The following is a 288,358-nucleotide window of genomic DNA, read 5'->3' as shown; positions in this document are numbered from 1 at the left end:
AGAAATGCCAAAAAAACCTCAGGCACCTAAAGTAGCTTTTAGGAAGAATGCACTCAGGAAAGTCCTAAATGGAAATCCTGAAAGCTTCTGGCTAAGCTCCTGTGTAGATCGGAAGCCACAATCTTTGCAGCAATATCTCTTCGAGCCTAAAGTGTCTCTTTCTGCCTGAGAAAATCTTCACGTAAATCTGTCAATTTAATTCAAGGACTGAATGTTCTCAAAATTGAAGGGTGTTTGGATCTAGATTTTAGTTCATATTTATCTGTAAAGCTAGAGAAACATTTTACACTTTGTCTATGTTTTCAGTCAGGAAGTGTCTGTATTTCTTAAACTCTCACCTATAGGAGCTCCATCACTTCAGACCTGGCAAGCTAGAAATGGTAGATTAGGGCAGAGGTGGGTGGGGACAACCCCTTCCAATTTGGCAGAATTCATTGTGTGATATTTTCAGCAGAGTACAATTTAAGGCAACAGAGCAGGAGAAAATATAAAAATATGTAAGAATTCCTCTGTGTGTGTGTATATATATATATATATGTATATCTATGAAAATATATGTGAAAAGACAAATAAAACAAAAATAACAGTGATGCCCACACAAGTGAAATAAAGGAAAAACAACCACCAAACAGGTACCTATTACGTTACTCTAGACCCCTCATAATTGCAGGTAGTGCTGCCCACCCTGTGTGAACCCACTCTGATTAAATGTTTTGCTTAATCCCAGATCAAGTAACATGTTATTCCTCAAACTTATTCCTCAAGCTTTTACTTTCCAAATGTTCTTGGAAAGCCATGTCCTGCCAGACTAGAACTGCCAGATTACATTCAGCTAGAGCTAAAATTCGGTTGCTTTAAAAAGGCAGGCATTATGCGGCAGTTCCTCCTTGCAATTTGGACTTCCCTTGTTACTTTTAATTTACTCACTTTTCTCCCTGTGTCACTGTGATTATACTCTCTTGGTGTTTTCTCATCCTTTTTCCAATCTGGATCTTACTTCCCCTTCAGTCCATGCTGACTTGTCTGCAATTGATAGTTTAGTAGTACCATGTATAAAGTGCCTCCTGAGCTGTGTTTAATCATTGAAGTAATTTACCTTGGATAGAGAAGTTAAAGTAAGTTTAACTCATTTGGGCTTTTTGGAAGAGATAGTTTGGAAGAGATAGTTTGCATCTAAAGGATTTATACAATACTTCCAAGGGTTGCTTTTCTACAACAACATAATTTTTATCATAAGGCACACAGTGAAATCACATGTTTCCATTGCACTAAGTACCCACAAGATTCTGCATTCACGCTGGTGTTGAGCATGAAACAGGATTTAAGCATGGGATTTCCACACGGGACCACATCTGAGTCCTGTGAAAGTGCCACAGAAGAACTGATGGCAACTGAATTTAGATAAATATGTGTTGCAGAAATCACAGCTATGGAGATATCTTGGAACTGGAATCTGTTGGGCTGCACAATACAGAACTGTGTGCTGGGCTGCCCCTGTCCATCCTGCAGCTTGGGTTAGGCAGGATGAGAGCTGGAGACATGGATTTGTACAACAACATCTGCTGAAAATGATCCCAAAGCATGAGCATCAAAGGCAGTATCACTGTTTCAGAGCTGTGCTGGAGGGGAGTTCAGCATCTCCTGCGCGGATTATTTCTGTGCAAAGAGAGAGCAACGTTCAAAGAGGGTTTACCCCAGAGTGCGCAGCAGAAAACACATTCATCCTCAAGCATTTTTTACTCTAGCTTGCTGACTATCTGAGCCAAACTGCAGTGTCCTTATTAAACCTCTGATTGAAAGGAGAAAGGTTACACAGTGAACTCTCCCTTAATTTTTGTTAGACTTATTCATAGATGGAGAAAACAGATATCTGTATGTGGTATCGAGTCTTGCATGCCTAGAAGCTTATCTGTATTTCTAGATGCATCTAGTAGGTCTGATAACAGCTCTAACCACTCCCACCAGATCTTGCACTGTTTCCATCCTTAGACCTTCATGGCTACAATACTGCTGCTACATTAACAACGTTATTATTGTCGTTGCCAGATCACAGTTGAGGTAGCTGGAAAATAAGTTCCACATGAATCTCAAGTGCCATGAAGACTGTCACTGCTCCTAATCTATTTATATATGAAACAACTGGAAAGGGCAAGAAATTTTACTCATCTCATGACTTGTGTGCCACTTTTGATTACTGAAGATGTCATTGGAAGTGGATCAGCTATGTAGGTAGGTGAACAAAGAATTTGCAATGCTAAAGAGATTGGCTCTTTCTTCCTCTCCTGACAGGGAGAGATGTCTAATGGAAAATGCCTGCATCATTCAGTGGCTCCATGTGAGTTGTTTCTGAGTCCCCCTTAGTACTGGGGGAGTGGGGATGGTGGCATGAGGAGGGGTATATTGCTGTTTGCCTCTGCCCCTATCTGTGCTGCCTACCCTGCACTTACCCAGCTAATGGCACCACAGAGTTTCCTCTGGCCTCACTTGATCCACCCTCTCCAGTGGTAGGTATCAAAAGTAGGATGAAGAAGTGAAGTCAGGACACGAGTTGTAGCCCCCTTTGTTACTACCCACACCTCCTTCTGTGGGTCAGCCTGTAATGTGGATGCTGAAATACTTGCCTTTGTCAGCAAATGCTTATTTTGAAGATGTGCCGGTCACTGCAAAGCATTGCTTAATTCATCGTTTTTGAAAGGGAAAAGTATTTAGAGCAAAGTTGAAATACAATAAAAAGTCTGTGCAGATGGAAACTGCCTCTTTTTTCAGCTGTCCTCAGCTCAGCTTAACTCTGCCTCAGGGCTTGTCAGCAGCTCCCAGAAACATAATGCTGTAACTCAGGGGAAGTCCAAGGGAAGCTGACTTACACAGAAGATGATGCAGGGGATTTTCTCATGAAGCAAGACTTGTCCTCTTCAATAAACACTCGCTGATGCAGCATGAGGATGCAGATTGAAGGGCCACCTCGCAGCTTAGCATGCAGACCCTGGGCAAGCGTGGAGAAGATCTGCAAGGGCTCTGCCACCTTTGTCTCTCTCAGTTCAGGAAACATTTGGCCCTTGAAACAATGACCTTGATGTGAGCTTTTTGCAACTCATGTGCACCTATATGTCCCACTATCTTTTGAGCAATCTAGGAATTTCACCTTTGTGTTGCTTCCCAGATATTTTGTAGAGGAAAGAGAAGTCCTTGCTGTGACACAGAAGCTAGGCAGCAAGCATGGGGAATGTGACCAGTGCCTCATTTTTGCCTGAAGTGTTCTCAAATAACAAATATTTTTACAGATTAATCACTTTCACCGTTTCTTAACATACACGAACAGAATTGCCCAGACAAATGTTTTGACACATGCACTAGCACCTAATTTGTCTCCCTTAAATGTCACTAACATTTTGGGAAGATGCTGAAGGTGAGCACATGAACTTCTATCCATTTTGCTGGTACATAACTTCCTGGACAGGTACATTACCTTACTTATTTTCCATTTTTCCCCTCCATTCCTGTCTGAGTGGAAAATTATGCCCTATTTCACCTTAGTGCTGCCCATGGTGAAACTGTAACTTCAACAGATTGCTGAGGAATCTCGCAGAGTGCTTCCAGTTTACAAAAAAGAATTCCCGCACCTCCAAACAACACAGAGCCAGGAAGCATGAGGGATTTGTGTAAGCCTAAATCCTCCCCAAAATACTTGCATTTTAGCATATCTTGGAGCATGGACCTCCATTCTTGCCCACTCCTCTCCTTTTCCCAGCATACTTTCCCTGAATTTTTACTAAGAATGGGTCACAGGTGCATATCTCTGTAGTATTACAGAGCTATAGCAGCCACATTTAGATTTACTGATTAAGAAATTCTGACATTTAGAGCTTCTTTGGAAGTATATGAGCCTGAGGAAATTAAAAACAACAACAAACAATCAAAACAGAGAGACTAGCCTAAAACCCAGTATTGTCCAGTAATCTACATTCATCCTTCCTCTTATATTGCGTCACTAGCTAATACCATGTATTTTGTCTGCTTGGCACCTATATCCTCCATTCTAGAGAATAAGTACAGAGAGCAGCACCTCCAGTACCCTTATTTCTATAGCTCAATGAAATCTCTAGAGGCAAAATGAAACATGAATGCAACATGATTATTAAAAAATATTATCTGGATTTCTTGCTTATAGAGCATTCATAAAGACTTGTCCAACTTCTGGGAAACATCTGTCTACAAGGACATAGGAAAACTGATCCTGTACACTTCACGAAGGCAGATGCCCTACTGACCAAATGGACTTACTCATTTGAAATACAGGTTTATATCAGGTCATTATGAGCTTACATCATGTAGGCCCCCCATTACTCTCTGGGAAAACAGAGTGGAAAAGAATTTATTTAACTAAACTGGAACAGCTCCTGTAAACAACTGTTTTCCTTGTTTAAATTAGAACCACTTGCATTTTTATATACAAGACTGAAAATTAATCCAAATTCCAACAAATCGCCCCACTCTCTTGTATTCATAGATGAATTATTTGGAATTAGCCAGTCTGGGTGCTTCCAAAGAAAAAAGTGTACATATTCATGTGCTACATTACAGCAGCAAGTGAGTCTTTATGACTGAAAACAGAGGTTTTTAATGGAAACTGCAACTCATTCTTAACTATGCCTGTGTGAGCATGCTGTTCTAATATGCACAGTAAAACCTTATAAAATAACAAGACTGCAAAGTTTACTGCAGCAACTGTGCATTAACAGGCAATAAAACACACATCATTTATAGCAAATTCAGTCAGCTGTAAATTTCAGCACTTACTGTTATTTTATAGTACCTATAATGAACACAGAGCTGTGATTTGCATTCAGATTATGCATGTAAGGAGCAATTCAGGAAGCCATGCAGTGCTTTCATGAACACAAAGTGTGGTTCTCTGTCGACTGCTGTGTAGAAATAGTACAAAGGGATGAGGCAGAGTTCCTCCAACACTTCCAGTAAAATATAATTCCTCTCTCTGTTAACAGAATAAATTGTACAACCCCACATTCATAACAGTTATGTCGCAGTTGCTGCAGGAACAGCTCATACTTCTTGAAATGGAAGTCAGTGCAAGTGAATACAGATCTGCAGAACTGCTAATGAAAGACAGGGCTGGCTCAAGCTATAGAGAAGACATTAAACAAGATCTAAGAACACTTACATTGATTCTTCAAGTCTGTGAATTTCCTTTACCTTTTACTATTTGCAAACTTAGAATTACACTTCAGCCAGATGCTAGTGTTAATACCTGACTTTAGGTCACTGTAAGTATTTGGGTGGTTAAATGCCCTGTGGATGAAGGCATCCCATTCAAGTTCAGCTGTGAATAAGACTATCCTCCAGCTCCGAGTCCTCCATAGGATGTTGATTCACTGCCAGTCTTACAGGAGATGAAAGGTTGTTTTGGACTACATCTGTGCCACAAAATATAGCAATGTTTTCTAGTTCCTGAAACCAAGTGCACAACACAACTGTCTCCTAACCTCACCACATGTGCAGACTTGAGCATGAACAAACTCCTGCTGTTTCTCTTCGACTCTCCGGGACACACAAGCTATTCTCCACATGTGAGGAGCCTGCCAGGTGGTGCCAAGCACTCTGAGCAGCTATCAGTCTACATAATTAACAGAAAGATAGCAAACTATAGTCATGGTCTCCAAGAAATGAGCTGCACCTCCTTTTGTAAGATTAAGTTCTGCAGTCCTTTCACCAGCTGAATTTATGTCTATTTCCAAAAGATTAGACACTAAGCACTCTGCTTACTTCTACTAGATTTGTCTGGGATAGAGTTAATTTTCTTTACAGCAGCCCATATGCGGCTGTGTTTTTGATCTGTGACTAAAACAGTGTTGATAACACATAAATGTTTTATTTGTTGCTGAACTGTACTTACACAGCATTGAGGCCTTCTCTGTTTGTCATTTTACCCCCACCAACATTAAGTTTGGAGGTGGGCAAGAATTTGAAAGAGGACACAGGCAGGACAGCTAACTGTATGATATTCCATACCATAAAATGTCATAGTCAGCAATACAAAAAAAGGTGTGAGGGGGTTGTCTTCCATGGCAGCTACTGTTCAGAGTGATTACCTTTGCATCAGTTATTGGTTTGTTGCTATGTTTTTCTAGTTCCTTTACTTTTACACTGCCTTTATCTTGATCTACAGGTATTCTCACTCTTGCTCTTCCTACTCTCTCCCCCATCCCATGGAGGGGTGGGCAGTCAGTGAGCAACTCTGGAGATACTTAGCTGCCAGCCAGCACCAACCCATCACATTACTGTATCCTGCATGTCAGTAAAGCTAGTTCTGAATTGATAGGCTGTGTTGGAGCTACAGCTGATCACTAACGACTGCAGAATTTGCTGTAATGTTGTCATCCATCTGCCAATGGCTCATTTGAAAGACTGTGGTATTGAGGACCCATGCTGCTTTAACTCCTCTTACCACAAGTAATCAACAGAAACAGAAGAGCAGACAAAAGATGAATCCAGTTTGAAAACAAGTACTGACAATTGTTGAACAAACCAGACTACTATGTCATACCATCCTTGATTTCACCTGTATTCTGTAGTTTGGTTGTCTTTTAGCCGAATCATATTAGATGATGCAAAGCTTTTATGAAAAACATATGCTTGTGTGTAACTAAACATGTGCCAGTTCCCAGTGCTGTAAGAAATCTTAGTGTATTACCTAGGTAGAGTAGGACCAATGACAATCACCAACACACACTCCTTATTCCTTCTTCTCAGTACTCAAATAACTTAACATGAACCTGGGACATGTTGTTGAAGATAATGAATGCATCAGGGATGTGGAAATGTAACATTACGATATATAAAGCAAAGTTTCCTCCCTGAGCTGGTGTTCGTTTCAACAGGAAAGGGGAAAATATGGTAGGAGAAAGAAAATAGTTTAGAAATAGTGCAGAAAAAGAACTCATCTAAGCTTGACGGGTTTCTGGCCAACTCAGAACCGCTGTTTTTATCACCGCCAAATCTGAGAGAGAGTCAGAGGTTTTCGACTCTGACGCATCACTCACAAATACTTCTCAAAGGCTTAACAAGTTATCACCTGTCAAGTGAGTTTCTGCAACTGAGCATGTGCACACTGCAAGGCAGAATGTGCTTTCTTAATTTCTGTGTAAAAGAGAATATATATGTGATGTCTGAAATGTATGCAAATAATTATTTCAGTGATTTTTATTTGCAAGACAGCTTGCTAAAAAAATAATATATATATATATAGAGAGAGAAAGATTAAGCTCTTGAGGAAAGTTGTGTACAACTCGAGAAATTGATGGCAATAATCAGAACTTAAGTAGATGAAATTTATAATAAATACGTGTGCACATAAGTCTCTCCCTGTTTTACTAGAAAGTATAACTACAATTTTTGAGTTTAACAAAGCTTTAACATGGATAAGATAAAGCATAAACGGCATGGGTTAGTGGAGAAAAATACTAGTGAAATTGTCTTTCATTTTGAAATATAAATGTGTTTTGTCTAGTGTTTCACTCCCCTTAATAGCTGTAATAAACTAGGTTATTTTGGACTTGTTCTAATAAGCACATCCTAATAAAAATAACAAAATTTGCTGAACTGAAGGGATGAAATAAACTCAAATAATGAATTCTTGACTATTTTTTTTTCCCTCTTAGAACAGCCCAACAGATAACCTTGCTGACCAACTGCAGTCCTGTAAACAGCCACTCCTCTTGTTGTTAGAATTAAAATTATTTCCCCAATGATTTAACGTTTTTCCTGCGGAGCAGGGTCACAGAGACATCACACATCATTTTCTGGCTGTGATCTGTCATCATTTGCAACAATTTCAACGTTTTAAATAAACATTACCAACTGTTCAATTTGTGTGTATAACTAATCCCCGGCTGTTGGTATGTTTAAACAGCAGCATTGCCAGCTCAGCCACACAGAGGACATGTGTGAGAATACTCAGAGGTCTCTGCTGTGGATCAGGCTGCCCCGCATCATTTAAACCGGGGCAGTGTGATGAGAGTCATGACAGCCCTGATCATTCCTGACCAGGCACTGGGCCTAGGTTAAATGCAAAAAGTGCTGGCAAAGCTATCGAAGAGTGGTAAAACTCTCACTTAGCATCCAGCAACTGTACTTTATTACAGTCATTTGGTTGGAAGGACAGAATTTGACTCACCATCAGGGATTTGACTTCTCAGCCACTTGTGCATAGTAAGCAACTCTTTGCAATCAGCCTGCTTCTCTTAGCTTGTATGAGTAGTCTGGAAGCACTTACAAGGAGCAATCCATAATATTTTCAGTTTTCTGAGATCATCAGAAGACCAATGAATTTCCAAACCTGGAAAGGAAAAGTGGCTTTGCAATCTAATGCCAAAGAGAAATGCTGCTCATTGAAGACATGCAGAAAAGATAGACACTGCTATACTTGGTGGGATCAGTGGCACATGCAGTTTACAGGATAATACATATTGCTAAGTGTAAGAACTAGTCAGAGCTGCTGTTAGTAAGCTAACCTTAATTCAGGTTGATGAAATGCCCAGCTAGCAGTACAGATGCAGGAAGCACTGGTTAAAAGCACAGGCACATGTATCAAAGATTATAAGGTGGAGGTGATTTGAATAGATTATGTCTACTGGTCATGGACCTTTATATATTTTATGGACTTCTAGTTTTAGTTCCTTCAACAACATTTTGTGTTTAGGCCCATGTCATAGGCATGTGACTAACCCAGCTTTAGTACCAGCTGCTGGAATGACTCATTGCAGATTTTTCCTTTGGGAGAAAATAAACATCTCGAACTAAAAATACGTGTTTCATTTCGAAGTTGTTTTTGTTTATTTTTTCTCTTGGAGCTGAAAAATTTTATTTTTCTCTATAAACACACTTTTAAGAAACTGTGTAAGACTAAAGATTACAAGATTCCTGCTAAATCACTTAGTTCCTTCGGGCACATACCATCTAACTTCACTACAGCAGTCTCACTTCATACCATTAAACATTATCTCAAGGTTTTCACTATAAAAGTATTTGGCAAGTTGATACTCAGCATAATAAGTTTCAGTCTGAACTGAACATCAATATTCAGAATTTTGGGAAAACTTATGAAGCATATGAGCCTTTAAAAGATGCTGTTAAAGAAAACAGCACAAGCATTTTATGTGCACATTTTCACTCTCTGTGGATCTAAAAACTTCATGCAAAGAAAGAAAAAACAGTATGGTCATTATAAGCAGGTCAGCCTTGGGTAATAGTTGAATCTTGTTCTAATTACTCTGATTGTTTACTCTGAGTTAGATTTGTAGGGTTGTTACAATGAGATTAGGTTATATTCCATGCTTGAGATCTGCAGCCAGAGTTTGTCTCCAGAAATATTAATAGTAACACAGGTGTAAAGCAAACTGCACACCTTTTTATATTTTGTAGGAAATAGCAACTTTTCCCTCCATATGTAATGTTCAACCCATTATTAATATGTAATGAAACTGTAACATATAAATGAAATCTGGAAATAGTCTTGAAGTCTCATGTATTTTTCAATGTATTGAAGTGTATCTCTGCATATTTTACTAGCACATGGCATTGTCATTTTCCATCAGGTGAAGAACAAGAAGCAAGGGAGGGAGAATTACATTCCTCCTATGAGCGCTGTAGTGACAACAGCTAAAATTATAATGAGACGCATTAATTGCATTGAGACTAGTCCCTTTTATTAATGCCTGATTTGCTGCTGAATTGCACCACCTGTTTCCCCAAAATGCATATATCCATCTTAAAATACCATTTAATATCTAGTCATGGTCAGAATTCTAATTTCAGTGTGACAAAGTGAGAATTGCAACAAGGTACTCAGCACAACTTTTTGTTACATGCTACTGCATGCCTTGTGTTGATTTTTTTTCCCCCAAACACAGAAACATGAGATGTCAGCTCGTGTTTAATATTAATAGATAATTATAAAAAGCTGTTTCCTATCACCAGTGAAGGCTGACTCAGGTCAATTGATCTAAGCCATCCTTTTAATCAGAGTTTGCCCCTTCAGCATAACCTTTAAAATATATTTATTTGCCATCTAGTGTAATTTTAATGGCATAATTGGTAGTTTTCTTCTGAGGAAAATGGTATATTGCCTTCATATATATTTATTTGAGAGACTGTGTGAGTTGGTGTACATTGTTAGAAACTTGATTTTTCTGTTGATATTGTAGAGCCTGAAGAATGGCACATGCATTGTGCACAATTCAAGAGTTGTCTTTAACTGTATTATACAGAAAACTGCAACTGAACTGAAAACAGCCAAGACAGAATTGTTGTTTTTTTATTATGTTTTTTTTTTTCCTGGCATACCCATCACATGTGAAAACACATTAAGAATATCACATATATCTGCTCTTGAATAACAGTTACCAGAATTAACATAATTTGATAAGTTTTGGCCAAAGTCATCGTTGGCCAAAATTTCAAGGTAGTTAGATGCTCAGGTATGCATACATATATTCCTGTAGTCATACTGGGCAGCTAACTATATATTTGGATGTCTAATCAAGTTTGAAAACATAAATCTATGATTTTTTCAATTTTTATATTGAGAATAAGGTAGGAAAAAAAGTAAACTTTGAATTTTCGGTTATTGCTTGGTCTTTTTACTTCAAATGAACAGCTCTAAATTAATGACATACTTCCATTATAGCAGACAGCTAGACTGAAATAACTTGTAAATAAACAAAGATCTTGCCTTCACAGTGCAAACATCATACTGAACTTTGGAAATAATTCATACTAGCAGCATGATGCTAAAAATTTGTGCAAGGGTCAGATCACCTTTAGAAGATCAAGGTGTTTTCCAGTTCTTCACAAAAAATAGAAGCAGGAATATTCTTGAATTGATTAAATTTCGAGGTTGCCATGATATGGCATTTAAAAAACAAAGAAACAAACACAACTATTCAAGTCAGTAAGAAAATGCAAGTCTTAGTATAGTTTAGTGCCAAGTTTCATTTTAGAGACCTGTAGTTCTGCAAACTATATTAAATAAGGAGATGGCTTTGTTTTCTTATTGAGCTAGGACACATCTGAAAACTTCAGTGAAAAATTCTGGTGTTGTCCTAGAAATTTGACATTCCCTTAAAAGGGTAGGATTAAAAATATAGATTTTCCTCAAATTACTGAATTTAGAAACACATTTCTCAGAGTAAATAAGAGGTTGAAGTGATAATTTATTTTCGAAATATAGCTCAGCCGAACTATTGTTTATCATATTGTTGGGCACGTATGAGCAAGTGGGGAAAAGAACACAGACAGATCAAACAAGCATCTGCTGTGTGATTTAATACTTACGTGATAGTGAAGTGTTTAACTCATCTGTTAGCGGGAAGGTTTTAACACAACATTCCCCTGAACTGACAGATGACTCCAACTGCTGCTGAGAAAAATTGTGTCATTCTTCCATGTTTCATTCCTAGAACTCTTACAGAACCATGTGTAGGATTGACATTCTTTGTTTATGTTAGCTGGATTTACTACACACCTAGAGTACAAAGCTAATATGTTACAACTTATGTTAAACAAGGCCATCCATTGTTTTTACTATATAAATAAATGATTTAACACTTTCTCAGAGCCATCAGGCAAGTTGAAGCACTTACTAGAAGGGTAATGCGAAATTGAATTTCTAAGGCATTTTTTTCGTTTCTTTTTTTTTTTTTTTCTTGGAGACAAGCAGGGTAATGTTGAAATGAAATTTTGGGTGAAGGAAAAAAAAAGAATAATAGCAAGTCCCTTTCATTTCATGACAAAAGTAAGTTTGCTTTTATTACTAGAATTCAGAACATTTCTCACATAGGCATGTCATTTAATTATTATGTTGTTACTATATTTTTATTTCATTTTGTACAGTTTCTTTGCTCTCTTTTTATCTCTAGAATTTTCCTTCAGTTCTTTTATAGCAAAACATTAGAGTATTAAGGAGAAGCAGTAACATGTATAAGTCAAGTGTGCGTAGCTCTGCAGGTCATCAAATGGAAGGGATGTTAATTATTCATTAAAATTTATCCCACCAACACAAGGCATATTGACATAAAAACTTTAAAGCAGCATCAGAGACAAAACACTTCATCTGTGCTTGGTACAAGCTGATCCGTAAGTGATTTTATTGTACTACAAATCTCTAGTTTTGAAAACTTTCAAGAATCTGCTCTATCGTATCTCATTAAATGCAACTGAGATATTTAAAAAAAAATGTTGAAATAAGTAGCATCATGAATCTCCTCTGGTTTTGTGCCTCCTCCCTACCAAAGAACAGTCAAGCAATTATTCCTGAAGTGGTCAACCAGCCAGTCTCAGAACAGCATTTTTACAAGCCTAACATTTATCACCAACTTTCCTCAGTAAAGTTTCTCACATTGTATAAAACTATTGGTGCTGGATACTTGATGGTCTCTTAAAACAATTCATAAAAGCTTAAGGACAATTACGTTCTGAAGGAGTGTTCCCAGAGGTCTCCTACAAACAAAAGAACTGGAACAACACAGATCCATTAAAATGTAATTTCCTGACACCCTTTCAAGCAACAGTGGCTCGTTTACATACAGACACTTACTATAGGGCTCCTGAGAACTCAGAGAATGTTAACTCTATCGATATTTTTATAAGCGTATCAAAACCAAACCCACTTGCAAACCTGACAATTCAGAATCTTGTGGCTGCAAGGTGAACTCTGGATGCCAAATTAATTGCTTATGGCAGCTCGATGGGCAGTTCAGTCCTAACCACACATCATGGGCCAGGTGGCCCTGTGTGCGAACTCATTCTGGCTTCAGCAGCATCAAACTGGCAATACTTCCTCAAGTTAAGGCACAATAGTTTAGATAATCAATGACTCTAGCAGACCATTTAATGTTTTATGGTTTTCACACTAATGGGTACAAATACTAAGCAGTGCTTAGTACCTCAGAAATCCAAATTCTACGAGACTAGAGACTCAAAGGCTGCTGCTAGCAAAAAGAGCATAAAATGTACATGGAGCACGCTAAAGAGGGTGTGGAAATGCTAATACACATAGACTTTTTATAAAAGGCTGCCAAAGTTACAATAAACTGCCAAAGTTATGTCTTAGCACCTCCTCAAAACAAAAGAAAAAAAAAGATACCAAGAGAAGAAGAATCAAAGGGAAAGGCCATATGTGGTAAAGGATTGAATTTACGATCACACATCTAGAACAAACCACAAAAAAAAAAATAAGATGAAATGGGTTAGAGAATCACTGAAGATAAAATTTAGGTTAAAGGTTAAATTTAGTGTGTCAAGAGACAGATTATTAGTAAATTGTAAATTCACTTATCACATTTATAATCATGACGTTTTCTGTCGATGGTTAGAGCATAAAGATTCCAACCTGCAGGTGTAATGAGATACTCACTTTCTTATGGCTTAACATCTGAAGCTTGAACAAGATTAAGCCTTCGTAAGCAGACCACCCATAAGTGCTAGTTAATATTTAAGGTTTATAGGAATAACTTTATTAAAACTCTGTGTATTTACAGAATTTCAAGCTTTATAGTTTTCTTTTGTGAAGTATTTGTATGACTTATGCGACTCATTTCATGTTTCCGTAAATAATACCTTCAGAAAATCCTTGGCTTTCAGAAAACCTTCACATGAACTTCCTTTCCAAAATTTGAGCCCTATAGCTCAAATTGAGTTTGCAATTACTGGTAAGAGGCCACAGGCTTTGTATTAACCCACCAATACAGCTCCTCCAGACTTGTCCGCAATTCTCTTGGCTTGAGCTGAGTTTAGCGTGTCACAGCTGTGACACCAATTGTCTACAGGTCAGATAGCTATATCCCAAATTGTTTTAGCTTTAGTTTAGCTGTGTGCAATTGTGCAGTGCAATGCCAACTGATAGGTAACAATAACAACTGGTTATTCTGTGTATGGCAAACTGCCTGTGATCCCAAAATAAAAATGTAGCATAGTATAGCAACAGAAAGACAACAAAACCCCAGGGCTGTAAACACAAATGGCAGCGATCAATTACTGGGCACTGCAGGAGTATAACCATGTGTGTCTGGTAAAACAGATTTTGAAGACAATAAAGGAGAACAGAAAAGCAAGCAAAAGATGGAATTAGGAATCACTGGAGATAAAGGAAGTAAGCATATTACTTTAGAAAGTATATGGGAACAATTCAAGTATATCCCAGGTTGAGGAATGCCTGTGTCACGCTCCTCCCTGCAAAGAGATCAGGACACTGATGACTGATTGAAAATATCCACCATCCTCTTGAGGGGGCTGTGGCCAGAGGGGCTAGAGGATGGCTGGGTAGAACAGCAGGGAAAAAGTGTAGGTATAAGAAAGTCTTCATATATCACCCCTAACTGCATTGTTAAGGTTGTATGTTAACATTATTTTAACTGAACAAATAATTATTTCAGTTAAACTGTTCATATTTTAATTAGACCAATGACAGGTTCCTGACTCCACCTAGGAAACTTAGTCCTGATCAAGATTTTCTGTGTAACAGGTTTCATTTTGGACAATTTACTTTTTCTCTGAAATTCAGATTTCATCATCTCCTTCTTGTTTTCAGTCTTTCACTTCAAAATGTACCATATTGAAACAGGAAGAAAACCAGACACATTTCAGAGTATTTTTAATGTTTGCAAGTTATACAATACTGAAAAATGTTATGAATACAGTAAAACAGTTTTTAATGGTTGTTATAAAAATAACCCACAATTCCCCGACTACCTGAAAACTTAAATTTCTTGTAGCATTTGAGGGAAAATGTGTACCAACCTGACCATTTCCAAAGCATTTCCATAGAGTGTTGCATGACAAAAAGAGGTTACCAATATTTTAATTTAATCAGTTAAACATTTTATAGAAGCTGGTGCGATATGGCTCTGTTTACCAACAAGCAAGTATTTTGTCTTCGTGAGGAAGGCAATCAACTCACTGAAACGTCTGACATATTGTTCTATTAAAGTCTGTGAAGTCAGAAGAAGGAATCCAGTAAAATATCTCCACTTGTCCCATGGAGAATACATTGACACAAAGGCTGTCTCACCATGCCAAGAGAACAAAACAGCTCTCTGCTGGTGGGCAGCCAAGAGCAGAGGGACTTCTCCCATGGCTTGCTGCCAGCTCGGCGTCTCCCACATTGTGCTCTGGCTGTTAATATCAGACAGAAAGTCAAGGCCAGGGCAGCCCTGTGTCAGAAAGCACTCACGTCACTGTGTCTGCTGGCAGCGGCGAAGGAGGACAGAAGAAAGTCAGGCTGTGCAGACCTGTGCTAAGGGCCAGCCTGGAGAGCAGCTAAACCAGAAACCATATGTTGCAAAGGGAGCCTGCCGCCAGCTCTGCAATCCTCCACAAAGTCTTACCATGGTCCCCAGAGGTGCCGTCAAGAACTGAAACCAAAGTCCATTGATGCAAAGTATTTCCTTGCTCAGGATATCGGCCCTTTCGGCTTGCGTAGTACCCTTTCTTTCCCAAAACTACAAACAAAGATTCCCTTAGGAGTCATGCTCAATAGGCTCTCTTGTTTGTATTATACCGCACAGGTCCTAGGACAGGAAGCCACAGCACTTTCAATGCATTGATAACAAAAAATAATAAAAAGATACATTCTGCGCATGAGGTGTGACTACGTACGTCAATAAGGGATTGTTAACAGATAAAAGCTTCACTTGACTCAAAATTTGCACCATTCTTTTTCTTTATGGAAAATAAATGTCATTTCCCTTACTTAAAGCGTGTCCGTAAACAGTGGGGGAGTGTTTCTAATGGATAAACTTAGGCTCAAACACCATCTGAGTTGCTCTAATGTACTGTGTTCTCCAGGTGCTGCCTGTTTGCCCTACATTATGCCCACAGCACACCTGCCAGGCCTGTGAAGAGATCTCAGACATCCTAGAGCGCCTCAACTGGAAAGCTATGGGTTTCCGTAGTTGGGAACACCATCCTGTCCCAGAGTCTGCTAACACCATTCTCAAAGTACATGGAGTTCTCTGCTACACAGAGCAAATAGTAGATATACATCTCTCTGCTGTACTGTGATTTTCACGTGTATAAAATCTCTCTTGAACAAACATAAGGTAGCATTCCAGTTTAGCATGAGAAATACATTGCCGTGTTCGTCATGTTCGCTACACTCTATTGTACAGAAATACTGACCAGATGAGACCTGAGAAAAAGCTGGCACTCTTTATGTGGTATTTGCTATTGATTGCTCCATGAGAAATTATCATTATCTGGGAAAAAATTGTAATTTGGAGGTCCCTCTGCGTCGGGTCTGGCTGGGATGGAGTTAACATTCCCCATAGCAGCCCTCATGGTGCTGTGTTTTGTAGCTGGAAAGGTGTTGACAATACACCAATGTTTTGGCTACCGCTGAGCAGCACTCCCACAGCATCAAGGCTGTCTCCCCAACATCCACCCCACCGAAGGCCAGAGGACTGGAGGTGAGTAAGAGGTTGGCAGGGAACATGGCGGGGACAGCAGACCCAAACTGACCAAAGGGATATTCCATACCATAGGACATCAAGCTTGACATTAAAAGATAAGAGAAAGGGAGGGGGAGCGTTCATTATTAAGGCGTTTGTCTCCTGAAACAACTGCTACACATACAGAGGCCCTGCTTCCCAGAAAGCAGCTGAACTTTACCTGCTGACGGGCAGTACATAATAAATATTTTCCTTTTCCTTTGCTTCTACATACAGCCTTTGCTTTTCTTTTTAAACTGCCTTTATCTTGACCCACGAGTTTTTCATCTGATTTTCTCCCCAATCCTGCTGAGAAGGGAGAGAGGGAGAGCAGTTTGGTGGGAACCTGGTGGCCAGACAGAATCAACCCACCACACCATTTTTGTATGAAACTGATTTCCATAAGAAAACTTCAGTAATAGCAATTTCTTTCCCTGTATAGTTATATTTTGTTGTGTGGCTGGGGTTACTGAAAGAAACTGAATTGAAAACTTTCTGTGCCATAGGTTAAGCACAAACTGAAAACATGGCAAAGTGAGTGAAGACAGATTGTTAAATGGACCATGGACTATGCAGATCAGCAATCTGGGACACAGATGACAAAGGTGCCATGTAGCCAGGTTTTGCGCAGTGGGAAGCATGACTGACACAGGAGCTCACTTCTTCAGATATGCCTGTGATCTGTAGCAGAGAAAAAAAAAAGTCCAAGCAAAAAAACCCTAAAAGTTTGTCAGTGGTTACTGACAAAGATAGTAAGGTTGGTGGTGTTATACTGGTGGGAGCAGGGTAAGAAGCAAAACCTTACTCTCATCAATTATCCTGTTCATTCTCTCACTCTTGACACTTTCTTTGGCCAAAGATCAGTCTTAACCAAACAAGTCCACTGGGAAGGACCACAAAAACAGCTGTTCATAGACCAATTTCTGCAGTAAATCTATGCGATACGATAGAGAGTACCCTATTTGCCTCTCTGTTTGCAAAACCATGTTCTGCTAAATGGTCTTTGCTGTTTGCCTCAGGCTTTATTGTTGCAACAATCATTCAAAAATGAGGCTGTTTGGTTACAAGTAGAGCATGACAACATGCATGGCTTGGCTAAGGCCAAGCAGAAAAATAAAAGCTCTTCTTTTATGTATGTGTCCAATTGCACAACTGTGTAAGAGCCACAAGGATCCATGTGGGTTATGTGCCCCAGTGAAGTCCTGTGTGGAGGTAAGTGCTCCTTACCTCCCCATTGGAGGTGTCCTCCCATCCCATTACTTCACACTAGACCAGTGGAAAGGAAAGAAGTTGCCAAAAGATCTGTGTCAGATTAATTCCTTTGCTAATAACAGGAAGGATGAGGACTTGAGCCAGGTACAGCTGAGTCAGAGTTCATCCCACCCTGCTCCACACTGTGCTCCGTTCTGAGAAAACTCAGGTCTTATGAAGCCAGAAGGGAATGAACACGAGGAATCAGAAAATAAGCAAAATCTTATTAGAAGTGGGAATAGAGAGAAACTCTATTCTGAGCAGTAAAAACACAGAGGAACAGAGAGCTAGGCAGTGAGGAACAGGACAGCTATTGCAAGGGTAAGAGGTTGTCCATAAAAAGGTCTGGAAACTTTGAATGAAATGGCACAAGAGAAGACAGAAAAACATAGAAGGAGGGAGGAGTAAAGTGGGAGAAGAGGGGGAAAAAAGAATCTGTCCAGAGATGTTAAACTACTTAAAGGTGACACCAAATATGCCCACCTGAAGGTTTTCTCATCAAAGTTCCTCTCTGAATTTATGTTGTTGAAGCTAACACTCCATACTGGTACCACTCAGATACCTTAAACAGAGAAGGCAGTGTCTGCTGAACAATGTGGTTGTTTGTTGTTCATAGAGAAAGATTATCTCTAGAAAATGAAGTGGCTGAGTCCTTTCCTCTCCATGTGTATCTGCACAGGACTGTAGAAGTGTTGGATTGCCTTTCATTTTCCAGAATTTTTTTAAATTTGGTATACTTGAAGATCCAAAGGCTTTATCTATAACTCGACAAAACTTTCAACAAAACATTGTTCAACCAAACTTCCCAGTATTTAACTCTGATCAGACTTTTAGAAATCATCATCCTTATGTTTAAACAAAAAAAAGTCAGGAACATTGTTTCAAACGCAGGGTTGTAATTTCCCAAAATGAGTTGTATAGGAGAGGTTTCATTCCCCAAAGCAAAACTACTTGCAGTTGGGAAAGCTAGCTCATAACTGCTAACAGAGAAGACACCGGGGACTGTTAATTTATATAATTAATGTCTAATTAATTTCAAAATAATAATATATGAAACCTGCAATCCACACACAACTCCCATCCTTTCCATCTACCCCTCAGCTGTAACTTTTTTAGGACAAGATTTGTCTCTGTATATCACTAATAACTAATTTGGGCAGCTGCTGTCATATAATGAATCATTACACAGCGGAATGTATAGAAAAATGGGCAAGAAGACAAGGGAAAAAATAGTCTGGTATTGAATTAAGATTGGACATTGTGGTTGATGGGGAATTCATCTCACCAAATATTCAGTACATGCAATGGAGATATCTGAATTTGACCCTGTCACTCAGTACTGTCTCTGCAGCAAAAAGAAAAGAAAAGACGCCCCAAGACAGGTTCATCTCACCCTAAGTGAATCATTTAATGCAGGCAAACCTGAAAAGTGGTTAATCTGACCTACTTCTCTCCGTTGACTACAAAATGAGCCACCGCTGCACTTGACTTTGAATTCAGAGGGCTCTGGTTTAGGCACCTGAAGAAGATTTCAGCCACAGCGACAATGCTCAAGCAGTTTTATGGCTAAATTTAGGTTAAAATTCTCATTAGTCTTCACTCACTCTTCTCCATAGACTAATATCCCACATTAAAAATCCAGTGGTATTCTCATCTATTAGTTCATATTCATTCACACCTGTTCCTATGCAGATTATCGTTATCAAACCACTGTAATTAGCATGCAGGAAACAAAATGTTTGATGAGTGGTGTACACATCAGCTTGTTTTCACATTTTTTTGCTTTGCCAGAGTAAAATAGACATGCTTCTAGCTTCTGAAGGAGTTCCCACAATAACAGCTGATGCATTAATGGAACGTCATATGACCTGTGTTTCCAGTGAACATCAAAGCGAAAGCAGAAAGGGACATACTCCCAAGGTCACATGGAGACACAAGGAGCCAAAGTCAACAGGATGGTCCCCACTTCTTAGGAAACCACATCTGCCTGTCCCATTGTGCAACAAACCAGCATGTGACATGTTTATTACATTAGGATTTTTTTACCCTTCCCTGACATCTTTAGAAAGTAGTCAGACTTAGGAAAAAGTTATCCATCCCTTGATTTCATACCCGCTCCTTATGTGATGGAATGACCTAGTACTTCACAGAGAAGCCACATGTTTTCTGCTGTGACAGTTTAATTATCCCTTTCAAAACAGAATGCTCTGCTTATTACCACCCTGTGTGCTTAGTCTGACTAAACCCAGCAGTGGATTTTTGACTCTCTGAGGGGAGCTCTGTGGGACAGTTGCATTCAGTTCCGTAGGAAGGAGCACTATGCCACCAAAACAGAGACTGCCTGTTACCTGATAAGCATTTACCACTAAACTAAAGTCAAATTCTTTCTGCGTTAGTCTTTAAACTAACATCACTGCCAGAAGAAAAGTACTAAAGTGGGAGGAATCTTCCTTCTTTGTGTGCTCAGCTACTCCAGTTCAAATGGGAAGTTCTTCCCTGAACATTAACACCCATTTACCACTTAATAGAACTGAAAGTAAATAAGTAAACAGTGAAGATACTATACATTTATGTGATTATATCATTTAGTCTCATCTTGGACTTCAACTGCCCTGTTGTAAGCATGATACAGGTATGTATAAAAGACAAGGCAGAGAAAGTCTGGCTTACAGGTTGGGTGTTGTCTGTGATGCTGGCTTATCTGGCCCTTGGCCTACCTCTGCCAGATTTTCTTCCAAGCTGCACATGTAGTTTAGTCACAAAAGTAGGTTGCGTCACATGATATATTATTTCACTGGAGCAGAAACAGTTAAGGAGGCATGCTATCTATACAAAACTTCAAGTGAACCCAAACTCAAGCTTTTTGCCAGGTTACCACAGAAAACCAACCTGAGACACTGCATAGCTGCATGTGCGGAGGACCATGCTGCAGCAGCGCTTCCTTCCAGAGCAGACCTGCAACTGCCTTGGCAGCTGGTAGAGTGGTCCTCATCATCCTCTGACTGCCTTGTCTGGCTAAATCTAACTTTGTGTCCATTTTGGGGATTCTGAAGAGAACCAAACTTGTTCTTCTCTTAGTTAGCTTTCTCTTCTACCTCCTTTTCCCTTACTTCCATTTAACAGGAATCCAACTTGAGGAATGGCATTGACTCCAGCTGTGATAGTGATTCACACTTCCCAACTTCCTAGTTCTGCTTTCCCTTTCCCTTGCATGGGAGATCCTCAGGTTTACATCCCCATCATAGTCCTTGTAGTGGACTTACAAATCCTTCTGGCTTGACTGGCTTTTTTGCAGATTACAACTTATCCAGGACTGTTCTAGTAATTTATTGGCAACATATTTGAAGAAATACCAGTATGCTTACATTTTATTCAGTTTATAATTTCCATATTGATAAAGGCTTCTCAAATAGGCTACCCATTGCATATATAATAACACAAATGGCAGACTTTGCCCTTGAAGTGCTTTCCTAAACTATTTTTCGGTTCTCTCTTCCCTCTTAGGCAAGCACTTTGGTGAATCCAGCCATTTCAGGCAGATCTACTGCAGGATACACTTTTTTTTAGCCAGGCACAGGCACAACAGATTGTTTCACATTTTAATGTTTTCACCTGTTTATAGCTTTATCAGGCTTTAAATATTCAGATTTATATATCCTGTTTCAGAGTTACTGGTTCTGTCAGTGTCCACATAGCTTTGCCGTAAAGTCTTGTTCTGACCAATGCAGTTTCACTGCAAGATTTTGCCATTTTTTCATTTTGTACTAGACCTTTTGAACCGACAATGTTAGGTAGGATAGGATGAGTTGCCTCATTTTTGAGAGTGTATATTTTACCAATTTGGACACATAAAGGAAGGTATAAAAACCCATATATAGGTCGGTGAAGAAAAATATCAGAGTCAGTGCAGCATTATTCTTTCTCTAAAGACACTGCCCTGAATGTACTTCATTCCTCCACCTTGCCTTTGCTCACCGGGTTGTGGCGTTTTTCTGAATGCTGGGTGACTGAGTGTGCTTCAGCCTGAGGACACTTCGGCTCAGGGACAGTCCCTCAGCATTTGTCTGTACCTGATAATACATTTGGGGGAGGCGGAGCCCCTGCCTGTTCTCCACTGCCCCTCTTCAGCTAAATTCCAATCCTTCCACTTCGCCCAAGGAGATGATGGAGACACTCAACTCATTAAAGAAAAAGCCCTTAAGGAGAAAATTGAGCTAAAAATTCAGACAGGAACCAAAAGTGTAGATGGGAAGAAGAATAAGAACCTCTAGGTAGGAACCAAGAAGGTAGAGGAAAATCTAGACAGAAGCAGGGAAAAAAGATGGAAAAGTATTTAACTACTGCAAAACCATCAATTAAACTTGTAATTTTCAAATATCCACAATCTCTTCTGTGCTAGAAGATTGTCAGCAGTTTTGCAGTTAATATGTCTTTGTGGCAGACAGCCAAAAAACCAGGAAATCACAGGAGGTTATTCTGACCTGCCAAAGTCAATCTTGTTGATACCTCATTTATGGTCAGCATTGTCCTGCATGAAAATGTATTTTTATCTCTTTTCTCTTTTATTCAGTTTTTTCTTTTTTTTTCTTTTTTTCTTTTTTTTTTTAATAAAGGTAATTGCATTTTTAAAACAAACAAACATTAAAACATTAAAACAAAACAAAATTGCATAGGGAGCCATTCAAATGCAAAAATGAGTCCTCATGCAAACGTTCAGACAGAAGACAGACTAGAGTTGCAGGTGCCATAATCCTTATAGTTACCCCTTCAATATCCCTAACTGACTCAGTGCTTAGAATGTACAGTGCTGCCTGAATAGCAACCATTCATAATTTATCACATGCTTCCTCAGGAAGTGGAGCACTGAATTCTTTACCGTGGTATTCCCCCAAAACATATCGACAGTGGATTCTTTCTACAGCATTTTAAACTGGAGCACTTTGTGTATCTTTGTCTTTGTAGGAAGTTGCGTATGAGATTAGAGCTGAGTGAAGCAAGAGAAAGAAATGGGGTGAAGGAAGAGCACTTTTCTTGCAGCAACTGAGTGTACAATTTGTGAGCACAAAGCTTCCTTCAGGAGCACTATTTTACAAATTACAAAGGTTACAAGGAGATTAATCTCTCACAATCAAACAATCACCAGCTCATGACAAGAGTAGAAATTAACAGTAAAGTCTCAACACGTTGAAGTTTTTTGATTTACCTAGGCAGATACCAGAATATAACTCAGCTGTAAAGGATGTATAGAGGAATTCCACGTTCCTATGACAGCACTAGATGTGAAGATGATGATCTAGTTGACTGCTGTCTTCCTTCTGAAGATTTTATGAGCAGAAGTTATAATAAAAAAATTTGCAGTGTATCTGAAACAAGAATGACATAAAACAGATGTAATTGAATGAATGAATCAACAAAACTAGGATGTAAAAATGTTTAACTTGAATGGCTATAAAAGTTTTAAGGACAATCAACACACAATCAACCTTGGGTGGTTTATCCAAGCTGCTGAGGGCTAGGAAAAATACTTAGGCCAGCTCTCTGGAGAATACTGTAGACAGGGAACTGCAAGGACTTATTGCCTTTTATTCGTTTGTTCATTGAGCTGTGTAAAGATGTGTAAAATGCTGCTTCCATAGGTAACAAATTGTACTTCATTCCACACAAAATAAACTACAGACAATAAACCCTGCCAACTGGAACAAGCTCCACGTAGACCTGGTAGAGGCAACTCAGCACTATGCTGGCGGGAAATGCCAGGAGGGCTCTGCAGAGAGTCAGCGTGGGGCTGGTGCAGCCTGTGAAAGCCAGACCTGTGTGGTGATAGAGCCTCTGTGCCTGAGCAACTTAATGCACTTGAGCACCTCACTCACTGAAATCATAGAATCATTTTGGCTGCAAGAGACCCTTAAGATCATTGGGTCCAACTGTAAACCTAACACTGCACTAAACCATAACCCTAAGTGCCACATCTACACGTCTTTTAAACACCCCCAGGGTCGGTGACTCAAACACTTCCCTGGGCAGCCTGTTCCAATGCCTGACAACCCCTTCCATGAATTTTTTTTCCTAATATCCAATCTAAACCTTTCCTCATGTAACTTGAAGCCATTTCCTCTTCTCCTGTCACTTGCTACTTGGGTGAAGAGACTGACCCCCATCTCATTACAATCTTCTTTCAAGTAGTTTTAAGAGTGAGAAGGTCTCCCCTCAGCCTCTTTTTCTTTAAGAAATGCTGATGTTTGTAACACAGAGTGGATGTTTAACAGCTGAAGGTAGTGGCTGAGAAATTGGGCAGAATTCAAGGTTAAATAAGGTAAATGAAAATCTAATTAAGCATATGTAAAATTAGAGCAGTGGTTATTACCTTCTATTAAAAATATAAGTGGAGCAACATGTGTTGTCCTGAGGTCCTGACTTCTACACTAGAGGGCCAGCAGAGAGGTTTTGCTTTGGACTGGCTGTGGTCTGGTCCTGTGGACTGGAAGCCCTCACAGACGAGTGCCCCAGCTGCAGCTTGGTCATGAACAGACTCGTCCTGCCTCATCTCGGGATATTACAGTTCATCCCTCCATGACCGGTCTGACCTGAGTGCCAAAGCATTGATAACAGGGACAATCAGGAGGTTTTTACTGCAAAACAGCACTCCTGATCCCAGCCTCCATGGCAATACAATCATCCCCTTAAGTCCTGAAGGATTTCCTTAGTGCTGCAGAAAAGAAGAAACCCCCAAACAGTGATTGTTTATCAGAAGCCTCTGCTGCACATTTTGGTCTCCTTACAAGAGACCGTAAAGTACTACAGATACTATGTGTGTATCACTTCTTTCTCTTGGTAGAATTGTTTTGGTTAAGCTCAGTAATAACAATTATTAGCAAACATTTACTACTGTAATAGGATTGCTAATTTATTTGCTAACTCAAAATATTCCATCAACAACTTTTCTGCTAAGGAATTTTATCTGGATACCAAATCCTGCTCAATTACACCATCTCGAACTCCAAAAAACTGATTAATTACAATAATTAAAGGAATTGCAGGTTAAGCAATAGCCATCTGTCAGCTTCTGTCCTCACTCCCATTCTTTGTAAGCATGTTAGGGATGCAGATATCAGGCAGGGTAAACAACTGCTTAAGCTAAAGGCCATGCTGACACAAGAACAAATGGGTATAAATTTTCTATGAATAAATTTAGGCTGGAAATAAGGAAAAAAAAAAAAGGCATTACAATACCAAGGATCTAAATCAGAATTTTTTATAGGAGCAATGCAGGACTAAAAAAAAAAAAAAAAATCCTACTTGTAAGGCAGAAAAAGGTAAGTTTAAGGAAAGTATGAAATAACATGGAACTTGTTAGAGAATGGAAATAAAGTCGTCCCTCCAGAGAGGTTCTTCTGCAGCTATGTATGTGACAGCACAGCTACAGTCTGATCTCCATATGGCCCAGGAGAAGGGAGAGATCAACCTTCAGGTGACATTGAAGCTTTCTTGGATCAGATGCCATTAATCGTTTCACTTTACCTGGCCTAGTTAAGATTGCACAGAATATACCTCCACAATATTTTGTTTGAAGTTCAAAATATGTAAGTTTTGCTTGCAGCAACAGAGCATATTTTAGCACTTTGAAAGAAACGTTTGTGCAGACAGAATATTTGTAAGGTAGGTAAATCATAGCTAACTACTGCAGCTTTTGATGTTGAAATACCTCTTTTCAGTTGTTACCACTTTGGGCTTTCACTTTTTATCAGATTATTTATACTATATATAGGCTAATATTATACTGTGCAATCCTCCTCATAACTTTAAGGTATATACAGAGATCTAAGGAGAAATTCAGTACACAAGGCATCAAGAAAAAGAAATCTGTCATCGACCAACTACAGTCTAAAATATATACCCAAGTCTGGAAAGCAAAAATTTCATTACATAGTTTAATTTAGGCAATGAGTAGTGAAACAACGTCAGTTTTAAATACATTTCTGAAATTATTTCTTACTCTTTTCACAGCCTTTATACATATTACAAATTTGTAATAAAGATTATGTGGTTTATGGAGCATACATATTAAATTATCTCCAATTCCAACCACTCCTGCAATTTTTCAGCCCTCATTTTTTTTAATCTGTTTGTATAATATACCTGTAGTCTCCTAATTGCATTGCAATTTACTATTCAGCATACGTAAAGGGATTGGACTTTCGCCTTAAAAATATTTAAATTAATTACCCTAAAACAATTTTTTATTTGTATTTATATTTATGTTATTATTTATATTTTTTTAGCTGCTGGCAGCTTATAAAAAATAAATAAAATATTTTTTTCTATTAAAAAATGCATGATGTATCTTTGTCCTAGGGGACACACCAGCAGTAAAGAAACTAAAGGATCATTTATCTTCACTAGAGCTGGAGGAGACCAACTTTATTCAAATAAAGCCTACCTTGGATGGTTGCAATTTCATGTTTGTCTAGTCTGCACCTGTTCAGGAGAATTTCAAGTTACTCAGTCCAGTGTCCAATGCCTGCAAAACAGAATATTATTCAGCTGATGAAAAAGAGGGAACATACCCGAAAGCACCAAACAAGGGCGAAGTGCAGAAACTCAGATGATACCTTCATTACTCTGTTAGCTTGGAAACGTTGAGGGCAAGAATATGACTTTGTGAATCTACATCAGCAGTCAGACTCAAAGACCCTGGACAGTTACGCATCATAGTTTGGCTAAGAAATGTCATCAGCTTTAATAAAAACAAGAACAGCAAAAGTTAGAACTGTGGGGTTTTTTTCCAACTGATAGTCATCCATTGAAAATGCTGAAACCTCTGTGCTGAGCAGGCCTGAGCCATACACCTCCTCCCCACTCAGACACCGACTCTCTGAGGCTGACCTTGTGCTCCAGCTCCCCAGGAAACCAAGGGAGCTGCTGTGCATGTCTGGGTCAGATGTCTTTTCTGGTGCATTCGCATGTGAAATCTCCTGTTAGCCAGCTCCAGACTGCTCCCTGCTCAACCTGACAGAGTGCCGAGTTGCTGTACCAAAGTATGAAGGCTTCCAGCACAGTCAGCAGAGGCAAGTAACTGTTCCACTCTTCATCATTATCAAGAGACCTTGGCAGGTGACTGTATCCCTCTGTTGACTATGGAGGGCATCTGGACACATACCTACGTGCTTTAAGTTGCACTGGCACACTGTGGACTTACATGTAAGACATGGTAATGCCTGACTTACAAACTTTACTAACATGGTATCCAGCAGTTTTGTGTCAGGACTTCAGGATTCTGACTTGCAGGTCCATTGGAGGATGACTGAGACAGACAAGAGTCTGGAGCACATGGTCTATGAGAAAATGTTGAGAGACGTGGGCTTGTTCAGTCTGGTGAAGAGGTGGTCTACACCAGTCTGCAATTATGAGGACGGGTATTATGAATGCGACAGAGTCAAACTCTTCTTGGCCATGGTATATGTTATACAAATACAAGGAGCAACAGCCACTTGTTGTGGTTTTCAAGGTTCATCTCCTATTTTAAGGAAAACTTTTTCACTGGTCAGTGATGCAGCACTGAAGCATGTTATCCAGGGCAGTGGTGGATCCTCGTTACAGGCTCAACTAACTTGGTCTAGTGTTGGTGACAGTCTCACTTCAAGTGGGATGAGGGGTGAGTTGACTACTGAAGTTGTTTCCAATTACACCAGAATATTTCTGTCTCCATCTGCAGCTCTGAATTTGACCTGTAAAAGTAACCCCTAAGGTTCACCTCAGTAGCCATGAGCAAAATGTAGGGCTCCAGTCTTAAGAAGTAAGTTCCCAAAAAAAATTGGTAGATCCTATATCTTGTTATTTCCATCAGCCATCGTATTTTCAAAGTTCTTCCCATACCCTGTCTGAAACACGCAGAGCTGACAAGATGTGTAGAAGACCTCAAGATTTGTGCTATGTGTTGTTGCAGTAACCACAATGCTGAGGACAGCCCACAGTACGGAGTACACAGGAGCTAATTTCTGGGAAGCAGAGAGCATCAGAGTCTGTGAAGTAATTAACCTGTTAAGGAACTCAGTCTGGATATAATTTGCGAACAGATATTTCTTACAGCACTGATTTTCTTACAGCAAGAGTTTTCGTGTTGCTCTGAAACAATTACAGAGTTACAGTTCATAGTCAAAAGCAAGAGTAAGTAGATTTTCTTTTACTTTGGAGAAACCAAAGGAGACATTGCTAACAGGACAGCAGTGCTGTAAGAGAGTAAGAACATCCAGAGTGGTAGTAGCAAGCAGAAGATCTTTCTTTGCACAAACACACACACACACAAAAAAAAATAAAGTCAGCTCTGAACGGGCTTTTCCATTTTGTTGAAAGATGGAAGGGTTTTGAAACATTCATAAATTGAAATACATTAAAACTTTGCAGAGGAGAAAAGGCAATTCTTGGATTTTTTTTGTCAGACTGATGAAGGGGGAAAAGTGATTAAGATAACTCAGAAGGCCATTAAATCACTAATTGGAGTCCAAACTTATTTTTCTTGCCTTAAATGCACAGTTTTTAAGAGTACTAAGAACTCAAAGAACTTAAAAAACTGTCTAAAATCTCTCCAGTTAATAGAGATGAGAAGCAATCGTGGAGATGTGTGTTTTAAAGCCAACTTGAACACAAGGGTACTCAAACCACTAGAGATGTGACTGTCACTGCTGATTTAGGCTTGAGTCTGGAGGAAGTCTAGCCATGTTAGTTCTATTATTGCTGTGTTAATGCACACCCTTGCATTTGGTCTGGCTCACATCCTTCACAGTTCTCCCTGTATGATGTGACATTACTTCTGGGATCATGAAAGTACACCAAGCTCAAAATGTCTGGGCTGCATGGTATAGATATGTCCAGTATTTTCAAGAAATCAAATTAACACTATCATCCTTAGTGGATATTGTCTTGCAAATGTATGAAGAAAGGTACATGGGTAGAAATTATTCAACTCAAATGTTTTTTGTTCACAGAAGAAAAGAGGTAGATTCCAACTCTGATCTGAGCCACTAATTATGAAATAGACCTATGTTATTATGAAAAAACCTGCTATGTTTGAAGGTATTTATTAACAACAAAAGGATTCTAACTTACATCTCTTTTCACTGAGGTTTAGTGCAACAAATTAATGTAATTATAAATTATGTAAACATAAAAATAAAAAATGATCCAGATGTTACCACACTGAAAAGTTAAAGATTAATTTGATTTAGTGCTAACATTAAATTAAGATAAAAGGAGTCAGTCCTAATAAGTTGTAATTGCATTACGTATATTAGGATGCTTTGAGGTCACAACAAAGAGGACTTGGCTACTGCTGCCAGTAGTTGCTACATAAGCAAAATGACTTTTTATTAATTTTCCAAAGTTGTTTTCAGAAAAACGTAGACTAGAGTTCTGTAATGTCCTAAAAAGACACGAGTATAATATTGCATTTTGCTATTGTGTAAAAGAAAGTGATTAGGAGTAAATAAGAGGGGAATAATTTTTTGTTCGGAATTACGTGCATAAGAAGTGATGATGGTCCAAATTCCACACTTAAGCAATGGTAAGCCTGGATCCAGCCTCTTGGAGTGGCTTACAGGGAATAAAGAGCTATTAAATGAGAAAGAGGAAGGTAATTAATGGACCTCACCGGCAATCAACAGTATATTTCTGTTTCTTCCAAATTTTAGATGTCATCATTCAATATTTAGATTACAGACCACTAGAGGCTTCTCAAAGTTTCTGAAAATGTAGCAAAAAATATAGGCTATGAGATAACTGCATAAACCACCAATGTGAATTAAGATGACTTCAGGCTGTGATAGACTGTCAGCTCATTCATTATCCCAATATTTAGTCAATATCAAGTTTGAACCATAAAGCAAGGTCAGTTTTGTTAAGATGGAGTAATGGAAATGGATTATTTACATCAGCCCTCAGTTTTTACCAAAATTTTAAACTCTTGTAAAGTCTATGCACTCAGCCTCTCTAGAAGACCTCATTGAACTGCTTTTAAACTCCACTGCCTACCTTAAAAACCTGCTGGTGAAGGTTCTCACAAGTGGTTTCTGCACCTTTAGCCCTTTAAGAGATTGTGTCCGTCGGTGCCAATGGCCTCTTCACGGGTATGTTCTGCACTGGCGAGTGGTCTGTATTACTTGGGACTGTCAAGGAAGGTGTTGTCTGTTGTGCTGTCAATGGCAGGAAAGCCACAGTGATCTTCAAGAAACCTAAATGCTGCCCCATTGAAGTCCTGTTCAACATTTCACCTCACTAACAGCGCATCATGAAAAGATGAGTCCTACCGCAGAAGACCACATTACATGGAGCAGCAGGTCTGTGGGTGGCCTGGTTGAATGCAGTCCCTAGTACCCAGACACCAACACATCATTTCCAAAGAGATGAAGAGGAACTTCTGGGTTTTTTTCTTGATGAGCATAAAGTGAGGGAAGACTTCAGGTCCTCTTAGATTAGAACAGGTAGGAGTTTCCATGAAAGTGATAGAAATACCCAACTATTTAAATTTTGACTACATAGTACACTACAGCACCTAATTCTACAGCAAGGAGTTATGACTAAATGGGTCTTCATTGTGTAATAAAATACTGTGTGTGGTAACAGGTGCTGAACAAGGAGAAATAAAAACAGAACTTCAACATCTGCTGCTGTCGGAGAAGGGGCAAATTCTTACCAAATGCAAATTGTTTCATTCTTTCATGCATTTATCTGACTATAATATTTATTCCAGCGAGGATCTATCCAGTGGAGTCTGGTGGAGAAGAAATTACAAATGAACCAGAAAGAGATTCCCAAGGGAGGATCTCCTTTAAGAGCAACACAATGCAAATTCAGCCAAAACTGCCATCCAGGACCCAGATGAACATTTCAGTAACAAGTATGAGGAATAAGGCAGGGTTGTGTATAACAGCACACCAGGGACTAGTTTAAGGTCTGTGACAGAGAGAAAGAAGTCATCACCATATCACAGATGGTTTTTATTACATGCTTCTTGTTGTTCATCAGAAGACACTTAATAAAACATATCAGCAAATAAAACAACAGCAGAGTTTACAGCTCCAGCATAAAACCAAATAAGCAGTAAAAAGTTAATGTTAAAAGATATATTTTTCATCCCTGGCTTTGCAAATGCAACAGGCGGAGCTCTGCATGTTTCAGGTAGAAGAATTTTTAGAGGAAGCCTGAAACAACCTGCTGTCTGCGAGCCCTTCTGCCATTTTCAAGGATGAGACCAGGAACAGCTAGCTACACGTCTTAACAAATATTTGCTGCTGTGAATGTAACAGACCAAATTCTCTTTTAGCCGTATTCCCTGTGACCCCACTGGCTACAGTAAACAAGCTTGGTGTGTTAATGAGAGTAAATTTTAGTCAACGGGACAATAATTTCTTCTAAAAGGCAAAACAAAAAGCAAGCTGCAATTGCATTTCTGTTATCCTTTCACCCCGGCTACCTAGAGGCAAAATTGTGCCTGAGACCTTATCACTCAAATCAACTGATTAAGAATAACTTTAGTCTAAGCTGATGTAACCATGTATGGGTAATGACTGCGTTTGAAAATATCACTAAGAGGAAAATAAAGGCAGAGACAAAATTGTAGACGTGATGTGTGTAGAAGTGTGTTCTCACTACATTACCTTAGTTCTGTGTCAAAACAGAGGACGTTTAGAGCAAGCCAAATAATCATTTCTCAAGGTCCTTTCTAGTTCTACTTATTTCTCTCTCTTTGAAACTGAGAGCAAGCAAGGTCCATGAAGTGAAGCACTTCATGATCTTCAGATGAAAATAATTTGAACAATATATTATTATTTTAGACAAACAAATTCCGTATTTTACTCTAAGGAAAGGATAATTTGACTGCTGTTGGAAGGAATGAAGAGTAGCAAGTAAGAGACTACAAGATGATTTAGGAAGGCAAAGGCTCATGCCCTCTGATTTAACAGATTTATATTTGTCAAATATAATCATGCTAACAGATTATGGTCCATATGCTTTAATAGCAAAGGGTAACGTTCCCCTTGTTGACAATGATTGCCCTATGGTTTATTTAATGCAGGGATGTAGCTGATTTAATGAAGTGCAACAAAAGATAAGGAAAGCCTAAGAGACATTTCAGGAAAAATGAAGCAGAATAATTTTTTGCATGGCTACAATGTCATACAAATAGGCAAGTCTCTTACAGTAAAACCATCAGTTTAGCTGGAACAATGAATATGACATGTATTAATGATTATCCAGCTTCTTGCTACCCTTGAAATTAAAAGGGAGATGAAGTGCTATAGACAAATATGTTGAATTCAGACACAGGTCTGCTGAATCTAGGGACAGGCTTTAATGTAATTTACATTAACTTCCAGGTCATTTACCAAAAAAATTATACTAATACATTCTGACTCTGTGACCAAATAGAATCATAAGTATCTGTATTACTGGATTATCTTATCTGCATCTAAAAAATGTTTGCTCTCTACTTCTAAAATAGTTTGTTAGTTTAACAAATAAATCTGCATCGAGAACAAGTTTTCCAGTTCACTGAAAATTTCAGTCTTTCAGAATTTGGTTTCAGTGAAATTCAGATAACATTTTTTTCCAATTTTTTTCAAGAAAGGAATAATCTAAAGTGGGAGCATACTGCACAAGGTATTATTAGTTGGCAGGAAAGGTGGAAGGAGTACTGTCACCCCTGAATCTCCTTCAGTCCATCACCCATTTTCAAAATAAGGATGTTCCTCCTGTTTTGTCAAATGGCCTGTCCCAATGTCCCAAGTCCTGGATGTGGTTCACAGGACCAGCAGGTCCCTAAGCCATGTGTCTGGGCAGAGCTCATCGCCATGGCACCACTCACTCACTGCCTGCTAAAGAGATGGGTCTTAGAGACATATAGAGACAGCTCAGAGAACAGCAAGGCTCTGCTTCCACAGCTGAGGGATCAGAAGCCTGTAGACTCATGGTGTCCACTCAGATCCTTGGCAGAGAAACATGGGTCTCGAAATCTCATGTTAGGGACAAGGAAAATGGAGAAAAATGCCTTAAGAGCATTGTCATGGATTTGGTTAACCTGTTTTCCAACAAGGAAGTCTGCAAAGGTCACGTCAGGCAAAAGATATCCTGTTCTATCAGCACCCTGTGAAATTCTGCCCTGTGCAACCAAGGGGATCTTCTTTCAGGCAAAAATGACATCGTTTGAATAAAATTTTTATTTTTTACTTCTGGTAGCAAATGCCAGGAAAATATTCCAAAACAGAAAAATAATTTCACATTAATAGGCAACTTACTGACATATATTGCTGGTCCAAGGAAGAGAGGTTTCACACACTAACTTGAGAAGACTTCCGTGAGCAACAGGAGTTAATATAGGTGCCTTCAAGAGGTAAACAGAGATTCATGGACTCGGCTAATCTTTGTTGTAAGTCCTGGCCCCACTGAACATGTGTACTACTCGTGAAGATTTTGAACACATCTGCCCAGAAACACGTGTACATCCAACTTCCATACCCACACAGCACAGACACTGTGGGCACAATCCATTGTGCCAGACATTAGGGGCTTGATCCAGTTGCCCATAAAAGGTGTTTTGTGACATTGGGATGAACTAACATACTCTACCTGGTCTTCAGCTGCTGATCTTGAAGACATGGACATTGGTGTACATGGCAAATACCTGTGGGCACCTCAAAACCACAAGGTATGTATAAATATCCACATCATAGGTTTCTCGGGTTAATAAAAATGAATCCCAATAAGACACAGGTCAGCAGTGAGCCACAAGAGCTGCTTTGATTGATGTATCCACAACTATAAAAGTTATGTCTGTGTTGTCTCACTGAGCTGAGGAGTCAGAACAGCACTGAGTGGAGGTGTGTACCAAAAAAATAAAATGGTAGAGAGGCTACTGGGAAACCCTTGTCACTGTAATTTTAAAGCCACCTTTCAGTAAATGTTCTTTCATTTTAACTCATCTATTTAACCATATAGTCAATTAATATCTAATACCAATCATTTGCTAAGAAAACATTCAGGGTGATAGATTTAGGAACAAGTCCATCTTCTCAGTGACATAATTCTAACACCCTCCTGTGATTTTTTTTTTCCCTTGTCAGTAAAGAGCAGCAAACTAATAGCTGTATTAAAACAGTAGCTGCGTGTTTCTTACAAAGTTCATGGCCCAGCAGGAACAATGGCAACACCTGTCTCAGGTCCTCTACCTTAACAAAGCATCCAAGCTGCATACATTGCTCCAGTCATTGTTGCTGTGTTCATTACAAATGAACAGGGGCAGGGGGATCGTTTCAAGATCACTCAGACCCTGCCATGCAGAGGACACCCCCACCAGGCAGTTCTTCCCAAGGCAGCCCAGGTGGCAGACACAGTGTCACCAGCTGCTCAGAGCAGCCATGTCAGATGTCCAACCTCCTCCATGATGTCTCCTGCATCCCTCATCAGGTATGTAACCCCCAGGTTCTATCCCACATTTCATGCCCAGCTCAGTGTGTCACAAATAGCAAGGCAAGGGCTGGGGCTGGATTCAGGCTGCCTGTTTTCAGCACCCCTGTGCTCTGCCTAAGGCAAAGCCAGCCAGGAAGACTGAAGTGCCCCGTGTCAGTGTCAGACAGGTCTACAGAGATGGAACATGTGGAGCCAGCAGAGACACAAAGACATGGGGAAATCCTTTGTGGAAGGAATTATTATGAAAAGCAAGGAAAAAATAAAGAGATAGGAGGACAAGGAGCAGTCCTTTCCTTATTCCAGTGTTTTCCCTGTTTTCCTCCCATGCTGATTCTCACTGCCTTCCTCTGATTACTTCCATCTCTCCACAGGGCATAATTACAGGTGAGCACCCATCCCAGTGCAGCATGTGTCAGCAATACACGGACACTTATCATTCCTTTCTTTCACCAGAGCCGCTTTGACATTCAGGTACTGGCCTAAACCTGCCTGGAGACCTTAGAAAAAACTGTAGTTTCATAAGGCAGGCAATATTAGTCCATCGGCATCCTGCTTAAGCTGGATCTCAATGCTAGAGGAATAGCCTTGATGACAGACGAGCTTCTCAGCAGCATGCCATTTCCATGCTTTCCACTTTCAGCAGATTTTATAGATGTTCCGGTGGTCTGCATTTCATTCATGGCAAAGGAACTCCAGGACTGTGACTGAAACCCAGTTAATAAATTATTTTCCATAACAAGATGCAGTTCATTTCAGGAAAAGGCAAATGTAATTTGTAAAGTTTGGATCAACTCAGTAAGGGATAAAACCAAAACCCTGAGACCAGAAAGGACCTTAGAAGGAAATTGGCTTTGAATTAACTATTTGGGGTCTGAGGAAAACTCAGAGTACTTTGAAAGCAGAAAACAGACTGAAATCTTGCTATAATTTTAGTGATTTAATTGAAATATCAGCAACTATTCTTATACAGTTATTATATTGGTAGCTGTGGACATCTCAAATGTGATCACCCAGCATCACTTTTATCCATTGACAAAGATGAAGCTTTTACAGATTCTTGTACCTCCTGCATCATTACTGCCAGAGGCTCACATGCTTCTGCACTGGTAAGGGCTTCCTATCCAAGCTTGGTTGGTGGTGACCCTGGGACAAGCCCTGACACTCCAGTTCCTGGTTACGTGATGTAATGGGAAAGTCAGAAAGCAGGATGCAGCACTCAGAAATACCTGGAGGCAGCCCATATATCCCATCATCTGGGAAAAAGTGTAACATCCAGTAAAGACAAAAGACTTGCAGAAAAAGTTCTAGAGCCCCAGGCACCCACTTTTTAAATCTTTTCAAATATTTTTGAAAAGCACCTAAAAAATTCCCCATATTCTGGAAATGTGAGACAATCCAGCTTTCTGGAATCTGGAGCACTGTGGGATGCCTCCAGGGGAGCCCAGACACAAAGTTTTGCTGCATATTTTCATGAACATACATACACATGGTTGATTTTAGGAAAGAAACAGTGCAGAGGTGCAATGCAACACCTCATTATGTAGTCAGCAAATGATCAACTCTGAAATGTCCTATGCTAATGTACTTCTACACATTGCATCTACTGAACTCATATGTATCAGAGACAGCAGAACTGAGAGTAAATATCATGGACTGAGAACATGTCCTCCTATATGAGAACTGACATTGTCACCAGAGTCTGTTCATGGGATCACAGTGGGGCAACAATTTATTCCTTTTTTTAATTTTTATTTTTACTTATAGACTTGCTTGTATTTTTTTGTTTTAGTTTTAGTTTAATTAAATGTAGGAAAGAAGTAGACAAGACATTTTAACCTGTGACACTGTAAACAAAAAGTCAGTGCAGAAGATTTATAGAGAAATATCAATAGCAATGTACACAATAATGAAATTAACTAATGTACAGCAATTAAAGTTCATCAAGTTGAATTGTTGCCAGTGACTGATTTTATTAATGACAGAAAGATCTGAAAAAGTAAATACTCTGGGCAAAATCCAGTCTGCCTCATCTCCCTGAAAATTTCAGGAGGAATGACAGAGCATGGTGCCAGTTTTCTTAATCAGGCTGATCTCACTGCAATGATACCTTCAATCAAAGTGTTCAGATGGAAACCCAACGGCTTTAAAAATATAGATTACCTATTTTTCAATGACAGTTACTAATCACCCATAGGATATGTCACTGTAACAGAGAAAATCCAGTCCTGTCTTAATTAAAGGTCATTTCAGGGTTAATCTTATATTCTAAGCCTTCTATGCAGTAGCAAGGCCAGAGGGAAACAGATTATGAACCTTTATGCATATGGCAAAGTCTTATGAGAGACTCTATTTATGTTTTATGCATAGTTTTTATATCATTAGCTCTCTAATCGGTTTACAAACAAATGTTCCTAACACAATTCACTCTCACAAAACAGAAGCTTTTAATAATACAGGCTATTTCTACCCTGTTCCCACACCTGGGGTAATAACTCTAAATTATGTCATTTCCTATACTGGAATAGTTTAAGTAGTACAAGTGTGGGCACACTCCCTTTGAAATGCAGCCTACTCTTCTCTCAGAGCTTGAGCAGGACTATCATGGCAGTTGTACAGCATGATGCCTACAATGTATATAAAGTAAAAGTATTGCAGAATACACTCTAAATATGTGTGTTTGAAATCCTGACAGTACATCAAAGGATGTGGAAAAGACTGGACTAGTTATTTCTAACACTATTTGTACTTGCAAGAGGTACTATAAAAATGTACTGCCTCTTAAATCACAGCAAAGTCCATATAGAAACGGCTGACCAGCCTGGCACTGTGCCTTAGAGATAGACCAACAGCGTGCACAATGGGATCATCAGAGCAGGATAAACAAGAAGTTATCCTTCCCCCAGTACATCCCCTGACTTTCAGTAAACTCCAGTTTAGGGACTTCCTGAGCCAGAGGTTTCCTCTGGTCCTTTGTGCTTCAGAGCAGCGAAGGGATCCTTCTTTCATTCCTGGGGATGGTTCCATCTGAATCCAAATAACTTCTTGCTCTTTTTATGCCATTTATATTTCTATGTATCTACACCAGACGCCTCTTTTCCAAACCAAAAACTCTTCAAAAATTCAATCTCTCCTTATAGCCATGCTGGTTTAAAACCCTGATCATACTTGCAATCGTTCTCTGATAAGCTTACCCTGGCATATGTGGAAGCAAATTATGCTTTCAATTGCCTTGTAGTGAGTACACTCTGCTAAAGATGTCCACAACTGAGAAATCAACTCCTCTCCACACCTCACGGACCACACATGCCTTCCCAGGCAGAGATTTACAGAGACTCGTATGAGAAAAATGGGAACACAAGAGTACTTAGTTTCATTCTTGCTAAGTCCTTCCCTTCCAAAAAGAGACATCTAAAATCCATAGTCCTGTCAAGTTCTTGACCCTTCCACCCATCCAATATGTCCAGTTATGGAAAGTTCTACTCCTAATGGTCAGGATCACCAAAATTATAAGTCTTGGGAAACAATCTTATAAGATCAGTAGCATGAGCAAAAGGCACTGCTGTGAGCTCTGCCTGGTGTCAGTTTTGGTAACTAGTACAGTGTCCTGCTGGCAAGGTGCACTTCCCATTAGTAAGCAGAGGTCAGTACTAATTTGTTGAATTTCAAATGCTCAGTGCTATTTCCATTCTTGTCAAAGTCTACATTTTTGTGCTTGACCAGTCTACTCATGGCTTATGTTACATAAACAATGGGCAAATCTTGAAGTTCCCTCTTTGTGCAATTGCCTCAATCCATTGTCTCATCCATGTGTTATGGCTTTGGAAAAAGAGACATGCTGGGCAAGCGTGGCAGCATCCAACTCCTGAGGGCACAGAAAATGGCAACAATGATTATTGGTTTAAATAAATATAGCATAAGTGTTGACAATGCAATCTATTCCTACAGTGAATATAATTTAACATCCATGTTCAGACGCTTCCTGTTATCCATCAATTACGGGATCAGCAAGAAATAGCACACTCAGATGGAGCCACCTGGGTAATTGCACTGCAGACAGCAGTTATGGCTGTTCAAGGAGTAGACAAGTCAGATAGTTAAAAATCTAAAAGAAAGTAAAGAATTTCTATTTGAAACCCTCAGATATTAACCTTTCACAGTAAGGACTAAATGAGTAAAATTTTTAAAAAGTCTTTTCTGCTTCACAATCAGAATTTTTATGGCATATGCCTGGCAGGTGCATGGAAACAGGAAGCACAAAGATCAGATGGGTCTGGTTTTTTAGTGCCAATGTCAGACCCTTTTCTACAGGCCTTTTAATGAAGCTCAACACTGAGGCACTGACAGCAAGGTGATGAGATTCCCATCATTTCCCTTTTGCAGCTATCTCTCAAGTGATTCCTGATATTAAGTTTTGTCCTGTTACTTTTTGAAATTTTTTAATCGCTTATTTTAACCATCTCAAATATTCTTTCAGATTCCTATTGCATGAGAAGAATAAATACATATTTCAATGAAAGCCTGAGACTAGGTCTTTGCTGGCCTTGCACAGAATATAGTACAATTCCATAGTGTATTTACTGACATCCACTAGATGACATTTTTAGCCAGATAAAGTTCCCAGTGGATATTGAACTTGTAAGCCTTTTATTGAGCAGATACATTCTTCTCATTCAATATAAAGGAAAAAAAAATCTAACAGAGACAGAGACCAATATGAATTTGGGAAAGCAAAACTACAAGACAAGTATCAAACTCTTTTTCAATAAAATTATTATTATTGCAGCTAGAAAAAGAAGACATGAAGGGTTCTTGCTGCTCAGGTTGCACAAGCTAATACCTAGAGAAACTGGTATCATATCTGGACATCAAATGTCTTGCTGCCTCCTAGGCAGTCTCTATGTGTGCCAATAATGCTGTTATTGCCAAAGATGTCAAAGAATGGCTACAAGACCCCGTTTTCTAGAACATGTCCTCCTCTGCCAAGCCCTACATGACTTCAACTCTGACTTGGTGAATTTAATTTTGACTTAATTTGTATCAAACTGCAGTTTCAAAGTAAGTTCTGTACTCATGGTTCTTATAACACTGCAGAAGGGAGTCCTTCTCACCTTGGGTCAAACAAGTAGTGGAGAGAAAAAGAGACTAAATGGAAATGTTTAGACCAAAATTCAAATAATAGGCAACAAAAGGCATGACCTTTGCCCCCAGCACATTCCTTGACCAATATCTGCTGTTCATTACAAAAAATCAGTTATGAAAACTTGTTACAAAATTTCTTATGGACATTCCTTACATTTGAGTAATGATAATAACTCTTTACTGATTATAACTTACGTATGTGTTTACTCTTGTCATTCCTATTGATTGTTCTCTAGGATGATAGATTTCCATAAGTTACTCACTTTGATGTTTCCTTTTCTGATGTTTCCTTCTCTGGTTTCACTTGAGTTTTAAAAGCTATGTAGTCTATCAACTTCTGGCTGTACACAGAATCAAAAACCTTAATTAGTCTTTATAGCCAGGTAATATATTCTGTACTTTTAAATCATATTTTTCATATTAGCAATGTCACTATATATGTGTTTTGCTATAGAGCTGTCTTTTTCCTTCACAGATGTTAAATGAATGCTCAGAACTTCCCATTGCTTGGTAGGTCTGGGGAATCCATTAATCCCACTTAAAAGCCATATCACAGAATATGTACAGAGCACACGACAGAGAAAGGAACCTAAGACTCTGGCATTAGCACTCTGTTAGGTACCTTCCCTGAGGCTGCGTAGTATGGCTTCACTAACCAAAGCTCCAGAAGCTACATTAGTGTTCAAGATAGCGCCCTGTATTGCTTAAGTACAGAGCACTTTTGCAATATTTAAAGCTTTTAAATAGCGAAAAAAAGTGAGCAGATCTTGTTTGACCTTGTTGAATCTCCCCACGTTGAAGTACACATTGTGATTGCTTGTTCCAACCAGGAGCCCTCCCTGTTACTCAGCAGACTCTCTAAGTCTAATGCATCAGTCCTGTCATACACAATGCATCTGGCAATAGCAGGTGTCAGCATCAGACAACAGTCACCATTTTGTGGGCATGAAAGTGTAAGTCAAATACAGACTTTGTCTTTTTAAAAATAAAGCATGTTTCCTTCTGCATTCCAGACAGCAGGTGAGTGATTGTGATGGCTTGGGAGACACCACAATGCATACTGCTAAGTGCAGAGCTCAGCTTCAGGAACACTCAGACGCAATTACTGAGGTGCTTTTCAAACTCATGTAGACCTACAGGGTAACCACAGAAGCACGGGTTCCAGCATAGTCTCTCTGTATACAGTTTCCTACCTGAGGAAATTCAATCCTTTCTTGGAAATGTGTCCAAACACCACGTGGTTAAGGCCACGATGCTGTAGACACTAACAATTCATGTGGCAGAGAGAGCTGCTTTTCTGGACTGGCTTTCAGTTAAACTTTACTTTTGCAATTTTGAGAGAGGCTTAGCTGAATGGAAGAATTTTAGCTTTGCCTTATCCTCAAATAAGAAAGTATCCTCCAGAGTCTGGCAAGAAAATAGAGAACAATGGCAGATTAGAAGGCCTTCACAAGAGGGATACAAAAAAACCCCTAGTTTGGGATTCCTGCCCTTGATGAATCACAGTTAACCCAGCTTTTAACAGAATCTCAGAATGTTAGGGATTGGAAGGGGTCTCAGAAGATCATCCAGTCCAATCCCCCTGCCAGAGCAGGAACACCCAGATGAGGCTACACAGGAAGGTGTCCAGGCGGGTTTTGAATGTCTCCAGAGAAGGAGACTCCACAACCTCCCTGGGCAGCCTGTTCCAGTGCTCTGTCACCCTCACTGAGAAGAAGTTTCTTCTCAAATTTAAGTGGAACCTCTTGTGTTCCAGTTTGAACCCATTACCCCTTGTCCTATCATTGGTTGTCACCGAAAAGAGCCTGGCTCCATCCTCATGACACTCATCCTTTATATATTTGCAAACATTAATTAGATCACCCCTCAGTATCCTCCAAGCTAAAGAGACCCAGCTCCCTCAGCCTTTCCTCATAAGGGAGATGCTCCACTGCCTTAATCATCCTTGTTGCCCTGTGCTGGACTCTCTCCAGCAGTTCCCTGTCCTTGAACGGAGGAGCCCAGAACTGGACACAATATTCCAGATGTGGTTCACCAGGGCAGAGTAGAGGGGAAAGAGAACCTCTCGACCTGCTAACCACCCTTCCTGGCCACAAGGGCACAGTGCTGGCTCCTGGTCATCCTGCTGTCCACCAGGACTCCCAGGTCCCTTTCCCCTATGCAGCTCTCTAATTGTGACCTTTACGTTCTAGACCCTGAGTTTTGCTACCATTCATGAAGAAAAGAGACAGGGAGTGTTACTAGTGTGAAACCCAGAATGGCTCCATGAAGTCAGTCCAAGAGGGAACCTGAGATTCTCAGTTTGCTCAGGAAGAGGGAGCCATTTTTAGAAGCTTAAATGGGGAAATATGTGATGGGGAAGAGATCAGATGGTAGGAAACCAAGGGCTTTGCCAGGGGTAGGTTATGAGGCATTGTCTCTGGGAATCCCAGCAGCACATCCCTTACCAGCCAAGGTTTGGAGGTCAAGCCCACAGCACATGTTGGATGTGCCATAGCATGTGGCTGAAAGTGATTAATGACAAAATCACAAACCAGCAAATGTAAAACTTCTAAGCAGGGCTATAAGTGCCAGGAGGAAGGAGTCTCAAAGCCCTTAAATTGTTCTGCTTGAATATATTTCAGATACTTTTATAATTGTAAATTAACCAATGCCAGGGAAGGTGCCAGGGAAGTGCCAGGAAGGCTCTGGCACTTGATAAGTCACACTATTGAGCTATACTATGGCACATAGCACAGTTTGGTCCAGGCTGATTAGTGCTCTCCTGAAGAATTCATACACACAGTTCAGGTGTTAGCACAGGCCAAGGATCGTTCTCTACAGGCAATTTAGAAACCCCCTTGGTGCTGGAAGGTGTGAAAGGTTAATAGTGTGGACTCAGACTATTCCACACCACTTGGCCCTAGTGTCAAGGAACAATAACACACAAGCTACATTTGTCAGTGTAGACGTCCTTTTTGTTCCTTTTTTTCAGATCTCTGCCCTACCTCAAGCCCACAGGTGAGTTCATGCAGTTTGTGACGTCTGTTCAGTATTTGGCTTCCCAACAGAAAAGATTTGAAAACTTCATCATTTCACACTCAGTGTTTCTAACCCTCACAAGGGATTTGTTGTTCAAAATGCTTCTTTTCTAATTATGTTATGTGCTTATAAACAAAGTGCTCTTGTTCCCATGGTGTAACAAAATGTGACAATCCTTATCCTTAAAAGAATGCATATTAATCAAATTTTATTCTTAAAAGACAGATAGAAGCATGAGTTAAAGTTTTGCCTGGGGCAACGGTAGTTAAGAACTGAATATTTACATTTGATTTTTTCCAGTAGTGATACTACTTTTTGGAAGAATAAAGAAAGCAGAACTGCCTGTTGCCATCCTGAAGATAGCCCCAGCGCTCCTCACTCGCTGGGGGGACATGAAGAGACAGATGAAGCAGGTAGGAGAGTAATTTAATTTTACCTTTTTGTACTGTTGAAATCCACTATTTGTTTGCTCTGAACTACTGACCTTCCCTTTCCGTGTTTCAAGCATCAAGTATCAAGCATCAAGGTGCTGTTTGTTCAATTTAATTGCCTACAGGCAAGTGAGTCCAATGTGTTCCTCTTCACTTTGATGACGCAAGTGCTTTCAATTGAGAGTAGCTCATTACAACACCAGATAGGTTGCTGTGGGAGCTGGAAAAGACAGGCCAATATGTACAAACCTAGGGGATGATGAGCACCTTTAAGTTCTTAAAAAACTGATGCCAGTTGGAAAGCTGAAAGTCATGGCTATGGTTACGAAATGATCATGTCCATACAATGGTGACATTCCTGCAGGGTGGCAAGGAGATGTCCTTCATGTCCAGCTGAATACATCCTTCATGTCTTTCCCCGAAGACATGTCTTTTCCGCATGATACCCTTATTAAGGAGTGAAGAGGTAGTGTTGTTTTTCCCAGATGAATGTTTGCATTCATCAGCATACTCCCGAATTTCTCAGTTTTATCAGGTTACAAGTAATTACCATGCGTCACATCACCTGGAGTGCTATTATGCAAATTTGCATATGGCTTGAACACTCTGCTTAGACAAATATTTGTCATCCTGTAAAGCTTCTCCTGGAAAATATATCATACCTTCTGTTCTCCCTTATCACTTCACATGTACCATGATTTAAACAGAAGCCACATCTGAAAGGAAGGTCTGTGGAGGAAAGGCCTGGTGTTTGCATAGAAATTCCTTTCAGAATTCTGCAAGAATAAGACAAAGGGATAATTGTACATAAGTATCATATAAAAAGAAACATATAGCTTAATGGTTCACCTTGTTCAGAAAGAATTTAACTCTCTTCTCCCAGCTTCCAGTCTGTGTACTCTTGTGCTCCTCCTGAGCCTGATGAAGAAGGCTTGGTAATCACTGCAGGAATGTTATTACAGGGAAGAGTTTCTCCCATCAAGGTTGCTGGAATATTCCATACTATCCAAAAACACCTGCTATGCATTATCCTCACCCCTACCAGTTCATAAACTCTCTCACTGAATATTGATAGGCAGAATAAATATCTGTAAGAATAAAAATTAAGAAGGATACAGTCTTAATTATGTTTCCTTTAGAGATATTAATGATTATCTGTCTGGGAAGTGAATGAGGACTAGCAATGATAGTTCTACGCCAAGACTAAGCAGCTAGTACACAGTTAGCATCTTTAAGTTTCTAGAGCACAACTCATTTAGACATCCAGGTAAGCCACACACTGACTAACACAAACATGCACTTGTTTTTCATAGAAAGAGAAAGAGCAAAGAGAGTTTTCTTTTATTAAAACTTTGAATTTAGGCACAGATCAAATCTCACTTAAGATCCAGGCATGACTTAAAAGTGCAGTCATTTATAAATTCCCAGTCCTGGCTTCTTCTTCATGATCAGGCTGAGGAAGAGGCTGCACAGGGAGACAGCAGAGGTGGCAGACACAGGGTCTACCTGCTTGGCATGCCCTGTCCATGCGTGGTGCTTGTGAGTTCTGCAGGGCGGACAGCAAAGCTCTCCATGCTGCAGTGATGAGCTGCTACACCTGGAACTGGAGTCTGGCACACATTTCTGCTAATTGAGTAGGGAAGTACCAAATTAAGCACCACCACTGATTAACTGAGCTAGAATTCATTTCACCCATCTAGAATAACAAAATTGCTGTGAGCCTTACCTAGTGTTCTTCTTGCTGGTGTTGGTATTTCCCATGAGGTCTCAGAAGAAGGCAGCACAGCACCCTCACATCAGTTGAGCATCAGACCTCCCCCTGTCATTGGAGGATCTCACATTTCAGAGCTCAAATCCCAGCTGTTTATCTGCACAAAGTGAATGTAAGTCAGAGTAGCAGACTTTTTCTTCCCCTCAGTTCCTGTTTGCTCTTTCCTACACCGCACTGCAAAAGATATATGGTGCCTTCCCAAAGACACCACATAATGAGCTTCTGATTAATGCACAACCAGCATCCAAGAAATTAGAGGAAGGAAAAGCAACTTTTTCTGAATTATAACAAGAAACTAGATCAATTTTATGCAAGTCAGGCTGATCTGGCACAGGAATAAGTAGATAAACCAGGGAGGATATTTTGTGTAAGAAGGGAACTTAAAATCACTTCCAGAGACTACTGATCTTGATTTTATCAGCTGAAGCAAGAGATATGAAGACATACACATTCAGATAGCAATTTGAGATGCCTTGAAAGAGTCATTAGTCAAAAAGGTGATGGTGAAATCTTTGCTAAGTAGAAATTAGTAAAATAACGATTTATTCATTTTCTTACCTGTTTTTCCTTAATTGTCTTCTTTGTCATGTGAAATTTACAACCCAAGTTGAACCAGAACACAGTAGTATATTGTTAATGACTCACATAAATCAGGTAAATTAGCTATTTTTATCGTTTTTCTTCTTGAAAGCTTTAAGATCAATTTACATTGTCTGCCCAGTTGGAAGAAAAATGTCTGTGGCCTTGTGTGTTGATGATGTGAGAGCTGCAGAAACTGTTGCACTAACCCAGCTGTTTCCTAACACATGATTTTACTAAAACTGTCAGGTTCACCTGCTACAGAGTGAGCTGACCCTGCTTCCTCTTAGTCCTGGGATAAGCTTAGAGCTATGCACTGAATATTAAAAGAATGTTTAGACACTCTAATTTTCATAAGTCTCTAACTCTAATTTCTGAGGAAATGTTGCACAAGACAAACATAGCAAATTATTCTTATTTCCTTCATTTTGGAGGTGCCTTTTATCAGAAACTTTAAAAATACTTGGATTTTCAGAGGGAATATGTTGACCTTGCTATCACCTTGGACACTAAGGTCCATTGTGTTTAGTTGCTAGGTGATCTGACCACATTCATATGAAGTAAATTCATATTCTGTTTCCGACTAGTGAATGTCTATGATCAAATGAAGAACTGAACTCCGATTAGGAAATTACAAGTAACTATGATAATCATTGAGCACCCTTTCTTTTTACACAATGGAATTGAACTGTTCCACCTTTGTTAAACCAAGTCCTGCTCTGTGTTTTGTACTGCATGCACTTCATGCATTTTGTGTACTTTATGTACTTTAGCTGGCTTAAATCTCTAGTTGGTAAGCAATGGTCTGAGGAACAGTGTGTCCATCTCTACAACCTCCATCACCAGTGTTGAAGAGTATGTCATGATTTTTGGACAAATACCATTGATTTCCTCAAATCCATAATGTGTGTGGCATCTTAGCCCAAGTTTCTCCATTAACAGAAGCTACCTGGTCCAGCCCATAATTAATTAACAACTAATAAGTAGCGTGGATCATCAGGACATAGGATACTGGTGCATCTAGACAGTGCATTTGCATTTGCAGAGACAGATTGACTGTCCATACAAGCAAACCTGACATGTAGATTATCCCACTTATTGTTTCAAGGCAGTGATATTTTTACTTTACTAAACACTTCTGAAAGATCACAATAACATTAAAAGGACCTGAGAAACAAGGAGGAAATTTTAACAATCCAGCCAGCAGAAACTTCTGCTTTCCCAGTAGAGAAAGTAGTGGTGTTTTGTGATACAGCTGAAAAACAAATGCTGTTCAGAGGATTGGTGGACACTATGAGGAAGTAAAACCTCAGCCAGATCAATTGCATTCCCTGCAGCTGAAGAAAACAGAGCTCATGCTGTGGAGTCCCATCATCCTGTTCATCCATTGACAGGCTAGCCCTCCCCACCGTGAACTGCATGAATCACAGATGAACAACTAGAATGGATACCTATGAACTTACTGCAGGAGGTTTAATACATCATATACAGAAAAAAAGACCTAATCTCTGCAGGCCACCAAGGTTGCTATTCACATGTCACTCGTTCCTCAGTAACATAAAGGCAATCATTCCCCAAAGATAAGAACTGAAAGGCAGTTATTGTACTGTCACACTGCATGCTGGCCAGCAAAACTACTATATGTTTCCTGTTTTGGTACCAATTTATTGTGTTAGCATTCTTAGAACACCGGATGCTATTTTAGGTGCCAAGTGTGATGCCTGACAGAAGGAAAACCAGGTATAAAACACCAACCACCCCCACTATGCACAGATGTTAAAGAGAAGAGTATTTGGGGGCAGTAGTAATGCTGAAATTATTTTAAAACTTTGTTTGACTCTGGACAATATTCTTTTCTGCTCTTCTTTTGTTTTTCATGAAAATGTGGATTTTTACTTTAAAATTAACAGAATAAAGAACATAGTCTTTGTTGTATAATCAATTTCATGGGATAAACCTTCATTGTTATTTGGTCCTTTTGATTGTTCTATTGTGACCATGTTTGCATTTCTACATTTTGCAGAATGCCAGTGGCCATTTCTATCGGGACTGGATTACATAGCATAGACTTAATAACTAAATTTCCATTAATCTAAATTCCTTGTTTTGTTCCACCTTCTAACTTCTTTTCTCCTGAATAACTTAACTCTTGTTTATACAAGTAAAAATGTTTAAAAAGCCTGCAGCATGTTTACAAGACCATGGAGAAAATAGTCAACGCTCCTCCTTCTCTGTCTCCTTCTTTCCCTTCACACACATTTTTCAGGAAGGGAAAACAATGTTCCACCTCAGAAGCCGCTGGAAGGACAGAAACTTTAAAAGGAAAATCTGTATGTACATGCAAGTACAGGATAAAATCTGTTTTAAACTCACCATCAAGTTGCAATCTAGGACTATCTCACTTTGCCATATAAGCCACAATTTACAATGCCATCTCTCTAGACTCTGGAGAAGATTTCAGCATCTCCAAAGGTCTGATATATAAAAATAAGATACCAATACCAGTGTTTATTTCCATTCATTGACTGACAATGACATCTTGAACATCTGCTAGGTAGTTCAGGAGTTAGAAAAATGTAGCTTCCTTAACTATGAAAAGTGGTCATTAATCATTAATTATAATATTTAATATGAATGCATGTAAAAATAGTACAATTAATGTTTTCAGAAGACAATAAAAATTCACGTCGATCTCTGACTGTCAAAATGGTCTCCAGCCTTACCCATGGGCAAAACACTGGATTAGGACTGTGCTTCTGACAGCTCTATCTTTGCATAATGCCAGCCTGTAGAAACACACTCTGAGAGGCAAAACACAGGATCAGGACCAATTTCAGAGGGTCTCAGACGCGGAGGTGTTTGGGGATTACAGGTGTGCTACACAGGATCCTGTTGGCCTATTTTGAAAACAGCAGCAGATAGCACAGGCATTTCTTGCCAAGCATTTCTGTTTGATTTGCCAGCTATTTGTCTGCTTACTGGAAGGTGTGCACCATTACGCATGTCCTCATATCTTTTATATTCCCACCTACCTTTCCTGTATTGCAAGTTGCCCAAAGCTTTGTCTCAGCCAGGCCCATCTCTCTTTCCTCCTTAACCTGGGACACCTTCCAGGCTGGTACAGGGCAACTGGATGAAATTTTTCCTTGGTGTAGGAGAACTGAAAAAGGGCCACAGAAAACACTTTAATGCAAACAGCAGGGAAGGTGTTATGGGGTTTTTTAAACTCAATTTATACCTTGTAGGAAATTCAGGTTCCTGTTATCTTCAGTAAATCAACAGGAAATTCCAAAGAACAGTGATAAGTGGTTCTAGGGACTCTTCTTACGAAGGAGACTTAAGGCTTGCACTGAACAAGGTACCTCTGACCTACCACCACAGGAAAATACTTCTCATCCTAGAAAACCAGGGGAAAATACTTGTCACTGGGGATGGCTCAGAAAAATAAGATTTTTCATTGTGTGGGGCAGCATTTCAAAATACATTTTTTCTCAGAATTGGACATGAAGAGTTTTAAAATCTATGGGAAGAAGAACGCCTCAGTTAAAAACAGAATATGTCAAGACTGAAAATGTTGGCATTTTCAATACAAATTAAAGTATCTCATTTGATGAAAGAAAATCAATTTGAACCTGACAAATGAATGGTGTGTTCCTGTGACTTACTCATTTTTTAAATGTTGGCTCCAATTTTTCCCATTCTATTTTCATCATCGCCTTTTTTCCTTTATAAATAAAGGAAATAAAGATTTGGCCAGAGAAATTATTTACCTATGTTACAAAATTATGTTTTCTGAAGGGAATTGTACTGTGTCAGTAACTTCGAGATGCCTTGACCACAGCATGTGACACGTGTTTGGAGCGTACATGCACACATCCACACAGACGCAACCCTTTCTTTCCTGGAGAACCCATATAGAATCTCTGATCCTCAGAAATACACGATTTAGCTTCTGTTGTGCCAGGCTCCCAGTAGGATCTCTCCACCTCACTGCAGATTTACTGCTTGTATTAAGCTTTGCTGCTCTGCAGTATGTATGCACTTGCAGTTAATGCTGGCTGCTAGAGATACTATTGGAGCCCCGATTTAAGCATGGGAAATATAGCTGGAATTGGAAATGCTTCTGCAACCACAGTGAACTCCTGAAGTGTGCCTACTGTTTCTGTAAATTACATCTGCCTGGGAGACGTAATGCTATATGCTTTGGGATTTGTTTTATTTGGCTTGTTTGTGTAAGGCTAAGAGCATAAGCAAAATCAAATAAAAGTAACTGTGAAGTCTGACGATGAAATAAAAAGCAAAGGAGAAACATTTTTTTTCTTTTAGTCTCCAGGTGGAGGGTCATTATCAAGATAATTATTTCCCTGACTTCTTTATTGCTCTTTGGAAAAAGCTAGCTAGCACAACCTTCCCGATATACAAACTCTCTTCTGCCCCATTAAAAAAAGAAAAAAAGGAAAAACCCCTTTCCTCTGAACCCAAAAGCTACTGGAAGCACCTGAGATTCAGATTTGTCTTCATCTTTTTCATATATTTTGTCAGTTTAAATTCCCTTCACACTTGTCAACCGTTAGCTTCCTCCTGTTTGCACAAGCTACCTACGTGCCATTAGAATGATGTGAATATTTTTCAGACATCAGCCTTTACCCTGAGTCATCGTGCTGCTAAAGCACCTTGACTGTGGCATTGGATGCAGAATATAGAGTGATTTGATTAGATTCCCTTTTAAAAATCTGATATGGGCAACAGTTTTTATATTATCTTATAATGTGAAAACAAAATGAAAGCCCGAAATTAATAGGCTATGGAGAATTGCATCAGTTGCACAAGAGACAGGCTACAGACACTGCAGTGTGCTATGTGTAACCTTCAGACTCTGGAAGCATAGGAGCAAGCTGACTGCACACCAGGACAAATGGTCATTTTCAGGCTGGTGTTTATCAACAAGGCTCACAGTGTTTAAGTACAATGGTTCATAATGCATCAAAGGTTTAAGTTGGGTGAGTGGATTAGAGAACCAGGAAACAGGTGAGAATAGCCTGGAGTCCTACAGCAAGACAGCAAAAATGCTTATTGGATGCCCATTCTCCCCCTCCAGACTGAGCAGCTGTGCTGCTGAGCAGTGTCAGCTCCGGGATACAGCATGTCTCAAACGCGCATCCCAGGGGTGACAGAGGAACACTTCCCTTATTTCAACTGCAGTGTCTGAGCAGAAAGCAATGGAGACTTGTCGAGAGCCACAAGAAGGCAGAACACCATAGGTGAGATTGTATTGATTATTGTCAATACTGTCCCAAGCGTATAAAGTGCTACTTACCGCTGAACAGACATCACGTTACGAAGTTGTAAGAAAAAATAACGGAGCCATCTCAGACCCAGAGAAATCATTCAGTGCTCTTACATACATATGATGGGGCTTGAAGGGGCAAGAACAGCATGAATAATATTACTACCAAAACAAAACTAACTTAAGTTGTACTAAAAATAGACTTTTTTAGGTCACATCAGCATGAAAGAACATGTCAAAGGTCACTGATGAAGCATATCTCTTCATACAAGATAAAAGCAAAAGTTCATGGAATTAGCTTTGGCACAAGATACAGGATGGAACCCATGGAGTATGTCCCTTGTCAAAGCTAGGGACCTAAGTATGATTAATAAAGACTATTTACTCCTGCTTCATATTGCTTAAATTTTCAGATCAAACCATCTTTCTAGGGAATATACTGCTAAATATATTGATTAATTCAAGTTTTCTCGACTCAACCTCTTGACATGATAAATAAGGTTCATCAGTTTCAAAAATATTTTAAGGAAAAACAAAACACTCTGCTTACAAATTCCTCAGTACCTGGAGCCTCACATTGATGACTGACCTCACAGAGTCCTAAAGTCACAGAGGCTGGAAAGAAAACTGGATTCATGTGGTCCAAGCCTCCTGTGCAAAGCACAGCTATCTCTACTACAGATGAGGCTGCCTGGGGTCTTGGCCAGACAAGGTCTGAGTAGCTCCAAGGATGGAAATTCACAACCCCTCTGCACAACATGCGCAAGGGCTTTACCACTGTTGTTGTAAAGTTTTTATTTTTTCCTTAATGCAAGACAACTCCATTCTCTTCTTCAGGTTAAGCTGTTCCAGCTCTCACAGCCTTTCCTCATGCGTAAGATGCTCCAGCCCCTTCAACATATTCACAGCCCAGCCCCAGACTCTCTCCAGTACACCCACGTCTCTCTGTACTGGGCAGCCCAGCACTGGGCACAGCACTCCAGATGTCCCTGAGCAGGGCTGAGTGGAGGGGGAGGATCACCGTCCTCAACCTGCTGACCATGCTCTTGCTGACACAGCTCAGTACCTGAAAGCTACCAAGGTACATTGCTGACTCTTGTTCTGTTTGCAGTCCCTCAGGTCCTTCTCTGCAGAGCTGTTTCCCAGCTGGTCAGGCCCAGCCTGTCCTGGTGCATGAGGTTGTTCCTCCCCAGGGGCAGGATTTGACATTTGCTCCTGCTGAGCTTCATAGAGTTCCTTTCAACTATTTTTCCAACCTCAACAGAATGACAGACCTGCCCCGCAAGCTTATCAACTGCTCTGCCACTCGGGCAAACCATGTATTTACACTCATTCCCAGAAAAAAAATCCTAATTTGAGACCAGATCCTGAGGAAAAAAAAAAAAAAAAGAAAAAAAAAGTGCAAACAAACAACAACAAAAAAAAAAATCACACATCTTTTACACTCCCACACATCTCCCACACTCCCATCACTCCATCACCTGGAAAGACATTCCTGGAAGAAAAGTCTCTATATGAAAAGGATACATCCAGAAATTACTCAGTGTGCATGATGCGTCAAATCCAATGTCATCACCTGAAGATTTCTCATGACCTTCAGTCATCGCCACTAGCTAAGAGTGGGAAGACGTACTGGAATAACACTAAGCGCTGAGCACCGACTTCACCCATGCCATTCCCTGGTCTCCTGAGCATTGATTTTGGTGGGACATGGAGCAGCCTGCCCCACATGTGTACCCGGTGTCCCCACCTTCCTGCCTACCAGTGTTTCTCAATAGGTCAGTGCTAAGATCCCATTGTAGGTTGTGGTGTAAAAGGGAACTACTGAACACTATTCTATACATCCAGAACAGCACTACTTTTGTGAATATTGATGTCTTTCTCATTGCATTTCTCTTTTCCTAAGGTGTATCTGAGCAAATTCACTTTCTTGACAAATTGCCACCAGCCACTCAGCATTAAAAGTGGTAGCTTTTAGGCGACAAACAGCATGTTTTTTCCAAATGAATTGAACAATCAAGATAATATAAAAAGAAAGTCATTTTTACTTACAGTACATTTGCAGGCAAAGTGGGGGGTAGACATTAGAAATATTGAAGAGCATGAAGGTTAACAATACATGATTTTGCACTGCTGGTAGAATATTTGTGCTTAGGGGAAAAAATGAACATTTTTCAGCATAACCATAGCGCGATTGTGACTCAATGAAACCAGGAAAGCCATGGAACAGGGAGATAATGGTGGTTTAATCTATGACTAGCAGAGACTGATTTCCATTGAGAGTAAAGGCAGGAAAAATGCTAATGTAATTACTTTCCTTTGGAACAATACATTCTAAGTAAAATAGCATATCTTTATTTTCTGTGGTAGTCTTTTGTACAACTGTTAATAATGTAGGAAAGCAAAATATTTGGATGGTAGGAATAGGCAGATTATATTTTATGATATAAGATAAACTCCTGCATAATTCAGGAACCTCTTTTCTATATACTGTACTTCTGAAGCTAAGATCTGACCACCTGCAAAATATTATTTTCTTGTCCCTTACGATTTAAACACTGACATGTGTAATGTCTATTATAATTCTCAGGCTGCTAATGGTGTGCCCATTTCCTACAGAGGACACAGAAATAAAGGAAGAACGTACATTTTAAGAAGCAACAGCCTTAAAACAGTTAATTTAACTAATTTTAAATTGTTGTCATTTCTGTATAGTTTAGAGGTCACAAGAGACATCTGACTAGCCAGGATGATTTGCCTCAGCTCACAACTTAAAGCTAACTTACACCCCACAGCCAGTTACATACCAAAATAAAAATTGTCCTGAATTTTCACTGGTGGTGCTCAGTGTCTGTTGAAGAGACAGAGTTTGCAGGATTGCTTAGCAAAAAGGTCTGAAAAAATACATCAGAATTTGGGAATTTGTTGAGATCAGGTGCTCCCTGTCAGTGATGTGATAGTAACTGAGAAGTGCTGAGGCTGCCAGGGCCACCTGGCTCCCTGTCTCACCACCATCTTTGAGGCCTTCCAAAATTTTCAGATATTTTCTCAGCCTAACGGGGCCGTTCTCTGAAGCCCTGCCAGCAATCGGCACTGGGACTGCAATGGCACTGGCAATAATCAGGCCCATTTCAGGCCTAGCCTTCTGCAATATAAAAATTTCAAGCTCCCCTGCAGCCCTCCAAGCGAACCAGAGATCCTAGTCGTGGTTTTAACAATAACTGGAGCCAAAGTGAAATCAATTGGACTTTGTAGTCCATAGTTTTTTATGTTTATAGTTTTGAGCAAACAAGATGAATGCACATGGGAATGTGAACAGACTAAAACAAATCATTTACATTTGAAAACATCTTTTCAGCAGAAAAAATTCAAAACACAGGTATTTTATCTTGGTGAGATCTTCATGAAAGCAAACATCATAAGTCACCTGTAAGACTGCTGGGCTTGCAAGAAAATATTAAGTGACTTTTCTAGCAGAGCACAGTTTTCTGATACTAATAAGTTTCATGTAATTTGTTGGCGTAGAAGGATGCTTCACTTCACAAATTTAAGCATCTACAGTCACAGGCTTTTTTGTTCCAACACAGTGAGAATAATGCTGTACTGCACATCAAAGGCTCATTTGCATTCACTGCCTCATTATTTTACACCTGCTGAGGCCTCCAACATCTTGCTTACTGTATCAAAGAAAAATTCAGTCCTTGAAAAGGCTTTTACTAGGTCTGTAAAAAGAAATATCCTCAGGAATGCACCTTTTTGAAATAACGGGAGAAACGTGCCACATGATCTGCCTTGGATAAAGGCAGATGAAGGTCTTAGTTAAATTTTCCAAGTGTTGATAGCAAAAAACTTTTAGGAAAGAAAAAAACCTTGTTTAAAGCACTGCAGGAAACAGATTAAGTAATGAAGCACATGTTCTGTCTGTCTTATTGGTAAATGATTCTATATCTCAAAACAATGTTTTGGTCAAAAAAAAAATGAACGTAGGATATCACTGGCAATTAACCTTCAAATTATGTATTTGCATCAGTCAATCTTGTAAGAAGAGGTAAATCGGAACAGTTAAAACATCTCTTCTGTTGCAGACTGTTATTTAAGTAACTCCTCCCAAGTTTTACAGTGTAATGAATTCAGACTGGTAACAGCTCTGTCCGGATCAACACTCAAAGCTAAATTATGCAACTGTTTGATTTACGTGTGGTTATTGAGCGATTGACAAAGCGGATGCATTGAGGGCTAGGCAAGAGGACAACACTGTGATCCTAGGAACAATGTCCTTCATGAGGACACGTGATCCTCGGAGAAAGGTAACTGAGTTGTGTTCCCTCTCCCTTTCCTTTAGTTTCCTTGCTTTCTATATATTCCCTCTGACTGGAGAAAAAAATCCGCTTCCCTCACAAAGGCTTTCAAAACACAAATGGCATCTCTATAGAAAACAGACGCCACAGTTGTCCTTGTCTAAGGCTTTTAAACCCTTGGAGCAAAGGGGAGTGGTGCTTACCTCCTACACAAATCTTTCTCTAGATTGATGTTTTCAATACATTTGAGCCATAATTGAAATGCAGTAAGGCTTATTGCACGTTTTAAGGTAAGAGGCAATATTGAACTGTAAAGAAAATAACAATTACCCACTCAAAAATATTGGTTTCCAATGTATTTAGATGATTGTGGGTTTTGTTTGCCAAAGTTCAAATTTTAGCAGAGGTGTTTGAGAGTTTGCATAATTTCTTGTGTAATGAAAGTCCTTCACTGTTCTAGTCTTTCCTCAAGACAGGTCAATTCTGAGAGAACAATGTCAACATCAGACCTGAATTCTGACGGGCTATGAGACAATTAAGCATTTAAATAAAATGTACACATTTATAAGAACATAAAATCATATAATTATATTCTAAAGCCAGCAGAAAGAAAATCAGAAAAAAGAGACACAGCTTGTTGGTATAATCTAACACCAAAAAGGAAGTAGGACTACAGACCATCTATGTTATCTTTTGACCTGTATGATTTGTTATTCTAATTGGTAAAAAGATTAAAAAAAAAAAAAAAACCAAAAAAAAAACCACCACCACACACATTGACCAGGAGCTCAATTTTACATTGTGCAGGTCAAGCTTAAAGTTTATCCATGCAATGTTTAGGGAGAGATGAGGAAGGCTTCGCTGTGGCAGACCAGATACCCTGATGCACTGGGCTGTGCTAAGGCTTCAACTTTTCCAGACAGAAGCCCTGGAGCTCTCCTAACCCTACCATGGAGCACACAAAAGCAGTGTGGATAGTCCAGCCTTAAGAAGAGTTTCAGAGCCACATTTAAATGGCCAAGTAAGGATGGACAGGGATCCAGATAGCTCCTCCTGTACTGCCGCTGTGATTTGGTTCCAGGATGATTCCTGATTTGGGGCATAAGTGGCATGGGCAAGCTTGTGTCCGCACTGCCATCAAAAGCAGATGGGCTGCACCATCCTACAGTGCATCCAAGACATGCTCAGCATGTCACACAACACGGTGTCGCATGTCTGTGACACCATGAAAAGCATGTTGCTGTACCTGAGTAGAGCAGTTTTCCACAGGAATGGTCCATTTTACGTGTCAAACAGCATAGTGTGGGGTTATGCTTGAACCTCCCAGCATGAGGCCACCTGCCTGTGTCCTGAGGTGGTCTTGGGAGTCCCAGCCACCAGAAACCCCTTCCCTCATCAGCAATAAATGAGGTCACATTTGATCCCTTTTGAGGTCTGTCTTTGAGTCACAGACAGACATTTAAAATGCTTTTAGAGTTCATATATGAAACAATGAGAGGACTGACTCTGTGGCATCTTGCTGTGTTTGTTAACCTTGTAACACAACACGTGGGTGAAATGCCACCACAGCACGAGGTCATTTGGAAATGAAAAAGAAAGACTTGCTGGGACACTCTTAAAGGACCAGTCTGAGCTAAGGCACCAGCATGTGATGAAGTCCCACCATATTGCCAGCTAGAGATGTCTCTGGACAAGCCCAGCTCTTCACAGAATCACAGAATCACAGACTCACAGAATATAAGGGATTGGAAGAGACCTCAAAAGATCATCTAGTCCAATCCCCCTGCTGGAGCAGGAACACCTAGAAGTATTAATACCAAACCAACCACTGCTCTTAGCTTTCTATATTTTCTGTTCTCAAATAAATGTTTTTGGAGTAATACAGCACACAGGCCATGGCCAGTCAGGAGAACAGGGTCCTGGAGTGAACTGAGGAGCAGTCCATATCAACAGTCTAAACACAGCCAGTGGTTGCAACGCAGATACACGTTTTGCATTGAATGAAGTAATTAATTTTAAAATTCTGAAATATCTTTCTGAATATGAACTGTAGCAAGGTTGCTGATGATCCACATATACCTGTTTCAGGCATGATCTGAAGGCTTTCTGGTTTCTGTCTTGTTGCTCAGACCAACTCTCCCATGAAGTATCCTGAATCATGCCCCAGTCCATGGCTAACTGGACAGATCATTCATTATAAAATGGTAAATACATATTCCATCAAAATTCTAGCAGAGTCTGGATAGTAATAGATTCTCTCCTTCTCCCCTTTCCTCAATTGAAGCTTTAACCTGAGGCCAAACAAATCTGCAAAATTACTCTGGAGGAATTTAATTTCCCCGTTCACTAGTTTTACTTGTATTAATTAAAAGTAAATTGTCAGTCACATCTTATTTGGCTGGGAGAAAATACCTTAGCATACAAACCTTTTTGATTAAAATATCCTTTCTACTTCAAATAAGTTCCTCCTTCAAGAACTCCAGTTAAATTATCTAGCTATGCATATTAGATGAGCCCGTCCCATTAGTATACAGGCATCAGTCAAAAACCTAAAACCCAGAACAAACTCATCCTGAGTTTAGCAAGATTCATATATGTTCCACAGAAATTTGACCATTCCTTCCTGAAATTTGTCTGCATGGGAATATTTTTTTTTAAGTGGATCCTTTGTCTCTTGTCTTATAGGCACCTTTGAAATGCATTTTGATTTCTGATTGCAGAGTACAACAATGCTGTGGGGCATCTGGTAAAGATGCCCTTCCTCCTGGTCAGTCTCAGGAGTCCTAAAAGGCAAAGGGAAGATCTTGCAGGGAATTTAGACCTGGAAGGGAAATCAGTGCATAATTGTGATAAATCCCAATATTATATGTTCATTTATGGGTCTCCATTTCATGAAGAATTCTAATTCATGAGAAAGAACAGGCCATTTTAACATGCTCTTCTCTTAAAACAAACACTGTAATATCGCAGGCAGGGACAATCAAAACTATTCTTTTTTACTAAGAAAGAGTTCTTACTAAATTTGGTAGTAGGAGAGTACGTTTGTGAAGTCACAAGTTGAATCTCTTATTCTAAACAAAAGACAACACCTGAGAAGAAAAAAGCTCCGCAGAGTTCATTCAGACTTTGCTGAAGAGCCACTGAATTTGCAAGTGTTACAGAAGTACTTTCAGATGCAGGCTGGAAGTCAATCAGAAGGTATATACCCCAGGGAGCTTCTTATCATTAATATGCTCATGGTGTTCACTGTATATTTTTTAGGTCATCTTTCAAACACAACAATATGCATTCACATATCTGGGCTCATGGTATGGCCACATTAATTGCCCTGGCTAGGTTCTCACTGTTACAACTTGCTCTCAAGTTTGCAAAAATCATTACGTTTCATAATGTGTTCTTTCATTCCTCTTTGTCTCTTGCTAAAATTGTTTAGTTTCCACAACTGGTAACACTTCTTAACTTTTCCTGGAGACCCTTCTGGTCAGCTAACCTCTGGTGGTAAATATCATGGATTTATTCCTCTTTGCTCCCTGTAGGGGTACTTATTGGGTGTTCAGCGGTATTTTAAATTCAGTCCCAAACTGTGTGTTCGTGGTGACAATGCCCTGAGCAGAAGGGACACCATTCCACACTGTGCAGATTGTGGTTGCTATCAGATTCCGTGGATTCACAAATCCTGCCAACAACTGTTACCACAGGCAACTCGACATGGTTGGTGAACTTTTATTATGGCAGCATGTTCAACTCATAGAGAGGCTGCTTTTGTAGTTAAATGTCTGAGGTACTTGTTAAAGACATCTGTCTTACTGTGAATGCCTTTCTTCCCTCTAGGACAACACTGCCAGAGTTTTGAGTCTTTATTACCCAATGAGTAAGTTATAGTCATAAACTTTCATGGAAACAATTGAAGAAAACGAAAACTTTTTTAACATATTATAGAGATCAGTACAGAAAAAATAATGTAAAAATTCTGAATTGACAGATGAGATAATGTACATTATATCCATTATCCAGTAGATACTGATCACAAAGGTTATCAGACTGAAATTTTTTTGTGTGTATGATAGACCATGGTTTCAGCAGTCTCTGAGACAAGTACAGCTGAATAATCCAAGCTGACATCTGTCTGGGTGCACTATCACAATTCGTTCCTTAAATTCCTAGATGCTGGTCTAAGATGTTTATTCACATCCATGAGCACTGAATGAACAAATCCCTCACAGGACAGGTGTCCATTAGCAAAATGGCATGCCTCATTTGGCCTTAAGCACGGGTGACAGCTAATAAAAGCATATGAACATGTGTTATGCATATATGCCATAAGGCATAATCCTCTTTGCTCCATGCAGAAATATTTCCTATTACCTCAATGTTGTGAGTGCTAGGAAGTATTTCAGTATGGACAATTATGTCCATAACATCTGTGCCCAGGCTGGAAACAAGCAAATATTGCAGAATACTATTTACAAATACCCATTTAGAGGTTACTCTGTTCCTGCCATCTATTGACAACATGAGCCATATAAAGACACTTCGCCGACACATGTTGCTTTCCTACCAGCTGTCACAGTAGCTGCTGTTGGTCCCTGGCACTGAGTGAGGACCAACAAATGGCACAGACTAAAGCTGATGTCCCTTCCTGGTGCAAAGCTACAGTCCAGGAAGGAGAAATTGTTTCTCTGAGCTACTTTCTGAAGTGAATCAAAAGTGGAGATTCTACCTAGTAAACCACCAAGTAGATTTCAGCATTTGTGTTCAATTCCTTTCCCAATGTGATAAAGAGATATGTGCAAACATCTTCTGATATGCTCCCTTATAGGAAAGATACATCTAATTTTAAATCTTTTATATGACACTATGCTTCACCAAACAGATCATAAAAATTTGAATTATTTAAGAGGGAGAAAACACGCAAGTGCTACAAATTTTACAGAGCGCTTGTACAAATGTGACCCTGCAGCAGCCTTTTCACAGAGATAATTGTTTTCTGTTTCCCAAAGAAGAGCTCTCATACTTCAGAAAAGCTCCAGCAGTAGACATTGTTTTCAGCTGCAATTCTGCAATACAGCTAACTGTGATGAACGTGTCAAAGTTGATATCCCCATTGTATCTGAAAGCAAACTGTCTCAAAACAGTAACCGCGGAGCTCCTGCTAGGTGAGTTTTCCATTACAAAGCAAAGAACTCTGTTTATATGGAGCAATATAGTATTTTCTTCCAAGCTGGCCAAATTAACAGGGCTATGGGATCGTCTATCTTAGATATTCTGACAACAAAGAATTACTATTACCATAGGATACAAGCTCAGTAAGAAAAGCATAAGAAAACATCCTTCATACCATGAAGTTGGTTTCTATATCTGACTGCCCAAGTTAACAACCACTGTCTCTCAGATGTTAGGTTTTCTAACAATCAATCACCTTCAAGCTTTCTCCAAACATGTCCTCAAAATTATGAAAAAGTCCCCTTAACCAGTCACAAACACTCCATGGTATTGACTTCTCAGAAGATCTCCATAAATGAATGACAACAGAGAATAGATACGTTGGCCTTGCCTATGCAGTGTTCATTATGATCAATATTCTTTCACAACTTCATAATGCTTCTTCTCTGTGCAACACTATCACACATTACACTTCAATTGTTCACACAGATCATCATTGTCTTCTGTGTTTGAGGATTCAGCAGCAGTGTGCTGCAGCTTGTATGGCTGTTGGAAACACAAAAAGGGAGCTGATGACCGGCGCCTCCAATAGGGCTTGACAAGCAGGTAAAGGTCAGTGTCACACAGTTTAGTGGCTGGAAAGCTGCCTGGTGGAAAAGGACCTGGGGTTATTGATCAACAGCTGGCTGAACATGAGCCAGCAGTCTGCCCAGCTGGCAAAAAAGGCCAACAGCATCCTGGCTTGTAACAAAAATGATGCAGCCAGCAGGACTAGGGCAGTGATCATCCCCTTGCACTCGGTGCTGGTGAGGCCCCACCTCAAACACTGTTTTCAGTTTTGGGCCTCTGACTGAAAGCAAGACATTGAGGTTCCGGAGAAGGGCAAAGAAGGCAATAAAGTGTCTGAAGTACAAGTCTGATGAGGAGCAGCTGAGTGAGCTTGGGGATGTTTAGCCTGAAGAAAAGAAGGGTGAGGGGAGACCTTATTGCTGTCTACAACTAGCTGAAAGGAGGTTGTAGCATGGAGGGTGTTGGTCACTTCTCCCAAGTAGCAAGTGACAGGATGAGAGGAAATGGCCTCAGTTTGTGCCAGGGGAGGTTTAGATTGGATAGCAGGAAATTTTTTTGACCTACAACATTGGATAATAAAGGAAAAGGGAGAACTGAGAAGTTATTTGCATTCACTTAGTAGAAGTTTAAGAGGAAAAGCTGAGAAGAGGGTCACAAGTGAGTATTCACAGAGATATCAGGACTAGGCATTAGTTTGGGACTAGAGGCCACTGTGGTCACGGTGACAATAAGGTCGCTGACAAGGAAGGACCAAGAGGTGCTCTCAGGAAACTCCTGTGTCTGCAGCCAGAATGTGCACAGGAGGATGAGCGGTGATGCCTGGAGCAGATCATGTGTGGCACAAGGAGCTGGTGGTTCTGGTCTCCCAGGTCTTCACCAGAACTGAGCATGGATCTGGACCCAGCCATGTGGAGAGCCTAGTGCATGAAAACTGCTGAGTGGACTACCTCTTTCCAAGAGACTGTGAAGATATATGCATACATTTCCCTGAAACTGAGGCAGAGACCAGGCCAGAAGTGTGTTTGTTCAGAGCACAGAAAATATAACTACCTGAATTGTGATTTGGAAGGCTTTCAAAATCATTCTCCTAGCTGGAGGCAGATGCCGCAAGCCACAGGGCTTAATAAAACACTCCTGACCCAAGTTTCACAGCACTAAACTGCACACTTGAGGCCAGATTAGTAAAAACAGATGGGCAAAATATAAAGCTGCGTAAATTAATTGGGCACCCTGTTGGTGGACATTTTCTGTAATCAGGGGAGTTTTGAATGACATATGTTTATCTTTCCCCCTTCCTTGGGATTCCATTTCATTATACATAGTAATGAGACACCTGGCCTGGTGATTACTGGGCTGAAAATCCTTATAAGGATTTACACTCGCTGTGTGGAAGCTTTTCTACTGGTAAAGCATAGATGTTCTACCCTGACCACTCCATGGGGCTCGACAGACGACTGGCTGTCTGGAAATCACAGTGATTAGAGTTATTAGCATTTGGGAGGCATCTCTAGCTTGGCTAAGGCAGATGGGGGTCACTTTTTAGCCAGGAGGAGTGGGGAAAGGGAGAAATGAAGGGGAAATAACTTCAGGGATGTCACAGACAGTCTAGATAGAGGCACAGCAGCAGTGAGCGATGGGGTTCACAAGACTTCAGCTGTCATCCTTGTTCAGAGATAAGAATCGAGCCTGGTGTCCTACAGTCATTCAAGTGGCCCACCACTGCTCAGGTCAGCCACAGTACTGTGGCAAAACCCCACAGAAATCCATGTGCAAACAGCACATTGGAGGAGTAGGTTTTTGGTTTCTCAGTGATTCCCAGACCTTTCTCTTTGTAGCCCCTATTCAAGTAATGGACCCTGTGATGGACATTTGCAAAACTGAGTGGTCATTTTCAACACTTCAAAGGGCATTTCTCTCTTCCTGTGGCACAATCTCCATCTCATCACGTATCTGATGGTTTTGCATGGTCGGAAGTACAAGACAATTGTGTTTATGCCCCTGGCCAGGTCCTTCTGCCTTTACATTCCTGTTCATTGTACCTGATGGACACAAGATCCTGCTACCTGCCCTGGGATGTGTGTCAAAGCTAGAGCGGGACAGGTCTATATTGGCTCTCACCCCCAAACACCAGTGGGGCTGCAGACATAAAGCTCTGGAGAGGAGGTGGCTCTGGCCACAAAGGCTAAACAAGGCTCAACACTAGCTGACTTATTGGAGACAGGCACTGAGTAATCATGTTCCTACCTGTATAAACTGGAATCAAAACTGAGTTATTCAGTCAGTGGAAATAAATGGATTTTTCCAGCTGGTGTGGCTGACGTGTACTGTGTATATCACATTTATATATCTTCCTTTCACCAACAAGCTCCCCTTTCAATAATCAAGCTCTATAGCTATAACAATTCTACTGACTGGAAAGAAATGTGTGTTCACAACATGCACCAAGAGATAAATCCTGATACAGCACCGGGAACACATTCCGTGCATTACATGTGCCAAAGGAGTAGGATTTATTCAGGTCATTTATGCTCCACTGGAGTGGAAAAGGGAAAAAAAATAGGCCTTGCTATAATGAATTGGACTCTTTGAGTTCTGCAGAGAATAATCCCTATGTATCGGCTAACCGGGTTTGCTATCCATCAAGGCAGCAAGGGGATGGCTTTGTAGGACAGCTCTCTTCTGGACCCACAGTCATGTGCAGACGTTACCTCCTTCAGACCCCAACAGGTACATACACAGAGCCCATCTCCTGTGCTGCTCATCCCTGCAGCAGCCCTCACACCACCACGGCCAGGACTCTTCCCATCCTTCCCAGGAGCACAGGAGCACCTCCTGCATCTTGCCATACCCTGCCCCACATGAAAACCCTTATTTCAGCTCTTTGCTTTTTCTGGATGGGCCACTCTGAGAGAGTTCACTTTTGTACAAGTTGTTGCTCATCCTGCAAAAATCTCCAAAACCTGCAGCGTGACCATTGTGCCATTCAGCTGTGCAGCCTCAGAGCCACAAACTCTTGTGATCTAAATAGAGCAACAGGGAGAGAAAAGGACAGAGGAAGGGGAGCCCAGCAGGCCAGAGCTGCAGCTGAGACCAGAGCTGGCTTCAAAAACACCACCATCCCGTTCTACGAAGGAAGAGAGACTAAACTGTAAACTTCTGGGAGCTGCTGCCTCCTCCTCTGTCTATGCTGTGGGCTGTGGGCTCTCAGAGCAGAAAACACCCCTTCCTTGCTGTTAAGAAAACACCCCTTCCTGGGTGTTAAGAAAACAGCTAGCACATTGCAGCTAGTGCTACAACTACAAGGTGACCCAATATACATTTACAGGCACCTGTTTGGTATTTCACAGCTACTTTAAACAAACAGCCAGACTATCCATACGCTTACACATCAGCAGGTTTTGTTTCTTCATCACACTTAAATTTTATTGGCATTGGAGAGAGAGGTTGAGGAAGAAGAACAGAGCAGGAAAAAAAGGGGCAAAAGTTGTGTATTTGTGCTTCACCATCAAACAGAATAAACCCATTAGGACATCACAAATGGCTTGTCCTCACACCAGCAGAAGAGACAACAAGCCTCTGATGGGCATAGCATCAATGGTGTTTTTATCCCTTACAAGCTTGTACTTTCCTCAGGAAACGCTGAGTGAAGACAATACAGCAACAAATTATCGTGGGACGTAAAAATGCAGGTGGGGAATTCTGTTCATGGAAATTTCAAACAGCTCTGTAGTGTTTGAAAGTGAAAATTAAATGTATTTTTCTGGATTGCTGGCAACGTAGTAATGTATGTACAGAGCCAAAAGGACATGCTGTTTAGACTTTCATTGTGAAGGTATTTTAGATAGGAAACACCACACTAGAATGTAGATGTTTCCAGTTTTTGAGTAAAAACCAGCAGACTTCCAGGACCATGCATTTCAAAACACTTCAAGCTACACAGGAAGGCATCAATTATGTATTTGCCATTCCAGCTAGCTACTGTACATGTGTATCAAAACAGGGAAGAAGAAACAAGAGCCATCACACTGTGATTAAAATAGTGCTCTCCTGGGAAAGGACAGTAACTTGAAAGAGTAAGGGAAATGGTTATAAGAAATATCAGTCCTAAATTTTTTTTTCGGAGCATGCTCTATAACTGCAAATTTCATTTTATACTGTTTTGTCCTTACTTCCATGTTTTCAGTATTTTGCACATTGAAAAGTGGATTTGTTGTTTGGTTCATTTATTTATTTTGCTGATGTGTAATTGATGGGGTATGCATGTTTAGGCCATACTTTCCCTTTTCTTTAAATGGAAGTACTGTGGGCTTCTACTTTCTGGGAAGATATTTGAAAACAAAATGTTGTAGGAGGAAGTGAGATGAACACAATGTGATACACAGCTTCAGGCTGGGAAATGCAGTCGTATCTTTCACATGGAGGCACTTCAGGTTCAAAAGTGTACAACACATGTATCTTTACATATATATGCACTCCACAACCAACAGTTCTAGAGACACGATTAGGTAAACTGTTCAGAAACACAGGGGATCTGAAATGCTGTCTTTTCTTTCTAAAGAGCATTGGAACTCAGCCTTCACATGGAATCTGCAAAACCACACCAAAGGCAAACAGATTTTTGTGATTGCATGTTTATCCCTAAGACAGTAAACATATTATCCAAAACAATAAGTGGTAAAAATAATTAAAGCAAATATTCTGAATATTTGTGAATGTCCTGGTACTTCTGTCCTGCTGAAATCAATAGAAAAAGTAGAGCATGAACCTAGAGCTGGGGTACAGCAGTAGCTCCAGTACCATTGGCAGAATCCAGCTGCACTGATGAAGCAGATGGCCTAAAATAAACACAAAGAATTGTCAGCATCAGTCACTGATTTTTTTTTTTTTTTTTTTTTTTTACCAAGCCCCCCCCAAAACTTATAAACATGCCTCTGGTGAAGTAACTATCCTGTTCTTTACTCAGTCCCAGGCACAATTGCTGTTATAGCAATTCAGATCTCTTCTCCAGGACATTATGATGAATATAAAGACCCAAGAACATGCACAGGTTAGGAGGAGATTGCCCAAGTTTACCGTGGACAACTTTTGTCTAGGTCTATATCCCACCATGCTGTCTAAGGTCTGCTCTTAGGATGTGTGTCTCCACATGTTGGGAGCATCAAAGTCATTAAGCAGAGCCCAAAAAAGAGTGATTAGGATACCATTACTCTTGCTTTGAGATCTTCCCAACAGAAAAGCAGGGCTTTCTCAGGTGAATTTGATAACAGGATTAATAGGATCAACAGTGAAACACTGTAGTTTCTCTTGTGTCATATTCTCCATGCATATGTTACCTAGGAAAATTACCCCAGAAACAGGAGGCTAACACTGTTAATCAGAATAGCACGTTAAATATTCTTGATGCTTCTGTGGGGGTGGGGGAAAAGACAAGTGTAATTGTCCTGAGAATAATATATTTTCATAACAATGAAATCTCAACATCGGTCTCCTGTTCATTTCAGTAAAGGAAAAATTAGCATACCTCCAGATATTTTGAGTCAGTGGGGATACTATTATAACCTTCTGCAAGAGCCATTTCAAGCTATATTGTTTTATGATGACTCTGTCATTGCAATGTGACAAAATGGAACGGTTTTCAGTTTAGACCAGTAGATGGGGATTAATCAAGCTGTTATTCTTGCTGTTACATGCCACCAGTGGAGGCTTTTAACTAACCAGCTGAGAGACTTGTGAATGTGGAAATTGTTCTTTGCATATTCATTAAGAAGGAGAATTGTTCTCCCTTAGCAGAGCAATCTGCATGAGAGCAGAGGACCAAAACATCCAGTGGAGTCAGGCGAACAGCCTGGTTACAACTGAGTCACATCTCTGGCAGTGGGAATGAGAATTTGAGTGCCCTGGGAATTTGGACTAGTCTGTAAATAAGAGAGAATTTTCCTTGCAGACAAAATCTCTGCAGGGTTCAAAGTGACAGTAGGAAGTATGACCTTTTCTCCTGAACCCATATAAAAATTAGGTAAAAATAATAGGATCTGTTCTGTGGTCCTCTCATCTGTGATGTGAGAGACCATTGTCTCTGAATCTGGAGAAGATAAATTTGAAAGAGACACAAAATCTCCTATCATCTCAATCAATCTCCATTAAGTTGCTGCTGGGAATTTGTGGTTGATTTTGGGGGCAGAAGAAGGGGAGTCATGTCTCTAAAGGAGACAGCCTGGTAGACAGGAAGTCTGGACATCTGAACCAGTTGCCTGAGCTAGTTACCTTCATCATGAGCCAAGGAACAGCCATCATCAAAGCACAGGTCAAGCCACCATGTCTGAAACCTCAGACAAGCTGTGTGAGTCTGTGTCTCTCCACCACCCTTAGCTCCCCGCCCTGGCATGGGGGCTTGTTTTGTAGATATCTAAAACTAGGTGAGATAATCGCCATTTTATCCTTAAGTCCAAAAATTACCCTTGAGATCCTCAGACAAATGGACTTCTTGTGGTCTTTCTGCAGCCTCCTCTGATACACTAGAAAGCCATGTGTTACAGGAGCCTGCAAGACACAGTGTTCCAGGGGTGAGGTGGGGACAGAAATAGATGCCTTGGACCAAACTCTGCATAGTATGTAGAAAATCATTGAATTCAAAGATAATTGATGATGGAGAAAGGTTTAGTGCATTTGGTAGGCTTACATTTTTGTAAGCCATGGCTCAGGCTGTGCCTTGAGAGTCTATTCTTCAATGTCAAATCCCCTAGGAGTGTAATTTCCAGAAATGTTTAATGACTATTTAATAACAGCTGCATAAAAGATCTCCAATCATATTTTAATATTCCTAATGACAGAATTGTTCAGCACTGAAGTATTTTATGGTTATAAAAAATATATCACTCCTTTTGCAGAGAGCTGCCGTTAAAGCAAACTGGCCATGCATTGCAGGCCTCTCCTGCCTGAAAGGGCAGCCCAGGTACGAGCTACACGAAGCAGAGGGAAGAGTTGTGGTGTCTCTTCACAGCCATAGGAGCTCACTGAGGCAAATCCTGTGACTGGCTTTTTAGACGGGCTGAAAAAATCTTACCACTTAAACATATGCAAGTGGGCAGGTGAAGACAAGATACGGGTAATCAAATTCCTTGCTTGAGGGCACTAGCTGATCACCTCTGGGGTGCAAGGCAAGAATTTACCTCCCCAACAGCTGCCTGAAGAGCCCAGAGCAGATGCTGACACATGTTACTGGAGTGTTTGGTCTTTCCTTTAAACAGAAATTGCTGTTCAAAGGTGGGATACAAGCTCTGCAGAAGGTTTCCACCCCCCAGCTGCATCTAACCTCTCTCTCGTGAGCAGCCAAAGCAAAGCAGTGCCACCAACACATCCTGTTTGGTTTATCTGAGGCTGACAGAGGTACATGGGGCTCCCCTTTAGGTCTGACAGGTTGCTCCTCTCCTCCCAGCTCAACCTGGCTGCCCTTTGCTTTGGTTTGCCACTAACACTCCCTCCTGTGAGTTAACTTGCCTTGCGAGAGACGTCCACTAAGTTCACGTGAACCAAATTACGCGCTCATGGAGATGTGAGAATGCAGTTACTTCTTCAGGAAAAGAACTGCCTAAATTAGGAAGTCCCATTTTGCTTTAGCCAGATATCACCTGGAGGCAGCTAATGGCAGGTCCCTGCTTCCGGGCTCAGAAAGGCTTGAGTATCACTACTGGCCATGTACCCCACTTTGTGCAGTGGCTGCTGGGATCCACACTTGCTCATAGGGACATCTGTATCCCAAATAGCTTCCAGTTCTAAACAGGGCTGCTGGCAGGTTCAGCATGCTGGGATGTTTGCAGCCTTCAGTTGGATGAAGGAAATTAATTACAGCAATTTGCTTGTGAGTTAAATGTGTGTGTGTGTCTGTATGTATGAAATAAATGTGTGTATGAAATAAAACATACAGGAAGAGAAAATTTACATGAGTTTTCAGACACTAAAAGCCAGTTTCTGGTAATCGGATTATCAGTGCCATTGACTCAGGTTCTCAGCTTTTGTAATTTATTTCTAGTTTTAACAGCTGCCACTCTTGTTAAGATCAGGTTCCTGTGAGCTGGGGAAGCAAAATATGTTCTTAAAGCACTTTGCATTCCCAAAGGGGATTGAAATAATCCTAGCTGTTGTTACATTTCCATTTTTAACTGAATTAGTGAGTCTGTTAATAGGTACAGCAATTACACTTTTCCTTGCAAATAGAGATGGTTGAGAAGAAATATTTTTTAATATATCTATCCTCATCACTATCAGGAAACCATTTTCTCCATGTTAATTGCATATGCACTTAAATTTCGTTTGGAATGGTCTTCACTAGTTTGAGATCCTTGAATCACAGCTACCTCTAAGGAGAAAACAATCATAAAAACTATCAGTCCATGAAGAGTATTGATAGGGAGGAAAATTCTGTTGAGAGTCTTGAGGGTTTACACCTGTTCCTGCAAGAATTTTTATAGGATATTTATGTCTATTTGGAACTGACATTTTCAAAAGCTGTCCATAAAAGACCATTCCATGACAACCTGGGTGTTTCAGTTTATCTATTCTGGCTGCTTTTTAAAATGGAACCACATCTCTTTATAATTCTAGCATTTACAGTCAATCTGAGTTTATGTAAAAAAGCATTGTTAAGTTCATTGATCATTTTATTTTTACCAAAGGAAAATGCAGAACTTCCTGTATCTGAAGTATTTATTTGTGCACTGTGGTTATAGTACAAGCTGTATATTAATTCCAAAGAATTTACTCGTGCCATTCTTTTAAGCGCATTAAGTGATTGATGTGACTGATGCAACTCATGTAACCCTGACTTCTTTCTTGCTGAGTTGTGGGAAGCAACAGGGCATAGAAACGTCTCCTTGCTGCATGTGGAGATGCTTGGTCAGTCACCTGCACAGGAAAGTCATTGTTTTATAGATTCTTATAGTACCTTGATCGATCATCCTTTTCTAATAGCTGTCTGGCAGCTTACACTTAATGAGCTTTACAAGGCAATACCAAAATGGGTACGGCTACAGTCTCAACCTTTGAACAGCATCCAGACCACTATGCCCAGGATGTAGATAAACCCCAAACAGTTGTTCATTCACTTTTCCTCTTCCAGTAGTATGGGGGAGAGAATTAGAAGGGTTAAAGTGGGAAAACTCCTCAGATGGAATAAAGACAGTTTAATAGGTAAAGCAAAAGCTGCTCACGCAAGCAAAGCAAAATAAGGAATTCATTCGCTATTTGCCATTAATGTGCAGATGTTCATCTCCAGGAAAGCAGAGTGCCATCATCCATAATGCCATAACTCCAGACATCCCTTTCTTGGTCCTTCTTACCCCAGCTTTTATTGCTGAGCATGATGTCCTATGGTATGGGACATCCCTTTGGTTAGTTGGGATCAGTTGTCCCAGCTGTGTCCCCTCCCAACTTCTCATGGAGCACCAGCCTATGATCTGGAGGGGCAATGTGAGAAAAAAAGGCCATGATGCCATGTAAGCACTGCTCAGTAAAACTAAAACATCCCTATATCATCAACACTGTTTTCATCACAAATCCAAAACCTAGTCCCTTAGAAGCTACTATGAAGGCAATAAACTCTATCCTAGTCCAAACCAGTACAACAAGAAAATTCAAACACAATCACAAAGGAGAATTGTAACTGTCTGAATGGGTGAAAGCTGGTTCTTCTGTTGTAACTGAAGAGCAAAGCCTGTCTAAGCTGACCTGGCTATCGTATCTGGCAATGAGAGGTAAGATCAGATAAGACCAAGAGTATGAGTACATCACTTACTTAATAAAAGTCCCTGAAGAAAAATGTTTATCTTTTTGGGAAACCAGTTAAGTAGAATTATGTGCTCCGAAAAGTGGAAATACAAAGTGGAAGATATCCTGTGACCCTCAGGAAGTCACAGTGGTAGAATTAAAAACTCAGGGGATCTGTACAGGTATGGAGAAAAAAGAAATTCTGAAGGAAGTTTAACACAGTGTTCAGGATGTATGACCAGCCACTTGACTTGTGGAGAGTTAGAGACCAGAAAAGCAAGGAGATGAAACAGTCTTTAGCACTTTGATATATCCACCATCAGACACAGAAATGTTACGTTCTCCATTCAAAAAACAATCTCCAATTAATTTCAAAATCCTGAACACTTCCTGTGATGGGGCATCCACAACTGCTCTGGACAACCTGTTCCAGTGTCTCACCACTCTCATAGTAAAAAATTACTTACTTATGTCCAATCTAAATCTACCTTTTTTCAGTTTAAAGCTGTTGCAACTTGTTCTGCAACTACAGGCCCTGGTCACAAGTCTCTTTCCATCTTCCTTATAAGCCCCCTTTATATACTGAAAGATCACAATAAGGTCTCCCTCCAGCCTTCTCTTCTCCAGACTGAACAACACCAGAGATGGTGGCTCTGTGCCCACGGTGCAGAGAAATGAGGCATGATGGTGTCTTTTGTAAATGGAGACATTAGAGTTTTGTCTAGCAAAACAAAATGAATGGGCTGGGAGTTTCCTCATTCTGAGCAAAACTGGTGTACTTTCTCCTGCCCAAAACCTGGTCCTGAGATTCTTATGTGGGAATGGCCCCTTCTTTCAACCCAGACCATGGTCTTATGCTAAAAAGGCTGCCTGACTTCCTATGTAGGTAGACTGTGGGACTGTCCCAGGCAATATGTCCCTTAATGTCTGCTACAAACCCAAATCAAAAGACCTGCATCCATTCAAAACATGCCCAGCATCAGCTACACAAGACACACAAACATGTGGGGAGATGATTGCTCTGCTTTTGCTTCCCTGTGGCACTCAGAACTGCACAGTATTTTTCTCCAGGATATCCTGTTAGGACAGAAAGAGCATTTTTGAATGGTTATTTGTGAGCCAGTCCTCCTTTGGTCTGTTTGCACGGATGACATATCTCTATTTTGAAAGGATGCTGGACAGGATTTATTTATTCATGTGGTCTCTGAAAGGATCGCTAGGTATCTCCTGCATCAAGCCACTGAGGACTTGTCCTGTCACATTGCCTAAATCAAAACACAGCTGCTAAACCTGCGTGACTTCTGTAACCCTAGTGGAGCCTTGTTGGCTTTGATGGAACAAGTGGACATGACATCAGATGCCAAGGATTTGCTTGTCATCTCCATTGTAGCTTCACTTTGGAATGCTTGCTGGGCTACAGAAATCTGTCATGGACTAATCTGCTTGGGATGTCAGGGAAGCCGGAGCTGAAGCCTTGATGTATGAATCTTCTGTGCTGATAACTCTCTGCTGAGCTTTGATGAATGCATAAAGAGTTGGCAGACGAGTGGAGTTTTTGATTAACTGTGCTAGTCTATGCACACTCAGGCTTCAGTGAGATTGTATATTGTCAGCCTGCTGTCTCCTGTGTGCTGAATTCTCATTTAAGCTTTTGTATTTAACTGGAAATTCTGATTTCTTTTTCACTATGAGTTTAAAATGAAGTTCAAATCAGACATAATTTACAGGAAAGATTGTGTAATACTTTCTGTCTCTGTAAGTAGCTTTGAGATGGAATTATCGTTAATGTTTATAACTTCTTGTATTCACATTTGCATTAATGCATTTTCTTTAACAGGATAAAAACATTTCTGCAGCACACGTTTTCATATGGAGTTGTGCTCATGAATATTTTCGTCCCAGGTATCTAGTTCCTCAATTTCTGCAAAAAAAAAGTAGTTAACTTCTGCTACTTAAAGGGCAACTTGAATGTAATCATCCAGACACAGATGAAGACTTAACAATTGCAAGGAAGATCAGAATTTAGATTACAACATGCAAAGATGAATAGATGCATCCTGGGCAAGTTGAATAAATATACAACAAATTATGTATTCCCAAACCTATAAAAGAAGAGAAACAGTGCAACCTGCTCTTCTTGTAAAATTGCTCTTTCCTAAAGCAGTGCCTAGACAGCCACCAAGATGGGGAACTATTATCCTAGTAATGGATGAACATGATAGCTAATACAATCTCTGTTCTGCTTTGCTTGTGTACTAAAAGAAAAGTGAGGCTGTAGGAATGAGGACAGACATATAACATAAAAAGAGTCAACATTGCAGGGTGCAAATATGGTTCCAAGGTACCTTGCTGGGTTTTATGTTTTCATTTTGTGGTTTTCAGTTTTGTTATCCTAAATACTGGACCTGTTCTTACAGTCCTTAGTTTTCATCAAGTTTCCATCCAGTCAATAGGTCAGACCATCTGCTGCTACTGTTTTCCTCATTCTTATTAGCTGGAGTACAGCTAAACACATTGTACAGAAACTTTTCAGAACCAATGTCAGACCTCATTTTTGTGGTATAACTGTGTGGATTGTAGGAGTTAACCCAGTTTACCCCCATGCAGGTGAGATCGTAGCCTGTCTCCTACTCATAAACTTGTACCTCTTGATACTTGATCTCAGCTTGTCCCTAAGATTGCAGTAAAGCATTTGCCTGATGAAGGACTACATGGCCTTATCTGCTGTGTTCTTACGTACAGTCACCCTTGCTACTATCCATTTTCTCCAATAAAATCACTATGGAGCATTAGCCCAGAGGTATATGTTATTTAATAATTACTGTATGTTACAATTATTCAATAATTGTAATAATTATATCATTGTTCCATTTTGAAACCTCTCTGTCTTAGTACCAGAGATGATAGTCTATTAGTAGGAATGCCATCTCTTTCAATTATTATTTGTGTACAGGAATCCTCTAATCTATTATTTTAGTTCAGTTAAACAGAGCATAAAACCTAACTCAATACAACACGAAACATCACAATAGAAAAACTTGTTAAGGGAAGTCATCTTCACAGTATGATACTCCTGGAAAAGAAGGGACAAGGGCGGAATAGAGTGCGCTGGGTTTACCTGCCTTTCCTCACATTTCAGAGAAGCCAGTCAGCCTCTTCTCATATTTTTTCATTATGATGGGCAATGGTATCACTTATTGCCTCCACCCTTTACTGTTTCTAAACCATGCAGGCAGGACTCCAGCCAAAATCTGTGGTCTGGGTTCACTGCTAGTGTGGTTCTGCAGCCTGATGCAGTGACAATGTTTAAATGTGAGTGGCTGCAGCCTTTTTTACATCCCTTCAGCAGTTCTTTCTGCAGAAACCCCCAAGAGACCTTTAGGAAAAATTGATCACAACTGAGGGTTTTGAAAACACAATTTCCACTGTTCTTTATAGGGACAGTGCCATTTACAACTATTTCTGGCAGAATGCCCCTCTGTGACCAACATAACCAGGAGAAACCACTGAAGTGTGGCTGAAATCTTTCTTTTATTGCAATGGGGATCTCCCAAGTTTTGAGTTAGATGTGAAAGATTAAAGAAAGTACATTCCAAAGCCAGTTCATTTCATCTGTCTTGAGATCATAGACATTAGAAGGTCTATGTCTCTTACTTTCAAAGCTTGATGTGCATGATCCATCTGTTTTTAACAGTCAGCCCGTCTCTACTGAAAGGTATGTGAACCATTAAAAGGTACAGAAAAGAGAGTGAAAAAGGAAAAAGGAAAAATCCCACACACTTTGAGCTAACAAAGCTCTAGTTCACTGCTTTTGAATATAATCTAACATTCCCAGTACACCAGTTTTCAGTGATTTTTATGTTGTATTTAAAAGTGACTGAGCATATTTCGGGGTGCACCCTTGCATGCTTGGGGAACCTGAGCTCTGGTAACATCTTTTTTAGCTGGTGAGCATCCTCCTCTACCTTACTCATTTTCAGTTATACCACCTACTTGGAACTTCATCCCTTTTTCAATAATCTGAGTATTTGCCTACTGAAACTCTCTCTCCAAATTCTGTGATTTTATACACTGATTATGCATTTTAAAAAAGAAAAAAAAATTAGAAGGCTACCATTTTTACATTTCCCAGTACTTCAGCTACTCTGCTCAACATGCTTTTAAGAGGTTACTTCCCATAAACACTCATTTTCTTGGAGCAGCAGTCCACTCAAAAGTGTCTCAGATGAATTAGAAAATGACATTGATCACCATGAATATGATGCATCTTACAAAAATTATTGCTCTGAAAGTAAGGTGTCAAGACATCGTAGCTGGCCATTTAGACTTAAAAGCACCTGGAGAGAGACATCTCTTTTCAGATTGTAAAAAAGGTCTTTTACTGAAAACTTCGTGGAGTAAAATATTTATAAGTTCAAGAGGTGGCTCATTCCACCTATCTCACATAATATTTTTACCATGGGATAAAAAGACTGCTACATCTTCACTTAGAAAAAAAAAAAAAATAGGGCTGAAAAATAAAGGTAAGCAGAACCTAATCACAGGGAGTTTCATGATACCTGGGGGCAGAGCAAGCTGCCCGGCCACTGCTCCCAGGAGGCATGGGGAACTGGGACAAGCGTCTCAGGACCAACGCCTACACCAGGATTTTAGGTCACAGATTGACAGCTGAGGATGACTTGCCAGGCCAGGTGAAAGTCATATCTGGTCCCAGCTTGGACCAGCTAACTTGGTTGGAAAACACTCAAATCCAGATGAGAGTAATTTTGTGTAGAGAAAAACACCCTGCTATGACTTCCAAGTAAAAGTCTGTGTCAGCACTGTAGCAGAAACACAGGAGATCTGGGGTTCGCTGAATACCAAATCCTCACAAAATCCTTAAAAGCACAAAACAAGATTTTTCGTAAGGTTCGTAGCTCTAAAGGATTAGTGAGCCTGAGGCATTTCTGAAGCCACATTCATAATTATCAAAGTATCACATCCCATATTCTGAATTCATAAGCAAAATATTAGTATCTGTGGTTTCAGGATTGTTTTGTGTACTTTCAGCAGTGGGACACAGCCATTTTACTAATTTAATTTGAAATGTTTAATAGTTTCGTTTGTCTGAAAAAGAAAAAAAAAAAAAAGGGTTTTTTATAGATTTGTGTTCCAGCACCCAGAACAGACCCAAAATATTTCAGTTATCGGTAGGAACTAAATAGTATGAAAAACCAGGACACACGCTCTTAACAAATACAGTGAACACACCTTATCTCCTATCATAAGCCTGTTTTACTGTCCATGCTTGTATAGTCTAGGGAAAAAGTTTTAAGTACCGCATGCTTTGGAGTCAGAAGCAGACAGACAACTTATCCAGTAGAGATCTCAAATTGTAGTCACATTTTGGAGGAAAGGCTATGGTATGTACATTCAAAGTGTCCAAACTCTTGAGACCAAATTCTCTAATGGCAGAAATGGGTCCCTCAAGTCCACAAAAAAAATGTGCTCTTGTCTCTTGGGTTAAATCAAAGCAAATGTTTAATATTTGTCTGTTTACAAAGCAAATTAATTTTCTTGGCATATAATTTGAGAGTTAACTGCTTGAAGACACTTTATTTTGTGATTGGCCAATATGTAAAATAAATTGAATTAGTCTCATCCTAGACATTTCTTTTAATTTGTTTTGGTATCCTTTTAGATGTGAAGAAATATATTTAGATTACAAAACAGAAAATTCCTTTGAACTGAGGAATAAAATCTTTTGTGTTGCAGCTATCTCAGAGGGACACTCTAAAGTGTTAAAAACATTTCAAAACCTTTAATTTAGGACTGGTTTCAATGTACTTTCCTTCTCAGGAGCATTTCAGTTTAATGAATCATCATTTTCCAAAGGAAAAAAAAAGATCAGCATAAATTTATAAATCGGCCCCATGAAAAAAAAAACAAAAAACCAAACAAAGCAGTAAGTTCTGCTGTTCACCACAGCCATGGCCTCACTGCACAGAGTTGTTTAAGGTCAACTCAATTCAGTGAGGTGTTTTGTCAGCTGGTGTGATACAGCACAGTTTCCCTGAAGACAACAGAGACACGTTGATTTACAGTTGCTGTGAGCGTCCATGTAAATTTTCCAAGTTTTCCATGGTATCTTACTAGATGCACCCCTTCTGATGATTTATGTGAATGCTCCCCTAGACAGGTCTTCAAGGTGGTCACAATGGAATACAGTTAACAAACAATTTCTATGGTAAGAGATCTATGGTAAAAATCTCACATGGATTAAACAACCCACATAATTTGTCAGGCCAAAGATCCAACTCCCAGTCCTCCCCTGTCTCCAGTAACAACCAGCAGCAGATGCTTAGAGCTGAGAGTGAAGATGGTCTTTTAACAGATCTACTACTTCCTTCATGGTCTTCCAAGTAAATCACCACAAGACTCTTCCTAAGCTTTGGAAACCTCTTCCATAATGGTAAAATCAAATAATGCATAATATGCTAAGAAACAGATAAAATATTTTTGCAGTTCTGACAGAAAGTGTATCTCCCACCTGTCCGTATTCTCTGTTAATCTGTTTCTGTTCTTTTAGAAGGTTGGAGCCTGACAGCAGTGAGAAAAGTGCCTGCTTGCTCTGCGCAGCTGGAACCCCTGGGGAACAAAGGGAACCTTCCACCTTGGAAACAATCAGACCTTTGTAGCTGAAGGGACCTTCTGGAGAATGGGGCAAAGAGGCAAAGGGCAGGGACCTTGCTACACCACCAGAAACTGGGAGGCCTCTGTAAAGAGCAAGGAGCCAAGCTCAGGCATCCAGATTTGAAGGAAAGACAGTTTTCTTGAGTGATGCGGAGAGGACTGTGCAGTGCTATTGCAAAATAATTAATAATTTAAAATTTCTTTTATCCTGAGTATTTTTGCAGAAAAAATACGAATTTCTCTGCAAAACACCTACTCCTGAAGTAGTTCCATCTGTAGGTGGGAATAAAATATGATGTTTTTAAAAATAACTTTAAAATTAAAAAGTATTTTAAAGGTAACTATAAAATCAGTGTTGCTTTATGGTAAAATAGCAAAAACCACATAGTATTGGCTTAATGGAACTTGGCTAACTTCCCTCACCTATGGAAAGGTGATGGGTAACCTCTAATGTTATGATATTTGGCTTATCTTGTCAATGAAGGATCACTGAGTTAGTGCTATTCAAAAAAAAAAAAAAAGAAAAAAGTGAAGAATGAAATAGTTCAGAATTCAGAAAAATGACAAAATAAGTTGAAGATGGTTAGATAGTAAATAACATTCTTTTCTATCTGAAAAACTGTGATTGCTTTGTGCAGGTGGAAATTGTTAAAAGGAGGTATCATAAAAGTGTATAAAGTAAAGCGTCTAGAAATAAAAATACAGTTTCTCACAACTATCTTGCAGGCTCAGCATTTCAGACATCTCAAAGAAGGTTTGTTTATACATAGATACACAGGAACGTTCAGGCATATACTAGTTAAAACATGGTCCTCTGGAAAGGGAATGAAATCTGCCCTTTGGCAAAACTAAGACAATCTTTAGTTTGTAGGAAAGAAAAGGAAATTTAAACAGCTTTACTGTACTGCTTTTGCCTATTGCTGCGTACATAATGGTTTTTGGCTTGTTTTTTTTTTCTTCTGTAATATTTGATAGAGTCAATTGGCCAACAGTGGTGGCATACTGGATCAGTTGGCACATAATCCTGATCTAAACCAGCAATTTTCACCTTCCATTAAAGACCCGATAGGGTGCTTCGTAAATTTGACTCATCTTTGCATCATTACACCGCACAATATTTTTCTGTATTGGAAGGCATACAATTCTTCTTCAAGCTGATATTTTTATACTGTGGATTAAATTCTGGTCCTCAGGGCAGCCGGCATGGTGCCAGGGGCTGACTGGATCTTCAGACTCCAGTTACATCAGAATCATGTAGTGAAGCACTCTTTGCCATTCCTCAACAAGCATGACAGATCCATCATTTGGGACTCTTTAATTTTTTTTTTCCATTTCATTTTAGTTTTCTTTTTATTTAATTTTATTCTGTTTTACCATCAGCTTTCTATTGGTTTGTTAATTGCCCTGCTTCACTTGTCTTTTTGAGGTCTATATCAGCTTCTTTGTACTTCAGTTAAGACAGGTTTCCAGTTTCACCAGTTTGGACCTTTTCATTTGCATTCAATGAAAGAGAATGAATTCAACAAACAGTGAAATAAAATATATTTCAAACACTGAGTTTAGGCTATTCAAAAGTGAGCTTTACAGGGATTAATTACATTGGCATCATAGACACATGACAGGGTAATTTTGACTTGCCAGTGGCAATAAAAATTTCACATCTCATCACCTCACTCCCAGGAGCAGCTTTGTGCTAGGAAGTGATCAGCCTGAAACCTTCAAGTCTGTTCCTTCTTCCTTCAGGAGTCCATCAGGAGGTGCAGTCAGGGTACTTTTATTCATATTAATTCCTATGATTACATTGTTGCTGCTCCAGGCAATCCCTAGAAGCAGGTGTGATGCAGTCTATTCTTTTTTATGAACTGGTTTGTGACTGCAAAAATAAAAGATTCCTCCTTCTCTAATACTTATTTCAGTTACGTTTTCCTTCATTTTAACTTACTGTAAATGGCCAACTGGATATCGGATGAGTTAGAGGAAGGAAGGAAGGAAGGAAGGAAGGAAGGAAGGAAGGAAGGAAGGAAGGAAGGAAGGAAGGAAGGAAGGAAGGAAGGAAGGAAGGAAGGAAGGAAGGAAGGAAGGAAGGAAGGAAGGAAGGAAGGAAGGAAGGAAGGAAGGAAGGAAGGAAGGAAGGAATTAACACATTGATGTCCCTTCTTATTGTTGTGTCTTTGCACCAATTATTTGACAAAGCAGTAATATCTGCTAAGTAAAAATTGGTTGTTTACCTCTTTGCCACCTTTCAGGATGATGAATTATTCAGCATCTGAGAGAGAAGCACAGAGGGTGCACAGCTTAAGAGATAACCTACCCTTGGGGGCAGCACGCCTGAACATAGCAAAAGCAGTGACATTAATACAGATTTTAAAATAGTTGAGTATCAGATTTTATTGGTTTACAATTTCAATACATTTGGCAAACATAGAAAAAGGGCTTTATGGAGGACTGGCAAAAGGAAAGGGAAACTTTTGTTCTTCTAGAACCAAAGTCCACTTAAATGATGGGTTAGACATCATACTGAAGAGCGACTACGCTTGAGCTTCTTCTGTTCCTTTAGGACTCTTGGCTGAGGACAATCTGGCCCTGACAACTTGGCATTTACTAGTGATTTTCTCAATTTCTTCTAAAACCTCTTATTTTGACAGGTCAGTTTAAGATGATACATAAGTGTCACCTCTTATTAAAAAAAAAAAAAAGAGAGAGAGAGAAAGGAAAATCCATGTGGGAACATTCCTCAGCTTTTCTGAAATGAATAATGACATAAAGAATTTAGGTTTGTGTTATGGTCTCAACTTCCTTGAATACTCCATTTACACTTCAGGAGTCTAATAACCCAATACTCTCCTTGGCAGTCATCCTGTTTCTGATGTGTTCAGAACATTTATTTTTGGTTTTATGCCTTAAGTGAGTTTCCCCTGAATTGTTTTTGGCCTGCCCTATTATGGTTTTACCTTTCATTCATCCTTTTATTCTGTGAACTGCTTCATTTTCCATTGACTTACCTCTGAACTTGTTGATAGCTTCTGAGGCAGCAGTAAAACTGAAGGACTTGAAGGTCATTTCTATATAAAGCACAAGGTAGAAAGAGCAGAGTGACATTATTTTCTTACTGTAATTTATACCATTTTCTCAGAACAATGAATATGTAACTAATCCACTGTTGTTTTGTTCAGAGGTAGAAGCATAATATAATTCAGGTTGGATAGGACCCTGGGAGGTCCCTAATAGCAAGGTTGGCTCTGAGGACAGAACAGATTACTCAGGGTTTTATCCAGTCAAGTTCTCAAAACCTCTAAGCACGGTGACTGCACAACCTCTCTGGGTAACTCATACCACTTCCTTATTGTCCTCATGGTGAAAATATTTTTCCCCATGTACAGTTATAACATCCCCCAACCCTTGTCCCTCCTGCCATGGAACTTGATGACCTCCTCGTAGGCAATGACAAACTGCTAATAAGTCCCTCCCAGTAAAGCTGTCTCTTCTCCAGGCTTAAATCCAGTTACTTAAGCCTCTTCCCATAATGAATGTGTCCCAACCCTTTGAGCATCTTGGTGGTCTCCACTGAACTGCCTCAAGTTTTCCAATGTCTTTCTTGTATTTGGGGAGTCAGAACTGTCCAGTCGTTCTTGAGCTGAACATTCTCCTCTTACCTCTGCAAACTGCTGACTTGTGTCACTCTCAACAGTCAACCACAATTTTTGGTGTCTGAATGCTGTTCCCTTTCTCTCAATGCAACTTCTAAGTATTCTACACTCTTAGGCAAAAACAGCCATGGAATCTATGGTTACGTTTAAACAAGGGAGCTAGGAGTGAGCCCAAGTTACCTTGCCAACACTCCCTTGCAAAGAGAGAGACGGGTTGTGCATCAGGTACTATTCTGCATCCTGATTTCTACAGAAAAGAGCAAGCAACCTGGACAGTGGGTTGCCATATGATGTAACTTAGTGGGTAAGTGTAGGTACTACCCATAGGATGTGAAAATGAGTGGGGATTGTTAAGCCTCCATGTGCAGCTACTCAAAGTACAACTCCAAAAGTTCCAATGAAGAAGACAAAACAGGACGTTAGCTGCTTACTAATATCCTTGTGACATTATGACAGGCAGTCACAGCATAGTTTCCTGGCTTTATTTCGAAATTTTCATCATAGTTTTAAGGTATGACTACTAAAAGTGAAGTGCCTTCTCTAGACAATCCTACTGATGAGTTTGTTTCCCTTTTATTATGGAGGGCACGAAAGCAATGATCACATTTACTTAGGGGATCACTTGTTCCTGCTGCTGATTCTTCATGGAACTCTAACTACAAGAGGAATTATCTGTGCAAGAAGATCTTTCTTTAGTGCAAATGTAATTTTCATCAAGAGCAGATTATGACATTTAACCTCTCCTCGTGGAGAGACTGTGAGGATAGTGCTTCAGGAAGTCTGGTGAAGTTACTCCTAGAGAAGGGGCTTGAGGGAAAAGTTTCTTGACTCTCTACAAAGAGGAGAAAGGGAAGCAAAAGGTCAAGAAAAGAACAAGGGGTGGTTTCATGTAGATGATACCAGAACACAAGTGACCACTGTTTTCATTTAAACCCCATTGAAACAGTAACAGACCACAGTGCTCTTTATGATAGATACGACTTCTACTCCTTCACATCTCTTTGCATCTCATCCCCTCTTGACTCATCAGGAAAATTCCTCCCAGCACTGATGTAGCCATTAATGAAACTTCTCTTTCCGGCGACATGGGCTAGATGTTTCTATGTGTTACTCTGTGTTCAAAGTGACGAACAAACCATTTCTGGATAGATGAAAATCAAGCATGCTCTTACAAGGGACATTCTGTGTTTTCCCAATGAAGAAAGTTCACACTGAAAAAAAAACTAAACTACAAACATTTTTTTCTTCAGTTTACTTTGAAAATGCTGAAATTAAAGTAAATATAGGCTGATTCTTGACTTAAAGTTTTCTGGTTTTTTCTCTGACATACAGTCTTCTCGTGATTTGCGGAAGTTATTTTTATAGATGCTAACTATTAGAGAAAGTTACACAGACTGTAAATATAACTGAAGTGCTGTCTTCACAGTATCAGTGAGGTATTTGCTGTGACTTTATTATGTTGCAAATGCACTGGAGTCCAAAATCCTTTTAAATTCCAACTTACTAAGCTTTCTTCTCATGTTTGAAATGCAATTTTCTTACAAAAATCATATGGAAAATATTTCAAAGCCAACTAAGAACAAGATGGAGTAGGCAGGGCAGCATCAGTAAATGATCATTCATTTCATCCTTATTGGAACTCGAAGGATAGGAATGTCACTTCAGAGACCTACCTACAATGAACTGGAAGGCTCAGTATTTACTGGACACTTGTCTTCCCTAAAATGAGTATCCTGTTTTCACAGCACAGTGTTCATGATACTGATAGCTTAAATGTCTGCTCTTCATTTTCAGCCTTTTCATAGGATTATACAATCACAGAACAGTGGAGGTTGGAAAACATCTCTGGAGATCATCTAGTCCTACCCTACTCCTCGAGGTATGGTCAGCCAGAGCTAGGTGCTGAGGACTGTGTCCACTTGGGTTTGAATATCTCCAAGGATGAGTCTCCATAACCTCTCTGGGAAACCTGTGTCAGTGTTTCTTCACTCTTAAGAGTGAAGAAAATATTTAAATGAAGTTTCATGTTTTTCAGTTTGTGCCCATTGCCTCTTTTTCTTTCACTAGGCACCAATGAGAAGAGTCTGGCTCCACCTTCTTTACTCTCAGATATTCACCCCCATCAGATATTTATTGTCCCAGTTTTGGCTCAGTTAGAGTTTGTTTTCTTCCTAGTAGCTACTATAGTGCTGTGTTTTGGATTTAGTATGAGAATAACAATGATAATACACTCACGTTTTAGTTGTTGCTAAGTAGTCAAGGACTTTTCAGCTTCTCATGCCATGACAGGTGGACAAGGAGCTGGGAAGGGGCACAGCCAAGACAGCTGACCCAAACTGGCCAAAGGGATATTTGATATCATTATTATTGTTATCATCACTATTATTATGGTCATTATTATAATTATTGTTATTTTTATTATTATTTCTCTTTCTGTCCTATTGAACTGTTGTTGTCTTACCTTCCTTTTCCTATTCTCTCCAAGCAGGACAGTGAAACGCTGTGTGTGGTGTTCAGCTGCCTGACGGGTTAAATCTCAACATTAATACACACCAATACAAGCCCTTAAACCTTCTCTTCCCCAGATTGAACAGTCCCGGCCCTCGCAGCCTCTCCTTGTACAGCAGATGCTCCAGTTCCTTAGTCACCTCCATAGCCCTTCTCTGAAATCACTCCAGTATATCCATGTCTCTCTTGTACTGGGCAGCCCAGCACTGGACTCAGTCCTCCAGATGTGCCTCACCAGGGCTGAGCAGAGCAGGGTCACCTCCCTCAACCGTCTGGCCATGCTCTGCCTGATGCAGCCCAGGAACCTGTTGGCCTTCCATGCTGCAAGGGCATACTTGTCCTCACTGTCCCTTCTTCCCATGCAGATACTGAAGATGTACAGAAATAGCTGCAAACAGGCCAGAGCGGTCAGTCAGTGCCCTACCCACTTCCAAAACCAAGCTGAAATTCACTTGGTGAATCACTTATTTCTAAAAACAACTACATCACAACTAACTATAAGCATTTCTTAAGACCCAGCTGCTTATTCAGCACTGCTGATAAGAAAGTTTCCTTCGGAACAGACTGTTGATGCAATGTTATATATACTATCAATTGTCTTTACGTTCCAACTTCTCTGTGCCAGTCCCTCACAAGGGTCTAGTCCACAGTACCATCTAGTGGCAACCGGTGAGATGACCATGTGCATCACAAAAACGCTCTCAACCATTGACATTTCTTAGCAACCTCAGTAGAGCAATGAAGTGTATGAAACACCCTCTTATGCCTGGAAATAGCACCATGTGTGACAGCGTGAGAAGAACTCACCTTGTCAGGAACTGAGTTAGACAACTGCAACAATGAAATTGCCTATCCGGCACGCTTTGGAAGTATGATTACTAATCACTTTTCCCAAAGATGACCTGCTAAGATCCTTGTTTGCTGCTCTCAAAAAATAAGTGAAACTAACATTGGATGAAGGTATGAAGAATATCTCTGAAACTTCTTTTGAAGACAACGAAGGAGCTTGCTTTCTCCTGAAATGCAAAGCCAGTAGTAATTCCAACACATTCTTCTTTAGAAAGTACTTCCAGTTATACATACCTGATATTCATCTCGGGCGTTTGGTTATTGCTGTTTAGTTAACTTCCTTTACAGAATCATCAAACTAGAATGAACGCTGGACAGTATATTTACACTATACTTAATTATTTATGCTCTCAGTCGATTTATGCATTGAAGAAGACCACAGTAATGTGGATGGTCTTGATAAAAAAGTAGAATAGCAATGTATTGTAACACAGCGCAAGTACCCAAATTCTTGCCTCTCATACCTATGCCATTCTAGAATCAGCCTGTGTAAAGCCTTCTGGATATAGTATTGTGATTCCTTATGAGTTATAGTGTTCTTTTTTTTTTTTTTAAAGGAAAAAACACCCCAATTTCCACAAAGATCATACCCTAAGAACCATTCCTCAGGCAAACTGCAGCCCATAATAACACGAATCGTTGTAGTGGAGCTGTTCAAATAAGTAACACCAACTTAATTCTTCTATTTTTCTAAATCATATTAATGAAAATTCTTCCTGTTTGCACCAAATCGCCTGAAAGTGGGAAAAAAAAAAAATCAGTTCTGTTGTTTTCTAGGTATCTTATGTAAAGGTCACGAGAATGAGAAATAAGAAATCTAGACCTTAAAGAGAGACATATCTTGGAACACATCAATTTAGTGAGCTCTGCTATAAGTGGCTTCAGTGGCTGAAATGAAGATAGAGGAAACGGAGCTGAGTGATGCAGCCTCACCCACTGGAGAAGAGAAGGAGGAGGAGGAAGAGAGACAGAGGAGAAGGAGAAGGGGAAGGGGAAGGGGAAGGGGAAGGGGAAGGGGAAGGAGAAGGAGAAGGAGAAGGAGAAGGAGAAGGAGAAGGAGAAGGAGAAGGAGAAGGAGAAGGAGAAGGAGAAGGAGAAGGAGAAGGAGGAAGAGGAGAAAGAGGAGAAGAAGGAGAAGAAGGATGAGGATGGTCTTTCAAACAGCTGAGGTTCCAAAGAAGCTTTTGATATGTGAAGAACTCAAGTGCACTAACAAGGTTGTACACCTTCAGAGAAGAATGTAGCATAAGTACTCACAGTAGGCAAGCTTCTTTTCTCAGGTGTGTCCCACTCTTTGTCTTCAGACTCTTCTATATCTAGTTTCTTTCACCTTCCAATTGCAAATAATTTTTCAAAGGATTTTTCAAAGGATTGGATAACACTCTCAGACACATGATGTGAATTTTGGGGTTGTCCTGTGCAGGGACAGGAGTTGGACTTGTGGGTGCCTTCCAACTCAGGACATTCTATGACTAAAAATGTGAAAATTAAAAGGATTAAAAATATATATGTAAAACTTAATATAATAATTTCTAGCCCTGGTCAAGACTGCACATTTTTCATATGGTGACCAATATTAAGTACAATTTATGTAAAACCATTTTTGTCAATGAAAAACAGTCTTATCAGTTTAAGAAGTCATATAATGATTTCTATTTGATGCTTTTGATCATGGAGTTCAGGTTTTTTTTCCTTTTTAAGCTCTAACAATTATGTAGCTGTTTTGGGAGAAATTACTGCTCTTCTGAATATTGTTCTCTGAAAGCTGAAATCAAGAAATGGAGGGGGAAAGACTAATTTGCACAACCATTTCTATTTGTGCTCAGCACAACTTGCATCATTTCCCTTCCACTGCAACATTTGGATTTTAGTGAAATTCTAAAAATAATCTCAGAAAAAAAATCTTAAATCAACTCTGCAGATTTCTCCCTTATGACTACAACAATTTGAAGAATTTTGTAATAATTACAGGTCACTCAGTTGATAAAATTTGTGTGAATGCCTTTAGCCAGGCAATCCCCTTATCTGATTTTTTTTTCTGTTCTGGAACATTTTAACTGGAAATTCAACACCCAATGTGAAGACTTAGAGGCTAAGAAAAAAATTAGAAAGAACAAGTATTTTTCTTCTTTTACAATCAACAGAGCAGTTGACAACAACTAAAATGTACTTCTTGTTTCTGAAAGGCAGTTTATCTCAAATAACAACCAAGCGTGAGTCCAACTCTTCATCAAACGTGTATTCTTCTGTTCAGGAACACAGAATGATCGGTGACAGTAGACTCACTGTAAACTTGCTAAATACATCAAACAACACATCTTCTGATGAATGACAGCACCAATAACCAATGGATACTTGATTGCTGTAAAGTGTAAAGGAAGAAACTGTTCCTTAAAAAAAAAATAAAAATAAAAAAATTGCATTTTAAACATACTGAGACATTGCTGCACAATCTTCATTATTTTCAAAGGGTTTGTTATTCTTTAAAGGTTTTTTTCACTTTACATTTTGTAACTTTGATTTCTATTGGTAACAATTTGCACTTGCCCAAGATATGCCTTTTTATGATCATCAAAAGAGCATGTTCACAGAGGGTTATGTGTGCTTTCTAAGCTCTCTTTATATATTTTAGCCTCACAAGTTCCTATACCCTTGAAACTCAATAGCAGAACAGACTCATCGAAACGCTAGTGAGACCATTAAGGCATTTCTGATGTTTTTATTTCTTATGTTTCCTGATTCATTCTTCTGAATAGTCTATGCTTGTGATACAGTTGCACTTTGGTGGTAATAAACACTCCACAGTTCTGTCTTTTACTACCAAAAATATCATTCCTATGATGTACAGTAGTAGTTACCTAGAGTATCTTTCATTTAGATTACAACATTGTGTAGAAAGAAAGCACATCATACAACGCATACAGCCAATAAATATCAAGGAACACATGAGAAGTAATCTCTTTTTCCTCTTTAGGTCACCTGGGAGCCTTCCAAAACATCAGGGTTATGGCTAGAATAATGAGAAGGAAAGATTAGTGAATCTGTCAGAAGAAGCAGCAAACATACTACTTAATACACTATGAACATAGCATACAGCTCTCAATTTTTTTTATGAGGGTAGTATCACATCATTAAAATTCTACTAGATTTCAAGCTGCCTAACTAGCTTGAGATTTACTTAAATCAGTTTTTTGTCCTGTGCTAAAAAACATAAACAGATCAAAGCACCCAGGAAGAGAGTGCCTTTTACATCTGTAACGTAGATCAGTCTAGATTAGCTCCCAAAGGACTTCTGCCCAAATAAAAACATAATTCAATGTTCTAGTTATAGTTAAACATTAAGAGGGTTTTTTCATATCACTCATTCAGAAAGAGCAGAAGCAAGCAGTGTTGGTAATGTGTATAAGGGCTCTAAATGGAGAGGTGAACCAAACAAAAGGAGATTTAATGAAGCTGGCTGACCATACTTTCTGCTTTCAGAAAGAAGGTTCTCGGACAGAAATGCATGAATGCATGTCCTGAAAACAAAACTCTTGACAGCGTGAGCTGAAAAACATTCTGTAGTTCTGAATCCGAGGCAGTAAGAGACGGTAAAGAGATAACGAAGCTCTGCAGCAGAGAAACGCCAGTTCTGAGGGGTTAGGATACAGGATACAGTTGCTGTTCAAAAATTGGATCAGTTCCTGACCCTGAAACAGAAATAAAGGTAATGTGGTAGGTCTGGAGGAGTCTCTTTTATATATTTTTCTTTTTTTTTTTTTTAATAGAATCAGTAAAGACTTCCTGACTAAGTATATAAAAAAGAGGAGACTTGAAACCAGAGGCACTAAATGATATTTGTATTTACACCTGGCAGGATGGAAGGCATCTTCGAAGCTTACAGTTAGGAGAGAAAAACAACTGACCAACCAAACCAAACTACAACATGAAAATTGCCACAATATTCTACTAATATTTTATTTCAGGAATGCTACAACCCATTACAGTAGATTTTTACTTCACATAATGAGGAAGACTCATCATGAAAACCACCTACTACATTTCTGGTCTCTGCTTTCTGTGCAAGGTACATTAAAACGTGATGTCTATTTTCCAGACATCTTTGCCCTATTATAGACACTTATCTGAATATCTGCGTTTCTCTGCTTGTCCACAAAAGAGAAGCTGGAGCTAGTAGGAGCCAGTTTTCAGAGCCCTCAGTTTTAAGAAATATGAAAGCAAAAGTCCAGTCTGTTTTATGGAAACATGTCGGATCCAAAAGTGAATGTTGTAACATGATCTTTACATGTGCCTAAGGGAACTGGAAGCACAGTTGTCCTCAGTAAAACTTCTTTCCTCTCCCAGTGATGTTTTACCAAGGAAGTCTAGTAGGACAGAATGCTTTCTCCAGACAAGTCACCTTCTAAATCCTCACAGAGCTTGTATATGCCTTTATACAAGTGCTTTCTGTTCTGTTGGAAATTTTGTCATTTTCTTCCAAAATATTCTCCACAAACAACTATTTTTCAAATTTGCTACATTTTTATTCTTCAGTGAATCAGAGTCAAATGTGTAAAGGAAGATGAGACAGTTATCTGAAAAGTATGAGGTAAATCAATTCCGGTTTTAAACAGAATTAAATTTTAAAAACATACGTGCATTTGTATCAAATTATTTTAGGACATAATTTTATTAGAAGCAGAACGAAAATCGGAACCTTTCCAAATAGAAGACAAAGGACCAAGTTTAAGGGATGAACAATTGAGTAGAACAGAGAAAAAGACTTTCTTCAGGAAGCTAACCTGGAGATGTAGCCAATCTTTTACCTGCTTTCCTTCGCCCTCCCTCAAACCCCCCATGAAAAATACCAGCAAGTGACATATAGTCTTAATTTAAATACTACTTTAAAATAAACACAAACTCCATCAGAGATATTGGAGCCAAGTTATCTGTTTTGGTTTCTAAGCAAACTAAGAAAGCCTTCTTATGCTTTTGGCCTTTAAAAATATCTTCAAGAGGTGACTCTAATTGCAATTAAAATTAGACACTTTCAATTCTTGAGACTTCATCGTCCTTCAGTAATGCTGTTTTCTGCTGGACTTTGTTTTTTCTGCTTCTTCTGGGACTTTGTTGAACTGCACACCAAAACTACAACAGCAGCCCAATATGATGCATATGAATCAGCGAAATCAAACTGGAGTATCCTGCACGAAGAACAAGACTGCAGGGTCTCTCACATCACAGAAGAAAAGCATTATTATATCCCTCTGTTAATCTCATAAAAACTGGGTGAAAACCCCTTTCATTTGTCTAAAGAATTGTCTATCTTGGGCATTTATGTGCACATTCTTACTGGAATTTAGTACCGTTTCATAAAATGTTTTTTTAGTGACTTCCAGATAACAACCATGATGGTAGTCTAACTGAATTTGTAACTCCACAGAAGTTTATGAAGCTCCTATTTTTTCTCCTATTATTTACTACCTGTCACGGAGGCACCCTGAGGCTAATTTAAGGGACAACAGGGTCCGAAACTTTTATTAAACCGGTGAGAAACAGGGTTTTAGCACTCCAAAAGTGACTTAAATATAGGTTCGGGTATCAGTTGAGGAAAATTATTAAGGGGCAGCAACTGGTACAACAGGTGGTCCACAGAGTGCATGCACGTGGCTTCACGCAAAACAATGCCGGAACCACCCCCGAGTCCCAGAGGAGTACACGCTTGCCTGAACACGGTGTGGGATTATTCTTAAAGAGATAAAGGTAAAGCGTACACTCGTGATTCCGCGAGGGTAAATTTATAATACACTCGCAATTCTGCGAGGGTTAATTTACTTACACGTGCGAATGTGCACGGAATACTACACGTGCTTATGTGGAAGCACGGGAGGAAAACACACTCGCGATTGTGCGAGGATAAATTTATAATACACTCGCAATTGTGCGAGGAAATAAAGTTACACTCGCGATTGTGCGAGGAAATAATTTAAAGTACGCGTGCAAATGTGCACAGAATATAAATACACTCGCGATTGTGCGAGGAAATAATTTTATACGTGCTTGTATTAAGCACGGGAAGGATAAATATACTCGCAATCCTGCGAGGAGTTTTACTCACACCCGTGGCGGCCAGGCAAGTGGGGTCTCCATCCTGGGGAGGGGGGCTCTCGGCAGCAGCATCTTCAGCTCGTGCTCCGAGAGACTGGCGACAATGGGCCCAGTCTCAACGAGAGAGTCCTGTTTTTATACTGGCTGATCAGACCTGACTGTAGGCATTCTAGAAGCTTCTCTGCACCCCCACACCGCGTGTGGGGTGCCCTTGAAGCCTCCAAACATCCCCCACACTGGTCACAGGTGCCCAGCGGCTCACTGGCGCCTTGGCACTCCCTCCTCCTAATGGCCCTGGCCAGGGTGCTCTGGGCCAAACAAAAGAAGCTGTTAGCTTCAAGTAGCAGAGAGAGGGAGATGTGCCTACTCCCTCCATACTGAAGGAGCCGGGGGGAGAGAGGGGGGTTTGCATTCTGCCACACTACCAATTCAAAGAAACATGATTACAAGTAAAACATCTTTAAAAGAGGCTGAAACATCTATCCTAAATTTATATTCAACTAAAACATCCAATTCCATTAACAACAGGTAAGTTATATCATTTTCTTTTATTAAATAATGGAGGCATACAAGCAACAGTTCAAAAAGGATAATGAAAAAAAACTGATCAAAGAAAAAATGCTGACTTTGAATTCATATTCAATATTTATGGGCAAAACGTAAGAGATTTCAGCAAGTTTGAGAAAGAAATAGAGCACATTACGATCTACAGAAATAACCCAAATTAACAGTTTGCTGAATAGTGCCATCTCAACTTTTACAATATCCCACAAACATACAAAGAAGTCCTAATCAAGTAGAATTAATTTTACATATCTTAAAAAAATAAATGAGAATTTATAAATCATTGCTTTAAAATGTATAAGTAATGAATCTACAGTTTTCTTTTAATAAGAAACAACTGAGATGTTTCAATGATTCTTAACTTCAAGAGCTAATTTAATGCAGTTTCAGATTACTGATTTTTTAAAAACAAAGCAGCACCACATTGAATCCACTGGTCTTGGTTTCCTCCACAAGGTACATCAATATTTGTCACCACGCGATCTCTTTCCATGCTGGCGTAGACTGGTAAAGATATGCATTCCTCTGGAGAATATGGCCCATATGCATCCTGTCAACAAACAAGCACTTAGGTATCATTTAAACAGACCATAAAATTACTACAGAGCTGAGCTCAAAGACTCAGTCTAGGTTTCCTGCAGCATGTAGTTTGGTTTTCAACCCAGGATGTATCTATTTAGTGTAACTAATTCAGGATTTGATTCAATTGATATCTATTAATTATGTTTTCCATCACACTCAAAATCTCCCTTCCTGACAACAGGAAAATGTCAAGATCTTCAAGAATCAAACATCAAACAGGCTGGAGAGTTGGGCAGGGAAAAATTTCATTAAATATAACAAGGGAAAGTGTAGAGTCTTACATCTGGGTAGGAACAACCCCAGGTTCCAGTATAAGTTGGGGAATGACCTGTTGGAGAGCAGCACAGGGGAAAGGGACCTGGAGGTCCTGGTGGACAGCAGGATGACCATGAGCCAGCACTGTGCCCTTGTGGCCAAGAGGGTCAATGGCATCCTGGGGTGTATTAGAAGGGAGTGGTTAGTAGGTCGAGAAAGGTTCTCCTTCCCCTCTACTCTGCCCTGGTGAGACCACACCTGGAATATTGTGTCCAGTTCTGGGCCCTTCAGTTCAAGGACGGGAAACTGCTGGAGAGGGTCCAGTGCAGGGCAACAAAGATGATAAAGGAAGTGGAGCATCTCCCTTATGAGGAAAGGCAGAGGGAGCTGGGTCTCTTTAGCTTGGAGGAGACTGAGGGATGACCTCATTAATGTTTACAAATATATAAAGGGTGAGTGTCATGAGGATGGAGCCAGGCTCTTCTTGGTGACAACCAACAATAGGACAAGGGGTAATGGGTGCAAATTGGAACACAAGAGGTTCCACTTAAATTTGAGAAGAAACTTCTTCGCAGTGAGGGTGACAGACACTGGAACAGGCTGCCAAGGGGGGTTGTGGAGTCTCCTACTCTGGAGACATTCAAACCCGCCTGGACACCTTCCTGTGTAACCTCATCTGGGTGTTCCTGCTCCGGCAGGGGGATTGGACTGGATGATCTTTTGAGACCCCTTCCAATCCCTAACATTCTGTGATTCTGTATGATTCTGTGATCAAAGTAGCACATTTGTCAGAAAGGAATTTGAAACAAAAAATGAGGGTTTTTTTTAATGCAAATCACATCAAATGTGAGTTAGTGAAGCACGAATATTAGAAAATAACTAAAAACAGGAAAAAGGAAACATGCAAACAGTAACAGTACTTTGCCTTGCATTCAAGCATAAGCCATTTCTCAAGAATTTTGTTGCTCTCTCTGTAATTAACTTTCCATGTCTTTCGAACATCAGTATTTAAATCCTTACAGAAGGTCTGTACACTGTAAGAGTTGCAAAGAACAACTTAATAATCAGAAATTTGTCAAAAGAACTCAGCTGTTCTCAGAAGGATTGTACTTCATGCCTTGGTTGACACTACCAAGGAAGCCGAAATTCTGGCCCGTGTGAGAGTAAAATGTTAGTCAGAGCCTTTAAGTTTTGCCAAACCTGAGAGGCCAAAAGTTGGCCAGTTTGCCTTCAAAGTCCTCTTTTTTATACCTTTTTGGGTCAAAATAACTGTTCTTGCACTTTTCTCAATCTCACTGATGTTTAAAGAAATCACATTATTTGAGGGTTAAAACCATTCTGTGAAAGTCTTTTTGAACCACAAATCCTATGTCCTTGGTTTATACACAGTCCAAAAATTCTCTTTGTCTAGGCTGCCTCACACACAGGTCCATCCCCCTTAGCGACACCCTTCACAGCTTGGGATCTGCCAGTGAATTAAAACTGGAAAAGACCTTCACAGTTTAATGTCAATAAGCATCATGTTAGTAGCTCAAAATCCTCTATTTATTTTAGTTTGGTTGAAAACGACTGTGATTCTATCAGTCTGTGTGACCTCCAAGCACTGAATTATAAATATAGGGATTTTTGTGCACTAGATTTCATAAGAGATATTTATGGGGAAAAGAAAACCATTTCAAACTTAAGATAATATGTTCCACTTCATGCACTCATCTCTTAAGAAGAGGATAATGAGACAAGGAGAAGCACATAATGTCCCGATTCTGCCATGGTTTCTGAGCACAGTGTTTGATTGTGGTCAATTTTTACAGAGAAGCCCATAGCAAAACAACTTAAGGGCAAAGCAATTCAGAAATGCTCTCCTTAGAGATATTATATCTAAAATCTGGGCAGTTGACAAGTTTTGACCTGTGTTTTAAAATAATAGTATTTTTTTTTCTAATACAAATACTTCATTTGCTATTCATTTCAAATATGTAGTACATTGGAAGAAGTTTAATTTGCTGATTATTGAACTATCTCACTTCTATGTTTCATAGATAATGCTCTCTGCTGAGGTCACATATAACTTCTGGATCTTTGAAGTTTAAAGGATATAGACTGTTATCCAGAAAAACACTTAATAATCTGTTTTTATAATAAGACAAATGTTTTCCAGAATAAAGTGAAGGTTACTTACAATTCTCATTTTCAGTCTGTGCAATAGAAACACTTGGTGTTACCAGGTAAAACTGTGTATGTTACTTTCCTCCCGCCCCACCACTGAGTCTGTCTCTTAAGATATCTGGCAATTCCACATTTATTCTATGCATCACCTTTCAAGTAAATTAGAAATCTGTTTATTTCTCTGAACAAAACAAACATTTTAAACTACTAAAGAACTGTAAAACTTTTCAATGGTCAACTTTATAAGAGGTTTTGTGGCGTTTTATTTGTTGGTTTTTAATTTTCAGTATTTTTTTTCCCATCAAAGATGGGAGCGGTAGTGGAGATAGTGGCTAGTATTTACATGTGTGTTCAAAGTCTAAATCTTGACCATTATGTTTCTGATGCTGTACTATAATATAAAGCTATACTTTCAGTGCTGGAAATAGCAATAAGGGAGGAAAAAAAAAAGTTGAGAAACAGTAGTGTGTTAGCAATGGAGCTCCTTGCACAATATCTATCATAGTATATCACAAATCTCATCTACTTGGGTACAGTGAACTTTCTTCTTTAACATTGCTCTAACCAAATCCAGTCTTCTCAGGAGAGAACTCTGCAGAGTTCCCTACATTGCTAAATAACAAATTCGTCCAGTTAATAAATTCATTTGCTTGAGTTAATGTCTACAGGACAGGATAAAAGGTGACATTATTTTTCATTTTTTTTATATACTGTTAATTTTATTTATCGTGATAAAAAAGTGGAAAAAAAACTGCACCCGCCCCTATTTCTCACTTTTTACATTTACATTTGATTTTTGGTGTAAAAGTTTAAATATTTTAGATCTGTATGTGGGATTCTTCCCACCTACCTGTCCCAGAGTAGCAGACTAGGCTGTCCCTAGAGCCACATCTAGACAGAGATATATCCCAGTTAGTTACCTTGTGATGGGATCGTCTGACAATCTTTTACCGAGACCAAAGAAGAAGCTAAGGCAACTAAGTCATACTGGGCAATTAACTTTTAGGCAGATAAATTTAGATGAGATGAATTCTACAATAAGCGTTTTTTAGTTATAAGAGTCTAAGTATATGAATTTGTAATTCCTACACATCCTTGAAAAAGGTCTGTGTAAGTTTTTGCTTTATTTATCAGATACTGCTATTATAATTGGAGAGCAGAAGCAGTAACAGCTTTTACTGTCTGGATTACTTCACTTTCATCTTACATAGTTCTCCAAGCATTGGCATTTCTTAAAATTAGTGTAAGCAGAAGAAAGGCTTTCTTTGCTTACAGATCACATCATGTTCTATATCTTTTTATTGCTGTTACATTTTAATGTTTAAAATACAAAGAAATATATTCTAGGAATGAACTCCCAAACTCATGTATACATTTCTGAAATACACTTCAGAAAATATGCTAATGTTTTTTAAACGAGAAGGAAAAAAGGTATGACAGAAATAAAGCCCTTGTCTTAATCTAAACAATAAACGCTAAAAAAATATTGACAAAATGATAAGTTCTTGTTTTATGTAAGAGAAGTGACTTCTTTTCCTATTAAAAAGACAGGGATTTTTATTTTGAAATAAGGGGGAAAACAGGTCAGCAACATCATACTGAGAAGCTACTACACAGAAAAAAGCGAATTATGGGTCTTGAAAGTTTAGGGCTTTTAATAATTTAGTACCTGTGGAATCCAGGCCATGTAACAAGGGAGAATAGATGACACACTGGGAGAATCATGCAGATTTTCTGAAAGTCGATTTCCATCAAAACTGCAGCCTTCCAGTTGTAAGCCACTGATCTGTCATGGAAATATAAAATATTCAAACATATATAACAGACTTGAATTGTCAGTAATGATTACACTGTGCTTTAATAAATGACAATCCTTTTTACTGAGATCAAATTTTTAAATAACAGGAAACTAATCATTGTAATGTTTTGTGTGAGAATAGGAAACACACTTTAAAAGCAAAATCTGGACCATGCTTTGGCGTGAACTTCCTCTGACTTGGATTCACACTATTTGAAATGTTAGAGAAAAATACCTGTGAATCATTTATGAAACTACAGTTGCCTGGCATTAGATTAACGAAAATATGATAGCAACAGCCAAGTAGACAATCATTACAATGTCAAGAAGAAGAGCAGAACAGCCACTGAAATATGCAGGACTTCCTGCTTGGAAGTCTGAGCACAGCTTTCCAAGAATGGAATGTGTGATTACAGCTTCTGCAGAGGCAAACAAAAGGTATTGAAATAACATGATAGAAAATGTTATTTAATATCATTCAAGATTTCTTAGATAAAGTATTGTTTGGAAAAATAAATGAGAACCATATACAATTCTGTAAGTAACTATGAAATGCTTTATATGTAACATGTTCTAAGTGCTTTCTTTTAATTAATAAGTACTTTCAGCTTCTGAACTAAACATTCTATTTTTTTCTTCACTGAAGTCCTGAATAAATTAATGACAATGATACCTATTCTGGATTTCTTCCAAATAAAATTTCAATATCTGTTGGTCATTTTATTTTCCCAGTACAAATAACAGTTGCCAGTATAAATAATAATAGTCAGTTTGGCCTGCTGAAATCAGAACTTCAATTTCAGCAATAACAAAACTTAAATCAGTAATAACTTCCATTGAGGTTTTCAAAAGGGCAAATCTTAAACTAGAGCAGATGTCTAACGGAACCTACAGTCTGAAAATCATCTGTCTCTGAATTAAATACATAAAACTGAGGTAGGCTTTCACCAAATACAAGGTTCATAAAGCAGTGCTGGAACTGGGAAATACAGTGGGTGTTGGAAACTGGATGGGTGACTACAAAAACAAAATGGAAAATGGTATCCTTTTCTAATGGCAACATTTTCGCTTGCAAGAAAATGGTAAAAGTGCAATAAATTATAAAAAGTCTTTAAAATATGACATTACAATGAAAATCTGTATCATAGAAGATGTAACAAAAACAATTTTCTCAGGTAATAACAGTATTCTAAAATTGTTTGACACAAAAAAGTTGCAATTAAACAGTGACACAATTGGCGTTATTCTCATGCTTGAAAACCCCAAGTGCTGGGGTTTTTTTTGTGAATATTAACTGTATACTAGCTAAGATTATGTTTTGCATTTGTAATAACTAATTCTTTTAATTGTAGAGAGGCATTGCAGTCTTCCCAGAAACTGCTTCTTTAAAGTCATATTTCTGTTCTAACTCAGAGCTGAGGACCCTTCCTTACAATACGCAAGATGCATATACACATATTCTAATGTCAAAAAAATGATATAAATGATTTCATTTAAAAAAGGTATAAAAAAGGCTGTGTTTCACTTTGGACAGACAGTGACCAGAGAAGTGGCAACATTCTTTGAAGAAATCTGTTCTCCATACGGAACAGAACTGACAGTAAAGCCTGCAAAACTGTGGATAATCTGAACCAAAACTACCCCAAATGGAAAACTCAGAATAGTATGATCTTTTATCTAAATTTAACTTCAAAAAATTACTATAAGAAGGCTTCTGTGCAATGATTTTAAAACACCTGGTCTAGTGGAAGTTGTTCTTGCCCATGGCAGAGTGGTTGAAACTACATGATCTTTAAGTTCCCTTCCAACCCAAACCATTCTATGACTCTCCGATATCTTGTACCATTTCTTTTCAAACTCAAAGTCTCTCCACACAGAGAGATTTTGCAAAAAGCTTGCATTGCCTAGTAAAAGAGAAGTTTGAGTGTCAATAGTCTTCAATGATAGCCCATATAGATTCCAGTGCCACTTCTTCTGTCTTGCAAGAAAAAAGAATATGAAGAAAAATATCTTATATGGCAAAACCAGGTCTTACTAATGATTATTTTGAGGTTTTCCCACAGACTCCTTCCTACTGCTCTCTGTTGTTAACATTGATACTTAACGCCTCACTTTATTATATGCACAGGTCGTAGATTACACTTTATCTCATTACACTTCTGACTGAAAGCTTTGAAAGCTCTTATTTATCTCTATCACACAAATATTAGAAATATTCGTCTCATACGTTCTTCTTTCTGTCCTTCCTGAATTCTGCAAGGAATTATGTTATGGAGTTTAGTTTGATAAATATGCGAGTTTGACGAAGCTATTGAGAGAAGACTGGTCTGATGAAGAGGTCTTAAAATTCACTGCTAGGGTGCTGAAAGGTCTGGCCACCCTGAACATCTCTAAAAGAAGTTTGTATAGAAGTGGGTCACCTATTGAAAAATCTCCTTCTACTGTACACACATTTCTTCTTTTGATATTGGCCATTCCTTTGACATTATAGTTAACGTAAAATAACACCATTTGATCTCCTGGACAACTTCAACCAATCATTGAAATTGCTTTGAAGATGAAGACCAAAATTTTGACTTTGATTCAATACTGAAAGACACTGAAAAAAATAAAACACCAGAACAATGTGCTTTCAGGTACTGTTTGTGTGAGTACTCCAATTGCCATGTTCTCATTTCTGTTGTAAATAGTGCAAAGAAATTACAACTACTATGAAGGACACGGATTTCACAGTATCTGTAATTAGCATGCACAGTATTTTTGCAGCTCAGCTCAGTGTAATGGCTGGAGTTGACCGTAATTTTAAAAACTTTAATTCTTTGATATTAATGCTAATATGTATTTGAATATTATAGTTTTGCAATAAATTTTGGGGTTTCACTATGTATTATTAAGCTCTACCCAAGCTCATACCATTTACTACCTCAAAAGACTCTCACCATGTTTCTACAATCACAGAAAACGGAATGCCAAAAGGAATGACCATCTGCTTTTGTCTGACAGCACAATCAGTGCACAAAGTAAACAGATGTATTTGCATATCAATATGCGATTATATTGCAATAGCCACACATTTTCAGTACCTAAAAGCTACTGCAGGTTAAAGCAATCTGAAGGGATATTCGAGAAGGTGTAATTTTATGCAGATTGACTCTAAATCATATATTCATCAAATCTTACTAGGAGATATCTACTCCACATCATACGTCTAAACTAGCACCTGAATTAACACTGCTAGTTTAAGATTAGATTTGATAATTTACCCAGATCCAGGTGTATTCTTGGCCTGACTGAGTGTTCCTCCGCCTACTTCGTAGTTACACTGACAGTTCCAGTGTTTGGTACTTCTGACTTACGGACCATCACAGGGTATATTATTTGAAATTTTTGGCACACAAGACCATTGCAAATGTCTACAATTGCTGATATTTTTATACAATGATGCTCTCATCTTTAATCAAGAAGATAAATGGTGTTCCTCATAACAGCAGTGTATAAACTTAACACATATTTTGCATAGAGTCTGGAAAATCTTTAAATAACTCCTTCCTGAGGCCTACGTCTCCATAATACCTGCTTATTTAAACTTCAAAAATGTGACAGATTTTTTAAGAAAAAAACTTTTACTTCCAGGCAATTGAACAAAACTACTATGGCAGGGCTGTAGCAATTCTGGTTTTCTCCTGTCAGCAGAGAAATACAGGTATGTCCTGAAGGTTATTTAACTCATTTAAGATCTGAATTGGCACCTTTCTTCATTGACAAAATGAAGCTGGTAAACTCCATTTTCCTAGTTAGATATCTAAAGACAAGTGGGATAAAATAGAGCCCCAGTTACCTCACCACAGCCATGTGTTTAAGGACTTACCTGTTCTGCTAACTGAATTTTTTCTGAACTCCCTGTTCTATTAGGTCAGCCTGAATTCTTGAAACTGCAGATACAACATTAACTGTACCAGTATTAAAATTCATATTGCTCATGTGAACCAAGCTTAACGTGCAATCCATAGGATCTTTATCAAACAAGACACATTTAGAGGATGATTTTTCTGAATCACTGACATTTTTATGCCTTGGTTACAGTTCATGTGGTATTTAGCTTTACTAATGTAGAAGTTTCACCCCAGTTCTCCACGAGCACAAGGAAGGACGTATGGAAAGGGATCTAAATATTCATCATGGCAAAGGGTTCCAAAGACTTTCTGTACATAAAAGATTGAAGTGAAAATATTGATGAACACTTACTAATATTGCTCTTCCTGAGGAAAGGATAATATTCAAATCAAGTAAGTAAACTTGACAGGATTCTTACCTCTTGTTAAAAAATAACCACTCACCTAACTGCTTTTACTATTCCCATGGCAGAGAATTGCCTCTTAAACAAAATGCTCTTTTCCTTTTTGATTTCTCTTGGCACATAAGACTCGTTGTAAAATGATTGAGAATATATATTGATCTGTTTACCTACATATAACAGTTACTGCTAACAGTGTATCCTAACTAATATTACCAAAAACTACCACATAAATTTGCACATAACTAAAAATTATAAGCTTCAATACACCTAATGGGAGTGTTGTTATAAAACTCTTTCCTCTAATTAAGTTTTAATTCTTGAGTTTTCAAGCAGCTATTTCAATCCAGCGATTTAAAATATTGTAATATTTTTTAGCATATGAAAATACATAGATAATATTCTTCATGTATGGAGTTGAGGCATTTGACATTGACTTCTGACATTTTTCAAAAATGGTAAGATGATTTTGAAGAATTGCAGACTTCTTGGATCTGCAGCTTATAGTCAGTCTACTAGAATGAGTGGTTTGGGATGCGAAACTCAGTTTTAGCTCAGTTCTATGGACTTAGAAGCCTTGGCTGAATCTGGAGCCTCAGAACATGTGATTTGCAGGATGCCAGGTTTATCATATCCCACATTTATCACAGGGAACCAGATTGCCCTGAAAGTCCCTCGGTTTATTTATCTCCAGGTTCTAGACTCACATCTCCTTCTCATTAAATGAACTAGGCAACCATTACTCTTATTAAAATACTAGCACTGAGTAATTTTCTAAATTATATTATCTAGTTCCAACAGAAATTAATTCAACAAAGTTCAAATTACTGTATTGTATAAAGGTCAGATCAGATGATTACAGTTCTGGTCTTACAAATCTATTAATAGTTTAGGAATATAAATCCTTATACATCCTGTATTAACAATTTTAGATAGCATCAGGAGCCAACACAGAACCCTAACACCTCCTACAGCCTTGTGTTTGCCTGCGTCTTCACAGAATCACAGAATGGTTGGGGTTGGAAGAGACCTCTGGAGATCACCTAGTCCAACCCAGCTGGTAAAGCAGGTTCACCCAGAGCAGATCACACAGGAATGCATCCAGGCTGGTTTTGAACATCTCCAGAGGAGATTCCACAACCTCTCTGGGCAGCCTGGGCTAGAGGAGATGCCCTGCTGCTTGCTTTCCCTCTCCTTGTCTCATGATCTCTCTGCTGTAGCTGCACACGGGTACAGAGCCGCATGGTGAGTGCCCAGTGTTATTCACCTGGGTTTCTGCAGGAGCACAGCTTGAGGTGCTGAGCTCTGTGCTGAACACAGCACCTGGAGATGTGCAGCACTGCCATGGGATCAACACACCTGTTGGAAGATGTAGCAGAGAAATCTTATTTTGTGAATTTGCTACAAAATTAAGTATAAAACAGGTGCAGAGAGATCTGGATTCAACCAAAGCAACAGTGCCACCTGAAATGTTAAGAAGCTAAACTAAATCAATTGAGGACTCATCACTACTTTGCTGTCTGAGTAATCAGTTGTGACTTTATGGTTGCTGGATGTAGCCCTATATGTCCATTAAAAAGTTGTTAGGACTTTATCATATCAAAAGCTAGTCATATTATAGTTTACTTTGTTTACTTCATTTCAAGTCTCTTTTCAGTGATTTGACAAATGTGAATACATGGCCTTAGACTTACAGATTTGCATGTGTATTTCCTCTTGCTACATGCCACAAGTCTTTCTGGATAGCTACTTTCAGGACAACACTTAGATATTAACTAATGGAATTGCAGCTTCATTTTTTATCTCAGAGGTGGATGAAGAGAATGGAGCAAGGATAAATTTAAATTTTAAACTTTAATTTTTAAATAAGCACTGTGACTAGAGGTAAAAAGGTAACTGCTTTCCTTCTCCCATTTCTGTGGAATTTTTGCTCTACCATTTTTGTAGCTCTATACATTAACTAGCCTTTGAATCTCAGGTACACCAACATATTTATAGCTCAATTTTCCAGGAAATGTATGGACAGATGACTTGGACTATGCTAATAAAACATCCTCGTAAAATTCTAGTAAAACATCCTAGTAAAATACCTTAACTTGGAGTTTGCCTTCATGTATTCGTCCCTTCCATGATGCTGTAAATTTAAGGTTGTCCACTGAACAGCTCATTACTCTGCAAGGGAAATATATATCCAGTAAATCTTAGAGACATATAACAACAAGAAATGAAATACAAAAGCAAAACCAGTGTATTTTCAGTGTACCACACTGTCTTACTTTAAAGAAAATACATTTTAATTTCATCTAAAATAAAAAAAAAACCCTCAGCATTTTAACAAGTAACTCACAGCTCTTCTACTTCAATGCAAGTAATAAAATTGAAATGACTAATGACAGCAACTGCCATAATTTGTTGCATCTGTGTCTTCAAAATGAAATAATCATCTCCACGCATAGGAAACAAGGACATTAGCACACATAAACAGGTAGATTATTTTTCCCTCACCTTGCAGTCTCCTGCCGTAAGGCATTGAGAAATGTGTCTGGATGAAATAGCTCTGAAAGGTCAAGGGTGTCTGACAGTAGTTGCTGTTTCTCTGCTTTTTCTACCCAATTCTAGAAAAAGAGAAAAAAAGTTCAGGGAAATAACTGCATTCCTTCCAAGCATACTTTAAGATCATTCTTTTGTGTTAACTGAGTATTAAAATCAAGAAACATTTGATTTTCAATCCGCAGTTGGAGTTTTTATAAGCACTTACTAACATTTTTTTTTTTAATCTCTCTCAGTACAGGTTGATACCGCCTTTTTTAGTGTGTGGAGTTTCAAAAGATGTTGAGATGTTGCAGTTGTATTATTTCGAGACGTGAATTCACAGAATAGGTGATAAAAACTGGCCTCTGTTGGTAATAAATTAAACTAATAGCAGTGGGTGGAATAACTGGCCTCAATTATCCTTATAGAGCATATGTCCCAATCTACTTCCTTCACCCTGTGTCAAATGCTGCTATGAAGCCTGCTACTAGGAGCAGCAAGCTTGGAATTTCCCATCAACGCAATGAATTGTGTACCAACATGAGAAAAGAGACACACATTGCACCTTGCAATCTTGATAAACCATGTGTCTTAAGTAATGAAATCTGAGTTCCGTCCTCAAAACACTAACAATCTCAGAATAAGTAATTTGTTATTTTCAGATGAGTTATTTAGGTACCTGAGTGGTTATGCAACAGTCCACACTCAGAATCCTATGTTTTGAAACTTTTACACTGTACGATTTCTTACACACAGTCACAGTCCTGACTATGGTGCTGCAGTATAAATGTTAAGCTGCTGTATAGTATGCTCTATAAGTAGCTGCAAACCATATGCTACTGCACAGAAAGATTAATGTTTAATATGAAGCCAGAAAATAATCAGAAACTCAGATTCCACGTGTTTTCACTAAACAGAGAAACACAAACCACGTTCCTTTCTCAGTACTAACCTCTGGAAGATGATGCAATTACTCTTGTCACTGAATATAAAAATTTTGGAAGGTACACTGTCATTACACAATGCACCTGCCAGGCACCCATATCTTGTTTTAAAAGTACTTCATTGTATTCTTTGAAGTACTGACAGACAAATAATTCCATAGAAACATCTTGGAAATGACAAAATCTTATAAAATACCACTCAGTGAATTTTATTTTGTGTGTCAGACACATCTCCATAATGTTTCCCCCATGTTCAAACATTTAATCAGCGATCTTTTTATCTGTCACATCACCCATTATGAGCCCTCAACCCAAATGATTATGAATCAGTTAGGAGATTTTTGCTTTCCATTTTCATTAGCTAAATGTACACAGTTAATGACTCTTGTCTGCATGATTCTTTTAATGACTTTATATAATGATCTCTTCTATCAGATAGCAGTAACTCTACATTCTGGCTAGGACAGATTTGGTATATTGTTTTATTGTATAATAAAAATAGACAATCATTTCAACTTGTATTTAATATAATCAGTCTATTGCTGTCAACAAATAAACTTTTAAAGTAACTGCTAAAGAGAAACATTGTCAGGAACATAGATGTTCATAATCCACCCAATTAAAAGAACAGTATGGGTGATATTAATTCTGAACTCATATAATTAAGTAGCACTAGGAAATAACACAATAACAAAAACTTTCATTAAATCACAAAAGTAAAGTTTGTAATTGCTTGTGCTGCTCTACATAAAGCTGAAGACAGCTCATTCACAGATGTTTCATAAGTAATTTAAGATTTCAATCAAAGATTTTACAACACAAGCGTAAAAAAATATCCTTATGTTTATTGTACTTTTTGTCTTACATGACCACACGGCAGTATGTTAGTGAAGCGCTAAGTCTCAAAAGTCAAAACTCTATTAAATGGATCATTTATCAGTAGTACATCCACTGCCACTGCCGTAATGCTTGGAAGAGATCAGGTCTTTGAGGGAAGGAAGTCTAAGCTGAGCTGTAGAAAGAATGAAGTGCTGTTTGTTGAAAACGAGAAATCCTGTAACAGATTAGCTGTAAGATCTTCATTTCCCTGTCCTATTCTGCCTCTAATAAAAACGTACATTGACTTCATTTGTCAAAAAGTTATGCAAAGTTGTTTGACTTCTCACTGATCTTGGATGGTGTCCTGGTTTTGGTTGGGATAGTTAATTTTCTTCCCAGTAGCTGGTACAGTGCTGTGTTTTGGATTGAGTATAAGAAGTATGATGATAACACACTGATGTTTTTGTTGTTGCTGAGCTGTCAAGGACACTTCAGCTTCTCATACTGGCCTGTCAGCAAGAATGCTGGAAGTGCACAAAAGGTTGGGAGGGGACACAGCCGGGACAGCTGACCCCAACTGACCAGAGGAATATTCCATACCATGGGAAGTCATGCTCAGCATGTAAAGATCAGGGGAAAAGAAAGAGGCAATGATGGTATTTGTCTTTCTAAGTAACCATTAAAAGCGATGGAGCCCTGCTCTCTTGGAGATGGCTGAACACCTGTCTCCTGATGGGAAGTAGGTAATTAATCCCTTGTTTTGCTTTGCTTGCATGCACAGCTTTTGCTTTACCTATTAAACCATCTTTATTTCAACCCATGAGTTTTCTTACTTTTATTCTTCTGATTCTCTCTCTCCCCCACCCCTCCAGGGGGAGTGACCAAGCACTTGGGTGGGTGTTAGTTGCTGGCTGGGGTTAAACCACGCCACATGGCCATGAAGCATTTCAGTCTGAAGGTCCTTCTTCCACCACCAGCTCAGTAGAAAACTTCACCTCTCCTGCCAGGTAGGCCAAAACAACCCATGCATTTGTCACCTGACAGTCAGATTACAGTGAGAAGATTCCCACCCACTCCAGGATGGTGCCAAATGTAGCTACTTGTCTTTTTGAGGCTCAGGTCAATATCCATGGCCTCCCAACCACCCACTCGCTTCTACCTCCCATAATATGGGCTTTAACAGGTTTGCTGCATTCAGAATTTGTTTTCCTACTTCAAAACAGTTAACAGTCAAAATCTAAATTCACTAAAAGCAGTTTTTGTTGTATGAACTGAGATATAACTTTGGTTAGATATGGTACCTATAATATCTGGGAAAAGGCATATAAAAGCTGAAATGGTGTATAACTTATTTTTTAAAATAAATTCACATCATATCAATAATTTACACTATACCAATAATGAGCCTACAAGTCCAAATATCCCAGCCCTGAAAAGATTTATATTACAAAATAAAATATAAAAAAAGCTATCATGCACACTACTTTGTAACTGTTTATTTCACTATTTCTGTATTTCATTATTTAAGTATTTCCTGAATCTTTCTGGTTACAATGAAACTAGAAATTTAAGTTTGAATTGTCCGTGATAGATTAATTTAGCATACAATCATTATAAATATAATATCAAAACTTAACAGCAAGACCCAAAATGCTTGCAAAGCAATTCCTAGCAGGATTTAAAAACTTCAATTAATATGAGGTTCTGTTTGGTATAGTAAAAGGATTATTTTTTTTTCTTTACAAAAATAAATCTCTAAGTGTGGTCTCAGGTGGTTCAAGTAATATTTCTTCATTTATCTTAACATCCAAGAAGCATCTATTCCATTTTCAGAGAGAAGCCTTCCTTATCTTCTATAATCCCAAAGCAAACTGAGCACCTCACACTGAACAGTGGAAGGAATAAAGAGGCAGCCAGATTTTCACATTACCATTTATACAACTTCAGGCCCATAGAACTCCTCTACAAAGAATGAGGTACTTTTCCTTCATCTGTTTTAATTCATTCAAAATTTATTCTTTTCTACACTGTTTTTCCCTTGGTGTGGTCCCAGAAGAGAACTTTTATTGGAAGAGAAAATTATATACATCACTACAGAAGTGATTTCATTTCTGTGCCTAGGTGGAAAATTGTATTCAATGTTACATGAATATGCATAGCCAGAAACCATAGAGTACAAGTCTAGTTTTTCACTAGTTACAGAGGTATTTAAACATACTAGGGACAAAAAAAGCAAGACCTTGGATAAGTCTGAGAGTAACTAATGGAGAGTAGCTCTGCTAGAGGAGTAAGTGTTCAGCTAACCAGAGTTTAGATTAAGCAAAGGTCAATCAAGCAGTTATGCTAGAGTGGTAAATACCATTCAGTGGTAAATGCCAGCAGAAGTAGTTGTATTACACTGCTAAGAAATGAAAGAGGTGTTTTTTTCTGGCATCAAGCACAGAGGGGACAATGCGTAGTTTCTCAGGACCAACTGGCTTACAATCATTTGCTCCCTGGTAACTTTTTTGGTATGTGAAATCCTTGAGCTATTACTCTTGAGCTAGATATCCTTTACTAAATGAACATGTGAATACTGTGGTATTTCAGGCACATGATAAGGTGTTGGCACACACTAACTTTGAAATGGTAAATCACAGAGGAATTTAATTTGAAGGGGTTTTTTTGTTTGTTTTAAAATAGTTTTATTTAATTACAGAGCATGCAGACCAAAACTGCTGGTTAGTGCTTTAAATAAAATATTATTATTTCTTTATTTCAATTTGACATGCTTCAGAATCCCTGTTTGTTCAGAAAGTCTAAAAACTAAAACAATAGCACAGTGTTAGAACTAACAATTCTGAGCCCGTTAGCATCAACACACTAGCTAACACTGTGCCAGAAGCAGATGTGCAGTAAGGTGTAACTGACAGAAGCATTAGCAAATGTGGTCTCATTCTGGTTACTTCACTAATTTATTTTTTCACAAAACAGGAACTTAAATTTCCATAAATTGCTGTTCCTATATTTAATAAGGATAACAGACTGATGATGCTGAATGAGAACTATAATATCATACTGACAAGGTCTTGACTGATGTATGCCAAAAATATCTACTTTTATATATTTCTTATATGATTACTAAACACAGAATCCAGTTAGACAATACTCTTATGCTTCATGCCTTCTAGTATTTTCTTTCTCCACAACTAAATACATCTAGGAGCTAGATGGCATTTCCAGCTACATAGAGTATAACTGGGTAAGGAATTATAAGGGCTGGAACTATTCCTTTGTAGAACCAGAAACTACAAAATGTGCAGAGCAAAGGGGACAAATATTCAAAGAAATTTCACTGTTCCCACCTCTACTGCTAAGAAGTGGCAGGGCGAGGAAAACAGTGGCACATAATATTCATTTGCAGATAACAGACAAGACTGCCTACCATAATCCATAATCCTTGGACAAAGTCAGGATGACATAAAACATAACTCCTTTGCTGAGCTCTGGAGCAAGGATGCTGAAATCTATATTGTGATGGTGCTTGTGTGACTAAACAAGGGTACTGAATACTCAATATATTAGGCACTAGGAACGATGGAATGCACTGCAGTAATTTGTTTTATAGCACCAGCTTGAAGGCTATGTTACAATAAGGAGAGCTGCTTACTTTGCTATGGCTCATTTTCTCTGGTCAAAATCCCATGAGATGCAGATTGTCCATTAAGCATCTCCCTCACAGTCCTTGTTCCTCTTCTGAAACAATGACCCTTGGACTTCAGCCATCAGTCTCTTTTTTTTTTCTCCCTACTGTTTACCAGTCATTTATTTTCTGTTAACACCCTCTCTTGAGGCTGTCAAAATTCAGAGAAAATCTCTCAGCCATGCCAGTGTCACAGAACTCTATTAGCAACTATTAAGGCTTAACCTAACTCTGTGATATGTATGCAGTATTTATCAAGCACATTAAAGCAATCTGATCAGAAATTGTTTAACTCTGCGGGGTACCTATCCCAAAACACTCCACGATGAAATGGCGAAGAAGGAAATCTATTTTTCTACAAGGAAAAAGAGATCACAGAAGGGAAAGAGTGGCTGATGCAACCCCAGTCCAAAGGAATGTCATGACTGCATGGCCATGCCTGTGACACGGCATCCTGGGACGTGCCTGTGACAAGTTATCCTGGGACGTGCCTGTGACTCAGTGTCCTGGGACACACCACGCTGGCTCATGCTGAAGCTACTGACAATCCATTGAACAGAACACTGCAACACGGAATTACTGCTCGGGCTACCAATTGCTTTGTTCAACCAAGCATAACTTCATGTAATCAAAGAAATTAATTATTTTTTTTTTTAAATTGGTGTAATAAGCTGGTATGGATTGTTGTTTGTTCCTACAGGGTAAAGCCAAGGCTTTTAGAGTAAAGGTACCTCCAGTACAGTATATGAGTTATTTGTAGCCCATGAAGCTTTTCTTTATACCAGAAGGTACATTTTTTTATTGTGGCCAGCCTCAACAGAACAGCCCATCATCAAAGCTGGAGGTCTCTTTCAGATGTTCTATCACAGCTGAGATGTCAAAAAGCCTCCTAATTAGGCACAATACTTGCTTGTGGAATGGCAATGTGTTTCTATTAGAAAATGGTCTTTTTAATATGTATCTGCAAATGCTATTTGAGGATAATTATACCATATTACCATGATCTGGACCAATTAAAATCTCAAATCAAGAGAGGAAATATTTGGTAAACTATTTCACCAAGCCAGTCTCCACTCAAACATCTCCTGTTCCAAACAGAACCAGGATCCGATCTAGCTTCTTTTTAGTTACAAAGCTGTCTTATTACTGCAAGAAATTTATTTCTATGTATGCATGTATGACTATGAAATCACAATTATAAATTAAATTATATAGGATTCTAAATAGATTGCTTATTATTAGTAGACACAATATTTGTGTCAATACAGTGGTGATCAGAGAACAAGTTGCTACAGCCAAGTTGTCTAGAAGAAAACAAAGCATATTGATGGAGTGTACCTGCAAATCAGTGTATTAGTATTTGTTGCAGGCTTCTCTTTACTAATGGCTGGAATTTAGACTATCAAAGTGTTTGACAGCATAACATAAGGAGACTCATTTTCATATGCAAATGATGATAACATCCTTTTCTGCCACTTCTACTATAATTACCCTTTTTTCGCTTGAGCTTTTGTCAGACAAGACTATCCATTTTACTCTGCTTTCTCTATTGCAGACAGCTTTGTCCATGATAACGGAAACAGATAAAACGAAAAACAACTTATTAGAAAAGAAGCAATATACACTTTAGATTTTAGCAATTTAAATGCATACAGTTTATGAATGGTTTATCATTGTATCTTTTCACATTTCTTCCTGTATAGTGAAAACGTATCTTGCAGCTTGAAGAGAAAAATCAATGAATCGTGTTTATTTTATTAAATTAAATAAAGTATATCAGCTAGAGCTTTAAATTTTATATAGTATATGGTACAGTTTCTTGTAACTTATGGAATATATAAATATTAACTTGAACCCACAGAAAAATAGAGAACATTAAATCTAGTTCTTTTAAATTTAAAACAAGGTTAGAAAAAAAAAGACCATTTTCTTTAAAATAAGGTAATTTCTCAGGAACTGCACAGAGACAATGACCTTGGTTTTTTCTTCTTTTTTATAGAACACTTATAGAAATCCTTTTATGAGTGACTATGTTCTGCAATCAATATTCTACAATCAGAGAGCTGAACAACTGGTTACTTGTATGACAGAGAATGTTGCTCAAACTTCTGCTTACAAGGTAGTACGTAATAATTTAAAAAGAATAGATGTTCTCACAAAACATGCTTAGAATTCTGAGAGTTTAATCTACAGAGGTTGATTTCTGTTGAAGCAGATTACTTTTCAAAAGATTTAAGCCTGACATTTATGGAAAAGCCCATGGATGCATGAATTTAAAAGATAATCTAAACCTCATTGGGATTAAGTTTCAACAACTCACAATGAAACCAAACAAAATGTGAGCAGAGCTATCTTTCATTTTCCAATGGTGGTTTTTAAAAACTGTTTCAATCCATAAAGAATTTTTTTTTCTAAAACTTGAGATAATCCTTGCTCATTGACAACCAAAAAAATATTTTCATTTAAAACAGCAAAGTCTGCGGATTTAGAGTGAAAACCCACTGCATTCTGCAGGAAAATAATCATTTCACTATGAGAAATAGTGATTTCAGTACCTCTGGAAGGTAAAAGTCTTGAACTGGTGCACAAAACAAACCAGAAAACTTAAGGAACCCTTCCACCTCAGTTACCCAGGCCTGAACACAACTTTCTGTATCATGAGAGTACATGAACTCTCTGAGCATAAAAAAGCTTCTGCTTATGCTTTAGCTTCCCTGGAAGCCAGACCTTATTTCAGTAGACAGCCCCTACAACCTGCACGAGCCAAAGACTTTCGTCTTAAATTCTGCGTGGCTGCCTGTTTGGACAATGTATCTTTATAAATCACTGCTACTTTATACTGGCCACTACTTAATTAATATAATCTAACTGAAACAGTGATTAAAAAGGGACATGCTATGACAGTTGGATCTATCAGAGCTTCAAATTTGCCCAATACACGAGAGACAAAGAAAACATCTAAAATTTTATAGTAGTTCTGGCAAATTTCCAATTTTTACCAAGCAGTTATCACTTAGATAAAAGGTTGTGAAAGATATATCCTGCCTGACAAATTCTGAACAAAGTGAAATCATGCTGCAACATGATGAGAGCTGTGGGAGCCGATTAAGGCTCAGTTTCTTAGCCAATGTTAGTCTGCAGTTGTGTTTTTGTTTTGATATTCATGACAGCTGAAGAGGAGAAGCCAAGAAAAGCAACAGAAAAATGCTAATTCTTCAGAATAAGGTGGATTCTTCGCAGTATTCTGAACTTTGAATTATAATAATACGCAGATTTAAAACATAATATTTTGGTTAATTTTTGTGCTTTAACATTGGAATACTAAATCTGAAGTATTCTGCACTGTACAGATACCTAAATAACAGCTGTTCAAATAGAGAGAGAGTGATGAGAGGAACAACGATAAGTTGGGGAACACAGCCAACCTAATCCATCTGAATCAGCTACCCCTGAGACCATAAAGGACACACCATTAATCTACGGTCCCTGCTGCAAAGTCTGCTAAGGCAATCTATCAGAAAAAACTCTGAAATGCTATGCAAACTAAGGAGGATTACTACTTAAAGGGGTGTAGGACTTATTTAGGAGTGCTCAAGTGGGTGAATTTGATGACTGAATGTGACAATTCTGGGATTGTACAATATTTGTTATGGGATATTCAGGGGAAGGACCAAAGGTGGGGGAAGGTGAATGGTGGACGAATAAGAATGGAAGGTATAAAAGGGCAGAGGTATAAAAGGGTAGGTCACATGCAGGGAGGCTGCTGGTCAGTACACTCTGGTCAGCCTTGTACCTGATCACCAGAGTCCATTCTATCCTCCTCTTAAGCTCTTCTTTCGTTTGTTGTTTCTTGTTTAGGTTTTTTGTGGGTGTTTGTTTTATTTCTATGTTAAAGTGTGTTCTCTGTGTGGTGGACGAGAATCCACTAACGAACTCTCTCAGTACTTGCCAGCAGGAGGACGAGAGATCCAGGAGCTGCATGCTGCAGACTGAGGGACTGGAAGCAAGACAGTGGAGAGACCAAAAATCCATGAGATTCGTGTAGGGTGTTCTCCTTGAGCAGTGAACCACAGGAACAGAGCAGGGCTGCTCGTGCTGCCTGGAAAGGTACCGTCCCCCTGTGCCAGACAGTGTGCCTGTCCAGGCTAAGTCTGTGCCTACTTTGGGATTCACTCTCAGCCTCTACTGCTCAGATTTTATGTGCATATACTGTTGCATTGAAACTGATTTATAGGCTGGTCTTCAGCATTCTTTAACTCGATAAAAATTGAGGGGACTTGACTTCCTTGGCTTTCTAAAAGCAGACTTTCTGCCTGTTAGCAGTGAATGAAAATGGAACCTCTTTGCCTAGATGCCTCGGGTGTGAAGGAAGAATTCTGTGTCTCCTGTTCCCAGGAGGTTTTCTAGGAGCTTCAGCATGTGATTTCCAAGAGTTCAAACCTCATATATAATACCTCGCATGTCCAGTCTACCTTTCTGGGGACCTAATTGTTGAAACAGCAGAAAGAGTTCCAAAACAGAAGCAAATTCATTGTACCTCATATATTAAACCTGTAGTAAAACAGTAAAAATCTTACACTAAGGGGTCAAACTGGTATTGAAATTAAATATTGCTACCCTAGATTTCACTCAGGAGGAGACAAAAGATAACAGCATCCCAGAGAGATACATACAAGTGTCTTGATAAAATACGAAATACAAATTGTTATATACTATATTAGGAGTACTTTATAGATATATGCACATTTTCAACAAAAACTTTCATAACTTGTGCAAATAAAAACTTTCATTGTTCATAAACATTTCCTTGATTGGAACTCTGAAAGTTGTGTTTATGATTCTGAGGTCGAACAGCCTTCATTATCAGTGTGTGCTGTGAGCCTTTTCGCAGCTGCCTGACCAAACAGCCATCCAAGGGAAGAACTGTTTTTACAGATTTACTTAAAAGCAGCTCAGTCCAAAAGAATGGAAGAAAATATTTTCATTTAAAACACAAGGTCTTTTTAGAATAAAAGGAGTTGGTTTTTGAAGAAATTAAATTAAGCACTTAGTCCTTGTGGAAACAAAAAGTAAGTTCCAGTTTGTGGACCTTTTTTCAATGTTGACATTCATCTGACATTTGCTTGGGCTGCTGTTTTGCCTCTTAGTAGCTGTAGTTCTGGGTCTCTTCTCTCCCTTCTGATGTTATCCACAGCCATGAGAAGATACTTACCTACAGACTAGGATGGACCTAAATTCCATTATAAACTGATTTATATTATTGCTGAGCTATAACAATATACCACAGGAGAAGGAAACTGCAGAACACATTTAAGATGTCACCATGAGGCAACTGGGAGTATAAGGATGAAAAATTATAACCAACACAAAGACCCATGATGATTCATAAGCTTCATATCTTAATGTTGATACAATAGCAAATAAATCAGTCTAGACTAACAAGCTGAAACACAATATTGTAAAGTTAAATGTCAGTATTGCTAGCTGAAAATATTCAGAACTGTTCATCTCAGAGAATTGTTCAATACAGAGAATTTTTGTTTTAATTCGAAGAAAAAGCTAACATCCAAATATCAGAACTTCTACCTAGGAAGAAATAACATATTTCTATCAGCTCTATCACCACAACATAATACAGAGCAAAACACAGCTCTATTGCATTTTGCATATACTGATTTGTTCACACTTAAAGTAGGCAGATTTCCTTTTTTTAATTTTGCTTTTACTGATTGGACCTCAGAAAATGTAACACCTGTTGTTTTTCTTTCTGTCATTGTGTAATGCTCTCAGAACATCTTTACACTTCTATAAATTCTGCTATAATTATTCTACCATCTGGCCTATATTTTGGGCTCCTCCCTGTCCCCATTAAATGGTCATAACAAAGCAGTTGCGTTTATTATTTTCTGCACTGGCAGCAAACATCATCCCTGGAAGGTTCTTGCAGTTTCCTCTCTATGTATCCAACATGATGAAATCTGTTTCCTTAAATACTAATTAATTTACATAAATGACTTATTCATTTTTCCACCTATTACCTTAAATATACCTCTTCTCTTAACCAAAGTATAGATAGATCTACCTTAACTGAAAATTTTCTTCGTCTCTTTTGCACTGTATTGACAGAGCTGTTGTCAGACTCTGCACCTTCTATTTTAGCTCCTTGTAAGCCCGGAGAATACAGATGTTTTCCTTAATTGCTTCAAAGACCAGTCTTCTATTAATTTCTACATTACCCCTACGAGAACTGCTTCACTTTATCTCTTTATACCTGCCTCTCTACCAGATTAAAAAAGTGTGTCTTAAATGTAAAGATTCATCTGAGTAAATAAATCTAACTTTTCCCCCACAGTTCATCAGAAAGACTGACTAAAATCTAAGATGTAAACGTTACTGTATTTAAAGTTACTAACTTCAAATTGCTCAGTCTGCTGTATTCACATTTCTCATCTATCTTTAATTTTTTTACAGGCCTTTTCATGCATCTAAAACTCTTTGGGATTTGAGTTTGGAAAGGCCTACTGTAGTGTAATTCACCTAATATACAATGGCACTAAACACCAGCATAGTGAGGTAAAATTACTCTTCAAAATTACCTGTATAGCAAGTGCTCGGGCTACAAGACTTCTAAGATATTGTAATGGATCTTCTGGACCTTCCCACTTCATTTGCCATGTGAGGGGACACTGAAATATAAATATATTTACTGAAAGTATCCATTTCAAAACCATCATCATTATATTTTAAGCTAGCAATTTCAATGGAATTTTAAAAATCTGGAGATCAACTATATCTACAAAGAAAAAGAAGGCAATACAAGTAATATAATGATCAAAGCATACAACCACTAATAGGAAGGTCATATTCCTGCAAATTCTTCTGTGGCGCACACAGATACAAGTATTGATGAAGAACTTAAAAGAACCTCTGCCATGCAATAAGGAAACATCAGTAGGTTCCACAAACACTTCAAAAATGCCTAAGTTGATTCTTTCTTGGAAAGCCGCAGGTTTCCACTTCTTTGCTGCTGCCTCCTCAGACTTGAATATGCAGTTGTGTGGCTCTGTGGTAAAGTGAATCTGGTACAATTCTCTGCATGGTTACCTTCTCATCGTCTTAAAATATTCGTAGAACACCACCTGAGAATAAAATCCTGCAAGACCTCCCCATACAAATTTCTCATTGACTTCAAAAACAAAGGCTTAAAAGATCATAGAATCATAGGATCACAGGATCATCTTTGGTTGGAAGAAACCCTCAAGATCATCGAGTCCAGTCTTAACCTAACTCTAGCACAAAACCATGTCCCTAAGAACCTTGTCTGTGCAACACTTCCAGGGATGGTGACTCAACCACTTCTCTGGCCAGTCTGTTCCAGTGTCTGACAACCATTTCTGTCAAAAAAAGTTTCCTACTATCCAATCTAAACCTCCCCTGGCTCAACTTGAGGCCATTTCCTCTCATCCTATCACTTGCTGCTTGGGAGAAGAGACCAACACCCTTCATGCTACAGCCTCCTTTCAGGTGGTTGTAGACAGTGATAAGGTCTCCCCTCAGCCTCCTTTTCTCCAGGCTAAAAAGTCCCAGTTCTCTCAACTACTCCTCATAAGACTTGATAGATTTCATCCTTATAAGGATAAATGCATTAATTGTACCCACTCCACAAGAATTTGTAAAGCACACTAAAATTGCATCTGCCAGATTCTTGTACTTAAGTGAAAGGGAATAGATGTAAATTACCTGGGGAATATTGCACAATACTGAAGATGCTGAACAGAATACACAGTTTATACTGTTTAACATTTAGAGTTGCATTTTCAGGAAGGTTCACAATCTCACAGCATATGTGGAGAACAGATTTTCAAAAACTGATGACAGAAGTTTGTAAAAAAAATAACTTTCAAAGTAAATACTCCATGTGAACCTTTTATAGATAAAAACTGGAAAATATCTGAATCTGTGGACACTAATTAAGAGTCAGTCGAATAAACTAGAAAATATTCAAGAACAATAATAAGCACAGTTAGCTGATTGCTTTTTACATAATGATGATTTTTTGAAAACCTCTTGTATTCAAAAATATTATCCTTGAATTTTTGCAGAATCTTTTGCTACAGATGCATTTACAGGCAGCTCACCAATCTATCATTTAGAAGGCATTCACCTAATGTTGCTAATAGATCACTCTAAATTACTCTACATTTAAAGTAATAGCTTAGCTAATTGTTAGTGTGGAAGCATTGTTCAGATGTACACTAACATCAATTTTGCACAAATAAGGCAAATTGCTGAAACCATTAGAAATCGTACGTTTATTGAGTTTCACATTTCTGTTGGTAACCTACCAGCATCTTCAGGTGCTATAATCTTAAAAGAACTACAGTCTGGGTGCTTTCAAAATATAAGTTTTTTAAATAGTCCTTTGTTATGTAATGCATGGCCACACTGAGCTAAACAAGAACAGTGTATAGAAAATACATGAAACAAATCACTTTAAGATGATAAACATGGTGAGGTGTAGCTGCTGCAAATATTGCTTCATGGTCACAATCCAATAAAGTGGTGTGTCAAGGCAGTGGGTAAGTAAGCAGATGAAATGCCAGAAATACTTTGTTCAATATATCAGGAAGCACTGAACTGATGTTTGTGAGAGATAAAAATGCACAGAATCTTTAAATACATTTTTGTGACAGTGACCAGCTTCACAGCTCCTGCTGCTTACAATTTAAGAGCGCAGCTAAAGCCCACAAACAAGCTACACTCGCTCGCTCAGTAACAAGAAATAACTATAAATACTAAAAAATGGCCATTACATCTATAATTTGTATTCACCATGACTTTTACTTAGCACCAATTTCTACCAGACAGTCAAAAAGTGTTTAAAACGGCAATGAAATTGCTAACATGAAAATGTTAATTTATTCTAATTATACTGCAATTTTGCTAACAAATGCTGTCTCGTGAATCTGAAGAGAGAAATAATTTAATTATCATTTTAATTAAAAATTTGATAGATCAATACATGCCCATCAATCTTTTTAACAGTACTTGATCCTCACATGAAGATAAACAAGATATTAATAGGAATTTTAACTCATTGTAGGGCCAATCTCAATTAGTATCAACACAATTTATCAATTGCTGCAGGTGAATCAAAACCATAGAGTTTCATGTCAATGTTTGACTGTCTTTGGAATACAATTATTGAGCTATTAATGACAGAGCATGTAAATTTGCAGTCACTAACGATACCAATTTAATAACATGCCCAGTTTGATACCAGCAAACATCGAAAAGGCACATGTAAAAATTTTGTTTGCTTTTTTTGTATAGAGTGCGATGATAGGTCAGCATGACAGGCACAGCTTGTCTGGTGTGATATGGTAATAATCCATGATGAATAAATGCAGAGAGTGGATTGTGATTACAATTGCAATAAAAACTTAAAGAAACTGAAAAAATGAGGAAAAGGGACAGATTTACGTGTTCTACTGGCTAATATATTTGACTTATCTAGCATGATATGGTGTTTGAAATGGAAATGCTATTCAACAACTTCTAATCTTATTGGATTTGTCTTTAAGAGAAAGTTTGATGAAAGTATAATATACTCAGAAGCTTCTGCAAGTACTTGAAGCAATATTTTTCTGGGTTTTCATTCCAGAAAAACTATGGTTCTGTTTTAAAGTCACTATTAATAAAAGAACTTCATTTTAGAGTCTCTATCAATAAAAGAACTTAGAGAAAATGGTGACATGAAAATATGTTACAGAACTTTGTTCAGTTTCCCTGAGTTTTTTCATTGCATGTAATATAATGCCACAACAAAATGACTTACCTTCTGATTCAGCAGAGCACTTGCTAGTCTCTGTACTTCAGAACTCAGTAATGAGGTACCTCTGATAACTTTACTTAATGAAGCAAGTGACTGATGGACACTTTGCACAAGACGGATGGCATTGAATTGTTCCAGTGTAATGAATGATAAGATTGGAGATCCTTGTTGCTCCACAGGAGGAGACACCTTCTGATGAATCAGGTTAGAATTCTAAAAAGGAACATGTGATGTCCAGTTAATAAACTCACGGGAACTATTATGTTTTATAAAGCACTCTCTGTTTAATTTGTAATACTTCACATGACCTTGTTACCTTTGAAGTAATTCAGATATTCCTCCTTTTTTGACAATGGATTAAAACTGTAATAATGCTTTCAGTATTGTCTGTGAGATGTTCAATAAAGTCACCACTCTTCTGATTTGACTCTGACCACCGAATTACTTCAAAAGTGCTGGAATTTCTGAAAAATCTCCATTTAGCTGAATCACTGCTTTTAGTGTTAATGTGTCAATATAAAAAGCAGTAGTGTCCCCAGCACAACAAGCCTGTATTGGGCACTATAAACCATGCTGCTAGATATAGCTCGTTTTGATAAAACTAGCTCAACCTCAAAGCAAATTAAATATAAATAAATAATAAATACAAAATAAATATAATATGTGTAAATCCTGAGTAACTCAGGCTCTGAGGTGTACTGCTGCTTTCACATTGACATTTTTATTACTTACTTCCATTCCATTACAGCCACTGAAACTCCAAATTTATTCAATAATTTCAAGAGATGCTGCACTGAATTCCAGCTACAGAACTTAAATCTTTATTGGAAAATTATACAACGCACAAATGCAAAAAGAAAACCCTAGACTTTGGGAGAAAAATGTTTTCCTATTTCAATTTCTAGTATTTTATTTAAGGTAAAATCAGATTTTACTTTTACTGAAGTATCTCCTAAAATAAAAAATAGGTTTGACTTTTTTCAGATTAAATAAACTTCTGAATTGTCACATGGCATCTTGCTCTCCAGAACACACAGGATCTCTGCCTCCATGGTCATTCACGGGCACTGCAATTTTGTCAGAACTTTCACTTGTTTTTCATTGCAAGCCCATATTGCACTCAGCTACCAAGCAAATACATGAGAAAATCTAAGTGAAAGAGTAATACAGATATTTTGGTTTATGACTAACTGAAAAATGAAGGACGAAGTCTTCTCTGCATTATTATAAACCTATACAACAAGGTTACTTACTGTTCAAAGTGTAAGAAACGTACAGAGTTTAGAAATGTTATGTTTCGTATTTTTGTCTTTGTATGCATCCTGACATCACAGTACCAGTTTAAATTCAATTCTTCTGAGACCATAGTTTGTTGAGTATATATAAATTGTAATGTAAAATACCACAAGCTATTAGATAATTTCTTATTGGAGTATGTAATTGCACACAAAATGAAGAACAACAACATTGCAACTTGCAGGCTTTGCTCAGTCTTTCAGATATAACTTACTAAAAGAGAAAGCCTCTAAGTTCCTCATTACTGAGGAACTCCTATGAACTGCATACTCATTTCATCACTGTTTTTAATGCTTTCTCCTGATAATTTGTTAAAACAACCCAACAGTCATTTTTATAGAAAAATTAAATATGAATACTGATATCAGCGTATACATTTCAAAGAATCATCACAGAATGGGCTGGGTTGGAAGGGACCTTAAAGATCATCCAGTTCCATCCCCCCTGCCACTGGCAGGGACACCTTCCACTTGACCAGGTTGCTCAGTGGCCTTGAACAGCTCCAGGAACTGGGCATCCCCAGCTTCTCTGAGCAACCTGTTTCAGTGCTTCAGCACCCTCAGGGTAAAGAATTCCTTATATGTAATCTAAATCTACCCTCTTTCAGTTTAAAGCCATTACCCCTTGTCTTATCACTGCATGCCCTTGTAAAAAGTCCCTCTTCAGCTTTCTTGTAGGTCCCCTTTAGGTACTGGAAGGCTGCTGTAAGGTCTCCCTGGAGCCTTCTCCAGGCTGAACAATCCCAACTCTCTCAGCCTGTCTTCATAGGGGACATGTTCCTGCCTTCTGATCATCTTCATAGCGTTCCTCTAAACTTGTTCCAACAGGTCCATGTCCTTCATATGTTGGGGGCCCCAAAGCTGGATGTGGTACTCCAGGTGGGTTCTCACCAGAGCAGTGTAGAGGGGGAGAATCACCTCCCTTGACCCTCTTGTTATGCTTCTTTTTGATGCAGCCCAGGATATGGTTGGCTTTCTGGGCTGCAAGGGGATATTGCCAAGTCATGTTGAGCTTCTCATCAACCAATACTCCCAGGTCCTCCTTCTCAGGGCTGTCCTCAATCCATTATCTGCCTAGTCTGTATTTGTGCTTGGGATTGCCCCAACACATATGCAGAACTTTGCACTTGACCTCATTGAACTTCATGAGGTTTGCACGGATCAACTCTCAAGGCTGTCAAGGTCCTTTGGATGGCATCCGTTCCCTCCATTGTATTGACCACATCACACAGCTTGGTGTCAGGAGCAAACGTGCTGAGGGTGCACTCAATACCACTGTCCATGTTGTCAAAGATGTTAAACAGTGCCAGTCTCAATACCAATGCCTGAGGAACACCACTTATCACTGGTCTCCACCTGAACATCGAGCCTTTGACTGCAACTGTTTGAGTGTGACCATTCAGCCAATTCCTCATGAACTGAATTGTCCATCCATCAAATCCATGTCTCACCAATTTAAAGAAAAGGATGTCATGTGGGACAGGGATAAATGCTTTGCACAAGTCCAGGTAGGTGACGTTAGTTGCTCTTCCCTTATCAATCAATGCTGTAACCCCATCACAGAAAGCCACCAAATTTGTCAGGCACAATTTGCCCTTAATAAAGCCATGCTGGCTGTCACCAATCACCTCCTTATATTCTGTGTGCCTTAGCATAGTTTCCAGGAGGATCTGCTCAATGACCCTGCCAGGCACAGAGGTGAGACTGACTGGCCTGTAGATCCCCAGGTCTTCTTTTTTTTTTCTTTTCTAAAAATGGGTGTTATGCTTCCCCTTTTCCAGTCAGTGGCAACTTCACTGGACTGCCACTTCTTCTCAAATATGATGGGTAGTGGCTTAGCAATTTAATCTGCCAGTTTCTTCAGGACCCACAAATGCATCGCATCTGGTCCACAGACTTCTGTACCTTCAGGTATCTTAGATGACTTAGAACCTGATCTTCTCCTCCAGTGAGTGGTTCTTCGTTCTCCCAGTCCCTGCCTTTGCCTTCTGCAACTTCGGTGGTATGGCTACAGCACTTGCCAGGGAAGACTGAGGTAAAAAAGTCATAAAGTACCTCAGCCTTCTCCATATCTCGGGTAACCAGGTCTCCTGTTTCCTTTCGGAGAGGGCCTACATTTTCCCTAATCTTCCTTCTATCACAGATGTACCTATAGAAGCTTTTCTTGTTGCCCTTGATGTTCCCAGCCAGATTTAATTCTATTAGAGCCTTAGTTTTCCTAATCTGATCCCTGGCTGCTCAGACAGTTTCTCTGTGTTCCTCCCAGCCTACTTGTCCTTGCTGCCGCTCTCTGTAGGCTTCCTTTTTGTGTTTGAGTTTGTCCAGGAGATCCTTGTTCACGCTTGCAGGCCTCCTGGCTTTTTTACCTGACTTTGCTGGGATTCATTGTTCCTGAGCTTGGAGAAGGTGATCCTTTAATATTAACCAGCTATTTTGGGCCCCTCTTCTCTCCAGGGCTTTATCCCATGGTTCTCAACCAAGCAGATGCCCAAAGAGACCAAAGTCTGCTGTCCCGAAGTCCAGGGTAATGAGTTTGCTGTGTGCCCTCCCTGCCCTAAGATCATGAACATTTGACGGCCACTGCAGTCAAGGCTGCCCTTGAGCTCCACATTGCTCAACAAGCCCTTGTTGTTGGCAACAACAAGGTCCAACAGTCAATGCTCTATTACCTTCCCCTAAAATCCATCATGTATATAACTCACATCAGCTTTAAAAATATCCTCATGACCTGCTTGGGGAATTAAGAAGAAGAACTGATTAAGTACTGAGTGCTTTTCTTAATAATGAGAAACTGAAGGTTCTAATCTTTAGCATTAAATACTATATTATGCTATCAATCTTAAATGAGGTGTATTTTGAGACTTTGATAATTTTCTCTCTTTCACTTCTGTACTTGTTACTATCACAGTACGTTACAAGACTTCATATAGTCTCACTAAAGCTGCTCCAGAGCTTTTCTTCATTAACTTCCTAAACTCAAGCTTTTTCAAACTCTAATATGTTCTGAAAATTACCCCCTCAAAATGTATCAAATATAATGAAAATAAACTCATATACCTCCACTAGTTCTGCATTTGATTCAGAATTCAATTTTGGTGGTCATGGTGGGTTTTGGAAACCTCCATTGACCTTTTGATCTACCCATTCTGCCTTCTCACTTGAGTCTCTCTGCCTGTTCTTTTAGATATTAGACTCTCACTGTTTATTACACAAATTTTTCATTGTGGAAAATAGAATGACCCTATATTTCTGTTTCATTGATTTTTGTTGGTGAATAAAAAACATGGTTCTTTTGTTAAAGCTGAGGTTCCTGATGCTTTAGATAAACAACCTATTAATTTTCAGAACTACTTTTGCAATTGTCTTGCAGCACTATGCAACTTTATAAACATAAGAAAAGGCAAACCACAGCACGACATCTTAAGACCACACATTCAGCAAAACTCATTTTGAAGCAGTTGCTTCCAAATCTTTATTGTGGGTAGGCCTTCTAACTTACATGGAGATACTAAAGGGTTTCCCTAGAACAAGGCAGAAAACGCATCCATTTTACAACAAAAATATAGCACTGGATCCTGTCTCTCTACTCATGACAGATAGTTATTTGGACATGATGTAACACTTATGCAGCCCCATTGTGCACGCATATTTTTGTGCTTCTCTGAAAACTGTTATATGATGGGAATCGCCTGAGTTCCACTGGACAGTGATTTCCAACTGATCCAGTGATGTGACAATGAAGTGCTTGTATAGGTCCTGACCTACCCTCTGCCCTGGCAGAAGTCAATGTGGGAAGAGGACGGACACCAGGACACAGGCTGGCTGAATTATAATACTCTGATGGCCCAGCCCCAGCCAACAGGCTGTAGTGGGCCACCCTTCTGCATAAAGGAAGATTTATTTCTTTTTTAATTAGTGTAACATTTGTTTGACAAGCTATTCAGTGATGGTTTCATTTTTTTCAGTAAAACAGTCTTTCGTGCAAACTTATACTGAGCATCTGAGTACTTCTGTGGGTTTTCTTTACTCAATGGCTGGTTCATGAGAGTATAATTTGATTAGTGTTAAGCTGTTATTAAATCACACTGTTATTAAATCACACTGTTATTAAATCAAACTGCAGAAGCAGTTTTAGGACAGTATTCATTACAAGGGTTTTTTCCAAAGGCAATAATTAAAATGCATGTTTTCAAATGAAGGTAATATCAGTGAAAATGTCAAGATATTCTGTATTAGTCCAGAAAGCTAAATAAAAAGAGGAAGTTTGCTTTTGTAACTTTCAATACAGGAGTGCACTGATTTGAACCACATTTTAAGTATTTTATTTAAAGTAAAATTCAATGAAAAATTTCAAAGTCTGCATTCTGCTTGAACTAATAAACACTGGATGAAAGGCAAGGAGTTTCCATGGTTCTGCTATTATGGATAGACAGAGAATAATAAACTCCACAGCTACACAATTTCAGAATGTCTGAATAATTGAGAGTAACATTTAACAGGGCTTTGCAAAATGTATGCCACTAAGAGGAAAAATGAGTCCTGCAAATTTATAGAAATATTTCTGAAAAAGTAACAACATAGAAGTCCTCAGTACTGTAGTCATATATAAGAATTATTTCCCATTTCAAAATGTCTAAGCCAAAAAAACCTAAAATTTCCAGTGTCACTGTTTGGCCACAAAGGCTGTGATAGCTTTGAAAACTGAGTACAAAGAACTACAATTCACAGAATCACAGAACAGTTGAGGTTGGGAGGAATTTCTGGAGATTGTCTAGTCCAACCCTCTGCTCAAAGCCACAGCAGGTTGACCAGGACTGTATCCAGTCGGGTTTTCAATATCTCCAAGGATGGAGACTCCACCGCCCCTCTGGGCAACCTGTGCCAGTGTCTGACCATATTCACAGCAAGAAAAAGTTTTGTCTTCTGTTTGAATGGCATTTTCTATGCTTCAATTTGTGCCCATGGCCTCTTGTCCTGTCATGGGACACCACTGAGAGGGGTCTGGCTCCGTCTCATTTATTGCTTCCCATGAGCCAAGACACACTGACAATATGCCCCTAAACCTTCTTTTCCCCAGGCTGAACAGCTTGTGTTCTCTCATCCTCTCCTCATATGACAAGTGCTCTTGTCTCCTAATGACCTTAATGACCTTCAAAATCCTTGGAAATTGTTTCAAGGATTATTTGCTCAATAACCTTCCCAGGTGAGGTTAACCGACCTGTCATTCTCTGGATCTTCCTTTTTGCTCTTTTTAAAGAAAGAAGTGACACTTGTTTTCTTGTAGTCCTTGGGAATCATCCCCCAATGACACCGATCTTTCAAAGATAACTGAGAGTGGTCTCACAGAGGCAGCAGCCAGCTCCCTCAGCACACATGGGTGCATCCAATGAGGGCCTGTGGATTTGTTCGTATTCAGTTCGTTGAAACACTCCCTAACCTGATTCTCTTTCATGGAGGATAAGTCTCCCTTGCTCTGTACTCTCTCACTGCTTTTAGGGACCCGGGACTGGTGAAGGCCAGACTTACCAGTAAACAGAGGCAAAGAAGTCTTTTAGTACTTCACTCTTCTCCTTGTTCTTTGTGGCCAAGTCCTCACTTCCATTCAGTAGAAGACCTAAACTTTTCCTAATCTTCATTTTGTTGCTGATGTACCTGTACAAAACTTTCCTATTGCTCTTGTGATTGGTTAACAGCACCATACCTGCTGCTAAGCTACAGGCTGGAAAGTTGACTCCATGCCAGCAATACTCAGTTGTGATGGGCTGACCTTGGCTGGCTGTCAAGTGTCCACCAAGCCACTCTCTCATTCCCCTCCTCAGCAGGAAATCTTATTGATCAAGATAAAGGCAGTTTAATTTTTTTTTTTTTTTAAAAAAAAAAGGCTGCATGCAGAAGCAAATCAAAACCAAAGGAGACTTGTTTTACACTTCCTACCAGCAGGCCATGCCCAGCCACTTCCTGGGCTTCAGTACGTACAAAAGTTCCTTTCGAAGACAAGTGCCTTAATATCAAATGGTCCCGCTCATCCTCCTTTCCCTTTGCTTTTACTGCTGGGCATGATGTCACCAGGTATGGAATATCCCTTCAGTCAGTTTGGGACAGCTGTCCCAGCCATGTCCCCTCCCAGCCTCTCAGCCACCCCAGCCTACCAGCTTTAGGTGGAATGGAAAGTTGGGAAGACAACAGTACTGCCCAGTAACAGCCAAAACTTTAGTGCCTCACCAACATGGTTCTAGCCACAAGTGCAGAGCACAGCACTGTATCGGCTGCTATGAGGAACGTCAACCAGCCAGACCCAGTACACCAGTACAGCCTTTCACGTTCCTCACCAGAATCAACTCTAGATATGCTCTGGCTTCCCTAAACCCACCCCTGTGTGGTCAGGGTCTCTATGCTCGATTTTTCCCCCAGACATCCCTGTTCCCTTCTCTTTGACATTTTTTTTTTTCCATTTGAGTTTTGCCAGGAGCTCCTTGCCCATTCATGAAGGACTCCTGTTGCCATTACTTGGCTTCCTGCATTTTGAGACTTACCACTGGGTAGGGGCAATTCCCAATATCAACACAGACTGAAAGATTAATGGATTGAGAGCAGCCCTGCAGAGAACTTGGGGATATTGGTGGATGAAAGACTGGACATGAGCCAGCAATGTATGCTTGCAGACCAGAAAGCCAATCACACCCTGGACAGCATTAAAAGAATCATGGCCAGCAGGTTGAGGACATAATTCTCCCCCTCTACTCCACTCTCCTAAGTCCCCATCTGGAGTACTACACCTCAGAGGGTCCAGAGGACAGCCATGAAAACAATCAGGGGGCTGGAACATCTCTCCTGTGACAACAATGAGAGAGTTGGCGGTGTTCCTGGCGAAGAGAAGGCTTTGGGGAGACCTTATTGTGGCTTTTAAATATTTAAAGAGGGCTTATAAGAAAGCTGGATAAATACTTTATACCAGGGCCTGTACTGACAGGACAAGGAGCAACAGTTTTAAATGGAAAGAGGGTAGATTTGTACTGGATATTAGCAAGAATTTTTTTTATGATGAGGGTTTAGAGACACTGGAACAGTTTGTCCAGAGCAGTTGCAGATACCCCATCCCTGGAAGTGTTCAAGGCCAGGCTGGACGGGGCTTTGAGTAACCTGGTCTAGCAGATGTCCCTGCTCATGGCAGGGGGTTGAACTAGATGAACTTTTAGGTCCCTTCCAAACCAAACCATTCTATGACACCATGATTCTTTACTAAAGAGTCTGCAGCTAAACATAAATGCTTCCAAAACTGAGAGGAAAAAAAAGCTTTTACAGACTTTAGGAACAGACAGGTTTTGTGATTTTACTTCTTCATAACTAGCTCACATTTTAGCTCACATTCTGTGATCATTGATGCATAATTAAAATAATGTATGATTGTTAACTTTAGCAGATATTCAACTATTTTCTGTATTCCAGTTCCCAGGTCTTTATTTAAAACTTCTGAAAACAAACATGATGCCTTCATTGAGCTATCTAATAAAGAGTTATAATGTAGAACTGTAAAATATATGTAGAATTTTTAAAGATGCCTACACTTTTCCAAAGCTTAAAGCAAGTACTCATGGAACAGACTATGAAAACTAATTTTGATAAAGGCATTATTATTTACATTTTTTGAAACTTACTCAAGCAAATGTTCTCCAAAAAACCCTACACGGGATCAGAGGCCATCCTACTCTACAGAAGAACTTAAAAATGTAAATAAATTGATCTGCTAACAGCATAAAAACGTTAGAAAATCAAAGTCCAAGATAATATAGGAATCTTTTTTAAGATATGATGAGCAGTAAAAATATGTCAAATACAGATGCATATGGTAACTCTACAAATAATGGAGAGAACACAGAAATATTGCATAATTCATTTTCCTGTATTTAAGCGGAAAAACAGATTGAGGAGAAAGACAAGGCCTGCATCAGGTCCAGCTTCCCTTGTCAAAGAGCTCTCAGGCTTGATTATCTCCACCTGGGTGACTAAGACCATCAAGCACCACAGGCACCACCACTGACTATGCGGCTTCAGCTTCATACTCACAGCTAATTTAGGACATGAGCTTTAAAGAATGAATGCTTTGAATTTACCAAGCTAATGTTTAGTAATTATAAAGAACTAACCATTAGCAATGTGTGTTGTTAATGAGCATTAATGTAGTGTGGTTTTGGTTTACTGTTTAAAATTGGCCTCATCAGTCTTCCAAACGCTACAATCAAAATCTCTAATTTTCTCATTGTGTATGTATACATATATGCAACACTTTTGCCCGAGGTCTTGCAAGGAAGGTTTGCAGGCCTAAAGGTATATTGAACTCTAGTCAGGAAGATATAATGGGAGCTGTCACACTGAAATATACCGCTATCTCATATACAGACTTCAACTAATTACATACATGTAACATTGTACTTACCACCTCAAATGCATTTAATTTCCTTTTTCACTTCTTACGTTTCAGTATTCAGGATAATTCCTCAGACTTTAATTTTAATGTAGTTATTGGGAAAAAAATAAGTTCTCTTTTCAAATTACCTACTTTCCTACCTGATTAAGTTTCTTCCATAGGTTGAGAACAGGAGAAAGTTCAGTAGACCATATTTCTCTGTCAAATTTGCAGCCAGCAGTTACTGACCTGCCCAGGATCCGAAGCTGTGAAATGACCTGAGTGATGAGAATACAAATGCAAATCTTTAAGAAAGATAGACAAACTTCTTTTAGTACAAAAATAGAATAGAAAATACTCTCTGATTTATCTATGGACTATACTTTTCTGCATATTTAATTACTAATTGTGATCTATTCAAAACACAAACAATACTCATATCAAGAAATATTACATATTTGAGTTTCATTCATATTAAGCCCAAAACAAACAAAAAAATCCATATTTTTCTTATCACAGTCATTGCCTTTGTTCAACTATAATTGAAAAACTAATGAGGTGTGTAATTAATTAAAAAGCCACTTTTCCACAGAATCTACAGACAAAACTCAAGCTCTGCCTTCAACTGGGCTCCATCTGTAATTTAAAAAAATCCCAGTTCATCAGGTCCAACTGCCTTTCATTGTTAGTAAATACGGGAACTCCACACATAAACTGATCAAATATATATATATGCATATATATATATATATATATATATATATACATTTATACAGAAAAAATACTGAAATTGAACTACTTCAGTGATATTGCAATCTGTCCCTTAAACTGTATATAAAACCCCTGGTATGTGTAGGTATTCTAGCTAAATTTTAGTTATTTTTCAGTGTGTTTTTTGCAAGACATATTAGAGAACTTACTAATTCTCTTCTGTCTTGCTTGACTTCAAAGAATTAAACTTGATAATAAAAAAATTATTAATTGTTCAGAAGGACTGGACTATTTAGTTGTGAGACAGAATAAGGCAGGAAGCAAAGTTCCCTCTGCTGGGGTTTGACTTATTTTGTATTCTCAAAGATGTGCAGTGATGTAGTGGGCTTTTTTGTTTTTCATTTTCTTTCACTGAAGCAAACAGCAGCTTCCTATTTATCCGCTTTGATAGGGACTATGAAGCACTACAACAAGATAGTACACTGAACCATTACTTTAACTTTTATAACATTTACTAGAATTTTATTCTGATATGAAATGTCTTACAAGACACAGAACAAAAGATAAATATATATCGTGTATAAATATATAAAATCTATCTCTACAACATATAAACCTACATTAAGAGAAACAAGTTTAAAAATACTTTTAATAAAGCAAAAATAGTATTCTTTTCCATGAAAAGCTCATGTCTTAATACGTTAATTCTGAGAAAAATATTTTTGTTCCCTCAGAAATGACAACATAATCTGTTGTCCTAGCGAATTATATATACTCTGTAATTCCAGATCTCAGAAATGATGAAAATAGGATTTTTATTTCTCCATTATATTTAAGGAACTAAAGTGAAATTAATTGCACATCCTAAAAAATACTATTAGTTGACAAAAGCCAGTGTCAAAGTACTTTAAGTCACAATCCTGCAACTTGGTTTTGAAGACGAACTACATGTATACCTAATAAATATCTGGAGGAAGCATCTTACTGTACCACAACCTCAGTTTTGCCTAGTCTGAAACTGCCAGAAAGGAAGGGAAGAAGTAGCTGCAGTCAAGGGAAAGAAGTAGGTGGAGTGAACAGAGCTTTGCCGGGAACAGGTGACAAACCAGCTGGGAGCTCACAGGCAGAGACCAGAGGACAGACCAACACAGGTGGTGCTTTAGTACGTGTGCGCCACAGACTCCTTGATTGAGCAAGAAGATAAAGTCTTCTTCTGACAGCTCGAGGAAGCCCAACAATCACAGGCCCTCATACCCATGGGACACTTCAACCAACTCAGTGTCTGCCATTAGGGCAATATGATAGGGTTCAAGGAATGCAGGAGCTATCGGGAATTTGTAGAAGACAATTTCTTTATACAGACAATCAATTAAGCAACCAGGGGAAATGCTCTATTGAATCTATTGAGAACGAATAATGAAGAACTGGTATAAGATGTGAAGGCCAAGGACAACCTTGGCTGTACCAACCATGAGATTGTGGAGTTTAAACTCCTGAGAGGAGAGCAAAGCAAGTAGCAGAATCATAACACTAGCCTCAAGAGACCAGACTGTAGCTTAGTCAGGGATCTTCTTCACAGGATCGAATGGGCCACTGCACTGGAGGGCAAAGGAGACCAGGAGAGTTGGTGCATCTTCAAGAACTAATTCCTCAAAGCACAAGAACAGTCCTTTCCAACAAGCATGAAAAGCAAACCAAAGAACAAGCCTGGCAGAAGATGGATCTGGATGAAGAGGAAGATCCTAGTGATCTCAAATGCAAAAAAGTATTCCACATTAGATGAGAGCAGAGGTGGACTACCCAGAAAAGCTATAAAGACATTGCTCAATTGTTTTAAGATGGAGTGAGGAAAGCCAAATCTCAGCTGGGTTTGAAACTAGCACTGGATATGAAGGCCACAAGAAGGGAGCTAAAGGGAGGAAAATAAGAGTCACTGCTCAGTATAGCTTGGTATGTAAAATACCATTTCATCCTTTCATTCTCAAAAGTTAACTTTAAATGTTTATAATTATTTGTGTGCTCCAGCTATTGTCTATAGCAGAAAAGATTCTTGTTTAATTTAGAAAAAAATTATTTTCTCTGATAAATGTTTTGGTCATAGTATCTTTATCATTCTGGTTCTTCTTCCCCTTTTCACTCTGTACTCATGCAAATGTTCTGAGAAGCAATAGAGATAATAAACACACATTTGTGCCTTCCAGATATCATTCTTTTAGCTGTAGCTCTGGCTCTTATAATTTGTTTTTGGATAGCTGCCTGACATCATTTGCAAAGAAATAAAACATTTATATCAAGTATACTTTACTGGCAATTCAGTATCTAGTACTTCATATAAACTTGTACATTTATACTATAGAGCTGCAGGAAGTTTATGTGATTGCTTTGTGAATATGGAGGATGGAAAATATTAAGTATTGTATTCTTTTTTTAAGTGACCTCATAAACACTTAACTCCCTATAGCTGAAAAGATTTTGAAAAGTAGTGACTGCAAGGTCAAGTAATTAAAGTATTTTCAAATGCTAGTGTGTAGAGCTAGCTAACAACTACATCTGTTTCTGCTTTGTATTTTTAATCAAGGTTGTCCAAAAATACTGGGATCTGGTTATCAAAAGTTAAGCACATAAATGAAACATAATCATAGAACCATTAAATCATTTTGGTTGGAAGAGACTGTCAAGATCATCGAGTCCAACAATAACCTAACTCTAAACCATGTCCCTAAGAACCTCGTCTAAAAGCCTTTTAAACACTTCCAGGAATGGTGACTCCACCACTTTCCCGGGTAGCCTGTTCCAATGCCTGACAACCCTTCCCATGAAGAAATTTTCCTAATGTCCAATCTAAACCTCTCCTGGTGCAACTATCTCCTCTTGTCCTTTCACTTGCTACTTGGGAGAAAAGACCGATACCCTCCATGCTACAACCTCCTTTCAGGTAGTTGTAGAGAGTGAGAATCAAAAGAAATCAAGTTTTAACTCTCAGTGCTCTAGAGTACTGTGTCATACTATGATCTTTATCAAATGTTTAACTCTTTCCAGTTCATTCCACTTCTTCTCCCATGTGTAACAGGTATGATGATACCACGACAGCACACTGTTTTCAATTTACTGTAATTTTTGAGAAAATAATGGTTTGGATTGAAAGTTTGTGTACTGGTGGCTCTTTCAGCCTGAATACTTTTGGAAAATTTTAGCCTAAAACAGTCATTCACCTTCAAGAAACCGAGGAAAGTACATTTTAGTCATGTCAAAATACTAAGGCTGACCTCATCTTTGAACTGCTTCAGCATCCCAAGCTTCTGTTAATGCACTGAAAATTTGATGGACATTTTCAAATGTGTCATTTTTACATCCATGAAATCTCTCAAAATTTAGTAAAGCATTAGAGATTGTAAAATAATAACTCACATTATTGCTTAAGTATCATGACAAGTTTAATTTTAGAACTTAAATGATATTGTATTCTCACAAATCACAGTGAAGTTTCTTACACTGCTGACCAGTCTGTGCTACTTCAAATCAGCTGAAGCCTGAGAAAAGGTTTATTCGGTACTCTCAAATCAGTCACTTTCTGAATGTTATGCAAATGAAAAGGGAAATGGATTTTTTAAATAAGATCATAGAATATTTCAGGTTGGAAAGGACCTCAGGAAATCTCTTGTCTAAACTCCTGCCTCCCTGGATGACTCGTTCCATAGATTTGCTGTCCTAATGATGTAAAGGTTTCCTCTAATATCCAGTCTGGACCCTTCTTGTTTCAGCTTATGATGTCCTGTAAAAACAAGAGAGCCATATGCACAGAATGGGACAAAGAACGTATTAAGATTATGAATGATCTGAATACAATAGGAGTGGGATGTATTTAGCTATTAGAATGACCGGGGGTACCATGAAAGTGATATCACCTCCAGGGAAGAAAAACAAGTTTGGAGTTAGAAGGGAAACTGGATTTATAAAATAATAAAAAAAAAACACAAACAAAAAAAACCAAAAAGGAGGCATATAGGGAATACATTCCTGGAGGCCACATGAAAGATAAAAATGGCTTTGTAAGGTGTCAGGATGGGAATGAGAACACAGACTGGATAAGTGCCTAAAAGGAGACCTTGATTTAGCTGACAAAGGGAATATGATTAGGAATCTGTATTTAAGGAGATAAAGTAACTTTTTGGTTGAGAGCACCGTCCATAGTCACTGAAATAGTATTTAAAACAGACAAGCACAAATGTACCTCACCTACCTTCAGATACTTACTTAAAGATTACTTAAAGTACAAAGATTGTCACCTTAGCCTCCCTACATAATCAACAGACAGATCTTAAGAGGGCTAAATGGTCATTCTGAAGTCCCTCCTACTGAGTACACAGGAAACCTAAGTTCTTCACACAAGCACCTCAGATGGGTCTATGTTGTGGAAATGAGGATGAGAATGAGGATTTTTGTTTCCTGGAAATCTAACTTAAAAAGTCAAAAAAGAATTCATTTCCTCTCAGTACACTATAGATGTCTTACCATCAGGTCAACTTATTATCAACCTCAGATACTTATTCTAGGATGAGATTAATCACGCCTCAAACACGACACTTCTGTGACCACAAAGAGATACCAAATATGACCAGCAAAGATGCAAACTTTGAGGTTTGCTGAATCATATCCTTTGCACCCTATTTTGGAAATGTACCAAGCAGCTATGTATGTACTTGTAACACTAAGAAACTGAAAATCTAATGATAGTTGTATAAAATGGGGTATTCATGATACTTTTAAAATACCTAACCTCTGAATGCCCACCTTTGTTACCTCAACAGTCTTTTTAATATATTATACACTAAAAGCTCTTACATGTTGTGCTATTCCAGTCCAAATACACATCTAAATATTTTGAGAAAATTATAAGAGTGAAAAAATCTATCACAAAGCAGTGAAACAGTATTATCACTGAAAATGTGAGAAGGATGGAAAGAAAGGTAATCAAAACAGAAAAAAAATCACCAATAATGGTCCATTTAAAGAGGGGTGAGAAGATCATTCAGAACTTGTACATTTCAGTCTTTGCAGAACCTGCCTCTTTTAAGCAAGGTAAACTAATCAAAACAGTATTTATATAAAAATTCAATAGAGTAATTTATTTGTGAACACTGCATCTAATAAATATGAACAGCATACAGAAACTGCAACTGAATATTTTTTCCATTCTTAGTGGAAAATTCATACACTATGGCTTTTTGCACTGTCAGCACTGAAAAACGTAAGTTACATATACTAATAAAGGTGGGGTAGTCAAACTTAAAATGTCAATATTTATTTACCTAGTTATTAAACTAATTGAATATCTCAGCTATTTCATATGTTGCATACTTTATGCATTTCTGTGGATAGACACTGTTATGATACTGACCAACACATTACAAAAAAAAAAAAAAATCATGCATTTAGAAAAATTAAGAGAGATAATGAACAGAATGGAAAGCAATAAAGATAATGAATGAGCCAATGTGGTCTCATATGGAACTATCAGAAAATCATGTTAGATCTGAAAATTAGAATAAATTAGAATAAAAATTCACAGAAAAATAAAAATCAGGAAATGTGAAGATTTTAACTTTTCATTCCCTGGACCTTTGTAAAAACAGATTTCTAGGAAGACAAAGCCTATTTCTGATCTTTACTCATGCATAAGATCAGGAAAAAGTCTTGCCTTCTACCGCAGAAACTGCTACTTCACAAATACAATATATAACAAACACAGGCTTATATCTAAGTCTTGTATTTATTTCATAAGCAATCTATCCTAAAAATTATACAACAAAATCAAATTTTACACATAGCATTACAATTTGAAAAAGAGGACTGCAAGAAAGCCAAAAATCATGTTGTGAAATTCTGTCAGTGAATTAAAAAAATAATATAGGATAAATAATTTCTGAGCTAAATATGATAACTCTTCTAGGAATACAAAATAGAAAAGATTTGCTAGTCAGATAACTGCTATATTTTCAAGATGATGTAACAGATAAAAGGATTTTTGTTTTTGTAGAAAAAGCTAACAAACTCCTCTCAGTAATTCTACAGACAACGTCAAAGGAGATACTCTACTGCCATCTGCCAGTTTTAAAAGGATGCAGTCTTAGCACAGAAACCACTTCTATGCTGCATTTCTCTAAATGGAACGATATATCCCTTTACACAGTTGTTCACTGAGATATTTCTGGTTTTATAAGACTTTACAGCTCAAACTAAAATATGAAGTTATAACATGGTCACTTTGGTAAATATTGGGAAAGCGGTAACGCAGCACAATGCAACTATGTCTTCATCATGTCACAAGAGGGGACAGGTCTCAGTCTGATGTGCCTTCTGACAGAACTACATGTTTCCATACTGCTCCCTGTAGTGTGGCTGCAGTAGTTCACGTTGCTGTGAAAGCTGCCCAAGGCCAAGCTTTCAATGGAACCTCTCTGACTGTCAGTCTCCCCACGTCCCTTACCCTCTTTGCAAGACCAGGGTCCATGGAGGCTGTTAGGATGAGGGTACTTCAATGGCATTCCCAATAAAACCATTCACACTGCATGTGGGTGAGAAACAGTGCAGGTCTACACTCGCTCTTTTGTTGTTCCCTCTAGGTCACCTCAAAGCTGCTCATTCACTCAATGAATAGGACTGGACTCGTTACAGAGATACATGCCTTCTTAACCAAAATACAAAGCAAATGAGGGAAGATATTGCCACCACATGTATCTTATTATATACAGAGGAGGATCGTACACCTTTGATGCCAGAAGATCCTCTGTAGAGTAGGGGTTCAGTGGAGGAGGAAAGAAAATCAGCAGGATGCTGCCAATGGACAGCACAAGCCCACGACTGACCCAGCCAGTGTTCATGTCGCACATTCTCACGAAGAACAACTAAGGGCTTTACTTTGCAGAGGGCTCCAGAACATGTACCACCTGGAGAACACGATGCTGAAAGGAAGGCTAGACGGGGTTGTTGACCTTTGCTAATTACACGCCCTGACAAAACTTAAGAAAACTGAAAAATCATAGGCTAGAAACAGAAAACATGCAGAGTACCAATATGCTCTCATATGGATAGCACCGATCCTATGGCAGTTAATAAAGGCACTTGAAGTCCTGCACCGACTCCCTGCAGTGGTAAGGGCTGTGCTTTGCAGCAGAGCACAGTACTGCGGCTCCCACTCTACTATGTGGCACAGCATATTTCTTTTGTACGACACCATAGGTATATACACAGCCCTCCCCATACTTTAAAAACTCATAAGTACTCAAATTGTTCAATTGCAGGGTAATAATAAATGCAATTTGGCATTACTCATCGATTTCTGCTAGAGCCTATTAGTCATGCATTTGTGATGTGGGATGTATTTCGTAAATGTCAGCAATTACATGCTCTGCACAGCTGATACAAGGGTTATAAAAACGCTAAATTATTTTAAGAAAATAGATTTATGTTCATCCTGACATCTACAGCAACAACATAACAAGTTCAAGAATAATTTCAATTGCATGCCTTTCAATACTTATATTGCTCTATGTGGCATGATCAGAATTACGGGGGAGCAGTAGATCAAAAATTAGGAACCAGTGCTCCCATTAAGGAGCTAGACTTCGAGACTGAAAATTCTGTCTGTTGATGAACGCACAAGAAGCTACAGCTATCATTATACTACAATTGAACCTTGAAAAATAACCACACACCACATTTTATGCACAGTAGAACCACTGCAGTTAGCTGTAGACTGTAATATTGGGTGGACATACTCAGATTAACTTTACTTTAGCTGACTTGGGTAATAACAGCAGTGCAGGCCTGCGGTGTTATCTCAAGCATGATCCAGCAATCCAAGAGTTCCACCCTCCCCTACACATGGTGTCTCTGCTGCTGTCGTTAAAAAGGTAAAAACCAGCATTGGAACTGTACCAGAATCAAACATCTGACTACTTGCTGAAAAGACCAGCAGGTCAGCAACGAAGTTGAAAAAAAAGAACCCAAGGCTAAAATGCTATTACTGAAGTCAATGAAATCATTGCAATTATATTCAATGAGGCAAGATTCACTTCTTGTTTCCTTGACCCTGGTTCATACCTTGCTTGCCTTACTAGATTGCCCTACTCTGTTTTCCATTATTAGTTTACTATGCATTTTAACTCAGCAAGTATTCATCACAAAATTAAAAACCAAAATGGTTATAAAAAAAGATAACTGTTTTTTCTACAAAATTTCTAAGTTTCAAGCACAGACAGAACAGCAAAAGTAATTATTTTAAATGAGTACTATATTTAGCAGCTACCCTAAGGTGTGATGAGCAATTCCTTTTGACTTCTAATGGATTTCATTAAAGACTTTTTTTCTCTTTAAGCAATTACATCTATAAAAAGAGCACATTCAGTGCGAGTTTTCTGAGCTAGTGTAATTCATATGGAGTACACAGTTAGGCAACATACTTTTTGCCTAGTTTTGTAAACCTGACTGTTCAGATATAACAATATTTTTGAGTCATCCAGACATAATGTGTGAATACTATTTCTATATGTTAAGTCTCTGATAAGGCTTCAAACTATTCAGCTGCCATTCATGACAAGCATGAAATTTCATGGTTTGAATACAAGAAAATTAGTATGAAATATAGACATGGGTCATTTCCACACACTTCTAAATACTGCCTGTAACAATGTGCATTCTAGTCCTCTAGACATCTGAATTGATTTACATAGCAATGATCTGCAAGATGAGATTTTACTGAGTATGAGAAATAAAACATGCAAGCTTTATAATACGTCAAAGAAATGCATCAACAAATTTTTCATGGGAATTGTGTCTTAAAAGATTGAATAAATTTCATGAGCGACTTGCTAGCTTATAAAATTTTAACTTGAATTATGATAAGAGTAACCTTTCAGTCACAGAAGACCTTTTAATACCATTATTTGTAACTGCAAAACTTTATATTCAAAAATGTATGTGAAAAAGCTGTATTATTAATGATGACATTACTGAAAGAAATTTCTGAAGTGCTGGTAAACAGTCAACATTGCGAATGCAGGCAGGAATTATTATTTATATTTTTACATATGTTGAGGACAGGAATGAAGTAAACTGCAGAGTTAATATTTTGGACTTCAGGAAGGCAGACACTGGGTTATTCAGGGAACTGTTTGCAGAATCCCATGAGAAGTGGGCATAAGGGAGAGGGAAAATTTGAGACAGTACAGCAGGCAGCACATTATTTCCAGCTGACTAAAAAGGGGCATAAAGGAATATTTTTGAGTGAGCTTCAGAACAAATCATCTTATTGTGCGAAAAGACCAGTATTTTCAGGACAATGACTGTTTGGGTAAGCAGGGAGTGTCTCAATGGATTGGAAGATCAAAAAAAAAAATTAATAAGGGAAGGAAGGGAGGAATAAAGGGAGGGAAGGGAGGGAAGGCAGGAAGGAAGGCAGGAAGGAAGGCAGGAAGGCAGGCAGGAAGGCAGGAAGGCAGGAAGGCAGGAAGGAAGGGCTACTCTCACTACTTGAGAACTACTTCAGGATGAAATTAGAAAAGTCAAAGCCCAGCTGGAAATAAGACTAGCAAGGAACATTATAGGTGAGACGGATTTCAACAAAAGCAAAAGTTCAAAGAAAACATGGGGCATTTGACAAATATGAGACAACATAAGTTAAAGATGGTACATAAATGCCTGAAGTATTCAATGGTCTCTGTGCATGGTTCAGGAGGGAAAAGCAAAGCTAATAATGGAAGAGAAACAGTCTACTTAGAGAACATGAACATACTTGAAGTAAACATCCCCCTGTACTCTGTGCTGGTGAGGCTGCACCTCAAATCTTGTGTTCCGTTTTGGGCCCCTCACTACAGGAAAGACATTGAGGTGCTGAAGAGAGTTCAGAGAAGGGCAACGAAGCTGGTGAGGGGTCTGGAGCACAAGTCTGATGAGGAGCAGCTGAGGGAGCTGGGGTTGTTCAGCCTGGAGAAAAGGAGGCTGAGGGGAGACCTTATCACGGTCTACAACTACCTGAAAGGAGGTTGTAGCATGGAGGGTGTTGGTCCCTTCTCTCAAGTAACAAGTGACAGGACATGAGGAAATGGCCTCAAGTCGCACCAGGAGAGGTTTAGATTGGATATTAGGAAAAATGTCTTCACCAGAAGGGTTGTCAGGCACTGGAACAGGCTGCCCAGGGAAGTGGTGGAGTCACCATCCCTGGAAGTACTTAAAAAACACATAGATGTGCTTTTTAAGGACGTGGTTTAGTGGTGGACTTGGCAGTGTCAGGTGTACAGTCGGACTCCATCCTATGGGGTTTTTTTCAACCTAAATGATCCTAGGATTCTATTCAAATCAATGAAATCCAAATAAGGTTCACTCACAGCTGTTGGTCAATATGATGGCTAGACTGCTCTGTACTGCATATGAAAAATCAAGGCAATCGGGGAAATCCTTACTGAGGTTAAGGGTAACATTATGACTGCCTTAAGAAATGGAATGGAAAATCAATGGAATGACAGACTATTCCACCTAATCTGTCCCTGGAGAGATCACGGAACACATCAACATGGAATCCACTTCCAAACACTGGAGGGGAAAAAAAGGCAAACAGAAACAGTCAACATAGCTTTACCAAGAGAAAAGAATGCATGACCAACCTGATTGCCTTCTGTGATGAAATGACTACATAAATGAGGGAAGAGCAGGGACACTCCTAATGAGGCTTTTGATATCATCTTCAAACACATTCCTGTTTTGGAAGCTGAGAAAGTATGGACTTGAATCATGATGTCAAAGAATAGGACGGATGGTATCCTGGTTTCAGCTGGGTTAAAGCTAATTTTCTTCCTAGTAGCTGGTATAGTGCTGTGTTTTGGATTTAGTATAGGAATGATGATAACACGCCGATGTTTTTCTTGTTGCTGAACTGTCAAGGACTTTTCAGCTTCTCATACTGGCCTGCCAGCAAGAAGGTGGGGAGTGCACAAAAGGCTGGGAAAAGACACAGTCAGGACAGCTGACTCCAACTGACCGGAGGGATATTCTGCACCATATGTGACAATGCAACCAGGTCACAATACTTGGTTGAAGAGCTGGGATGTTGCAGACTTGACTTCAACTCGTATGGCTGTGACACCTTGTTTGAGAGAAATTGACAGCTAGAGGCAGACAGAATCCATACGACAAAGTGTAACAAGAGGATCTGCCAGCAGGCTTGCTGCTAGCAAGCAGAGCTTTGAACTCAGTTTGGCAGGCACTCATGACTGAAATTCAAAAGGAAATGGAGGGGCAGAAGGTTGGAAGAAATTACCTAGAGTATAACATGATGGGAAAGGCATTCCTTTAAATATGTCAAACAGCAAGTCAGTTCTCTTGTTCACAATACAGAGAAGCACATTAAAGTTAGAAGAATTGTTCGACTCTTTATGGTGCCTTCATGAATACCAGATGGATTCCATAAAGACAGTTTGAGATTAGTTAGATGGGACAGAAAAGCAGAATCAATTATTACCAAAAGAGCTGAGATAAATATCTAGGATTAAAAGAAAAAGGAGCATCTCAAAGAACCATCCTTCCCCAATTACTTTCAGATAATAAAAATAACAGAGTTGCTAACAAGAAGTGAGAGCGATTCCCATCACTTTGAGACAAAACAGGCAAAGACAAGAAAATGCAGCTGGGTTTGAGTGAAATGTATCTGAGAAAACTAAATTACTTTATATCCTCTACCCTACCACAGAAAATACTTTTCAGATTTCGATTATATTTGAGAATATACAATTTGTCTGAAACATATTTTCTAAACAAAATATTTTCCTGCAAAATCTGAACCATCAGAACTGCAGAGTATGACCAGCCTGGTTGAGAAGCAAATAAACTTACAAAGGGCAAAATATAGGAAGAGAAATACTCCCAGCAACTTCAGTTGAAGTGAATTGGAACCCACTTATTTAAAGTTATAAGTATTAACAGGTCAAGATTATTAGCTGGTATATAAAATCTACAATTAAATCATTTTATAGTATTTGATTTAAAAATTGGTAAGAAGCTACAGTCTGTGGAGGCTTCAACAATCTGAAGCCCAAAGGATTATTTCACACTTGTGATGCCCTTAGGCACTTTGAAGATGTGGTGGGCTGACCTCAGCTGTCCACCCAGTGCCCACCAAAGCCGCTCCATCACTCCCATCTTCAGCAGGACAGGGGAGAGATCATAGGAAAAAAGGCTCGTGGGTTGAGATAGGCAGAGGGAGAGATCACTCAGCAATTACTGTCATGGACAAAACAGAATGGACTTGGAAAAATTAATTGAATTTATTACTAATCAAATTAGAGTAGGACAATGAGAAATAAAACCAAATCTTTAAAACACTTTCCCCTCACCCCTCCCTTCCTCCCAGGCTCAGCTTCACTCCTGACTTCTCTAGCTCCTCCCCCCAGGTGGTGAAGGGGGATGGGGAATGGGGGTTGTGGTCAGTTCATCATATGTTGTCTCTGCTGCTCCTTCCTCCTCACGCTCCTTCCCTGCTCCAGCATGGGGTCCCCCACACATGAGACAGTCCTCCATGAACTTTAAAAGGTAATTTTAATTAGGCACGCACAATCACCCCCAGGAGGTCCTAAAAAGAGAGCTGCAGGTTTACAGGCTTGCCTTCCACTTGCCATTTCTGGGACAGTGGACACAGAAGAATCAAGATGTTATACTAGTATACAGAGAAACTGTAACTATCCTTCATCCTTGCATGACAATTGTCCATGAAAATGTTGAAAACAACCTATTCTTCAACCTTACTGAGACTTAGCTGTCTCACATGATAGTCTGTGAAGTATTATGAATCTCTAAGTGTAAAAGAATGCTGAACTCCCAATGCAAGATATTAAAAGTGTTATACACCATGTTCTATGCAGAAATTAGCAGTAAGTAAACTATATGGTAGCCATATTGATTATCATCGATGGTCATATTTGATGAGTCTTGGATAACCTGCCATTTACTGAATGGCTTTTTTTGCAATATGCTTTACTATATTATTGGAGAATATTTAGATTAATAGGTCAACTGATCATACATAGCTACGAGTTACTGGCTGTAGTCACTTGCAGGTATGGCCGTTCAACAAGATTTGATGGCATCACACAACACTAAGAGAAGGCTTTCAATGCTACACTCTCTAAGGAGTGACTATAATGACCAAACAGTTGTGCAAAGAAAGGAGGGAAACAAAACAATGGCTCTGCATTTTCATTTCATCTTCCTAGGGTGGTTACTGGCAATAAGTCATATGAGTTGCAGGCATGCTAAATCCTGCAACACTATAGTTCTTAGTGCTTTTCTAAGGTGTAAAAATACATATGCAGGCCTCTCTGTTTCAGTCCATAAAAAAATCTGTTTCTCACATATGATAAATGTTATTTTGACTAAGACACTTTACGTATGGTTCTATTAAAAATTATCATAAAGGATTAAATTGATTCAGAGGAGTTCATAAAAGAACAGAAATACGGTCCCAAGAATAAGAGTCAAGTACACTGGAGCAAAAAGCCCACCTTGCAAGAAGGTGAGTGGAGACAGATCTAAATTACAGACCTTTCTCATCTATAGGAAGCCTAAAGCAAAACTCTCATATTCTGACAGCGAGATTAAACCACTCGAATACCGGCCAATATGCGGGCAAAAATACAGTGTTTATCAGAAGAAAGGACTATGACTGTAACCTAGTGGTGAGGACTTTTGTTGAGTGTAAGGAAAGGAGTTGCAGCTGTACAGAAAATCTCTACTTGGTATAAAACAGCTAGGATGAGCTGTGCTGCCTCCTGCAGCTGCACTGCCAGCTGAGCTCTTTTCTAACGTAACTGCACCATTCTGCAGAGGGAACATAGCAAGAGATGTGACATTATTCATGACCATATTCAACCTAAGGGATGTTGTGTCAAGGGCTTGTTGTAACAGAACGTAAGGCAGAACTGAAGGCGTGCAGTGTACTCCAGAAATCCAGCCTCTAAAAATTTACCTACATACCTACATTTACCTACATTCCTACATTTACCTACATACCTACCTACATAAAGCAGCTAAAGATAAAATACAGAAAAAAAAAAAAAAGTAAGCCATGTTGCCAAAAAGATCACATCTATTTAAGTCAAATATTTTCTTAAAAACAAAATGGCTTTTACCGGTATGCATGCAGTTTTAATCCTCTCAGAATTACACCACCAAACATCATGAGACATAATTTCTAACCATTCAATTAGTAATTACCAATATTACAATAAAACAGGTAGTGTCTGCTGAAAAAAAGGAACAGTTTTTGATATAATCAATATTTGCAAGGTTACCAAAAAAGTCCAGTTCTTTTTAGTGCTATTTCAGGTTTACCCAAACGTTAACAATCCAGGAGGTTACAGAAGAGATTTCTGCATAACTGCAAAATGCTGCACTGTGCTGCAGCAAATTTCTGCTACAGCTAAGTGTTGCTGCAGCAAGAGAAACTATCATTCCTATACATGAAAAAAGATATATTCATAGAAAATCTATATAAAATCTACACTTCTATTATCTAAGTATTCCATCCTGTGTGTTGAAATGATGTCATAAAATGGTATCAGATTTCTTGTAATAGAATTACATTAGTTTAACTGCATGGTTAACTGAATAGACTATAGTGTTACCTGTTTTAATACTTATTTTATTAAATAAGATTTTTAACTGATAACTTGCTAATAACAATTTACTTAATATCAGCGTATATCTCGATGATTATTTTAAATCTCTGAGCCTAAACACATGCCTGAAGTCAAAATTCCTGTCAGCTGGTTTAAACAAGTAACTTCAAAGTATATATGTCTAATAGATGAGAAACTATATGGGACAGTAGACATAAATTATGAGAGAATATACCACATACTTAGCACAGAATCAGTGACTGTTCTGGTGCTAGTGACATGGCGACTGAGCTGGTAGCAACTTATTTCTTACTACCTTATTCATTCAGCTTTTCTCTGCTGTAGCTTGGTAAAGGATTTATGAGAAACGCTCCTGTTAGAAGGCAATTTTAGATTGTGAACCATGGGATCATCTATGGATCTAAGACAGCTGCCAAACTGTCAGAAATGGAATGGGAATAGGATTCGTAGTTAGGTAGAAACACAATTTAAGAAAAATCTCCCATTTCTGTTACTTAAATAGCCTAAGACTTAAAGAAGTACCACAAACTACTACTGGAAGGATGAGGAAATCTCTCACATGACAAAGAAGCATCTCACACAACTGTAACTACAGCAGGCTCATATTTTCATGATTATAATCCATAGGTTTTAGATTATAATCAGTGCTATGACAGACCAGTTCAGCAGAGCACAAGGTCTGAATGTAAATACATTCATTACCTACTTCCCTTCACACAGGAGCTCTGAATCTCTTCCAATTTTGTGGAGGTTAACTAAGGACTTATTTTCCAATAACAGCATTTTCTAACAACTGTGGCTCATAACAAATTATGTAAGCATAGCTGAAATAAATTAAATCATCAGCAATCTACAGTGTATCTGACAGAAATAAAAGTGATTAAAGTTGATGTTTATGTAAAAGATTTTAAGACAAAACCAAACAGAGCTACATTGAGTCTGGGCACATTTTTTGGCTTTGTAATAGAGGACTTCTTGCACTCAGTGGATTACCCTGTTCACCCTCATCCTACTGATTTGCCTTTATACAGCTTTATAGTTTAATGTGCTAATAAGAAAACAAATAATTTGATCAGACAGCTATGGATTTAAGTGAACAGACAGGCAAATTTGCCAGTACTATATCTGATATTCAACAAATGCAAGACTCAAAAGCTTTTTTTATTTTTTTTAACAGATCAAAGGTCTTATACCTATGATACATTTCTGCATGGAGCCCTTTCTAGGTGAGTGTGAACAATTAGATACTTTTTTTAAAGAAACATAATTCAAAGTCTTGAGATAATAGGGAATTCCAATTATAGGAAATTTCCAATTGATTTTGCCAAGAAAGGTTGGACCAGATAATCCGTGAGATCACTTACAACCTGGTATTCTGTGATTCCATAATTTTTTTATTTTCTCCCCCTCCATAACTTATCCTTATATAAGACAGCATGCTAAGGCTATGGATAAAATTAAAGCACGCTTTGATATACAGACCAGTTCACTTCATCGCACTGACATAAGATTCTTAACTCAATCAACTTCCATGTTATCTGTTGCAATTAATTTACCTGTCAAATAAATTATGCTAAAAGCTAGTTAGATTTGTCCTGTTTAACTGTACTTATGCAGCAACAGTGTGCTCTTATTCAGACTTAGCTAAAAATCAAAGGAAAAAAATATAAAGAATTAAAGCTTTACCTCAAAATCCTAAACTTGCTCCATATTTGCACTAAATGGTTTGAATACCCAGCAAACCTGAATAAAATTGAAGGTGGACTTTTATCTGCCTATGAGCATTACCAAATTTCATCTCAGGCTGACGTAAAGCCTCTTCTTATTCAAACTCCTCCCTAGACTCTAGGCATGAGCGGCTCAATTCAGTTGTTACACATAATGTCATTTGAGACTCTATTATCCAAGATACTGTTCTGGACAGGCAGATAAGACACAGGACTTCCAGGTCCATGCTCTGCTGGATCAGGGTACACAAGCAGTGGGAATCAGTTGCTTAACATTGGATTCTGGTGCCATTTTTGCCCCTTACTTCCAGCTGTTAGCCCAACAAGATAATGTATTCATTTGGGTCTTGTGTCATATTTGGCTGTTCCCAGTAGATGTCTTAAATACACTAGGGCATCTCCAGATGATACAAGATACCAATTTTTAGGCAACTGAATTGACACCTAAGAGAAGTGATAAAATATTAGCAGTGAAAAGTTTTGTCCAACAAACCAAACAACGTGTTGATGATGAAGACATCCAGAGTTCAAATCACTCGAACATTTCCCTTCTCAGACTGACAAAATAGAAGTTATAAGGCGAACAAGCGAGACACTCAGTTTTCTGTCTCCACAAAGGGTGGGAAGAACAGCTGCCCCAGCTGTGCCATTAATAGTGCCCAGCATAATGGGTGACCCAGGTCACTCACCCAACACAACTCTAAAGCAAATAGGTAAAAAATCTTTGATCATTGCCTATTATTCCAGCAGTGAGATCACTGCATTTTCACATACGAAACATATATTCAAATCTGGACTAGAATGCAATTAAATGACAGCTGAGAACTCTTGACTATGATACAGCCATCTGCCATATCTTACAGCCAAAGCAATAATGGAAATATTTAGAATTAGTTATTTTTTAAACCGAGACCTACAAAACCCCTGCAACTTACTTTTCATTATGTTGAGAATTTCATTATGACATTCCTAAGTAGTTGTACGGTATTCTCCAGTGAGACCAACACTTTTTTTCAAAATATCACATTTCTAATAGTAAAGATAGAATTCTGACTATTGGGAGAATTATTCAGAATTTCTCATTGAGAAAAAGCACTAAATGTTACCCTTATTCTGTATATCAAACTATTGTATTAAAATTCGGTGACCAAACCTAAAACCTTAACTTGCAGTGAACAGCAACTCTAAGTACTATCCTATTGATAGTACAGATACAACTGGCAAAACTACTTACATAAGTGGATACTCTTCAGCATGAACCGAATTACGTTATCACAGACTTTCTCAATAATTCTTTGTTTATTTAAGTCCTAAATTAATATCTAACTAAAGATACCTATTATTATATTAAAATATTCTACAGACAAAAGTCAACATATTTTTAAAAATCCCTCAATTTATTGTGACTTTATCATAGAAATTCATATTTATGAACAGGTGGTTGCATTCTCCAGCTTATACTGGATGTAGAAAACATTCAGAGAACAATGAAAAATGTAACTTTACCTGGGAACTGATCATACGTTGTGATGAACGAGCAATATTAGCGGGCAGGCCAAAAAAGTCAGGTTTGTCATCTTCTGGAAGGCTTTCGATAATATGACGATAATCCTGCATTAGAAGAAAAGACTAAACATAACTGATGGAAATTTTTCAGCTCATGAAATTAACACTGTATGCTGAAGAGTTTTTCATTAAGTGAACTGCATAAAATGAAGATTAAAATAAGTATATAACACATGACATATTTTGGTAATCTTACTTATAAATTTCTTAATTTTATTTAGAAAAGCTTTTATACAGTGTTTCTACTCTAAAAGAGCAAAAAGCAATTCTCATTATTGTGATGCTACCAACTGAAAATAAAAATATGCTACAACTGTCTCTGCAAAGTAGTTACAATATTTTTGTTGAAAACTTAAAAGATTAATGACAATATATTAAAAAAATGAAAAATATTTTGGCATTTGGAATTAAAATAATAGAGTATAATACATAGTTATAAAATGAAGAGCTCTCACTTCCACTAAAATCTATAAAGATATTATCACTCAAAGAAGGTGAAATCATTTAGGTAAAAAGTTTTGAATGATCACTGGGGATGCAGAACAGCACCTCACTTCAGAGATAACAACAGTACCGGATCTCTACACCAAACACAGAGGGAACATTATTTAGTTAGAGATATTATTCCATTTTTTTTAAATAATCAAATTCAGCTTTACTATTAGTGTTCTACTAATCAAAACTACTTGCAGAAAAATATTTAAGACAGAAAAGTATAAACTCTCACATAAATAATCAGATAACTATAAGAAATTGAGAGATAGTAAATGCAGCGCAGGCAAGAAGAAAGGTTAATCTATTTCATTATATGATCTACAAGAACAGAGACCACCTGGTTTGTTTATTCCTTCCCTCTTTATTAACTCGGCACATCTATAGAAAATAACAGTCATATTTAAAGTAAAAAAAATAAACAACTCCCAAACCTTAACAGTGAGAATCCAGGTGAAGAATGCCAAACAACAGCAATTAATTTTAACTGGCATAATTCCATTTACATCAAGTCATATTAGAGGTCTAGCATGGAGTCCTACATTAAAATGCAAATGAATCTTAATAACAGTAACAACGATAGTATGTGAAAGGATAGGGAGAGATCAGTTTTTTAGGCTCTGTTGAATTCTCTCTTGTTTACATTAAAGGAACAGTACCGAAGAATCAGAATCCATATTTATCTCCAAATAAAATGTCCTATAATCTCCACAGCATGTTAGCAGATTATGTCAGAATATTGATATATCTTGTAAATAAGGAGATCTATTTAGATTCATATTTCATCCAGAACTTATAAGAATGTTTAGCAGTCTGTACAAGAGTGCTATTATGTTAATATACTGTCATATAAAAATGTAATGATATCCTCCTTTGTCATAAATCGACTTTTACTCAATTCTTCATAGCTGTGCTGCTCTGCACCACAGTCCAATCAGATATCATCGAAAAAGAAGGTCACCGAACAGACTGGCAGAAAAGTTCTGAAACTTAAGAATTAGTGCTCCATACAAAAGAGTCATAAATAAATGGAGGTAACCTTTGGATTGTAAGTCTGGTTTTCTTTGTGGAATTATTTCCAAGAATAATTCTTGAATAGAACTTATTTTAGTTTCTATATTGGTGATAGAAGATGTATACCTACCAAAATACTGCAGGAATTTGGTAAAGAAATGGAGTATGGGAAACCAGTCATCTTCTTGCCTCTGGTATTTAAACTGCCAATGACTCGTGAATTGAAAAGCTGCTCCAAGTAGGACCGAAGAACCCTCATATCAAAGTAGTTATCTACACGGCCTCCATAAATTGCATTTTCAAACAAGCCATGCACAAATTCCCACTGAAAATCTTTGGAGCCTATAAATTAATAAATATTAGTTTTGTATTAATGGGTAGCATTGCATTATAAGCCTTTCTTAATGTCTTCATAGTTCTTCAGAGAAATTTAAAAAATGTGTATATGTATATATAAAATAATTAATTTCTAATTGTTTTTCTTCTATATTACCAAATAATAAAAGCTGCAGAAATATCAGAGTTTGTAAATATTTTTCATCTATAAACTTACTGTGCTTTAAAATGAGTTATTTGAAATATTACTTAAGTCTTGAAGTGCTTTTTATTGTAGATAAACCAACTGGCTCTATGCATTTCAGAAATTATACTATTAAAATTTTAATTATGTGCTCCTTTGTCATAAATAAACAGAATTTCCCCTGTTCAAAATTTTATACATTGTTTTGCAACACAGTACCATCTGGTCTCATAAAATAAACTGATTGATTGAACCAAAACCAGACAACACTCCAAATAGATAACATTACTGGAAACGTCATATTTCAAACACAAAGAGGTATAGGTTAGGTACTTTGTAAAACACTGTAACTCATACAAGACAGCACATAAAACTAAGCATGTTACTATTAGCTTCCTGGTGAGGATGATGTTGCAATTAGATTATTCTGGCTTAGTTGTATCCCACAAGTTCAAAATAAGTTATGTTCCCTCCCTTCCATCACAGTTGTCCAAAATCACTACATTGGACAATGATCTACTTATACTCTATAGCAGGGGTGTCAAACTCATTGTCACTGGGGGCCACATCAGCCTCGCGGTTGCCTTCAAAGGGCTAAATGTAACTACTCCAACATTTATCCTGTCCTAAAATTACACTAGGCCCTTTGAAGGCAACCGCGAGGCTGATGTGGTCCCCGGTGACAATGAGTTTGACACCCCTGCTCTATAGCTTTCATGTGCAAGTGTAAGCTTGTACAGAAAGGTATTCCTTAAAGTCCTTTGAAAAAAGGAACGAGCAATTGCTTTAAGGGGGTTTATTGGTGGTAACTGTTTTTTCCAAACACTTCAATCATTCCTTAGTAGGAAAAGTTTTCTTCACAGCAACAGTTAATAATTAGCAGTGACAGTTAGTGATTCAACCTCTTTCAAGTCTATATAACTAAGGTCCAATTCCAGACACACTAATAATCCATAAATCTCATTTAAATCAATTATCATAAACTATCTCTAATGATCAGTTCCTAGCTTATTCTTAAGTCTTGGCATTTTATATAATTTCAAAATAACTTTTCATATTGACCAATATTAAGAATTTATAATGCTACTTAACAGAACAATGAAGTTGGCTCTGTCTAACAGTGAGTTTCGATATGAAGAATTTGTTCTTATTCAATTCACATTAAATTCATTTATTCAATACATGAGGGAGATCACACTGGGAAGGAATGGAGACAGAAGACTTCATCTTTCAGGCATTCCTGTAATTCCTTTTTAGTCCTCTGAACTCAAGAAGCTAAGCAGAATAGTTCTTGGCAGAAGGAAATTATTGGTTTACCCAACCACCCAAAAATGGAATTATGATTCCCCCTATGTTTCTAGCTTTGCTTACTGGTGATGAGCCTTATCTCAGTGTTGTAGAAGATTAAGCTCTCCATACAACATCTCTCCTAATGTTAAGTGGGGCAGGTCCTGCTTGAACCCAAGGTCAGATGGCACAAGGTGGCTTGAATCCATGCAGCTAAACTCTCTTTTGCCCTAAAAGAAGGTAACCTCTTACCTGCTGTGTACTGGAAAGAGTCTCCAGGCTCTGCTGTCTGACAAACCCTGCCTTGGCACTGCCTATGAGAATGCCAGTTTGCATAAGGCAAATATGGGAAAAAATAAACCTGGTCATGAAATAGTTTTGAGCCTTTATCCAGCCCATATCAGTTTACTGATACGCACACATCCTCAAGAGTCTGGATCTACACCCAGAAAAGCCCAAGCACAGCTGATTCAGGGTCAGACTGCTTCTGTACTGCTGGAGTTACCTAGCTACCCAGTCATAGTATCATAGGATAGTTTCATTTGTAAGGGACCTTCAAAGGTACCTAGTCCAAGCCCCCTGCAATAAGCAGGGACATCTTCAACTAGATCAGGTTGCTCAGAGCCCTTTCATGTGTTGATATTTGGAAAAATGTTCCAATGAAGATAGAAGTAAAAAATTTAAATACCTTTAAAGCAACCTTTAAACAAAATGGCCCCACTCTAAACAAAACAATAATGCAAAGTAACCAATCTATAAAAATTACCGTGAAAGGTTTTAATATTGTAAAGATTTTAAATGAGAGACATTCAGAAAGGTTATACTACAGAGGTAAGGAGTCTTTCCTTAAGAAGTGACTTACCCTCAAACAGTGTATCAATAATGTCAAAACCAGCACGGAGATCAGATAATGAAAATTCGTAAAACTTGGTCCAACCCTACCATTAAAAGAAATCCAAACAATTTAATTAAACACACAATGATGATCATGAAGTAAAATACAAATATTAGGTGGTTACAGAATACTGTATAATACTTAATACTGAACAAAAGAAGAGACAACCTATGTTCCTTGAAGTGCATATTTGGAAAAACTCAGTGGAGGCAGTATAAAAAAATCAGTTATACAAGAGTATTTAATTTTACATATTTATACAAACTAGAATCCATTGAGTAAGAGGAATGCAAACTTAAGATTCTTTTCTCTCCTAACAGTATTTACTTCAACTAAAGCTTGCTGACATCTGTGACTAGATCACGCATTGAATTATGATTTTATTTCTGAGGGCTTTTTGCATTTCAGTTTCTTTTGGATTTCCATAAATAGTTCTGATTCTTCAGACACAGTCTACACTACACTTTCGTCATCTTACTCCTTAATTCATATCACTTCTCTGCTGACAGAAATCAATTTAATGAGTAAAGCGATTATTGCTATTATTACAGTAAAAATGCTGATTGCCACATGCATATTTTAATCGTTGCCCATTCATACCTCTTTTCTGTTCCTGGTGGCATTATGCTTTATGTAGTATTATTGTATAATGTGTAATAATTCTCACAAAAACCTTTTGATGTAAATGGATGGAGTATAAACAAATACTGATATATGATACAGAACTTAGGAGATCCAGATCTCAAAGGTGTCTCCTGTTGCCCTATCTTCTTGTGGCTGTACCTTTGCATATGGATCATTTAATAAGAACAGGAGCATATGAAACATAATGAGAACCATGCAAATGTGTCAGATAACACACACATATCCAGTGAGGTGGATACAGCCTCAGGCTAAGCCCACAGCTGAAGCTTCAGGGTGGAAAGATGCTGCAGTCTGTCAACAGTTTTAATGACTTTTTTTGACAGATCTGTACATGGACTCCTAACAACCTGAAATTTATTACAAAATACAAGAACTTCTCGCTGAGATTGCCATCCAGCAATGTTAGAAACTGGTAAACTTACGCAAAATATAAAATCATCTGTACATGAGATGAACACAGAGTGGAATCAAGGAGAATTAGTAATCCTATCTCGTGCTACTTGGAAAGTTGGTGGTAAATGAAGATGAATTTGAACAAAGCCAAATGAGAGTTCAGGTATCAGATCAGTATATATATTTTCACCTATTCTGCTTCTTGAACACCATGTACAAAGTCTGTTTGTAAAAGAGTGAGACAACCTTCTAAACAAATGAGTAAATTCCCTTGTTCTTCCTTCTCCTTGAACAGGGTTTGTGTGCACAAAGAGGAGACAATGTCATCCCTCCTTCCCACCAAAACCTCTCTTCTGTCACATCTTCCATTCAGCCATGTATGTTTCCAAAACATTTTTCCTGTCCCAAGCGAAAAGGATTCACAGAATCTTTTCCATGGGACCTCACTCCTGCATCAGTACCAGTTAGTACATAAATCACAAAACAACCCCATCCAGGCAGTCACAACTTCCAGAGGGACAGAAATTTATGCTACCAAGATCTTATTTTGCAATTAATTCAGAGACAATAATGAAGGCAGGCACCAGAGGTATCCAAGTTTTGCTCATCTCTGAACATGATCCAACATGATCCTGATGAAGAATACTTCCAAATATAAAAGATAATAAATGGGGTAAAAATATTACCTGAGGAATATAATTTCTTCTTTCTTGGCATACAGCATGAAACCATGCTAAACAAAAGAGAGAATGCGCTCGAGACAAATTTCCCTTTTTGCTAATTTGCTCTGGTGTCCAAGTTTCATAGGTTCGCAAAAGATTCTTTTTGAGGCCCGGAGGTGCCTGCATTGGAAGGAAAAACACTGTTGTTGACAGAAAACCTGATACTTTATGCACTGTTTTCTTAAATTCTAGCTTACAACTTATAACTTAATGAAATGACAAACAGTACTTAATTAAAAATATCTGGTTGTACTAAACGGCCTAACAACAGAAAGATCTTATATTGAAAACAGCTTAAACAACTTAAACTTACTGTAATCATAACCAGAAAGACCTGACTGGAGGATTAAACTACACTAAAAGAACTTAGTGAAGGAATATACTCTAGCGAAACATGTAAGCTTAAAAGTAAATTCTATCTTTTCAAGAACAAGAACTTCCTTCTAAATTTACAGGTTTACTAATTATTATTTCTGTGATCAGACCTAACTTGTCTTATGCCATCAGTGCACTGTATTAATCAGCATACAGATATGGTGTATATGTGTGATAAAATGCCAGTTCTGTTATTGTTAGGTGTAGTGTTCACAACCAATAGAAATAACTGAAGTTAAAATGTATATAATAACAAAGATTAAAGTGCATAAATGTAAAAACAACTGATTAAATACCCAGCCATTTTCAAATTATTTGCAAGTGTGAAGTTGAACATAAATTTAAAGAGATTTAAATCCCATATTCATATTTATAAGAATGTCCCTTCTTTCTTTTGAAAAATAATGTTTGTTAATGCTTCTGTAAGATTACCAACAGCTGTATATGTTGCATTGCATACTTGTGGCAAATAATTGCAAAATATTTCGGTGAATTGATGATTTTTCTTTTAAACTATCTACATTTTGATTGGTAACAGTTAAAGGACATTCCACAACCATATAATAATGAATTATTATTAGTCAAGTCATTGGTGATCACTGCCCTTTTGTGGTAGCAAAATATTTACTATTAAAGCAGAAAAAGAGGTAACAAAAGGAATTAGAACATTGCACCAGTGTGAAGTTCCAAAGATAGTGGGATCAGTAACTTCAAGAACCCAGACAAAAAGAAATCTGACAACACTATACAGTCCTGTAGTGTCTGTAGCACTGAATACTTCAATATAAACAAGAAAGTGCCTCAGAATTTAAAAAATACCTGCAGTCCATACAAATACATAACAATTTTGGCTTCCTGAAAGGCAGCAACATTGGACCTAAAAAGTCAGAGCTTCTTAGTTTAGCTGTAGACAAAATCTCCACACTCATTAACCAATGGGTGAGTTAATGGCACCGCTATCCCAGATTTCGATAAAAGACTTTAATGCATAGGTGCATAAATGATTAGAGCACTTTCCAAGAAGCTGGAGAGGCATGGTCCCAGTTATTTGTTAGATCGACCCACTCTGAAAGCAAAGCTCTCAAATTTTAGTGAAGGCCTTTAGCAGTATATTCTGCTGTATACAAGGAGAGCCATTTCTGTTTAAAGGGAGTAGTAAATATAAAGCTATGGGGCCAAAAAGAAAAATAAGGAAGAGAAAGTATGATTCTGTGATCTTCAGATGAGTACATTTGCCAAGAAGGAGGAATTTCCTGTTTTTCATCCATGTACCAGCAACTGTGAAGTTTTTTTGCTTTTAAGAAACAACGATTAAATGCTTAAAATAATTTGGGGCTCAAAACAAAACAAAAATAGCGTGGTCAGCAGGACAAGAGAAGTGATCCTTCCCCTGCACTCTGCATTGGTGAGGCCACACCTGGAGTATTGTGTTCAGTTCTGGGCCCCTCAGTTCAGGGAAGATATTGAGGTGCTGGAGCGGGTCCAGAGAAGAGCAACAAGACTGGTGAAGGGACTTGAGCACAAGACCTATGGGGAGAGGCTGAGGGAGCTGGGGTTGTTTAGTCTGGAGAAGAGGAGGCTTAGAGGTGGCCTCATCACTCTCTATAACTACCTGAAGGGAAGTTATAGCCAGGTGGGGATTGGTCTCTTCTCCCAGGCAGTCAGCAATAGGACAAGGGGGCATGGGCTTAAACTCTGCCAGGGGAAATTTAGGCTGGATATTAGAAATAAATTATTTACAGAGAGAGTGGTCAGGCATTGGAATGGCTGCCCAGGGAGGTGGTGGACTCACTGTCCCTGGAGGTTTTTAAACTGAGATTGGACATGACACTTAGTGCCATGATCTAGTAAATGGACTGAAGTTGGATCAAGGGTTGGACTTGATGATCTCTGAGGTCTTTTCCAACCCAGTCGATTCTGTGATTCTGTGAAATACCTCCAGTTCACACTTCCAATTGGAAAAAATATCAGGAAAGAAATTTTACAAACCTTCCCTTTAAAAAACAGCTTCTGTAAATTTCCACATACACATTATAAATTATCATTAAAATCTTTCAAGGTAAATTCATAGCATTTTTTGTATTCCATCTAACTGAAATATAAGGCAAAACCAGTTATGAAAATAGTCCATATTATCCAGGCTTTAGCCTATCTAAAGCTTTAGTTTACTAAAGATCAAAGTTAGCTCTTTGAAAACATGCAATGAAAGCTTTCCTAACAGGCCTTACTTACTTCATAAGTTATTTTCAGACTTGATTGAAGCAAAATCGGAGTAAATTTTGGATGAACTTCAGTAGTAAGCCAGAGGCGGAAGTCTGGTTGAGGTTGCAATGTATTCAGCTCCTGTTAAAGAGATATTATATTTTGAAGTAGGTTTTGCAGGGATTTCTTTAATATACAGAACAGTATTTACAAATTCATAAAAACTTAAATTAGAAAGTTAGGCTTGTGTAAAAATTCTTTATCTGTTTGCACAAGTAATGTTATTTAAACAACTATTGTTCAAGATGTCTCCTCTCCACACATTCTATATATCCGCTGTGCTTAAGTTCAAAGTTACTGTCATATTTGGACTAGATGACACATCTCAGTGTTACCTTACTTGGTCTTTCCCTTTCTCAAAAAACATTATATGAATGTTAAAAAGGCACACACATGCCACATGGTCATTGCTTGACAGATAGAAGATACACCCCAAAATCATGTGCATTGAATACACTTTACAGACAATAATTAGAAACTAGAAAATTAGGATTGTAGTAGCTGTTGATTGGAATTCTCCATCTTTCTTTTTTAGTTTGGTTTCCAGATTTCACAGTGACATACAAGTAAAGTCACTTTGATCTAGTTAGCAAGTTAGTGATTTTACATGCCACAAGTGTGTGTTTCTGTAAAACATTAGGCATTTTAATTTCAAAGTATCAAAAGCCTCTTGGAGACTCAGACACAAGCTTAACATAAAAGAACCAATAAAAAGAAAGTCCCAGAGCTGAAAAAAAAAAATCCCAAAGAACAAATTTAAGCATACATAGATTTGGAGTTCAGCAAACATGGGCAGTATCCCATGAAGTACCAGACGTCCTAAAGGGATCATTTTTGTGCAGTCATTGTGACAGAAATACTCTACATTGTATGAAAATTAAAGCTCTCACACGAAGGAGCTGCTTAGACCTGAAGCATTTCACCTCATTCATGACTGAGAAAACTGCAAAGGCTTATTTTTAAATTGTTGTAATTTTAAGCATCACCATGGAAATGCCTGAAATGCCTCAGATATGTTGCATATTAATTTTGCCTAGTTTCCAATACATTCTTGTCACCTTTTCCAATGCAGGAAGCCAAGATGTAACAAGATGCAGGTTCTTTAAACACAGCCATTCTCCATTGCGTGCACAATCTTTTAAAGTTTGGATAGCCAGGTCAGCTTGGCCTTGGCCCATTGCAATCTGAAATGAAAGACATAGTTGTATCAGGCATTCATCATACCTCATTTAACAGCTAAACACAAAATTGTGTTTTCAAACTAGACTGCATAAGTAATAAAGGAGGTGTGCTAAAGATAACCAGAATTTTCTCAAATGTCATAGGTTACTAAAGTAAAGATTAACTAAAATGTACTTTTTTTCTTTGTAACCTATCTAACCTGATTTTGTTAAGAAACACCTTTACGTAGTCTCTTTATGGAAAAAAAAAATATCATTTGGTGACAGTGACGGTATTCCCTAGGAACTCATTTAAATATCTGTGACTGAACTGTATTTTTGCAGAACTGCTGATAAAATAAAAACAAGAGATAGATGAGAACAAATTCTCTTTTGTCTGTAAGTTAGGATTTGAGTTAAGTTAGGATATTGAAATTGCTGAAAAACTAAGGCCGCTCCCTTTCTAACTGGGAAATATTAATAGCTAAACAAACAGTCTTCATTTTTTATAGTGTCATACTGCTGCTACAATAAGTTTGAATATTCAAATGGAAATAAAAAGATCCCAAATTTAATTTTCAGATAAACTAGTGAAAACTGGAAACAAAGAAAGGACTTGTTGTGTAGCCCAATTACTACGACAATTGATGTTGATGACTGTCTGCAGAGTTACATTCACCTTAGTTCTCCCTAACTGGAAGCTCTATACAACAAAAACCCTTGAACCAAACTGGTTGAAAATAAAGTGGTTTTAGCCAATCTAAAAAGTCTTGTCTTGGTGTGACTGCTATAGCAAAATATAACTATTCTGAGTATTAGCACTTCATCAAATATCCCTGAAGAGGAAATCCACCCTGGCTTTTTATCCTAAAACTGTACTGAATCAAAGAAACTTGGGGCCTTGCCTTTTATAATAAAACAGGCATATCCTCTGCACAAATAAAATTGAGTCTAATATCTTGAAATAATTTTAAATAGCCTAAAGAAGATAACTGAAAGACACCAGACAACATGGTAGTACACCACACAAATTTAGTGGTCTGTTCTTTATCCCATATAAGAAATGATTCAACAGAGAAGAAAAATCTAATCTTCTGTGTTCTATTGAAATTGCATGAGAAAGTGCAGGAAAAAAATAACACAAAATATTCTCATTAGTGGGAGAACTTTCAGATGACTTGGTTTGAGTACTGCTTCTTAATCAAATACCACAAAGTTACATTTTAAAAGTCCAACATGTAAAGGTTGTTTAGAAAAATAGAAAAAGCTATGTGGCAGAGTAAGAAATATGCATTTTGAAACATTTACAGATAGACAAGCTGGCAGTAAGATCTAAATCTTTACAATTTGATGGGAAAAACATATTACATCAGTGCACATTTCAGGGAAGAAACAATTTCAAGGACTATTTAAAAGCAACATTAATCTTGACATTTTCTATTTCTATGCTAACCAGTGATCAAGTAGATAACAACACCTCTTCCCTGAATATTTCAAATGGCAGGAGGAAATAACATTTTACAGAAAGGTATAAAGCGTATTGGTAATGTGTATTAGGAATACTAGGAAACTCCCTAGGTGACAGAATCATTTAAGTCGGAATGGATCCTGGAAGGTCTCCAGTCCAACCTCCTGCTCAAAGTAGGGCCAGCTATGAAAGATCAGACCAGGAGCTGAGAGGTTTTTCCAGTGGACTCTTGGGAACCTCCAAGGATGGAGAATGCACCAGAAAATCTTTCTGACTGGTCTCATGGTGCAAAAGTTTCTCCTTACATTCAGTGGTAACCTGTCTTGTTACCATTTATACCCATTGCTTATTTCCATCATGCCTGATTGCAGAGTCTGGGTCCATTTTCTCAGTGACCTTCTTGTAGGTATTGAAAGGCTGTTATTAGGTCATCAGAGACTTCTCTGCTGCTAGAGCACAGCGCTGGCTCATGTCTGGCTTGTTGTCTACAAACCAGCTCCAGTCCTTTTCAGCAGAGGTCCTCCACAGCCAGTCAGTTCATTGTCTGTGTCATGGCAAGGGTATCCCTCAGGGATCAATACTGGGACAAGTACAGTTTAAGGTCTTCATTAGTGACCCAGATGATGTGACTGGGTGCACTCTCAGCCAGCTAACAGTAACACCAAAGGTGAAGGGGGTGGAGGGTGAGGAACCAGTATGCAGGAAGGCAAGGTTGCTACTCAGATGGACCTGAACAAGCTGGAGAACTAGGCTGTCAGTTCATGAAGAAGGCAAATGCAAAGTCCTACATGTGAAACGGAATTACCCCATGCACCAGTAGAGGCTGGGGTCTGCTGAGGAAGCAGCTTTGGAGAAAAGGAGGCCCCAGTGGACAACAAGTTTAATATGAGTAAACAATGGGCCCTTGCAACAAAAGCCAATCCCATAATGGGCTGAATTAGAAAAGCCAGTCTAGGTAAGTGACCCTTCCCCTCCCTTGGGAACTTGTGAGATGACATCTGGAGTACTGTGTCCAGTTTGGGGCTTCCCAGTACAAGACAGACATGGTCATACTGAAGTGACTCTAAAGCAAACCACCAACATAGTCAGGGTACACTGAGCAGAGTTTGTTTAACCACACAATCAGGAGACCATCTTGCCGTCTAAAACTATCTGACTGATGAATGCAGAGAAGATAGAACCAGAGTCTTTCAAAGACACACGGAAATAGGACGAGTCAATGCACACAAATTGGAACATGGGAAATTCTGATTCGATATTAGGAAAAACACTCTCCTGTGATACTGGTCAAATACTGGAACAAGTTGCCCAGAGATATGGTGGGATTTCCATCCTCGGAGGCGGGACCTTCCCTCTCTGAGCAGGAGGTTGAAGTAGATGACCTCCAGGAGCCCCTTCCAACCTAGATTATTCTATGAATTTAAAAGCTACAGTAAATTTCTTAAAAAAAGTTGTTTTCAACACCTCTGCATTGACCCAGTTTTGAAACAGACATAGAAAATATAGAGCAAGTTCTTAACAGTAGAATTCCTGATTAAAGTCTACTCAAGAGGAATTCTCTCCCACCAGCTCACTTTTGTGTCTAATGAAAACTGGGGTAGAAGCTGTATATCACAACAAAAAAACACAACTGTTATACTGGCTGGGCAAATAATTATGGGGTTGTATGACTATTCCTGAAATTGAAAGCTTTCCCACATGGTTGATCTTAAACACATTTTTCAAAAGACTTGAAATGTAACAGTTCTGTTTAAGAACTCCCATAAAAAATTGGTTAACATTTTGTAAAATTTCTCAAAATATTTTACAGAATTTCACAAAATACCAAAATATTCACAAACACTGAACACCTGATCTGTGTTACAGTTGTGGAAGTGTTCAAGGCCAGATTGGACAGGGTTTTGAGAACCTGGTCTAGTGGAAGGTGTCCCTGCCCATGGCAGAGGGCTGGAACTGGATGATCTTTAAGGTCCCTTCTAACTCAAACCATTCTATTGTTTTGTTTTCTGTTGAAGAAATATTAAAGTTCTATAAGTAGAGGAAATTATTAAGTCTAGTTCTCATTGAGTTTTGTTCATATTTCAATTATTCCACACTAAAAAAAGATAATATTTCAGCATGTACAACAATTTTCAGTCTCCTGCGTTCTCTTCATCTATCTTCTAATTTTTCCCTTTTCCAAGTTGAAGCAGGATTCTGCTGCTACGAGGATCACTAATTGTGTCTTTCTTTTCCACCCCGTTTTTCCAATGGAATCAGAAGTTAGTGGTGAGATAGGTGGGAATAACAAACACAGAGGTAACAAACCATGCTTTTACATGCCAGCTTCCTTAAAAACCAAGGTAAAGCAGATATTACTACCGTAAAATTTTACATATTCTAGTTTTAATCATTGCACTTATCTAAGACTGACCTGATGGTAGCACTCAGTATTTCTTTCAACACTGGCAAGTTCTTGCAACTCTTGAGAAGGATCAGCACCAGGAGAAATAATTATCAAGATGGGCTCAATTTCCAGAGTTTCTCTATACAGACGTTTCAAATTCAGAGGTGATGGAGATAATTCTTTTATTCCTATAATTAAAATTATTATGGAAATAAAGTGACTACACAGGATTAAGTGCTTCATTAACCACTTTAGAGGTCATCTGGCTTTCAAAGTTCTATTCAATGCAGACCATAAAACTGGTCCTACAATGAGAAAAAAAGTCCTTACAATATGCAGTCAGAAGGCACCCTATATTGATCAAAAAAGTCACAAGCACCAAAAAGGTGCCTGGACTTCCATCTTGACAAATATAAATGGCAGTCTTTATTTAGAGTGTAGTCTTCAAGAAAACATACAAAAAGAGCTGGAGCATAAAAAATATAAGCAGCTCTGCTGTTTCCTAAAACTAACTGAAGCGTGTATGTCCGTATGAAGAACTTCTCTCCTGTATTGTCCCAAGACCCTTAATTATTAGACTTTGACACAGTTCTTGGTACTACAATTGCTTTAGTTATTGTTTGTTTTAATATACAACTTAAATGTTTAGAATGTTGACCTAGTCTAGGCAACGTATTTATACATGAACCTAAAGCTATATGTCTAAGTGTATAAGCTTCAACAGTGTTAACTGAAAGTTTTAAATGCATCTTTAGACTCATCCTTAAATAATGAAGTGTTAGGTGCAATGGGAAATCACAACGTAAAGCAAAACAGAAGAGCCCAAATCAGTGACATCTATGCTACACCTATTAAAAGATGGAATACACATTTCCTTGAGGGCACAGTCTGCTTTCAGACTTGAGTTATTATCTCCACATAGAATACTACATAATTTGAATGTAACTGGTTAGGCTGGCAAAGGTTAGTATGAGGTCTGGGTTCTCTGCATGTATCTGCACAGAGACTCTAACAGGTGCAGCTAAACAGAAAAAAACAATATAATTCAAAAAGCTTTAAAAAATTGAACTAAACAAGCCTAGTGTTGGAAAATGTTTTCATTTCACATTCATCGCATGTAGAGGTAACGTGAGCAGAGATAAACACATAAACCAAGGCAAAAGGCAACTGATATGGGCTGGTCCTTTGACAAGTTCTGCTGCTCACTGCCAATAAGCCCTAAACACTGGAAGATCCATAAAACACTACTGAAGTTAAAGGGCCGTTCAGGGCTGGACTGAAGCCTGCTCAGCGAGTAAGACTCTTCAGGGACACTTCACTGCCAGTATCTCAAAAATGTCCGACAATCATCTGCAGGTTGTTTCTCAATTAATCCTATATTGGTCAAATCTGGCTGCATTTTCAGAAGGCCTGAAAAAAGCTTATGCTTAGAATGACAGCTGCCCAGCACACTAACTTACATGTCATTCCTCCAAACTGAACTTATAGTAATGTTTTTCACAAATGCAAACTACTCCAGGTTTAATATTTCCTTCACTAACATAATAAATGGAAATAACTAAGTTATCGGCAGAGAAGGGAGAAAGAAAATAGACAAATTAGTTAAGAAAAAAAAAAAAGAAATGTTATGTATATTTACAGATTGTTGATTTTTTTTTTCAACTACAGTCATAATTCAAGATACTTTATTCACTCTAAGCAATAAAAGAAAAATATCAGGAAGTAGAACATGATCACATTCTCTAGGGTAGAAATGTTTATTTTATTTAGTTTTTATGAAGGAGTTCTTACAATACTGAAAATGGAAGACAGTATTATGCCTGTAATTAGAAAATCCAACATCAAATGTTTCCTTTTGTGGATGAGGACCACAAGGAAGAAGTACTTGTGATATGTTCTTATTTGTGGGGTATATATATGTTAACTGGGGACTACTGCTTGGCTTTGCATTAACTGGGGAGCACAGCCAAACGTGTGTGTACCTGCAACTTCTTAAATAACATTTATGGCAACAACGCTGATTTAAAAGAAGTGCAGTTGTGAGTAAGTGTCTAGTCAAATATATTGCAGCATTCTTGAGATGCACCATTTAGAGAACTAATACATTGTTTCTTCTATAAAACAGTTTGGTTTTTCAGAAATTTGGACACAATGTTTAGAAAAAGCAGAGCTATGTTGGATGTGCTTTTTGTTTTAAGAAAGCTCAGTTGGAGTGAAATACAGAAAAACTACATTACAGTCTTGTCTGTTCCTGGCCATTAGAATTAAAGCTACAGCCAGCATTACATTTAGAGAACTGCAAAAAAAGGACTCCAGTGTTTTCAGGGTAAATCAATAAGCACTCATATTCCAGATAATAACTGTGCAGACAAACTGGGAATTCCTGACATACTTTTCTGCCTCCATGTTCGATTCTGAAAAAATTTCTTAAATCTTACAATCTGAACTGATGTCCTGACATTAGAAGAAAAAGCATATGAGAGAGGAAATAACTTTTCAGAAAATGTCTAAAGCGGGGGAGAGGGAAATCTATGGGGAAAAAAGAAAGATCTGACATATAAGTACAAAGTTTGGTACAGGTTGCAGACTTCACATTTTTGTATAAACTGATGAAGCTCTCATAAAATCAATGAACAACTTTTCATAAAATGTCTCTACTAAAGTCAGTGCAATTAAACCAATTTATAGCAGCTGGAACTTGAACTCAAAGTGCTTGTTAAAATTCCTTCTGTTGGTGACCTGTACACAGAGAAACAATGTACAAAAATATTACTAAATGTATTATTACTATTCACAATTCCAACAAAGAAAGCGGGAAATGGGTTTTTTTTATTTTATTTTGGCCCATAATTTTATTTTGGTCTAGGCACAATGTGACCAGAAGAGCTCCGGTCTACTTTATAGAAAGTGGTCTCTGAGAGCAAAATAAAGACCTCTTTAGCCTGCAATGATTTTCTTCATACCTCTACTGCTTTTTTGAATAATATGAAAATGTAGGTAATTATAAACAAGCCTCTTTATATACTATTTTTGTCATAGCCAAACTCAAAAAACTAAGTTAAAGCAGAGAAGAAAAAAACCTCAACTCAAAGAATGATATCAAATTATTTGGGAATATACTGTCAATATGATTTTTGTCAACAGGGTGCGTTTCAGTACAGCATGTAAAATAAGGAAATTAGCATACTTTGAGTGCCCAGAAAATACATTTATAGAAAATTCTTATGAACTTTATCTTCAAAAAAAAATTATTTTAATCCTCCTTCAACCATAAATTTAAAAATATGTGTGAAAGATGAAAAAAGGAAAAAAAGATCTGGATAAAACAGAAGTGGAAGGCTTTCTGGTAGGCTATTGCAGCTCTTGTGGAACTCATTTTCCTCACAAGAAATCAGTCAAATGAGATTGGAAACGTAACGGTTCCTTTTTGAACTGAATGAAACAGTTTGTTTAAGAAGTTTCAGGGAGAGGACCCTGAAAAAGACATGGTAGGAAAAAATATGAAAAAATAGTCATACAAACCTGACCCCTTTTATCAGTTGGAAAGCACTAGTCATGATTTATGACATGATCTCAAAATAGAATCTTGCTGATATGCATGAAATATCTGTGGATGAAGCCCTGCCTACAAATAGAGTTAGTGGTGTTCTGCCTTCCTCAGTGAGGCTGTAGTTTCGCCTAAAACCATTCCTTGTAAAATGCCTCCAAGGAACCAGCACCAAGACAGACCTAAACAATTTATTTAACACATTACGATTTGGAAAACAGTGAGCGGGTGAATAAACTTACTCTGAACTCAGTTCTCTGCTGGGCTTTGTGAAGCACATACTACAGATCGCACTTGTCATTTGAGTCCAACAGGCAGGGACACTGTCAGCGTGGAACCTGCACACTCACCATGATAAAAGTACTTGCTCTATCTACTAATAATGTTTGACAAAGCAGGTTAATCTTACTCCTGGAACTATTGGCCTTGGTGGCAGACATGGAACCCATTCTGACCAACAAATAATGTCCACAGACAGATCATCAAGAGGGCGTAAGATAAACTGTCATAAAAATGCCATTAAAATGTAAGAAGCAGAGACCTAAACTTGTACCTCATCTTATAAGAAATTAAATGCACATCAATAACTTAAAATTACCAGAGTCATTGTTTTTCATATATCACTCATCTATTGCATTATCAGGCAAAATCATCCATCCTGATATCATTCAAACTGCCGATCTTTACAAATACTGGAGCTGTAAGTCGACACTTATTACCTCAGCAGTCTACAAGTCAATTTTCCAGGTTCACTTTCTACCACATTAAAAACAACCTTTGCCACTTATATTTAATATCTTTTCAATCTAGACCCTTTCCTTTCTTTTAATCCCACGCCTGTCCTGACACTGTACCGCATTAAAAACAACAAATTATGCCTTGTCCCTACATAATGCAGAGGATGACTTTTAAAACTATAGTGTCCACCTCAATGACACACTCATAAGTATCTTCTATACGCACATTGTCATTAAATACTAAAACTACAGGATGGCTTTGGTGCGCTGTATTGCAATATTACAATTTGGAATATAAGTCCCAAACTTTGGATACCATAGACAGAGTAGAAACAGAGTAGAACAAATAGACATATTGTTTCACTCTCAATCATAAGTACCTGTAGACAGTAAAAAAGAGACTGACAAAAATGACTGAAAATATGAAACGATCTGTTGAGATCCAACTTACAAAATTCCAAACCTAATGGTTTTTAAATGGTAAATTACATTAAATAAAAGAACCTTTTTGGAACATTTATGTCTTAAGGAAAATGCTGCAGTGTAAAACTTAGAGAGAACCAGCTACTCTCTTAATTACTTCAGTGTTCAAGAATTCATAGAAGAATCAGACTGAACTTTTATTTTAAATTACTACGCAACATAAAACTATTTTAAAAGCAGTTTTTAACAATACATTACAAGAATAAAATCAGCAAATACAGCATCTTTTCAAATCCTAAAATTTAGGGATTCCATAAGAACTTGTCCTGGTTTTGTTAAAAAACAAGTTTCTCTTTTAGTGAATTCTGCCTATCAGCTAAAGCCTTCATGTTAGCTGCATTTTCCTGGAGAACCAGATACATGTTTTGGTAAACCTAGCAATGGAATGCAAACTTATTGATAAGTACGGATGGACATCTCGCGAGAGGGGCAATGAGAAACCAGTGACCAAGAGACTGACCAACGGTGTATAACATTCCATTCACGTGAATACTTCATAGAAAAGTGGGAGATCACGAGGATCCCCTCCCTTTTCCTTTTCCCTTTTGCTTATGGCCGACATTAGGAGAGGACCTTGCTGGTTGTCCCTGCGAACTGAGGCCTAGTGAGAGACTGAATCCAGCTCCGGTTGGCTGCAGAGTCTAATCCAGGACTTCGGGTGCTGGTTCTGCAATTGCTGAGACTTTCAAGATTGGTTTTGTATATTTTGTATTATTTTCTCTATTCTTATCAGTAGCATTAGTAAAACATCTTTAATTTTTCCAACTCTCTTCTCTCTGTCTTTCTTTCCCTCCTGATCACCCGTCCTTAGTGGGAAGCGGGGAGAGGGAGGGGCAAAAGGGGGAAGTGGGGGGGAGAGGAGGTTAACAATACATCTGACAGGGTTTGATTGTCACCCCACAATCTAAACCCTCGACCGAACTACAAAATAAAAGAGAAATATAGGACAAAAAACTATTTAATTGTTGTATAGAAAGACCCTGGTGAAAAATTAACTTACCTAGAGTTTTACATGCAAACTGAGCCATGGCGCTCTGTAGCCTGTCTGGTCGCACAGCCTGGACCACAAGTACCTTCAGATAAAATACATTCGGGGAGATGAGTTTATTAATATTGTGACAATTTAAAAAGCAAGACTCTTCTAAGAAAGCTGAATTCTTTAAACTTCTCTTTATTTTTCTGAATATACAGAGCTATCTGATCATTCTTTTCCAAGATAATTAAATGTAATTGTTCTTTTGTAAGCAGCTTGTCCTATTGGTAGAATCAGAAGATAGATCTACATCTAATGTCTCTTTGCAAGCTGGAAGTTCTTCTACAAAGCTTTAGAAAAAAAAGGTAGCTATGTGGATAGCGAGAATGCAGAAAGCAAACTCAGCTTTATAGTGGTAATCTAAATTCTATACACGTATTTAGGCAGTAACTTCCTAACTGGAATACTAATATTTCTGATTTCAGTGCAGTAATACAGCAAAAAAATCAGTTTTGAAAGAATTTCATTTGTTTGAGCACAGCTTTAAGGTTTTATATCTAAATTTTTCCGAGACATTCTGCAGATGCTTTTACTGTTCTTCAAAGACTACAGAACATGAACAGCTAATCATTTCAGATACAAATTAAATTAGCAGTTTCCCTACCAGCTACCTCCTTTTCAGTAAACTTCCTGCAAATGTTCAGTGCAGGCAACTGATGCAACTTCAGTAGAAATGACTTGTTAAAATCATCACCCCTTCTCCTACCCTCTTACTTGTAGACCTGTAAACCACAATTCAGAACCTACCATCACATTCCAGTTTCCAAGTCTGCAATATCTGTTGTTAGTTTTGGAGGAAAAATTTAACTTCATTATTTTTTTAAGAAAGTACTACTTTTTAAGCTTGAGATTCCACTACTTGCTACCACACTATTTTTAAGTTTAACGTACAGTTTGAAAGAAACTAACTTACAAGTGGCATATAAATCTAATCAGGTAGTTTCTGTATATTTCTTCAACAGAAACATTCTTTATATTTTCTGTGCAAAGAGCTAGATATGTAAAATGTTGATCATTCCAAATTTGTTTTCCTATTAATGCAGAATTTTTATGACAACACCTTGCATACACAAGAACCGCTCTTCTGTATTTCATCAAATCAAACATGACTCAGACAAATTCCGTTGTGAAATAGTTTGTTCCTAAATTTCATGCACAGTATTTTGGAAATTCTCCTCCTCCACAAAAACTCTGAACAGAGAGCCCTTATAAGCCAACCAAAACTGAACTGCATTATCTTAAACCACATCCCTTCTTTGGACAGGCCTTTGTTTTATATGAAATGACTTCAAATGAAAAATCACACCATCATTTGAAAGTAAGTACTGGCACCCTTTCTTCCATAAATACAAGTGAGATGACATTTTTCTCTTCCAGAGGAGAAGGATCCCCAGGTCAAAGAAGGAACCTGCCTCTCCAAAAGCCTTGGTGAGTTCTTTAATCACTAAGCTTTCAGAAAGAGTAATATTTCATGATTACGGTTCTAAAAAGCAGTGGCTGCTACTGTGGTTTTCAGTCAGATGTGTGAGTTTGCACATTTAATGATGAACTAAATTCATGAGGCTCAAAAAGCTGACAAATTCTGCACTAACAAATCAGTCACGGAAGAATTTTAATGCCTATTAATGAAATTAATTCTGTGACTATTAAAAAAGAGCTCGTTAGCTTACAGGGTATGGTCAGTTGCTTATAAATCAACCAGGCCTGAAGCCTAAATCCCCAAGATGTAAAACTTACTTTCAATGCTGAACTCATAATTATTTTTAATATATTTATTTGAAAATATTACCTGCTGAAATAAGGAAATTCTTTTTGCAATAGTAGATGGAAAGTCTTGTTCACATACAGAGCTCTGAGAAAAAGTGTGCCATAGACCTTCATCTTCAAAACAAAGTGTCTGATAGAGACCTGGGAGAGCAATCTACAAAACAAACAATGCATATTTAACAATAAAGAAGAATAGCCATTGTCTATTTTAATTAATTTCCATATACCATTATGACCCTAAACCTGTAAATACTTGTGCATATCACATAATTCAATTTTACCCTCGAAGATAAGAAAAGGGTAGCTTGTAAAATCAACCTTTTTGTTTACCTATTCCTTGGAAATGCTGTCTGTATTTGCTCTATATTTTTGCTTTTAAATTTCTGGGTTCTTTGTTTTTAAACTTTGGGTTTTACCCAGTTGTAGTCCTTTCCTTTAATCAAAACCAGGTTCTTTTTCTCTCAGTACATGTGACTGAGTCACCCAGTTACTCACTTTCTATTTGACTGTTTTTTTCAACCTCTAACACTCATGCTTGCCACACTATCATTGCAATTATTCCTGATCCTTGGTGAAGAGAAATGAAAAAATAATGAACTCTGAATTTAGTAGAAAAAGTCTTTGCCAAAGCCCAGTCAAGGTTTTCCTTCTTGCCACTGAGCTGCATACAGGAGAAGAGCCCAGAACAGAATTTCAGGGTCTAGTATTTTCAGTTAGTTCCCTTCAGGATCAGAGGATTTCAACACTGACTGCTGCAGGATGAATCAAAGCAAGAAAGTGCATTTTGTTCTAGTTTGAAATTACTTGATCTGAACATAACAAACTCTGAAATACTGTTAAAGATGTGCATGGAAGTAGATGTGCATCTACTTACCGATAAGTAGAAAACTAGTTTCCCAATTAACAGTTTATCATTTTTAATACAATATGAAGTTGTTTGTGAAAGCCATTACATAAGAGCCACTACATAAATCTGCAACTTAAATGTTCTCTGCAATTTTTCCTCTGTAGATTTTTCTATCTATAGGAATTGTAGTACTTCAGGTAGGTTTACCATATTTTCTAATCTAATTAAGAGGATAGGTTCATTCACATGTATTGAAATTCATTGTCAAATGCTGTAGAGATATACATGAAAAGTTTCAGAAAAATGAGAAGAATTTTTTAAAATACAGGTTTTTTTTCCAAATGGGTATGTATTAAGCCATGGTTTCTAGACGACGTAATAAATACTTTAAAATAACAAAATATTTCCATCTGACAAATAGATATTTGAATATTCCAGTCAAAATTATTATTTTCGAAAACTAAAGGCGTTTTAAGCTAAATTCAACCCACCATCTGACATGTACCTTCAAAGATGCTACTGCCCAGGTTCGGTCCTGTTCTATCCACGAGGGAATCTGGTCACGAATGCTTTTTTGTGAATCCTTATTGAAGCAAGTTACATGTTACACATTACATACAGAAGTTCCATAAATTTTTGTGAAACATTACATTAAGTAAGAATATTGCAAACCCCAGGTTGTTAATAAAAATAGCATTCATAACAGGAATATGTGGTTTTTTTGCTGAGGTCATGAATGGCTAACAATAATTAAAATTTGAGATACACTGTTTACATTACTGCATACTTAACAACTTGAGTCCGAAAATATTTTATCATTTGGAGTATCTGTATGACAAGTTCAACTTTAAGCAGTTTCTTTTCCATTAAAAACAAGTGATCCAAGTGCATATGTATAATATCCTGACTTCAAAAAATAACTCCATTGGACATATTCACAGTCATGAAGAGGATGGCTCTTCACACAAAGGGCAATTCTGAGATAATTCACTAGGCAAAGCATCAGTTCTGAACATCTCTGCACTTGTAAAGTGTGGCCACAGCTCTATTTTTCTGCTCCTTAGATGCTGGGGATGAAGGAAATTCCAAGGATGAACAACAGAGCTTAAGCTCCAGTGGAATTACTGTATTCACCATATCATTTTTTTATAAAAAAAATCTTACAGTGCCCATTAACCAGTCTGACAGTTACTGTATGGAAATGTATCTCTCAACCACTGAGCAACTTCAAGAGTAATCTTAAGGTTCAGCAGTAAAAATGAAAGCTTGAGTTAATAAATCTGGGAAGGAAATAAGTCTGTTAATAAGTCTGAGAAGGAACAAAAGTAGGAAACTCAAAAGCAATTCCAGGAATAAACTTGAGATGGGTCTGCAATATATATTCCAGTTAGAATTGGGGTTGAATCATGTATGTCCACAATCTCTCCAAAACCTATGTGTTAGGTGGGGTAGAGGTAGGATTAGTATTAAATTCCATCATAGAATCAGATCTCACATAGCTTGAAAATGACCTGCTGTCAGAAAATACTTGACAGTCATCAAATTCACTGACATTTCACTGAATTATAAAGACTACACAGATGAAGAGGGACTTCTAGTTCACACTGAAATGCAAAACCTGTAGAATCGTCTGAGGGCTACAGAAGCTGAGAATTTAACAACTTTCTAGCAACCAGCAGCCTAAGTAAGAAAATCTGAGTAACACACTGTGTTTTATGTGACTTGCCACTTAATTGGGAATAATGAAAACTGCAGCTAAGCCTGATTGAAATGAACTACGCTGACCCTGAATGAAAGAAGAGATTTGCAAAAGAAGAGGGAAAGACTGAGATCATGATTCCTGACTGGGCTCATGTCTCCTGAAAAACACCTTTCAAAACTTCTGTCAAAATAATTGGTTCAAAGAAGGGCTATAATAGATCAGACTAGGGAAAGTTTAACTTCTTTCTCTACTGGAAGGTTATTTTAAGAGTATACGGATCCAATAGAATTGAGGGACAAATAGCAAAATACAGTATGACTGGTCAGACATGGAACAGAAGCTTCTTAAGCTAGCCCTTGTCACCTGGGAATATGCATAAATACATCTCCAGGTGAGGAGAAAAAAGCATGCAAAGCTGAGGAAAAAAAGCATGTAAAATTAGCAAAGTGTGTACACAATCCCATCAATCCATACAAGAAGTATCACTCATATGATTCTGGGAGAAAGAAAGATTCAGAAACACTGATTTTAGTTACAGAAGTGAGCTTAAAACCTTCTCAAAAAACCAAAAAAAAAAAAAAAAACACCAATTTGCGATACTGGTAACAGAAGGGAAAAAAAAAAGGCAAGAAAGAAATAATGTTATGCAAATTAGAAAACGAGTTGCCATGTTCAAAATGTTTTATAATATTTATATTTCTATGTGAGAAGTTATTTGTTCCTTCCATGTATGAATACAATAATCAAACAACAGAGTAAAAATACAACCTTTACATTTCACAGTTCAAGTAAATGTTTCTTATTTCAAAATACACAAATTCATGTATCTTACTGATTTTCTTATGGTATCTCCAATGATCACACCTGTAAATGTCTCCCATTCCTAGAGGAAATAAATAATTCAAATAAGTCACAAGTCATCTTTAAGAATAACATGTAGGCAAAACAGGAAGATGAACAAAGCCTAAATTCTGAAAGAGTTGGAAGGTATTTTTAAATCTCCAGGTTATACTACCACGATGTCATTCCTTTTGTGGAACCCAAGCCAAGTGCCCACAGTGCTTTACACGCCCTGTCTTCTCTCAGCACCCACAGCTCACACCCAGGGCATCAAACTACAGAGAGGCAAGAAGTAACACACTTGGCTGGCAGAGACACACTCGCTGCCTGGCAGGGAATCAGCAGTGCACACAGAGCAGATAACCACAGGATCCATGTTTCAATATGGGTTCATGATACAGTATCCAAAAGATGCAGTTCTTAGAACAAGAGGAATAATTAATATAATAGATTGGCGTTGTGAATACTTTTGTTGCCTTAAGAAAGGGGAAATGTAACTTGAATTTATCTATGATTAAAACTTTTAGACTTGGTATTTGTATCGAAGATTTGTATTTGTATCCAAGCTTTTAATAATTTTAAGACAGATTAGATAAGTACTTAAAAACATATTAGAAATGACATAACCCTGTATTTGGAGGTGGTAGAAATATACTAAAACAACAGAGTATTTAAATTTTACATAATCAGTATCTATAATTACATGATAAAGAAATTTTTTTTAATTGTTAAAGAAAATAGTAACATTCCAAATGAAAAAGTCAAACAATTAATACTCCTCTGATACAGACCACAACATAGCTTTTTGCATTCATCAGTGTAGCTGAGCCTTGAAACAACTCTCTCTTTCAATTATAAACTGATGGATGATCCTCTCTCAATTACAAGGAAAATGCTTGTGCACAGAAAATTACATGAAAGCTCTGTAGTTTTAAAACCAGAAATCATGTAATATTTTTATGAAGAAAAGCAGAAGTATATTATGTAGAGACTTGAAAAACTACCTCTGAAATGTCTACACATATTGATTCAGAAAGACCTTGTCTCTACTAAAAGCCATGGCATCTATATTATAACATTGAAGTTGTAGCATAACGTTTCTCATCAGTATGCAAAAAATTCAGAAGTGCAGAAGGCTGAACTCTTTTGCGATAGGAACTTAGAATACCACATTCTCTAGCAGCATAATAAGTGACTTCTAGCCTGATCACATTAAAATCTTTCAAGGAAATATCTTTAAAATAATAACCACTTCAGCTTCATTTTCCTCAATTTTGCACAAGTGCTCTTAACAATTTAGTTAAAACAACTTCTACTTCTCAGAGAAGTAAAAGAATTATTGAAATTATTTGCTTGTTTGAATTCTTGAGTATTCAAATACTGTAGTAATGTGCATTCTATATAACCTAGATTCAGCTGGTTAAGAGCTCTAGTAGCTGACGGAAATGCATGCTAAACAATAGCAACCAACACATAAAGCAGTACTTACAAATAGTATGTCAGAAACCTAGGCAGCCAGGCTTTAACTTAGAAAACTATCTGCAAGTTGCTGCTTTTGTGACTTTATAGACTCAAGGACTAGAAAGATAAAGCAAGATATTTTGAGAAGTTGAAAATAAATATTAAAGATGTATTAGGGATGTTCTGCTAATTAAGAGTAGCCAGGGTATATCTCTACCAACAAGATTAATTTGAGTTATTTTTATCAGGCAACTCCATTGCTGAAAGACGGTGGGATTTCAGTTGGTCAATCCATGTCTGCAATGAAACTACATGGTATTCATAACATCAAGAATTTTGAACCATCCTTTCTTAAACCTTGTACCTTAAACCCATACCTGTCATATAATTAAGCTCCCGTACTTCCTTCAAATGGATTATTTTTACCTTTCACCCTACAATGGAGTCTCCTATAGCAAACTGACATCTACTACCATTTCATACTCCTACTGGTCTCCAGCTTCTAGTACAGAAAATTGTCTCTCCATTCCATGTAGGTATTTTAGAAAATTAAATGTGTCTTGGCTCATGGTAATCACTCATGTTTAAGCAACTGTATTGAGTCAATTTTACATACTGTTTTACTGCAGGCAGACTTTACAGGATTAATTTCACTACACTTTAGACAACTATAACTTTGGCATCTACATTTCAGCCGGCTAGTCTAGTCTGCCTGTAAGGGCAATGGAGAGAAGTAAACAATTTTAGCAGTAATCCATCTGACCTATTTTACAAAATTTATTTATGGTTAAACTAATCACTTCTTTGACGAGTCATTTTTTACCATTTCCTACAAAGACAGTCTAGGTTAACCTGCTCAGATGAATTTTAACAGGTGTTTAAATTTTAGTTAGCAATTCTATCACCACTAAAAGCACCATTTTACCAGAAACATGTAAGTTCACTATGAACATCCACGTTAGGCAAAAGCATTACCTAACACCCAAAGAGGAAAACATGCTCTTACAGAGATGTGCTGCCCTATGGAAATAAGGGTTAGCAGTACATCAGTTCTGCTGCAGTTTTGTTGGGCAATGGATAGTCTCTAAACAACAGGTAAATTCCCCACAAATAAGGCATGTCCATATTAGGCCTCATTCATCAATGTCAAAAATGTCACAAGACATCTATCAATTTTTTGTGAATATGCTAATAATGCAGGACTTGCCTGAAAACTGAATGGATAGCCATTTTTTATTAAATGTGGTTTGAACCTATATCAACTGCATCCCACTATTCTATCAAAAATATAAACCATTCCAGGATGAGTCCTGGAATGCACCAGTATGGTGCAAAGAATCCAATACTTATGTAGCCAGAGAGCAACATACAAGAAGAACACTCTTTGTACAGTGCACTCTCGAAGACACTGTTGCAAATGAGGACATTAATGATCACTACTCCAGAGATTTCTTGGGCACTGAAGAATCAATGGTTGAAATGCACAAAAGAGATAACATCATAACTTCATTACTTCACCTTCTGTTTAGTCTTCAACTGCAGGTTGCAGAAACAGATTTTCACTTCATTTCTGCCTCGGTCTTGCACTCTTTTTCTGCATTTCAATACCAAGGCACAATGCGCAAGCAACCCTTGGTCACAGTGAAACAGTTGTGTATCCATCTCTTTACTTACAAAGGAATGTCTGTACTTAACTGGAAGGATGGATCAATGTCTAGCCACATGGTGGTGGGAAACACTGATAGAGCGCCTGAAAAAAAACAGCAAGAACCCTCCACAAACCTCTTTTTCAGACCCCTATTTAAAAGGCCACCATTTACCTGCCCTTCTCATGGTAATCTTCACTTTGAACCTAAAAAATATAATGTTGGCATCCAAAAGTAACTATAGAAAAATAGTAGCATATAAACATAAAATCCGAAGTCTGACACTGACAGATCTTTTTAACTATTCATTTACTCTTCATATTAAGTTTAAGTTGGGGATTTTCTCCCCTAGCACTTACATTCTCTTGAAAAAGTTCAGGGTGCATTCCTCGTACAAAATGTAAAGCAAACATTAGCTGATCTGCCTGAAATGAAAGCAGTAAAAATGTATTTATATGATCATCAGAAGTCACCTTTCTGCTTTTTTTTTATAAGTAACAAAATTTCATTAATAAAACACCTCTAATTCCACAGCAGTGACTTAATAGCACATATCTTAATTCAAAATAATACATACCTCTGCAACTTAGAAACACTAACCCCAACACTGTATTTAAGTACATCTAAATTCAAGGGGAGAAGAAAAAATAACAGGTACTTGTAATAAAGCGATCACATTAAACAGAATCCATTTTTTAAACAGTGCATAGGAAATGCTTGCGCTCTTACAGCAAACTTTTGAAAAATATTTTTAATTAAAAAAAAAAAAAAGACGAACAACTGTAACCTTCTGACTTGTTTCCTAGGTCTGTTGCATCACTTGAATTTGAACCAGTCTCTGAGCAATGGAGCAATAAACCATGAATAACCATTTACTGAAGCCATAGAATAAACCATGCAAACATTCAAGTCAATATTTTTGAAAATAATATTGGCTTGTTTAAATTGGGATTCCTATGTCCATACACAGAAATATTCATAGATGTGTTTTACTAAAGCTGTGCTAGAAAGGTAACGAAGTCAATGTGAAAAATTAGAAGCTGGTACTCTGGAAAAATCAGGGGAACTCTGACCTCAGATTGAGGCCTCTAATTTTCAAAGTATGGCTGTAATATGGAAGATGGATCTTACCAGACAATACAAGATATACACATATTTTCTTTCATTAGAATTCTAAGTAAGCATAAGGACGCTGGTACCTCTTCCACTCAAGAAGGTGAAACCGCTAAAAGTGAAAGTACAAGTGAAAGGGAATAGAAGAAAAACCAATGATGTGTTGGATCTAGTTAAGCCTGCAAAGCACAGACGTCTCAACCAGCTGATAAACACAACACACGTGCACTCCTACAGAAATCTGTTCTATTCCTGACTTCTAAAGAGTGCTGTTTGAAATTTCCATGCTGTGGTTTCCCACACCCATGACTTATGTGTACCTCAAAATGACAGCCTGATTGTTTTCACCTTCAGAGAATTACCATTCTGAAGAACATTAAATTACCAAGAACACTACTGGAAAATTAATTGCCTAGGACTTTTCAGAAGAGAGAGGACTGCATATGAGGAAGCATATTTTAGGAAATATGTACACATTATAAGGTACACAATGAACTGTTTGAATAATAATGGCTTTCTTATCTCCAATGTCCATGTTTTTGAGAAAAAAATTACATGAAGGCCAAATTATTTTTGTTTTCTTTTTATTACTACTGTTTTCTCATACAGATGCCTTTTTACACGCCTGACACATTAGCTCAGAAACAGACACATATAAGAACAACCTAGAACAAAAACATGGAGTAAGGATGTTCAAGATGTTCATCACCTTTGGGAAGTTTTCTCATGTTCAGTAAAAATAACTTCAACTGCATCTGCATCAGTATTTTGAATAATAGAAATTATTATTTAATAATCTACCTAGGGATTAGGTTCCAAAATTAGAGTTGACTGACTAAAGTTGACTGACATATGTGACTCAGAGATCATAACCTTACTGGTTTTAAATGCCATTGGAATGACTGACCTTAGAAACAATCAAGAGGCTTTATATAATTTGATTCGTATGAGCCACAGCAGCTTTAAACTTGATTTGAGAAACTGCAGAAACACACAATGGTAGCCACACAAGTTCTTGGCATAATCTGTATCTCTATGGATACTGATACATAAAGTTCTTCTTTGCTGTTTTAAATAGTTCCACTTTATTAATTATTTCAATTAGAAAACCATATGGTACAAAGTATCCCCAAGGATACAATTAAAGCAAATCAAGGACATTATATTTTATTTTTGCACATATTTACTACTGGTGTTGTTACAGTGGTACTAGTGGAGGGCAAACAGGCCCCAAATAGGAATCAGGATCAAACTGTGCAAAGCATTAAAGTTCTGTTTGTATTGATAAATAAAATACATCCATGAACATCATACGACACTTACAAAAACTGCCATGGAATGGTTGAAATCCACAGCATTCAACTATTGCATTCTCTCAGACAAGATCTGATAGCAAATCCAAAGGCAAATTGCCTACTACAATGGTCCCTGGATGATTCAGTATCCAAAACTTGAATGGGAATTGTTTGGAAGAATCCTACCTGGCTCAGGTAAAGCCTATGACAGCAACTATTTTGACAAATTAACAGTACAGGTGGGCCGGTTCCAGAGCTCAGGAGAATTTCTTGGCACCACTTCACTTACTAGTATAGATGAAGTCTACGTACACACAAACATAAATATTAAGCACAGCTAGACAAACAAAACTATCCTTCCCAATTCCAACATGCTCAAAAAGGTATAAACTTATAATAGAAACAGAGAATAATTTAGGCTGGAAAAGACCTTTAAGATCATCAAGTCCAACCATTAACCTAACACTGACCAAGTCCCACTAAACCCTGTCCCTAAGAGGCACATCTACACGTCTTTTAGATTATTTTCTTGTATCAGCTATACCATTTATGAAGACACTAGTAAAGTCTCAGTGCTCCAGTAGTCCATTTCCATGGACAAAAGGTAGAATTAGTGGTGGAGTACTGATGGTGTGAGGAGCTTATTTGTCCTCTCCACTACAAGAACACAGTACTGTAAGTCGGATGGAACACTAATCTGAAGCTGCACAGTAACACTTCCACTTTCAGTATTTTTTAAACCCCAGTCTGCTCAGTCACAGTGAAAAACCTTCCTACTAGAAATCTCATATCTGTGCCTTGCTTTTGAAATCTTACTTCTTTTCTGATATATATTAGGTAAGAATAGTTGTTTTCCAATATTCAAAAGATGTGATGACTTATTGGAAGGCTTCACAGACTCATGACTTCAAACACAGATATCAAATCTTATGAGATTCTCTTTCAGGAGAATCTACCTGTACTTCAATAAGCCAAAATCCTTAGAAATAACTGGTACCTCTGTGCCCTCAACACAGGGTTGCCAGATTGGGGGCTGGGAGCGGAGGTGTAAAATTTTCCAAGATCTCTCCTTTTTCAGAGGTCACACTCCAGACTTTCATGATTCTTACTACTGCTCAAATCATCTATGCAGACGTACTATGCATTCTTCAGCCTGGTACTGCGAGACAATCACCTCCCGTTATGACCATTCCATGTGAAAATAAAAATATAAGTTGAAAGTGAAAAGCATATCTATGCCAGGTTTTCATCATGAAAGCAAGAAGAGAAAAGCCACCTGATTCAAATACAGAGTAAACAAGAAATGCATTAAAAACATTATAGGGAGGAACAGGGGAACAGACAGAAACAAACAAGCAGGCAGGTAGAGATTTGGGGCAGAAAGTGAAATGAGAAAGGAGAATATTACAATATGGTTTTTGTTTCCTTTTAAAAAAACAAAGCAAAAAATTAATCACACAAAACTTTGTTATCAAAGCCAGGTTAAACACTCATCATCAACAAGTGCTAGATGTAAGAATGAACAGCATAAGAGTCCTCAGGAGACTGTGAAGCTTGGGACTGGCTTTGAAGCCAGAGTGACGCAGAGATGATGGGCCAAAAAATGAATATGAGAGAACAGAAAGCAAACTACACTGAGAAAAGTCTTGTCCATTAGAAACCTGCTTTGTGGAGAAATGTACATAAGCAATCTTTATTCTGCCATATCCTAATTTTTAGTCCTCATTTTGCATGTTTAATATAGCAGGTGTATTCTTTGCATGTTTTACATATGTACTGACACAATACTGCTTATTTGAAGTAAATCAAGTGTTGTTGCAGCAAGAATACTTACAAACTCAGTGCATTGTATAAAAGCCATAAAAAATACAATCTTACCTTAAACAAGCAACGACAAACATATTCATACACTGTATGTTTCAATGAACCAATAAGCAGCTTGATTCTTTCCTCAGTATTACTTGAATCCTAAAAAGAAAGTCTGGATTTCAAAAATTCATGTGGAAGTAAAAATCTTTTTATGTATCCTATAAATTTCACCAGATTGACACAAATAATCTGAACTCCATGTGACTCTTACTAGTTCCAAAAACATATTATTGAACTCAGCTCCAGCTATCAACGAGTAGATGATGTAATGAGAATTTCATACTGAAGCATTAAGAAATTAATATTCTGGCCTTGAATATTTTGACTGTGAACATTATACAACATTCTACACAAGGTAATTACATACAGAATGAGATAACAGTTTCTCCTTCTAACATTAATATCCTTGATATCTTATAGTTTTCACTTGGTAAAAAATTACTTATGTGTTGACTTACTCTATATAATGTTATTAAATAGGGATGCTGATGTTAAGTGCAGTTACTAAACTTCCAGCCAAATTTGTCCCAACCGACGTAAACATTGTAGAAAATTATAAACATATCCTATCCTCCAAAGCTTGAAGAGTAAAAGAATAATTATAACAGGAGGAGAAAACTGAAAGATAAAGTAAGAGGTGGAAAAAAAAAAAAAAAGAAGAAAGCAAAAGGTAGGGAAGGTAACAGGTAGTATGAGATTCATCAGGAACAAGTTCCTTTCTACCATGCTGGAATTTGAAGAGATAAGTTTATAAAGAAGGGTAACTTCAATTCACAAGCTGATTTGATGAATACCTTTCCCATGTCTAAAAGGTAGCTTGGGAAAAAAAGAAGAAAGCAAGGAAAGCAAAAACAGAACTTGAGCTTTAAACAGGTTAATGTAATAGACAGAAAGAGAAGAAATCATGAAAGATTGTGAAAGTAAGAACAAGAAGTTAGAAGCTCACATTGTGGAAAAAGGGGAACAGGTAAAGAACTTTAAAGCAGGCGAGTTCGTATAGTCAAAACCATGCTCTTGGTAATGACTGGAGCTGAAGGAAAGTTGTAAGCAGAGATGCTAGAATAAAGGGGAATCTAAAAGTGACATGATGAAAGGCTGCTGAATGTCTTTTTAAAGTGGAAACAAAAAGAGATGAATTTTGGAGATGCTGAATAAAAAGAAAATGCATCATTACTCATTGTGGGTTTTTAGATCTAAAGAGTGAGGTGACAAGAGATATGTCTACAATACCATGCTTCAGTAAAAAGAATGTACTGGCCATTAGAATACAGAAAAGTGAAAACCACATTTTCAACAAGACAGGCTGCACACATGCTTACAAACTGCATAGAAGCAGATAAAGATCTGATCTTTCTTCAGGTAACTGAACCTTGTAGAAATATAGGTCTTTTCTTATTCTACTCTTTGTTGACAGAATTAGCATTATTTGCAGATTAGATCATTAATTTATTTAAATAAAGCCTTCAGGAAAGTTATAATCAACCTTGTTTTTCCTAATTCACCTTAGAAAAAGAACCAGCCTGAAATCAGAAATAAGAGTTACTTTCTTTGCAGATCGCACAGCAATTCTATAATTTATATGTAACTTCATTAAAATTCCATGTGCATGTATTCTGAATATCTAAAGCACAACTGTTCAGCATCACTACTTCTTATATATTGCATCATCAGTTATTACACATTAAACGTCCAGAGCAACTAACAAATTCTAAGGATCAAAGCAGATTGATTCTTCTGCAGCATTCACAGTTTCAGGAGAAGAGAAGATACCTGCTCGCTTTGCAGAGCCCTTTGGAATAGCCGTAGGAAAGCTGCCAGGCTAAATCGGTACATATTATTAATTTTGGACAAGTCAGAGATAATGAAGTACATCTTGCTGGCACTCTCGGCTAAAGGGAGATAGGCGTCCCTCTCCTGGGGATTAAAAGAAAAAAAAGAGGTACACGTATAGAAAACTAGCACATTACTGCCATCTCCTGGTCACTGCACATTTACTCATCCCACCGAAAAAACATTCAGATGACTCCATCTGCTGCAGAAAACCGAATCCTTTCTGAAAAGGCTGCACAGGGAGGCTGTGGAGTCTCCTACTCTGGAGACATTTAAAACCCGCCTGGACACCTTCCTGTGTAACCTCATCTGGGTGTTCCTGCTCCGGCAGGGGGATTGGACTGGATGAGCTTTCCAGGTCCCTTCCAATCCCTGACATTCTGTGATTCTGTGATTCCGTGATTCTTCAGATTGAGGGACATGTACTCAAGACCTGAGCACTATCTTTAGATTTAAAACTTGGCAAAAAACATCTCTAGCAAAAAACTCTAGAAATTATGAAGAACATTTTGAAAATTAATCCCTGGGGCACTGAGGCCTCTTCCTGCCACAGAACATATCCCAGAATTCAAGAGAAAATTTTAAATTAAACAAATAAAAACAGAGAGGAAAACTCCGTAGTGTGTTAGAAAAACAACATGCCAGGTGAATAACATCACCAATCATCTACATTTTTGCAATAGCAGGGATATATTGAGTAGGAATATCCATATGAGCCATCCTGTTTACAATAGCAGCCTGCAAAAATATAAAGTCAAAATCTTTGACTTGCCAATAAGTCCTTGAGGAAAATTCCTTGAATGTAAACTGGCAGACTTTAAATTGCAGAGCTATTCACTGCATGTAAAACAAATGAATCTGATTACTGAAAATGCTTCCTGTACTTGCATATCCCAAAGATATTTTACTCCAAAAAAATTATTTTAGTAAGTTACTGATCTTATACTCCTGTGGATGTATATATCCTTTCCATATAGAAGATGACTATAGCAGAAAAAAAACAGTAATGAAATATTAGAATATTCTTCTACCTTATCAAGGAAACTCTGAAGCCTGTGAGATTCAGCAAGTGATTCTTGGATGAGTGCACTACTTGCTTTAGTCTGATTCAAAGATTCAATTAGATCCTTATTTTCTAGTATATTGCCTTGTGATGTTGCAAGTGTCTGTAAAAGAAAAAAAAAGTCACCTATGTTACATTAAAAAAAGCCTGTAAAGTAACCATTTTGGGAGCTGTTATTCTTTCTGACCTATACATAATTCTGAATCACTGAACACATCAAGAGTACTAGAAAGCAGGTGGTTATTCCAAAAACTGAGATTTTTTTTAAAGAAGTGTAAAAAATAAAACCCAAGAACAAACTCCAAAAATCCAGATTGTCAGGTTCTGAAACTTAAGTCATCAGCAGGCTTTTGAGAATGATTTATAAGATGAGTCTTATGCACTAACATCCCCATGGTAAATACAAAATAGGATATTTTTTCTCCTATTTAGCTAACAATTTAATCTGAAATTGGCTACTCGTAATGACTTCCTATACCAGTAACTCATCAATTAATTTTTCTTCAAAAACATTCCAATATCCCCTATACAATTTACTTCTAATTTCTGAGATGAATATTCACAATTAGAACAATTTCAGTTTTGCAATCAGAGATTCCTTCAAAATCCTTGAGATTACCCCACATTTCCCCTGAGTTCTCCAGTGCAAACAATTACACTTCTAATAAGAGGTGAATGGTTCACTATTATTTAAGGGTTTTTAGTAATCTTCAGTAAATATACTTCAATAACAATTTTTTAGTCAGACAACAAAACAAAATTGATTTCTTTTCAGTTAATTTTTACTCTCAGGCTTCAGCTGAAAGGGGAACCTAAATAGGTTTGATATACATTTGACAGTCAATTTAAAGATTTATCTGGTTTTTTTTAATACTCAGTATGCCATGAAAATATCTCAATATCCAAGATTCGTAAGGACAGCCAAGGGAAAAAAGAGCCATGAGCTTTCCTCATCTTCATACAGCTCAAAGCCAACATCGTTGAAGATCAACCAGAAGGAATAATGTAGTTGGTTTGGGGATCCATATTAAGCACATTTTAAAATTAACATAGTTACTATATAGTAAAAAACCATTCTTTTTTCTTCGAGCATTTGTCTCATCTATGAGCAAATGACCCAGAATGCAACCAGAAAATATGTTTTTTGAGCTGTGCGTCAAAGATTTAGATCCGCTCAACTGAATGGAGACTATTATACTACTCTTCTGAATGTGTTCTGTATTTTAAGTAAAATCCACAGTATTTAGCAAAATGCAATGGACTGTTTCACACTGGTCATTTACAAGACTTACAAACTGGTGCGTTGGAAAAGCTGAGCAACTACCTGCGGGATATTTGGAGGCAGAGATTCACCAGAACAGTAGAGTGCACTTAGTTCTCTAGTTGAAGAGTTTAGGACAAGATCATCTACTTTTGCAAGGAGTCTGATTTTGCTATAAGAAATCACGGTGTGGGTTATGAGAAAGTCACAGCATGGATGTCTTTACTCCAAGGCTTTTGGAAGAAACCCAGTACAGTATTTCAGATGGAATGCAATTCTTGCTTTAGTATTAACTTGAATTTAGCTAAAACACCTCCAGCACTGACTTCTTTGTTGACAAAGTCCATGTAGCATCTGTCGGTATCCACTGAGCTTTAGGTTTCTTTATTCAGGGTCTTTCCCTTTATTCAGGGATACTCTTTGTATCCTGATTTCAGTGCTAGCAAGAATGCTGAAGTTGAAACCAACCTCAGCGTTTGCCACTTTTTGTTGCAGATATCTTAGGCATCAATTACTTGAAATTTTGCAACAGACAATTCAGACTGGACAAATGTGAAAGACTTTGGAGTTCCAAGATCACGCAAAAAGTCTGTTCTAAAAAGTGGACATTTTTTTATTACATCTCTTAACTCTCATTTTCTGGTACGCATTAAGACGCTAAACAATGATCAACTTTGAATACAGAATTTTTCTAGAGAACAAGTTTCCCTCTAGCTGTAAAAGAAATCGGCCCCATCACAGTTTTAGAAAAGGTTTGAGCTTAGTATTTGAGACTTAATAGGGAGTTTAATAAGCACAGTAAATGGGGAAATTCAAATCACAGTAGATAATTATGTGCCAAATTCTAGAATTGAGCTATTAATGGCTATTCTAATAAAATTCACTTTATTACATTTTGAGGAATCTGTAAAACCCATTAGCTAATGCTCAAGGCCATTGCGTTGGATACTGTAAAGTTCTCTGACACAGCTACAGCCTGAGGGTTTTCAGGCAGCAGGTGAATTTCCTTCATCTGTGACATTTTAGAAGGAAGAAGGATTTGAGGATCCATTCCTATGGGCATGAAATACAGCTTCTGTGAAATCCATGACAAGATGCAAACAAAAAAAGAAAACAGTCCTCTTCCTTGGAAGCTACTTTTATAGAGGTGTGCAACTGTTTCTGAGCATCATTACTTTCACTAAAATAAAAAGGTAAACTGAAAATTGGGAATATTAATTTTAAATATCAGAAAGGAAAATGTTAACTATAAAGAATATTGAAGTTTGTTGCTAACAAGAAACAATTGTGGAGGTTTAAAGTTTGAAACGTCTCTCACAACAAATCTTTGTGTTTTCTACTTGGAATTTTTCTTTAGATTTTTTTCCTTTCACAATAGAGAATCACCTCTCAATTTGAGAAAGTATCATTTGACATGATTCACAAGGTTAAAAATGTGGGGTTTTTTTAAACTCAATTTGAAAAAGAAATAGCATAATTTTTAACAAACTTTTTTCTTTTTTAATGCATTGAAATTAATGAAATTCTTAATCAATCTAAGCCAGCCTGTATCTTGCCCAACAATTCATGCATTTTACTTTGACAGTGTGTAATGTATTGAAATAGTACAGTTCCGTGACAGACGTATATTGTATCTACTCCACACTCCCAAGAGTCCCAGGCAAATAATGCTTTTCTTTTCTCAAATCAAAAGTTCTGAGGACTCATTATTCCAATACTTTCACCATATTCATTCAAACATATAACAATATTAACACTACCTTATTGATCTAAGAGATATAAAAGAGGTAAAGTTATTTCACCTCCAAAAGAGATTCCTCAAGCTTAGCTAACTGTATTTTCTTTTCTTCTTCTTGTTTTAACAGTTTTGTCTTCTGCTCTTCCAAATCAGGCTTTTCATGCTGAATTGTTAAAGCCAAAAGCTAAAAAGAAAGGAGATTATTCAACAGGATTAAAAAAAAAACCCTCTAATATTTCATAATATATGTTCATTAATTATACTGGATATTAATCATATAGCAGTGTATAGTCTATATATTTGAAAGTAAATTTCTGGGCTTTACTCATTTGTACCAGACATCCAACAGCTTTAAATCTGTGTAGACATCACTATGCCGTTGTGCATAACCGCAGAGGCAAGCAAGGTGAGATACTCAAGAACATCTCAAAAGGCACTGGAGCATTTTATTAAGGACACTGATTCATACACTTTTATGTTGAGACCTAAACCTTTGCACCTCAGTCAGAATCACACATGTGTTTAAATGACTGGTAGTCTTCATTAGTGTATATACCGGTATCAGATATAAAAAGAAGAAGGTGATAGAAAGCACAAACTGGACAGGATGACAGCGAATTTCTTTCCAGCAAGCTTAAGAGAAGTCAAACACCTCTCCTGGCAACCAAGAGAGAAAACAAAAACACAAAGATTTCATATTTTTTTTTCTGTAGTTCCACTTAAAAAGGGGGTCGCTTCACTTGGTTACATTGTGTGATGTCAGCTCCCTATCTCTAGTAGAGGGAGGAAATCCACATGGTCACCCGTTTCAATTATATCTTATTTATCCACGTCTTATTTGCAACCCATTCTAAGCCTCTTGTTACTTTGGAATAACTTGTTTCATACCAAATAGACAGGGTTTTTTCTTCCCTTAATTTATGTCTTTTTTTTTTCTCTTTTCCATCTGTAGGCTACATTTTGCTTCCTAAGCATCACAGAAAAACAAAAACAAAAAATCCCCACAAAACTCAAAAGCTACTAGCAGTTTGGAGGAAGCAAAATATGCAGCTTTTTGATTTAATTACATTTTTCCTGTACACAAAGTGTCTTGATGCCAGTATTACTTCCTAGCTAGGACACTGGAGAGCAATAACAGAAATGTTTCAACAGAACCATAAATGCATCTTGAACAGAAAACAGAAGCTCAGCAATTAATCTATTGCATCTGAAGTCAATGAAATTGTTTCCATTTGGTCTATTGGACTCATTACTTGGTTCCAAAGTGAATAAAAACAAGACATTAGAATTTAAACTTAATTTCAGGATCAATTTTACCATTTATATTTGTGTGCTAGAAAACATCTCCATGACCACTAATGCAAACTGCACCACAGGGCTTCTTCCAGCAGCTGATGTAGCCATAAATTTCTGCTATACATACACTGGTTTTATTCTAAATGCCTACCTGTCCTCTTAAGCCACTTCCAGTTGTGGTAAAGTTGACTTCTGTAACAATAGAAGCAGCATCCGGTGGAATGAATGGATTTGGGTTCCTTGTCGACAGAAAAAGGCGGAACTCTTCATTATAATCTATCATTTTTTCTCCTATTTGTATAGCATAGCGAGGTCCTGTAAATAATAAATAGATGTTATACTCACTCTGATTGGAACATTCTAGAATTATCTGAGAATAATGGTATTTGTGTCATACTTTATGACCAACAGATACAAATATATTTTATAAAATTTATTTATAAATTCTTCAGAAAGAAAAACAAATATAAAAAATTTAAGGGTAACAACCTATCCTGCATTGTTAGGCAAAAAAAATGCAATAACATAGCACTAGTGCAAGAAAGTTACATCATGAGAATATTTACTACACCAGGGCAGTTTAATTACCCTTGACCAGTACAAAAAGCATAAATAGCAAAAAATGCACTTGAAGTAAAAGTAATACTAATGAAACTTTGAACTTAAAACAATGAATAGGAGCCAAAACACCACAGAAGGTGCACTGGAGAATCCTCCTGTTGTGCAAGAACCCTGCCATAATTTAAACATATTCATTTACATTTCCAGATAGGTATACCACTCTATCAAAACACACTAGCCATAATGGCATATTGGCTAACTAAGATGGTTCAGCATTTTCTGAATGGGATCCAAAAACATTAGATTTCATCTCTGGATCTGTTACATTTGTTTGTAGAAGGTTGGCATTGCTGTACAATAATAATTCTACTAAAATACTACTTTCTATGTCAACTGTTAGAGAGAATGTCTATGAAATGAAAGATGTTGGAGTATCTAGTCCTTAAAGAAAAATATTCCATTAAGAAATACCCCAAAAAATGTATATTAGAAATACATTTAATTCAATCACAGTATGAAAGTAAAAAAATATTAAATTTCTGATGTCATGGTTTCAATCTCTGTCTATACTCCTAATATTCTGACATCTTTCAGTATGCCTGTCCCAGAATGAAAATATATGTATGCCCTCTCACTGCCCTGCTTCCACCACAGGTTTCCATTCTAGTGGGGTCAGAAAAGAATAGACTCAAATAATCACTTGACTAGAGTAAGATTTTTTCCTTCTAACACTAAAAAAGAAGGAAGAACAGAATTATAAGATGAAAAGTTTCAAAGCAAAAATGTCCTTTCCAGAGAAATTTCTGAGGTGGCATGGTTGGATGCTTCTCTATTTTTAGCACTAGGAGCAGATCAGAAATGCTCTAAGTATAAATCTCTTGCTAAAACACTGGTAGAGATGAAAATCTCGTACCAATTTTGCTTCTGTGCCAAGGATCAGAATAAATTTTAGGCCTATGCTGTAAAAATGTCAAACAGAAAATGGAAGCTGTACAAGGAAAAATTTATTGCAGTATATATATTCACATTCTACTTAACGTTTCATTCCAAGTAATGAAAAACTGTACAGTAATCACAAGCAAAATAACGCAGAGAGGCCCCCACCTCCACGTTTTGACAAAGAGGAGTGAGGGCTTGTGAAGTGAAGTGAAGTGACTGAAAGGACTCCACTAATGACCCATTCTCGCTTTGCAAGAAACAGGTCCCTAGTTCGGACTTGCACAGACCTGGCATTAACATAGCTCATTAACATGCAGAAGAGGATGCCTGACTGTTAGGAGCAATTTCCATGAATAAACTAGTATATTTTAATTTAATCTTTCTCCACAGTTCTGCAGACACATTCATCTCTTAATTCCTTGAGTAAAATCAGCTAAGATGTCTGTAATACTCTACTTTCCAAAGTTCAGAAGAAGCTAGTGAGAAAAAAAAGTTGTAAAGATGTTCCACCCAGCCTCCTACAGATCCCTGAAGTCACCACTTTGGTGGTGTTCTCAGCTTTTACTGAGGCTAAAGAAGCAAGTACATCTGTAATGGAAGAATGATTAAAACTAACATTTTCTTTTTACTAAACAGACCTTTCTGATAGAGGAGATAAACACATCTAAGAACTCAACAGCATTTGCATTTATCACTATTACCATTTATCTTTGCTAAAATGTCAATACAATTTTTTCATATAATCCTTTTTAAAGCAAGTAGATACACAGCCATTAAATACAGAGTTACATAGAGTACATTATCTCTCCAAAGCAGAGGTGCTGTAAAATGTTGGGGTTTTGTTGTTGTTGGTCGGTTGGTTTTTTCATTTCATTAGTTGGGGAGGCTCCTTTTCATTGAATTCCACCATTTTATTAATATCTAAGACCCCTCCCCCATTCCAAAGTCACATCAGGCACAGATATGTGTGCCTTTTCAGTTTCAGACAAATAAAAGAGAAGCAGCAACATCAACATTATAAAACTCTGATTTCTAACTGCAAGACCAGTTGTGTAATTTCTGGCCTATTTAAGGCCTAAGTAAAACTATGTGTTTGGAATTATCACTAGAAATCAAGTTAAAATTTAAATTGTGAAGTGTTGATAAAAACATTTTATTCTAATTCCAGTCAAAAAAAATTTTAAATACTTTTCAATATTTTTCCACATACTAAACAATGACATATTTCTAATGTGTTTCGTGCCCTGAAGCGGTAGCAGCATGTTAAATAGGAAAAAACTACACAATATTCATGTTTTCAGAAAAATCAAGTTTTATATGATATAAAGAGATCTAATCTACAAAAGCTTTGAGCAAGCATTTGTAAAGATCTTGGTCATTTACCTTGAGCAACAAGATCTTTTCTTAGCAAGGGGTAAAGTACGGGCTCCACTCCATCCATTTCCTGTATAATGAGAGTTTTGCCAAATCTCACTGCCAGCTCAAGAGCGGTTAGAAAGTTGGTGTCCTGGGCAAAGAAGAAAAACAATTTAAAAAAACCGTGAATCAAAGGCATTTAAGTATTAACATTTTTAAACGAGCAGCAAGGAATTATACCAGGAGTCTAAATCTAAAACTCAGTAGTATGGCTGAAAAATTCTATTACAAGCATCATAGGATGTTTCAGGGTTTAGCCATTAAGTGTTGAATTTAAGTAAATTTGATCTATTCAGCTACTGACAAACAGGCAACCTGTGTAACATGCCTGGCTCTCCAAGCGCTGCACCAGAAGAGAAAACAGTCTGCTCCAGCAGGGGGATTGGACTAGATGATCTTTTGAGGTCCCTTCCAATCCCAAACATACTGTGATACTGTGATACCACAGGCCTGTCAGGTGCAGTTGGAAGTCCTGGTTTGTCAACACATCTCAAATATTATTAGGCAGCTATATCGCAACACTGAATCAAGACCTAAGGACAGTATTCACATTGATACTGAGACATCTATATGCAGCCTTTTGAGTGTAGGTGTCTATGCACGTGGTGTTGAAGATTCCACTACAATCAATGGAGATTCTAGATAATGCAGCAGCAGAACCTAAAAGGTAATTAAGCCAGTCAGCTGGCAGGGGAAGCATTAAATTACCCAAAGATATGTATCTAGTACCATCAGAGAGTATCTAAAAGGCCTGCACAGAGCTGGCGGGCATGTCTGGAACACCTACATCAAGGGTGTCAAATTCATTTTCACCAGAGGCCACATGAGCATCACGGTTGCCTTCTAAGGGCCGAATGTAATTTTAGGACTGGATAAATGTAACTACTGCTACATTTATGAGGACCTGACCTACATTCTGTTGAAGCAATATCTTGAGCCCAGGAGGGGCTCAATAAGGGACTTTTGGTTGGCACTAGATGCCACCCGTGTGTGTGTACCTTAGCCAAGACTCACCACCTATCTAAACAGTGACATGTAGACAATTAATCTTGGGTACCTCAATCTCAAACTCAAATCCAGCCCACTATTGCCAATGTAGATAATGCAACACAAAAATCATAGGGAAGGAGTGTACATACACTCCTGAAATCCAAGAATACAAAAGACCTCTCTGTTCACAAATCTTTCACTGTCTCCCCCTCAGCAGGAAATAGTGATATTCTTGGAGAGGGTAGAAGAAAGAGGTAAACTTGTAAAAATAATACCAGATGTTGACCCTCCACTTTTAAATACTCTGATCTCCGCCTTGAGTAAACAGATTTTCAGTACCAGGTAAAAACCCTTGTAACCTAGAACTCTGTGAGAAATTATATGCTTCATGGAATCTAACCCCATTTTTGGTGATTGCTATCATAGCACTTTAATAACTGTTCTCTAAAGTCTGGAATAGAGTGAGCTTGAGCAGAACAGAATTGTAAGACCAAGAGTAAATACTGCACCTGTTGGTTAATAACTTCCAAACGTGATTCCTTCAAATGTGTCTTCAGCCATTCAGTAGCCCGGAAAGAAGGGTCTATCAAAAATGGGCAAACTTTACTCTAGGGGGTAAAAAAAAATAAATATATATATATATATTTTTACTGAAATTGATTTTTTTGAAGAATAAAATTGAACGAAGTCCTTTTTTATTTCCTCAAATTAATAGTACAGTCATTTTAAAGTCTTTTTCATTAATAAATTGTTTAAAGAAAGAATAACATCCTAATAGTAAACTGAGTAACTACACAGACCTCAAACTGAAAGACAAGGCTACATGGACAATATCTGAGCAACAAAAGATAATGAACACAAAAGCTTGAGAACTGTACTGTAGATGACTTTGGTAAAATACCATGTCCAATCCCAGTTTTAGAAGGATGCTGAAAAAATCTGTACACAAAGAAAATTATTTGAGCTGAGGGATGGCTTGAAAAAGCTCTTCACACACTGTGAGATTTTTAAGAGCCCAATCTATTCAACTAAGGAAGAAGATGAAAATAAGATTTGATTACAGCATGTAAGTAGCTTTAAGAGTACAAAATTTTATCTATTGGAAGAGCTTTTTAATCATACTGAGAAAGGAATAACTAGATCAAATATCAAGAAGATAAAGCAAGATAAATTTAAATTGGAGAAAAGGCTGTAACTGATTTGAGAGAATCATCAGTCATCCAAGCAAACTACCTATGAAAAATGTAGATTATCCTCATGGCATTAAATCTTTACTTTCTAGCAGGTCTAATAACTGTCTATATTATAACTACAATATTAAGTACACAATTGTGCCATTGCATGTGTACATTTAGTATATATCTATATGATAAAACTGAATAACAAGCATAGCATTACCATTCTTTTCTCAGGTATTATTAGCTACTTAGCTACTGGCCTTAAGCAAACAGTTTTTTGTATCCTGAGCTAACGTAATGAAATATGAAGGTTTCAAATCTATATGTTTTGGAAAGTATCTGCATATAGCCTTTTCCTTTTTCTGAGAAAAGTCAGAGTGAACATATATAGAACATAAGCTTCCACTGATTGTATTAGTGTTAATAATTATTCACACTCTAAGCCTGAATAGACTCATCCCAGGTTTTGTCTGTTTGACACCTGGAAGAAAATTTTAAAAGCAAATATGATTTTCTTTAGCTGTTTTTTTTTTTTTCCTTTTGCTACAGCATACCCAGAGTTACATAAGTATTTTTCTTTGTGTGTGTTCTGTGGTGCTAATTAAATAACACAGATGAAATAGTTTAAAATTCCAGAAAGATGCCCTGTTACTGAAATTTGCAGAAATTGAAATACTTCCAGGACAAGACAAAGAAACAAATTTACCTGCAAGATGACAAGAGCATTTTCTATTGAAAGGTCATCTGAAGGTAAACCTTCACTTTTCCAAACTAACTCCTCACTTTCTGCACACAGGAACCGCCGTAAATCAAACTCTGATAAATGAAAGAGTGTGAGTTTGTGCTGGTATTTAGCATCTACCCAATTTTTAAGCATTTACCACTCTGTATATATAGTGAAGTCTCTAACACAATGCAAGTCTGTAGATTTCTCTTGTATTTATCATTTTATAGCTTGAACTTATTACTAGCTGATGTTATTAAAAATATTTCATGGTGTTATTAACCCACACAGATAAAAATGACTACTGAAAAAGCAGAAGCATTCAGAATGCATTGGCAAATTTACAACAGTCAATGTGAACACATCCATTCATGTAAACCTTTCTTTTTAAGCAAGGACTCTGGAGCTAAATCTTAAGAATTATAAATACTTATAATCTCAGTAACAGTAGAATAATCCTAAGAAATAGTCTGTCTGTATATATAAGCATTTATTAAGAAAATGTTGACACTTTGCGTTTGGGAACATCAAGACAATTGAGACTGTTCATTGAACTCCCTGGCATTTCTCATTTCCTTACACACAGACACACACACAGAAACAAAATTACTTTCAAGGCCTGCTGACTTGGTCCATTCATCCAAGCTGGTTTTCCTCTGATCCTCAGGAGCAGCAGAAAGATAGGTAATAAATGCAGCCGCTAACTGAGCTCTTTTAGGCAATGTAGCCAGTTCATCTGTTATCTCTGATACCTTAAAAAAAAAAAAAAGTACAGAATACATAGGTCTTTTGCAAACGAAAAGTCTTTATGTATTTCTCCTCAGTTACTAAAAAGTTGGAATGAAATTCTTGCATTTCAGGTATCTATACTGAGCCAACTCACAGCAATACATACATCAAAGTATAAGAAAAGTTTTTTTTAGCTCAGGCTACAGCATGGACAGATGTTTCTGAGAATTTAGCTACTAAAAATCTATGAATCTGATGAACAGTTACTTTGTCACTTACAAGCAACTGGGTAAATACTGTTAGAGTAAGAAAAACAAGAAAAAATCTGTGACCCTAATCACAGTGACAGTCAATTAGTGAGTACCATTTACAATATGTATACACGTACTGTATACTATCTAGGTGCCTATTACACTTAAAAAATGATTCACTGCAGACTTACATGATGAAATACATTTATCATATATCTTCAGATAATTTATCTGCACTACTTCACCTCTGTTTTGAAATGTTCCAGTATTTTGGAGACAGTGTACCAAAATAATATATAAGACTGCCATAATTGGTTTGAAGGTCACGTTTTTACTTTAATCAAATTGACATTTAAAAAAAAAAAAAGGTGCTACACAAACAAAATAGCAACGTTTTATTACTTCCTCCTTACTTTAAATGGCCATAAATACTGCTTTTTCACCATCTTCAACATGAGTTCTTAACTAACATATCTGCCAGTTTGGTCTATAGCATACCATAAATGCTCTGGACTTCCCAAAGATGCAGGTAATGCACCAGAGTGAAAAACTCTGAAGAATCACTTTCAAAACTGTTTAAAATCTGGGTTTCAAATATACTCAATTTTATAGCAATGAAAAAGCTGTAAAGCTACTTTCAGAGGAAATCTTCCATTTCTTTCCATTATGCTGGTCAACCTATAAGAAGGATTCATCTAACCCTAACTTTCCCTTTTCAAAGTGCAGGAATTTAGCCTAACATTGTGTAGGCCTTTTTCACTGTCAATGGAGAGACAGGACCATGTCTCTCAGCAGGGAGATTTTTTCCATTTTAAGATACCCAAGAAAGCTTGGTATTGCTTTCTGGAGGTGACAGCTATTTTCAGCTTGTATATATCTTGAAATTTTCCTTTCTGTTTCAGACTGAAGAGGGCCTGTGTGTCCACAGGCTTGCCAGTTTCTCCCAAATGTATCACTTGAGTAAAGAAGATATGCTCACTTTCCCTACTTTAGAAGCAGGAAAGTTTCAAACACATAAGTGAAGACTTAAAAAGTAACCCAATATTTTGGGTAGGTCTAATGCTTTCCCAAAATCTGTCTCTTTTGACTGTACCTCAACTAGGAGGGTCCAACTGCTGACATATTAATCCATAGTAACAATTACGTTATTGTTGTGATTAAGAACACGAAAGAATGTTAGATGTTCTATATCAAATACTGGTTTTGGGGTTTTTTTTTTTACACATTCTGTAGCTATATAATATAGGTAAGGTAACTTGTATAATGAAGTAAAAGGAAGTTTCAGGAGGAAGAAAAGCTTTTATTTCTAATGAGAAATCAAATAAATGTACACTTAGGAGACATGCAGACAGGCAATAACACACATTTTCCAAGCTGCAAAAATTGTATTTTCAAATTATCAGCTATAAGATGTATGTTATTAGCATATTCACTAACCTGGGTGCTCCATCTTTGGTGTTCCCTATCAAGTTGATTTATCAGCATCTCTGCAGCTTTCAATGTTTTTTGAGCTTTATTTAGTTCTGCTTCAAGTTGCGCTGCTTCTGTTGTTCTACTCTGGAACCTGTAACACAACTACTGTTTGTAATCACTATCATGAACTACTAAACTTCTAGACAGTTACTTTCAAGGTGGTTGAATTGACTGAATTTGTCATTAATTCCTCCCATGAAGAACATAACTATGATTCTTTTTAATACTTTCTGCTTCTAATTGGCAGATGAGCTTGTTACACTTTTAACTAACAAATGGAAGCACAGTGAGATTTAAAACTACATGTGCAATAGACTATTATGTCTGAAAATAATTTCTTCTTCTACTTAAACTGCCTGACTTTATTTTAGTGATTGTGTTAAGTTTTGTTCTGCACCCAGTTGGGATAGCAGGCTCAATGCCATACTATACATTTTTAACTTTTTGGGAAATTTAATCTACAAAACCTTTGAAGAAGTATATTGCTAATTCACACTGATGACCCCAGTTCAATGAGCAGTACTCTATTTTGTAAACTACTATAAAATAAGAACGTGCCCCAAACATCAGGCAAGGTTTCAGTATTATTTTCTAGGCAAGAATGACAAGAAAAATTCTCCTTGTTTTTTTTTTTGCAACATGACTTTTAGTAATATGCACATATGTCAGGTTGTAAAGTATCCAAGTATCTCCTATACTATGTAATAGAAACATTAAACTAAAAGACTCAGATTACACTGAATTTGGAGAAAGTAGAATGGTTCACCACAGCAATATTTATGCCACTGTGAGTCACGTACTCGATAAGATGCTAAGAAAAAAGGAGATAGCTAACTAGCTAACTGTCAGAAAAACAGGCTCTCCTAAAAGAAACAGAGCTGCCTTTATTCAAGCTGTAGAAGATTTTCTTTCAGTAGAAGTCTTGTATGGGAAAGCTTCCCAAGTCCTAAGGAGATATTAAAGTCCTCTTAGATTTAATAGGCAAGAGACACACTGCTTATCTTTGACATCTACAATGTCCACACTGAAGAATTCCAACACAGTCGGCAGGGTGAAGCAGGTAATTTTAAGGAGCATTTCATCTTATTGATGAGATTAACTATATTCTAACAGCATTTATTTTTTTATCTCCACTGAGTGTAGAGATAGCCTAATGATTGCTACTTGTGATGTAAACACCTTGCAGAGCAGGGAGTTATATTTGGTTAGATAAATTTCATTTACTCATACTATATAAGCATCAATGTTTTTATTTACATCCTGAAATAAACAAACCCAACATACTTATCTTTCAGTTCCGATACTTTTTGACCAACAGAGCTCAGAAGACCTTCTAACTTCCGTTTTCTGTCTTCAGTTTTCTTGAGATTACTACAAAAATGTAACATTTATTTTAAGATTATGGATCCAAAGGAAAAAAAATAAGCAAATGTAACAGGAAAGTCTTTACATAGAGATAGTTCAGAGATAGCTCTTTCTTGTGATTTATATTAGCAAAAATCTGGTTTTACCCATAAAAGTTTTAACTGCTTCTCATCACGTAGCTTTAAAAATGGAAACCAAAGACCTCATTCAAATGTTTTCTTAATGATCAGAACAAATTCTTCCAATACAGACTTAGTAAAACAATCAGCATAGTTTTCTCAGGTTATGGATGGTCATAAGACCACTTCATATCTTTTTGATCCTAAGGAGAAATTGATTATGCTTGATACATGACTGAAAAAAGAGGAACTATACAGCTCATAAAATAGCATGGATTTCACTGACAGAATCCATTTTAAGCATATCTGCAATGTGCATTTCTCCCTGACATGCTTCAGTTGAGACAGGTAACTTATGACTGGTCAAAAAATATCCAAGGCACAGCTTCCCGGAAAAACAAAATATTGCACACTTACCCTTTCTATCTCAGCACAAACATTTTATTACCTATGGATAAGGTACAGTTTCTCATTGCCTTCCTTTTTAATAAACTTCAATTCCTCCTTGGTGGCTTTAGTTTCACCCACCATCATTGGAATCAAGAACACCTATTTTGTAACAGTGTCTAACTTACGCTTCCAAGCCAGCTTTTTCTTTTTCCAAGGGCTGGATTCGTTCCAGGACATGGGAGTACTGGACATTGGCGTTCACCCAAGCTGCTAATGGAGCAGCGGCAGCACTGGCTCGTTTTGCATTCTGAAAAAGTCAGTAACAGTTACAAGAAAGTCTTTGAAGTATAATGCAGATGAGATAAATATAGGATAAATAAATGCAGCAGATTTATGGGTTATCAACTTAAATAAGACAATTAGCCAGCTCCTCTACTGAACTAATCTTTTAAATTACTAAGAGATTATATTGTAGGCCATCAATCTGTGTAAAAATAATGGGTACCTTTACAACTATGAAGCTTCACTGAAATTATGAAGTTTTAAATTAATGCATAATTTATTAGTGTGTTCCTTCTCAGGAAAAGATAACTTTCCTTTTAAAAATACTGAACTAGTATTTGAGAATTCCTTTTTGTAGCTACTGCCGAATCAGTTCTCAAATATCACCCATACATTTAATCATTATTAGTTAGTCCTCCTCCTTTTAATTAAGTGCACCATTAAGACTCTTACTGCTACAAAGCGGCCAGAAGGAAACAGTTAAAATTCCTTGATCTGAGTTCTATCATATACCAGTGACAAAATCTCTGAGAACTTGGCTCCGTAATGACTTCTCATCCCACTGCTCCCCAGTCACCAACAAAATTTTAACTCTTAGAGGCGCTATGCAAGAGTAATGTCTGCTACAGTTTTGTCTTTATGCTGACAAATTCTGTAAACAGAATTCATCACTTTTTCTCTAATTTAAATTCATTCTAAAAATCACACTGGCAAATCAGACAATCTTTTTTTATTTTTTCCTTTTTTCTTTTTGTTTTCCCTTTTTTTCATCTTTTCTTTTTCTCTTTTTTCTTTTCTCATTTTATGTAATGGAACTAGGAATTACCTTTGGATCAAAAGACGTTCTGTTTTTAGAAAGAAGTTCTTCAACACTCTCTCGTATTTCTTTTGGAATATTACGGGCATCAAAAGTTGCTATGTCCTCCCTCACTCCTCTCTTGGCCAAGAAACTGTAAAAATAATTAAATAACTAAATTTTAAAAGAAATAAATGTTAAAGAGGTTATTTCCCTATGAAATCAGAGAATTCTGCATGTACTTTATTCCTGTATATAATAGAAAGTTTTTCATATTCTAGATTACTGTTTAAGTTTAAAGCTTAAATAACATCCTTACCTCTTCATGCTCACCCATGACGTATCGAAAATCCCCATGAGCCGCAGAACTCCTTCTAGTATGTCTCTGATTATGTCAGGGGGCATCCGTAGTGACCGGATTTCTGACAAAGACTCTGGCTTTATATTTCCAACTGCTAATTTAGCTTCATTAACCAGTGGCTTAAAACATAAAAATGCGTTAAAAACATATGAGGATACAAAAAACTGAACATTTGGCATTTCAGTTCTCATACAATTTCTTGTTCTTTTTACATGTTTTATTACATAACCAACCACTATTGATGCATATTCATGTGCACAAGTTATTAAAAATTGGCATGTGTTGATTAAGTGATAATAAATATATTTCCATACAAAGCAGCATTTTATAATCCTGACATTCCCTAACTTTTCATTGAGCACTGTAATTCATACACATTGTATAGATAATAGTAGCAATCACGTCTGTTTGCTCTTTAATTGCTTCAAAGATCATTGGATACAGGTATGTTCTAATAAAATCATGATGCAAATTACTATCTATAGGCATGCCTGAGGATATCTTTGTAAAGGCATGTAGAAGTACAGGTCACAAAAGCTTTCTCTTTTCAGCAGGTAAACAAATCTAGACAGTCTTTGCCCTTATCAACACAGCAACAAAATGATAAAAAAACAGAAGAAAGTTAAAGATTATCATTAAAGACTGTGCAGACCTTACACATCCTTCATATTTATCAACGACCACAGAAAGGGATTTACCGTAATCCCGTAGGTCTATGTCACTTCCAGTACAAGGATATGATGCCTTAATATCTATGATATTTAAAAGGAAAAAAAAAAAAAAGCTGCTGTACCTTTTTCTTGTTTTTCAATAAAATTTTAACATTTATGGGATGAAAAATAGAGAATAAAAGCAATGACTGAATATGTATACTTCCCAAAATTCTTGATGTTTAATAGCTGTAAGGTCTCCTGAAAAAAGAAGCTTTTGAAAGTACCATTAGGATATACAATTTTCAGAATTTAGTAGTAACTGGAAATCTCTCATTAAACTATTTCCATTCAGCTGATCGTGCCAAGCCCTATGATATTATCAGCTTCACCACAGAGGAGCAATATAATTTGTCTGTGTAAGATGGAAAAACTTTCCATAAAATCTGCAGAACCCAGCTGTAGACCTTGGCAGCACAGAAACAGCAACTGGAGGTGAAATTGGCCTGAAAATTCTTCCCATAAGTAACATCTAATAGAATACAAATCCCAAAATGACAATCTAAATCTGGTGAACAGAATACTGTTTTCTAATGCATAAAATTTTAATATCAAAATAATTGAGAGCAAAATTTAAGAAATGCAGGGATAAATTTTGCAGAACCATTTTGCAGGGCAGGACTTGAGTAAGTAAAATAAAATCAGACTGTGAAATATTACTTTTCCTTATCAGCTCTTACCTGAACCTCTTTTAGCTCATCTTCAATTTTTCTTTTTCTTTCCTCTATTTCTGCAGCCTCTTCTGCTATCCGGTGTTTTATTTTTTCCATTTCTGTTTTTTGCTCACTAGTATTCTATAGAAAAAACCCAACAATACCATTAGTTCTCAAATTTACACAGATTTTATTGCTTTAGGTCTCTCAGTTCTTTTACTCTTGATTACAATATAATTTGCATAATACCAATTACAATCAAATATCTGAGACTATTTGATACTAGACAGGTTGATTCAAAAAATACAGAAGCATTGGGCTTAAGCTTATATTTATGCAACTAAATTATATGGAATAAGCATCTTTTGCTTTTACTGTGTCTCCTTCCTTTTCATTACCACAGTCAAGATCTGTAACTCTGATTTTCCATTCCTTAAAAAGATGTCAGTCCTCCTCTAAAAGGATAACAGTGACAGTCTCTGTAACATTCTTTACATTTGAAAGTAATATCTTCCTGCCATTGTCTTTGTAGCTGCTCACATTTCTATTTCTTTCTTGACACCATCGAAATTCTCCTTTCGTATAATGTTCACAAAAGCAGCAGTTGTGCTGGAAATACAGCCTATTAGCCTAAAAATACTAGTATATTATTTACTTGTAAATTTGCACCCATCTGTCTGTAAGGATAGTTATCTTATGTCCTACACATAAATTCTAATCTGCTTGGGTTGATGTATTTTTTTCTGGATTTGTACTGTGCCTACCATAGAGCAGACAGTAGCTATCAGCCATCTCCAGGACTCCTAGCACTTCAGTACAACAACAAATACTTAATATATAAAACTACAATAAAAAAGAGCTTACATATCCTGAAGTCAAAAAAAAACCCAAACAAAACATGGACTTCCAATACCAGTTACAAAACAAAAAACTGAGGATGAATGCATAAAATAAAAGACTAATAGTCTAGGCTCAGTTCACCTAAAAGACACCAGACAGCAAAGCCCAGAGTTTACATTTTTATATATTTTCCAGTATATAACACCTTACTGTAACCAGCAACTGTCAAGCTCAGTTCAACTTGCAGCAGAAGGTAACAGATGTGTATAAGCAGAGAAAACCCTGAGATTAATAATAATCTTTCTAAGCATTTAACCCAAGCTACAGACCAGCATGTCATTGAAGATTACATTCAAATCCATAAAACATTAACTCCATAAAATTAGCTTAGCCATTTCATGCTGATGTACACGTACTGAATGATAGCTCTGAATAAGAAAACCTTAAAATTCAGTTGTAGGTCAAAAGCCTTGCTCTGAAAGAAGATTAAAAGTCTGTATGTATTAGAGCTCTCTCTCTTACATAAACTAGAATATTTGAAGTGACATTAAAATGTTAGAGGGCACCTATACTTTATGCTAATCTAAATAATCAGAATTCTGCTGTAAATTTTCTGATGTCAGTGGGCACATCATGTTTTACAGCTTTTGGCCTGTTCTTTGATTTTGTCCTACAGCGTAACATGTGCTACCCACACAACCTGTAACTCTACTGAACAAGAGCAGAGACAGATTTAAAACAGGAATTAGCGAAAATGACGTAATAAATTCTTTGACGCCAGCAGTGAACACCCCAAGCCAATCATCATTATTCAAATTCATGTATAGTAGGCAGTCAGAGGCTAAAAGTATTAAAATTGCTGAGAGAAGTAGACTTATAAAAATGGGAAGGAATTCACCTTTGAGGCACTGTGAACCAAATGGTTTGAAAAAGCAGGTGTCTACTGCACACAGAGAACGTCTTTGTCATTCAGCTTCAAGTTTGCTTCAGACCCATCAGACTAAGCAAGTGACAAAGCAAACAGTGCAGTAACAGCACATTCATTATGGCTTTTCCACATTTATGAATTCTGGAAGTATCAATGTAGAGACCTATTTTCTGCACAATTATTTCATTAAACTGACAAAACACTACTAAAGAAAATTATGTCCTCAAAGAACAGAAGGTCTACCTCTGAGCTGAAGATAAAAATTCAAGAAGTGATGAACACTGAGGTTTTATTTACCCTTCTCTGATGTTAAGATCAGAGGACAGGACCTCACACAATACATACTTTCTAATAGTCCACAATTTAAGTCTTGGTATTTGTTACCTAAAATACTACTACTGCTCAGTATTTTGTTGAAAGTTCCCATCTGTAATAAGCATTATAAAATGGATCAGTTTGGATTTATGAAATTCTTGGAGAACTTTCAGACTAAAACTACAGCATTAAATACTACTCAGGTGTGCAACTTGCTCTGACCTCTTCCTACTTAATCAGTACAAATATGATTTAAGTTGTATAATACTCTGTTCCGTTGCAAATTTTTTCAGGCTTCAGGGCTCATGCATTCCCTTAGGCAAACTATTGTAAAATCAACAGGCTTTGTAACCCTTGAAAAGAATACAAAGCACAGGCAGTTCTGGAGACCAAAACCAGAAAAACATCTCTTTTTTTCAATTTTGATGTGGTTGTATACACCACCTGCATAGATAATGTAATTTCTTGAAGGGCAGCATCAGCCTCATCCTGCTTCGTTTTGAGTAAAATACTTTGTTCTGCAGCTTTTCTGTTCAGTTCATCTACCAGGGCTTTAGCTTCATTCAGCTTTGAAACACCTGCCTATAAAAGTTAATAAAAACCAGTTATTTAGCAACAAATTTTCAATTTCAAGATTTAAATGAAGGTTGGTTACAAATAGTATGCACAGACTAAGAGTAATGTAGACTAATATTCTTAATTTTAAAAATTATGTTACACACTTTCTCGATATTATTTATATTTTCTTAGCATTATTTAACCCAAAAATGAGATTTGTCACTTTTAGATGTGCCACTGTAAGGTCAATTACTACATCAGAAAGCTGAAAACTAAATTCTCAAAATAACAAATTTTTAATGAACAGCATTTAGTACATCTCTTTCTTCTTAATTCACCAGCATTTCAGTTAACTGATACTGACTTCATATATCTCCTCTAAAAGCAAATCTACAAAAATTAAATAAATTGAAACAATTTCTACATATTTGTACATGCTCTAAAGAACATACATGTACATGAAATAAAGCCTCAATTAGGCTTAAAATTAACTATTTTCTTTATCCCCACATTCTAAATTATTTACTCCATGGTAAACTGATAATAGAATTATTTCAAGATATATTTGAAAAAAAAAAAATTACCTGGGAGATGTTTTGCTTTAGGATACACATCTCCAATGTTCATGTAAATTATTACTTTTATTTAACCAGAGCATTTAGCAAGTAAATGAGTGTTTGTCACAAACAAACCACAGCTACTTTCTAAATAAATAATAATGCAATGTCCATCATGACAAATGTAAATCTTCTTCAATTGCTCAGTACAGTGATGGAAAAATATTGGCAGGCAAAATGAAAACAGTGTAGAATACAAGGGAAGAAAGCTATTTGGTTCTGACAGATGCTTTAAGAAGGAACACAGCTTTGCAAGCGTGGTTTCAGAACAGCAGCAAGTAGAAAAGTCGCTGAGAAAAGGAGCTGAAAAGGAAAGGAGAAGAGCAAAGACAAAAGTGACGTGTCCTAAAGGATGATGCAGATCTTTCCAGAAATATTCTGGCAGGGGAGGGAATGAAGTATGACTGGAAAGATAACAAATGGGTTTCAAAAATAAACATATCACGCTACAGAACAGGGGTAAAGCGACATCTGTGAGATAAACTGTATTTAGTCTGGAACTGTGTGAAGGTTTGATGTGTGGAAAAGGAATTAGAAATCAATCACAAAGCACAAAATGAGGGAAAAGCACAACAAAGGGAACCTTGGCCAAAGCTACACATATGCACCCTATGGTTAAAGGCAACAGCTTGTTGAACTAGAAGGATGTAAGTATCACACAACGCAGGAGGTTGCTCTAGAGATACAAAGAAAGGGATGGAATATGGAGTCACATCGGGAAAAATTATACAAGCAGAGGTGAGACTTAAATTGATGGAAGGATGACGGGTTGTTTGTAACATAATTCAAATACATACGAGTGAAAAAATGTAAAGTGCTTTCAAGTACTTTTTACTCTTCCAAGAAAACATACCCAATCTGATACATCCTTGAGGAAAAAAATGAAGCAAAACAAGAAACCACTCCTCACTCTTTGAGGCATTTGAACAGAGAGGTGAATTAACATTCACACCACTCCTCTAGTGGAACCACAGCATGAGCCTGTGCCACCAGAGGACACCCCACACAACCACATCAGCAGCTACAGCCCATCAATATACAAAGCATTTCCAAATGTGAGTGTATTTGGAAAAGCCATATGTTGAAAATATTTTAAATACATACCTGCAAGTGATTCTGCCTTTTTATCAGCTCTCTTCTTTTACTGTTATTGATGGTACTGTATGTATGAAGGAATGTCATATACCTGCTAGGTGTTGCTCCATACATTTTACACGATTCATGGATTGCCAGAAATGACTTCAGAAAACCAGAATCACCTGTACAACATAATTTATTACAAAGTTAATAATATACTCATTCTTATCTCACATTAAAATAACTAAGGAAGAGCAACAGAATGTGGTTTTTGAGGTTGATATAAGGATATTCAAAATATCACAAAGAATATAATATTTTCGAAGTACTCTCAGAGAAACACATAATTATATTTCAAATACATATTCCTCAAAAAGAAATACACTACAATTGTTTCAAACCTGTAAAATATTTCATTGATGTTCAGAAAAGCAGGCAAAATTATTTGCGGATTACTGAGGGCTAACCATGAAAGAAAAATTATTTCCACAACAATTGACTTTGAAAGGAAGCCCAAGTATTTTTGTCTTCTCCCTGTCACTGATGGCAGACAGACTAAAAGGTCTTTCTGAACATTCCAGGTCCTTCACTTTGTTCAATAGAGTTTCTCAAAGGAAGCCAAATGATACTATAAAACAAATGGTATTATCCTACAAAATAAAAAATTGCTAAAATATATCTACATATAAATGAAAGGTTTTAGTAAGTACGGAAGCATAGATTAAGTACAATGATCATAGAATCACAGAACTATTTTGGTTGGAAGAGACTCTCAAGATCAAGACTAACTATTAACCTAACTCTGGCACTAAACCATGACCCTAAAAACATCATCTACACATTTTTTAAATACCTCCAGGGATGGTGACTCCACCACTTCCCTGGGCAGCCTTTTCCAATGCCAGACAACCCTTTCTGTGAAGAAATGTTTCCTAATATCCAATCTAAACCTCCCCTGGCGCAACCTGAGGTCATTTCCTTTTGTCCTATCACTTGTTACTTGGGAGAAGAGACCAACCCCCTCCATGCTACAACCTCCTTTCAGGTAGTTGTAGACAGCGATAAGGTCTCCCCTCAGCCTCCTTTTCTCCAGGCTGAACAGCCCCAGGTCCTTCAGCTGCTCCTCATCAGACTTGTGCTCCAGGCCCCTCACCAGCTTTGTCTCCCTCCTCTGCACTCTCTCTAGTATTTCAATGTGTTTCTTATGATGAGGGGCCCAAAACAGGACACAGTATTTGAGGTGCAGCCTCACCAGTGCTGAGTACAGTGGCACAATCACTGTCCTAGTCCTGCTGGCCACACTATTCCTTAGAAATGAGTAAGTGTTTAATAATAAGTAATAATAACTAACAGGTACACCTTAAATTTTACCTGAATGTTTTTTCTTAAGTTCCTTATGTGCTTTTCCAGTCTTTTCTTGTTCATCTGAATCACACAGAAGCATTTCAGGTATCTAAAAAAATGAACATGATTTTTTGTATTAAAGTTATGAGCAATGAGAATTTGAGCTAAATTAAAAAAAAACCAACCTTTAATCTAGTTTTTCATTTGAAAAGACTGGATATGAGGGCTTTATTCAGAATAAGGTATTTAATGAATTTTTAAGAGCATTAAAAACATGAATTCTGCCTTTTGCTTTTACTGATAGCTTCCAGTTGTCACAATCAGAGGAGGTTTTGCTGGCTGTAAGAAAGAGCAACTAATTCTCAGAGGCCTCTTACAATGACACAAACGTCAAAGATGTAAAAAAGATACACAACTCAACAGGAAATCAGGAAGTCTTAAGTACAATGGCAAAAATAAACAAAGTATCTTCAAAAGTTCTGGCATATGACTAAATGATAATACTGCACTTAAAAACAAAAACAAACAAAAAAGCCAAACAAACCAAAAAAACCCACCCACCACCAAACGACTCCCTACTGAAGTTAAAGTGAAAACACTCTGAAAAACATTTTAACTGCAGATGGAGGTGCTCCCAAACATTTTTGCTAAGAATAACCGTCAGTATAACCTGACGTTGAAATTGAGACACAATGGCAGGTGAAGAAGCCCCAGTAACCCAGGCAGAAATGGACACTCTTTGCCAGCTGCTCTCATGGTGCTCCGGGAGAGTGACCAACTCCATGGGCCAGCTATGAAACCCATCATGGTGAGTCAATGTGAGAGGCCAGTAGAGACCAGACTGCAGGGGTTACTGAATAGGAGGCTTGGGACACATTATGGGATGCAGTGAAAGTATTTCAGATTGCACAAGACTTACTATGGGTTGATGAGGCAGGCGCAAGAGTTGGCTGCCAGGGGGACTAGAAGGTCAAGGCCAACTGCCTGAGAGACTGTGGGGTCTGGGAATCGAATGAGACCAGCCTGTGTGTGTCTGTGCGTGCACATGTATGTGGATGTGTCTGTGCAGGACGTAACAGGGAGATCCTATATCCAAGGCTACTGGACAGACTAGATGTCTAAGCTCAGTTTCTGGAAGGATCCACTGCCCGTGTGCGTGCAGGCAGAGAGAGGTCATGTAGACTAGAAGCTGGGGTTGAGCTGCAGCCTGAGGAGCTTGTACATCCAGCTGCAGCAGCTGGGGAGAGTGGGAGATCCAGAAACAACTACCAGAGGGGTTGCATGTCTGTGCCCATCTAAGAGGGAGATCCACATGCTGCACATGTACAGATTTCCCATTAATGGACCTTCATTGTGATCACCCAGAGAGGGGAACAGAGTTATGCCAACTGTGCTGTTTGTGTTTGTGATGAGTTTTCTGTTTGTGTTGTTCTGTGTGGCCAATCACATGTATATATGCACTGTATATGTGTGCTTGTGTGTGTGCCTCCTGGAAATATATGCTCAGCTTCACCCCTGGTTCGAGCTGGGGCCATGAAGCTGTGGCAGCCTTGCCTCTATCAGGGTACTGGATTTGGCAGTCTCTTAACGTATAGAAGTAATATATATCTTTCTCAAACTTACACTGTGAACATCCTGAAATGAGCAGATTTTGATCCCAGAAAGAACACACTGACTCCTTTTCATCAAGCAAAACATTTAACAAAGATTCAAGCATAACATAAGGCTTACAGTGCAATCTTAGAGCTATAGCAGCTCATATATATATAGCGAACTTATTTGTAAACTAGCTTTCAGGCATACTAGTAACAGCAAATATCATCAGCAGAGTTTACATTAGCATTTGTATTTTGTTCTAAATGTTGTGTTTGATCAGAATCACAGTAATGAGCATTTTGTTCAAATCAGCCCACAGAGAGAACAAAACATAATGTTACTGGTAAAATAACAATGCTAATATTATTTAACTGTTCTGTGGAATTTTCTGTCTTTGTATGCACAAATTGATTAAATAATCACAGTAACAATTATTCTTTCACAACTTTAAATATTTTGGTATTATTCACCAAAGCCCAGTTATTTTCAGAGATACTAATTTAAACAAGTAACAGTGTTTAGTTAAGGCAATTTACCTTTTTCATACTATTTTCTGACCAGGTTTCCATCCACAAAACCTGACATTTCTTGTACAGTGCTGGATTACTTTCACAGTTTATTGTGAAATTTAAATTGGTAGGATCCATGATCAAGACAACGTGCAGATTTTGTTGGATCCCTAGGAAAATGTAACATATTAAGTATTTAGTAGATACCAATCTGACTATATGATGGTAGATTTATTGCAAACACAAATCATTTACTGTCCTTCAAATACTTACCACAAAGTAATTTCTGAAAAAATATACTATTACACCACAGCACAGTAGGGCAGGAATGTTTATAAAGAGAACTTAAATAAATGCACTTAATATCATGAATTCTCATTATGCATATTACAGTGTATTTTTTTAACTTAGAAGAGCTGACAATATTTAAGTGGATAACACTAGTTCTCATTCCAATCAATATAGACCAACAGAACCACTTAGAAGTAGTTCCAAGGCCACTGAGTATGACTGTCAATATCTGAATTATTTCAGTCACATTCTTCTATTTATTTGTAAAATATCTGGTCTTCTTGTTGGCCTAAGGAAGAAACACAAATAATTAAGAAACCTATCTATAAATTTGCTTATGTCTACTCAGAATCCAAAGTGATTTGTAGCTTTAGTTAGCAAAATGGAAGCAAACTCTGTTATTAGATATAAAAGCTAAATAAACCAGAAAATTATGGGGACAAAAGCTTCCTTCTTTCCCATTACTTTCAACAGCAGATTTCATAACAGCTTTGTAGAACTTTCAGGGATACAAAACTTCAGATAGAGGAATAAATTTTAAGCTGAAGTTTCTGTGCTTTCAAATATCACACCGTCATCATTATTCCTCCCTGGTTTTTAGTAACTGTCTGAAAGTTAAAAATACACACAAATTTTTCCATTATTATACCACTTTCATAATCTTGTAATAAATTATAACTTATCATTCTGTTCACATACGGTATGTGAAATAGTTGAAAATCGGTCCTGTAAATCCATCTTCTGAAGCTTGATCTTTCAGAGGAGACAGCAGTGCTTCTAATTCTTCTATTTTATATAGCCCAGGAACTTCTCCTGTTTGAAAAATGAATTTAAAATGTCAGATCAAATACACTATAATTCTTCATATTCCTTTGAACGATTCCCTTGAGTTCTCTGTATAGAGAAGTTGAGTATGGCAGTATTTCGCTCCATACTTTCAGGAGTACCATCCCATGTACATCATTCTTTTCATGATATAATGAAAACAACAAATTATAGTAATTCAATTTAAATTAAACAGCCTATTTTTTAATATTACTGAAATACACTTCAAAAACTCATTCAAATCTACCCAAAGACAGTGATCCAATACTGTGTACAAACCAAATCAAACCAGACTTGTCAAACACCAGAATAATGAAAGAGTTTAGTTATCAAGGTCCTCTGATGTAGAGGTTTAACATTGGATGACAAGAATCTGATACCATAAAGAGTCTCAGATTTGCACCTGCGACAGGAAAATCTGAGCTCTAAATACTGTAGTTCCAAAAAACAGTCAGTTAGACTCAGTCCTTCAATGATCTCGAATCGAGCAACAAAACTAGATAACAAAATAAAGTCACTCTTCTTATTTGTTATTATTTATAATCTCATCTTCAGAAAAGTGGGCTTTGCTGGTGTTCATTTAAGTAAAGGACACAGTCTATACAATCTAGTAAAACATGTGACACCTCTTAATTTTGAATTTTATGAGAGAAGGGAAGCTGTAGAGTAGAATACACTAATATTTTGTTTTTACACTATTATAAATAACTCCTTAAGTTACTTAACTTGCAGCTTTGAGGAACTGAAAGCGCCTGTACTGTAGGGTAAGTTAAATGACAGCTAAGTGAACTTCCAGTCAGTTTCTCAGGTACAAGCACTCTAGCCAAAACAGTGTAGAAAGCTAATTAACGCTTCTGGTATGGACACAGTCAGAAAACATCATCTAAATCTACCGCATTGAGTGAACTCTGTGTGGTAAAAGTAGTGCTATAATCTTTATGGTCTTGTCTCACCTGAAGAGAGTAAACTGTTGATCATCTCAAGGAACGTCGAATGAACAAACTGATAGTCTTCAAGCAGCAATACCACCTGTTGTGCTTCAATGCCTGCAAGCTCCATCACCTAAAAGCAGGGAAAAAAATTAAATCTCAGTATATGGAATATATCTATTGTTCCTAAAAGACTGATAATATTTCTTTGATTATATATTACATATATATTTTCGCCACAGCATCTAAACTGTACCATAGTAGAGACAGAATATGAAAATATATACAAATATGAAGATATATACATGAAAAAACCTTTCCAATATTCACATAAACTTAGAATTTATGAAATCCACAACACTCATAAGAACAGCTCTAGTATTCAAAAAAGTAGAGTTTCAGGAAATGAGTATAAAGAACAGTATGCACATCTAAACACTGAGAACTTCTAAAAATTTATTTGTTTCATTTAGACTGTTGACATTTTGTTTTTTTTAAAATATCTCTTCACACAACACTTCTATGGTCTTCAAAATTCCCATATTCATTTTTTTTTTTTTTAATACACATCTACAACACTACAAACTGGAAGACACTGAGTGACTTACATATTTAAGATCATTTTTGAACTGCTTCAGCTCATAACCTCTGGAAATTTTGGGAGTAATCAGAACAGCTCCATGCATATGACTAACTAAGGAGGTAACTGTTCGACGACCTACACCACTCCGTCCTGCCAGAAGAAGTGATCCTCCAGGAAAACTCAGCACTCTGTCCACTTTAGACATATAACTGAGGACTTCTTGGAACAGTAAAATCTCTACCTCCTTTTTGTCTTGCCCATAATGAATAATACCCTATAAAAAAATAAAGAAAGAAAACATAAATACATTAATAATAAATAAAAGCAGTAAGATGATAAAGTATCCAGCATTTAAAAGTTTAGAAAAAAAGGCTTGAAAACTTAGGAGACCACACTGAGATTCATTACAAATAAATTATTTATGTGACAGATACCTCACATACCCTTTACCAATCATGAACAGATCACATTACCCCAAACACCAGGATACCCTAGAAATCTGATATATTGAAGTAAAAATCTACCACTGAATTAATTAAAATTAAATAATGGACCAAAACAAAGTCTGAGCTGTGTATCTGACTACAGATTAATTAATATTGGCATAACTTGTAAGAGTGTTTTAGGCAGCCAATTGCTGCATAATTGCAGATTATGGAATTTCCTAGTGAAACACACATAATAACAGACCCTAAGATTCAATTCTGGTCTTGTTATACTTAATAAAACCTCATCATTGAAGCCAAATGTAATTGTGTAAACGTAAACTCTCTGATTACTGAAGATACTGAACACTACTATTTTCTATATAGTTTATTGGTCACAAGTTGGCAATTAAGGAGAGCGAGTTGTTTCCCATGTACAAGAGCAGTCCATCAAACACTACTAATAAGGGAAAAGGGTATGATCTCAAAGGTCTCATCCTGAAAATCAGTCATCCAGCAGAGTTAACATGTTTGCATTTCCTCAGCATGCTCATTTTTGTACTTTACTGTTTAAGAGTATACCAAATCTCCAAACAATCCATTTTTATTTCTTCAAATAAAAATTACACTAGCAAACTACAAATTAAGAAAGTAAACATTTAATAAAATATTTTAGCACTCAAACACTACACAAAGATACATGCACGATTCTCAAAATGTTCCTCAAACTGTTGTGAAGCCTCAGCAAATGTGACTGATGCCCTCTCACTAAAACAACCTTGCTACATGATACTTCCTACTGCCTGCCACACAGCTTCACAAACCTTCCCTCACCTGACCAAACACAAAAGATGACTCCCCAAACAAGTAGCAGATCCCAAACTAAAGCTGGTGCTCACATGTCACTTCCTACAAAAAACATCTAGAATAATTGCTGTGAATCTTTGCTGTGTATATTATTTAATCTTGTCTCACTTTTTGAATAATATCTTTCAGGTCTGTTGAGTTCAGTCTGCCAAGTGGCCTCCCATGTGGTGGCAGTGCCTGTCCTGGTGTCATGAATGCCTCTCGACAAGCTCCCCAAGTTACATAGAAGACATCTGTGAAAATCAAAGGAAACATTCAAAAGTTTAGGTGCTCAGCTCGTAAGCTATCCGACTTGACCAGACTGATTTGATTAAGCAGTTCCTAACCAAATGTTTCAAGTTTGTGCAGAATGCCTCAACTGGTTTACCTGCCATATTGTCCAGAACATCTGAGCCCCAGTCACCTTGAAACACTTTCATCAAAACATTATCAAACACATGGAGTTCTTTCAAGCCAACGATTTTGTCACGGAACAAACAACGTGCTTCATACACAACAATTTCCAATACATAGTCTACAGTTTGTATCGATGACCCTACAAAATGAAGGAAAGATTTAACTTCATACATTTAAAATAAACTTCAAATTTTTAAAATTTCCTATTTCAAAATAGGAGATTGAAAATGAGCAAGTGAAATTACATACCAGCAGGAGAGCATCAGTAAAGAATAAAAAAGAGAAAAGAGTAAACATTATGAATTTATGGATCATTACAAGAGAAAAGGAAACACATTCTATCAAAACAAGTTCTCTAGTTTAGCGCCAGCATTCTAATGAAAATGAATAAGGAGTTGCACACTAAGTAAAAATTATAAGACAAAATTCCAGGCATTGAAAACAAAAAAAACAGGAGATCATTTTAAAGGGGATGAGAAAGGCTTATAATAAATACTAAAATAACAATAAATATCCAAAACCGTCTGTATTATAAAATGTCACTGCAGAATACAAAGCTTCAGGATTCTTCACAAAAGAAGGTGAGATGAGTAAATGACATGCCATATTGCTCATCTCTGAAAAAACATATGCATATGTCACCTTCATACAAAAATGGAGTCCTTCAACAGGCTGACATTACCCATTCATTGACTGTCAGTGTAGCTTCTCTAATTTAAGCTACATTTATACCATCTGATGATCCCAGAAAGTAAAAAGAATATGAGCATAACATTCTTATAACTTTTATACTCTAAAAGCAGCCCTCTCTGTAATCCTTTAATTAATTTAAGAGCTACAACACAATAACAAATAATTGCTCATGACCTAGTAACAACAGCAATTTCAAAGAGAAAAACTATATTAGGAAGAAGCCTACGCTGTCTATTTGAAAAAGTGCACAAAACTGAATATCTTTCCAAATTGCATCATTTCCACAGTTAAGGAAAGGACTTTGAGACTAGACTTCAATTGTCAGACATTCTCAAATTGTGAGGATATTTAGGCTATTATATAGATATTCACTGTTTAGAAAGAGTATCATAGGAGAATAAGTTGCATGTAAAATCAACAGTGAGACTGACATCAATAATTATTTAGACTATTTTAGAACTGCTTTGTAAATAAAAAAGAAAAAAGAGACTTACCACCTACTAAATCATATCTGAATAAACCAAGAACCCACTGAGTAAGAATACATGGTGTAAAAAGGTAATGACTGTGATCATCCACTGTGAATTTCGCTCGTACCTAGAAACAGAATGGTGGGGTGGGGAGTGAGGTTTTAAAACGTAAAGCACTTGGTAGTGTAGCTTAGATTTTTCTAAAATACTAAATAAATTAGTTTTCTATTAGGACTATATATTTAGATATTTTATTAATGCACTCTTTTTTTTTATAGGGCAGAGATGAACTGTTTAAACTTTGTTTTCTGAGCACAAGAGATTTTGTCATAATTGGAACCTTTCTTCTGTGTCATTTTTGATGAAAACAACAACTGCATATGTGATGTCACCTATGACTGTTTATTTTTTTAAGCAATATCAAATATTGTATAAAATGCAAAGGAAATACGAAAGTCTAATATAAAACTACCTGAACCAGTAACACTTAGCAATTGCAAAAGACTTACAGAAATACTAACTCTTCCCCCATATTTGAATTTACAACTCTATCTTTAATTCAAAGAATATCTGCCTTCATCAGTTAATTGGTCCTCGTGTGATGAGATTTAAGCTTAGATTTCTGAGAATATCTTGATAATGCCATATGAAACTCCTGCTAACTGGTGCATGCCAGTGAGTGACTTACACCTGCAGTCCAGTCATAAAGATTGGTTTTGTACCTTTGTTCTTTCTAGATGGGGACACGCAGACAACCTTGGAACCTACAGTAAGTGCTTACATTCCCAAGGTATCTACCCCAGTAAGTGTTTTGCTAGGCAGAGGTCCAAAAAATTTTAAGTGGGATGATAAAATGAACTTTTGTGTCTAAACATCTACTTCTAACTGTATAAAATTTTAGAAGATAGTCCTTGATGTGTATAAGGGACTCCACCATTGTATCTCTCTTCTCTATTCATCATAGCATCCATAACATCTGAGCACATCACAATCTTTAAATTACGCTGTCTCCTCATTCAGTAAGTAGGAAAACACTATTATCCACCCTTTGTCAATCAGGAACTGAAAGTACAGATGGGTTAAGATGCTTGCCAAAATCATGCAACAAACCTGTGCGAAGGCAAGAGCACTTACCACTTACTCAGTTTCCCTCTAATACCTAGGATTCTCTGCAAACAAGTAGCTTTAAAATTTAAATTATGAAAAAGATATAAACTTAGATTTTAATACTGATTAACCTGTATATTCTCTCGTTAATATCACAAGCTTTTTTTTTTTTAATATAACTGTGAATTCTCGATCTCCTTGAAATAAGAAACTGAATTTCCATACCTGTTCATATACTTGAACCATAGATCCTGCTAGCTGATGTATTTTTGGTAAAGAACCCCAAACAGGGTGATTTTTCAGGTTTTTGTGTAGTACAGGTTCCAAGTAGGCACTATAAATAGTTTGCAGTTGGTCTCTTTCTGGATAGCTATAAAGAAAAAAAAAAGTCATCATTATGGACTACCATTGTTAGTTTTTTTAATTAAAATTATTCAAACACTTCACTGTTGACACGGAGCTACAGATTACTCCTTAGCTGGTTTCTAGTGCCAAGAGGAACCAAAGAGAAGGTCTCAAACTGCTAGAAAATATGAAAGACTAGAACAGTCACATGTTCATAAAGACTAAATGCAGCAAGCAGACTAGAGGCTGAATCTGAGTTCTGAGAGTCAAATTAATTTCCACATACTTACTCAATTGCACAGAGACGAACAATAGAAGTAAATCGGGAGGTAAGTTTATGTCGTCCTAATGTTCCTCCAGCAGACATGGAAGCCACAATTTGGATGTTTTCTAAACCAACCCATTCTAGATTTTCATCATAAAATCCTTGATATGTAAGAACCTTTGCAAATTAAACAAATATTGTATTTAAAGAAAGACAACAGAGTATCTTACAAAAAAAAAAAAGTGAGAAGACTACCATTATTACTGTTCTTTTTATTGCCAGAAGTGTACACTCCTTTCTCTTTGGTGTCAGCTGCAAACCTGCTGAGTGCACAGCCTGCCCCACTGTCCAGATCATTAAAGATGTTAAACAGGTACTGGCCACATCAAGACTCTGTATTGCTGATCATGATCCTCTGGGCCCAGTCATTCTTCAGCCAGTTTTTAACACATCTCACTATCTGCTTCTCCAGCCTGTACTACACCAGCTTTTCTGTGAGGATCTTTTGGGAGACAGCATCAACAGCTTTAGTGGAATCCACAAAGACTACATCATGAACATAGAATCATAGAATCATTTGAGTTGGAAAAGACCTTAAAGATCATAAAGTCCAACCAATAACCTAACACTGCCAAGTCCACCACTAAACCACATCCCTAAGCACCACATCTACACATTTTTTAAACACCTCCAGGGATGGCAACTCAACCACTTCCCTGGGCAGCCTGTTCCAATGCCTGACAACCATTTCAGTGAACAGATTTTTCTGAATACCCAATCTAAACCTCTCCTAGTGCAACTTGAGGCCATTTCAGCTTGTCCTATCACTTGCTACTTGGGAGAAGAGACCAACCCCCTCCATGCTACAACCTCCTTTCAGGTAGTTGTAGACAGCGATAAGGTCTCCCCTCAGCCTCCTTTTCTCCAGGCTAAACGGCCCCAGTTCCCTCAGTCACTCCTCATCAGACTTGTGCTCCAGACCCCTCGCCAGCTTTGTTGCTCTTCTCTGAACTCTCTCCAGCACCTCAATGTCCTTCTTATGATGAGGGGCCCATAACTGAACACAGAATTTGAGATGCAGTCTCACCAGCACTGAGTACAGTGGCATGATCACTGCTCTGCTCCTGCTGGTCACACTATTCCTGATAAAAGCCAGGATGCTGTTGGCCTTCTTGACCACCTGGGCATACGCTGGCTCATGTTCAGCCGCTGTCAATCAACACCCCCAGATCCCTCTCTGCCAGGCACTTTCCAGCCACTCTTCCCCAAGCCTGTAGTGCTGCCTGGGGTTGTTGTGACCCAAGTGCAGGACCTGGCACTTGGCCTTGTTGAGTCTCATACAAAATATCCATATCCACTACTCTCCCCTCCTCTACCAGGTCTGCTATATCACCACAGAAGTTTATCAAGTTGGTCAAGCGTGACTTGCCCTGGGTGAATCCACACTGACTACTCCTTATGATTTACTTGGCATTCATATGCCCGTTGAATTATAACTCACTGAGAAAAGTACTGTCTTGATTTACTTATGTATATAAGACAAATCAAAATGGTATCATTTCTGGCTGACGCACATTCTGTCAAAGTACAAACAAAACACTGACAATACAGGTCCAGGATGTTAACTCTGAAAATATTCAATGTAGGTATTTACTATATACAATAAACTATTTCCAGTATACTTAAGTCTCTTTATAAATAACAGAAATAAGTCTTCACCTGCTGAAGAAAAGACACCAGAGTGCTTGTTCCCCATTTATCAGGTTTGGGTAGATTGATATCCTTTAAGTACAAAACAAGCCTTTCACAGTCCTTTGGTCTGTATACTCGCCCAGTGTTTGTACTGATTACAATGCAAGTTTGACTCAATTTTTGCAGAAGATGTTGAGAGGTAGTTTGTGCACTGCAGTGAATGGTAGCAATCTGAGTAGATCGGAGCTGAGAAAATGCATAATGAAGCAGCATCCTAAAAAAGAAAATGTGTACATACATACAAGCCTAAGTAATACATAAATGCATTAAAACATTGTGTATCTAAAGTCATTGTATAATTTTTGAATTAAAATGCATATAGTACATAATGTGACAGGTGATCCATGAGTTCTGCTGAATTAAACACTCTTGCCTTTATAATTGTAGTATTTTCCATTGAAGAAATAGCAGTATAGTGTACAGCTGCACAAAACAAACACCTCACCTAAATACCTTGTTTATATTGATGCCACCCATCTAAATAAGGAACTTAAGATACACAACAGTATGAGGTAAATCCAGTTGCCTGCACATGGGCACCTAGTACTGCTTGAGATGAGACCAGATTCTTTATATGCCTTCCAGCTGTTGCTCTATGACAGCACAGGTTTTTCAAAGGTCCTGTTTCATATCTAAAAGCCTCATTCCCATGTTTAAAAACCTCACTCAGATGTCTTAAGACACACAAAACTTTCCCTGGAGACCTTCATAAGAATTTACCTATTTGCCAATACAGGTTTGTTTCATTAATAACCTAAACAAGTGATTTTCCAGCAGAAAGTCACATGATAAAACCATTATAACAAAATACTTCAAACTTTGTCAAATAGCTAGAAGTATATTTTGCTTAAAACAGGAAATACTTTTTACCCCTTTCCACATCCTTCAGGACCCACAAGAAGAAATGGCTGCTTATTGTTAAAGTCTAGCCAGGGTCTAAAGTAATCTAAACCTCTCTGCATGTCAGGGGTTTGGATGACAGGAAGTGTTTGGAGATTACTGAAGTCATCAGCTGATAGATTTTCAGGTTTTTTCAGTTGATACAGCATTAGCTGTCCAGTGTCAGTGTCATAATACGTGTCCAGGGGCCTCCTAGGATCTGGTGGAGATTCTTGTGCCCAACTGAAGATCTTTAAAACAAATAAAAATAGAACTTGTATTAAATCCATACTCCTAATGACAAGATCTACAATTTCAAGTTAAACTAAACAATATTCAAAGAATACTTCTATAAAATCAAATACTTAATTCTTTGATTTGATAATTTTAAGCCTGCCTTTGAAAATTCAATCATGTTATGCATATGTTTTATTTTTAAGTCCTTAACTAAACAGTAACATATTACTCTTCCACATAATACAAAGAACATAAAATAAACTGTATTTAGCAAAGCTTTATAAAAATGTTTTTCATATTAGGCAACATGCATAGTAATAATAATAATAGTCATAAGAACCAGATAACTCCTTCGTATGCATCAATAGCTGATTCTAGAAGCTGAGTCTAAACCTTTACCATCTGTCCTCTATATATAGCTATACCTCCAGGCTTTTTTTTGGAAGAAATTCTCTCCAACAGAAAACCTAAGCGTGATTGTGGAGATAACTATCTCCAGGGATAGTATCTTCTGTAGACACTCTGGACCAGTATAGCCACAGAGTTTTTCAACACTACTCCCTAGTCCTTGTGCCCTCAAGTATCCACACAAAGACAGGATCATACCCCAGCACATACAATACATAACCTCAAAACAATGCTGTCAGAACACCTCCTCAGTGTGATGTAACAAAGCCCTCACATTATTATTTCAATCATTCCAAACAGAAAAAATATATCTCTATCTCTATCTCTCTATATCTATCTCTTTATCTCTATATCTATCTCTTTATATCTATATCTGTATTACATACATACACACATATGGTCTGCTATAGTGGGTCCTTGCACAAAACAGTCCAGACAGAGGCCATTCTGTATCTCTTGGTGCAGCACCAAGATTGCTATCTGGACTCAATGCACTTTACAGCATTATCAGTGACATATGAAACATTCCTTTACTTCTGAGCTATTTCCCTATAGACAGCACAGACTGTAAACCAATTAGAGCACAGATATTCTATTATTGTAAATTTGCATTGTTAGAAGTCAGAAAGTCACTGTTCATACTACTGAGAAGTTTTTAATAAACTTGCTGGAAAATATTATTACCTCTTTTGCAAATTCTTGTCGTGATTTCATGTTCAGATTGCCACCAAGACCCCGTAACAAGTTAATAATAAACTGTCCACGATCAGTACATCCATGAAGATGAGACAGTCCATTCATCACAGTTCCAACTAAACTGGTTTCTACCACACAATCATTCTGTAAATTGCAAGTCGTAATAAATTTAAATACAGGATTTCTCCTAAATAATGTTTTGTGTGACATAAACCACTTGTTCAATGCAAATACAATTCCTTCAGAAGAAGAGAGGCAGGGAAGCATCCAGACTCCATAAGAAAATACAGCATATACACAAGAGTTATCTTGATGTATGTCCCAGAATCACAGAATCCAGATAATGTACAAGGTTTAGGACTATCTTTTTGTAATACTGCTATTACATACTAACATTCACCTATTAAAACATCTTTCAGTTAAGGTTTTGATCTGAATCCTAAAGTGCTAAAGTTATATCCTTAAAACCGGGACAGATTAGTGGGAGTTGTGAAAATGTACCATTCTGAACAATGATTACTTTTTTAGATATGCCTCTATCAGTCTTTTTAAGTGTTTAGCATTACATTTCTCCCCAACCTATTACAAAGTCCAGCTTACACTCTGCACAAATTTTTGCACTTTTTTTTGTTATAGTCAATAACTTAAATTTAGAAAAACAATGTATTCACTTCTTCATTTTTCACTTTCATTCAGATCTTTCAGGTCTTTGAAAATATGTAAAGAAATGTACAATATAGAAAATTAAAGACAGGTATTAACTTTCGCAGAAATACATGGCTTTTACTAGTTAAAATTCTATTAAATGTTTCAAAACTTGAAGTGCAGAAATTCATTTTTGGAAACCGATTAGAATAGCTGTAGTATAAATCTTATGAAGAAAACAGCAATCAAAAAGCACTGAGTTATTTTTATGCTTAAAATTTAAAAACTAATATGAATGATCTCTTCAGTGTTAAACTAGATAAATGGATCATCTTAAAAAAAGTTGCAAATTGATTGAGAATTCAGTTACTAACCTTCTTCACAACCCAGTTTAAAGCCTTTTCAAAATAGTCCCCAACCCAATTTTCAAGGTTGTATCTGCATTCTTCTGGCTGACTTCTTAGCCAAGACTTTATCAGAGAATTAAGATCTGTATCTTCATCACTAAGTCAAAGCAAAACAAAACAAGATTCAAACAAATACAAGGCATCCACATCTTCACAGACTGGTTCAAAGTGAACAAAAAAAAAATCTACAAAAAGTTTAAAGAAACACTTCAACAAGAATTTCTAACCAATATTTGGGTTCTCTTAGGGTCACACACAAAGAATCCACCACATCTCTTTCAAAAAGTCTGAGATATATTAGCCAAAATATTATGACAGGACAGTGTAGAAGGGATATACAACCTAAAGCAAACTCCCCCAGTGATTTGCTTCCTAAGCATAAGCAAGTAATTAAATAACTCTATCCACTTTAGACTATCTTTCAAGAAAAGAAAAGTAGGTATATTTGCTTAATTTAACAGTATGTAATACTTCTGTGACTTACCTCAGAAAGATCATCCCCATTCGAGATATTGTAGCAGGAGAGGCACAGCTAAGGTCATGAGTTTCAAATATAAAGTTGACATTTGAGCCAAACTGAATTCTTTCTCCACTGGGCATAGTCAACAATCTGTTGTCATCCAAAACGGAATTCAAAGATTCAATCCATTCAGGATCAATATCACCATCGCAAATTATCCATGAAGTAATATCTATTTCCAGACACAAAAATAAAATACCAAACCAAATAAAAACATTTGAAGAATATCACCCCTTGCTATTTTAACACTCTAACTTAAACTGTTGGAAGATATTCCTTACATATTTTATCTTCTCATGTCTATTTTCGCTTTCTTACCACAAAATTTGGAAAGTACATATCAGTGTTCTTGACTATGACTGTCACTATGACTGTCCTTACCTTATGCACAAATAATAAGATAATATACAAATGTAACTGAAGATAAACTGTTTCAGTAATTTAAGCATAATGATGTTTAACTCCCTGACAAACTTACCTCGGGGTTCTCGTACCACTTGTCGAGCACTGTTTGTAAGCACACCGTCAGACCATTCTCTGGTGTCCATGTCAATATGGCCCAGCAACTGATGTCGGGGCATGGCTTTGGGATTCACAGTGTATTGCTTCACTACTTTGCCAATTTTACCAAGAGCTGTCTTTAACATCCGCCAAAGTGTTGATTTACCTGCACCACTTGGACCTACAATAACTACACCCATTCTTTGACATAGTTGTTCATATAATTCCAAAGCCTTCTTGATCTAGATAATAAAAGAGAAAATGGCTATGTGAAGTTGTAAAGCTAAATCAAACACATTCTTTTAAAATGTTTTTCCATCTCACTTTGGATGCAGTCACTTTGTTTCTATAACTTTATTTGTTGAAAGAACAGGCATTTGCAGAAGGCACTAAAATTATGATACTAAAGATTATCAAGAAACTTATTTTGCGTGTTAGAAACATTTCAATAAATTACCAAAATAAAAATACCAGCCCTCTTTGGGCATATTTTTACTGAGAAGTTAACAAACCTTCAGTCACAAAACTTCATCCAGCCCTAATAAATATAAAGGAGACACAGAACTGCTTGATAAAACCAAATATTCACATATTTAATTCTTTCACTGTCCAAAACATTCACTGGAGTTTGTATGTGGCTTGAACAAAACTGTATGTCATGTGTTCATATCTTAATGACTATCAGTCATTCTCAATTTTATAAAATATTTCTTTCAAAAGTAAACAGAAACGTGTCGAATGAATCTAATATTAATCAGTTCTAATGTAGAATAACTCATATTGTTTTGTTGGTGTAGTTGATGTTTACCTGGGTGCTTATAATTTCCAAGTTTGCTTCTTCAAAGACTTGTTGTAAAGCTGTAGTTAACTCAGCATACTCTACATCTTTGAGGTCAATGCCAGGAAATACATCTTTCACCAGTGCATCAAATCGTGCGCAGTCTGCGAATGTGAGCTTTGACATGGTGTTAAGCCGCAGAGCTTGAACCACCATGTGACTTTCATTAACTGGAAATAAAAGCAAAGAAACCAGATCAGTTTAAGCTGTTTGTTGTTTCATTTTTCTTTGGAAATAGAAATGGGCACTTGAGCCCATGCTGCTAAGATGTTGAAGGTGGAATCATAACACAGACTACATTCCATTTCATGTACTACTCTACTTGGAAGTTAGATGAGTGTCTAACTGTAAGTATCATTTATGCTCACAAACACATTCTATACAAATGTAAGATGGATACAATGCTGTCCAAATAGTACACAATAGGCTAAGGATTGAAGTGTGACTAAGATTAGTAGTCTCTGACAGCTTACTTACTAAAGCACTTATGAAAGAAATTAAGGACCTGGATTCTACACCTGACTCTGCCAGAGGCAGTTTGAAGTCACATCTCTCAAGTGCATCCTAATTAACTATGAATATTCCAGAAGTGAACACTCGGCACAACTCCCCTTACATCTAAAGTACCATGAAAATGTAAGTGTTTTGGTACCAGAAAGAAAACAGCCACAAGCAAGCTCTCCTCTGCCAGAAAAATAAATATACTTATGATGAGAACGGCACAGGGCTCTGATCTCTGTTTTTTTCATTTTTAAATCAAATTACTTTCTCATGCAAAACAGGTACATTTACAGAGAGAAGGACCTGCAACTACAGGTGAAAAATCATCCTGTGTTTCTGCCCTCCTTCTGGATGCACGATTGCCCCAAACCAGAATGCACTGTAGCCTAAATTCAATACAAGGGACGGAAAGTGTCATTCCCTTTTCCTGAGGCTTTTTCCCAAATGTTCCAGACTTTAAGGATTAGTATACCCTTCTAGAATTTGGAAAAATTTGGAAAAAGTTCAAGGTTTTACATCCTGAACAATGTCTCAAACACAAATGCCTCTATGGGCAAATTTTCTAAGCAACATGATAAACAGCTAAGAGGAAAAATGTTCTAAAGATGTGAAATGCTCATCCATCGCACGCTCTTAATTCTCACTTGTTTAATATCCAAACAAAAAAACAATATTTTTTTTTTTTTAAGTGACCCAGTCTAGACCAACACACCGCTAGCATTTCTACCTGTCCTTATGCTTGTGTCTCTCTACCAGTCTGAATCTAATGCTATGCGACAATTTTAGCGACCCACAAGTAGAATCAAAATGGTCTGATGACTGAAGAATAATGACAGCATCAGATGATTAACTTTCCTAAGCCAAGTGAAAACAAGAATCACTCAAAATCATCCCAGAATGAAGTCCTATATCTATATTCTTATCATATAAAAGCTCAATCTAGAATACTGTGATCTCCTAATAAAGGCAGACTTTCACAGATATTTTTTCTTTTCTAAACTGCCTTCAGATCCAAGCCATGGCTTCTCAAAACTTCAGTGAACAAGAAAGCTGTAGTGAATTATATCTGTACAATACCCTAACTAATCCAAAGTTTGCCATAGTCAATCTTACTTTCTTGTTTTGCTTCACTTTTCTTCAGCTGATGAAGAAGACTGCCACAGCCTCTCAAAACAGTCTTCAATGCTCGTAAACCCCAATCATAGTGTTGCTGTGGTGTCAGAAGCTCCCTAAATTTAAAACCAGCAATATTGTAATAAGATTTAGGTGACAGCACCTGAAACTTTTGTTTCACAAATTAATATGCTCATACTGTTTTTGGGGAAAAGAGAAACTGGCAAGTACTTGTAGTGTCATCTGTAATGTACTTCAGAGATTCAAGCAATGACACTGAAATTTTCAGAGAAAGTATATTCAACATCTAATGTATTCATTATTGTCCCCAACAACATTAATTAAAACCTCTGAATTTCTTTCTCTCTAATATGCATAACTATAACCAATAGTCACTTGCATTTCAACAACTTCAAGATTCTAAATCCAACTCAATGCCTGTGAGCATTCACATGCTCACATTCATATTTAGTGAGCATAACAGGGGAGCAGTATTTTGCCACCTTGAGATTATAACTGCATTCCAGATATTTTCACACGTGAACTCCCCAATATATTGCCATATTTTTATCTTAGAAGTTAAATTAATAACTACAGAGATGCATGGTTTACCATTCAGATTTAAGAGCTGTATGGAATGTAAAACTTTACATGACTCCAAATCTGTGGTTTTATATCTAGTCTTGTTTCTGACACATAGCTTTCTGCAATATCCAAGAAATAAAATGTTACAGAATATTAACAGAGAGCATGTGTAGATTGTATCACAAGTCATGATTAGACATAGATTAGGTGGAGAAGAAACAAGATTGCAGTGAGCTAACCAGAAGGATCAATGCTATAATAAAAGGAGGAGGAAAGAGAATGAATGGGATGGAAGGGAGGGCAGCACAATACAACTTACCTTGCTAGATTAAAAACAGCCACTAATTTTCTACCAAGTATTTTAGCATCCTTAAAGCCTTCTGAATATAAAATCACTTCTGCAATGAGTTCGTTGTCTGGATGAGTCATAGCAACTGGCCTAAAAAGTTGTTTGAGATTATCAGGCAGCTTTTGTCTTCCTCCATAACCTTTTCCAGCAGGATTCAGAGTGATAAAAATTCCAGAATTATGGTCCATTTCAACCTAGCATTAGAAGTGGATTGTAATAGCGTATTGTAATTTTAAACAGCATTGAGAAATGTTGGGTGGACTACATTTAGTTGCAGTAGTTAGTTTTTAAGTTCAACTCAGTTGTTTTTAGACTATTTTTATAAGAAGAAAATAAGTAATTTTTGCTGTACCTTTTTGCCAAGCATCTCACATACAGGACTATGTTTCTTCAATGCATGTTGAATTGTCTGAATCTGCATGGATACTGCAGACAATACAGCTTCCTCAAGTCTATTGAATTCATCAAAGCAGCCCCAGGCACCACACTTCACTAAGCCCACAAATATGCGCCCCATTGACTTCACATCAATGCCCTTAAAATTAAAAATAATACTATTAAAATTCAAGTAACAATAAACTATTGAAAGGCTGTCTTCCCAGCTATTAAAAAATATGTGATTGGAAATATCCACAATGGAAAATGATAAGTTATCAGAAGTATTGCTATAATATCATGTTGCTTTACAAATTATGGGCATAGCTATCCATTTCCTAAATTGTATAGAACCATATTCACCTCATCACAATTAAAGACTAATACTTGTCTTCCAAGAAGTCCACCCAAGGCCTTTACTGATTCTGTCTTTCCAGTTCCAGCTGGACCATAGGGATTTCCTCCGAGGCCCATCTTCATGGCCTGAGTGAGAGTTAGGTAACACTTATCTGTCAAAGGTGTATAAACAAGTTTAGGGGAATTACCCTGCAAGAAAAAAAAAAAAAAAGATATATTGGTCAGAAGACAGAAATTATTGACGATGTAATTTCATTCAATTCATTCATAAGTCATTAATTTGAAAACATAACATGAGGATCAAGATCACTGTCTCATTAAGTAAATGAATTTGCTTACAGTTATGAAGTTTTCCTAATTTTATATCAAATGTCAAAGCATTGTGAAATTTTTTTTAGAATTACAGAAAAGGAGTCAACACAGGTGAAACTGCACACAGACATATAAAAGTAGCAAGCATATTAGAAAATATTTATATGATACGGTAGCTGCCTTCCACACAACTTATATTTACTCCATTAATATCAAGAATGAAAATGATTATCTTTTAGTATTTTTTATGAAACAGTATGCTAAGGACAAAGTTTAAACAAATGGCAACAGTTGGGAGACAACCAGCAGCATGAGAAAGTGTTTGATGCATATATAAAAGTCACGAAGTAAAAATTTAAAATACCACACCTGATATTCGTAAGTATATTGGAGTTCAGCATCTACCATCTGAACATAACATTTTTGGTCCTTCATATAAAATCTCAGCTGCTTCTTCCAAGCCCAGTCTTCAACACTGTGCACCTGAGCTTGATTCAGCTGCTTCACCACATCAATGTTATGAATGGTATCGAGAATCAGAGCTTTAAGCTTGAGCTCAAGGATTCCTGATTCTGCAAATAACCACAAAAAAACACCATCACAGCAGCGTAGTAAGGAAGATACATCTTACCCATTCTCAAGTTCATTTTGCTGCTTTCTATTATCTGCAGATTTTATTTAGATCTTGCTTCAACTCTCTATAGAGAAATATTATATATTACCTAAAGCAAGCAGCATAAAATGAGTTCCTGACAGAGAATGTGAATCATCCTGTAACTTCAGTCATTTAGAAGTGACTTTGTCTGCCTCTGCGCTCAATAAATAAGAGACAGAGGCTTTTGCGGAAAGCAATTTATTCCAGGAGTGTTTACAGCTATGTCTGGTTTAGACGTCAGTGTGGCACAATCTGCTAATTGATCAGCTGAGGATCTAAAAACCATACTACACACACTCTGGATATTTGACTTAGACTAATTAGTGTGATGTGGAATTAACATTCATTAGCAGATTTGGTGTATTAAGTGTACTCTTAAGAACGTATTTTCAAATTTGGTTTCTTTTGAAAGAAATCCAGTTTGTGTACTCCTATACCATTCCATGATGGGAAGCAAATGAAAGTAAGCGGGGATAATCAGGCAACTCACTTAAAAATCACACCTATTATCCAAACTCAAATGTTATTGTAAATGTATTCTACAATAGATGCAATTAATACTCTTTATAACTGATGACATTTCTCCAATGGCTTATAGAAAGAGCACAGAAAGGGAGCTTAGACAAAGAACCACATTTACAGACTGCTGAAGGTAGGTGATATGAATCCTATTCCTGTTTAATATATCAGATGTTAACAGTTCATAAATTCTAAACTAGAAGTTAATACAGTAAGTAGCTGGACAAATGTGGTGGAAGACTGTCAACATATCCAACTGATTCTTTTTATATGTGTAGGGTAAGGAGCCATCTCACCTAACTTACACTATAGAATTTTACAACTGAGATAGTCATTCAAAGCCTCCCTTCTCATCAAGGGAGAGGAACAAACACTCAAAGGCATAATTATTCTAATCCATTTGGACTATATGAGATTCAGAACATGATGTCTTGAGAATAGCTAGTTTATTGGTTTTGCTAGTGGTAATCAAGAATTATTAGTTCAAGTGCAGATGTATAGATCTAAAATAGAAAAAGAGAGTCATCTACAGAGTTATACAGAACATATTGGCATGACGTAATGTACCTCAACTGCTGTTTGGATGGTTACAGTGAAACATAACACTGGAGCATAGTTCAGGAAGTAAAGACAGTAAATATATAAAACAAAAATTATAAAAAGTTAATTAAAAATTAAAGGGATTTGCAAATATATAAATGCTGCAAGATTGTTTTTCATCTAAATAAAAATTCATTGTTCACTCTGAAACATTAAATACACTAATCTTGGTAGTAACAGGTGACTAAATTTATGTAACTCTATGAACTCAAATCAATACAATTTAATATAACTTCCTGTTTAAATAAACAGAATGTTAAATACTATACAACTACATGGTCATTACAAAGAATTATGTATTACTTATCATTTCAGACCTGTATTCCCAGTATCTTCTATACTAGTATCAATGCTAGTATAGTGTTCCAGTTTAGCCATGAGTTCTAATTCTAATTGTTGCAGATTATGGTCTTTGATAGCATTTTCAACATCTTCAGTGAACTGAATTTGTTCTGCCAGGGAAAGAACCTTTGGAAAAGAAAGCTCAAATTACATTTTATAAATACAGAAGACATAAATAAAAAGTTTTTCAATTCATTTATTTATTTGTTTATTATTTCTGATAGTTATTTTACTGTATCATTTTTAAAGAAAGCCACACATTTGCTGTGCTCTTTAGAAAAAATATAGCCATATTTAAACCTGAAAAATTTAGCAAAAACTTATGTAATCTAACACAAGTCCCTTAGCTGTACAGCATGAGGTAGCAAAATTTTTAAACTACCTTTTCACAGCAAACGATGTGTCAGATGGAAACTACCACACTGTAGGCATGCTGAACACATACTCAACAGCCTCAGCTGTACCTCTGACTTTTCGTGTCACTGATCTGCTAACCCAGTATTTTGCATTCCAGTTTCTAACACTCCACTTATGTTCTAATTCCTTTAAGTTCACTGGAAAAGCCTTGTTTGAGATATGAAGGTTCAGTCAAACTCGGAACTGGAAAGATCTGCATCAAAAAATTTCACTGATTATGTGAAGATTTGTAACACTAACTACATCCTGGGGGAGAGAGAATATCAAGCAGGTCTGTAAGGGAATGACAGACAGGATCACTGAGCAAAGGGCATGGGGTGATGTGATAGAAGAGATCACAAAAATCCACAAAATGAGGAATGAGGCTTAAGCAGGGTCACCTCCAGTACTGGCATGTCAGCAAGGAAGTGCCTACAAGGCACCGTTATAGAGAAATCCCTCAAACCCTCTCCAGAAACTCAACATGATGTGGTGCTTCTATAAAATGGCTGCACACTAATGCAGACACTGTGGGGAAAAAACATAATGACTCAGAGATCTGTCTCCAGTTGCAGGGCTGTGACCTTGTTGGGATCATGAAGATGTGATGGGATGGTTCCCCATGGCTGCAGTGTCACAATGGAGAGATACGGTTTCATTAGGAAGGTCAGGAGGGGAAGATGAAGAGAGAAAGTTGCCATTTACGTAAAGAGAGCAGCTGGAGTGCATGGAGCTCTGCCTGGGGACAGATGAGGAGCCAGCTGAGAGATTATGGGTCAGAATTAAAGAAAGGACAGGTCAAGGCCACCTTATAGCAGGTATCTCCTACAAGCCACCCGACTAGGAAGAGTAAGTGGATGAGGTCCTCTAGGGACAAGTAGAAGCAGCCTCATATTCACAAGCCCTGGTCATCACAGGGGACATTCACCACCCCAATACTTGCTGGAGGGGCAACACAGCAGGACATAAGCAATCCAGGAGGTTCCTGGAGCTCACTGATGACAACTTACTCTTCCAAGTGACAGAGGAGCCAATAAAGACAGGTGCTTTATCAGACATAGTCCAGTGAAAGGTCACAAAGATGATTAAGGGACTGATGCATCTCTCCTATGAGGAAAGGTTGAGAGAGCTGTTCAACCTGAAGAAGAGAAGGCTCAGGGACGATCTTATATATTTCTATAAATACCTGAAGTGAACATTTAAACAATGGAGCCAGGCTCTTTCCAGAGGTGCCCAGCGACTGAACAAGAGGCAATGGGCACAGGAGGCTTCGTCTGAACACTTTTTTACTCTGAGAGTGACTGAGCACTGGAATAGGTTGCCCAGGGAGATGGTGGAGTCTCCATTCTTGGAGACATTTAAAAGCCATCTGGACATGGTTCGGGGTGAACTGGCTATAGGTGGACCCGCTGGAGCAGGGGGTTGGACCAGATGATCTCTAGAGGTCCCTTCCCACCACAACCATTCTGTGATTCTGTGTGATTCTCTGTGCTATTGGTCAAAATTGCATAGAAGAATTTCATGTTCACGACTATTTCTCCTTATATGGCCTATGTGGAGAAAGTATATTTTAATCAGATCCAAAAAGGACTTTTTATATTACTAAGTCTTAGTTGCCCTGCATGTAAAATTCACTAACAACTAAGATCAAGAGGTACATCAAATTTAATAAATAGATGGATGTTATAATAGATTGGGTGCCATGTAAAAGACTTGAGTATTTCAAATGTTTACAAAAGAATTATAAGAGCCTGTTTTTTAAGAATTTCTCTATACTATAAATTAATAACATGGTTTTGTTTGAAATTATTTTTTTCCAAATTCATATGTGCACTTCTTTATGAGACTTCAAAAAATAACATATTTGGTAAATCTAAGACTACACAGTGGCATTACTGGATCAACTACTACCTGGGAAGGAAAGAGCGATGGATCAATTGAACCTTGTGATTTTTTTCCAGCATCAACACAGTCAATTAACATTTTTTTCAGGGTCTCCTTCATCTCCAAAGCCAAACTGTTCAGCCACACCTGACAAAGAGATGAAAAAACCTCAAAAGTTACATTACAAAATAATTTCTCAAAGATGCCTGAACTATACTTGGATGTGATTTTCTTACCTCCACATCATTTGACAGAAGAACTTTATTTCTAAGTGGCACAGTTTCTCCTTCTACAGACTTCATGGCAACTATGTACCTAAATTCTTCATCAAAGCTCACACTATTAATGCCTATGAATCAGAAAACAGCAATGAAGTTATGTATTGTTAAAGTCAAACATTAATTTCTTAGTGTCTAATAGCAGAAAGACAGGAAAAAAGTCTGCAACAGATTATTTAGCATTGAAGAACTTATTTTCTAAATGAGTACATTTCACAAATGAAGGTTAATGCATTACCAGCAAAAAGTTTCTTAAGATGAGACTGGATAACCAGAGGATTCGTGGACTGTCCTAAAATTTCTAATAAGTCATCATCTCCAATGAAATAGAATCTTGGAAATGCTGAGCGCTTTTCCTACATAAAAACAAATCAGTTTTGTTAATTTAAAGTCAAACTCATTGTCTTTCTTTATAGAAAACTATATTAATGTCAACTGTACCTCCAAAAATTCATTCAAAGATTTCTGACATCTCTGAAGTTGGTCAAGTATGGTAATTAAGATATTTCTTACTCCTGTCCGGGCATTCAGTGATATTACTCTATTGTCACTCTTGATTTCTGACATAATGGATCTTGACAGAAAAAAATTGAATAATTCATAAAACAACCATTACAGTTTTAAACTGAATATTATATACATTTAGTTATGTAAATAAAAACTAAAGCATGGGTAAATCACTTACGTAACCTTCAGTTTTCAGTATTAATTATTAAACGTTTCAGAAATTACATCAATGTCTCTTCAATGTAATTGAATAACAACTTCTTCTTGCTAAAATTTCTCTACCCAAAACCAAAAAAATTCAACTCTTGACTTCTATTTCCCCCTAAAAGGTCATTTTAACTCAAATAAAGACAGATAATAAAACATTTCTTTCTAAAATCTCCTCCCCTTTTATCTCCTTGACTTGTTTGGAACAAATAAACCATCTGTTTCTCCCAGAAGTCTATCTGTGTACTTTCTTAGTGAACAAAGTCCTTGTCTTCAACAACAAATGATCCTTGAGAAAACAATTACATCACTTTTGCTTTTGTTGACAATCTTGATTTTGTGTTTGCTGGACCGTTTCATGACCTTCAGCATTTCATGTGATTCTCTTCTTCACATGCACACCATTACATGAAAACCACATTACCACCTTTATTTGGACCTATCTCACTGCCACACACCTATATCTACTGAATTCCTGTTGCTGCCCTTCATCTCTTTATATATTCCAATTGTTCCATATATCTTCACCATGAAGAATGTTCTGGCCTACATGTGTCAAAGATACAACAGAAAAGTCACATTCCACAACACTAACCTGAAGTCTTCATCAACTCTGTTAAAACGAGCCTGTTCTTTGGGCAGAGCTCCACGACCAAATATTGGTTCCAAATATACCCATTTCCTTTGAATTTGGTTTAAATTTTGCAGATACTCATCCAACTCAGCCAGCTTTTTTTCCCAGATAGACACTTTATCTTCAAAACCTTTGTAATACGGAGAGTCCTTGAGGGACTGTAGAAGACAGCGATGATCTCCAACTTGGTTGACTATGTCTTTCCAGTCTTTAATAAGTCTGATAGTCTTGCCTTGGCTATCTTCATAATCTGTTAATGTAAAGACAGCTCCAACTCCCCAGAGTTCAAGCTCACGCAATGCTTCTCTGATTGTGACTTCACCTTGGGCCCGACAATTCAAATCCTATTTAGAAGCATAAATAGATTTCAATTCAAACTACAGAGCTTGCTATAAACTTTTCACTCAAAAATATAACGTAAATTATATTTTATCGTAGTAGAAATATAAATATGCATACAGAACAAGATATAGTACATAAAATAAACCATAAGAGAAAATAGAATATCTTTATTTGAAATTATTCATACCTTAAGTTCCGTTGCTTTTTCTATAATGGCATCTGTCACTTTTAGCAGATCTCCAAATAACAAACTCTCAAGTGTAGTGCCTCGAGGAAGACCCAGAAGACGAAAGAGATCCAGCCAATGGTCTGGAGAAAGATGTTCTCCTCTTATATATTTTAGGAGTGGAATTATCATCTATAGGAAAAATGTCTATGTGAATCCATTTAGTCTTTATGAAAATTTTCTCTGTTTGATTACAGACTGACATGCTATTCAAACAAACAAAAAAAACCATTCTTAAACTGAAGCCCATTTTTTTCAATTCCTGAATGTAATGTTTAGATGTATAACTACGAGAAAAACTGATTGCTAAATGTGTCTATCTAAGCTGTAATGACCCTCCTGCTAACAGCAAGGAACTAAAAGTTCTCAAAATAAGCAAAATGTTCAAAAATAGTATCACAAAATATTTTGTTAAATTGTAACTGGTTTTATAATAAGAACTGAAAAATGAGCTATGGAATTAAGTATATTACCCAGTAATACCAAAACATTTTTTCGTTTTATACCCATTTCCCTGATTAACATCTTACTTTATATTTGTCCACTTCTTTTTGCAATTTTACTGTCATTACAGAATGTTCTTCCATTTTCCTCATTTTTTCATGCCAGTTAAACAAAAATTCTTCAAATAAGTATGTTTTACTCCTGCACGAAAATCAAATATAAAAAGGTAATAACAACGCAGTACTATAAACACATGTGTGTGTCCATGAAAATAAAGTAACAAAATCATACCTAAAAGTAATCCAATCTTCTTTGGCTTTTTCCTGAAATCCTTGATAAAACTCTTCATACAACTCCCAGACTTCTGCACAACTCTTAATATCTTGACATACTACTTTTGATAATGAGAAGTCCGGCTCTTCCAATTTGAAATGATGGCATTCTTCACTGAATAAAAATATCATTTTATCATGCATTACATTATTCCACTCTACATTTATCATCTAAGAGATTGTATCACAAGGAAATAATTACACTTTTTTAAGAAAAGCCATTGGCTTCATTGAAGAACATTGTTGCCAACTGTAATTTCCTTATAGTTCCTTCTCAAATAGAAATAATAAAAGAATACCAGGGATAACTCTCCTACACAGTGACCTTCTCCCCTATTCAGAATTATTTTCCATAAACTTTCACTTCTTTCATATTTATGAGAAAAATTAATTACTTTCTGCCACTGAAAATAAAGCCTGAAAAAAAATTGTTTCTTCCTCTTAGGTAGAAAGAATATGCTAATTTTATTTACTATCAGATTTAAGTGTCAAGCTAAGGATTTAAACAGAAAACTTTGTCCACTCAAGATTTGCAATAATGAGCTTAATGACAGTAAGTACCCAGTAGAAAAATCCTTTCCTTTTGAAAAAAAGTCTATCAGATCAAACACTCAAGAAATGGGAGAGGTCAGCTCGTGCCCACTAAAGTTACAACAGAGTTGAAGCAATAACTCCCCCTCCCTCTTGGACCAACACCCCAAAACTTCTCTTAGTGAGAACTTCGGAAGTCAGAATCAAGCTGTCAGTGTACAGATTCCCTTACTTGAAAGCTTAAGAGACTTCTTGAATTTTTCAATCCAAAAGAACTCAAAAAAATGCAGCTCAACAAATTCATGCTATGTAAAATGTACAAAAAGGACCCTGAAAAACTAATGAAAAACATGTAATATAAATAAAACTAATTCCTTATATTCTTTGTTGTGATAAAATTTAGTTATCATCTTCAGACACACTATTGCTGCAAAAGATCCATACATTAATGAGTAATGTATACAGGGAAATAAACATACATGAGTTTTTCTTTCACCATTTCAAGCTCATCAAATTCTTTCTTTTTTTCCTTTATGATCTGAGCACTTTTCTCAAGCACATCCTGGTCTCCTGTTTCAATGACATCATCACTTGGCTTTAGCTGATCCCAACGAGCTTTAAACTTTTCCAGGTCTTGAAGATATATATTAATATGCAAAATCACATTTCCTTTCATCATTTCAATCTGTAAAGCAAAACTTAAAAGTAAATTCCTTCAATGGTTCATAATTACAACTATGATCAACTTCAAAACTTGATCAAAACTTGGTAACTACAACTTGATCAAAATTAAAATAACTTCTTATAATACCCTAAGAAATAGTTCACCTTTATTCTTCTGAGGTTTTTTTCCTGAAAAAGAGAGCATTCATTTTTTATGCTGGTATTTCACACCTTTTTATTTGGCCTATGCTACTTATTTAGCCTGGATCGTATAGCACACAGTAAAATTGCTATATTTGCATGACATATTGATATCTTCAGTAGTACTTCAAATGAGTTCTGGAATTTGCCTATGGACTGAAACTACAGAATTGCACAGTTTAACAAATTAAAAACAAACAAACAAACAAACATTGGTATTAAACACACGCTAAAATAACAAAAAAAGCTATATTTTAACTGTTAGCCCATTTTCCTCAGTTAACCATTGCATTCATTAAGCCATTTGTCTCCAGAAAGTTATTTGCAACAGAATTATAACATTAGGACATTCATTTCAGCATCAGTTCAACAGAAGATTCACCCAGTTATTGTTTAAGCAGTTTAAATATTCCTTCTTTAAAGGTCATCCCTCAATTCAGTAATGTTGGTGTTAACACTAAAGTGAGAACATTTATGGATTTAATCTAGGAAAAAAAAATCTTTCTCTAGGTTTATTCAAAATAATTTCAAGATTTTTAGGTAAAATATTAATCTTTCATTGTTACCTGTTCTGCAATCATAAGCTGGTGGCTTTCCATCATGAGTTCAAATTTATCCCATGTAGCTCTTAGGTTACTGATAGTGTCCAAACCTGCACCAGCCACAGTTCGCAAAAGTTTGTTTTTATCTTCAGCCTCTTGAAAAAGGAGAAAAATCTAAATTCAAAGAGATTAAAAAGAAATCTGTGTGTATGTAAAAAATCATCAAATCCTGTTTATCGAAACTATAAGCAAATACATAAGAATCACAGATGGCACATGCACAGATTATATCTCAATATACACAGCTGCTTTTTTAATACTCTTTATAGAATAACATTAAAACATTGGAAAAAATAGTATTTGATGTATTTAGAGAAATTCTAAATCTTGATCTTGACATGAGATACACAGAAGTGAATGCTTACTATGAAACAGATAAATGCCTCTATTTATTGCAGAGATTCACTCAACCAGATTCAGAGTAGACAGAATTCAGTAAATACGTATCTACGTTTGCTGGGTCTGGTTGGCGTGGTTCATTTTCATCATGGCAGCTCATATGGCGCTATGTTTTAGATTTGAGACCAAAACAGTGCTGAAGAAAGTTCAGAGAAGGGCAATGAAGCTGATAATTCTGGAACTGTACATGCAGGCAACCAAACCAGACCTCCACTGAGTATATGAACTGCACATGCTGCAGACACCTCCACATACACACCCTAACTCAGATGCATTCATTTAGAACTGAATCCCATTGCAGATATCTTCAAAAACATACAGTGAGATCAAATGCACCTTCATCAAATTTGCAGATGATATCAAGCTGAGCTGACACACCTGATGGACAGGATGCCATCCAGAGGGACCTGGACAAGTTCAAGAAGTGGGCCTATGCGAACATCATGAGGCTCAACAAGGCCAAGTGCAAGGTCCTGCAGCTGGGTCTGAGCAACCCCCGGTATCAATATAGGCTGGGGGATGAAGGGATTGAGAGCAGCCCTGCGAAGGACTTGAGGGTACTGGTGGATGAAAGATTGGACATGAGCCAGCAATGTGACCTTGCAGCCCAGAAGACCAATGGTATCTTGGGCTACATCAAAAGCAGCGTGGCCAGCAGGTCAAGGGAGGTGATTCTGCCCCTCTGCTCTGCAGATTTTTTAATACATCCTTAGTGATGGGACAAGAGGTAATGGTTTTAAATGAAAAGAAGGGAGATTCAGACCAGATACAAGGAGAAAATTTTTTACAAGGAAGGTGCTGAAACACTGGAAGAGCTTTCCCAGAGAGGCCTCTCAGAAATCTGATCTAGTTGAGGATGTCCTTTTTCATTGTAGGGCATTTACACTAGATGACCTTTAAAGGTCCCTTCCAACGCAAACTAGTCTATGATTCTAAGAAACAGTGACTGAAAATACTGATGACAAACAAAATTCAAGTAGATAACCATCAAGTGACTTATATATGAAAAAATAAATAACATACGTACAAGTTGAGTTCTAAGCTAATAACTGCAGTTCAGGATTGATAACTTGGGTTATGGCAGCCGGTTTTAAAAAAATGCCTGCTTAATCTGAGCAGTAGGAAGTAAATCAAATGTTAGGAGTCACAAAGATAACAAAGAGAATAAAAGAAATAAAATTGTTACTTCATCATACAAATCCATGTTTTTTTCATATCTTAAGAACTGTGCAAAATTCTGTTGGTGCCTTGGAAAAGATCATTGCAAAACTAGAAAAGACTTACTGAAGGGCAACAAGGATGATCAAACTTATGGATGGGCTTATGTATAAAAAAAGATTTGGTAAACTGAAACTTCTCAATCTAGAAAAGAGACGGCTGATACAGGACACAACAAACAACCATACAATCACGTGTCACGAAGAGGAAGAACAGGTACTGATTGCTCCATATCTCTTCTCTTGTAACATTTAAATGGTATAAAGTTAACAGAGGGCAGGTGGTCCTTCATTTAATGAGATTTAATGGGTGATTGACCTACACTTTACCAGAGGATATTCCGTATTTTTCCATAGGCAGATACTTTACTGCTAGAGAGAAAATACTGTACTACATGGACTAACACGTGTTTAAAGCTAGCTATATTAAATACAAGTTTCTATACTGGAACACAGTTGCATTTTTTATAGCTGTTCTCAATATGATAAAATAGTATCTTACCCCTTCTTTTCGTTCATGTAGGTTTAAATATTTTAAATTGTCTTCCGCTATTTCATCTACAGTCTGAGGCCTAATCACTAATGTTTCCATGGCATCAGTGAGAAATGAAGAAACATCATGTAGGTGAGCTATAAAAAGAAAAGCGGAAAACAAAATTATCATGGAGAAAATACTTGTAGTAATAAATATGCAAGTCAGAGAAATGTACTGTGATAGAACATTGTCATAAGATATGATAATGTTTTGATGGACAAGGTATGCACCTTTTATGCCTTAAACAATTGGTTTTGCAGCTTCTGGCAGCAAAGAAGAAATAAGAGCTGCAGAGGCAGGACAATACCTCTTCCTCAAGGCCAACCTATTCTTTGCAAAATAAAGGCACCAACCTTCGAGACAAAGGCGTCAATCATGTTTGAGGAGCTAGGCGGAAATCACAAATCACCAGCTATCCCTAGAGGACCAACTGACTCACTTCTGGGACCAACTGACTCACTTCTGGAACAATCTCCTTAATTAGCATGAGGAGCAAGCAGAGGGAGGAGATGAGGCACCCTCTCCTATCCCGCATGCAAATGCACTGAAGTATTTAAAACTTCTCACTCGGGATATGGCATTGCATTGCACCCACCACCCTGAGAATTACAGGGTGGATCGCTTGATCAACCAACCTTTGGAGTGGTGAAATCTTTCTTCTGATCTCTCTCTCTCTTTCTCTCTAACTTTATTCAGGGCATATAAGGGTAATATCATTGTGAGTTTTGTTGTTGAAGCCTTGTTAAATTTTGTGACATAGTTACAAGCTTTTGCCAAGTCACTATCTCATATTTCCACCAAGTTTTAAGTAATAATTGAATATTAAATATTTCTGTTGAATAATTCTCATACCTCCCCATTACTGTACAGAAGATAATAAACGTTAACCCTGTCCTCACCCCACTGAGTGGGACGGGACAAATGTACACAAAATATTTGCTGAAAAAATTGTAGACCCCAACCTTAAATGCTGCTTCCAAAAAAATTGCATGTTTGTCTTTACACAGTTTTTGAAATGTAATCCACTGTGTTCAGTGTATGATATAGACCATAAGTATCAAAGTCCCTCTCTTCTGAGAATTAAATACCTAAGGCATTTATTTATGCATTTTCAAAATCTGTATAGGTCTTTTTTGGGTAAATGGAGAAAAACAGATGTAAAAACCGTGGTTTTTTTGGGGGAGAGGGTTTGTTTGGTTTTTAAGTACACAAATTAAAACCATCTTGTTTTAAATATTGAAAAGTCTCACAAACAAAAGTGATTAAGCTATAACATTGTATTGTCCTATCAAGGTAGATCTTTTTGGTACTGAGAAAGGAGCTGTACAATTCCAGGAAATAATACATTTTCCAGGAAACAATCTTTCAGGTTATGGAAATAATTCACTTCCTGCACAAACCCTGTTCTGTGTTTCCTGTGCTGATTGCTACATTTAAAGCACAAAGCAATGTTATTTCTCACCTTTCGCACCTTACTTCATTTTTCTACCTGTTTCAAATATTGATAGATCACCCAAAAATAGGGAAATATTTTGCACCCTTTAATACTTTGCATTTTGACAATCCAAGTGAAAAGTAACTGTGGAATAAGCCTACATTATTTAAGACTCCTGATAAAGTATTATAATTGTGAAAGAAAAATCTAATAACATTTCTTAGTTAAAACATTTCATGCTGACTCCTTCAATTACTCTTAAACATCTAAGAAATTTTCCTCCCTCAAACGTCACAGAAACTTTCCTCCAGACAGAAGAAACAAGTAAAATAATGTTTGGATGTATGTTTTTACATCTGGAATAGATGTGGCCAAACAAGTGAATGCGAAAGATGCTCATGGACATCAAGGGGTCTTAGGTTAGGCCTGCAGTGAAAAATTAGTGACAAATTACTCTCTCTGCACTGTGATTTGTGCAGCTCAATGTGCCAAAGAGTAAAATATCTCTTATATAAAAAGAGTATTTACATTAACGCAAATGTCCACAAGGTCAACAGTAACCAAAAAAAAAGATTATTTATTAAAGCTATTTACCTTGAATAGATCTTTTCAAAGAAATAACAAGAACATCATACAACTTCTGGATGAAATCATCAATGACAGTTTTCACAGGGTTGCAGTTAACAGTTAAACAATCTATCCTGATGGTGCTTCAAGACAAAATATTAAAAATTGGTAAATATTCCGTAGTAGACTTATGAGTCAATATCTCTAAGATCTATGGACATCTATAGTTTACCCTGATTTTGTAGCCTAATAAGACAAAATTTCCTTCATAATTTTACAAATAAAAGTCATAGTTTATTGGGAAAATTACTCATAATATTTAAATATTTATAACCATTAGGCACATATGTGCAGTTTTATGGGGACTAATGCTCTGCTCCTTCAAACAATGTCACTAAGTTCCAATTCATAATGTCACTAAATTTCTATACTCAAAAAAGAAAAATAGTTTAATTATTTGTACAGTCATAGTCTTTAAATCTCTAATCTCCATGAAAATGTACTAACCCAAGCTTCAATAGTCCTAAGAACATAAGAAAAGCCACAGTGAGTCATATCAAGACCCTAAATCTAATATCTCACAGTGACTCTAAGTAAGATGCCTAAAAAACACTAAGAACACGGCTGCCTTATTTGATACCTTCCTGAGTATCCACCCTCAACACCAATCATTTCCAGCCCATGGCACTTCATAACCACATGTGGTTTCTGGCTATAAGACACTTCAGCCAATTTCTCTTCTATTCATCACAGTCTCAGAATACCACCTAGCCAACAAGTTCCACCATTCCATTTTCCTATGTGAAGTGTCACCTCTTTTTACTTGCTCTGAACATCATTCCCACCACTTTCATTAGTGAACTCTAACCACGCAATACACTGAATTCCATGTGAATATATGTAAGAATAAAAGCCTACACTAGCATATCTTAAACAGTAAGCTATAGGAGGTAACCAAGTATTTAAATGCAAGAATTATATTTACTAAGTCTGTTCCAAATAGCTACATATACTCCACACATACAGGACTTAGCTAAAAGAATTGTTAATATATCACTGTGTTTTGCAATAATTCAGAATCAGTCATGAATTTTGAGTTTCCAGAGAAGGCTGTGCAGATAAAATAAGTGTTTCAATATAAAAAGTGTTTAAAAATAAAACTGAAAAACAAAAATCTAAACATTTTGTAAGTACATCAATATTTCAAAAACCCTTTAAATGTTATGTATAACTCCAAGTAAAAAGAATATTTCTGTTTTACTACTACCTTTAAAGTATCTCACAGAATAAATTACTCGAAAAAAAGAATAGAGTTACACTTTACCTTGGAAGACGTTCTGCTTCTTTCCCTCTCACTTTTAATGCTTTGAAGTTTTTTTCCCAATCCTGTTTGCTAGAGAGATGTGTATTCACCAGGGTTTCCATGTCTACTTGGCCAATTACAATCCATTCCTTTTCAACATTATTTTTGATTTCATGGAAAAAAAAAAAAAAAATCCAGACTAAAAAAGTCCATTTCTCAATAACATTAAAATACTTACATAATGTTTTCAAGCTAGATTATCTTTAACCTTTGGCTCCTTCAATTACCTACAGATTCTCTTAGTGCAAAAATCAGGAGATACAAATGGTTTGACATGTTCACACATTTAAGGACAATCAAAACAGATCTTGAACACGAGTAAAAAGGTAGCTATAATATTGACCTTTCAATGGGAACTGTGCATATGCTTCAAAATGAGTATGTGATTAAGTAGCTGGCTTAACATGGATGGACTTACTAAGCTTTTGCTTATATGCCCTGCAGAAAATGAGAAAAATGCACAAATGACATTGCTTAGCTACCTCTAGAATGTCTGAAGCTTAAAATGATGCAAATCTTAGAGGAAAAAAAAAAAAGTATGAGTCAGTCAAATCTTGAAAATACCTTGAATTGATCAGAAACTTCTGTCAGCCTTCTGAACAAATCCTCTGCTTTACTGAAAGCAGTCAGAAATCCATTTGCATTTCTTTCAGTCATAACAGTGAATATAGACTCTTCTTCTGCTTCACTTACTCCCCTAAACTGATTTGGAATGGAGATGAATCTCTTCATTTCTCTATAATATCTAGCTCGTACTTCTTCAAAAGGAGGTCTGAATTGCAACCAGCCTTGCCTAAAAGGTGAAATAAATCATACAAAAACTAACATTTGAGTGTAATCTGAGACAGAATACTTTCTTAATGTGAAAAAAAAAATCTTACCTGAATGTTAGATCAATATTTATTTCTGGTAAATTCTCATTGAGTGCTTCCAAGCCCATTTGGTATTGATGCTCCAGAGCTTTGTAAAGTTGATGATTCCAGTGCTGTCTCCAAGCTTTCATATCACACGATTTGAAACCCTAAAATTTAACAATGTTTATTTTATTCCTCAAACCATAATTATAATCTGAAACTGAGCACAAAATGCCAAAGACCAGGATCTTAGTAAAATTCAAAGAAGTATCACACCACCAGAACAGGTTCCCCAGGGAAGTGGTCACAGTGCCAAGCCTGTCAGAGTTCAAGGAGTGTCTGGGCAACACTCTTGGTCATATGCTTTAGTTTTGGGTTGTCCTTCAAGGAGCAGGGAGTTGTACTTGGTGGTCCTTATGGGCCACTTCCAACTCAAGGTATTCTATGATTCTAATACCAGTTTGAATATTAAGAAGATCTAGAGCTATTAAATTTATTTTGAATGAATATAGGAATAAAAAAGATATCCAAATCAAAGCAGTCTCTATGGCCGTTCAGCATAACAGCTTCACTGAGGTTCATCTCCCATTGGTTCACTATGAGATGCCTCAAGGTTACTCTAAACTGCAGGGGACTCTGCTAGAAATCAGACATAGAGCTGTCTGGCTGAGAGATCTAAACCTGTACCACACCTTTTATTTTCCTATGATATAGAAGCTAACTGTTAAACAGTATTTTAGAAAATTCTTGTGTGTTTCCACAGGTCAGCATTAACAAATGAGTAGATACAACATTTTATCTTAAAGAATTCAGATTTTAATTACAATCTCTTACGTTGCACTGTAAGAATGTGTAAAGCTATATCATACACTCAAGTCTGTAAATGGTCACTTGTAAACCATACAAGGATTTTCAAAAGGGCCATAAAAGTTAAAAAAGAAATTAGAGACTTCCTCCAGGTTCTTATTTAATGGGACAGAGATTTTTAGGTAGGGTTCTGGAGGCAGGACAAGGCTGCTGCAGGAAGCTACACGTCTGCACTGCAATTCAAGGCTGCCCAGATGAATTCTTCCAGAAGAAAGATTCCAGAGACTACAAAAATTTTCAATTGTTTCACTTAAGCCTTAAGACAATTATAAATAAGGGGTTTAAAGAAATATGTAAAATCCTGATGACAACAGCAGTAAGACTATACCATCTTGTAATTTTGGATGGTGAAAACAGGATACACTAGGTTAAATTTTATCACTTCTTGCCAAGGACAAAAATAAAATGACTGAATACAGTTTAGTTAATTTACCATATAAAATATTCTGTAATACCAAAACAATTTTCAAACGGATCTTAAAGCAGATCTAGATTATGAACTTTGAGAAAATATGCTGACTTTAAGATAAAAATTTGTAAACCAAATTGCAAAAGAAATTACAGACCAAAAGCTGAATCAATGCACTTATTCATTATTCATATTCTCTTGAGAAGATGGAAAAATTTATAAGAAAAATACAGTTAAAATACTGCATTTATTGCCTGGGAATTAACAAATGAAATAATCTGGATTTGCATTAAAATGGCTAAGAACACCACATCTGTCTAAGAATATAGCCCTGTTATTGCTGAAGGCTGTAGGAAAAATTAAACTGACTTGAATAATACCTCAAAATAGGTTAGGTGATAGTAATATCATCCCGTTACTTGCCAAGACAATATTCTTTATCAAAATCTCAATCATCTTACTCAATGATCTTAAGGGTCTTCTCCAACCAAAATGATTCTATGATTCTATTCTAAAAGCTGGCAGTTGATAAGTGAACAAATAAAAATGCGGCTTTTTCATTATTTCCAGCTGAAATGTATTTTAATTCTAAATTTTATAAATTTATTTTTTTCTACCTGGGGATCACTCATATCTGTACCAATTTCTTTATTTTACCTCGCGTTAATGGCTCAGACACAACTGATCTAGGTGACCTAGAGTTTTCCCATTTTTTCACTTAACTCCTATCATCTGACCAAGTGTTCTTCTTCTTCCATTACTAATATGACATTAAAAAGATTATCCTCATCCCCCTCACCTGAGATTTTACCTCGCACCTGGTATCAACTAAGTAGTACACAGGCAGTCTTCCTGACCTAGCTAGTAACTCCTTAACCTGAATTAATTCAATCATGCTATGTTTGACTCTTAAATCTTGATTACTATTGAAATGTCAAATGTTCAGAATTTGCAATATGATAATGAAAACCTGCCTGTGACTCAAGGCTGGCAAAACCAGTTCTGAGCTCCTGGAGTCCATCTTTCCAACGCTGCTGCTGCCGAAGTAGATCGATATTCATGAGAGATATAACCTGTTAAAATAATTTTAAAGGATAATAAACATTTATCACCACATAAATGAAGGAAAAGGTGAAGCAAGCTATAAGAGAGATTATTTAAATTTCACCTGGAAAATCTACCTTTTCAATGAAGTTTGTGTGCCACTTTCTTAGTTTTCTGTTTTCAGTGGAAAGCCGTTCAGCAGCAGCTTGGAGTTTTTTGATATAAGCTTCCAGTTCTCTAGGATTATCCCATGTTATTTGACCTTTTCCTCCAGGACCAGATTTTGAATGCTTGAAAAACATACATGTATTGTAAGGTTTAATGATGAATATAGTTTACCAGTTAGCATACAGGAAGCAATAATATGAGAAAGATGGTTTTACTGCTAGTAAAAAATGGAGGACCTCCCTCCCACAAAAAAAAAGGCCCATGGATTTCAATAAATCCTAAATAAACAAATAGTGTTGCTATTATGGGAAGGCTACAGTTAAAGTCCAGCAATAAACACATAAAAAGCAGAACAAAATATGTACAGATACCACTGAAATTTAAAATACAAAGACAGAGGATTTTTTTCACCTTAATTATCTGTTCAAATGCTAGAGCAGACTGTAACATCATTGGCTTCTGACTCTGAATCATTTGTTGGTCAATAGAATTATAAAAATGTGCCACCTGTAAAAATTAAGAGATTACATTTACAAAAACAGATAAAAATATTAATTTGCCAGTAAGTGTAACACACGATATTTCTGAACGTACTGCCCAATCAATATCATTACAAAATGAGAATTAACAACAATAGTAAAATGTTTACAAAAATATTGTACATATGCAAGGCTAATGGGATCCTATCTTCTCGTGACGAATTCTAATAGCAAAAAGAATGCTACTCAAACATCGGAGGTGATTATATTTCACTATAAATAAAATAGGCTCAGTCTCTGATTTATTATAAGTGGAAAAGTTCCACTATTTTATGCAAATGTAGGCATCTAGTGCCATTTCAGAAGTCTTCAAGTATCTAAGACATCCTCCAGGATATGACACAAGACCTAAAAAACACCTGTTTACTTCCAGATTGGCTGCTGGAGTAAGAGGGATACCCTACAACTTGGTTTACTTGTCCACACACAGACATCTGGTGCTTTTTGAGATGCCTAAAGTTTCCACCAGCCAACAATGCAGATGCACGGGTATTTCCTAGGTCTTGTGTCACCTCTGCCTCAGTAACGCAGGTGTCGCAGATACCAGTGACACCACATGTGACACTGAATTTAGCCTGTGTATTTACGTAAGAATTTTTACCAATATATACATATTTATTCTTGCATCTTACAGCAACAGAAGAAAACTTGACATGGTATTTCAAATGAAATATAAGCGAAATAAAAACTTATGCAGCATTAAATCCAATTAAAAAAAAAAAAAAACAAAAAACACGGCATTTCTATTAAAATATTTATTAATATATTTTCAGTTGAAAACTAGCAACAGTGAGAACAAGCTAGTTCATTTTATGACATTTTCCTTCAGCTATATTGATCAGAAACTGAGACTAAAACCAGGAGGCCAATTATTTACTTGTCTCATTTTTTTAATATTCATACAGGAACTTCACATAGCTTAAATCCTATAATTCATTTGGTTTCAAAAGAAGACGCATTCCAAAACTGCAAAGCATTTCTTTATTTTTGTTCTCTTTTAAGGACTTAGTTAATTTGTTCAAGAAACAAGTCATTTCCATACAGACAAACACGGCAACAAGCTTAACCCACCATCAGAAAATATAATAGTCTAGAAATGTTCTACCACTAAAGCTGGGAAGTCAGAACAGGAAGTTATTATGATATTTAATCTGATACCTGTTTGAGGATGACCGCCTGCTTACAGAACTTCTGTGCGGTGTTTGCAACATGCTGTATTTTAGCTGGGATAGTAAAGCCAAGTGCTGACAGCTGACGTACTTCTCTTAGGAGAGTCACCAAACGATCTGAATAAAGTATGTTCAGTGTCCCAAAAACATGATCCAACTCCATTACAGGACTGTTAGCTTGGATGCTAAACCAAAATCAAATTAAACATATTACTGAATATAATTTGATAGTGATCACTTTTTAGATGCATTTTATAATAAAATAATAAACAATTCTAAAAAGCTTTATGTCAATCTACTACTTTTTTCTGTGTTTATTAACAATTTAATTTACTCAGATAATTATTCTAGTAACCTTTCTCTTAATTCAAAGCCACTGAAGACAAGATGAACAATGCCTATTGGTTTTTCTCACAAAGTTTTTCTGGCTTGTTAACAATAGTTAAGATGTAATTCACAGCCAGCCAGTATTTCTCAGAACCACTGGGCCCATCAGACTCTCCCAGGCAGGCACTGCACAGGCACTGTACAGGCCTCAGCCTTCAGCACCACAAAGGGGAAGAAATTCTCTGAGGGAACCAGTCCAAGAACCAGCACTTGGATCAGTGAAACATTCTGGGATATACAATCAGAGGCTAATAAGAACATCAGTCTATCGTTAGATTTTGCTCTATTTTTTTTTCTACTATAGTAATGCTTCCACTGTCATCCTTTTAGGCTTCTTCCATAAAAACTTGAGCTTTACTCATTTTTTCACTTTTTGTCTCATCTTTTTCTAGTTCCCATAGCAATTGCATTCCTCTTTGCAGTGAGCTACCTCTCTTCTTCTTTTAATGCATCTCTTCACATTCTTTAAAATCTCACAATAAAAAAAATTATTATACTAATAAATTAGATGTCTGTTATTTATTGGAGTGCTGAATCTGCTTAATTGTTATATTTTAGTGTTTTTCACAAAACAAAATTTTATATCCAAGTATCAACTACTGTATTCTCTGAAACTGTGCACAAACTCTTTCTTCAAAGAGAGTTTGCAACACTGAGATGCAGACAAAAGCTATGTGGCCAAATCAATTAAAAAATGATGGTTAAAATATATTTTAATGTCCCATAGAATAATTTCATTATTTTGGGGAAAAGAACTCATGAAGTTTAAATCTATTTTATTACTCTTATTTCATCTGCTCTACTTAGACTGCAGAATTTCTTGTGAATAGCATTTTATTTGTCACTCTATATGCGTTATCTATATATCACAGCTATACTCTAACTTCATCTGTTTTCTAGACATTATCACTATATAGATTACAATGGAAAACAAGTAGTAACAACAAGTAAATCAAACATGACTTTCATTCCACATGTTACCAGAAACTGAGAGATTAGTTATTAATAGTATATTTCAGCCTATGAACCAAGCCTGGCAGGATGATGAAATCATGATGAACTCTTCCATTTTGTTTCTCCTCTCGTTCTTGGTTCTGCAAAATTGTTTATTTCCTTTATCAGGTTTCATTGAATTACACCACACTACAGATTTCAGCATAAATATTAAACAAGAATGTATTTACCAAAGGCCTGACTTGGGATTTGATACTTCTGATTGGATATTCCTAGACCAATCATCAAATTGTTCTTGTTCATATACTTTTAACTGTTCCAGAAAAGAATCTGCATTTCGGTGAAAAGTTTGAAATCCAGACAAGTCAGACAGAAGAGCCTCTGCCAGCTTGATAGCATCATCCACCTTAAACACAATCACAAAGAATAGAAGCTTAACTTCCCGGTATTCAATTATAAAAGAAAAATAATGGCAATAAAAATCAGTATTATAAAACATCCAAGTGAAATTCAAAAACAGATTAGGGGAAAAAAAAAAAAAAAAGTGAAACCTGAATCGTGTCCCAGCTGTTCAAATTCCCATTACAGTAAATTGGTTCTGAATAAGCTGTCCACCACGTCTGTCTACACTACTAAGGCAGCCCAGAGTATCCTACCTGGTCTTTAGTTACTTCTCCATAAAGGCACAGATCTCACATCCCTCTTTTGTTGTATCTATAAGGTCCATGCCAATACTCAAAGGTATATAACTGGGATTTCACACCCACATGTGGACAAATTAATCAAAACCCTAGTCAATGCAATCAGCAGAGATTTGAAAGCAATTAAAAAATTTTGCACAGCCTAAAGCAGACACAGAAGTGAGACACATCAGCTCAACTGCTCTCTAGATCTTTAGCAGAACAAGCAGAAGAAATAATTGTGAAACCTGAGTTGCTGCTTTTGTCTCTGTAGGACACATAACAAAGCAATACCTTTAGGACCTTCACCCTCGGTCACATTCAGTTGAAATGGGCCCTTGAGATTTCTGCAAATCAGAGAATGCCAAAATCTAGGCTAATAGTTCTTCTAGGATAGGTAACTTCTATTCTCATTCAAATCTATAGTTATTGTAAATGGCACTTATGTTTACAGAAAGCATTTTGCTTTTAATTAGTCAATACCTTCCAAAAAAAGTTCCAGAGTTTCCAACTAAAGTGTAAATACAAACTAACAAAAATAACATAAGTCAAAACAGAGTCAAATATATTTTAAACTCATTATGTTGTAAGAAAACACAGAATTGTTTGACATTTACTTTTCTTACAGTCTCTGTAGTAAATTCCCTGGCAGGCACTGACTCAAAAGGGCACTACAAAGAATTCCCTTCAATTTCAAGGGGACACTACACAGGTTAGCAACAACAAGTGAGAATTAGGATGGCAGAACTTGGCTACTTGTAAATCTTAAACACAATTTTAAAATGCAAACTGGAGGGTAACATTTAACAAAAACTCCCCTCCTCAGAATTTTGGTCTTTTTTTTTTTTTCCAAAAAATAATTGTCATAAAAGCAGGTAGTTCATCCATATACTATGAAAAGACTATCTGCTGACTCAGTTAATAAAATTCAACTCAGCAAGTAGCACCACTGCTAAGGAACCTTAACTGTATAACTCTTGGTAAGGTCACTGTTTTTCTGTGGGGATTTCCCCACAGAAACCTCAAATGTAACATGCTTTATGTTCTACGATAATATTGCATCTAAACAGTAACACAATCTGTTACCTTCAGCTCAAGCTGCCGTACCCACACAATATTATTGACAACTTCAGAAAGGTTTTTGCCTGACAGTGGTCCAGAAACATCACCAGGAACACCATGGCACCGAGTTTCAAAGTCTGTCTGATAGTCTAACACAAGCAAAAGATTCATGTTAGATCAGAAACCTAACAGAAAAAGCTTAAAATTATTATTGTAGTTATAAAAATATATAAAGGATACTAACACTCTAAAAGTAAATAAAGAATTCTAGTATTTGAAAAAAAAAAGTAATGCAATTAAATACTTTTAAATACATTTTTACCTTTGACATAATCTTGAAGTCTTGCTAGCAATGTTTCCCTTTCAAGAAGCAATTCTTTGCTTATATTTGGATGCTTTATCAGTTCCTTATATTTCTGAAATGTCTGAAGAAGCTGGAACATGAAGTATGAAAAAGTTATCTCGTTCTCCTGAAAGAAAGCTAAACAAATTCTGACACTACTTATGAGCGCTGTTCGTAAGTGTTGTCTTTGGCTCTAACTACACATTCCTTTGCTCTGAGCTGACTCCTTATGAATTCAATAACTTTATCTTTAGGAAACTTTTCAGACTACAAAAATACCCATACCTGCTGAGGACTGTCCTCAATTTCTGAAATAAATTTCTTCAATTTGCTTGCTATTTTTTGTTCCACTGGAGCAATAATTCTTTCATACTGGGAGACTGCTGCTTTCCATAATGGCTAGACATAATGAGTTCATATGTTAGTTTAGGACCATCCATATACATCATAAAAAGTCACAGAAAGAATGTAAATAAATTAAAAACAAGCACTATACCTCTGTGTAAGGATTATAGTGTACAGGATTTAGGCCAGCAAAGGGTTCAAACACTTGGGCAAGATGTAAGGCATTTTGTTCTCCAGGTGGTAAAAATAATGTAAGTTTTTCATGCAGTGTTCTGACAGCTAGCACCTATAACAGAAAAATATATGTTATATATCAAACACATTTTTACATAAAACTTACATATAGAAGCAAAAAGCACAAGCAGCACATCCCATCCCTCTCCTTACAACAAATTTTTGAAAGGCTCAGGCAAACATGGATTATGGAATGCTATCTGACTCTGAAAAGGCTATAAAGGTGTTTTAATGCCCTTCTTTAACTTAAAAGAATGCTGTTTAACTGTGTCTAAGGAAACAAATGTGTATAATTCAAATCTTTACCTCATCAAGACGTTTGCCAAGTTTTGCTAACGATTCAGGGAAATATTTCTCATTTTTCCATGGATGTGGAGTATAACGTTGCCATAGTTGTCCAGTTAGGTACTGACAAGCTGACACCCACTGCTCACAAATCAAGATGCCAGCCTTGAGATTTTCTTTAACATTGTGAAAAGGATCCTCCCACAGCTTCAAAGCTGCTAATTTTCTCTGAACATATCTACCTAGCGAGCCACCTAGAACACAAAATGTATACAAAAACAATACATTAAGTTTGTTCAAAATAATTCCTTTAAACTCTATGCCAAGTTCCAAACACATTTTTTAAAAGCTAGTGTAATGTCTTAATTTCAAGCCACACAAATGTATCAACAACTGATCATTCTGTTTCAGATTTAATAAGTCTCTTAAACATCTCCAAGTTAAACTGAGGTTGGTCTGATGGATTTGGATTCTGGAATCCACACACAAGCCCCTGTCTGTGTAAGCAGTGATGGCAGCAGCTGGCTGCCCCCAGCCAGCCTTCCGCCACACACACTTCTGGCCGCAGCAGATAAACTCGTTGCCTTAGACCTGTGCCAGACTGTGAGAACAAGAGAAGAACCTCTCTGTGTGTCCTGCTCTCACCTCCACACAGACCGAATCAACTTTCAGACAAGGGTTTTTAAGGAAATAAACTTTCTCCCCCAGGAAAAAGACAAGTAGTCAAACAGAAACAAGACAAATCCAATCCACAGGCTGAAAGGTATCCAACTCCATTGTGGTATTATCCGTCATCTTTCCAATCACGTGTGAAGAACTGGCTGAACTACTGGATACTATAAGGCAATTAATATTCATGGATTCAGGTTATCACCAGTGCCTTTAGGAGGAAGAAGGCCTGTGCTCAAGGATTCACTTTACTCTTTCTCTACTGTCCATTTAATAAAGACTTCACAAAGCTTTACCTATGACATCCAACAGATTATGCATGCGTGGCTGTGGATAAGGATCATGTTCTGTTTGTCTCCACACAGCATCAAGAGTATCTCTGGTAGTCTCCACCAAATCCACAACTTCAAATAATGAAAGACTATCCAAGTTGTAATAATCCTAGAAAAAAATATCCTTAATGCAACTAGCACTGTGGAAACATTGATACTTTTCTGCAGCTGACAGTTACTTCATGGCTTTTGTTACTTAACAGAATATGGCATAATCCTATCAAAAAACACAATCATTTCTGTAAGTTCATTCATTTGAATTTTTATTAATATCTGAAGTGATATGCGAGCAAGTGCTTTAGAGGTGCCTAAAATATTGCATTATAGAGTTCATTATTATCCTCTGTGTTTACACTTTTCCTATTATAACTTCATTCGTCAGTTTCTGGTTCACAAACTGTAGTGCACTGCTGTATTTCTACAGCAGCCTTTCTGATTCAATGGTCGAATCTGCTCCCAAGTAAATGTTGTACCATTGTCACTAGAAACTACATAAATGTTATTTAAAATTTTGCCTGAGAAAAAATAACTAAAGAGTTCATATAACTAAAATAAGTAAATAGTCCCAAGCACAAACTCTGGCTGGGCGGAGAATGGATTGGGAGCAGCTCTGAGGAAAAGGGCTTGGGGGTGTTGGTTGATGAGAAGCTCAACATGAATCACAATGTGCACTTGCAGCTCAGAAGGCCAATCGTATGCTGGGCTGCATGAAAAGGAGTGTGACCAGGAGGTCAAGGCAGGTGAATCTGACCCTCTGCTCTGGTGAGGCCCCACCTGGGGTCCTGCATCCAGCTCTGGGGCCCCCAACGTAAGAGGGACATGGACCTGTTGAAACATGTCTACAGGAAGCCACAAAGATGATCAAAGGGATGGAGTACCTTTCCTATGAGAACAGGCTGAGAGAATCGGGGTTGTTCAGCCTGAAGAAGGCTCCAGGGAGACCTTATAGCAGCCTTCCGGTACCTAAAGGGGACCTACAAGAAAGCTGGGGATGGACATTTTACAAGGGCATGTAGTGACAGGAGAAGGGGTAATGGCTTTAAACTGAAAGAATGTAGAATTATATTAGCTATAAGAAAGTCTTCACTATGAGCATGGTAAGGCACTGGAATAGGCTGCTCAGAGGAGTTGTGGATGCCCCTTCCCTGGAAGTGTTAAAGTCCAGGTTAGACAGGGCTTTGAGCAACCTGGTCTAGTGGAAGGTGTCCCTAGAGGGATTGGAACCAGAAAATATTTAAGGTCCCTTCCAACTCAAACCACTCTATGATTACATATTAATATATTTGAAAAGAGTGTACATATACTGACTTATATTTCACCAGAATGATGTTTTTTATTAAGTCTACAAATGTATCACTAAATGTATCACTGACCATACAAAAGAAAACATACTTTTGCAATGTCCTCAAATAGGTCTTTAAAATGGGAAGCTCTCTCTTTATTACACCATTTACTTCCATGATGAGCACATTCTGTCCACAACTGAAATTCATCTGTTGGTGTAAGTATAGCTGCAAATAAGAATGGAAGATGTTTAAATATAAAATATATGAATGGTCACAAAATATTTTCAGTCAGAATATCCTTTCTAAAGTACATTCATATTATATTGTTTTATAATTGCCCCTCAACTTCTGACTCCGACTAGATGTAGTATCAAGTTCATACCAATACACCAGAGTTAATCACCACTGATTCCAATCTATTGAGTACAACCTGTTAAATGTCACACTCTGCAGTCATTGGGATAATGAAGACTAAAAACTCAACCTATAAATTCTAATTTAAATTAGGATTAGGATTAAATTAGGATTAAAACTCCTAATTTAAAATTAATTATAGAAGATGTAACTGCAAACAAACCTCGCACATCATCCTCACTGAATTTTTTTCCTGTGTAATTAGGATCTGATCTTCTGAGAACAGTACTCAAGCCAGCTTCAAGTTCACTTAAAATTTTCTGGAGTTTGGGATCAAATGTTTTACTCCATTTCTCATCCTGCAATGAAAATGTCAAAAAAATGTGACTCACATGACAGAACAACTACTAGTTTCCTCCCATTAATCTCAAAAATAAATTAAAAAAAAAACCCAGATCAATAGTGTTGCACCATCACATGGTTGGACAATGCAATAAGTTATTTTTCTTAAAGTCAAGGAAAAGCATCTTATTCTTTTCACTTTTCAAATCAGAATAACACTGTGCAATTTATTTTTATCAAAAATTCAAAAGTCTATTCTTTGATTTATAAAAGTACTCTGAAAATGTGTTCAAAATTTTTTGTTAATTAATTGTCTTATGTTAAATAATTTGGAATCTACCTCTACAGCAGGATCTGGAAATTGCTAGAATCAAATACTAAAACTTATTTTAGTAATGTGGTGACATACAAGAAAATTTTAAAATTTAAATGTTGAAATTCTGCTTGTTCTGCTTATGAAATTCAGCCATGGTTATCATTTTTGACAAAAAATCCACAAGGAAATATATTCTTTAATGGAACAGAAGGAAAAGCCTAAGAACATCTCAAAAAAAAAAAACTGTGAAAAATGCAGCCATATAAATTAACCTGGAGTGTAGCATACCTATCTGCCACATATTACAGAAACCATAGTTTGCATGATACTGATCCCTGCATCCCAGGTAAAATATAAGAATATTTAAAACAGGAAAAATACACAAGACTGGAACTACTGGTGGAAATGAGGTAAGGATCTGTTGTCTCCATTAACCACTACCCAGTGTATTCCACATTACTAGTCAGGCATATGTTTGAACTCCTTACTGATAAGAGGCAAAGTACCTTCTTTAAGCTCCTAAAACATTTCATTTCTTGAACATAAAATATTTATCTTAGAATAATTAACATGCTATGGAATTTCAATGTTTCAGTATAAACACAAAATATTTAAATCAGTATATTGCTCACCTTCAGTAATACTGGTGCAAAAACTTGTCGGACAGCTTGATAAAGGGTGTTAATTGGTGAATCTAGCATAGATGACACAAGAATATTACTATGAAGATTATCTTCTGTAATTACATCAGGTCGCAGCTTGAAGAACACCAACACATTATTCTTTGAATCAGTAGCTTCAATCTACAGATTGAAGGAGATAAAACCAAGGAGATAGGCTTTGTTCAAAAAACTGTCATTGACTGCATATTATGCTAAATTATGAACACCATTTACAGAAATTATTTACATCAAGAAAAAAATTATAAAATACTGTATTACTCCCTAGGGGCTCTAATAACATTCTGGTAGTGTCTGATTTGATCAGAAAATCAAAACGTGTATTATACCCATTCCTGAGTTGAGAGGAACCTGAAATATAAATCCAACATCAACTACTCAATGCCTTTTCATTACAAAATACCTGTAAACAGTATAATTACTTCAGCTATTTGGATTTTGAAAACTCCACTTACCAATTCCTGGGGGAAAAACAGAGGCTCCATCTTGTGCCTAGAGAAGACTAAGCATAAAGCTCATATTTTTCTTCTATGCAGTTTTGCACTACATAACTTTGGGAATACCTTTCTAAACATTCTGTATTATCCTACTGAGTCTGTAGATACACAACTCTACTGCAATTCATAGATTTTTCAAGGACAGGAAAATTTTAAGTTGTAACACAACTCTTGTTCCCTTCACAGTCCAACTTACGAATAAAGTTCCAAAAGTTGCCATAAGAGCAATTATTGAAACTATTTCTGGTCAAGGAGAATTGATAAAATAAAGAACATTATTAAATATCTGATGAAACAATAGCAAAAAGATACATTAGCTGAAATTTCCAATTCTGTGCAATCGTGAATATCTGTGAACTTTCTTTTTTTCCTGTTAAAAGAGGGATAGTAAAAACAGCTTTCAGTTTTACTGGACAATATCAATTTTACTTTCTTATCCGATCCTTAGTCCAACACTTACACACATCGTTTCACTAGGAAAACAGATGCACATTATAGCCCCTATATGCATCTGATCTTCCACAGCTGCTGACAGTCACTTTGTGTATCATACAGTGGCTCAGCAGCACACCCCAAAACCTCGAACACGTAAATGTTCGTTGTTGCATGAACACAGCATGCACTAAACTTCACAGGCTACACGGACGATTACACCAGGAGGTAAGTTACTGGTCCACAAAGCAGTCTGCATGTTAACAACTCATTGCACTATCCCTCGGTGCACAAAAACCCTGTCACTAACACACGAGATGCCATGTCCGTGGTCTCACAGCAGAATGACAGGACACACGCAGTCTGCCTGTGCGCTCATGAGCACTGTATGGCAGGCACTACACTGCATCCTGATCACACAGTGACATTCACAGCACATCACACCCCACAGTGTCACTTGGACGAGCCACTCACAGAATCACAGAATCACAGAATGGTTGGGGTTGGGAGGGAGCTCTGGAGATCATCTAGCCCAACCCACCTGCTAAAGCAGGTTCACCAGAGCAGATCGCACAGGAATAGCGCATAGTAGATTGCACTCGTTGAACACAAACATTCAAAGCAGGACATTTCACACAATAAACCTCAGATTTCTTCACAGCTGGAGACATCAATTTGCAAAATGCATGATTTAGTCTAACACCCACCTTGAGTCTTGTCAGATATCAGCCAGCATGCCCCATATTGCACCACGCTTCCTGCACGGACATTGGCAATGCCACGTTGGTCACCCGCACGCATCCTCGCTCGGTAACCAGCCGGACATCAGACCCCACCGGGCATTTGCAGCAAGACGATGAGCCATTTCAAGCCATTCTGCGACATTCTAAGCCATCCCGAGCCATTCCCCAGGCTGTGTTACACAGCGGCAACATACATCACGCTTAAGCTACATGTCAGCATGGGCACAATTCACTACCAAATACATCACACAGCTGACCGTGTGGTTTTCACAGACTCTTGGGAAAGTAATTCTAGCAGCAGACACTGACACCAGCACAGATATTTGCAGTAGGATGATGCCCCACAAGCCAGACATTAGTGTTTTTTGATCGCTGATGCTGGGCGGACCCCAGGCTCTGCCCTCTCTCGCACACAGGGATGAGCGGGCAGGCGGGACCCGCAGGTCGCAGCACACGGGGACGGACAGCCCATACCTTGTTGGAGGCGCTGAGCTCCGTGCCCGAGCGCTGCACGACGAGCAGGAACTCGTTGCCATCGTCGAGGAAGCTGGTCAGCTCCGGGCGGGCATGGAGACCCGCGGCCAGGGCGGCAGGACCCGCAGCCGGATCCAGCCCGAAGTAGTTGGCGGCCGTGGCTGAGATAAAGCGCTTCCTCTTGTCTCCCTCCCCGGCCATGCTGGCAGGACGCGGGCCCGCCAGGCGGGATCAAGGCGGAGGTGGATCTACAACCCGCCGGGAGAACACGGAGGGCTGACGTCAGGAGACCCCAAGGGCGGGCGGCGGGAGGGACGGCGGCTTACGCCGGGGCACAGAGCCGGGCCCGAGGCCTCCCGGCGTCGCTGCGTTGCCAGGACCCGTCGCTATGGTGACTGAAAATGGCGGCCCTGGAGCTCTCGCGAGCTCGATCCGGGTGGCGACGGGCAAGGGCTGCGCCGCGGCCGCCGGCGGGGACACGGCAGCGATCGACGCGCTCGGTAATCGGCTGCACGCCGGGCGAGGGTGGCGCGGGGAGGTGCCCTGGCGGCGCACGCCCCCTGTAGGCCGCCCCGGGACCCCTGGGGCGGGGTCGGCGGCAGCTCCCGCCCGGGGCTCGTATGTTTCCGGCGGCGTCGCGACCTGCTGCCTGCTTGCCTCTCGGCGGGAAGCACCGAAGCGTTTCTCCCGCTATCTGCCGCATCCCGGTGTCACGGGCACCGCGGTACTGGGAGCGCTTCCCTCACCTCCCCGCTCCGCTACCCAGCAGTTTCCGCTGCCGAACCAGCGGGGCAGTGGGGGGCGGCTGCCCCGGCTGCAGGCGTGGCCCCGGGAAACGGTGGGTGAGCGCTCCGGGCTCCGCCAGCAGCAGCGGGGAGCTGCTGAGGGACGTGTCCCATGGACATCCACCTCACAGCCCCGGCTCCGCGCCCGAGTGCGTGGCACAACCGCGATGAGCGATACCAACAACTAACGTAGAATAAATCTGAATCGCGATAAATCGTGATCGCGTTATGCCTCGCTCCGGGAGCCCTGCGGGGACCGGCTGGCGCAGCCCGCGGCGGATCCGCCATCGGCAGCGGGTGCGTGTGGCTCCGGGCAGCGCGGGCTCATCGAGCGGCCAAGGCTTCCCGCCGGGGCTCCCAGCGCAGGGGGTCTGTACGGTGAAAACATTGCGTTTGCCCCGGCAGCCGCTCCTTAACGCGGACACGAGCTGCGCCGCCACCGCCCGCCGCTCGCTACCCGCGGCTCTCCGCAGGCAGCGGCACAGCCTCCCGCCAGCCCCCGGCGCTGCCCCAGCCCCCCCGCGCCGCCGCCAGTGCTGACGGCGGGACACGGCCCGGCAGCTCCCGCCCAGCGCCTGGCGAGCAGTCCCGGACCGGCGGCGTTCCGCGGGCACCGGCAGCGAATGGCTCGCGCTTCCCTGTTTTATTTCACAGTGAACACACGCTGCCCCGTTCTTCCTGCCGTCCCTTCCGCCACCAGCTCCTTGGAGCCATGGCCCTGCAGCTATGCCCGCCACCCCAAGCCGCCGGACAGGCCGTGGGGACAACTGGTTTTCCCCTCCGGCTGCCCGAGTGCGTGGGCCGGCCTCACAGCCTCGCCCCACCCTCTCGGAGGCGGAGCCTCGGCAGCGGACCCGCCCCGGCGGGGCTGTCACTTCCTGCCCAGCGCTGTCTGCGTCCGGGTCGCTCGCCGTTCCCTCAGCAGCCGCTACCGCTCGGTTCCCCGCTCCCGCCCCGGGCGCGACACCCGCCTCTGGGATCGGTGCGGAGACGGGACCTGCCCGGCGGGGGTGGGGCGGAGCAGAGCGGGACGGGGCTCCTCTCAGCTCCTCACCGCCGGTGTCGGGAAGCGGCGGCGGCCGGGGGGCGGCGAGCCCGGGGCGGCCTTGGCTGCGGGCCCCGGCAGCGGGGCGGCCCCCGGCCCGCGGCAGGACGATGCCTGTGAAGAAGAAGAGGAAGTCCTCGGGCTCGGTGGCTGCGGCGGCGGACGAGACCGGCCTCAAGAAATGCAAACTCGGCAGGTACTGTCTCGCGGCGCCGCCCGGCGGGCAGCGGCGTGTGGGGCAGCCCGGGCTGGGCCGCCGCTGTCATGTCGCGGGCGAACGGCCGTGGCCATGGGCCGCCCCTCCGCGGGCGGGAGTCCTGGCGGCCTCGGCCGTACGGCAGCCCCGCTCCGCACCGCGTGTGCCTGGGCTGCCCCTTTGTGCGCGGTGCCCGGGGCCGGGTTGTGCCCAGGGGCGGTGGGCACGCCGAGCCGCTGTGGGGTCCGGCTGGGCTGGGCTCGCCACCTGGCGCAGTCGCTCGCCGGGCGGGTTGGAGCGGCTGCGTTTGGGTGGTTCGCACTCAGGACAGAAACACCGCGGAGCTGCTCCCGATCCGGGTTGGTGCTGCCTTGTCCTGTTACCCGCAGGGGCAGTTCCAGCATTTGTCCCGGTATCCATTGTAACCTTTTGTCGGGATAGTGAGATCTCCGCGTTTCGAGGTTGCCAGTACTCAGTGTCTACGTAAAGTCGTATCTCTTTTTTTTTCTTTTTTTTCTGTTTCAGTGAAATGGAAGGAGAGGTCAGCACACTCCAAAACAAAATCAGGAAGTGTTTTTCTAATAAATACAGGAGTCTGAGCATCTTGTTCGTTGACTACTATAAGAAGATCACTTGTGTCATGATACCCAAAAATTACCATTAGAATGTTAAATCATTAGTGTGGTGTAGCAAGAGCTTTCAGTGTGGTTATCCTAAAGTAACTGTATGCCTTCTTCATCTATTAGAACTTTTAAGTAGGTCAATAAACCAGTGGTTATGACAGGTATCCTGAAGACATAAGAATACAAAAGACTTAGGAAATCAACACTGTGGGAATGGCTATTGCAAGAAAATGTGTCATATGCCCTTTCTCACAGGCTGACCAAGCTTGAGCTTAGAAGTACCGAGGTTTTTATTTTGCTATAAACTGTTCATTTTGGTGAACTGTTCCAGAGCTCACTCTCTGGAGTCATTAATAGTCTTTTAGGTTCAGTCTAAGTTTATTCATAGCTGATTAATAACTGTTCTTGTACCTACATTATGCTTTCTGTAACACTCCTCCCTCATGGTTCTGCCTAATAGTGTATTTGAAACAAGTGCTTGTGTTTTCTCATTCATCTGGTTTGTAATACAGATTTTCAGTTTCTCTGCTCATCATAGCTCTTCTCTACATCTGTTGTAGTTTCAGTTCATATTTCTTGAACACTCCTGACCAAAATTCTATTATCTTAATTTCTTTTATCTTAAAAAAAAAATCTTTTGAATGCTCCTTAAAAAAAAAAAAAAAACACTACAGGAAACTACTAGTTATTGGACCAAAAATTCATACTAGCTGATAATAATATGTTAGATATGTGAGCATTTTTGACATGTCATTCTTATGTAGTAATATATTGGTAATATTCTGTAATAAAACAGTGATTACAAATGGGTACATGTTATACTGGATAGAACCAACATACTGTAGCATACTGTGTGGCTCTGTTTCTTTCTAGTGACTTGTGTTTTTAATGGCAGTGCATCTTTAATTTTAGCTTTTGGCACATAAGGCGTCATCTTGGAGAGTGTCGCTTTCTTTTCCAATGAAGTTTAAAGCAGTACCTGGGAGATAGAATTGTTCACCACCTCTCAGAACTGAACTGTTATTTTCCTGCTTGACATATTCATTTTAAAATTGCAATGTAGGAGCTGCATAATTTTAAATCCACTCATATGATTAGCTGTCACCTCATCCTTAGAAATAATCTTAGCTTTTTCTAAGTCTGTAACTTGTATCTGAAAAGAGTGTGCATTGAAGAGGTGCTACAACTTTTTACTGACTGAGTATGCTTTCATGTGGTCAGTGTTTTTACTAGAAGAAGTCAGATATTCTACGTATTCTTTTAAAGAATGATGTATTATGAAAATCCACTTCCTAGGCAAACTGGATTGTGTGTCGCATAATGAAGACAAAGTCTAGGGGAAGCTGTGTGTGCTGAGCAGTTGTAGTCTTACCGTGGATTGCGTATTACTATGCTGGCATGTGTGCCCAACATCTATAGAATTACAGATATTTAGTTATGTGTTTAATGTAAACAAATTGACCTGAGTTTTCTTCCCAAATTTGGATGCTTAACTATAAATAGTCTGACTTTTAAATATGTCAAACTCTGCAGCTCCTGTTGACCTAAATGGGATCTGTGCATATTCAGCACTCTTGAAGATCATGCTGCTTATTAGAGACCTAACTTTAAATGCCTGTATATATAAATATAAGTAAATAATAAGGCATTTGAATTACTGTGTAGTGATATTTTGACCATCTGTGTGTGGGTTTTTTGGTTTAATATCTACAAGATAACAGTACTTTTTCATTTCTGGAAAAGTATTAATAATAGTTGCAATGAATTGGGTTACGAGAGTGTTGTATTTCAGAATAACTATGTTCCAACAGGTGTTGAAACAGGATGGGAGACAGTTGCCTTTTCACAAATTCAGCTTCATTTTTGATGTAACTTCATGAAACAGCATAAATAATTTGAACTAATAATAAACAATTTGGAGTTTAATTTTGAATCATTTCCCTTTTCTCATATTAAAATAACACTTCTTATCCTTGTGTTTCTATAAGCTATTGCAGATCACAAGCCTCTGGTAAAGTAATAAGTGGAGAGGAACATTTTTCAAGCAAAAAGTGCCTGGCTTGGTTTTATGAATATGCAGGTAATATGCATTAGATCAATACTTAAAACTATATGGTTTTGTCTAAAACAAATGAATACATCAAATATCATTTGCATTTTGGTTTTTTTTCTAATGGTGATGTAGGCATTAAAAAATATGTCCATATTCACTTTCTTATGCGCTTGAATTAGTATAGCTTTTGCTATTGTCTTTTCCGTATTTGTTCTTTTTGACTTTTTCTTCTTTTCTCTATGCTTTATAACTTACTATGGCATTCTTCAAAATAAAAAAAAACTGATGTTGGACAGTACAGTGTTGAACCAGGATGTACAGAATGATCTACTTCTTGATTTGAAGTGGACAGTAGAACTCAGGACATTGAGAGATAGTTTAGACAGATGTTTATTTATCCAACTTTCTCTTCTTGTCTAGTCACTACTTGAAGTCTGTAAGAACTAGTGGTGATTAAAAGTCATTATTGGACAGTTGTCAGTGTGAAATGAGCTGATACTTTACTTGCCAGCAATTGGTTTGAGTATATTTATCAGAACTGATCTTTTCCTTGCAGTCTTTCCACAGTAATGAACTAGTCCTTATTCTAGTTCTCATCTGCTTTCTAATTTAGGTTTGAGGCATCTTTTCTTAGGAAAATACTAATTCTCAGCTACTTTTCTTCTGGTAAATACACCTGCACATACTTTTAAACTTTTTTAAGGCCTGTAAATTTTGACTTTGTTGTTGAGTCAAGAACTGAATGTAGGGGGTTATACTTTGATAATTAACCAGTAATCAGAATACGCCATGTTCCTACCATAAAATAGAGTTCCAGGGGAATAACACAGCATAGGAGATTAAATGTTTCCATTAAAAGAGAAAATTATACACACACACATATATATATATGAATTATACATGTGATTTCTGGGCCCAAAACCTGATTCAGGTTTATACTTGTCATTACCAGGGCACCTTTGTATGTGTTTCTCTTCATAACTTAAACTTGTAATTTTTTTAACATATGCGATGTAACGGCTCCTCAAAACCAGATGGCAGGGTGTTGCCTTGCTTACCTAGGCAAAACATTCTTTGCAACATTTTTCAAGAGGCAGGGGTTCATGATCTTAAATGCTAGTTGCATTTTATTTTCCTGTAAAAGTAGCCCTTCTCAATAGTTTTTATTGACTATGTTCTTGTCTCACAGTGAGTAATTATTCAATGTACATTATCCAAACTCTTAAAAAGAATTCTGTGTACAATAACAGCGGCAGATACAGAGGAAGTGGAGACAGCTGAAGATTCAAGGGAAAATAAAAAGACTGTTCTATGTATAAGTAGCAAAGTTTGCCAAAAGAATCTTAAGGTGGTGCGTTGTTTTGGAAGGTACAGCCTTTACCTTTTACATGAATTCATATTCACAGTAGCAGTGGTGACATAATGATCCAAGACGCATCAAAATCACATGTCAACAGGCCTTCTAATAATGTCTGGTTGTCCCATAGGAGTCCTTTTTGGAACAGGCTTAGGAGAAATAACTGAAACCAGGAAGGCTCAGGGAAACAAAGCATTGTAGGGTGTGTTTGTATGTGCTCTTTAAATACACTATTTTGCTGCTTTTTAGAAGCTTTCTTCATATTAAAAGGGAAAGGTGACAGCATAACCCTGATTGTGTGGTCCTAATCAAGTTATTTTCATTGCATTTATAAACCTTTTTCTGCTTTGGACATAGCCAACATGCTTAGCATTATTCTGATTTATTGTTATAATTCTCCCATATTACTTAACATCATAAAACTTATCTTACATTGTTTGAAGCTTTGTTTTCTTCTGTGTTAATGCAAACCCATAATGTTAACACCATTGAGAGAGTAATATCTGTAATGGTAGCTCAGATGGAATGGTTTTTATTGTTGATAAAATAACTTTTTAAAGAATATTATTTGTAGAATAAATTCAGCACAGAGTAGCAGTACCCAAGTTGTCTTAAAAACAATTGATTGCCACAATTATTGGAGTTGAACCATTGTGAAGCTCAATGGCATCTTATGAAAACTCACATACACAAAGTACAATAGCATGTCTGCTGTTTTGGGGAGGCAGTGCACAATATAAAAGTTCTGGTTTAGTTTTGCTTTTAATGCATAGTGTTACTTCATATGTCATATACATGTCTCAGCATTGCAGTTGATATGGTTCTAACATTTATGTGTTTTTAAACATAACTTGTATGAAATACAATCTAATTCTTGCTGTGTGTAATCCTTGTGAGTAGTGAATGTGACTGAGATTTCAGTCTGGCTTCTTTTTGGTTTTGAAGGTCCCGATGAAGTTGTGGGGCCCGAAGGAATGGAAAAGTTCTGTGAAGACATCGGTGTTGAGCCTGAAAATGTAGGTTCTTTGCACAGTACTCATAATTCTTTAAAAGAGGGGTATTGGATAAGGTTAAGTTCTGTGTAAAACTCTTAATTTCAGGAAACAAAGCATTATCTTCCTGCTTTTAGGAACTGTTCTATGATATTTTAACTCATTACATCAATTATGCATGGTTGCTGTGTGAGGGTGTTGGTTTTTTTTTTATAGTAATACTTTATTTTCAGAAATTGAAATTAAGGGAAAGATTACACATAGCTGAATTATTAAATGGTAACAAATATAAAGTGCAAGCATGTACAACAATTGCTAGAATGTTTGAATGCTTAGAGTTTTCTTCTTGGACAGCCAGAAATCAGCCTTTTCTTCCATACTGACTTCTTTCTATCCACTTGTTTCTTCCCCCTAGATTATTATGTTAGTTTTAGCCTGGAAACTAGAGGCTGAAAGCATGGGATTTTTTACCAAGGAAGAATGGTTAAAAGGAATGACCTCATTACAGTAAGAGTATTTTTAAGTATATAATAGAATGTTCTAATCTTATGTTTATACCAATAGATTATTCTTACCCTCAGTTTCTTGTACACTGGCAATAAGACACAGAAACTCTTGCTTTTAGCTCTGGTCTTAGTCACCAATTGGAAGCAGCTACTGTTGTTCATCAAGTTGTGAATCTGATGACTTCACTCAAATGATTAAAATTTTGTCTAACCCTAATAAGTCAAGTTTTGGTGGCTTCTTTTACTTACAAAAAGTGTGTTACAACATCAATCCGGTTAGTAGGCACAAATAAGTAGATCTGGAGATACCCATAAGCATATCTCTGAACTAGTATTCTAGAAAACTTTTACTGATTTCCAAGCTTTATAGATTAGAACTGCATTGATAATAATTCTGGTTACTACTGTTGTTTATTAAATGCAACTCAGAAGCCATGCTTAATGCTTAGATTAAGTAACACTTTTCAGTTTATTTATAAACTTCTCACTCCATCTGTTCATAAGAATTTTTGATGCGGTAATGCTCTGCCTGAAGAGGTTGTTTCTCTCATTAAACTCATCAGCTTTTTGTGAGGCTTAGTTCAGTTGTCAGTTCTTGTTCATTCTTCATTAAACTACTTACATTACATGAATGTTTTAAGGGTGAGTTATGACACTGCATTCAATATTAAGCATGTCAGGGAGCTCCTGTTGCAGCTTCACCATTATGCGGAAGAGGGGCTGATTTGACCCTTGGAGTTGGCACAATTGACCTGTGAATTGGTTTGAGAAGTTGCATTGGGCAGATACCCTCTGGTTATTTGAGACTATGGAGTAAGTGACTCTAGCTCTATGCAAATCTTATTTGATTTGGGATCAGGCTTCCGATAGATGTCTTGATGGCTTTGTGACTATGGGAAGCTCTTAAATTTACTAAGAGCTGGAATGATTAAATTGCCTGAAAGTCAGGACAACAGAGATTAAATTCTGGGTGCATAGCCCCCAGAATCAATTTGGGTGCATAAATGCTGAGATGCAATGAATGGGTATAATTTGGCTGCTTCTCTGAAGTACTCAATTTTTGCGCCCAAATGGAAGCTCTGTAGACTTAGCCAGTGTAGCAGAATGCAAGTACAAAGATTTATTAAATTGGACATCTCTTCAGAGCCAACATTGTAGATGTTTTTTTCTAAAAATCTGCTGTGATTAGGAATCTTCTGGTTCTTTTAAGAACAGAGCTGGTTATGCTGTAGGCTAAACATATTCAAGACAGAAAATATGGTGCTGCTGTGCATTTTTATATAAACAGACTTATGATCAAGAGCACTTGCTTAAACCTAAACCAGTTACCCTGTATGTTTTGCTTCCCCTGGGATACTCTAACAGCAGACTGCAGACTAAGCATCTGGATGAAGCAGTGGCACTAATGTAAAGGAATTCAAGATTCTTTGGCCTAAAAAAAAGACAATAAATCTGTAGACTTGTGCTGTTTGTGCTCACTGGGAAGGGAGGATCACGTTATGGGATTCCATCTGGGATGCAGGTATTTAGTTTCTCATGAAAGGTTTGACAGAAGTTTTGAAGGAGAAAGATTTTCACATACTTAAAGCAGTAGAGTATTATTACATTCTTGCATGGCTTTTTTATTATTTTTGCATTTAAAAATTACTTTAAAATGCATTCAAAGCCCAGAGTGCTTTTAATGTGCTAAGTACGATTGATATTACAGAATCCTTATTGCAAAATGTGTGAAGTGTCACGTAAGGTAATTGCATAAACAGGGTTGGGTGGAATTCAGCTCCATAGTGAGACACCTAAATGTGTGGTTTATATGCAAGAGCTGGATTTCTTAAATAAACTCTTACTGCAATCTTTGGAGATCTAGTCAACAGTGTGGAGCCTGGGGAGGTATTCAGTTTGCTCTGAGACCTAGTGACTGGTCACCTGCATTGCTCTTTCGGGTGGATTAACCAGACCTCTCTGAATGGCAACACCTAAAGTTTAGACACCTAAATCTTATCTACAGTTAGATGCCAACATTAGGGTGCCTGAGTCTTGAGGTGGCATTCTGTTTGTGTCTGGTTTTGTGATACGCTGATGAAGTTTGTTCTTTAGAGAGGAGGAGAAAAATAAATATGTGATAAGGTGTATGCTGTCAGAGTTAAGGTGGATCAAGCACTAAGTAACAGTGTATGAGACTTAAGCAACTTAAACTGTGAAAGTGAGGTTTATAATATATCATGTTGGTAGTGTGAATTCTGCCCGATATATTTGTGTGTGTATATACATATATATATATATATGAAGGTGTGTGTGTTTGTAAAAGCTAGGTGCCTGAATCTAAATTAAACACCTGAAGCTCTTTTCATAGTCAGCAGAGAGCAACAAGTACTGCTGGGCAATTTCTTTCATGTGTTTGAGACACCTCCTTAGAGTGAAATGAGTAGCCCTCAGGAAATGACTGGTTTATTTATTTTAAAGCCATTGGAGATTTTACTTTACTTTATCTGAGCTAAAGGAGAAGCATAGTTATGTGTTTTTCAATTGTAGGCTTTACAGACCTACAAAGAAAAAAAATCTAATTACGAAATGAAGATGAGGGAAGTGGGATTACAAGTCATGATTTTATTGAACTCCATAAAACTCACTGGTTAAACTAGGTAAATAGAAACAATTCTTTGTGTAAGGAAGTGTAAGCAGCTGTAATATCTGAGTACTTCTCCCTGTCTGCTGTTCTGCTTGTTTGTTTTTTTAACCTTAGAATTTCAGCTGAATTTTACATTAAAGTTAAGCTTTTGGAAATGAGTGGCCAGGTAAAGGGGAGAGAGAAAAATCAGATTCCAACTGAGAGAAAGATAAAGCCATACTCTCACATCTGTAGGGACAAGAGAAGCCACATGAGAGAGAGAGGGGGACAGGAAAGTCAGGTTTGTAACTTCTTGCTGTTTGCAGAATTGTTAGTTTAAAAAAAAAAAAAAAAAACGTATTTGGATTGGTTTTAATGATAGCCTAATATCAGCTGCTTTTCCAGCAAACTTCTTGCTTGTTGTTGCCTTTCTTTGTGTTGACATCTGTGAGGCTAACACAGAGCATAGTGTAAATAATTTTTAATGCCAGTATAGCATTCAATGTGTACTGATGTCTAAATAATTTTTGGTCTCTAGACCTGTAAATCAATTGACATAGTAAAACTGTATCATTGTCAGGACATGGAAAAGATGTTGTAGAATCATAGAACAGTTTGGATTGGAAGGGACCTTCAAAGCTCATCTAGTCCAACACCCTGCCATGAGCAGGGACATCTTCAGCCAGAGCAGGTTGCTCAGAGCCCTGTTCAGCCTGGCCTTGAATGTCTTCAGGAATGGGGCATCTGCCACCTCTCTGTTTTATCACCCTCATTGTAGAAATGTTTCTTCATGTTGAGTCTGAATCTCCCCTCTTTTTGTATAAAACCGTTACCCCTTGTCCTGTCACAGCAGGCCTTGCTAAAAAGTCTGTCCCCATCTTTCTTACAGGCACCTTTTAAGTACTGAAAGGCCGCAATAAGGTCTCCCCAAAGCCTTCTCTTCTCCAGGCAGAACAACCCCAACTCTCTCAGCCTGTCCTCACAGCAGAGCTGTTCCAGCTCTCTGATCATCTTGGTGACCTCCTCTGGACCCTCTCCAACAAGTCCGTGTCTTTCCAGAGCTGGACACAGGACTCCAGGTGGGGTCCCACCAGAGTGGAGCAGAGGGGCAGAATCACCTCCCTCAACCTGCTGGGCATGCTCCTTTTTATGCAGCCCAACATACAATTGGCCTTCTGGGCTGCCAGCGCACGTTGCCAGCTCGTGTCCAATCTTTCATCCACCAGTACCCCCAAGTCCTTCTCAGCAGGGCTGCTCTCAATCCCTTCATCCCCCAGCCTGTATTGATACTGGGGGTTGCCCCAACCTGGGTGCAGGACCTTGCACTTGGCTTTGTTGAACCTCATGAGATTCGCATGGGCGCAATTCTCAAGCTTGTCCAGATGACCCTGGATGACATCCTGTCCCATGGGTGTGTCAGCTGCACCACTCAGCCTGGTGTCATCCACAAACTTGCTGAGGGTTGCTCTCTTAAGCTGTTACTTCCTTGGATCTCTGTATACTCCAGTTACAACATGGAACCTGAATTTCATAAGATCTCATTTAAATACTTGAAGAGAGTTGATGGGCTAGATGGATGTAACTTCCTTTTGTCTATCTAGAGGACTGGAAAATGGCAGAGGAACTCCTATAGATTAAAAGACCTTCAAACAGCTTTATATACTACCATTAAATGCTTTTAGTTTAGTGTTTGTCTACATCTTACTAATTTTTATTTTCAGTAAAAGACAATCATGTGAGTAATTATGAAACATTTGAAAAGCTGAGTAGGAGTTATTGAATCATCACTGTCCATGTTAGCTATGCCTCAAATGAACTCTGCCTCAATAGAAATCAAAATAGGACTGCTTTGTGATACTGATTTTTGCTATAAATATGAGGTAGGGATGTGAAAAGAATGTAGTAAGCTAATATCTAGTTTCATTGATCTTGACGTAACCTTATTTAATGCTATGTTATAGTAAAGGCAGTTCAATAAATCATGTCTTTTTCTAGTCTCTATACAGAAGTTTGGTGTTAATTCACTTGTGCTGATTAGAAGGTTGTTCCAACTTAAAATACTGCTAGGAAGATTATTTTAAGTATGGGTGACATCATTTGTCTTGTTTATGGTACAGCCACACAAGCAGCTGTCTCCCTATGAAAGAGGAGTTTGGCAGCTCCGTGCTGCACTAATGTGAAGAAAATAAGTGGTCAGGGGTGGAAGTGCCTTAAAATGGCTGTAGCAGAGAGATGTCCCAGCATCAGGTCTCAGAGGGTGATGCCTGTCTCTGTGAGCATGATCTGTTTTTCTGCTTGGTTTTAAATAGGTTGGCAATAGCCCAGGAGTCTCGAGGCTTAATAATTGCACGTATTCATACCAACTTTTCCAAGAGAATCCCTTCTGCATTAAAATACATACAGCCAGTAGTACAGTAGACAATAACAGAAATGCTATGTTGTACTCAGTTTTATTATTACTTGAACCATTTTAACAAAATATTTTTAAGAAATGTAAACATACTGAAATTTGTGTTTAACCATGGTATGGTAAATCATCTCAGTCAAATTATATTTGACAAAATGAGTGGTAAACCCACTTCAAGTAATTTGTATCTTTACTACACTAACAGCATAAGCGTTTAGTTTTGTGTTAAATAGGTAGATCTATTCTCAAATGTAGAGGACAGTGTTATTGCATATGAGGGTCTAAACACAGAAAAAAATAGATATGAATATAAAATGAGATGTCTTTATAGCATAACACAATACTGTTTTAAGGGATAAATGATAGGGTTTGTAGAGCAATTAGATGGCTGAAGGCAAAAAGAAAACTGTTGAGTTTCTTTTTAACGAAATTTCCTTCCAACCTAATGGGTAGTTTATTGCAAAATATATTAGCTCTTGTCATCTGAATATGCAACTGAATTAGCTAATAGTTTTATTTACTTAGCACTCATCTTGGTGGGGACTCAGTGCTGCTTCAGAACCCATCAGCTGTTAAAGATGCAGATGTGTTCTCTGGGCTGCAGGCTGCCAGAAGGGGGACCTCTGACCAAAGGAAGTATTTGCGAACATCTGAGTTCCTGAGAGTATTGCTTCTGTCAGGCAGAATACAGGGCAAGGTGGAGTTTGTTGGTTTCTGCTGTTGTTGGTTTTGGTGTTTTAATCATGACAGCTGATATTTTGATATGAATAAATAGTATAGCGGCTGTTCTTCTGAGTGAGGCTTTCCTGGAGGATTAGCATGTGTAAATTATAGTATCCTCTGCCATTGCTGATGAACCTAAACCATATTCTAATTGGAAACAAAAGTCCTTGGTAAGTCAAATACATGGAGATCATCTTTCTGCCAAAAGGTTATTTTTGTGAAAGGGCTATCCCGTCAGCGAGCAGATCTGTACATTCTCCTACAGCCTGTGGGTTTTCAATTGAACAGCTACTGACTAATCCAGGTGATAGGCTTATCAGAGCTTGCATTTATCAGTCACAGAACACAAGCAGACTAGCATGTTTTGCAGAGTGCCTGCTCAGTTGTGCTGCTCATAAATATGTAGTTTTGAAGTATGTGTTTAGGGTTTGCCTTTTTACAAAGAGATGAAGTATAAAGCCCTTAATTACAGCTGGATTTTACCACCTTAATGTACACTGAATACTGTTTTCTCCAAACTTTCACAGTGATTGAAAGGTGAGATAGGGCTGGGTATGAATATAAATTGCAGAATATGACATAAAAAGACAACTATTGGAGAAGTAAAGCACAGACTTTGTATTACGTTGCTGATACATTTTTTTTAAAAAAACTTGTTTACAGATGCCAGGCATTTATCATTTCAGCAAGCTGCAAATGTAGAGCATATTCAGTGTTCTCCAAGTTACTTTATAATATTACTCCTGTACATCTGATTGCATTTTGATAATTTTAATTTTTATGTTTGCTGGCATTTTTTCAGTGTCCGAATGGTTTGTTTTGAATTTCTAATGTCATTTGTTTTTCTTTAAGGTGTGACTGTACAGAAAAATTACAAAGTAAATTTGACTTCTTGCGGTCACAATTGAATGACATTTCATCCTTTAAGAATATCTACAGATATGCCTTTGATTTTGCAAGGGTAAGACTACTGGAATGTTAGAGAAGTTCTTTTTTTTAATTATTCAATGAACTTATACTTGAGGGGGTTTTTTGTGCTTTCTTTCTTCAACCTTAGGATAAAGACCAGCGAAGTCTTGATATTGATACTGCAAAATCCATGTTAGCTCTTCTGCTTGGAAGAACTTGGCCACTGTTTTCAGTATTTTATCAATACCTGGAGGTAAATGTTTCCTTGACTTTCTGAATGATGGCACAGTAGCTGGGCAGTTCTGTGAAAAGATTTCAGGGTTTCTGTTGTTTTGCTCAAGAATCTATCCTTATTGCTCTTCTCCTCTTGCTCTCTGTGCTTATGAAACAATGATGTTCTTACATGCATCACAGATCTTTTCTTCATCCCTGTGCCCCACCCTCCCTTCTCTTATTAACAACAATTGAAGTTTCTTCTTAATTAAAACATAAAGGTAAATTTAAAATTGAGTAATAGAGCCCCAGTAGTCTCTTCAGCTGCATGTGTGCTGAATTTCAAGTTCACTTTGTGTAGATATGGTATGTAGGTGCCTTGGGCTCAGGCTGTCTCTAGAAAATTTTGGTCAACTCAGCTCCAAGGGGTTTAGTCGGTACTGTGGATGTGTTTGGGCTGTGGAGCGTGCTGGGCTTGAAACTATTCCCTGGTTTCAAATCGGTACTAACGCTGCAAAGTAGATGTCTTTATAATCATTCTGTATTGTACCCTGGAGAAAAGATTTTTGTAATTGTTCTTTCTGGAAATGTATCTAAGCTAAGTGTGCCCCATTTCAGGGCATGACAACAATTTACCAGTTTTTGAAGCTTTGAAGTGGTGACTTCCTGATTCCCTGGTATTTCAATTGTCCTCTGATTTTTCAAGAAATTATTTTATGTAGTTTCAGAACTATGAAATATGTGCTGTGTAGCCTTTCAAGAGATGGAAAACCAAGGAAATAGTAGCCATTGTTACCCATTAAATTGTTTGTTGGAAACTGAGGATATAATGACAGAAATGGGAAATGAGGTGCCACATTATCAAATGTCACTTGACATTTTAATGTCCTGAAATTATTTTCCCTAGCAATCGAAATATAGAGTTATGAACAAGGATCAGTGGTACAATGTGCTAGAGTTCAGCAGAACTGTCCATGCAGATCTTAGCAACTATGATGAAGATGGTGCATGTAAGTATTCATAACATTTTGCTTATTCAACTATTATTTCAGTATTTTGAATTTGCATTAAAAAAATCCATAACAGAAACGATACTATACGATGTACATATTTCTTTTCCAGCAATGCATAGAAAGACTGTCCTGATACCCATCCATCTTCCAACTGCAGATATTAATTGTAGTATAATATCAGTGGTATGATGGTGTACTTGAGCCGACTTGTATCCAGTTGAGGATCTAGTGAAGCTACTTGCCACATGAAACTACAGACATGCAAACAGAATTATAAACAGCATACTCTCATTTTGTACTAATATATAGTAAATTCTGGTTAAACTAACTATAAAATACCTGAGCTGCTGGTGCTTGCAGCTGAACTCTACAGCTGGCTGATAGTCAATCATACTGTGACTGAACTGGATTAGACATCTTGGTTTGGTTCATGTTCTAATTATGTGAAATTTTGAAAGCCTTAGGAAGAGGGTATTAGTTCTGCTGATTTAAAATATAACCTTATTTTTATGCTTTCTGTTCAGTTCAGCTCAGTGCACCTGTCAAATGTCAGCAAAGCCTTTTTCCATAGTTCCATATAGCGTTATTTGTGTACTTTTTGCCACCCTTGGATTGAAATGATTGTAGTCATCTTTGAGTCTTTGTAAGTATTTGATCATAGGATTGACATGGTTGTTACCTAGACCAGTAGTTTTAAACTTTGTACTTTAAGAAAAGGTGTTTGTAATACATGAGCAAATGTAACTCCATATTTCATCCATTTGCAGGGCCTGTACTTCTGGATGAATTTGTTGAATGGCAAAAAGTTCGTCAAGCGTCATAGCAAGAATTCAAAAGAAAATGCAAAAGTTTTTTTGGTGCCCACCTGTACACAAACTAATGAGAAAAACAAAGGATTGCATTTTCATTTTTAAGAAAGACTTTACAGTAATTCTTTTTCCTTTTTTAAGGAAATTTTCTTGTTATATGTGATATGGGCATTGAACCACACCTCTTCTGAGACTGAAAGTTGGAGTTCTTGTTTTGAATCTTATGTTTATAGCATTTATTTCAGAACAATAAAGATTCAGATTTGTGACAAAGGCCTAAAAGTGAAGAATGTCCCTTGAATGTGAGTGTGGTGTCTATTTTTAAACCAAATCTTTAGATTATCTTTCTCAGAAGTGCTCTTTGCTATGGATTTTTGAAAACCTTAAAAATGCTTAACTGGCACTGTTGCTTGCTGATGATATGATTGTGTGACAAACGTTAGAAAGAATGACTGATTTTTTGAAGCCCTGGGTGGGAGTGTGCTAATTTGTATATTAAGTATTGGACATGGGTTGTGCCCCAGCTTTCGGCTCCTTGTGGAGATAAAGGCCTTAAACTCTTATTTTTCTCTTTTTGGTTTAGTACGCACCCAGTGGCATGGCATTTAGTGGCAGGCCCTTTTAAAGCAGAATGGTGTAGAGCGTATGACTCTGTGTGCAGAATGAAAACTGATTGCCTGTGCTTCAGATAATGAACAACAGATACTCTGGTACAGTGAGGCAGCTTCAAATTTTTACCACAATTTAGACTTCATATTGCTTTGTATAAAAAGTGCAATTTATATTTTAAAAGAGAAAGCTGGAAAGACTTGGTTTCAGGCTTTTGCTTCTTACATGTTTTAGACTGGAAGCTTTCACAACATGACTTTTTTATCTCCCTGTGTGCTTTTCATAATGTAACTCAAAAAGAGATTATTCAGTCACCTACCTTTGGCCTGTATATAACAGGCTATATTAACATGTACCTTGTTACTCATGTATTGAGTCCAACAACTACTGCAATTGCCCTTTCAGGCTCTCAGTACTTAGAGCAACCTTTAAATACAGTAGAAGTTTGTCACTCTGCCTTCCTGGCCAGGAGCCCACATGCCGCCCTTGAAGTCAAGGAATTGTGATGAATAAATGTGAGAAACCGAAACAGAATGAGACAGTGGAACATTTGTAACTTCTACTTGATTATGTAAATGCATTATGTAGACTGTGATGATGCCATGAAACTCCAGTCCATGATCAAGGCCTCATTGTGCCAAATATTTCAACAGCTTGAAATAAGAATAGACAATGTAAGTTAGGCATGACTTGAAGATCTTTGCCTCAGGGAAATGACTTCTGTTTTGCACATCATTTAGTCAGACTAACAAGCATGAGTTTTCCTATCCCTAAGGAATACTTTATTCCCAAGACAATTTTTTTTTTTTTTTACAGGAAAGGGTTTAAAAAGAAAAAAGTTGTGAGGAAAAATTAAATAATAATAAGAGGGACAAACGAGTAGTGTGTACCTGTGCTCTTGTTCTACTAAAGAGGACCACTCTTGCAGGTTACTGTCCAGACCTGCTTGCTTTGAGCTGCAGGAAGCAACCCAGTGGTGGCCCAGGGGCTGTTATGCAAGTCACCTGGTAGTGCAGTTGAATCTTAGCTCCGTTCCACCCAGGTGAAAAAAAGCATTGAGGGTGGGAGTGGGAGGGAAGTTGAGATATTTAGAAGATCTCTGCTTGGCCTCATGTAGGCTACAGCAGTTCTCTTCAATATGTTTCAAGCTGTCCATTTGCATTGCTGATTATTTAAATTTCACTCACAACAGAGTGCCTTTCATTTGGAAATTGCCCTACCCCACAGAAAGTTATTGCCAGAATGAGATTAACTTTGAGAGTCCCAAGATCTCCTGCTAGACTAAGGTCCTAAGATGCACAGATAAACATGCACCAATGAGCTACATCAAGGGAAGTACTGCGGTGTACTAAATCTCTGCAGGGGCACTGATACTGAAATGACTTTCTCAAATTGACTACAGTCGCTCTCCTTGCTTAGTATGTTTAGTCCCCACTATCACTGAGAAATTTTCTTTCCAAAAGTTTTGGAATACTGGTTAGAAGATGAATATTTCATGGTGTGATTAAAAAAAAAAAATAATATTTTTTAAGTAACTGCAAACTGTTGTGAATTCAATTTAAACCAGTTGATCCTAGAGGATGGTATTAGAGTCTCACAGTAGGAGTGATGCATCTACCAATCCGAGGTGGTCAAGTACTTACGGCTAAGGTCTAAGACACAACGTGATGTATCATTTGTATCTCTGTTAAGGTTTTATCAGTATTCCTATAATAAATCCATGTTTCAGGGATTTATAACATGGTTGTGTGTGTGGTGGAAAATCATCAGTTACTGTAAAACTTTGACTGGGAATGAATGTATTTAAACTACTTAAAATCAATATAGTTTTTCAGATTTGAATGAAATAGGATTTTAAGTTATGTTTTTGTGCTCAAAACTGCAATCAGATTTATTGTTTAAATGTGAACTAATGGCTTGTACAGTTTCATTGTGAGCTGATCACTTTTATTAGCTATCCTCAATTAAATCACCTTACAGCTTACTGTGGATAAGTGCCAAAAGCTGTTTATTTATTTTATTTTTTGAAATTTTGTGCATGTCCGCAAGCCAAAACTGAGTTCATCTAGATGCTTTCTTTAGTCTTTGAATTTTAATTTTGCTTTGCTCAGGTGCATTTCAGTCTATTGAATTAAAAATGTGACACCTTATTTTTCAGTATTCTAAGATGAAAGTTCACAGGTGAAATATGCTGCCACAGTTGTGACAAATAATAAAATTGAAGGTGAAATGTCTTCCAAAACTGAATCATAGTGGTGTCTATCTTGATGTTACAAACTTCACTTTAATCTCACTTCCATTTCTTGGTGTTAATTCTTCTTAACATGACTAGCATTTTCTAGTTTTCTTAGGTAACTAACAGTTTTCATGCTTAAATCTGCAAACGCCCACCTGTTCATGGAAAAAGCCATACTGGTAGATTGGAATGTAATATTTCTCCTATGTAAAAATGTGATCTCGAATTAAACAGTCATGTATGTTCATCTGTGTCTTTAACTGTATATGTAGTTTTGATCCAATTTATCTTTACTGTTTAAACATCTAATTCTTTACTGATGACTGTAATTTCACATTTCTATATAGCGGAATTTGAATTTTGCATTTGAGATTGCTATGGATACAAGCTGGGTACCAGTTGCAGGCGGCCTGAAAGGGGACACTGTGGTCTGTTACTTTCATTGTTGAGGTTTTTTCATATCTATCAAAAGCTTTGAGCTGATATACTGATATTGGCTGCACAAAAATTGCAAAGGGGAACATAGGTTTAACGTTTCTGATGTTTTGTTCATTTTTTTTTAAGCTAGTGAACAGTCCCTTCAATGCAATATGTACAAACTTGTACAGGTTTAGCTTTGTTAAGTATGACAAATAAAATGGTATGTAATAGGGTAGAAATATCTCTTTTTTTTCCTTTGGTCATGCTGCCTCTTAGTTTTTTCTGTTGTATAACTGTTCTTAAAGTCACCAAGAGACCTAATTCCAGCAAGACGGATCAGTCTAATTTCTAACTTTACTGAGTAATTTCTTTGCTCCTGTGTGCATATAGAGAAAATAGATCTCAACTGGGAGTAACAGCAAAGACCATTCTTGATTATATCCTGTGTTACTAGGTGCTGATAGAACATAATAGTCCTGGTAATTAACTGTCATGAATTATTCATTGGATGAACAGTGTTCCAACAACTTGTTGCAATGCATGTGAATGAAAAGAGAATGAGCTGCTCTCTCATGCTCAGCCCCCTCCCACACCTCCAGGTCGCTTGTCTGTTTTCTGGTGCACTGTTCCATAGGGCCTTCAGAGCCCCTTACAGAAGGTATCAAAGCCAGCATCCCGTCATAATTTGAGTTAGTGACACTCTTTTCCTCGCAGGTACAGATGGTTCCACTACCTGACACTTTCCAGCTGTGCCACAGCTGCCTCAGGACAGGCCTCCCTCCCTAAGACCATCCCCTCCCTCCATTGCCTCCACAGGTCCACTTTGGTTTTTTTTTGATAATGAAGCTCCCCATGCCTTTCTGAGCCAGTAGGATGTTTAGATGTTTGCAGTCCAGGTGTCTTCTATCAGTATCTACAACTGATGGCAGCAGTTCCATACTGCTCTTCAGCCTTGTCTTCTGAATTACCCTTCCATACTTCTCTCTGCCTCTGTGGGAAAGGTTAATTTCTTAATCCAAGTTGTTTCCAACCGTGTTTCTGTTGAATCACCTACTACTGTAGAAGTTATTAAAATGTTATGGTTGTGTCCTTTTACTCTAGAAACCATGCTTATTGATAAAGATGCTTTAAACATGTAAAATTTTTCAGCTTCTTAAATTAAACTTCCCTAATTTTGACAATTTAAGGAAAAAAAATCATTCTGTGTTTCAGGAGTTATGTTCACGTGTGCATTTTTATCAGCTCCATATTGAATTAGTGCTGATTATAAAATAAAGGTATTTTCAGCTGATTTAAATTCTAGCTAATATACAACTTAGTTTTTTCCTTGTATTCAGAATTATTTAATTTTTATTTTCAGTTTATTTTATTGTAGTGAATTAAAGGGCTAGAATGTACTGTCAGCTAATAATAGTACTGAGGTGATTCTTTTTAATTTTTTAAATGTAGAAATATTTCAGGAAGGTTTACTGTGCCTATTGCAATAACTTAAATGACAATGAAATTAAATGGTAGAGGTGACTTATACCCTACTATTATAGGCTTAATGTGAAATGATTTTCCGCATTCAAAATCAGTTAACTGTATATTAGCTTTTCTAATAAAAAAGGGAATACTTTCTTATAATGTAATGCCCCTCAATAATTAAAATTTGTAAAGAAATATGATAAACTTCAACAGTTAATATTACATCCTTGTCTACCTGGTCAACATACTTCATACTGGTTTTTATCTGTATTTTTACTTTGCAAAGATGAAACTCGTTAAGACTCTTAGGGTGGCTGCTGGAAGAGGAAGCCATTTAACTGCTGGAAGTTTCCCCAGCTGTAAGAGAGTCCACAGGAGATGTAGGACCAGTGGACTCTGGTTCCTCTGTTGCACATTTGTTAGAGATGTCACACTGGACAGCAGGAGTAGATGCACTTTTGTTGTCCTCAGCCACATGTGACCCCCCAGAGACAATCAGCTTCTGCCAGGTTTGATCTGGAGCAAGGAACTGCTACAATAAATAATGCACCCAACAGAAGTTTTCTGAACATTTATATTATGGAAATGTGACATACCAGTGTTGATAGCTAAGAACATTACAACAGCCATGTCAAATCTAAATGAACCAGGACTGGGTTTAACCAGCTTTAATAGATTTGTGGGCTGAAATTGCCTTTTTATAGTTCAGAAATCCCAAAGTTACTTTGTTTTTGCTGAGTTAGCTCTATGGGGTTTTGACTGGAAATATTTCCATGCAATATATAACACATTTTGTAAACAAGGAAGTGATCATGGTTTTTCATATCAGTGTAGTGCCAGTAAAATATAGATCGAATTTCTGGACATAAAATCATGTCTTGTTATCAGTGCATGGTTTACCTTCTTATTTTATTTTACATTCCTAATCTGGTTTTAAAAGGACTTTTTACATCACTTCATTGAATTTAGTTTTGCAAGTGCTTATCAGCATGAGCAAGAGTTGCACAAGTATGTCCTTTGTGATCAGTTGATGCTTTGTCCCACCAACACATGGAAGGTGAGCAACTGATAATAACTGAAATTCTAGAGCAGCAGTATGCAAGCAGAAATAGAAATTCCCATGTAACCGTTTTCTTCTGTTCCCCCATTGCTAATAGTGAAGCTGACAGAGTTACCAACACCACCAGCATTGTCCTTCCAGCCACTTGCACGGGCTTTGCAATGTGCCCAGAGATGCCGACCATCACAGCCAAACAACTAAGAGACCTCTGAATCATGTCGTGGGAGAAGAGTCAGGTTTGTCTGCACTGTATCTTGGTCACAGTGACTGCAGCCCAGAGATGCTGTGCTAGTTCTGGGAACAGCTCTCCAGTGCAAGTGGTTTCCATTACAAAAGGATTTATGAATTGGTTCCTGTTAAAACATGATTATGTAACTTTATCTCACTGCTTTGCTCTTATTCCAAAGATATTAAATAAATTACTTTTGAATGTTAAGGCAAATGCTAAGCACATTAATACTAGATGATACTAAGTTTGAAGGCCTCACACTAAACAAACTTGTTAAATACAGCTAAGAGAGAAGTCTGATGAATGTATGATTCACTGTGAGAGTGTTTCATTATTGAAATCAGGGGTGTAAATGTACAGGTAGAAGTAGTTACATTTATCCGGTCTTAAAATTACATTTGGCCCTTTGAAGGCAATCATGAGGCTGAGATGGCCCCTGATGACAATGGGTTTGACGCCCCTGATCTAAATGCGTATTTTTATATAATAATAAAATCATATAGAATCATAGCATGGTTTGGGTTGGAAGGGACCTTAAAGATCATCTTGTTCCAGTCCCCCTCCAAGAGGCAGGGACACCTTCCACTAGACAGGGTTACTCAAAGCCCTGTCCAGCCTGGTCTTCAGCACTTCAGGGATGGGACATTCCACAGCTTCTCTGGGCAGCCTGTTCCAGTGTCTCACCACCATCATGGGGAAAAATTTCTTTCTTACATCTAATGTAAATCTACCCTCTTTCAGTTTAAAGCCATTACCTCTTGTCCTATCACTACATGCCCTTGTAAAACGTCCCACTCCAGCTTTCTGGTAGGTCTCATTTAGGTGCTGAAACACTGCTATCAGGTCTCCCTGGAGCCTTCTCCAGGCCTGCCTGCATAGGAGAGGTGGTCCAGCCCTCTGATCTTGTTGGTGGCCCTCCTCTGAACTCACTCCAACAGGTTGATGTCATTAAGACAGAACTTTTTATGCACAGAAGAAAATAAACAGGGCTGTGCCAAAGGTTACTGTATTTTGGACTTAGATGAGCACATGTTGAGTGCCTGTCATGTGCTGTGTCTCTCAGATGACATTGCCATCTAGAGCAAGGTTAGGAGCCAGCATCCAGATCCCTTTTGGATACCTGTGTGCAATATCTAACCTTAGAAGTGACTATAACCCTAATAGGCCCAGGCTTCTGCTGCTTCCTGTGTTCAAAAATCTGTTGATAAGTGTCCGCAGAACTGTTCCATTTGACATTTCTGAGCAAGTAGACACCTGGATCATGTCCAAGGTCTATGGCAGTTCAAAGAGCTGGCATGTATTTTGCTTCTGGGCAAAATATGGGAGGCGTTCCAGTTTATACCTAATTGAGTCACACACAAAAGATAATCACAAGCAGACAACTGGTCTTCCTTTTGTCCAATAGCTTACATGGTTTTCATGAAAATACAGATGAATATTATAAACTTAAATAACCATTTTAGTAGGGCTTAGATTCCTGATAAGTGCCCTCTGTAAGTAAGGGAACATAGGCACAGTTGCAATCAACTTTTTCCATATTTCTCTTAACTCTTTTAACTCTGACGCATAAGTCCAGTTCAACAAAAGGTTTATAACTTAATATATTCAGCACAGTCCATCAGCTGAGTAAACATGTTGGATGTAAATCAGAGATGCTGAATGAGTTCATCAGGCTGTTGGAGATGGGTCACCGGCTGCTTCCCGTGGGAGATGGCAGCACCAGCTGTCCTGTAGCCCAGCCTAAGCAGGTGACACGGGGTCAGCTCTGGTACAGCAGAGCGAGCTATTAAAAAAACACTTTGGTCAGCACTGGGAATTTCCTTGGAGATCTGGCCCAGTCCATCTCAATTTAATGTTGCTCATGAAATAAGCGTCCAAGGCCTACAGAAATCCAGAAACTGTAATAAAAAATTAATTATCAGTTTAAAGAAGCTGTCACAGGTAGGAAAATGAACTGAGAAGTTAGGCCAACAGGGAGAGAGACATGATGCTTTGAACAATAGTGAAAAGGCTAATCAAACATTTCCTCTTCCATTCATCATTTTTGTATGGTCTCCTGCAATTTTTTTTCTTTTTTTTTAGAACATATACGGACATGGAAAAACATTTAAGAACCTTTACCTTTTTTTTTTCCTATGGTTTGTAGAAAGACTAAAAACAAAAGCAGGAGAAATTGCTTCACAGGAAGAATCACATATACGCAGCCCGTTTCTGCTACTCAGACTAGTCTATTTTGGGCTAGGTTGGGTTCCTTAACGCTTTGCTGCAGGGGGAATGTTGCTCAAGTGTGAATTTTACTTGCTACCTATGTAGGACAAAGTGTTAAATGTTCCTATGACTTCATCTGGTATCTATAAAAAGAGCTGATATCAAAGAAAATCCGAACTTCATGTTGAATGCTTCTCTACATGTGACTTGAAAAATCTAAAGAGCATTTCACTTGTGATGCTTCCCAATAAATAAAATATACAAATGGTATGTCCTGTAAATAATAGTGGTTCCTTTATCTCATGCAGATTTTTGTTTCGCACGTAAACTTCATATAAGAAAGGTCCTTTTCTGTTCAGAAGGTGAGTTTTCCCACTGTCAAAGGGACCACTGCACATGGACCAGGCTACAGCCAGGAAGGTCAGCATCCCTGCTCGGGCTGTTCAGGCCACAGCCATTGCTCCTGCTGCAGGTTAAAGGGAGACCAGGAAAGTTTTGTTCTTGAGGTCTATGGCATGTTCTGGAGGGGATTTTCCCTTCTGTGTTTCTGTATAATTTTGTTCCTTTGGAAACCACCTTCAAAACCTCATCTGAAGTAGACTTGATGCCAGAATGGTCATAAAAGTTATCAGTTGTTTATTAGATTTTAAGTCAGAAATGTAGTCCCTTTTGAAATTCATAACTCGTTTGGAGACACTTGCTGACAACTTAAATGTTTGGTATTTTTCGCAGCCTGATGTGTCACACAAGCACCACATCAGTCTTTGTTTTGACGGAGCACTGTGTAATGGTGACTGTTGTTTATGGTGCATCAGCCCTCTGAGAGGCAAGCCCAGGAAACTCAGAAGGCTGTTGTTCCTTGGGGAATTTTGAGAGGAGACTTCTACAGCAAATGCTGCAAAATGGGTATCATTTAACAACACACTACAGTAATTTTCTAATGTGTATTCTTTATTACCTAGTATGCACATCTCCTGTAAGAAAGACACTCTTTTCTATTACTTGTTCTGTAATTGAGGCTTTGATTCAGATGTCACAATGTAACATCATGTGGCTCATGCAATTCAGAAATAATCTGTAACCACATTAGTCCCATTCTGTTTTAGTAAACTATCTCTGAATGCAGTAGGACTGCAGTTTTAACCTACTTGAGTGCTGCACAGTTTTATTAAGTATTCTTGTGGTAGCTGCCAACTTTTTCACTTCAGGAGTGGGTGATATCTATATACAGATTAATTGCAAGGGTGTTGTTTTAAGAACACCCAGTTACACATGTCAAATTACTATCAGGAGCAAGGCTGTGATTTGTTATTCAGCATTATCCCTTCCCAGATTATAAGTGGTTTTGTTATTTAAAAATTATTATAGTTGCAAGCCTACATACCTATAGAAATGTTTCATATCTATTTCGTGGTTTTGTCTCAAAGTAAAGGGTTGATGTATGGCACTATGCCACCAAACTTTGACCTTACCTATTCTGCTCTGACCTATTTTTCTATGAACCAGGTGTCTACATCTCCTTCCCATCCAACTTTTTCCTATTCCATCCGACTTTTAACCAAGCCTTACTTTGAGTCCTGCAGCTGAGACCCAGGAAAGTTCATCTATCAGTGGTGCCCATTTTCTTTATTTAAACCTTATATGAATTTCTTCTATTAGATCCAAAGAATCCAGACTGCTGTAGTGAGTTACTAAGCTAGTACACCTTCAGAAATTTAACCATAAAAGTAGTCATACCTTGTCTATGACACTGAGAAACATGGAAACTATATTTTCCTTTGCTAAATATTGTCTACCTGATGAGCATGAACGTCATGCTTTTTTTGGTCTTTTTTTTGTCTTTTTTTTTTTTTTATGATTTCTTTATTCGTGTACGTAATTTGCTTCTGTGAGTGGGTCAAATACACGCTAAGGACAGGAGAAACAAAAATGACTGCCTAGTTTTAACCTCTGTATAACACTAAAATAGGGTTTACCTAGTGATTCTGGCTATGGAGGTAGATATTCTTTTAGCTCATTCTCCATGAACAATATCTGATACTAAACAGATTTTTTATACTGGAGCAGCAGCGGAGTGCTGTGAACGTTTTCAACAAATTCATTTTTCTATTGTAAAAACAGTAATGATGTAATAGAATCATAGAACAGTTTGGGTTGGAAGGGACCTTCAAAGCTCACCTGGTCCAACCCCCCTGCCATGAGCAGGGACATCTTCACCCAGATCAGGTTGCTCAGAGCCCCGTCCAGCCTGGCCTGGGATGTCTCCAGGGATGGGGCATCCACCACCTCTCTGGGCAACCTGGGCCAGTGTTCCACCACCCTCAGTGTCAAAAATTTCTTCCTCGTGTTCAGTCTGAATCTCCGTCCTTTAGTTTAAAACCATCACCTCTTGTCCTGTCGTATCAGGCCCCGCCAATAACAGCAGGTGAAGGGAACCGAAGCAGCCGCCACCTCCTCAGCCGGACGACCCACCGGCGCAGGACACGCCACCTCCTTGTGTCACTGAACGTCCTGTCAGAGTCCGCATGGCGCGGCCCGGCGGTGGCACCGCCCCGCCACCAGGGGTCGCCCTGCCCTCGCCGCTGAGCCCCGGCCCGGCCGCTCCCTCTGCTCCACCTCATGCCTCCGCCACCCCGGCGTGAGCCCTTCCGGTTCCGGTCCGAGCGGGAGGCCGGACCGGCAGAGCCGGGCAAATCTCACTGGTTGTGTCTGTGTTTGTTGTGGTACTTCTTTCGGCACAACGACAGAAGGAATGAAAACAGCCTTTAAATAATGTTTATGTGGAGGACAAGCATCGCTACAGCACCAACGTGAGGCACTGCGTTAAGTCTCATTTTGAAATGTGATCTGGACATATGGAATTCAGAACCATGTGAAGGCATCTGATCCTGATAAACATCGTTTGATAAACCAGCTTTGTGGTTTGAGTCACTCGAGGGTAAGAATCATAGAATCATTAGCGTTGGAAGAGACCCTCAGGGTCATCGAGTCCAACCATAACTCTGGCTCTAAACCGTGTCCCTAAGAACCTCATCTAAAGGCCTTTTAAACACCTCCAGGGATGGTGGCTCCACTACTTCCCTGGGCAGCCTGTTCCAATGCCTGACAACGGTTTCCATTAAATTTTTTTTTCTGAATATCCAATCTAAACCTCCCCTGGCACAACTTGAGGCCATCTCCTTTAATCCTGTCACTTGCTACTTGGGAGAAGAGACCAACCCCCTCCATACTACAGCCTCCTTTCAGGTGGTTGTAGACAGCAATAAGGTCTCCCCTCAGCCTCCTTTTCTCCAGGCTGAACAGCCCCAGTTCCCTCAGCTGCTCCTCATCAGACTTGTGCTCCAGATCCTCACCAGCTTTGTTGCCCTTCTCTGAACTCTCTCCAGCAACTCAATGTTCTTCTTGTGATGAGAGCCCCAAAACTGAACACAGGATTCAAGGTGGGGCCTCAGCAGTGCCAAGTACAGGGGCACAATCACTTCTCTAGTCTTGCTGGCCACTCTATAAGTAATGTGAAACTCTGTGTCATTTTTGCTGTTTCAAGTTTATAACTTTGACTGGAAGTCATAAGAAAGTAATCTCCTGTGGCTCGATGTATTTAGAACAACAGCACACAGAAGTGGAGGTTTCTCAAAGCATCTTGGTCCTGACTCCTTAAACACAAATTTGTCCCTAACACACACACACACACACAACACACACACAAAATTGAAAAGATGATTTAGAATGGAAGCCAACATACATTTTTACCTACAACTGAATGATGACCATGACCATGTAAGGAATAAAAATTACACTCTCTTATCTGAAGAGAAACAGTAGGATCTTGTCCCATTGACCTGGGATTTGCTTCATAGCAGTAGTTGGAAATGCTGAAAAAGAAAAAAAAAAAAAAAGAAAAATTATTACTCTTCCACTTTTTTTCCATGTGAAATGTCAATGTGCACTCTGGTTTTATAATAAAGTTCCCATACTCAGTGATCTTCAATATCTGATGTTAAGGTCCTATGATTCTTGTGGAACTCTACCACAGCTGCTAAAATAAAATATTAATTTTAAACAGTCTGGGAATTTGAACACTTTACATACTCACTGCATACTCACATATAGTAGGCTAAACAGGCCACTACACTAGAGGGACTGAAATAAACCATAAAAACAGTTTGACAGGCCAGTTAAACCACTATTCTGTTACTGTCCATATAGCCAAATTTTTCTGTTGACTTTTCATCCTAAATTTTTGAATACGGCATGGCTGTTGCAAGAATATAATAAAAATATAGTCAACGACCACCTGGGTACTTTAAAATTTTAGTACTTCTGCAAACTTCCTAGCAGGGTTGGGATAACATTTAAGGACATTATTGTTTTAGAAAACATTATGTAATATACTGACTTGTGGACTGATTTAAGTGGTCAAGCCATGCTGCAATAGACAGAATTTTGAAGGAAATGTAATACAGTTCTTTCCCTTGGTGATGCTACTGCTGAGCTGTACAGCTTATGATGAATATACAACTGATTCCTAATGGAACTGGAAACATCTGGGAAATCTGTATGACTGTGCTTTAGAGAGGTGCTGAGCAATAGTGAAAACTACCAACTTATGGATAATGACTGGGTGATGAAGAGATTGAAGACAGCCCTGAGGAGAAGGTCTTGGGGGTGTTGGGTGATGAGAACCTCAACTTGAATCACAATGTGCACTTATAGCCCAGAAAGCCAACTGTATCCTGTTCTGCATCAGAAAGGTTGTGCCCAGCAGGTCAAGGTAGGTGAATCTGCCCCTCTGCTCCGCTCTGATGAGACCCCACCTGGAGTCCTGTGTCCTGCTCTGGGGCCCCCAACAAAAGAAGGACGTGGACCTGTTGGAACAAGTCTGGAGGAGGCCACAAAGATGATCAGAGGGCTGGAACACCTCTCCTCTGAAGACAGAATGAGAGAATTTGGTTTGTTCAGCCTGGAGAAGAGAAGGGTCCAGGGAGACCTAATAGCAGCCTTCCACTACCTAAAGGGAACGTACAAGAAAGCTGCAGAGGGACTTTTTACAAGGGCATGTAGTGATAGGACCAGGGATAATGGCTTTAAACTGAAAGAGTGTAGATTTAGATTACATATAAGGAAGAAACACTTCATGAGGGTGGTGAGGCACTGAAAGAGGTTACCCAGAGAAGTTGTGAGTGCCCCATCACTGGATGTGTTCAAGACCAGTTTCAATGAGCCTTTGGGCAACCCTTAGTAGTGGAAGGTGTCCTTGCCCATGGCAGGTGGGTTGGAATAGGATGATATTCAAGGTCCCTTATAACCCAAACCATTCTGTGATTCCATGATTCCATGACAATAGGAAAAAGGCCTGCAATGTTTCCCCCAAAAGACCACACAAACCAGAAGAACCAGCCAATGGCTCATGAATCGAAACATTTTATTTCAAGGTCATTTTCAGACAGAGAAGGCGGGTGGTGCTGAGCTCCCTCGTCCAGGGCTGTGAGGAGCCTCCAGCTGCCTGTGGGACCTGGTGCGATGCAGCCTGGGGCTGTGTGTGCTGCCTTGTCCTTAGGTCAATGGCTTTGTCGAAAGCTGCAGAAATCTCTGGCTGAGCAGCCATGCAGGGAGGGTTTGGGAGTGCACCATGGTCTGGTCATGGGACTGTCTGGGCCTGTGGCTGTAAAAGGCAGGAGAAAAAAACAATAAATAGCCACCCTGGCTCACCATGGGCAACCCCTTCCCAGGGCTCTGCCAGACTCTTGATTCCTTAACTTAGTGTCAGTGCTCTTGTAGAAAGTACCAAATCTCTGGCTGTGTGGTTGAGGATAGGGGTGTGCCATGGTCTCATCCTGCCGCTGTCTGGGCCTACAGTTCCAAAATCTGGTTAACAAATAAAGGGAGCAGACACCCCCACTTACCATTGGCAACCACTGCCACATTTTCTGTGAGACTCTTGATGCCTTACCTTAGTGTCAGTGTCCTTATAGAACGACCTCTCAGGGTTTGTGGCTGAGGACAGGAATCCGCCATGGTCTGGCTCTCTCTCTGTCCGGCTCCATGGCTGTGAAAGGAAGGATAGAAAACAAAGGAGCAGCCACCCTGGCTCACCATGGGCAGCTCCCTCGCAGGGCTCTGCCAGACTCTTGATACCTTAACTCAGTGTCAGCATCCTGTAGAATCTCTCTGGCTGTGTGGCTGAGGACAGGTTTTCACCGTGTTCTGGTGCTGCTCTGTGTGAGGCTCTGGCTCTGGAAGAGAAAGGAGGAGCAGCCGCCATCTGTCACACCAGGGACAAGCCTTGCTTCCCTGCCCAGGTACAGCAGCCCTGCCCTCCCCTCCCTGCCCTTCTCCCTGTGCTCTCGCCTCAGCCCTCACTCATCCACCTGCTCCCCTCCAGTCTGGGCCGGCTCACTCCACAGCCCTTTCTCTACCTGTCCTGGGCACCTATGTCACCAACTCTGTGATACGGCCGCCAGCAACATTTAAAATAGACTGAATAAAGTATAATAAAAAAATCACACTAAGAAATCCTAATGACCTGGCAATAAAAGGGACCAGAAATTTAATAATGTGTTTTAAAGTCTGATTTCTCTGATTACACTTTGTGCTATATTCTCTCTTCATAGATAGCTGGCTTCTAAGTCAGGCAACTGCCATGCCTACTTACTAATTTGCGCTCATATCCCTATAGAATTTATTTTATTAAAAATTAATTTCTAAAATAATCTATTTCCATATCAGTTGTATTTTCTCTGTTACTTTCATAACAATATGGCAATGTTGTCCGGGAGGAAGCTGGGAGGAGTGGCTGACACGCCAGAAGGCTGTGCTGCCATCCAGTGAGACCTGGACAGGCTGGAGTGTAGGGCGGGGAAAAATGTAATGAAATATAACAAGGGCAAGTGTAGAGTCATGCATCTGGGTAGGAACAACCCCGGGTTCCAGTATAAGTTGGGGAATTACCTATTAGAGAGTAGCATAAGGGAAAGGGACCTGGGGGTCCTGGTGGACAGCAGGATGACCATGAGCCAGCACTGTGCCCTTGTGGCCAGGAAGGCCAATGGCATCCTGGGGTGTATTACAAGGGGGGTGGTTAGTAGGTCAAGAGAGGTTCTCCTTCCCCTCTGCTCTGCCCTGGTGAGACCACATCTGGAATATTGTGTCCAGTTCTAGGCCCCTCAGTTCAAGAAGGACAGGGAACTGCTGGAGAGGGTCCAGCGCAGGGCAACAAAGATGATTAAGGGAGTGGAGCATCTCCCTTATGAGGAAAGGCTGAGGGAGCTGGGGCTCTTTAGTTTGGAGAAGAGGAGACTGAGGGGTGACCTTATTAATGTTTACAAATATATAAAGGGTGAGTGTCACAAGGGTGGAGCCAGGCTCTTCTCGGTGACAACCAATGATAGAACAAGGGGTAATGGGTTCAAACTGGAACACAAGAGGTTCCACTTAAATTTGAGAAGAAACTTCTTCTCAGTGAGGATGACAGAGCACTGGAACAGGCTGCCCAGGGGGGTTGTGGAGTCTCCTGCTCTGGAGACATTGATAACCCGCCTGGACACCTTCCTGTGTAGCTTCATCTGGGTGTTCCTGCTCCAACAGGGAGATTGGACTGGATGATCTTTTGAGGTCCCTTCCAATCTCAAACATTCTGTGATTCTGTGGTCATCTCTAACACTGGCACATCCTTGTCCACATTGTTTCATGGTCCTTTGACATGGATTATCATCAGCTCGCAGGCAATACCTGACTAGATGATCTTTTGAGGTCCCTTCCAATCCCTAACATTTTGTGATTCTGTGATTCTTACAAAAAATAGACAACTATATCAGTTACATATGAAGACCATGGGAAGTTACAAGTTAGATGCCAGGGAACTCTGCAACTAACAGGGTATTCACATAGCAAGAAACATATAACGTGGAGCTGGTTACTACTGAAGCCACAAACAGTTAGCATAGACTTTCACATGTGAGAAATATTAGTACAGTCTTTCAAAGCTGTTGTAATTCTGTATAGACATTCCAGCCACAAATATCAGTCTTTCATTTGACTTGGTAATTGAATTGTTGAAAACGACTGCTCTTAAAAATATGCCAGTGCTTACCTTTCAACTTGGTGTCAAATATATAGAGAACCTGAGTACCCAGCTCCCATTGCTGCCTGCACATTTTTAAAAATCCAGTTAGATGCAGATCTGAATTGTTAGATACCTTTGACAAGGTGACTCATTATCCTATATTGGGGAAAAAAAAAAAAAAAGGTAGGAAATTTATCTGTGGCCATGAAATCCTATAATTCCCAATGACCCAAAGTTCTTAGCCCATACATCACTGATCAGTTACCATCTCTGTATCTTGAGGCTTGGAGCATGCAACCAAGAGCACAAGTTTTGGTCAGAGCTGGATTATCAGTTTATTTTCATGTTATTGAGAAGAATGAGACTATTTGGACATTTTACAAGTGATTGTTGTGGATGTAATTGACAGTGACCTTACACAGTTGAAAATTTAAACTCAAAACGAAAATAAGTATCATTTTTTTTTTCCAGAGAAAATTCTACAAAGCTCAGGCTTCCTAGAAACTACTTGGCACAAAACTCTGATTTGGGCACGGTAGGTAGTAATCTTGTGTTGGCAGGGAGGATGATCAGGTGACTCATGATAATAGTCTTCCCTGTCTCTTATTTTTGTTATTTCCATTATGATTCTAGAAGAGGGCTACCTCTTTCTTGGGAGAGAAGAGCATTGACTCAAGTGCAGCATATCACACCCAAGTTTCTGTATCTCCAGATGCTGTTTATGAGGAGAATGGATTGGCAAAAGCAAAGAGAAGTAAAACCACTCATCCCTTCTTGGCAGGCAGCTGGGCTGGGCTCTGATTTGCAGCCAGGGAGTTTCTGTCTAGCCCCGTGTTTACTGTGCACAGTCACTCAACTGTGAGCTCTCCTGGATTGCAACCACTGCAGTTCATGTTTTCTTTTTACTTTGAGAGCCTGGAGCAGAGCAATGAACAAACAAAATTAGCTCTGTATTGCAAAAGGACTACAGTTATATTATTCTGTTACATTTCTGTGTCAAGTAATGGGCACTGATCAATGCTCCAGGTTAAAATAATTCCTACTTTGGATTGTTCAGTTCAGCCCAAAGCCGTGTGACATCCCCCCAGTTTCGATGTTGGTGCTTGGCAACCCATTCCAGAACATTTATAGCAGTGTTTAATACCTGGTTTGGCTCACATGTCTAAATGGAAAAATACTTTTCTTCTGATTTCCAAGGAGTAGAAAAGTCACAGCTCTCTGTTTAGGGATAAACAGTCAGAATTCAAGATTTACTGCTCATTTTGCTTCTCATCCCTCTTTTTTGTTGGATGTATCATTACTTTTGTTATTACCTGAATTGAGTATGTAAAATAACTACTTCTGTCATCACTTTTACTACTTTGTATTATACCTTGTCTCCTCATCCTTTGCCTGTTTATCCTTTTGGGACCTGGAACTGCAAATGATATCAGTGTGGGTACACCAAGTGCTGTGAAGGACAGGATCAGACTTTGAATTTGTGAAGCTCATAGGGAGGGATCCCACCTTGTTGCATGACTTTATAGCTGTGATGACACTCCAGTTGCTCCTGGAAACACATTCCTAATATTTATTGTCTTTCAGATGTTGGCATTGTGTCGAGCAGTACCACCCTTACCCAAAATATAATAATTCTGGGAACAACTGAGACCAAAACTGTGTCTTTTGCTTACACTTAGAAGTATTACAGCCAAAGAAGTGAATCCTTCAAATAGAACACCACATTAGATCCTTCTGGGCTCCCATTGATGGTTTCCCAAGGCAGAGCAGGCTTAATAGATAGCAGAATCACAGGGCAGCTCTAAAGACGTTGGCAAACACACATTTTAATATTTTTACAGTTATTCTTAGATCAGAATATGGTGAATGTTTGGGTTTTTTTTAATAAAAAGCCTGAACTTGCTTCAAAACTATGTGATGAGAAAGGATTCCAAGGAAGATGCTGAACAATGAAAGCTTTCAGCCCAGATGGACTAAACCTAAGGTAAAATCTGTTTGCAATACCCACTGCTAAGAAATTAAGTGTTCATTATGACTCTTATTTATTGAATTATGCTACAGGTTGATAACTGAGAAGAAAACCGTTTCCTCTTGT

At 37.9% G+C, this 288,358-nt stretch overlaps 2 protein-coding genes across 4 annotated transcripts; one reads left to right on the top strand and one right to left on the bottom strand.

Annotated features, from left to right (window-relative positions):
- Window positions 1–90,521: 90,521 nt before the first annotated feature.
- On the bottom strand, window positions 90,522–254,255 carry DYNC2H1 (dynein cytoplasmic 2 heavy chain 1). 3 transcript variants are annotated; one of them, XM_065831939.2, is made up of 89 exons: window positions 253,737–254,253; window positions 251,543–251,713; window positions 250,476–250,611; window positions 250,005–250,123; window positions 248,577–248,721; window positions 247,633–247,865; window positions 247,244–247,378; window positions 247,033–247,146; window positions 246,727–246,838; window positions 246,429–246,553; window positions 244,893–245,068; window positions 243,311–243,506; window positions 242,025–242,120; window positions 241,583–241,735; window positions 241,376–241,474; window positions 239,153–239,292; window positions 238,836–239,064; window positions 238,233–238,360; window positions 236,936–237,051; window positions 234,874–235,001; window positions 232,720–232,869; window positions 231,769–231,974; window positions 230,718–230,873; window positions 230,513–230,627; window positions 229,944–230,114; window positions 229,376–229,758; window positions 228,508–228,640; window positions 228,305–228,422; window positions 228,025–228,137; window positions 227,816–227,935; window positions 225,484–225,634; window positions 223,762–223,964; window positions 223,087–223,269; window positions 222,701–222,883; window positions 222,319–222,542; window positions 221,415–221,530; window positions 219,771–219,970; window positions 218,940–219,204; window positions 218,426–218,633; window positions 217,909–218,038; window positions 216,878–217,033; window positions 215,540–215,799; window positions 214,637–214,883; window positions 212,943–213,094; window positions 212,533–212,677; window positions 211,225–211,327; window positions 210,009–210,176; window positions 209,750–209,874; window positions 208,375–208,623; window positions 207,791–207,899; window positions 206,712–206,825; window positions 205,749–205,891; window positions 203,644–203,725; window positions 202,300–202,454; window positions 200,465–200,602; window positions 197,965–198,078; window positions 196,533–196,693; window positions 196,244–196,367; window positions 195,321–195,442; window positions 194,546–194,632; window positions 193,226–193,352; window positions 191,419–191,560; window positions 190,791–190,900; window positions 189,416–189,514; window positions 187,884–188,007; window positions 185,152–185,315; window positions 183,769–183,888; window positions 180,674–180,808; window positions 179,583–179,726; window positions 177,822–177,911; window positions 173,895–173,960; window positions 170,421–170,471; window positions 168,392–168,469; window positions 167,062–167,193; window positions 165,240–165,312; window positions 159,500–159,660; window positions 155,517–155,642; window positions 154,429–154,539; window positions 151,786–151,941; window positions 150,029–150,104; window positions 147,490–147,701; window positions 145,794–145,898; window positions 127,324–127,440; window positions 117,467–117,676; window positions 114,225–114,314; window positions 102,157–102,266; window positions 101,742–101,823; window positions 95,229–95,345; window positions 90,522–91,106 (listed from the first exon to the last, which is right to left on the bottom strand). In XM_065831939.2, exons 1-89 carry the CDS (start codon window positions 253,935–253,937, stop codon window positions 90,948–90,950), a joined length of 12,921 nt encoding a protein of 4,306 aa, XP_065688011.2. In that variant the 5' UTR covers window positions 253,938–254,253; the 3' UTR covers window positions 90,522–90,947. The 3 variants fall into 3 exon arrangements, 2 of the variants coding, with proteins under 2 accessions (XP_065688011.2, XP_071659765.1); XM_071803664.1 differs by having other exon boundaries at window positions 210,009–210,155; XR_011737257.1 differs by lacking the exons at window positions 90,522–91,106; window positions 95,229–95,345; window positions 101,742–101,823; ... (7 more) ...; window positions 151,786–151,941; window positions 159,500–159,660 and having other exon boundaries at window positions 154,455–154,539; window positions 253,737–254,255.
- Window positions 254,256–255,399: 1,144 nt separating this feature from the next.
- On the top strand, window positions 255,400–273,064 carry DCUN1D5 (defective in cullin neddylation 1 domain containing 5). The gene is made up of 8 exons (XM_065831951.2): window positions 255,400–255,762; window positions 258,374–258,465; window positions 260,741–260,811; window positions 261,203–261,294; window positions 267,881–267,989; window positions 268,086–268,190; window positions 269,058–269,160; window positions 269,931–273,064. Exons 1-8 carry the CDS (start codon window positions 255,677–255,679, stop codon window positions 269,984–269,986), a joined length of 714 nt encoding a protein of 237 aa, XP_065688023.1. The 5' UTR covers window positions 255,400–255,676; the 3' UTR covers window positions 269,987–273,064.
- The last annotated feature ends 15,294 nt before the right edge of the window (window positions 273,065–288,358 follow it).

Source organism: Patagioenas fasciata, chromosome 1 (genome assembly GCF_037038585.1).
Source record: "Patagioenas fasciata isolate bPatFas1 chromosome 1, bPatFas1.hap1, whole genome shotgun sequence".
Classification (NCBI taxonomy): Eukaryota; Metazoa; Chordata; class Aves; order Columbiformes; family Columbidae; genus Patagioenas; species Patagioenas fasciata.
This window is presented reverse-complemented; position numbering and strand designations above follow the sequence as displayed.

Bases quoted from the DNA above. Each gene is read 5' to 3' on its own strand.
- DYNC2H1 (XM_065831939.2), bottom strand. From the start codon at position 253,937: ATGGCCGGGGAGGGAGACAAGAGGAAGCGCTTTATCTCAGCCACGGCC. The intron at 159,661-165,239 runs GTAAGTTAATTT...TTTTAATTATAG, and splicing joins GTTTGCATGTAAAACTCTAG to GAATAAAAGAATTATCTCCA. The intron at 151,942-154,428 runs GTAAGTAAGGCC...CTTCCAATGCAG, and splicing joins GTCTGAAAATAACTTATGAA to GCACCTCCGGGCCTCAAAAA.
- DCUN1D5 (XM_065831951.2), top strand. From the start codon at position 255,677: ATGCCTGTGAAGAAGAAGAGGAAGTCCTCGGGCTCGGTGGCTGCGGCG. The intron at 258,466-260,740 runs GTAATATGCATT...TTGGTTTTGAAG, and splicing joins TTGGTTTTATGAATATGCAG to GTCCCGATGAAGTTGTGGGG. The intron at 269,161-269,930 runs GTAAGTATTCAT...ATCCATTTGCAG, and splicing joins CTATGATGAAGATGGTGCAT to GGCCTGTACTTCTGGATGAA.